At 33.6% G+C, this 266499-nt stretch overlaps 6 protein-coding genes and 4 long non-coding RNA genes across 12 annotated transcripts; 4 read left to right on the plus strand and 6 right to left on the minus strand.

Moving 5' to 3' along the window:
* The first annotated feature begins 35083 nt into the window (after positions 1 to 35083).
* Positions 35084 to 221397, plus strand: LOC117691340 (uncharacterized). Of its 3 annotated transcripts, XR_010712960.1 has the most exons (5): positions 35084 to 35274; positions 36336 to 36399; positions 218596 to 219279; positions 219875 to 219940; positions 221208 to 221397. It is a non-coding gene; the product is annotated as an uncharacterized lncRNA (long non-coding RNA). The 3 variants fall into 3 exon arrangements; XR_010712961.1 differs by lacking the exons at positions 35084 to 35274; positions 36336 to 36399 and having other exon boundaries at positions 218556 to 218805; positions 219148 to 219279; XR_010712959.1 differs by lacking the exons at positions 35084 to 35274; positions 36336 to 36399 and having other exon boundaries at positions 218556 to 219279.
* Positions 69566 to 78491, minus strand: LOC136274548 (uncharacterized). Its single transcript, XR_010712957.1, has 3 exons — positions 78012 to 78491; positions 77110 to 77209; positions 69566 to 71075 (listed from the first exon to the last, which is right to left on the minus strand). It is a non-coding gene; the product is annotated as an uncharacterized lncRNA (long non-coding RNA).
* On the minus strand, positions 132989 to 135482 carry LOC136274651 (golgin subfamily A member 6-like protein 22). The gene is made up of 3 exons (XM_066082021.1): positions 134295 to 135482; positions 133386 to 134211; positions 132989 to 132999 (listed from the first exon to the last, which is right to left on the minus strand). Exons 1-3 carry the CDS (start codon positions 135480 to 135482, stop codon positions 132989 to 132991), a joined length of 2025 nt encoding a protein of 674 aa, XP_065938093.1.
* Positions 144378 to 150765, plus strand: LOC117681956 (uncharacterized). The gene is made up of 3 exons (XM_066081627.1): positions 144378 to 144498; positions 144997 to 149789; positions 150288 to 150765. Exon 2 carries the CDS (start codon positions 145774 to 145776, stop codon positions 147862 to 147864), a length of 2091 nt encoding a protein of 696 aa, XP_065937699.1. The 5' UTR covers positions 144378 to 144498; positions 144997 to 145773; the 3' UTR covers positions 147865 to 149789; positions 150288 to 150765.
* Positions 175608 to 195910, minus strand: LOC117683148 (seminal metalloprotease 1). The gene is made up of 7 exons (XM_066082022.1): positions 195782 to 195910; positions 178110 to 178185; positions 177230 to 177371; positions 176493 to 176680; positions 176135 to 176365; positions 175991 to 176014; positions 175608 to 175768 (listed from the first exon to the last, which is right to left on the minus strand). Exons 1-7 carry the CDS (start codon positions 195836 to 195838, stop codon positions 175608 to 175610), a joined length of 879 nt encoding a protein of 292 aa, XP_065938094.1. The 5' UTR covers positions 195839 to 195910.
* Positions 181778 to 183722, plus strand: LOC109618148 (uncharacterized). Its single transcript, XR_010712958.1, has 2 exons — positions 181778 to 182750; positions 183184 to 183722. It is a non-coding gene; the product is annotated as an uncharacterized lncRNA (long non-coding RNA).
* On the plus strand, positions 184007 to 191659 carry LOC105318625 (uncharacterized). The gene is made up of 5 exons (XM_066081628.1): positions 184007 to 184072; positions 184436 to 184562; positions 185006 to 185142; positions 187165 to 187342; positions 189039 to 191659. Exons 3-5 carry the CDS (start codon positions 185014 to 185016, stop codon positions 189287 to 189289), a joined length of 558 nt encoding a protein of 185 aa, XP_065937700.1. The 5' UTR covers positions 184007 to 184072; positions 184436 to 184562; positions 185006 to 185013; the 3' UTR covers positions 189290 to 191659.
* On the minus strand, positions 191803 to 194408 carry LOC117682047 (uncharacterized). The gene is made up of 2 exons (XM_034448805.2): positions 193432 to 194408; positions 191803 to 192730 (listed from the first exon to the last, which is right to left on the minus strand). Exons 1-2 carry the CDS (start codon positions 194095 to 194097, stop codon positions 191843 to 191845), a joined length of 1554 nt encoding a protein of 517 aa, XP_034304696.2. The 5' UTR covers positions 194098 to 194408; the 3' UTR covers positions 191803 to 191842.
* LOC117685875 (uncharacterized) lies at positions 200957 to 207928 on the minus strand. The gene is made up of 8 exons (XM_066082023.1): positions 207889 to 207928; positions 206544 to 206599; positions 205951 to 206028; positions 205437 to 205523; positions 204853 to 205043; positions 203020 to 204220; positions 202608 to 202803; positions 200957 to 202050 (listed from the first exon to the last, which is right to left on the minus strand). Exons 1-8 carry the CDS (start codon positions 207926 to 207928, stop codon positions 200957 to 200959), a joined length of 2943 nt encoding a protein of 980 aa, XP_065938095.1.
* A 10179-nt stretch (positions 221398 to 231576) lies between the features above and the next one.
* Positions 231577 to 232691, minus strand: LOC117688986 (uncharacterized). Its single transcript, XR_010712962.1, has 3 exons — positions 232370 to 232691; positions 231927 to 232182; positions 231577 to 231768 (listed from the first exon to the last, which is right to left on the minus strand). It is a non-coding gene; the product is annotated as an uncharacterized lncRNA (long non-coding RNA).
* Positions 232692 to 266499: the final 33808 nt, after the last annotated feature.

Consider the following 266499-nt stretch of genomic DNA (forward strand, 5'->3'; position numbering starts at 1 on the left):
TTTTTTTTAGAATAATTTTTTTTTTTGAAACACAAGCATACACACAATTACACCCACAAAAACCACGCACAAACACTCCAACTCACACGCTCGCCATCATATTTTAAATAAGAAACTTTATGTATAGATGCACTTTAATTGCGTTAAGCAGTGGTTACTTGCTTGAAAAGAAAAGTAAAAACAAATAACGATAAAAAAACAAAAAAGTAAGGAAAAGGATAAAGTAGCTGTAATAATACACAAGAAGAAAAAACAAAACATAAAAAAACAAGAAACAGAGAGAAAAGTTTTCAGTCAAATATTTCTTTCCAACTATCCCACTGTTTTTCAAATTTATGCACTTTAGAACTTTGAATTGCAGCATATCTTTCAACATTATATTTTATCTTTAAATGACCAAGAAAATCAATCAGTGTTGGCACCTTGTTCAACATCAGACAAGAAAATAAATATTGTTTCATAGATAGAATAATAAAACTAGACTCTTGTTGCAAAAGCAACAAAAAGGTCTTCCGTTTTGATATACATGTACCAATTCAACTGTAAGACATTGCTTCTCTCACATAGAAAAAAAAGGGGATATTATAATTATTGTGAATGATATATCCAGACGTTACTTCTAATAAAAACAACGGGAATGAAAAAGAAATCAATTTTTGAAGTACTTTCTGTGACGACCATAAGTTACGCCGAACTAAACAAAAATGTTAACCATTTGTACAATCATAAGTCAATCTTTCCTCAAAGTTTGGTTGTTCACATCTCTGATCTCTTTGAAACAATATTTTTTGTCTCGGGACCGGAAACGGACGAACGGAAGTGATTAATGAAAACAAAAATTGTTTTTTCTCGTACATTTGCTTAACGTACATCACTGTTTATCAGGCTAGATGAAACACCCAAGAAAGTCAGTTAAACTTGTTAAAAACATGATTTGTCTGAACCCTTCCGGTAAGAACCAGAAGTGACAGTTGACAAAATTAAACCCGTTAAACACACCCCAGTCAAATTTCTATCAATCATGAAAGATTCGTGTCTCAATCACTTACAATGACAAAAATCTCGCGGACATCAAATTTGTAAAAAACAAAGATACATAGAGATATTTGAGATATCTCACCGGAAGTAAAAATGTTTTGCTAATTTAACATTATATAGATGACATATGTAAGATTGTATACTGATATTTTCATTTTATGTAAAATGAATAAAATATGAAAAAAACAAAATTTTTGAAGTGCTTCCGGTGACGACCGGAAGTTAAGCCGAACAAAACAAAATAGTGTTAACACATGTTCATACATAGGTCTATCATCCCACAAAGTTTGGTTGTACAAGTCGTCACCGTTTTTGAGATCTCGTCGATATAAGGTTTTTTGTTTCGGGACAGGAAACGGACAAACGGAAGTGTTCAATGTAAATTGTATTAAATATTTCTTGTATACTTGCCTTTTGTACATTATTTTTCATTTATCTAACTAAAAATATCAAAGGAAAACAGTTAAACTGATAAACAGCTTGATTTGTTTGAATTCTTCCAGTGTGGACCGGAAGTGACGGAAGACAAAATGAAACCGGTTAAACACATCTTCAATCAAATGTCTATCATCCATAAAAGTTTCGTGTCTTGATCACTTATAGGTTCTGAGATCTCGCGGGTACAAAATATGTTTTAAAAAAGCTACCTGAGATGATTGAGATGTCTCACCGGAAGTAGAATTTTTTTGTTGATTTAACATCGCATAGATGACATAAATAAGGATCTATACTAATATCTTTATTTTACGGAAAATAAATTAAATACGTAAAAACAAAAAAAATTGAGGTGCTTCCGGTGACGACCGGAAGTTATGCCGAACAAAACAAAAATGTTTAAACACATCTACAACTATAGGTCTATCATCCACCAAAGTTTGGATGTTCAAGTCTTTATCGTTTCTGAGATCTCGATGTGACAAGCTTTTTGTCGCGGGACAGGAAACGGACGAACGGAAGTGAATTTAGAAAATCTTTTACAAAAAACCTCTAGATGTTTATATTTTCAGTCATTCCTGAAAATTTTATAAGTATTCATCAAGACATCTCTGAGAAATTCATAAGACAAAAAGGGGAAAAAATAATAATAATAACTAGACACGATCTCGTTGCGAGCAACGAGGAGGTCTTCCGTCCGATTTTTAGAACGGAATATGACATCATCGGCTTTGATTTTCGACAACAAAATATGTTATGAAAAAAGGATTGAAGTACTAAGACTTTATTGTATCGCTGTTTATAAGTTCTCTGACATTGTTTTTTTTTAAATATTTGCATTTCTTCCAATTAAGATAGAAAAGATTAAACTTGTTTACCTCTGGTCCCTAAAAACCTTAATTGGGTAACGCAAGAGAAAATCATTATATTGTTAGGATATATAAACGTATTATACCAAATCTAGCTTTATTAACCTTTCACAAAATGGCTCTCATTAAAGGGCTATAGATAGAAGATTTTATAGCTTTGATCCCCTAATTTAAGGGGCCAGTCCCTCTTTCTTGGAATCAAATGAAAGGACATTTAATTCTGAATACATTTTGTCAACAAGTGTTTAGAAATTCGTTACCGTTCTGGAGATATATGAGAAAGAAGGTTTTAGGGGCCGATCCCTTATCTCCTTATAGGGGCCGTTTGACGGAATTTTGAAGGTTGCATACTGTTAAGAACATAATTTTAAACAACTTTTCTTCTGTACTGCATTTCAAAATATTTTTCCTTTCTGAGATATAGGTGATCAAAATTTTGGACTTTTGGCCCCTAAAAACCCCTAATTACAAATCACATGATAAAATCATTACATTGCTTGAATACATAACTGTAAGATAAACACATTTGCTTCTATAACCTTTCACAAAATATCTCTCGGTAAAGGGCTACAAATAAAAGACTTTGGAGCCCTTTTGTCCCCTTACTTGAGGGGCCAGCCCCTTTTTCTTGATATCAAATGAAAGGTCATTTAATTCTGAACACATTTTGTTCAATAAGTTTTTAGAAATTTCTTACCGTTCTGGAGATATTTGAGAAAGAAGGTTTTAAGGGCCAATCCCTTATCTCCTTAAAGGGGCCGTTTGGCGAAATTTTGAAGGTTGCATATTGTTAAGAACATAATTTTAAACATCTTTTTTTCTGTACTGCATTACAAAATATTTCTCCTTTCTGAGATATGGGTGATCAAAATTTTGGACTTTTGGCCCCTATAAACCCTTAATTACGTAACACATAATGAAATAATTACATTGCTTAGATATTTAACTGTGAGATAAACATATTTGCTTCTATAACATTTCACAAAATATCTCCCAGTAAACGGCTACAGATGAAAGACTTTAGGGCCCTTTTGTCCCCTAATTTGAGAAACCAGCCCCTTTTTCTTGATATCAAATGAAAGGTCTTTTAAATATAAATTTTTTTTACCTTACATGTTTTAACAAAATATTTTTCAGAAGAGAGATAAACAAAGAAAACCATGAAAAATTATGACGTTTTTTTAGTCTCAATTTTCGGGACCAGGCGAGCTTTAACGCCTTTTGAGCAAGACAAATATGAATGCCAAATGGCACATCTACAATCTATTGTCTACAATCCCTGAAAGTTTGAACTTAATATCTTTTACCGTTTAGGAGGAGGTCCCGGGACAAGCCAACCCTCTAAAAATCGCTAAAACGTCAATATCTTAAGAACGGAAATGACGTCATCAAAATAAAAAAATTGATATTAAGTTTTAATCAATATCTATTAGATCTGAAAGTTTCATGAAAATCGGCCGAGCCGTTTTTGAGAAATCGCGGGCACAAAATTTGTAAGAAAAAAAAAGAAAAATAATAATAATAGGGAAAAAGAAACCGTACGAAAACAATAAGGTCTTCCGTTGGAAAACGGAAGACCTTAATAAAAAGAAACATTACAATCACTATAAGGTCTTCCGTTGGAAATGGAAGACCTTAATAACTAGACTCTTGTTGCTTTAGCAACAAAAAGGTCTTCCGTTCCTTATGTATTAATCTGCACAAAAAATCCAGTTATCTTGTAAACGGAAAATGGATACATGTACATTTTGTCTTTACTCAAAGTTTGGATGTTCAAGTTTTCGTTAGTTATAATATCTCGTTGAAAAAAAGTTTTTATCTAGGGACCGGAAACGAACAAACGGAAGTGATTTAAAAAACGGAAAGTAGATATGTTAGTTAATTTACCTACGTACGTTACTGTTCATCACAATGAGTAAAATGTTTTAAAAAAAGTTAAAAGTTTTAAAAAAAGTTCTATTGCTTTTGAACATTTCAAGTATTAACCGGAAGTGACGTAGGACCCAATGAAACCCGTTAAACACATGTTCAATCAATGTCCATTATCTATATAAGTCTTGATCTATCACAGTTTCTTGTGGGTACTTTGTTTTAAAAAAAGAAGGCTACCTGAGATATTTGAGATGTCTCACCGGAAGTAGATCTTTTTTGTACCATGTGTAGATGACTTTTTGTATTTCTATAGCTAAAATGTTACTTCAATGCTAAATAACCAAAATATTTTTAAAAATATCGAAATTGGGTGTGCTTCCTGTGACGACCGGAAGTTACGCCGGATAAAACAAAATAGTGTTAACACATGTACATACATAGATCTATCATCCCACAAAGTTTGTTTGTTCAAGTTGTTACTGTTTTTGAGATCTCGTCGAAATCAGGTTTTTGGTCTCTGGACAGGGAACGGGCAAACGGAAGTATTCAATGTAAATTGTATTAAATATTTCTTGTATACTTGCTTTTTGTACATTATTTTTCATTTATCTAACTAAAATATATCAAAGGAAAACAGTTAAACTGATAAACAGCTCGATTTTTTTTAACTCTTCCGGTATGGACCGGAAGTGACGGAAGACAAAATGAAACCGGTTAAACACATCTTCAATCAAATGTCTATCATCCATGAAAGTTTCGTGTCTTGATCGCTTATAGTTTCAGAGATCTCGCGGGTACAAAATGTGTTTTAAAAAAGCTACCTGAGATAATTGAGATATCTCACCGGAAGTAGAATTTTTTTGTTGATATTACATCGCAGAGATTTCCTATGTATAGATTTATTCTTATATATTTATTCTATTGACAAAAAATTTGATGCGTAAAAAAATTATTTTTTAAGTGCTTCCAGTGACGACCGGAAGTTATGACGAACAAAACAAAAGTGTTTAAACACATCTACAGCTATAGGTCTATCATCCCGCAAAGTTTGAATGTTTAAGTCTTTACCGTTTTATAGATCTCGAGGTGACAAGCTTTTTGTCGCGGGACAGGAAACGGACGACCGGAAGTGAATTTAGAACATTTTTAATTAAAAATCCTCTAGATATTTTTATTTTCTGTCATTCCTGAAAATTTTATAAAAATCCATTAAGACATCTCTGAGAAATTCACGAGAGAAAAAGGGGAAAAAAATAATAATAATAACTAGACTCTTGTTGCTATAGCAACAAAAAGGTCTTCCGTTCCTCACATATAAATCTGTACAAAAGATCCATTTCTCTTGTAAACAGAAAACGGATATAAATTATACTGTAAAGGAATTCCCAAGAAAAAAACAAAACAAAAAGACGAAACGTCATTTTTTGAGTACTTTCTGTGACGACCGGAAGTTACGCCGGATCATACAAAACATAGTAAATATATCTTCATACATTGCCTTGTTTTTCCTCAAAGTTTGGATGTTCAAGTTTTTGTTAGTTGTAATATCTCGTTGAGAAAAGGGTTTTGTCTCGGGACCGGAAACGAACGAACGGAAGTGATTAAGAAATTGAAAATACGTATTTTAGTACATTTACCTATGATACGTTATTGTTCATCACATTGAGTAAAATGTTAAAAAAATCTAATGTTAAAACAAAACAAAAAATCTTTTATTGCTTGAACACTTCGAGTGATAACCGGAAGTGACGTACGACCAAATGGAACCCGTTCAACACATGTTCATTCAAATGTCCATTATCCATACAAGTTTTGTGTCTTGATCTCTTACTGTTTCTGAGATCTTGGGGGTAGTTTGTTTTTTTAAAAGAAAGCTACCTGAGATATTTGAGATGTCTCACCGGAAGTAGAACTTTTTTTGGTTTTTTTACCATGTGTGGATGACCTCCTGTATTTTTGTAACTAAAATGTTACTTCCATGCTAAATAACCAACATATTTTTTAAAATTCAGAATTTGGTGTACTTCCTGTGACGACCGGAAGTTACGCCGGTTAAAACAAAATAGTGTTAACACGTGTCCATACACAGCTCTATAATCCTACAAAGTTTGGTTGTTGAAGTCGTTACCGTTTTTGAGATCTCTTCGATATAAGGTTTTTTGTCTCGGGACAGGAAACGGACAAACGGAAGTGCTTAATGAAATTTGAATTTTTTTGTATCTTGTTTAATTTCATATTTTTCATTATTATTTATCAAAGTAGCTAAAACTATCAAAATAAAAACAGTTTAACGGATAAACAGTTTGATTTGTTTAAACTCTTCCGCTGTGGACCGGAAGTGACGGACGACAAAATGAAACTGTTTAAACACATTTTCAATCAAATGTCTATGATTAGTGAAAGTTTTGTGTCTTGATCACGTACAGTACCTGAGAACTTGCGGGTACAAAATATGTTTTAAAAAAGCTTCCTGAGATAATCGAGATATCTCACCGGAAGTAGAACTTTTTTGTTTATTTAACATTGCATAGATGACATATGTTAGGATCTATACTAATATTTTTATTCTATGGAAAATAAATTAAATACGTAAAAACAAAATTTTTTGAAGAGCTTCCGGTGACGACCGGAAGTTACGACGAACAAAACAAAAGTGTTTAAACACATCTACAACTATAGGTCTATCATCCCTAAAAGTTTGGATGTTCAAATCTTTATCGTTTCTGAGATCTCGATGTGACAAGCTTTTTGTCGCGGGACAGGAAACAGACGACAGGAAGTCGATTTTGAAAAAATGAAAAAAACGCCTCGAGATACGATCATTTTCTATCACTCCTGAAAACTTGAAGTAAATCGATTCAGCCATCTCTGAGATATCTTGTGGACAAAAAATGGGAAAAAAATAATAATAACTAGACTCTTGTTGCTATAGCAACAAAAAGGTCTTCCGTTCCTCATGTATTAATCTGTACAAAAAGTCCATTTCTCTTGTAAACAGAAAATGGATATAACATATACTGTAAAGGAATTCCAAAGAAATAAAAAAAAAACAATAAGACAAAATGTCAATTTTTGAGTACTTTCTGTGACGACCGGAAGTTACGCCGGATCATTTAGAGCATAGTAAACATATCTTCATACATTGTTTTGTCTTTCCTCGAAGTTTTGATGTTCAAGTTTTTGTAAATTATAATATCTCTTTGAAATTCTTTTTTTAATCTCGGTACCGGAAACGAACAAACGGAAGTGATTTAAGAAATTAAAAGAAGATGTTTTAGTTCATTTGCCTACGGTACGTTTATATTAAAACAATATTAAAACATTAAAAAATAATGAAACAATATAAAAACAAATCAAAAGTTAAAAAAAAACATATTCCTTGAACGCTTCATGTGAGAACCGGAAATGACGTACGACCAAATGGAACCCGTTAAACACATGTTCAATCAAATGTTAATCATACATATAAATTTTGTTTCTTGATCTCTCACAGTTTCTGAGATCTTGTGGGTACTTTGTTTTTTAAAAAGAAGGCTACTTGAGGTTTTTTGAGATGTCTCACCGGAAGTAGAACTTTTTGTTGTTTATTTATAATGTGTATATGACCTTTTGTATTTCTATAGCTTAAATGTTACTTCCATGCTAATTAACCAAATATTTAAAAAAAACAAAATTGGGTGTACTTCCTGTGACGACCGGAAGGTACGCCGGATAAAACAAACTAATGTTAACCCATGTACATACATAGATCTATCATCCCACAATGTTTGGTTGTTCAAATTGTTACCGTTTTTAAGATCTCGTCGAAATAAGGTTTTTTGTCTCGGGACAGGAAAAGGACAAACGGAAGTGCTCAGTGTTAAATGTATTAAATATTTCTTGTATACTTGCCTTTTCTACATAATTGGTAATTAAAAATACTTAAAATATCCAAGGAAAACAGTTAAACTGATAAAAAGCTTGTTTTTTTATTACTCTTCCTGTGTGGACCGGAAGTGACGGAAGACCAAATGAAATCGGTTAAACACATCTCTAAGCAAAGGTCTATCATTCATGAAAGTTTCATGATTTGATCATTTATAGTTTCTGAGATCTCGTGGGTACAAAATGTGTTTTAAAAAAGATTCCTGAGATAATTGAGATATCTCACCGGAAGTAGAATTTTTTTGTTGATATAACATCGCATAGATAACTTATGTATAGAATTATAGTTTTATGTTTATTCTATGGAAAAAAAATCTAATGCGTGAAAATAATAATTTTTGAAGTGCTTCCGGTAACGACCGGAAGTTACGACGAACAAAACAAAATAGTTTAAACACATTTACAGCTGTAGGTCTATTATCCCACAAAGTTTGGGTGTTCAAAACTTTACCATTTTTGAGATCTCGAGGTGACAAGCATTTTTAACGCGGGACAGGAAACGGACGACCGGAAATGAATTTTGAAAAAATGAAAAAAACGCCTAGAGATATTATCATTGTCTTTCATCCCAGAAAATTTCAAAAATATCTATCCAGCCATCTCCGACAAATCTTGTGGACAAAAAAAGGAAAAAAAAAATAATAATAACTAGACTCTTGTTGCTATAGCAACAAAAAGGTCTTCCGTTCCTCATGTATTAATCTGCACAAGAAATCCAGTTATCTTGTAAACAGAAAATGAATATAATATATATAAGTTTTGTGTCTTGATCTATCATAGTTTCTGAGATCTTATTTATTCTTTGTTTTTAAAAAAGAAGGCTATCTGAGATATATGAGATGTCTCACCGGAAGTAGAAATTTTTTTTACCATGTGTAGATGACTTTTTGTATTTCTATAGCTAAAATATTACTTCAATGCTAAATAACCAAAATATTTTTAAAATTATCAAAATTGGGTGTACATCCTATGAAGACCGGAAGTTACGCCGGATGAAATAAAATAGTGTTAACACGTGTCCATGCACAGGTCTATAATCCTACAAAGTTTGGTTGTTGAAGTCATTACCGTTTTTGAGATCTCGCCGATATAATGTTTTTTGTCTCGGGACAGGAAACGGACAAACGGAAGTGCTTAATGAAATTTAAATTTTTTATATCTTGTTACTTTCCTATTTTACATTATTATTCATCGAAGTAGCTAAAACTATCAAATTAAAACAGTTTAACGGATAAAGAGTTTGATTTGTTTGAACTCTTCCGCTGTGGACCGGAAGTGACGGAGGACAAAATGAAACTGTTTAAACACATCTTCAATCAAATGTCTATGTTTAGTAAAAGTTTCGTGTCTTGATCACGTACAGTACCTGAGAACTTGCGGGTACAAAATATGTTTTAAAAAAGCTTCCTGAGATAATCGAGATATCTCACCGGAAGTAGAATTTTTTTGTTTATTCAACATTGTATAGATGACATATGTAAGGATCTATACTAATATCTTTATTCTATGGAAAATAAATTAAATACGTAAAAACAAAAAATTTGAAGAGCTTCCGGTGACGACCGGAAGTTACGCCGAACAAAACAAAAATGTTTAAACACATCTACAACTATAGGTCTATCATCCCTCAAAGTTTGGATGTTCAATTCTTTATCGTTTCTGAGATCTCGATGTGACAAGCTTTTTATCGCGGGACAGGAAACGGACGACAGGAAATGAATTTTTAAAAAATGAAAAAATCGCCTAGAGATATGATCATTTTCTATCAATCCTGAAAATTTCAAGTAAATCTATCCAGCCATCTCTGAGATCTCTTGTGGACAAAAACTGGGAAAAAAATAATAATAATAACTAGACTCTTGTTGCTATAGCAACAAAAAGGTCTTCCGTTCCTCATGTAGAAATCTGTACAAAAGATCTATTTCTCTTGTAAACAGAAAATGGATATTATTTATACTAAAAAGGAATTCCCAAGAAATAAACAAAACAAAAAGACAAAACGTCATTTTTGAGTACTTTCTGTGACGACCGGAAGTTACGCCGGATCATACAAAACATAGTAAACATATCTTCATACATTGCCTTGTATTTCCTCAAATTTGGATGTTCAAGTTTTTGTTAGTTATAATATCTCGTTGAGAAATGGTTTTTGTCTCGGGATCGGAAAGGAACGAACAGAAGTGATTAAGAAATTGAAAATACGTATTTTAGAACATTTACCTATGATAAGTTATTGTTCGTCACATTGGGTAAAATGCTAAAAAAAAATTCTAATTAAAAAAAAACAACAACCTTTTATTGCTTGAACACTTCGAGTGAAAACCGGAAGTGACGTACGACCAAATGGAACCCGTTAAACACATGTTCATTCAAATGTCCTTTATCCATACAAGTTTTGTGTCTTGATCTCTCAAAGTTTCTGAGATCTAGGGGGTAGTTTGTTTTTTTAAAAGAAGGCTACCTGAGATATTTGAGATGTCTCAACGGAAGTAGAACTTTTTTGGGTTTTTTTACGATCTGTGGATGACTTCCTGTATTTTTATAACTAAAATGTTACTTCCTACTAAATAACCAACATATTTTTAAAAAATCCGAACTTGGTGTACTTCCTGTGACGACCGGAAGTTACGCCGGATGAAACAAAATAGTGTTAACACGTGTCCATACACAGGTCTATAATCCTACAAAGTTTGGTTGTTGAAGTCGTTACCGTTTTTGAGATCTCGTCGATATAAGGTTTTTTGTCTCAAGACAGGAAACGGACAAACGGAAGTGCTTAATGAAATTTAAATTTTTTATATTTTGTTACTTTCCTATTTTACATTATTATTCATCGAAGTAGCTAATACTATCAAATAAAAACAGTTTTATGGATAAACAGTTTGATTTGTTTGAACTCTTCCGCTGTGGACCGGAAGTGACGGAAGACAAAATGAAACTGTTTAAACACATTTTCAATCAAATGTCTATGATTAGTGAAAGTTTCGTGTCTTAATCACCTACAGTACCTGAGAACTTGCGGGTACAAAATATGTTTTAAAAAAGCTTCCTGAGATAATCGAGATATCTCACCGGAAGTAGATTTTTTTTGTTTATTTAACATTGTATAGATGACATATGTAAGGATCTATACTAATATCTTTATTCTATGGGAAATAAATAAGATATGTAAAAACAAAATTTTTTGAAGTGCTTCCGGTGACGACCGGAAGTTACGCCGAACAAAACAAAAATAGTTAAACACATCTACAACTATAGGTTTATCATCCCACAAAGTTTGGATGTTCAAGTCTTTACCGTTTCTGAGATCTCGTTGGTACAAGCTTTTTCAACGCGGGACAGGAAACGGACGACCGGAAACGATTTTTGACAAAATGAAAAAAACGCCTCGAGATATTGTCATTTTCTTCCATTCCAGAAAATTTCACATAAATCTATCCAGTCATCTCTGAGAAATCTTGTGGACAAAAACTGGGAAAAAAATAATAATAATAAAAAACCTTACAATCACTATAAGGTCTTCCGTTGGAAACGGAAGACCTTAATAACTAGACTCTTGTTGCAAAAGCAACAAAAAGGTCTTCCGTTTTGATTTACATGTATCAATTTAACTGTAAGACATTACTTCTCTCACATAGAAAAAATAGTGGATGTGATAATTATTGTGAATGATATATCCAGACGTTACTTCTATGTAAAACAACCGGAATAAAAAAGAAATCAGTTTTTGAAGTACTTTCTGTGACGACCGGAAGTAGCGACGAACTAAACAAAACATGTTAACCAGTTTTACTATCATAAGTCAATCTTTCGTCAAAGTTTGGTTGTTCGCATCTCTGCCAAATTTGAGATATCTTTGAAACAATGTTTTCTGTCTCGGGACCGGAAACGGACGAACGGAAGTTTTTAAAAAAGGGCTCGTATTTCGCATACATTTGCTTAGCGTGCATCACTGTTTATGGGGCTAGATAAAACACACAAGAAGGTTAGTTAAACTTGTTAAAAACATGATTTGTTTGAACCCTTACGGTGGGAACCGGAAGTGACAGTTGACAAAATAAAACCCGTAAAACACATTTTCAATTAAATGTCTATCATTCACGAAAGCTTTGTGTCTCAATCACTTACAGTGACAAAAATCTCGCGGGCATCACATTTGGAAAAGCTACATAGAGATATTTGAGATATCTCAACGGAAGTAAAATTTATTTGCTAATTTAACATTATATATATGTAATAACTAAGATTGTATACTGATATATTCATTCTATGTCTTATATATAAATTAAGAAAAAAAAATTGATGAGCTTCCGATGACGACTGGAAGTTACGCCGAACCAAACAAAATAGTGTAAACACATGTACATACATAGGTATATTATCCCACAAAGTTTGATTGTTCAAGTCAATACTGTTTCTGGGATCTCGTCGAAATAAGGTTTTTTGTCTCGGAACAGGAAACAGACAAACGCAAGTGCTCAAAGTAAATTGTATTAAATATTATTTGTATACTTGTCCTTTGTACTTTATTGTTCATCGAGCACACTACAAATGTCAGAAGAATTATGTTAATTTGATTAACAGCTCGATTTGTTTGAAGTCTTTCTGTGTGGACCGGAAGCGACGGAAAACAAAATGAAACAAGTTAAATACATTTTCAATCAAATGTCTATCATCCATGAAAGTTTTGTGCTTTGATCACATTTAGTTTCTGAGATCTCGTTTGTACAAAATGTGTTTTAAAAAAGCTACCTGAAATATTTGAGATCTCTCACCGGAAGTAGATTTTTGTTGTTGATATAACATCGCATAGATAACTTATGCTTAAAATTTATACTTATATATTTATTTTATGAAAAAGGAATTAAATGCGTAAAAGAAGTTATTTTTTTATGTGCTTCCGGTGACGACCGGAAGTTACGCCGAGCAAAACAAAATAGTGGGAACACATCTACATACATTGGTCTATCATCCCACTTAGCTTGATCGTTTAAGTCGTTACTGTTTTTGAGATCTCGTCGAAAAAAGGTTTTTTGTCTCGGGACAGGAAACGGACGACCGGAAGTGCTCAATGTAAATTGTATTTAATATTTTTGTTGTACTTGCCTTTTCTACTTAATTGTTCATCGACTTCACTACAAATATAAAAGAAAAACAGTTTAACGGATAAACGGCTCTATTTGTTTGAACTCTTTCTGTGTGGACCGGAAGTGACGGAAGATAAAACAAAACCGGTTAAACACATCTTCAATCAAATGTCTATCATCCATTAAAGTTTTGTGCTTTGATCACTTACAGTTTCTGAGATCTCGTTTATACAAAATGTGTTTAAAAAAAGCTACCTGAGATATTTAAGATATCTCACCGGAAGTAGAATTTTGTTGTTGACATAACATCGCATAGATAACTTAAGCATAAAATTTATACTTATATATTTATTTTATGATAAAGGAATTAAATGCGTAAAAGTAGTTATTTTTTATGTGCTTCCGGTGACGACCGGAAGTTACGCCGAGCAAAACAAAATAGTGGGAACACATCTACATACATTGGTCTATCATCCCACTAAGTTTGATTGTTTAAGTCGTTACCGTTTTTGAGATCCCGTCGAAACAAGGTTTTTTGTCTCGGGACAGGAAACGGACGACCGGAAGTGCTCAATGTGAATTGTATTTAAAATTTCATTTGTACTTGCGTTTTCTACTTAATTGTTCATCGACTTCACTACAAATATAAAAGAAAAACAGTTTTATGGATAAACGGCTCTATTTGTTTGAACTCTTTCTGTGTGGACCGGAAGTGACGGAAGAGAAAACGAAACCGGTTAAACACATCTTCAATCAAATGTCTATCATCCATGAAAGTTTTGTGCTTTGATCACTTATAGTTTCTGAGATCTCGTTTGTACAAAATGTGTTTCAAAAAAGGTACCTGAGATATTTGAGATATCTCACCGGAAGTAGATTTTTGTTGTTGATTTAACATCGCATAGATAACTTATGCATAGATTTTTCCTTATATATTTATTTTATGGAAAAGGAATTTTATGCGAAAAAGTAGATATTTTTAAAGTGCTTCCGGTGACGACCGGAAGTTACGACGAACAAAACAAAATAGTTTAAACACATCTACAGCTATAGGTCTATCATCCCACAAAGTTTTGAAGTTGAAGTTTTTACCGTTTCTGAGATCTCGTTGATACAAGCTTTTTCAATGCGGGACAGGAAACGGACGACCGGAAATGATTTTTGACAAAATGAAAAAAACGCCTCGAGATATTGTCATTCTCTTTCAATCTAGAAAATTTCATAAATATCTATTCACCCATCTCTGAGAAATCTTGTGGACAAAAAAAGGAAAAAAAAAAATAATAATAATAATAAGAAACATTACAATCACTATAAGGTCTTCCGTTGGAAACGGAAGACCTTAATAACTAGACTCTTGTTGCTATAGCAACAAAAAGGTCTTCCGTTCCTCATGTATTAATCTGTACAAAAAGTCAATTTCTCTTGTAAACAGAAAATGGATATAACATATACTGTAAAGGAATTCCAAAGAAATAAAAAAAGAAAAAAACACAAAATGTCAATTTTTGAGTACTTTCTATGACGACCGGAAGTTACGCCGGATCATACAGAACATAGTAAACATATCTTCATACATTGTTTTGTCTTTCCTCGAAGTTTTGATGTTCAAGTTTTTGTAAGTTATAATATCTCTTTGAAAAAGGGTTTTTAGTCTTGGTACCGGAAACGAAGAAACGGAAGTGATTAAAGAAATTAAAAGTAGATATTTTAGTACATTTACCTACGGTACGTTTCTGTTCATCAAATTAAGTAAAATATTAAAACAAATCTAAAGTTAAAAAAAAAACTTCTATTCCTTGAACGCTCCAAGTGAGAACCGGAAATGACGTACGACCAAATGAAACCCGTTAAACACATGTTCAATCAAATGTTAATTATACATATAAATTTTGTTTCTTGATCTCTCAAAGTTTCTCAGATCTTGCGGGTACTTTGTTTTTTTTTTAAAAAAAGGCTACCTGAGATATTTGAGATGTCTCACCGGAAGTAGAACTTTTTGTTGTTTATTTATAATGTGTATATGACCTTTTGTATTTCTATAGCTTAAATGTTACTTCCATGCTAATTAACCAAATATTTTTAAAAAATCAAAATTGGGTGCACTTCCTGTGACGACCGGAAGTTACGCCGGATTACTTGTGAACCCATGTACATACATAGATCTATCATCCCACAATGTTTGGTTGTTCAAATTGTTACCGTTTTTAAGATCTTGTCGAAATAAGGTTTTTTGTCTCGGGACAGGAAACGGACAAACGGAAGTGCGCAATGTTAATTGTATTAAATATTTCTTGTATACTTGCCTTTTGTACATAATTGTTAATTAAAAAAACTTAAAATATCAAAAGAAAACAGTTAAACTTATAAACAGCTTGATTTTTTTGAACTCTTCCTGTGTGGACCGGAAGTGACGGAAGACAAAATGAAACCGGTTAAACATATCTTCAATCAAATGTCTATCATTCATGAAAGTTTCATGATTTGATCATTTATAGTTTCTGGGATCTCGCGGGTACAAAATGTGTTTTAAAAAAGCTACCTGAGATAATTGAGATATCTCACCGGAAGAAGAATTTTTTTTGTTGATATAACATCGCATAGATAACTTATGTATAGAATTATAGTTTTATGTTTATTCAACGGAAAAGAAATTCAATGCGTAAAAATGATTATTTTTGAAGTGCTTCCGGTGACGACCGGAAGTTACGACGAACAAAACAAAATAGTTTAAACACATCTACAACTATAGGTCTATCATCCAACAAAGTTTGGGTGTTCAAAACTTTACCGTTTTTGAGATCTCGAGGTGACAAGCTTTTTCAATGCGGGACAGGAAACAGACGATCGGAAATGAATTTTTAAAAAATGAAAAAAACGCCTAGAGATATTATCATTGTCTTTCATTCCAAAAAAATTCAAAAAAATCTATCCTGCCATCTCCGAGAAATCTTGTGGACAAAAAAAGGGGAAAAAAAAAATAATAATAACTAGACTCTTGTTGCTATAGCAACAAAAAGGTCTTCCGTTCCTCATGTATTAATCTGTACAAAAAGTCAATTTCTCTTGTAAACAGAAAATGGATATAACATATACTGTAAAGGAATTCCAAAGAAATAAAAAAAAAAAACCCACAAAATGTCAATTTTTGAGTACTTTCTGTGACGACCGGAAGTTACGCCGGATCATACAGAACATAGTAAACATATCTTCATACATTGTTTTGTCTTTCCTCGAGGTTTTGATGTTCAAGTTTTTGTAAGTTATAATATCTCTTTGAAAAAAGGTTTTTAGTCTTGGTACCGGAAACGAAGAAACGGAAGTGATTTAAGAAATTAAAAGTAGATATTTTAGTACATTTACCTACGGTACGTTTCTGTTCATCAAATTAAGTAAAATATTAAAACAAATCTAAAGTTAAAAAAAAAACTTCTATTCCTTGAACGCTTCAAGTGAGAACCGGAAATGACGTACGACCAAATGAAACCCGTTAAACACATGTTCAATCAAATGTTAATAATACATATAAATTTTGTTTCTTGATCTCTCAAAGTTTCTCAGATCTTGCGGGTACTTTGTTTTTTTAAAAAAAAGGCTACCTGAGATATTTGAGATGTCTCACCGGAAGTAGAACTTTTTGTTGTTTATTTATAATGTGTATATGACCTTTTGTATTTCTATAGCTTAAATGTTACTTCCATGCTAATTAACCAAATATTTTTAAAAAATCAAAATTGGGTGTACTTCCTGTGACGACCGGAAGTTACGCCGGATAAAACAAATTATTGTGAACCCATGTACATACATAGATCTATCATCCCACAATGTTTGGTTGTTCAAATTGTTACCGTTTTTAAGATCTTGTCGAAATAAGGTTTTTTGTCTCGGGACAGGAAACGGACAAACGGAAGTGCGCAATGTAAATTGTATTAAATATTTCTTGTATACTTGCCTTTTGTACATAATTGTTAATTAAAAAAACTTAAAATATCAAAAGAAAACAGTTAAACTTATAAACAGCTTGATTTTTTTTAACTCTTCCTGTGTGGACCGGAAGTGACGGAAGACAAAATGAAACCGGTTAAACATATCTTCAATCAAATGTCTATCATTCATGAAAGTTTCATGATTTGATCATTTATAATTTCTGGGATCTCGCAGGTACAAAATGTGTTTTAAAAAAGCTACCTGAGATAATTGAGATATCTCACCGGAAGTAGAATTTTTTTGTTGATATAACATCGCATAAATAACTTATGTATAGAATTATAGTTTTATGTTTATTCAACGGAAAAGAAATTCAATGCGTAGAAATAGTTATTTTTGAAGTGCTTCCGGTGACGACCGGAAGTTACGACGAACAAAACAAAATAGTTTAAACACATCTACAACTATAGGTCTATCATCCAACAAAGTTTGGGTGTTCAAAACTGTACCGTTTTTGAGATCTCGAGGTGACAAGCTTTTTCAATGCGGGACAGGAAACGGACGATCGGAAATGAATTTTGAAAAAATGAAAAAAACGCCTAGAGATATTATCATTGTCTTTCATTCCAAAAAAATTCAAAAAAATCTATCCTGCCATCTCCGAGAAATCTTGTGGACAAAAAAAAGGAAAAAAAAAAATAATAATAAAAAACCTTACAATCACTATAAGGTCTTCCGTTGGAAACGGAAGACCTTAATAAAAAACCTTACAATCACTATAAGGTCTTCCGTTGGAAACGGAAGACCTTAATAAACTAGACTCTTGTTGCTATAGCAACAAAAAGGTCTTCCGTTCCTCATGTATTAATCTGTTCAAAAAGTCCATTTCTCTTGTAAACAGAAAATGGATATAACATTTACTGTAAAGGAATTCCAAAGAAATAAAAAAAAACAAAAAGACAGAATGTCAATTTTTGAGTACTTTCTGTGACAACCGGAAGATACGCCGGATCATTTAGAACATAGTAAACATATCTCCATACATTGTTTTGTCTTTCCTCGAAGTTTTGATGTTCAAGTTTTTGTAAGTTATAATATCTCTTTGAAAAAAGGTTTTTAGTCTCGGTACCGGAAACGAACAAACGGAAGTGATTTAAGAAACTAAAAGAAGATGTTTTAGTACATTGACCTACGATACGTTAATATTAAAATAATATTAAAACATTAAAAAATAATAAAACAATATTAAAACAAATCTAAAGTTAAAAGAAAAACTTCTATTCCTTGAACGCTTCAAGTGAGAACCGGAAATGACGTACGACCAAATGAAACCCGTTAAACACATGTTCAATCAAATGTTAATTATACATATCAATTTTGTCTCTTGATCTCTCACAGTTTCTTAGATCTTGTGGGTACTTTGTTTTTTAAAAAAGAAGGCTCCCTGAGATATTTGAGATGTCTCACCGGAAGTAGAACTTTTTGTTGTTTATTTATAATGTGTATATAACATTTTGTACTTCTATAGCTTAAATGTTACTTCCATGCTAATTAACCAAATATTTTTTTTAAAAATCAAAATTCGGTGTACTTCCTGTGACGACCGGAAATTACGCTGGATAAAACAAACTAATGTGAACCCATGTACATACATAGATCTATCATCCCACAATGTTTGGTTGTTCAAACTGTTACCGTTTTTAAGATCTCGTCGAAATAAGGTTTTTTGTCTCGGGACAGGAAACGGACAAACGGAAGTGCTCAGTGTAAATAGTATTAGATATTTCTTGTATACTTGCCTTTTGTACATAATTGATAATTAAAAATACTTAAAATATCTAAGGAAAACAGTTAAACTGATAAAAAGCTTGATTTTTTTTTACTCTTCCTGTGTGGACCGGAAGTGACGGAAGACCAAATGAAACCGGTTAAACACATCTTTAATCAAATGTCTATCATTCATGAAAGTTTCATGATTTGATCATTTATAGTTTCTGAGATCTCGCGGGTACAAAATGTGTTTTAAAAAAGCTACCTGAGATAATTGAGATATCTCACCGGAAGTAGAATTTTTTTGTTGATATAACATCGCATAGATAACATATGTATAGAATTATAGTTTTGTGTTTATTCTATGGAAAAGAAATTTGATGCGTAAAAATAATAATTTTTGAAGTGCTTCCGGTGACAACCGGAAGTAACGACGAACAAAACAAAATAGTTTAAACACATCTACAGCTATAGGTCTATCATCCCACAAAGTTTGTGTGTTCAAAACTTTACCGTTGTTGAGATCTCGATGTGACAAGCTTTTTCGACGCGGGACAGGAAACGGACGACCGGAAATGAATTTTGAAAAAATGAAAAAAACGCCTAGAGATATTATCATTGTCTTTCATTCCAAAAAATTTCAAAAATATCTATCCAGCAATCTCCGAGAAATCTTGTGGACAAAAAAAGGAAAAAAAAAAATAATAATAATAAAAAACCTTACAATCACTATAAGGTCTTCCGTTGGAAACGGAAGACCTTAAAAACATTACAATCACTAGAAGGTCTTCCGTTGTAACGGAAGACCTTAATAAAAAACCTTACAATCACTATAAGGTCTTCCGTTGGAAACGGAAGACCTTAACTAGACTCTTGTTGCAAAAGCAACAAAAAGGTCTTCCGTTTTGATATACATGTATCAATTTAACTGTAAGACATTGGCTTCTCTAACAGAGAAAAAAGTGGATATGATAATTATTGTGAATGATATATACGGACGTTACTTGCATGTAAAACAACGAAAATGAAAAAGAAATCAATTTCTGAAGTGCTTTTTGTGACGACCGGAAGTAACGCCGAACTAAACAAAAATGTTAACCATTTGTACAATCATAAGTTAATCTTTCCTCAAAGTTTGGTTGTTCACGTCTCTGCCAAATCTAAGATCTTTTTGAAACAATATTTTTTGTCTCGGGACCGGAAACGGACAAACGGAAGTGGTAATAAAAACAAAAGCTGGTATTACTCATACATTTGCTCAGCGTACATCAGTGTTTGTCAGGCTAGATGAAGTACCCAAGAAAGTCAGTTAAACTTGTTGAAAACATGATTTGTTTGAACCCTTCCGGTAAGAACAGGAAGTGACAGTTGACAAAATTAAACCCGTTAAACACACCCCCAATCAAATTTCTATCAATCATGAAAGTTTCGTGTCTAATTAGCTTACAGTGACAAAAATCTGAGAAATCTAGTTAATTTTTTAAAAAAACTTGATTTGTTTGAACTCTTCCTGTGTGGACCGGAAGTGACGGTCGACAAAATAAAAACGGTTAAACACATCTATCAAATAATATATATAAGTTTTGTGTCTTGATCTATCACAGTTTCTGAGATCTTATTTATACTTTGTTTTTAAAAAAGAAGGCTATCTGAAATATATGAGATGTCTCACCGGAAGTAGAACTTTTTTTTACCAGGTGTAGATGACTTTTTGTATTTCTATAGCTAAAATGTTACTTCAATGCTAAATAACCAAAATATTTTTAAAAATATCAAAATTGAGTCTTTTTCCTGTGACGACTGGAAGTTACGCCGGATGAAACAAAATAGTGTTAACACGTGTCCATACACAGGTCTATAATCCTACAAAGTTTGGTTGTTGAAGTCGTAGCCGTTTTTGAGATCTCGTCGATATAAGGTTTTTTGTCTCGGGACAGGAAACGGACAAACGGAAGTGCTAAATGAAATTTAAATTTTTTATATCTTGTTACTTTCCTATTTTACATTATTATTCATCGAAGTAGCTAAAACTATCTAATAAAAACAGTTTAACGGATAAAGAGTTTGATTTGTTTGAACTCTTCCGCTGTGGACCGGAAGTGACGGAAGACAAAATGAAACTGTTTAAACACAGTTTCAATCAAATGTCTATGATTAGTAAAAGTTTCGTGTCTTGATCACGTACAGTACCTGAGAACTTGCGGGTACAAAATATGTTTTAAAAAAGCTTCCTGAGATAATCGAGATATCTCACCGGAAGTAGAATTTTTTTGTTTATTTTACATTGTATAGATGACATTTGTAAGGATCTATACTCATATCTTTATTCTATGGAAAATAAATTAAATACATAAAAACAAAAAATTTTGAAGAGCTTCCGGTGACGACCGGAAGTTACGCCGAACAAAACAAAAATGTTTAAACACATCTACAACAATAGGTCTACCATCCCTCAAAGTTTGGATGTTCAAGTCTTTATCGTTTCCGACATCTCGAGGTGACGAGCTTTTTGTCCCGGGACAGGAAACGGACGAACGGAAGTGAGTTTAGAAAATCTTTTACAAAAAACCTCTACATGTTTATATTTTCAGTCATTCCTGAAAATTTTAGAATAATTCATCAAGACATCTCTGAGAAATTCATAAGACAAAAAGGGGAAAAAAATAATAATAATAACTAGACACGATCTCGTTGCGAGCAACGAGGAGGTCTTCCGTCTGATTTAGAATTTGAGATATATGTTCGATCTTGATTTTGCTATTTAACAGCTAAACATGATTTAGAATAGAAAAACAGGGTCTACATTCTAAGGGCCAGATACTATTTTGTTTCAGGGATAAAAGCTTTGTTCAACAAATGTTTTGAAATTCGTCTCCGTTCCTGAGATATCTGAGAAAAAGAAAGTTTTAGGGGCCAGTCCCTTATCTGCTTATTGGAGCCACTGAACCAAATTTTGAAGGTTGCATTTTGTAAAGTACATCATTTTGAGCATCTTTTCTTCTATACTGCATTTCAAAATATTTTTCCTTTTTGAGATATATGTGATCAAAATTCTGGACTTTTGGCCCCTAAAAACCCCTAATTACGTAACACATGATAAAATCATTACTTTGCTTGGATACATAACTGTGAGATAAACATATTTGCTTCTATAACCGTTCACAAAATATCCCTCAGTAAAGGGCTACAAATAAAAGACTTTAGAGCCCTTTGGTTCCCTAATTTTAGGGGCCAGCCCCTTTTGCTTGATATCAAATAAAAGGTCATTTAAATCTCAACACATTTTGTTCAACAACTGTTTAGAAATTCGTTACCGTTCTTGAGATATATGGGAAAGAACATTTTAGGGGCCGATCCCTTAACTCCTTATAGGGGCCGTTTAACGAAATTTTGAAAATTGCATATGATTTAATACATCATTCTGAGCATCTTTTCTTCTATACTGCATTTCAAAATATTTTTCCTTTCTGAGATATATGTGATCAAAAATCTAGACTTTTGGCCCCTAAAAACCCCTAATTACGTAACACATGATAAAATCATTACATTGCTTGGATACATAACTGTGAGATAAACATATTTGCTTCATAACCGTTCACAAAATATCCCTCAGTAAAGGGCTACAAATAAAAGACTTTAGAGCCCTTTGGTCCCCTAATTTTAGGGGCCAGCCCCTTTTTCTTGATATCAAATGAAAGGTCTTGTAAATATAAACCTTTTTTGCATTACATGTGTTAACAAAATATTTTTCAGAAAAGAGATAAACTAAGAAAACCATGAAAAATGACGACGTTTTTTTAGTCTCAATTTTCGGGACCAGGCGAGCTTTAACGCTCTTTGAGCATGACAAATATGAATGCCAAATTGCACATCTACAATCTCTTGTCTACAATCCCTGAAAGTTTGAACTCAATATCTTTTACCGTTTAGGAGGAGATCCCTGGACAAGCCGACCCTCTGAAAATCGCTAAAACGTCATTTTCTTAACAACGGAAATGACGTCATCAAAATAAAAAAATTTATATTAAGTTCGGACTAATATCTATTAGATCTGAAAGTTTCACGAAAATCGGTTCAGCCATTTCCGAGAAATCGCCTGCACAAATTTTGTAAGAAAAAAAAAAATAATAATAATAGGGAAAAAGAAACCGAACGAAAACAATAAGGTCTTCCGTTGGAAAACGGAAGACCTTAATAAAAAGAAACATTACAATCACTATAAGGCCTTCCGTTGGAAACGGAAGACCTTAATAACTAGACACTTGTTGCAAAAGCAAAAAAAAGGTCTTCCGTTTTAATATACATGTATCAATTCAACTGTAAGACATTGCTTCTCTCACATAGAAAAAAAGTGGATATGATAATTATTGTGAATGATATATCCAGACGTTACTTCTAATAAAAACAACGGAATGAAAAAGAAAATCAATTTTTGAAGTAATTTTTGTGACGACCGGAAGTAACGCCGAGCTAAACAAAAATGTTAACCATTTGTACAATCATAAGTCAATCTTACTTAAAGTTTGGTTGTTCACATCCCTGATCTCTTTGAAACAATATTTTTTGTCTCGGGACCGGAAACGGACGAACGGAAGTGATAAATGAAAACAAAAGATGGTTTTTCTCGTACATTTGCTTAACGAACATCACTGTTTATCAGGCTAGATGAAACACCCAAGAAACTCAGTTAAACTTGTTAAAAACAGGATTTGTCTGAACCCTTCCAGTAAGAACCGGAAGTGACAGTTGACAAAATTTAATCCGTTAAACACATCCCTAATCAAATTTCGATCAATCATGAAAGATTCGTGTCTCAATCACTTACAATGACAAAAATCTCGCGGACATCAAATTTGTAAAAAAAGAAAGCTACATAGAGATATTTGAGATATCTCACCGGAAGTAAAATTTATTTGCTAATTTAACATTGTATAGATGACATATGTAAGATTGTATACTGATATTTTCATTTTATGTAAAATGAATAATATATGAAAAAAAACAAAAATTTTGAAGTACTTCCGGTGACGACCGGAAGTTACGCCGAACAAAACAAAATAGTGTTAACACATGTTCATACAGAGGTCTAATATCCCACAACGTTTGGTTGTTCAAGTCGTCACCATTTTTTAGATCTCGTCGAAATAAGGTTTTTGGTCTCGGGACAGGAAACGGACATGCGGAAGTGCTCAATGTAAATTGTATGAAATATTTCTTGTATACTTGCCTTTTGTACATTATTTTTCATTTATCAAACTAAAAATGCCTAAGGGAAACAGTAAAACTAAAAAACGGCTCGATTTGTTTGAACTCTTCCGGTGTGGACCGGAAGTGACGGAAGGCAAAATGAAACCAAATAAACACATCTTCAATCAAATGTCTATCATCTGTTAAAGTTTGGTGTCTTGATCACTTATAGTTCCTGAGATCTCGCGGGTACAAAATCTGTATTAAAAGAGCTACCTGAGATGATTGAGATATCTCACCGGAAGTAGAATTTTTTTGTTGATTTAACATCGCATAGATAACCTATGTATAGATTTATACTTATATATCTAATTTATGAAAAATGAATTAAATGCGTAAAATTACTATTTTTGAAGTGCTTCCGGTGACGACCGGAAGTTACGACGAACAAAACAAAATAGTTTAAACACATCTACATACACAGGTCTATTATCCCACAAAGTTTGGTTGTTCAAGTCTTTACCGTTTTTGAGATCTCGAGGTGACAAGCTTTTTCGTCGCGGGACAGGAAACGAACGACCAGAAATAAATTTTGAAAAAAATAAAAAAATCCTTCCTAGACTTTATCATTTCCTATTATTCCTGAAAATTTCAAGAAAATATATGCAGTCATCTCTGAGAAAAACGTGGAAAAAAATAAGAATAATAATAATAAGAAACATTACAATCACTATAAGGTCTTCCGTTGGAAACGGAAGACCTTAAAAAGAAACATTACAATCACTATAAGGTCTTCCGTTGGAAACGGAAGACCTTAATAATAAAAAGAAACATTACAATCACTATAAGGTCTTCCGTTGGAAACGGAAGACCTTAATTAATAACTTTGTTATGACATGTCAATGGAACTTCACCGAATATGATATTGAATACATTAAACCCAATTATTTCAGAAGTCTTTCTGTAAATATGAAGACTCAGTTCACTCCACAGAGTATGAATAATATCACAGGAAAAAAAAACAAGTGAAAAGCTGTCAATGTGACAGCAAACCGGGCTTTCTTTTATGTGAACTGTATCCATAATCCATGTCAACCCGTATCAAGTGAAATGGATAAGGTGAAATGGTACCCTATATGACTAAGTTCAAAAGCAGGTTTTTTTTTCATAAATAATCAGAAATAAAAATTCTAGCAATATGCACACCTTTCATATATGTACAATTGATGTGCAAAAGAACAACTTCCTATTTTGAAAACTGTAGGAGGAGTTATCCGTACAATGAGGGTACCCTATATGCAATTTTTTGCCAAAAAATGACTAAGTTCAAAAGTCTGGTATTTTTTCCATAAATAATCAGAAATCAAAATTCTGGCAATATGCACACCTCTGATATATGTACAATCGATCTGCAAAAGAACAACGTCTTATCTTGAAAACTGTACATGTAGGAGGAGTTATCCGTACAATGAGGGTACCCTATATGCAATATTTTGCAAAAAAATGACTAAGTTCAAAAGCTGGTATTTTTGTCAGAAATACTCAGAAATAAAAATCCTAACAATATGCACACCTCTAATATATGTACAATTGATGTGCAAAAGAACAACTTCCTATTTTGAAAACTGTAGGAGGGCCGGGGTTATCCGTACAATGAGGGTATCCTTTTGGCAGCCGCCCGCCCGCCCGCCATTTTCACCATTTTAAGAACCGGATTTTTCCGTTGGAAAACCCGGTTAAAAACATGGACTATGGTTTCTACATTTTTCTTACAAAATCCACAGCTGTCAAAAGACTTGATATTAATTTGTTTAAGGTAATACCCAACTGGAAGAATTCTGTGTAAAATTCTAAACTGTAACAAAACAGAAGAATTATGAGTTGTTTTAAAACAAATCTTAAAAACATCATTTACTGAAATATCAACAACACCATATGAAGTTAGTTCTGTCCTCCATTTATTTATAGCAGTTGGACATCCTCTTTCTCGTACAAATAGTTGTAAATAATTTTAGTACATTTTTCTGATATAAAACAGGTTGCAAAAAAACTGCCATACATGGATTAGGAATTCTTTCGACAGAACTCTTGTCAATAGATAATAATTTCAAATATTTAAAAATTGATGCTGTAATGATATTATATTGCATAATACATATGTCATTGAGGTTACATATGCATTTAAATACATCAAAAGCTAATTGATTACGATCCTCATCAAGAAAATCTTGCACTACCTTTACCCCACTTTTTTACCCTGATTTATAAATAATAATATAAAAAATTGTTTTGTTGGCTACTTTTATATTGGAATTATACCATACTGGAACATTTAAAATGTTGTCTTAAATGGTTGGGTGGTTATTAATAGTTCTTATATAACATGACCGAGAATAGAGAACATCTTTCCAAAAACCATTGTTTTCTTTATGTAGGCATTCCAATACAAAAGTGTCTCCAAAATCATATAATTTCTGTAAAAAGTAATGTCCATTGATGGTGTAAAAAATATCCATCCAAGGTTTATATGATTTTGTTAACCTTTTTATCGATGAACATTTAAGGGCTGTAATAAAGTTATTTATATCAACCATTTTCATACCCCCTGAAAAATAGTCTTGTGTTATAATTGATCTCTTAACTTTATCTACCTTAAATTTCCACAAAAATTCAAAGATACATTTTTATAGGTATAAAATTGTCCCCCTTTTTGGAGTAGGCAGCGCAATAAACAAATGGTTTAATTTTGGGATAAGCAAACTTTTAATAACAGTAACTCTGCCAATAGGAGTAAGAATTCTTCGTTTCCACTGTTCAATGAATGCAAAAATCTTTGGGATTTGAAGCCCAAAATTAATATCTATAATTTCGTTAAGATCAACTGAAAACTGAATACCTAAAAGATTAAAAGTTGTAGATCCCCAATCCAATTTCCATCTTGTATGATGATAAACTTGATCAGAAAATATTTTGAAACCAATCCAAATTATTTTTGTCTTACAAGTATTTATCTTCAAGCCAGAAAAACTGGAATAAAAATCAATAGTATCTAAAGCTGTAAAAAGAGATTTAGGTGAATCATCAAGGACTAGTGAAGTGTCAACTGCATATTGTGATATTCTGTGTTATTTATTATTTATACAAATACCCTTTATGTTCTTGTTTTGCTTAATCAGTATTGCAAGGATCTGTGCACATAGGATAAATAAATATGGAGCAACAGGGTCTCCTTGTCTACAACCCCTCTGTATATCATTTTTTTTTCATAAAAAGTCACTCTGTAATATATTGGCCCTAAAGTTGGTGTTTAAAATCTTTATCCACTGTATAATATTGTCTTGAAAACCAAAAAACTCTAGAACTTTATATATAAACGACCAAGACATTGATTCAAAGGCTTTTTAAAAAAATCTATAAGTACTTAAAGACTTGGAATATTTTTAAATTCAGTATAAGACATTATATCATAGATATATCTAGTGTTTTCCCCTATGTATCTACACTTAAGAAAGCCAGACTGTGTATCTGATAGCGAGTCTAAAACTTTTTTAATTCTCAAGCTTATACATTCTGAAATAATTTTATACAATACATTTAAAAGAGTAATTGGTCGCCATTTTTTTTAAATTGTCTAGGCTTATCACCTTTTGGAAAGCATGATATAACACCAAGTCTTTGTGAGATGGGGAGCTCCTTTTAAAAAAAATACAATTAATTGCTCTTACAACAAAATGTTTTAAATCTTTCCAAAAAAAAAAAATAATAAAAAATTCAGCAGTATACCAATCGCTTCCTGGAGATTTGTTGTTTTTCATATGTTTTATTACAGTTAGCAGGCACGTAGCATCGTTTTTGAAAGTGGGGGGGGGCCAGACCCATCCAAAAAATCTTGACAAGCAGAAAAAGGGAAATTTAAAGTTTTCCAAAAATCTTCAAAATCCTAATCCGTGGGGGGGGGGGGGGGGGGGGGGTAGACTCAGCTCAAAAAAAAAATTCTTCCCTACCAAAATTTTTTTTCCCCTCCAAATCATGAAATTCCTAATCCGTGGGGGGGGGGGGGGGGGGGGCGGTAACTTCAATTTGACTACTCATTTCCTAATTTTCATACCAATTTTTTACTAACTTCCAAAAAAGTGGGGGGGCCAACTCCATTATAATTCATTTTTTTATATGTAAATTTTATAAAATTTGCTGCTGCGAGAAAAAGTGGGGGGGCCAGGCCCCCCCTGGCCCCCCCTGATGCTACGTGCCTGAGTTAGTACCTCTGCTTCCACAATGTCTTTATCTAAACTTTCGGCCACTTGCTTTTCTAACTTAGTTGAGTTGTAAATATAGATACTATTCTCCAAATCTACATTGACTAAATTTGCATCATTGCATGCATATAGATTTTCATAGTAATTTTTTACATTGTCTATTATTTCTGATTGGTCATATACCATTCCTGTACCATCCACTTCAATTTTTTTAAGGTTTTGTTTAAAAAATTACGGGATTCTATATTACAGAAATATTTCGAAGATTTTTCACCTTCTTCTTAGACTTTCTAAAGCATTGTTAAGATTTTTTTGTTTAAAAAAAAACGAAAAGCAGGATAGCAAGATCTCCCTTAACATGGAGGGTAAATATTTTCGTGATATAAAAAGTGCTGGCGACCACTTCAAAACATTTTTACTGGCCTAGTATATTTTCACTTTGGTTAACAATCCAACACAATGTTTAAATATTTTCTCTTTTGACTGTAAATTGTGATCCATTTCAGCAGAAGAAAGGTGTTGAAAACTGTAATTTTGTTCTTAAATCTGTATGTGAAGATTTTATTTATAAAGAACCTTTAAGACTTAACCCTATCAACAGTACAGGCCTTGATGTCATCCCAGCTAGAATTACTAAAAATGGTGCACTGGTTCGAAAAAAAACCATATAACATATCTTTTTTTTATTACTTCTGGAACAGTTCCAGAATAAATGAAAGTCGCTCAAATCAATCCATCATTCAAAAAATGTAGTTGATTTGTTGTTGGAATTATAGATCTGTTAGTATGAACAGTATTGTTTTAAAGGTTTTAGAGAGGGCTGTTCAATCACATGTACATGTACACTTTTTAGATCAACACAAAATCGCATTTGAGTTTCAATGAGGTTTTAGAGGCCAATTTTTTTTACTGACACACGTTTTATACATTTGTTTGATTTTATCAAAGTTGATATGGCCAGGAGACTTCGTACAGGTTTGATCATGCTGAATATTCAGAAAGCTTTCAAAACTGTCGATCATGAAATTTAATGAAAAAAATATTAATGGGTATTGGCATTAGAAATATTGAATTTATCAAATGGAAAAAAGTGTGTGCAATTAGAAAATGTGATGTCTGATTCTGGTTTTGTTAATTGCGGGGTACCGCCAGGCAGAATTCTTGGTCCTTTGTTATTCTTAATTCATGTCAACGATATGGCTTTCAGTATTCATCCCGAATGTAAACTTATTTTATATGCTGGCGAAAGTGCAATGTTATTTTCTTATAAAAGCCCAAGTTTATTGTGGAGCCTATCGTACATGCACAAAAAGTTAATAACAGGTTGCGTTTTTTTAATGTGGACAAGCTTTATTTTTAAATGTTAGGGTTAAAATGTTGCTTTGCTCTGCCCTAATGTAATGTCACTTAGATAATGCTTGCTGTGAATGGTACACTGGGTTGTCAACTTGTTTTAAAAAGAAACTACAAATATGTCATTTCAAAATGGTTAGGGTTATATTAAATCTCCATTATATACTGTAAATTTTAAAGTATTTAGTTCACTAGATATGTTAAATATGGAAGACAGAGATCGACAGCTTAGATTAAACAATGTATATTATAATATCTACATGTATCATGGTAGTGCACCGAGATCATCTGTATCTGTATAAGATACCAGGGCATTATGAAATGAAGATATTTTAAAACCCTGTGTCAAGGTATATCATGCCGACACATTTTTACTATAATAGCTATAAAGAATTGAATTTTTACCATAACATATAAAATGTTTAAATAGAAAAAATGTTTTCAGAACAAAAGTAAAACCTTTTTGGCAAAAGGGAATATAGGAAAAAATAGAATGTAGTGTTATGTTGTAAAATTAGACAGTATGATATGTTGTAGTATTAAAGAATTTTACCAAATGCATATAATTAGTGTTATCATATGAATACTTGGGATTAGTTTATATCGCTGTGTATAGTATTACCAACGCAGTACCTATATTTTGTACAAACACATATCAAGCACTGTAAAACTAAACTAATTACATTGTAAAATATAACATTACAAAAACCCCGCTGGAAATAAGCTGTATAGCTTTCATAGGTTTTCCTTGAATCATATCAATGTTTTTTTTAACATCTTGTCTATGAAAATACAATCATTTAATATTGAAACATAGCATGTACAACATGTATGTTTATAATTATGTTTTATGACATGACATACCAAAAGTAATCAATCTGATTTATTTCTTACTATTTTGTGCATTTTTTCTCAGAAATTGGCAGAAATTTTCAGATCTTACTAAGTATGTTTTGAACCTTATTATAAATTTATAGAGTCGGTGACGTGATTTTCAATTTTGAGATATTTTTTTATTGATTTTTTGAGTTTAAAGATATCGGATAAATTCAGATTTTTGAGGATGGTAGACAAAAGATTGTATTTTATTCAAGGCTTTTAATAGTTGCCTAGCACAAAAAAGACAAAAGCTTGGTAGGGTTTTAAAATTATATACAAAGCATTGTGATTTTGCTTGGTTTTCTTAGTTTATTTTTCTTTATTAAAACATGTAAAAGAGTTTTTTTTAACAAGGTCTTTTGTTTTGATATAAAAAAAAAGGAGCTTGCCCAACATATTAGGGGCCAAAAGGGATCTAAGGTCTTTCATCTATACTATAATAGCGCTTTACTGAGGAATATTATGTAATGTTATAAATGCAACAATGTTTATCTTAGAGTTATTAACACGTACAACAATAAAAACTTCCTCATGTGTTACGTAATACGTGGTTTAAAGGGACGGGAATAAAGAAAAATTATTTGGAAAGCAAGATAGAGGACAAAATGCCCAGATAGATTTATTCAACAATACGCAGCCATCAACATTTCGTTAAATGGCCCCAAGAAGGAGATAAAGGGTCATCCCATCAAACGTTCTTTCCTAGATACCATATGAACGAAAAAGAATTTTCAAAAATTGATAGGACAAAATATGTTAAAAATCAAAAGACCTATAATTGATATAAAAAAGAAGCTGATCCCGTGAGTTAGAGGCCAACTGGGTCCTAAGGTTTTATATAGATCTATAGCTCGTTACTAAAAGATACATTGGTACCGATGCAAAAATGTTCATCTTCAAGTTAGTTGCCAATGCAGGTAAAAAACAAACTTTCTCATTTGTTAATTATTTTTGGATTGTAAGGGACTAGAAGTGAAGAATTTTCATATTTGATATCTGAAATAAGAGATGTATTTTGAAAACGATAAAGAATAAATGATGCTCAAAATGATGTATTAAACAATATACAAACATCAACTTTTCGATTAATGGTTCGATAAGAAGGTAAAGGGTCAATCCCTATAGCCTCCCCCCCCCCCCCCCCCCCCAAGATATCTCAAGAACCGTTACTTATTTGTAAACACTGAATAAAATCAAAAAGCCTTTTTGTAGCAAGAAAAAATCAAGACTCATAATCTTAAATAAGAGACCAATATAGTTCGATGTTTTCATTTTATAGCTTTTACACTTGATTATGTCCATTAGCCTTCGAACAAAATTGGGGAAAATATGGCCTCTAAATCAGGGAACACTCTTTCAGATTTGGTTAATATGGCCATAGAGTGAACTGTAATTTTTTATTTACAGTACTCTCAAAATTATAGGAGGTGAATTAAATGCATTGTCATAATGTCCATTCATGTAATGTCCCCTTCTGAACTTGGCTTTATTATGGGAATGGTTTCGGGGTTTTATATTACGGATGACATACATCACCATATTGTGAACGTTTATTTTTTCTTAATGTCACGAGCTACTCGGGTAATCTCTTGCTGCCGTGTGTCGTCCATCAGCAATTTAACATTTCTAAGTTAATTTTGAAAACTACAAGATAAAAGTTTAATTCCTTTTCCTTCAAAATACTTTGATAACTTCAGTGGTTTACAAAACTCAACACGAGATCTGCGAATGCTATTTTTGAGGAAACTCAGATTAGAATTAAGGATTAAAATGTTAACAATGTAAAAAAATTATTTACAGGCATTGAAACTTAGTTACCGTATCTTTTCTTTAAGAAATAATCTATAAAACTACTGCAGCAATATTATTGGAATATTAATTACATTAATGATGAATAACAATATTATTAGAGACAAAACAAACAAAAAATCTAAAAAAATCGTCAACAAAATTTATACTTACTTGCTGAGTGGTATATTCTGCGACCAAATCTGAAAAACCATAATAAATATCAAAACATCTTAAAGGCACGCACGTGAATTTTAATTAATTTGTCAACCACATGGAAGATGTGTGTGTGTGTGTGTGTGTGTGAAAATGAGAAAGAAAAAATTAATTATTAGTATTTCATATTCTTTGTAGGGTTTTAGGTATCGCAGTGTCAGCATTAATTATCATGGATGTGGGGTTTCAAGAAATTATATTATACGTTATACATTTGCTTTACCAAAATATTAATTAACTCAAGTTAAAGAATTAACAGCCGGTGCTATCACAACTTTCAAACAAAAAATCAGGGATGTTTAAAGAATTGTTTGAAATTTTAGGTGAAATCTCATTTCATCATTTCAGATGCTTTTCACGTGAAAGGCACGACGTCGGACAAAAATATATTGCAATAGGTCACATGAATGTCTCAGCTGCAGACCTTGGGGTAATGGTAATGTGTAATGGTAATGCATTGTAATCATAACATTTTTGAAAGAAATGATGTAATGTGTAATGCACCCATTTTCAATTACAATTAATTGTTATGTAATGCATTACTTCCATAAAAGTGCCAGTTATGACCGTTACTTTTCAATTACATTTGAATTCCATTTAGCCTATTTGTTTATTGAATAAAATAATTTGATACCTCTTTAATACATGTAACAAATTTTTATTAGAGTTCAAATAGAAGAAGCAATGAAAAAATATAAAATGAATTAATAAGAAGAGGGTTGGTCGGGAAATGCCAGTACTGGGAATTGTAAATGGTTAATATCAGTATTTGCTACTACTGATTTCCTGTTACATGTAATTGTGAATTACCAGATAGCACAAATTTAAATTTAGCATGTTTAGCATTAACTGTCAGTGTTTTTAATTCTAAATGGACCAGATCCTCTTATTCCTTATAGCAAAATATAACAGAATACAACATTAAGTCTAGCGTTGTCCACCAAGTTAGATATTTACATGTAATAATTCAAAGCACAAATAAATTCAAATCCGGCTATGGTTGTTGTAGAGTTGTACACCTAGTTACATGGTATATGGTGAAACTTGACGATTTCCTCTGTATATAACCATTTTTACTAGAATGATTTCATTCTGGGCCAACATTATAAATAGCAGTGAAAACAAGTTAAGCAAAATCACATATGAAAGTTCTGTTTTGTTTCATGATGAAAGAGGAAGGCATATATATGTATGTACGTATACTTTTTGAGGGACAAATATTAAATCCGTGGCTATGTTCTTTAAAAAAATGTTTTAGATAAATGCGGACTTTCAAATGTATGGTTTGATCATGAATCATACCAATATAACTCCAGTTGGACAACTATTAACCAAAGGTTAAGAGATCCATTTTTACAAAAATGGCATAACAATATTCAGGAATCGACTAAGGGTGTTATATATAGAATATTTAAAACAAATTTTGAAGTTTAACGCTCCTTACTCATTTTACCCAGTAAATTAAGAAAAATATTATATAAATTTAGAACTACAAATCATCATCATCTTCCTTGAAATAGGAAGGTGGGGTACTGTTGAAAGAAGTAAACGTTATTGTAATTTGTGTAAAATTAAATTGTAAAAAAACTGGTAATGAATTTCATGTTATATTAGAATGCAAGGCATTAAGAAGAATACGAAGTCAGTTTTTAGATACATATTACCGTTCTTCTCCTTACACTAAAAAGTTGTATGAAATCATGTCTTCAGTTGATTACATTACATTAAGAAAATTGTGTTTCTTTATTTCAGGGCAATAGCAATAGACCGTGGCTATTTATAGCCACCGTCTAAAAATAGTCTTCTTTACTCCTGGTCATTAACCAGTCAAACTGCTCGCATTATTGTAACAAGCATTGACTCCTACCAAAATTATGAAAATCATGGCCCCAGGGTCAGGTGTTCTGGAGCTAGGATGGGACTCTAATGATTATAGAGTGAAAGTGCATTAATTCTTTGACAATTTTCTCCTCTGCTCCTGGGTATTTAACCGATGAAATAAATACATGGTCCTTTGATCAGTAGTTCTTGTGTAAGGCGGGGCTCTAATGATTATGCTGAAGATTGAAAATGCATTGATACTTTAAAATTCTACTCCTATACTCCGGATATTAAGCCTATGAACAAAGTACATAGTTATGATGAGGAAGAATACTTCTTCAGATAATTTCATGGGCCCTTGGTCAGGGAATCAGGAGTTGGGTATATCCCTCTAACTATTTTTAGAATCGGTAGGACAACAAAGTAGTGCCTTTAAGCAAAATAGTCCCTGTACTTGCAGAGTGTATATACATTTATTGGGACATTTTAAATCAGAATGCTTGACACATTTCAGAAAAGAGGATTTGCAATTTTAAAAACAAGTGTCAAAACTGAATTATCATTTGAAGAAAAGAAATGAAATTGTTTGGTGTATACCCTTTTCTAAACTGAGAAATTCCATACTTTTACTTTCATTTTCAGAGTTTTTCAATACAGACGCATTTTGCCGGAAAACGAATCTGACTTCAAACCACGAAATTTTAACAGGGAAGAGACAATTTGATGAGCTTTAATTTAAGAGGTCCCTCATTGCTGAACGAAAATTAGGGCCGGAGCTATGAACCATAACGTTAACATTACCACCTATGGAAAATGCATTAGTGGACTATACCCATATTGAGCTCCATGCTGGTAAGGCATATTTCTTGTTTATTTGCAATTATTATGATAAACGTGCATTTTTCTTTCGTACATCTTCTCATTTATGTGAATAAACTAGATTTCCAACAAGTTCAACAAGTTTAATCATTTTAATAACACATCTTCTAATGAAATATTCATCACAACACCCCCCCCCCCCCCCCCCGATTTTTCAAAAAACCAATTTAAATTAAAGAAATTGTGATTTTAACTTGAATGTAATTTATTTAGATTTTTTACATAAAAAAATGAAAATGTATGTGTGTTTCTAATTATGTGTGAGTTTAGAAGACATTTTTATAAATTTTGGGACCAAATATCACTTCGGGTTTTTCAAGCGAGCAAAAGTGAAAGTAGAAAAGCAGAAAGTTTCTGGTGAGGAACAATTCTTCATTCTAGCAGTGTCCAGCTATCTAAGATTAGTTTGCATTGTAATGGATTTGTGTTAGTGTCCGGTACGTTCCAATTCTATATTTATGATAATAGATAATTTGTATTAAATTTGAGTAAATTAATTTGTCATGCATGTGACATGACTATGTACCGAAGATGTAGGTATGCACTCTTTAACATATAGAAGCCTACCATGTTGGTTAGTACTTAATCCACAAAACCTATCTTTGTTTATCTTAATCAAAATTGAATGAAATTATCAGTAATCATTTTAAGTATATATTTACTAGTTTTTATTTATATTCATACTATTGAAAAAATAGATCAATATGATAAGGTGGGGTATGATATTGAATGTTATTCGGGGGGGGGGGGGGGTTGTTGGTCTTTAGGCTGTATAAATGTCATTGTGTTGTGCATGAAGATGTAGTTATTGTTGCCTATCTGTTCTCTCTTTCTGTATCTTTCCCCCTGACTCTCTAATTCTCTGTCTCTTAATCTCTCTCTGTCTCTCAATTTCTCTCTCTCAATTTCTCTCTCTCTCTCTCTCTCTCTCTCTCTCTCTCTCTCTCAACATATGGCTGCTTTTGACATGGAATTGCAAATGTTGGGGATAGTGTTTGATAATTTAGAATTTAATTCAAAACATTTCATTTCAGATGACATGTAAATTGAAATGGAACTTCTTCAAAGAATAAAACACAACAATGGGCCACACTTGATGTAAGTAAAATTTATTTTTGTAACTACACTCGTCCAAGTTTAAAAGAAGAAACCTGTAAAAATTATAGACCCTGGCCAGTATTTTACATGTACATGCAGATAATTTTAGAGTATTAGATACTGGGAAACTTTACATTGATTATACATATTTTACAGACTTAGTGGGTATTTCTTGTTCTTCTGGATTTTGAACTTTAGTTAAATGTAGACTCTCTTCCAGAGGATATGTCCTTTGATAATTTTTGTTAAATTTGTTACCATGGTAACAATATACAAGAGTAAAAGAAAAAAATCCTTATTAGCAAGTTTCTTTTCCCTATGACATATATTTATTGAGTTAAGTCATGGTGCATTTGTTCCGAAATTAGCCTAAAATAAAAGTTCAGCAAATATTACACTTATATGAGTAAAAACAACTCATCACTATGACGTCATTATGACGTCATAGGTGAGGAAATCTCGAGCTAGCATCAAAATGGAGCAAAAACTGAATTAAGGGCCTTACATTATAGAGTCATATAACTTTATTATTTAATATGTAAACGGTGTGACCGTTGGACCGAGCGCATATTTAACACAGTGCAGTTTGATTTTTGTAGAATAAAATTTATTTGAAACGCACACATTAGGATTCGCCTGGTTGCCTACTCAAATCATTAGCCAAAATTTAACGAAACGTCGCGTGCTCAGTCTAATTATGACGTCATGTTTCGGACGTAAAACGTACTCGTTTTGTCTTCGGAAATAGCCGAAGAGAGTTATGTTATTATTTCTTCTTTCATTGTTTATCACTTTAATTCAAATAAATGCCCCGGTAATAAAATCGAATACTTTATTCAGTATCTAAAAGATCAGTTCCTTGATGTTAATTGTCTTTTTTTTTATCTGATAATTTGATAAGACATACATAGATCTAGTCGTGTTTCTTGACTGAAGCACTATTGGAACTTATTTGATGTCCTCTTTTATTTCTTGTAATTCAAATTACCTTCTTTTGAAACACTGGAACATTTTAATCGAGTTTAGGGGCAATAAACATCGATAAGTCCCGGTCAATCATAGATCGAACTAACTTTTAAAAAACAAAATGGCTGCCAATATGGCGGCGCCCATGGCTGGAAGAAAATTTTTTTGGCCTTAGTACCCCTGATTCAACTTTCATTTTTCACTGATTTTCTTATATATACGTGTAACCATTAATCCTCGCTTCGCGAGGCGGGCTTCGCCCGCCTCTCGCTGCGCTCGGTATAAACCAATACCTACATGTAATACCTTGATGGATAGGGAAATTCCTATACTTTTCTATTTTACCTTTTTCGTGGTGTTTGAAAACAATTCTTTTTTGTAACTAAAGAAAAACTCATGATTTTTACGACAAAAATTTTATAAAATCAGACATAATTGAGCTTTTTCATAAGAATATGAACAAAATAAATTTGGTAAAATATTGAATGTTTATGTTTTACATGTATTTTAATCCTTGAGATTCAAGTTTCCTCAATTTATGCAATTTGAAGAGCATCGAGTGCCAATGAGCTATATGTTGTTTAGGTAAATTATGTCTGGACTGTTTCTTCAAATTTCATGCATGAGTATCAATGCTGCAAAATCCATAATTATGTATTGAATTTTTCCAAATTTGGAATCATGGTTCTGTATAGTGTCTAGAGTGAAAATATAAGCTAAGAATTGTAAATAACCACAATGACTGTTTTATATTGGGTATATCCCTCTAACTATTTTTAGAATCGGTAGGACAACAAAGTAGTGCCTTTAAGCAAAATAGTCCCTGTACTTGCAGAGTGTATATACATTTATTGGGACATTTTAAATCAGAATGCTTGACACATTTCAGAAAAGAGGATTTGCAATTTTAAAAACAAGTGTCAAAATTGAATTATCATTTGAAGAAAAGAAATGAAATTGTTTGATGTACACCCTTTCCAAAACTGAGAAATTCCATACTTTTACTTTCATTTTCAGAGTTTTTTAATACAGACGCATTTTGCCGGAAAACGAATCTGACTTCAAACCACGAAATTTTAACAGGGAAGAGACAATTTGATGAGCTTTAATTTAAGAGGTCCCTCATTGCTGAACGAAAATTAGGGCCGGAGCTATGAACCATAACGTTAACATTACCACCTATGGAAAATGCATTAGTGGACTATACCCAGTTAGGGCGAGGCTTTCACGATAGTATAGAAGAAAATGCATTAATTCCTCAAATATTTTCTCCTCTGCTCCTAGATATTAAGCAGATGAACAAAGTACATAGTAATTATTGAAGGAAGAATCCCTCTTTCAAAATTGTGAAGTTCATGACCCCTGAGTCAGGGCTTCTGGTGTTAGGGTGGGGCTCTTTAAATTCATGAATGCAGTAATTCTTTGAAAATCTTCTCCTCTGTTCCCATCTTCGCTAGCCAAGGGTTTTCGGTCCACTTTGCTCCCCATAAACCCTTGGCGGATTTTATTACGAAAACTCAGTGACAAGCTCCGTTTTTATGATTGGCTGCAGCTGCGAGTAGCTGATCCAATCGCAGTGCTGGTAAATATAAACTTTAAAAGAAATCACAAGTGTGATCTTTGATAAAACAAAAACCTGTATGAACATAGTTCTACAAACTTGTCAAGGCTCGCGTGATAGCATGGTAAGTAAACATGGCGAATGTAGAAGTTGCCTACATCCCGTTAGTATAAATGTACATTGATTTCCTGCTTTTATGGCTATTGCTTTTAAAGGTTCAATGAGCTGTGTTTATTAAATTTCTTTGGTCCGCAATATTCGCGACAACGATACCTGGTATTATGGCATGGAAGTGTTCAATAAATCGGCGATTTTTTCACTCCCGGTACAGGGGCCCGTTTCACTAAAAGGCGTAGGATACGACGAATCTTAAGTTAAGCCTCAGGGCGTACGCCAAAATTTAGTCCGGCGTAAGCTGCGTTTTATTAAGAGGCGTACGCCTGGCCATAAACACTAGTATCGGACTAAGTTAAGACCAGACTCAGTCCTTGACAACGAGCTAATGCCCATGCGCAGACACATGATAAACAGTAGAAAGGAAGATAGATATATAGATATATAGATAGATAGATATGTTTTAGATAGATAAAACGATAGAAACTTGTCAATTGTGTTTGCGTGAGAGAGAGAGAGAACCGTAAAGTATTCAGGCATATTAATCCTGTTAAGTGACAAAATCACACAGCAAAACTTGCTTCTAAAATGTTTTATTTGAAAGATATATTTGATGAAGCATATAGGATATGTTCATTCAAAACTATTAACTCAACAGAACTATTTTGTTATCGATATCTACGGTGATTTAACCATGCTTTGAAACCCTTGGAATTTTCTTTTGATCATGCGTCAATTATGGCCCGAGTATAAATATTTTTTCTATAAATAAATTTTCTGGTTTCCTCTTGCTATATCATTGAAAGAAAATCAGTGAATTTGTTTAAAAATAGAAAATACATGTATAGCGAATTAATGCAGTAATGAGCTATTTAACCATGGATTGGACAATATTAAGCAAGCATCGAACAACTATAACAACAGATACTAAAAATAACGAAATTTTAATATTTCATGCAAAAAGAAAACGAAAAAAACCCGAAGAGGCTCGGATAAATAAATTTAATACTTTCATATTAAGATTTGTGTCGATGTAAATTGTTGAGCAAAAATGACCTAGGAAATAATTGATGAATTCCAAGTCTGATTAATTTTTTACACAATTTGTTTTCGAAGTTAGTTTTTTTTCCGAATTATTTAAAGCTGCTTGGTCCGATTTTTTGTTATTACAGTATCAAATTTGTTTTCCATACAAACCATTTGTCTTAAGAAGTTATGGACTTTCTCCTATTTACACGAGCAGAATCAGTCTCCTTTCAAAGATAGAAATATTCAAAGTAAATAAAAAAACATTCCTTTTTGGCAAACGAAAAAACAAACCAAAGTGCTTCACGGTAAATTGTAGAAAAGGAAACCGTTTGGTTTCGTCCCCCGAATGATTGGGGTTACTAGTATTCAACCCGCATGCTATGCATCGATTGTAAAGAAAGCAAGCTTCAGAACTATAGCGAACAAAACGTACACATGTATATGTGTAATTTGTCTGATTATTTCGACCTTTATTTAATACGATGTCAAAGTCGTAATATAACCATGATACCCGTCTCGTCGTCAGGGGTGAAATTTAAAGAGACAGTACAGCGCATCTTATCAAAAAACCGACTTGAAAAAATTTTCCGATCGGGTTCGGTATTTTTGTACTACTCATGAATGTTTTAACTATCAGAAAAATTACAAAGTTCTCCATGCAATAAATGTAATTATTTTATTAAAATTAATAATTACGTATAACCTATCACATAAATACATCGCAACGTGTTCGGAGTTCAGCCTTCTATACTATTACGCATGCGTATTTAATGTAAACAAAACACATGCAGGGCTCGCGAAGAATCTCCTGGTTTGTTGATAAAAATATGTTTTTCTACTTCTCATAGGTAATAACTGTTCAAAGTTTTTAAAATAACCACAATTATTATTTTGTAAGCATGTATTTTTCGTGTTCATCATAGGAGTTGCTACAACCTAAATTTTTTTTTTTTTTATAAATGAGGCCCCTTGAGGGGTTATTTGACATATTTATGTCTATTCACTTTAAACTGAACCTAAATTAGTCAACCATTTGTAAATTATCGAGTAAGTAAGGATATGTTTCATTTAGAGAATCGCTTTAACCTCGTTTTCCATGATGACCGTAGTCGGACGAAGATCTTGTAGTTTTCAGCACGTGCATGTCAATTACTGTCATTCAAAGTCCACGTGGTACAAATAAACGATATAAGATTTTTCAGGTTTGTACGACCCTTGAATTTCCGGAAGCTCATAATTACGTTAATTAAGTATGTGAAAGGGATTTTCGTGCATTTCAACTATTACAATAAAAGATATTTCTTATTTCCTAACTATACAATAGGTAAATTTGTTATTCACACATGTGTTTTCAGCTGTACTGTCTCTTTAACATAAGTTGAAATAACGCGGTACCCTTTTATGTCGTTTGTTTGCTAGCAAATTTTGTATGTATTTTTCTTCATTGAAATTTGGCATAATTGACTAGAAAAAACTTCTGCAATTTCTATTATTACGGGTCGCTAGGAGGCGGTCCGTTATTTGATACACATTTAAATATTGAAACTGCGCTTCTGCGGGATAGTTTTTTTTTCTAAAATGAATTAATATTATGCTCATATTTATCAATTAAAAGTAAATTTGCACGTAGAAATATGTTTTATGCCTTTTAAAAAATATTACATATTTTTTTTTGGTTTTACTCGTAAATGAAAATGTTGTCATAGACTGTCGTGTTAGCCGCGTTTTATTGAGACTATAATATATTTGGAAAATTTCGGAGTTGTTCATTGTTTCGGTTTACTGGACATACTAAAGACCTGAAATACTAAAGACCTGAATGACATGAAATTTTATATAAATAATGTATTTAAATTTCTATGTGCTGTGTCAAATAAAACGACTTTGTGTGTGAATTCATTATATTGCCATATTATAATACTTTGTGGTAGTACATTATCATAAAATGACATCCATATCAATTATTTACGCAAAAATTTGAAAGAACTGAAAATTTGATTGGACCTGAAAATTCGAGCTAACCTGATTTATTTTTAATTCTTTTGAAATAACCATGATTATTTTCATAAACTGTAGTGTAGATGAAATTCCATTTAGGAAAAAAAATATCCGGCTTTTTTTACCTTTAAAAAGGTCAATAATTCCACACATATTTTGCGTAAAAATTGGGGGGAGGTATAAAACGCTTAAAATGGTAGACATTTCTTATACAAATATACCTTTGTACTATATGTGCATCATGTATGTATATTTTCTGCATTATTCATTGCCGAATTTACTAAAAAATATGAAACGTAAATCAAATTATTGAATTAAAATAATCGAATGAAAACTATATATCAATTGTCTAAATATGTCATTGTAAAATGTAAACGGCAAGTGCAAAAATAAAGAATGTGCAAAAAAAAGGTAAGAAAGTTTCTATTCGAGAATTGGTACTATCAAAACTCTTTATTTTCTTAATTACATAAGAAATTAATAAAATTTACATGACAAATTGTACAATTTAACATTAAGGTCGGCACCGATATTCTCAGCAACAGAATTAGCAGTCAATTCCTGTTTACGCCATAAGTTACGACTACCCTTGGCTAGGCGTAGATTTTTGTCTTAACTAAAGGCGGCGCAAAGTTACGCCTTTTAGTGAAACGGACCTTAGTCCAAATATTTCACTTTAGGAAGAAGTCTTCTCGTTATCAAACATGCTTCTTATTATAAGACATTCCTGAAATTTTGAGACAGTCAAACGGATCATATTACCAAATGATTCTATCAGTTTAATCAAAATTAATTTGACCTTTTTGTTTTCGCATAAAGGTCAGGTCAAAGTCACTACCTTTTTTTTCTCAACGTAAAGGATAATTAAAATAAGTGTAGCTCTTTGTAGTTCTGTAGACATTTCTTTAAGATTTGGAGATTCTATTCTTCAATGAAATGATATAATTTCAGAATGTTTATCAGCCTTTCTTACTATATTGGAATAAATATTTATACTAAAATTGATATTGCTTAGCCCGCATTTCCTCTAATTTCTTAATTTTGAAGAAATTTTGATTACTTTTTTTTATGCTTCCAATAATAAAAATATTTCTGATTTTTATGTATATTGAAGGCTTTAAAAATACAGATATATATTGACAGAAAAGCTAATAATAAGAGAGAAAAACTGATTTTAGTGATTTTTTCACAAAATCAATGTATAGAATGGGCGCTTTAAAAAGCTTATAAAAATGTATTTTGATAGGCAAATCATATTTTAAAAACATATTCTGAAACCCAAGTGTCAGGTCATTAGTTCACATTAAAAAAAAATCCAACATTAATGTTATTGTTTTTAAAATGCTAAGACAGACTCATTAATCTGCAGCAATTCTAAGTTGCGAAACATGTGATATTTTCCTACGCCAATATTACGCCAAAAATATAGTCCTTGATAAATTCTTAACATTGATTATGCCAAGTTGTATGATGATAAAAAAGAAAGAAAAATATACTATTTTAATTTCCTTTCATCTTGATTTAATGAACAATTAATCAAATTTACGTCTGACAAGTCGAAAACCAGAAAAGCCTTCTTCCTTAAGTCCGGACTTGCGAAAGGCGTAAGGTTACGCCGGGAGTACGCCTTTTAGTGAAACGGGTCCCAGGTCCTTATAAAACACTATGAATAAAACATTCCGTGCTTTCCCTAGGGAATAACTTAATTCGTAATTAATAACATCGTTTATCATGTTCCGATATTCGGTAGTCAACATGTTTTCAAGTTGTGTTAACACCGTAGTGAGTATACAACCCGTTGTTTAATTCGATTAAAATGTAAATATGCAAGGGGCGCAACTCAAGTTGCTCGCTAGATAGCGCCACGACATCACTGAGTTTTCGTAATGAAATCCGCAAAGGGTTTATGGGGAGCGAAGTGGACCGAAAACCCTTGGCTAGCGAAGATGCTCTGTTCCTGGATATACATGTAAGTGCATAGCTGTGATGAGGAAGTTCATCTTCCAAAGTTATGAATTTAATGGCCGATGGGTCATGAGTTTTGGTGTTAGGACAGGATTTTAATTTAATGATTATAAATGGTGGGATGGTGTAATTTATAATTTCGACCAACTATTTTTTTAAAACTTAAGATTTGTTCATTTATGTCATTGTATGTTAAGGAAGTTGTTTACTCAGGGTTTTAGTTCTCTAATTCGGATTGTAAGACGTTCACTGTCATGAGTAAGATTTAGGCCTATTCTAAACACAAATAGTATTAAATATTTATGAAATGAATTATTATTGACATTTAATTTGAGATTGTTACTATATTATGGAATTAGACTAAAACAAAGTTGGACTGTTAGCAAAACCGAGGAAATTCAGACTCAATTTATCAGATTTTGTTTTTCACTGAAATATTTTTGGTAGTACCATAATATTTAAAGTTAAGATTTTATAAGTTAATCACCTTAATTTTGCATATTTCTGTTGGTTTTATCTCACTTTTTCATTTATATAACTGTATGACACACACTGAAAAAATATTTGAAAATGCTTAAAAACGATAAAAGACAACGTATCTCAAAATTTTGATCATTGACCTCATATGAATTTTATGCCAGCAGAGTAAGGTCAATATACTTAGTTTAATACTACAGATGTTTAAGCATTATCATCATTCAGCTTTTTGTTAAATTGAATTTAAAGCGGGTAGGGATTTGAAAACTGATAGAGGAAATTCGGACTAGGATATTTATAAAAATTGTGAATGAAAACTTAATACTTTGAATCTATTTCGTGTCTCTGCCATTCATAAACTGTATTTCTTTATGAAAAGAGTTGAGCAATTTGTATTTTTTTTCAATTAAGAAAATCTCAATCATAGTGTAATTTTTTTTGGGATTTTCTTAAATTTTTAAAAAAATATTCAGTGGCCATTGACTCAAAAAGTAGGTCTTTCACCTACTTATCTAAAAGTGAAAAATAACAATACCATCAAAGATCTATAACACAAAATAGAGGGTTTTTCATTATCATCAGTGGCATTTTTTTTTCATTCTGAGTAAACGTATGTACCTTACTTAAGTACCAATTTCATAATACATGTATTTTTTTTTTTTGGATTTCGAAAGTTTATTGGATCGAACATTCTGGGAATTTTAAAAACGATTTAATTAGCCCTGTAATTATAATGCACTTGACTATACGTTGCAAAAGCAACACTGCAGTTAACCTGGGGACCCGATAGGGCCCGTGTGGACCTCTTGTTTTCACAATGTTTAGACTCATTTCTCAAGTACATCAAAAATTTTTTTATGTTGAATCATTGTATAGATTACATCTTTGAAAAAGCCTTCGATTCAATTTCATGGTCATTCATTTATAAGGTGTTACTTTTTTTTGGGATTCGGAAATCATATCATCAAATGGGTAAAAATTCTCAATACAAATTTTTAAGCGGCCGTTCTCAAAAGTGGCTTTCTGTCACAACAGTTTGAAATACAGCAAGGATGTCGTCAGGGTGTCCCTGTAGCCCCATATCTTTTCATTCTTTGTGCTGAAATATTGGCTATACTAATTAAACAAAATAAAGATATTAGAGGTATTTTTTGTGAATGATAGAGACCATAACATATCCCAGTATGCAGAAGATACATCCATCATCCTTGACAGTTCTGCTTCATCTTTATTTAATGCTCTTGAAACTTTAGAATTATTTTCAAAAATATCGGGGTTGAAAGTCAATAGCTCGAAAACAAGCATTATATGGTTTGGTTCAAAAAAAATTTTCATCTGAAGTCTTTCATCACTCTAGATGAAAATTAGATTCGGGAGCCACTGAATTTGTATTATTAGGTATTCATTTTTCTGTTGACTTGGAACAAATGCCAGAATTAAATTATAATATTCAAATTCCGAAAATCTCTTCATTCATCCAACAATGGGAAAGGCGAATTCTTACTCCCATAGGAAGACTTACTGTACTTAAAAGTCTTATTATTCCAAAAATAAACCATTCACTAATTTCATTACCAAATTCAAGAAAAGAAACAATTAATTTTTTGAACAATGATTTTTTTTAAAGATTTATTTGGAAATCAAAGTGTGATAAAATTAAACGCTTATTCGTGACACAAAACCTCTTTGCAGGGGGTCTGAATATGGTGAACTTGAATAATTTTATAACTTCTTTAAAGTGTTCTTGGATACAAAGACTAGTGCAGGGGGGGGGGGCAATCTTGGATGAGTATTTTTAAAGCAGTGTTTGGAGTTGTAGTGTCTGGATCTTGGATTTTGGTGACGCTTTTATTGAAAATCTTTTGAACAACTGTACCAACACTTTTTGGAGAGATGTTCTGAAGTCATGGCGTATTGTAATGAATACACATTTTAACCAAAGTCTAATTTCAAATGATTACATAACATGTTCAAGTGTGGTTTGATTAAAAAATTAAGGTGGATAAAAAGCATGTGTTTTGTAAAGTATGGTACAGAAGAGGTGTAAAATTGTGAAAGACTTTTAATATAAAAATGGATCATTTCTATCAAAATCTGATTTTGAAAAGAAATTCAATTTTAGAATATGTTTTATGCAATACAACAGTATGATCAGTGCTGTAGCAAAGTTTGTAAAAGGTTCAAAGTTCTGTAAGGAAACCTACAGCAATATAATTGGTCCTTTTGTTCCTTATCATTGTGTTGAAATTCTTTTATACACGAAATGTACGAAGCATGTTTACAAACTAATTAATACTAATATAGTAGGTATTTTACCAACATCAATTAGAAGATGGAATTCCACTATTGTACAAAGAGGATATCCTCAATTAATTTTACGGATGTGTTTAAAATATGTTTCAAGGTCACTAAAGACTCTTCTATACAATGGTTACAATATAAAAGATTACATATACTTCTTCCAGTTAAAGCTTACTTGAAAAAGCTAAAATTAGTTGATAATGACACTTGTACTTTCTGCAATAGTGAAGTTCAAACCATTGAACATATTTTCACATCATGTCCTACTGTACTTGCTATCTGGAATAGTTTGAGTTTGCATATTTACAATACTGTCTCAAAGAGAGTTGGTTTTAATATAATCAATTTATTATTCTCTTTCTAATTTTATTTACCAAACAGTATATTTTTCAATGTCTTTGTAATAAAAAAACCCCAAACATTGCTGGACTAATGTGTCATTTACATCTTAGATATGAAATTGAAAGTTGTCTAGCAATTAGAAATTCTTCTTTTTACAAACATATTACAATATGGTCTGAATTGAAAAATCTTCTCTGTAATATTTAATGTATACAAGATCTAGAGCAAGAGTGATATAGTTTTTTTTCTGATTGTATCAACTTTATAGTATAATTACTTAAGATCTATGGTGTGTTTGTGTATGTATGAATGTGAAAAATGTAATTACAAAAAATTCCAAATAAAAAAAAGGTACATCTTTAACTGTTTCAAACCATACACAATACAGAATAAATTGAACTTTGTTTTAATTATTTATATTAAATAGATGCCCTATACATTAATGGATAGGCAGAATGTGTTAAAAGTAAAGTCAATGATGAATTACCATAGCCAACAAGATTAACTACTGTCTACGTCAAAACAGATGAAATATATGTATTTACTTGAATTTTATTTCCCAGTATTTCTTCAATTGCCAGTGATTCCCGTTAATACCAGTATATCTCAATATTAATGTTAAAAAAGCGTCTCAAAAAGTTAAATGCAAATGAATTGTTATCAGAAATTTCTTTCACCTTTTTTTCTTGTAATGTGTAATGTAATGCATTACCTTAACAGAGTAATTATAGTTTAAATAATTACATGTACTTTTGTAAACAAAAGTAATGCTTTATTGTAATTGTAATGAAAAAAAAATCCCAATGTAATTGTAATTTAAGGTTCTCCGATCCTCAGCTTCAAAGCATTTTTTCATCTCAAACTGGTATATAACCATCAAACTTTATATTAAAAAACAAAAAATGAAAATATTTCTGTTGATGGTATTCATGCATTTTTCGAAGTTCTTGCAATTTTGGCTACAAAAGATATAATGCGAAAAATATATATAAGGTCAAATTGAAAAAAAAAGTTTTAACGGTGCATCGGTGGCTCGAATTCCTTTCAGGCACGTAGCATCAGGGGGGGGGGGGGGGGCAGGGGGGGCCTGGCCCCCCCACTTTTTCTCGCAGCAACAAATTTTTTAAAATTTACATATAAACAATTGGAATATCATTTAGTTGCCCCCCCCCCACACTTTTTTGGGAGTATGTAAAAAATTGATATAAAAATAAGGAAATAAGGAGTGAAATTGAAGTTATATACAACGCTTGCCCCCCCCCCCCCCCCCCCCCCCCCCGGATTAGGATTTTGAAGATTATGGAAAAGTTTTTGTTTTGTTTTTTTGTTTTTTTTTTGCTTGTCAAGATTTTTTGGATGAGTCTGGCCCCCCCCCCCACTTTCAAAAACGATGCTACGTGCCTGCCTTTAGCCTTACGTAGTAGATCTCCGTGGAGCCACTAAGCCAAGCAGTTTGTTGAAAAAATATGTGTAATATTAACATTACATGACTTATTAGATTTGTCGATGTAAAAGGCAGATTTATGGTGCAAATAAAAAATCCGGATAATTTCGAGTTATCGAACATTGCAGGGGATCAGAGATAGTTAATATATAACATGTGCATTTCAAAGTGATTGACCCGTCTGCTCAGGTGACCTAAACAACGAATCATTATCAACATGTACAAATTGTTATCATTGATGGTAATTTTCAAGTGTACTTTACCCCGAAAAGTGAAAATGATGTGTCCTGGGTCACTGGATAAACCATATGACTTTGTATTGTGTTGTACACGAGATACCCCCCCCCCCCCCCCCCCGAGACTGTTTGTTCCAGATTTACTACCAGTTTGATGTCAACTAAAAATAATATCATCCTAATCAAAACAAATGCTAGTTGTAGCTGTGTTTCGTACACGCATTACGATAATAGGATAACGAAGACAATTATTGATATTAATTATCTAGATTAATGTTGTATCTGAGCATAATTCATTTCATTTAAACAATAAGGAATCATTCCTTATATGATGACATAAAAACAATATTAATTATCTAGATCAATGTTGTATCTGAGCATAATTCATTTCATTTAAACAATAAGGAATCATTTCTTATATGATGACATAAAAACAATATTTAAATATTGACATAAACTTGAGTAATATAGTTTTATTCTCTTTATTTACTAACATACATTACGCTTTCAGACAATTATTTTGGGCAGATTTAAATTTCATAATGGATGTCAAACGTAGCTAATGATCTAGCAATTTGTTGTATGCCCTATGAAATAATTCTAGTAAACGAGACGTAATTTCAACTTCAATTTTTTAAACAGAGTAACGTATCTACAGCAATTAATAAGAAATGCATTGCGACTTAATAATTTTGACGCTATTCACCAAAGTCTCTTTTGAATTATGAACCTGTTCTTCTCTTGGAATTTCGGGAAATATACCTCAAAATGCGGCTCAGACGGTTGCTTGTTTTGATTAAATTAGAATAAACTTAATCTTCTGCTCGCCCCCATTTTCACTTTGGATATCCTTCTAACTCCCCATTTCTGAAAACGGTTGTTTCTTACTTTTATACGGCCTATACCCAACAAAATATTAAGTGGTTGATTTGAAATGGGATCCCATTTTAAATGTTTATATTCGCGAACAGGAAATGTCTTTAATCAACTCGCACATTAAATGTCTATTTTATGTTGTAATTGTAACGATATTTTAATAAATATATCAGTAACAGAATTACATGAAAATGAATAGGGTTTGTCCTTTACCCATGCTTATGAAGTGTCAGAAGATAAACATGCATGCGAGGGTTTTCTTTGAATCTTGCTTAAAGGCTGAAATGAACACACACACATAAATACATACACACACACGCACAGCAGCGATGCTATATCCCCTTCGCAACAAGTTACACGAGGGGATAAAATATTGACTGGGATTGACGGCAACATTAATTATGAATTTAAAAAAAGGATTTTAGAACAGATCGCCGTAATTTTCTCAGCTTAACATAGATTTCAAGAATTCAATTTTGTGCAAAGTTCATTTCCCAAATATCGTCAGGATCAAACGGTCACTGGTGATAGCCCGCCGGTGTCGTATAATTTAAGGTCCGCCCCGTAAAATGGTCCGGCCGGACCTTTAATGTTAACATTTAAGGTCCGGCTTTCCCCTATAAGAAAAGGTCCTACCCGTAGTCACTTGTTAAAATTTCTCTTAAAGTAATTGTTCTTTTTGCTCGTTTACTTGTATTTTAAGTATGTCTTTGTTTACATAATCCAGTCGGCCATTTGCGTATTACTTTGTGGAATATCAAATATTCATAGCGGATTAGATTTTGACCAATTGTTTAAGAATCTGAAAAAAAGAAAACCAAGAGTATTTTGACAATAATTTGTACACACCATTTAGTCCCTTTGTTTTTAAATCTCTTCCGGTGTATATGTATTAGCAGAGGGTTACATGACAGGTAAACACGGGTAAAAGAAGCCCTGCAGGCATTCACACCTATGTTAATCACCCCTTAAATTAGAGAAAAAAAATGTCTCCGCTGTAGTGCTCTACGCAACTACATGTAAGATTGTCTTTTTAGCTTTTGCTTTGTTTATTTTTCAGAAGATCAGAAACTTATGATAATATACTAATAACTTAAACGTCTCTAGGTAGATTTATCACAAGTTTAAGATCATTAATAAAAGGTCGCATATGTGTTTTACCGTAACAGAGGGTATACGTTGACAATATAGTGTATACATGTACGTACCGTGGTACAGTAAATATAAGGGCGAGAAAAGACAAAAGAAATTAATCAAATGATACGTGTACCTATAATTAAAAAGCATGTTTAAATTTACTACAGGTAAATTGTTTGAAAACGTAATAAAGGTGATAATGTTGTAATAATCTCTCTCTCTCTCTCTCTCTCTCTCATGCGCATGCAATATAGTTTAAAAAGTGTAAGTGTTTATTTCCGACAGTATTCGATCACCTCATTATTCTAAAAGACTTATTCCCTCTTTCTTTAATCAAACGTACAATACTTTTATATGTATATAATGATGCATACATGTAATTAAGCAAGGATTTGGAAACAAGTAAACACTATAGTTTTATTATAAGTAAATCCGTTTCCCTCGATAATGTTTAAATTCTATATCATAAAGCGCTTTAATGCAGAAATATATTTGTAAACTGCCTAAAAAAAATCCTTGTTGATTTAAGAAAAAAATTGTATCTCCATGGAGTAAAATATTGACGTCCTTATCAAATGGATAGTGTCTAGAGTAACAATCTTGCATTGGTATAGATTAATAACTCTCTCTCTCTCTCTCTCTCTCTCTCTCTCTCTCTCTCTCTCTCTCTCTCTCTCTCTGACATCCATGTTGGTGAAGTGTCTAGTTACATATCCTTCGATGCATCAATGGTATCATTGGTATATAGGAAAATACTTAATCAAGTTGACACTTGTATTGACTCTAATTTAGTGATGATCTTTTCTTCAGTGGGTAGGACCCAAAAATAAAGTTAAAGAAATGGTCCGCCACGTTGAAATACTGAATGCAGATAATTAATATTCATATGATAAATATTCGTATAAATACTTGTTTTGATTTATCCCTATAATCTTTTAATTTAGTGCTAGGACTTAATATTATGGCACAGAAAAGGTCCACTTGTTGAAATACCCTATGCAGAAAATTAACATTCATATTGATACTTGCTTTGATTGACCCCGATGTTCTTTTAATTTAGGGATAGGACCTAGATGTAATATTATGGCTCATTTAGAAAAGGTCCGCCCCATTGATCGAAATACTGTTTGCAAAAAATTCACAGTATGTTGACCCGATGACCTTTCATTTTAGAGGTAGGACCCAATAGTTCAAGAAAAGGTCCGCCTCGTTAAATGAACTGCATAGTCATGCATGAATGTAGTGAGTTTGTTATAGATTTTTATTGTGATATTTTTCAGTTGAACTACGTAATGTTGGAGTGGACATGAAACTGACTTCAGTGTAGGTTTTATTTTTTAAAATGTACTCAGAGTAGTTACACATTAACTGTAATAATATTTATATAAATAATTGTCATCGTAAAATACTTCAATTAAAGAGGCGAGACCCGATACATGTACATATATATGTACATGCATTGTGTCCTTAAAAATTAGTGTAATGTTAAGTAAGAGAAGTAGTAAAATTTATTTAAATTGAGATTTATCCCCCCCCCCATCCCCGGTCTGAACCTTTGGTGAAGTTGACTTTTTCTGGATAGAAATTCTTTTAATTAAAGTCATGTACACAACATGTTCCATTTTAAATATCTAAAAATTAACGGAAAATAAACGATTAATGTAACCCCCCCCCCCCCCCCCCCCCCACCATTGCATATGAAAAAAAAAATACCTTTTATATTCAGGTTGGGGTTGTTTAAAATAAATCGGAGCATTTTGTGTACATGACTTTAAAGGAATTTCTACCAAAACAGTGTCAACTACCCCATGGGTCTAAATTCAGGGGGGGGGGGGTCCTGTCTACAAGCACCTGTGTTATTTTTTTTCTAGGAAGAAAATCGGATCCCTTTAATTTTTTTGCCAGAAGCAAAATGCATATACAGCCGGAGAATAGGGCTTTTTACTAATCTTACATGTATGTCTATAATTTCTCATGAAACAAATCAATTCCTTTGGATACTCCCCTTCCTTGATTATTATAGTTCGATCCAAATATGAAGTTTCAAATAGAAAGAGGGATTAAAGAACTGAATAATTTATAATAATTAGCATAACTTTCACTTAATAATATGCCCTAGTCACAGGGGCGTCGTATCTCTCTCTCTCTCTCTCTCTCTCTCTCTCTCTCTCTCTCTCTCTCTCTCTCTAAATGTATTACATGTATTTATATATATGTCATAGAGAGTAGAGCGGATACGATGCCCCTGTGCCCTAGTGCAAATAAAAAGTAGCAATGATATCGCTTGCATGTACCGTTGAAATTGAATTGTAAAGAATATTTGATTTTAAAAAGGGTAACGTTTTTAAGCGTGTATCGTATTGGAAAGATGTGCAAAAAGAGGACGTTGGATATGTCCATTGTTTACATGATTATTTCAAACAGTCAAACACCTGAAGGTGTGAACCCCTCACACCTGCAGGGTGGATTGTGTATATACAACACCTGGTTAAAACCATTGTTTAATTAATAACACCAATCAGTTTCATTTCCTGTTTATATAAGATAGACCGTCAAAACTAAAGTTAAAAGGAGAATCCAGTTTTAAACAGTAATAATTTTTTTGATTTATTTGTGTTCACCAAGCTACCTGTATAAGTATTTTCATTAAAACTCTGTGCTGGATATTTACTGACTCACCTCGGGTAGGTACTCCTTTATAAGAATTAAAAAATAATACCACTTATTTTGTAACAAAATAGTCGAAATTGAAATAATATAAATGAAAGAATATACCCCGGACCTTTAATGTTAGGCGGACCTTTTCTTATACGGGCCGGACCCTTTTAGAGCAAAGGCGGACCCTTAATGTTAACATTAAGGGTCCGCCCCGGACCATTTTACGGGGCGGACCTTAAATTATACGACACCGGCCATAGGAATCAAGTTACAGATGTTCTAACTTGTTTTACTTCACAGTAATTCGCACAACCTTATACACGTTTTGATGGCAAACCCTAGTATTGTGCGTCCATTGTTTATTTGCCTTGACGGATTGCCTATTACATGTATGGCGTCACCTTGTTTACGAGTCGCGAAAAGTTATTTACAAATATTTACAATATTTTTCGGATGATCTAATATTTAAATTATTCGTCTATATAGAAATAAATAATGAAAATAAGCTATGTATAATACAAAAATATATATCTTATATAACCTTCAATTGCAAAATTCGAAAAACAATTTAAGAAACCCGATTAATTTATTAACACGAAGAGGTTTGTTTTATTTCACTTACAAATATTGTGGTTTAATGTTAAACAATAATGTCACAGAGTCGTTAAAGAATAACAAAGTTTAGTGTTCATATGAATATACAATCATGTATGACAAGAAACCTTGCAACATAGACACCAAATTTCCAACATAACATTTACGTTAATAAAAAACAAATATAGTACACGTACTTCATATTTGACTAAATTAAGGAATAAGGAATTATTCTATGACTTTGAAAATAATGAAGCAATAATTTTAGTCTGGGTGCTGTCAAATCCACTAAAGCCCGAAAGAACATTTTGATATATTCGATAGCTCCGACTTAAATTATCACTATATAATATTTGAATATTGATTTCTTGTTACCTATATTTAGATTAATTTCCGCAATTTTGCGTTTAAATATTAGAATATTGACATATTTATGGGATTTTGGTTTCTTTAACTTAAACAGATTTTGCTTAAGCCCAATACGTTATTTGATTCAAAATGTATTTGTAGGGTGTCACAGATAAAGACACTGCAAGTGTAAATATTTACAAATAGAAGAACTCATGGTTTTCCTTATTACATTTATTAAAGTATTACTCAAAAGGATAAATTACATTATTTGATAAAAGAATTAAAAAATAGTCTTACCAGGCATCCAAACCTTTAACTTAATCGTTGAAGATTGGCAAACTTGGTACAATGTCTAACACAGTAGAGGGTAGAATTTTCGGGTAATAGGTTTGCGGGACTTTCGCTTATATAATGCACACAGTTTAACGTGCATATTATTGACCTAATAGTAGTCTTGCCATTGGTCAATCAGACGTATTGGTCGTTTACCTGTATTTGGTTACTTGATATGATAAATGCAAAAATAGAAACATACGTACATGTACATGTAATCTATTAAGGCATTCGAATGCCATTGTCAGTTAGATAAATCATGCGATTTTATTTGACCTTTGTCACTTTCGCATTTATCATATCTTACCATAGCCTGCATCTTGCAGCTTATCAGATTTGATTGTAAATATTCAGACTGGGTGATTTTGCCAAAAGAAAATTAACGTATTATTACATTTACAACATAATCGTATGTGTTTAAACAATTAAGATTCCTTTATACAGAAACAGCGTAACTATGCGGTCACTATTTAAATATTTTGTTTAACAATACAGCATATAATTACTACAAAAAATATATCTGTATTGCTTCATTTAAAGTATTAAGCAGCTTAAAAACAAACTAATTAAACAGAAAAAAAACATGTTTGTTTTAATAGTTATATGATTATATTGATTAAAACGCAGACAAATAACTTGTATTTATTTATGAAACTGTTGTGGAAACAAACATTTTGATGAAGATCGTGTCCGTGTCATATAAAACAATTATTTAATGCATGAACAGTCAATAAACCCGGATATTTTTCCCGAGGTGCAGGGAACAGCTCAGTATGATCTTTTGCCCGAGGACAACGGCCGAGGGCAATAGATCACACTGAGCTGTTCCCTGTACCAAGGGAAATTATTCGGGTCTATTGGCTGTTCATGCATTAAATAATTGTTTTATTACCTAATTCCATTTTTAGTATTTTGTGTTCACAATCATAAATTACAGAAGTTTTTCATACCATTATGCATTCAGGTCATTGTTAATTAATACTTAAGATGACCAAAAAGATAAATTTTAAGAACAATATAGTAAAATCAACATAATAAAGTTATCTTTTCATATTGTAGCAATATCACTTTTTCAAAAATTTGTTGCCGGTCCAATAAATCGCAGTCTATTGACCGGCGGTCCAATAGATCACAGTTTATTGACCGGCGGTCTATATAATAGCAGTCTATTGACCGGCAGCTCAAAAGATCACCTTCAAACCTGAATACACATACAAAATGAACAAAAATATTTAATTTGTAATAAAACAACAAAATCCCTTTCATTACATTCCTGTTATCGGACATCTAAAAAATTATACGAAACGTAAATAGTACTCACAAACAACGTCTGTTTTAAAAAAAAGACATAACGGAGTAACCAGTGTAAATATAACCTCGAATTCAAAGAAAATGGATAGTTTATCTAAGGAGTTTATTCGTTGTAAAGATAATGATTTTCAAAATAATGCATTATATGAAATAACATAATGTAACAAATTACAAAAAGACTTTAACTCTTAGATAACATAAATAAAATTTACGTTTCTGAATCAGGAGAAACCGAAAAAGTGCTTACTGCAAAGAAATTTCACATTTTAACTTCACAGGCTACTGTGAATTGAATTTTTGAATTGAACATATTTTATTGAATAAATCAAAAGGATAAGACACAAGTTCTAAAACTTAGATAGTCCTCTCCTAGTAATGAAATTTTATAAATATTGCCATACATTGAATATATTGAAATATTGAATATATTGAATACACATAAATATACATGAATAAACAATCTACTGCATATATAATATCACCTTATAAATTCAAACATTTTTTGAAAAACGACCACATTCACTCAAAAAAATTTGTACTGTCTTGAAAATTTCAGCGTTTTGTATATTTGTCAACGAATCATCTCCCCATAATAATAAATGTGCATCTATAATGTTTACGTAACTTAATGTCAATAGCTTATTCATTAGAGAATTCCGAGCTCTTGTATACTTCTTACAGACAAAAAACAAATGGTATGCATCTTCTGATAAGCCACACGAACAGTTTGGACTGGCTATTAAGTTACAGCGGAATAAGTCAGAATTTAAAATACAGTTGTGTCTCAAACGTGTATGTGTTATGTTTAAAAATCTTTTTCCAAATGAAAGATGTTTCTGAGGCTTTACCGTATCATTGTATAAACATTTTTTGAATATTTTAATAGAGGTTGCCTCCCTTGTATTAAGACTTAGGGCATTCCATCTTCTGACAGTATCAGGAATAAATGATTTATTAAATAGTTCTAATCTAAATTTTGGAACAGAATAATCAAGAGAGTTTCTAGTTGTGTACCTTGAAACACTGCCTTTTGTATATGGTACAATGTTTTGTATGTAAGTAGGTACTAAGTTATTGTGCATTTTGTATATACATGTAGTTATCAATTTAGCTCTATTTCTTCTGTGTTCCAAAGGTTCCCAACCTGTTTCAAAATAAATTGAGTTTCTTGAAGCAAAACTTGTGAGCCCAGTTACTATTCTTGCGGCATTTAATTGAACCTTTTCCAATTTTTCTATGTCCATCTGTGTGCAACCAGCCCAAACTTCGGCAGCATATTCCAATTGTGGTCTAATAAAAGATACATACATTTGTGATAGAATATCCCTTGAAACAGAAAATTTTAGCTTTTTAAGTAACCCCAGTTTTTTGTAAGCTTTTTTAACAATGTTATCAATATGTTCTGACCAACTTAAGTTTGAAGATAACTGTATACCAAGATGTTTGTGTTCAGTAACATATTCCAACTGACAATTTTCAAAAAATAATTTAGGAAAATGATGTACATTTTTCAAATGGAAAAATACAGCTTTGGTTTTCTGTGGATTGAATTTCAACAACCATTTTTTTGACCATTCATCTAATATTCTGAGGTCATGATTAAGATTTTGTTCAATAACATTAATATTATCTGAGCATTGTTGTAAAGAGTTGTCATCAGCATATAATCTACATACAGATATCATATTTTCAGCTACATCATTTACATACAATAAAAATAATAATGGCCCAAGTACTGATCCCTGAGGAACACCAGCTTTAACATGGCCTACGGAAGAAAAAATATTTCTATACATAACTTTTTGTGTTCTGTTGCTTAAATAACTCTCAAACCAATCCAGCATGTTTCCACTAATTCCATACATATTTAATTTGTAAATTAGACCTTTGTGCCATACTCGATCAAACGCTTTTGAAAGATCACAAAACACCATACAACAAAATTTGCCTTCATCAATACTTTTAACAATCGAGTGGTATATTTCTAATAGTTGATACATTGTAGAATGACCTGGTAAAAAACCTGGCTAAAAAAAAAGGCTACTGTAATGAAAAAAAAAACCCTGAGACTATAAAAAAAAAACCAAGACTATAAAAAAACCTAAGACTATCAAAGAACCCTGAGGGCCCTGAGGTCGGCACTGAGGAAGTCCTGATAGATCCTGAGGTCGGCACTGATGGCACTAAGAAAACCCTGAGAGATCCTGAGGTAGGCATCTAATAAAAAATATAAAGTGACTTCAATTACTTTATGATTAGCGTCATCTTCATTAAATCTAAACATGTGTAACAAATTTTATTGTTATAAATTCTTTTTATTGATGCAATAGCATTCGATCAGACATTAGCTGATTTTAACCGCATCTTTTATAATTTGTATCAGTATCAAGTTAAGAGATAATACGGAAACCAAAATAAATATATATTCTGTACTTTTATGTGTATTTTATACTGGTATTACATGCAACAAGCAAGGGCCAATCCTTTATTACATTTAATATTCAAAATTCCCAATGATCCATTTACATTTAAAGTATTATCACCAGATAAAATGTATATTTTACACGTTGCGAACATTTTTTATAGTTTAGCTTGTTGGTAAATTAACGTTATTTACTCTTCTTCATTTTCGTGATATTCCTCCTGACTGTGATGTGATAGAATGTAAATAAATGTTTATCAAACGTCTTAACTTTAACAAAGAATTAGGATATCAAAGTAATCAAGTGTAGCTTTAGGAAATATACTTATTAGAAAGGTGGGATTGAAGGACAATGGTTTCAGCTAACAAATGTGTGTTTGAAGCTAATAGAGTTAATGCAATTACATAACAATTAGCGGATTAAAGCGGGTGAATAAATGGGCATTTACCTGGACGATGGTCAGTTTAGGGATAAATAAATATTCTCTGATTGGATGAATTTTACATGTCAATTATTAAGATGGTCATGCCAGTTATATATGTTTTATATATATTTTATAAAAAGGATTAAAGGTTAGTTGAAGAGAGTAGAGAGTTATAGTTCGATAGTTAGAGGTTAAGAGTCAAGGTACAAGTCGTCCGTCTAATCCGTTACGTTTTCCCTCACTGTCATATGTAGGTTAACATTAAGTTAGAATTATTAATAAGCGAGTTTCCCCTTTTTAATGTATATTTTACATGTTGCGAACACTTTCTATAGTATAGCTTGTTGGTAAATTAACGTTATTTTACCAACAAGCTAAATTATAGAAAATGTTCGCAACATGTAAAATATACATTTTACCTGGTGATAGTATTCTTTGGAAATGAAATAGAAGTCGGTTATAAAATATAATGTTTTGAAGTTAATATTTATGTTCATTTTAATCGTCCTAACAAAACATACTTATTTAATGAGTATTCATATATACCAATTATGTTCTACTTTTGATTTATCATATAGCATTTTCATCCACAGTATGGAAAAACCAATAACCTATTGTGACAGTCTATTAATAGATACATGTAAGCACGGACCTGATAAGTTGTTTGTACAAACACATTCATCGAGTTGAAACTTTAACCCCCCAAAATAATCTGATTTATTGACCTGAGCAACAATGGCTTTATATTGGTGTACAAAAGATATTGTACCATATGACCCCTCAGCAGAAAAACAAAAAAAGAATATCATAAAATTAACTGTATCCAAATTTTACTCTTATTTTCCTAACCTTAATCTTTGACATTGTACCCTTATGAAATACCATTTTTACCAAAAATAAGATCCTATGCAAGATATAAAACTAATTTTTTGGTAGTGGTATACTGTTAACTCCAATTCCCTTTATTTTAGTTCTGACCCCTCATTTTACAAAACGATCAAATTATATATTAGAATATATATATATATATATATATATATATGTATATATATATATATATATATATATATATATATATATATATATATATATATATATATATTCATTCACAACTACATTGTACTAGCTAGTTATTGTATTTTATTAAAAAAAAGTCCCTACAATTGTACCTTAAGGCGCTCAAATTAAGAACATTCAAACATTTGATAGGTCTTCCGCATTATAAACGATTGTTGTTTTCCAGGCGTGAACTCGTGCGACGTTTTATAACCTTACTCACTTGATCGATGAATACACTGGAATGAAAAATGTTATCATGTGATATGTTAAAGAACTATTACATGTACATGTATAATTAATGCACAGGCGTCGGAACTCGGGGGGGGGGGGGGGGGGGTCCCCACACACTTTTTTGACAAAGTTAGACATAGCCGTATTCAAAATCTTTTTCTTTTTTGCTTGTCAAGATTTTTGATAAGGTCTAGCCCCCCCCCCCCTTAAATGAGCCTCAGACTGCAATGTATTGACAGGCATATCTACGAAAGCCGAGAAGGATCATTCGAGATACGAGATTCAAAATACGAGATTCAAGATTCGAAATTCGAGATTCAATATCTAATTAACCAATCAAATCAAGGATCTGAAAACACGTATCCTAGCGACATCAAACTGTTCTACGCGGGGGTGTTAAGGAAGCATATGGAATCTGAGTTACATGTAATTCCGTGAAATCACAAATCTTAGTTATTATGTACATATTCAAATATATAAGCAACGAAACGTAGACAAAAACAAATAAAAAATACTAGACAATTTTTGCCAGAAATTAGTTTGTATTACGTAGATTTACACATTGATGACGTCATGACTAAACGTTGAATGTCGTGTGAATTTGATCGGAAAGCATTGTAAACATATTCAAAATATAACTAATCTAAGAACTCTAATAAAGTATTATAGTGTGATTTATTGAGAATTGAACATAAGGATACTGGGGGAGGCGTTAGTTTTATCAATCATTCCCTAAAAGGTATGTAAATTTGCTTTTATTTCTCGGCCAGGCTTTCCTCTGTCGTTGTTTACGATATAAAAATCCAACTAGAACAACACTACCCCGTGTATGTTGAACTTGAAATTTTATACGTATCGTTAGTTTGATCAATGCTTAAATTGAAAAGTGCTGCTAGAATCCCATGTTGTGTGTTGTTTAAATGCAATTGGCCATTTTCCGTGCAAACTTTATAAAAGTTTGGAAGGTTTTACGAGAACCGGATGAATAACTTTTTAATAAGGAAAACCATAGGATTCTAGCAGCGGTTTTGATTAAATTGAGATGTTTTGCCTTCACTTGGTATGTTTATTTTATTTTGGAAACCGCGAGGTAGTGTTGTTCTATCTCATTTTTTGGTAAGGAATATACGTAAGCTATTTATAGTTGTCACGTGATAATGCACCAATGTGGCAGTGATGTACTACCCGATTTTATTGCACTGACATCTATTTTAAAGGATAATACTAAGTTTTTGATCTTATTCAAAATAATTATTTAATTTCACGATTTTGAATACAACAGTCAAAATAAGACGGTAAATTGCCCATATGCTTCCTTAACACCCCCGCGTAAATAAAGATCATTAATCCAAGCTCTTATATACAAAAAAATGCTATGTTCACTTCTCCCTAGCTAACTAAATAATTGTTTGTTTTTATTTTTACACAGAATATTCAAGTAGACTAGTAATAATGCAGTGTGTTTCGCAGATCTAAGTGATTTTGTTTGCCCTGGTGCATTTCCACCTGATGCGTTTGAACCCATGGGTATTTCACCACCAATAGTTTAAACCCCGGCTTTATTCACCCTTTTTGTGTAAAAATGCGGTTATGGAGAGCTTCATAAGTGGAGCCAATTTTTTTCGGTAGGGGGGTCCTAGGCCAATTTTCAATAATTTTACTATGTAAATTAAATAAGCTTCAATTTTCCCGAGAAAAGTCCAGACTCCCTGACCCCCTCCTTTATAGACCCCCTCCGCGCATGAAGATTATAGTAACTAAAATATGTTTTAATCTAAATATAAATAATCAGTCCAGGTTTCACCAATAAATATAAGCATTACTTATCGTTTTTATGTATACAGGCATACACTAGTACTATGATTATATACTAATCATTGAAATATTATCACATCATACGGAATTATTAATTAATACATTTTCCCCCTTTTCTTGAGTAAACAACTTATTATGAGTCTTACTTTTGGCATTGTTTTCAATATAGAAGGATACATATTCTGTACAATTAAAGGTAGGGATAATAGGTGACAATTTGTTCACATTGCCGATTTCTTGTGCAGAGAACAGTAAAATTTTAAAAATTTGATTGTGCATGAATTTTTTAAAATCTCTCTCTCTCTCTCTCTCTCTCTCTCTCTCTCTCTCTCTATATATATATATATATATAATCCAAAATGAGTGAAAGGTGATATCACACAGTATAAATAATCAAAAAAGAAAAAGAAAATGAACAGTTCCAAAGTTTCTATTCACTAGCGCTTTCTGGATTTACATCCTTCTTCAGGTGAATGTACATAAGTTATGTACAAGTTAAGACATTCAAAACAACGTAAAACCACAATCACGAGTGAAAATGTCAACGCATTGAAAGATTTAACCTCAATTCACTTCACGAAATCGGCACAAATATGTTTAGCATGTTTCAAGTATCCCTTCGCACGTAAACTGTTGCACAACAAGGAAATACATCTTTGTCAGTTTGACCCGTTTGTCATGCGTCAACATTCTAACACGGCTGCTGTATACAAAGTACTTTCGTTTTCGGTATGGAATACCGAACCCGAAGTTATAATCTGATTGACCGCGATTATCTCAATTTTTTATTTTCGTAAACTACTCAAATTTGAAACAGAATTCGCCAATTATTTTTGCAATCTATTTTTTCCTTTCCATAAGGATTATTTATGCAAAATTACGTTGACTTAGTAGTTCTTGAGAAGAAGATATTTTAAAATGCACACCTCTTTTTCTACAGTTTCGATGTTTTCTCTGTTTCAAATGAAGATCGGTCTTTTATTTCTGCACTTTATAATCACCTTTCTATAAGGATGCTTTGTGCAAAATTTGGTTGAAATTGGCCCAGTGGTTTTAGAGAAGAATTCAAAATGTGAATAGTTTACAGACGAACAGACAAACGGACAGACGGACGACGAACAAATGTGATCAGAAAAGCTTACTTCAACTTTCAGCTCAGGTGAGCTAAAACTAGACATTAAAGTAGATTGTAGAGAAAAGGCCAATGTTTTTTAAGCACATCGTCTTGCAAGCGTGCTAATATATAATTATACAGAAAATTCAAACATATTCTACTAAAGGAACTTAGCGCAAAGACGGGACACATAGTTTTTTTGTTTTTTTTATTATTAAACTAACAAACAGCTATGATACTAGTAAATATCGTGAGTATGACATCTTTTTCTGAAAACAGATTTTTTTGCAGTTTTAAAATATTGATGATTATATTTATGACTATCAAAGTTGCTTTTATAATTAAATTAAAATCTGAATTAATGAACCATTAATTACTATTAAATCTTAATTATACTAGTAATTAAAGACATTTTGCCAATGAACTACGAAATGTTTAATTTTAATTTAAGAAGTATTTGATTTTATATAGATACATTGAAATTGATTGAACAGCAGGCATAATGCCTATTTATGTTCTCTCCTGTAGTCAAGGTATAATATGAGTAATTATATAATTTTATATACGATATATATATACATATATATTGCAACTGAATTTTGTATAATAGATTAATATTATAAATAGCATTACAAGGAGGTACAGTGCAAAAAAAAAAAATAAACAAAACAAATAGTTTATGATAGGAAAATGAAAATAAAAAAAATAGAAAAATAATGGTTAATTGCTAAGGTTGAAAATTTAAAAAGGTATATGTAGTGTAGAGAAAAAATGAGAAAGAAAAGAAAAAACATGTAATAAAAACAAAATAAAAATTGATAACAGAGTAGAAAAAAAATGGAAAGTTTTGGGGGAAGGGGTGGGAGGGGGAGGGGAAGAACAAATAAGCAATAAAAAAATGAAAAGAAGGGAGTGTAGGGGAAGTCAGTGGTACCCATTTTGATACATTTCTTATACAATGTGTACATTTTTACCTATTAATTTACTTAAATCTGTTTGTACTTTTAATTTAAAAATGAATTTTATCAAATAATAGTAAGTTATTTTGAAATGTTTGTTTATCACTTCCAAAAAGTAGATTCTTAATTGTGATTGGTATGGAATTGTCGTTCATATAATCAAATAGAGATTTTCTTTGGGAGGCATAAAATGGGCAATGTAAGAAATAATGTTTAGAATCTTCCACTTCAAAAAAGCACTTCTGACATAGTGGAGAAGCAATAAGGTGGTGTGAGTAAAGGTCAGCATTTAAGTTACAACTGTTATTTCTCAACTGACAATGCCAAATATGTTCTAATCTTTTGCCTTGGTTAAATTTATGCATATTCAGTTTTTTACTATTACTATTTTTGATGCTGAAACTGTAGTTATATTTTTTGTGTTTTGAGGTAGATTGTTCCACAATATAATTGTAGATGGTATAAAACTTTTGAAGTAAGTTGTTGTTCTTGCAACAAGAGTGCGATAGATGAAATTGTTACGAAGATTGTAGGTATTATCTGGGGTGAAACATTCACCAACAATATTAGATAAGTATTCAGGGGTATAATTGTCTAATATTTTGAACAATGATATTAATTTATGGTTATTTCTACGTTTTTTAACTGTTTCCCAGCCTAATTCCTGATATAGGTACTAGTATTGTTTAGATGAGTTTCGTCTAATTAAGACCAGTAATTATTCGTGCAGCTTCAATCTGTATACTTTCCAATAAATTAATTTGTTCATCTGTACATTCAATTGTCCCAGACTGCATCACTATACTCTAACACAGGGCGAATAAATGCAAAGTAAATTTTCATCAATGATTCCCTATTCATCTTATATTTAAGAATGCGTGGCATGTTCAAATGTTTGCATCAGAGTAATTGCTTACACCTTTTGTATTTCATCCCATTTGAGTTGATGTCCGTAAGCCATATTTGAATTTTACCTAATTATTGAGAAATAAATAAAACAGCTACTTTCATTTGCGATTAACCAGCCCTAAATAGCAAAAATGAGATTAAGGTTGTGGACACGCTTTGGCGGATCCAAGTCAGTAGAACTTTGCATCAAAATAAATGTTTGTATTACAAGTAATGAAATTATGAGATGTATTAAAGCACTGAAAAATGGTAAGTCGTGTGGAATCGACAGAATTTTTAACGAATAATTCATGTGACATTATGTTAAACCTTTATGTGAAGTTATTAGTCCCCTACCGGTTTTCACCGGAGGGGACTATAGCTTTCCTCTGCGTCCGTCTGTCCGTCCGTCCGTCTGTCCCACTTCAGTTTTCCACACCTTTTTTCTTTATGCGTTTGAGGAATAATATGAAATTTGCTGAACAGCTTCAAAATGTTAAACTTCAGATCAAGTTTACACTTTTGTAGCGTCTGGTTGACATATTTTCGAGAAAACTAATTTTTTATATTCCAATTTTTGTAATGTTCGGGTTCGTTATCGGGCTCGGTGTGTATCAAATAAACGAGGAAAGTATGTTGTCTGTAATAATATCGTGCATTACTTGGACCATTCCTTTTAGTGTTTCTAACAAACAAATAAGATTTGGTAAATAGTGTTAAGCATTGTGTTGTAAATATAATCGACAGGGTGTTTTTGTATTATAACAGTGGATTGTTTTCACAAATTTCTACAAACCGGTAGGGGACGTGTATTGCTTATGAAATACTTTCAGAAAGCTTTTTAACAAGATTTTTGAAACTGGAATTATACCTTCACAGTGGATACATGGAAACATTATCCCAATCTATAAAAATAAAGGTAATAACACTGATCCATCAAACTATAGACCAATCACATTTATAAGCTGTCTTGGGAAATTATTTACTTCTATCCTCAATGAAAGACACAGGGCGAAAAACCATCTTTAAGCAAGTCCTTAAAGGTGGCTTAAAGGTGACTTAAAGGAGCTTAAAGGCTATACAACCTTTAATCCGCCTTTAAGTCACCTTTAAGCAAGTGCTTATAGATCCTTAATGTCCAAACTTCTTTAAGCCACCTTTAAGCCCCCTTTAAGTCACCTTTAAGCATCTATAAGTGGCATTAACGCTCTCTTTACACTGCCTTTACACTGTCTTTAAGTGGCCTTTAAGTCAATATTGATCAAGCTGAACAATAAAAACATATACTAAATGCAAAAGCTCTTTTATAGAGATGGGAGGGGGTCATCCGAGTGATAATATAATTTCCAAGGAAGGGGAGGGGGGGGTGTTCCAGGCGGTTTTAATCGTCGCTCCATTAAACACAGATCGCTATCATCAGCACTGTTCCGATGGACACAGATTGCTGTTATAAAATTCTTTATAATTTTTTGGGGGTTTCAAAATTATTGTAGGGATGAGCGCAGTCTCTGTATCTTAATATGTGCATAAAACTAATTAAAGTATGTTTGTTTCCTATTATAAATTAATTGGTGAAAAATCTCTCTCTCTCTCTCTCTCTCTCTCTCTCTCTCTCTCTCTCTCTCTCTCTCTCTCTCAGTTCATCCGGTTATTAAACAAAATAAAGATAATGAACCAAAAATGCATGATTTAATTTGATAATCGGTTTAAGGTTTGTATTTTTTTTTTCAATTTTCATTATTTCTAACTCTAGATCTGCTAGATACATGTTAAAGATGAAAAGACTCTCAACTGCCTTTGTTATATCGGGCAGGATATTACTGCTTTGTTTATCTAGACATAGTTTTGTTCGTTTGTGTATATTTAATTAGAGTCTATTGTTTGTCCAACTTAAGAAAACCCCTGGAACTAACACAGAATATACAAGATATACACAACAGTTGTGTCGTGTGCCCAGGTGCATGTTTGAGTATATCTAATTAAAGTCTATTGTTTGTCCAACTTAAGAAAACCCCTGGAACTAACACAGAATATACAAGATATACACAACAGGTGTGTCGTGTGCCCAGGTGCACTTCAGGGTTTCTAAAGGCGTTGAATCTTAGTATGTTCGAGTATACGATAAGTCTAGTGAATAAAAGTTAATTTACATTTGTATTCATTTTCAAAGTATTATTTCCTAGCTCTGGGTTTCAAAGATGTTACGTCTATAAATTAACGATACATGTATGTAAGAGTAAAATCTTGAGGCTAATTAATTAATGTACCGGTGATCATAAATAGGGGTTGATTATTTAAATATATGTATAATGGTAAATATGTCAAATATGCCCGGCCTGGCACATCATACAATTGTATGTACAAGTCATTTGCAATTGCCACATGCAGTAAATACGTCACTAATTGATAGAATTGATAGTTTATAAATCATGTACATACAATTACATGTAAATATTTAAACATATTGGAACGGCGCCGCGATCATGAAAACCGGGAAATTGCGGGAAATTGAACAAATACCCTAATAGTATCAATGCATTTAATAAAAGAAATGATTTCATTTTCTTTCTTACATTTTTATAGCTATAAATTAGATGAACGTATATCTACTCGGTTTAAATTTATTAACTAAGAAAGCCTACTATAGTGAACCTAACGGTTTCCATTTAGGTATAATATATTTTTGTTCACTGAAGACCAAGTTCCGTATTTCATTCTAAATACATGCATGCATGTAATTTATAAATTAGATATAATTGATTGTTACAAACTGAATGGTTTGTCAAAATCTTTTAAGTAAACACATTCAATACAGTGATTCAATATCCACTGATATATAGGATATACAAACGATCATATATATGTAAGTTGCAGTGGAGCAGAGGAAGTGTGGTGATGCTAGTAAACTCAGGGTCCCGGGTTCAATTCTCGCCGTGGCCGGTTTTTTTTGTATTTTTTTTTTCATTTTTCTTTCTAGAACAAAAACCGTTTTAATACCTTCTTTCATAAAGTTAATACATTTTGTTGGAAATTAAGCACAACATTGAATTAAAATTTTTTAATGGCTTAAAGGTGGCGTAAAGGTGGCTTAAAGGTGGCTTAAAGAAGTTTGGACATTAAGGACCTATAAGTTGTCCTTAAAGGTGGCTTAAAGGTGGCTTAAAGATAGTCTTTAAGCTGCCTTTAAGCCATCTTTACGCTTTCTTTAAGCCACTTTTAAGCAACACATATAGCTTAAAGGTGGCTTAAAGATCGTCTTTAAGCTACCTTTAAACACCTTTAACGAGGCCGGGTCTAATTTTTTCTGCCCTAGATTTTTTAATGAAATTTTCTAAATGAATTTCTACTGATATAATTATTATTATAAGGAAAAAAAATCAGACATTTACCACACCGTTTGTTCAAGGGGTCATCTCAAAGTTTGTTAATCTTTAACATGGGACCCTCTGGGAATTTGCTTGAAATGTATCAATTTTGCACGGTTTTTACATTTTTTTTTAAACTTCTGCCCTAGGGATTTCTTTTTCTGTTCTACATATTAAAGTTATTGCTTAAAGACATCAAATGTTCAAATAAAAAAAACCTTTTACCTCCTGGTTTGATCCAGGGGTCTTATCGAAGTTGTTTTTTGTATGCCCAATTTCCCAGTTTGCCAGATAATGGCTATTTTTTATTTGACAAAGACGGAAATGGTGATCTTTATAGTATTATTAAAACATTCAGACACATTCACTGGATGAAATATCTGGTTTCAGCGCTGCGGAAACCCTTTGGAAACTCTGCGGAAACTTAAGGTTACTTTAAGTTTCCGACAGGTTTCAGCACGGAAACTTCAAGTTTCATTAAGTTTCCGCAGTGCTGAAACTTAGGCTGTCCATGAATCCAAATGGTTTCCGCAACGGAAACTTACTGAAACTTGAAGTTTCTGCATAGTTTCAATCTCCATATACGTTTGGGATACATATTGTTTACAAATGGTTTCCGCGACGGAAACTTACTGAAACTTCAAGTTTCTGCATAGTTTCAACCTCCATATACAATTGGGAAACATATTGTTTACAAAGGGTTTCCGCAACTGAAACTTACTGAAACTTTTTATATTTTTGCTTTCACAAAAGCTGAGCAAGGTTTCTACTTTATGTAAAAACAAAACAATTTCAAACAGTTCCAAATTTATTTTGTTCAAAAATCTGTAATTGTTTCCAATAATAAATAAAGTACAGCCAAGATACAATAATGGAGAAACATCCATATTAGGGACTTTTATTTAAAAAATGATAAAATTGCACAAGAAAAAAAACTCCCATAGAAATCTTTACATTTGTATTTTTTTTCATCTCGATTAAATGCTTATCAAATCTCCCTTTAAAAATGCAACAAAGATCTTACTTTTTTAAAAATATGAATGCAATTTACTAAATAACTGCACGTACATGAATAAACAAAGAAAACTTCACTGTTACATGAACATGATACACTTGTCTCAATTTGTTTTGAACTACAATGAATATGTACACCATCAAATATTTTTGAAAAGTCTTAAGTATCCATCTTTAAAAAAAAAAAATACACTACAAGATAGTAGTTGACTATAGAGGTATGACCCAGATTTGATTTGAATATGTCAATAAATTCCAAAATGAGGTCAAAGTGACCCACTTACAAGTAGGGATAAACCTTTCTTTGTTAGTAATATAATCTAATGTTTTACAATAGAACAGGATTTGATATCATTTTTTTGATAATCCATTAAGTCCAAAGCGAACTTTTCATTTCCACCCCATGATGTACCAACTGATCAGATTTTAATATCATAAGCCTGTCAGAATTTAATAGATGACCCAGAGGGAGATATGAAAAGCTTTTTGACCAATAAAAAGCTAACAATGGAGCAGTCTGTCAAATCATGTGCAAAAATATGATGTACACATTTAATTAATTTTGCTGATTGTAACACACTTCATTCCTGATGAATATTCTTCTTTACACACGGTTTACCTTCGTACATTTCACTTCTTTACGTACATTAATATTTTTAAATCCATGCAAGACATGAAGTAAAATATACATTGTTTATATATGACAAGTATTACTACATGTACCGGTACATGTACTTGCTTTTTGTAGCATGAGTGTATAAAATACAAAGTATCACACAGATCATTCACCTTACAATTCTCATCAATACCAGCATTTTACTTATGATATAAAAGCTAATTCCAATTATATATTAGTTACAAAACACAGATTAAAATTAAACCCACATGGAAACAACTTTCCATCCAAGTAATTTTGTTATATAAAAATTGTAATACATGGGGTATATGTTGTCTTTATATATTTTCATATACGACATAATTGAATATTGTTTGGTGTATTTTATCATTTCTATGACCCATGCATTCATCTCCTAATGCAGTGTTTTTACATTTAAGATTGGTTTCTTAATTTTTCATATATTGCTGCAAATAAAAACTAAGTTAACAATAAATGTTTAAACAAAGAAAATGGAAAAAAAAGTAGTTAACACTTATCAACTTGGAGGTGTGAGGATATATGTTACATGGAGTCTAATATTTTATGCAATATTTGCAAATATAACAAATTATTTAAGAAAATGAAAGTTAATATCTGCGAGGTCTAATCAATCATTTAATAAGTCAAAACCATGTGATTTTCTAAGATTCTAGCTTACAGACAGACACTGTAATATACTGGTATTTGATCATATAAAAAAAGTACTTTTATAGTTTATAGGTTTTTTGAAATGAGAATACTTTACAGTTAAAAAGTCTTGTTCTGCAGAGGTTAAGTCGGGTCGTAGAGATGTGTCCATTCGAATCAATAAGGAGTGTCCTTGGCAGTTGTTGATGTAACCCGAGTCGTAGTTTATGGAAATAGGCCTTTTTGGGGGACTTTCGAGCATTGTCCAGACCGGTGAAGCACTCATATGATCACATCATGGCTACAGCAGACTTAGTAGTTCTGGACAGTGGTAGCATTAAAATTCTTCTTCTTGCGATGAACGTGTTCCTTTCACTGGGCTGTACTTTATGTCTGTTCTATTTATCTTCAACATGAATAATAAAGTTTCATTTAGATTTTTAAACAATAAACACTACGGTTTTCCAGTGTTATGCACCTACTAATGATGCTGATGAAGAAGACAAAGATGCTTTTTACGAACAACTGCAAAGAGAACTAGACAACATGCCAGACCATGATATCAAGATCATCATGGGAGATATGAATGCTAAAGTAGGAGCAGATAATGAACTCTACAATAGAGCAATGGGGCACCATGGTTGCGGTATCATGAATGAGAATGGGCATAAGCTTGCAGAGTTTTGTACCACCAACAACTATGTGATCGGAGGAACTCTATTCCCCCACCGAGACATTCATAAGTTGACATGGCTCTCACCAAATGTGAGAGATCAAAACCAAATTGACCACATCATGATAAATGGTAAATGGAGGAGATCATTGCTTGATGTGAGGGTTAAGAGAGGCGCTGATGTTGGTAGTGATCACCACCTGGTAACAGCATCTATCAAACTAAAACTGCGCAACACACAAGGAAAGCTAACAACAAGGAAGAGATTTGATGTGGACAAACTCAGAGATATCAAGACAAGGCATGAGTTCAACATCACACTCAAAAATAAGTTTAGCATTCTACAGAACCTACAATCAGAAAACAAGACAACATCGGTTGATGAAAAATGGAAGGAAATTTGTAACATCTACACTGAAGCTAGCGAAAAGTGCATTGGCTACAAACCAAAACAAAAGAACAAAGAATGGATAACACCTAACACTTGGAAAATGATTGAAACAAGAAAATGCACCAAAAAGAAAATACTTGAAGCCAAATCACTGAGACTTAAGGAGAAACATCAACAAGATTACAGTGAAATACAGAAACAAGTGAAAAAAGCTGTACGTACAGATAGAAGAGCATACATAGATGCTTTAGCAACAAAAGCAGAAGAGGCAGCCAACAAAGGGGAACAAGGAAATCTATACAAAATAACAAAAGTAATATGTGGGAAAAACAGACCATCACCAAACCTTCCCATCAAAGACAAACAAGGAAAGCTGATAACATCAGAGAATGAAATGGAGGAACGATGGACAGAACATTTTAAGGAGATCTTAAACAGACCACCTCCGATCCATGAACCTGAAATCAGTGAACCCGAATCAGAGTTGAATATCAACATCAATCCACCAGACGTTCCAGAAATTACATCGGCCATACAGTGTTTAAAAAACGGAAAATCTCCTGGGAGTGACAATCTAAATGCTGAGCTGTTCAAAACGGACCCAATCCTTACAGCTACCATCCTCCAACCAACCTACAAAGAAATCTGGGAAAGTAAGACCATACCAGATCAATGGAATCACGGAGTCATCATTAAAATACCAAAAAAAGGAAATTTAAATGACTGTAATAACTGGCGTGGAATAACACTTCTCTCCATTCCAAGTAAAATCATGGCTAAAATTATCATCAGAAGAATATCCAAAGCCATAGATGTCAAACTACGGAAAGAACAAGCAGGGTTCAGACCAGGGCGAGGATGTATCGACCAAATATTCACACTGAGAAACATCATTGAACAGTGTACGGAATGGCAGCGACAACTTTATCTGAACTTCATCGATTTTGAAAAGGCCTTCGACAGCATTCATAGAAACAGTCTCTGGAGAATTGTGCGTTCGTACGGCATCCCCCAACATCTTATAGACATCATCAAGAGTTTCTACGTCAACTTCAGATGCAAAGTTGGAAATTCAAGCATCGAGTTTGATGTCAAAACTGGAGTTCGCCAAGGTTGTGTAATGTCATCAACGCTCTTCATCATAGCCATCGACTGGGTCATGAGGAACACAACATCAGACATCCCAAGAGGCATCAGATGGGGAACGTTCACAACACTTGAAGACTTGGACTTTGCCGATGATATTGTCCTGTTTTCCCACTCCCATCAGCACATCCAAGACAAAACACATAGGCTCCACGAATTTGCTGGAAATATTGGACTGAAGATCAATGCCAAGAAAACTGAAGTCATGACCCTAAATGTGAATAACCCACAGGGAATTAAAATGGACAATCACATCCTTCCATTTACAAACAACTTTACCTATTTAGGGAGTAGTGTCACAACAGATGGTGGAGCAGACAGGGACATTCAGCAGAGACTAGCAAAAGCCAGAGCAGCATTTAAGAACTTGCAAGCTGTGTGGAAATCCAGCCAGTATACCAACAGGACAAAGCTCAAACTGTACAAAAGCTGCATCATACCAATTCTTCTGTACGGTTCAGAGTGCTGGAGAATGACAGAGAACGACCTTAACAAACTGTCAACTTTCCACACCAAGTCCCTGAGAAGAATCCTAAAAGTATTTTGGCCAAATACCATCTCAAATCAGGACCTTCTCAGCAGATGCGATCAGGAGGATATGGCCACCATCATCACCAGGAGACGATGGACCTGGATTGGCCACATACTCAGAAGGGACCCTGAATCCATCATAAAGACAGCCCTCTTCTGGACACCAGAAGGAAAAAGGAAGAGAGGGAGACCAAAAGTTACCTGGCGGCGAACAGTGGAAGCCGAGATGAAAGAGCATCAGAGAAGCTGGGGCACTCTCCAGAAGCTAGCCAGTGACAGACAGGGATGGAGAGCCCTCGTTACTGCCCTATACGCCAAAGGCGTCACGGGCAGTAAGTAAGTAAGTAATTCAGCCTAACATGTAATAAAAGCATTCTGAATAAAATTCTGAATACAGAAGCTACTATGCAGTTGCCAGTTGCTGTTTAAACTATGTTATAGAGGGTGAAGCCCTCTCACGGGCCTGAAGGGCCCGTGAGAGCGAAGCTCTCCCTATAGACAACATGTGTATATATGTCTAAAAATAGAAATTACACTCTATACCGATGAAGTTGAAAAACTTTTCCAAGATGGAGGAAAAAAGAATAACTTCACGCGCAATGACATCACCAGCATCCATGTTGAATTTGAATCTCGTACTAACTTCACGTTTGGTGATAATTTAACAACTTTGTTTGATGAGTGATAAATACATTCGAACTTACGTAGAGTGTTCTTGAAAAAATTAATTAAGAAAACAAATTTTCCTTTCCTACAACTTTCAACAGTTGCATTAAATCCGATCAAATGAATTTCATGGCATCTGATTGGACAAAAAAAACTGTTTCAACACAATCGCAACTTCTCGGGCCTTTTCGGCATGCTCGTGTTTTTCCGAGCTTGCCGGAAAGGCCCGAGAAGTTGCGATTGGTTTCAACAGTGAATCGGTTTTATTTCATTGTTATTAAAATAACATCAATGTAAATCGTAGCCTGACATACTCATACCCAGGTCATTCCGTACCCAAAATTCAAATTAATTATCAAAATCCAAAAAAAAAAATAAGTAACCACCAATAACTATTTCAATAAAAACAAAAAATGAATCAAAACGTAATTTTGTAGACATCATAATCTTTGACAGACACATTGTAAAATATTTCCCCATTTTAATCCCCCCCCCCCAAAAAAAGTGTAAACCATTCGTATATGATTAAAAAATACAATAAATGTTCAAATTACCCCCAATCTGCCATGAAAAAAAAGCAAATAGGGAGAATATTTGGAGCAATATGCATTATAAATACTTAAAAAAATTATGCATAATAGGAAGTACTGATCTGCATTCACAATCATAGATATGCATTGCACACTAAATGTTAGACATTTGTCAAACAAACTCAGATTAAATTATATACCCCGGTATGTACAATATAAATGAAGGACATAATTTACACCTTATGATGTGAATTAGCAAGGGTATCTCAATTCCCTAGTTTTAATGCACAAATCAATCATTGAATGTTCAATAATTCAATGTTTGGATGACAAATTTTAGTGAATTTAGGTATGTACAATATAAATGAAGGACATAATTTACACCTTATGATGTGAATTAGCAAGGGTATCTCAATTCTCTAGTTTTAATGCACAAATCAATCATTGAATGTTCAATAATTCAATGTTTGGATGACAAATTTTAGTGAATTTAGGTATGTACAATGTAAATGAAGGACATAATTTACACCTTATGATGTGAATTAGCAAGGGTATCTCAATTCTCTAGTTTTAATGCACAAATCAATCATTGAATGTTTAATAATTCAATGTTTTGATGACAAATTTTAGTGAATTTAGGGACCAAAAATAATCTCATTATCTGTCCATACAAGTGAAATATTCTCAAGATGAATTGATTTTCCTATTTAAAAAAAAATACATTTATACTCTTTAATTTATGTTTTATGCAATTGCCATACATTTAAAATAAGAGAGTAAGAAGTTAAGATTTTATACTTCATGCGGAGAAATTATCAAGAGATCTGCAATGTAGATACTACATGTAGCTGCAGCCAGGCATTATCCAATTTAATTATGTATAAATTACTTCAGATTAGACAATAAGGCATTAAAATAATATACATGCATATTGATAGAATCAAAATAACAAGGACAAAAATGCAGCTAAAATCTGTCGTAAGATTTTTTGCTTCATTATAAGTTATTCATAGATACCTTCGCTAGCCAAGGGGCTGTGATCTTGCAGGAGCGGCGCGGATCAGAAACCTAGCTTGGCTTACGAAGATGAAATATTTCAGGGTTTAAACAATATTTATTTACATACCAGAATGAAAATTAATTTAGAAGTTTTTGTATTTGAATTTCCTCTCTCTCTCTCTCTCTCTCTGACTTGTTCGGCTATAAAGAGCGGCTGTTAAATAAAAATCTATGGATATAATATAAGATCTAAATATGATAGCATTTGAAAATTGTGTGAGGCTTTCCAAGAAACTTTAAAATGAAAAAAAAAAAAAATTTCATAAGAAATCTGTTCTTCGTTCCTGTGAAAATCTCCGAGTTAAAAAAAGCGATGACGTTTTAATTAAAGCTGCTTGGTCTGATTTTATATCAAATTTTATGCAAACTTTTAAACGATGGCTATGTTTAGTATATGTATAATAATAGACATTGCAGTAGTTTTACCCGTCAATTATGCCAAATTTCAATGAAGAAAAATACGTACAAAATTTGCCAACAAAACAAACGACATTAAAAGGTACCGCGTTATTTCGCCTTGTGTTAAATTTCACCCCTGACGACGAGAAGGGTATGGTTGTATTACGAATTTGACATCGCTTTAAATAAACTTAAAGGTCGAAATGATCAGATAAATTACAAATAGACATGTGTACGTTTTGTTCACTAATATTTCTGAAGTCTGCTTTCTTTACAATCTATGCATAGCATGTGGGAAACGAAACCAAGCGGTTTCCTTTTCTTAACATTCCCGTGATGCATTTTTGTTTGTTTTTTTGTTTGCCCAAAGAGAAATTATTTTTATTAACTTTGAATATTTCTAACTTTGAAAGGATACTGATTCTGCTGGTGTAAATAGGAGAAAGTCCATAACTTTCTAAGATAAATGATTTGTATTGAAAAAATGTTGATACTGTAATAACAAACAAATCGGACCAAGCAGCTTTAAGGATTTCAATTGTATTTCTTTTAGCTCTGTATGTTTCTATAAATATCGTCAACATGTGATGGAAACAGTAGTTTTCGACAGACTATAGTCTATAGCATATTGGGGCTTGAACAAATTTAACAAGCAATAAGATTAGAGTCCAAACAAAGCAATATATGAAATGATAGGCCAGAGATGATGAAAGGGCGTCTACTGATCATGATCAATAGCCCCATTTATACTGGCTTCGCCCTCCAAACGGTTACACCGTAAACATATTATAATGACTACAGTAGTATCTGGTCTAAAATGTTTCATTTTATGTTTGAAGCTATGTTATTTTCATTTTGATTCAATTATTGTTTGTTGGACAATGGAAAAACTTATCAACAATAAGTGTGTTTCACCCCCCCCCCCTCCAATCAACCTCCTTTTCAAGAACTTAGACCTGGATTTCCCAAAAATCACTACAGTAAATTATAAACATCCAACACATGTATAAGTTAATGGTGAAAATAATCAATTTCAAAGCAATACCTTGCGTTCACATCGTCCAGCTGGTCAAAACATTCATCCAAATCACCGAACAGAGGATGCAACTAATCACCGGAAATATTGTCTTTGTATGCTGTCAATGCTGCAAAAGAAAAACGTGAAAGATTTCATTTTCCGGATTTAATTAATAAATTTTTTTCGTTACATTTAGAGTTTGTAAATTGTATAATGTCCGAAAGATTCATTGTTCGTCTTGTTTACCAACCAAGCATTCATATTGTAGTATAAATAAACAAGACGGAAACGTCTTTCAACATCAACCCAGGTTCATTCTTTTCAGTTAGCCTCTGAATTACAAAATAACAAAGATAACGACGATTTACAAATTTATTAAGCAAAATCAAATATTGAACATAAATAACATTGTTTGATTCCGGTTATAACCTAAGAAGGAGAAATGACAATTTACCTTAATGTATGCCGAAAAAGGGGAGAGGGGGAGAGCTTGGTCCGTAGACCAACAAGAGAGTCTCTCGACAGCCCTCTGACGGCTGTATTTATATACTTACAGACAATAGAATTTAAATAACAATAGACAGGGCATCAATAGTCTTAAACAAAATATAAACGGAGTATAAATTTCCGGAATCAAATATATACAAATACATATAGATATACCACAATATATTAGGGACGTTTATATAATTATATATGTGTATACCCCGGATAATCTTGATTATCATGCATATAAAGTTGGTTAATGGTTAACTTGGTCAAAACGTATATTTAAAAGAGATACGGTAATTAAAAAATTAAAACGCCGAACCAAGTTTGAAAAAATGACGCCATCTTGATTTGATGGCGCGAGATCTCGTTTACAAATGAGAGATAAATTAGAGCCTTGAAAATGTTATTGGGAGTATCTATATTGTGAATTAAGTTACCTTGACATGAGTTCTTCGTTCCTGCATTATCTCCTTGTTGTAGAGGCTATTAATGCTTCTCAATTCTCCAGTTTACAACAGCACCTTCTTGTCCATTTTAACCTTCGCTCGGAATCATAAAGTGCGCCAATAATGGGTGAGGACTAATCGCCGGAATGGCGACGGAATAGACGTAGTGACATGTATAAAAAGGTCGATAACTTGTGTTGTGTATAAGCTATCGTCATTCAGTTTTCAGTTTTTCCATCTATGGATATAGGGCTATTGAAATATGTAAAAAATAGGAGCCGGAATGAGGTAGTCGTCTTAATAAAACAGTTAATATCTCAAAAAGTTTTTAACATTTTTTCATTCGGACACGATTTTTTTAATTATTACGACCATATCTTTTAAACATGTAAAACTTGAATCCATATGTTTTGATTTGATATATAAAACCTTTGCCGGAATGAAATTTTTTCGTTGAAAAAGAATGCCGTTATCGTGCAGTCATTCCAACATAATCACCTGTATTGTTAATACCCTCGAATATTTTTTTATTCGGTAAAGATTTTTTTCATCCTGGGATATATATACCTTTCAGAAAATATATAGTTTTGTATGATAAAGTAATATTAAATGCTCAAAACCTTTGCCGGAATGAAAATTTTACACACAAAATTTACAAATCTTAATCGATTCACTCAAGTATCGCTCAGGTAAAGAAGCCATAATACAAAGGTGTGAACAACGCCTGTAATTTTAAAAACACAACGGGACTTTATTAAAACAACACCGTGCCAATAAAACAACACATATTTCTCAAATTTATTCACGACAATGGTCGTTACAAAGCCAATCTGTACAATCATTATTTACATCAGCACATTTTGAATGTTTCCAAACGTTACAAAGTTTTTTCCCTAATTTAAAATCACAACCTACCATTTCATCCACCCAATCTGGAAACCCACAAGAACAACAGCACTGAATTGTTAAAATCTTATGTTTTAAATCTGAAGTGTCAGAGATTTGTGATGAATTTTGTGGAAATTTTGTAAATTTACCATTTTCTAAACATTCAACAAGATGATTTCTCATATATTCTGCTTTGAAAGAGGTTTTAATTTGGAATGAATGAGCGGGATCGAAACAAAATTCTACAAGATTAGCAATTGCAAAAAGTCCACAATCATAACTATTTTCCTGTTGTTGGACATCTAAAATCTTAATAGGTATTGAAGTGTTATCACGCCCATAAATAAGAGAAAGTTGAATTTCAAGAGATGGAGTGTTTAATACTGTTTGGTTCTTGCTCTTGCTAAGACTATCTAAAATACAAATTTCGTTACTGTTATTTTGAAAAGATGTTACCCAATGACTTCTACCCGTATGATGTATCTGAACTGAAGGTGGTTGAGTATGTTCAAATTTTTTATCGCATTTCCATGATTTAGTTTGTACGTCAACTATGGTGCAAGATTTGTTAACTGTAACCCATGTATATGTTCAAACTGCTTTTTTATTATATCTAATGAATAATTCACAATATCGCATCAGATGGGGAACGTTCACAACACTTGAAGACTTGGACTTTGCCGATGATATTGTCCTGTTTTCCCACTCCCATCAGCACATCCAAGACAAAACACATAGGCTCCACGAATTTGCTGGAAATATTGGACTGAAGATCAATGCCAAGAAAACTGAAGTCATGACCCTAAATGTGAATAACCCACAGGGAATTAAAATGGACAATCACATCCTTCCATTTACAAACAACTTTACCTATTTAGGGAGTAGTGTCACAACAGATGGTGGAGCAGACAGGGACATTCAGCAGAGACTAGCAAAAGCCAGAGCAGCATTTAAGAACTTGCAAGCTGTGTGGAAATCCAGCCAGTATACCAACAGGACAAAGCTCAAACTGTACAAAAGCTGCATCATACCAATTCTTCTGTACGGTTCAGAGTGCTGGAGAATGACAGAGAACGACCTTAACAAACTGTCAACTTTCCACACCAAGTCCCTGAGAAGAATCCTAAAAGTATTTTGGCCAAATACCATCTCAAATCAGGACCTTCTCAGCAGATGCGATCAGGAGGATATGGCCACCATCATCACCAGGAGACGATGGACCTGGATTGGCCACATACTCAGAAGGGACCCTGAATCCATCATAAAGACAGCCCTCTTCTGGACACCAGAAGGAAAAAGGAAGAGAGGGAGACCAAAAGTTACCTGGCGGCGAACAGTGGAAGCCGAGATGAAAGAGCATCAGAGAAGCTGGGGCACTCTCCAGAAGCTAGCCAGTGACAGACAGGGATGGAGAGCCCTCGTTACTGCCCTATACGCCAAAGGCGTCACGGGCAGTAAGTAAGTAAGTAATTCAGCCTAACATGTAATAAAAGCATTCTGAATAAAATTCTGAATACAGAAGCTACTATGCAGTTGCCAGTTGCTGTTTGAGCAAGGGTATCTCAATTCTCTAGTTTTAATGCACAAATCAATCATTGAATGTTTAATAATTCAATGTTTTGATGACAAATTTTAGTGAATTTAGGGACCAAAAATAATCTCATTATCTGTCCATACAAGTGAAATATTCTCAAGATGAATTGATTTTCCTATTTAAAAAAAAATACATTTATACTCTTTAATTTATGTTTTATGCAATTGCCATACATTTAAAATAAGAGAGTAAGAAGTTAAGATTTTATACTTCATGCGGAGAAATTATCAAGAGATCTGCAATGTAGATACTACATGTAGCTGCAGCCAGGCATTATCCAATTTAATTATGTATAAATTACTTCAGATTAGACAATAAGGCATTAAAATAATATACATGCATATTGATAGAATCAAAATAACAAGGACAAAAATGCAGCTAAAATCTGTCGTAAGATTTTTTGCTTCATTATAAGTTATTCATAGATACCTTCGCTAGCCAAGGGGCTGTGATCTTGCAGGAGCGGCGCGGATCAGAAACCTAGCTTGGCTTACGAAGATGAAATATTTCAGGGTTTAAACAATATTTATTTACATACCAGAATGAAAATTAATTTAGAAGTTTTTGTATTTGAATTTCCTCTCTCTCTCTCTCTCTCTCTGACTTGTTCGGCTATAAAGAGCGGCTGTTAAATAAAAATCTATGGATATAATATAAGATCTAAATATGATAGCATTTGAAAATTGTGTGAGGCTTTCCAAGAAACTTTAAAATGAAAAAAAAAAAAAATTTCATAAGAAATCTGTTCTTCGTTCCTGTGAAAATCTCCGAGTTAAAAAAAGCGATGACGTTTTAATTAAAGCTGCTTGGTCTGATTTTATATCAAATTTTATGCAAACTTTTAAACGATGGCTATGTTTAGTATATGTATAATAATAGACATTGCAGTAGTTTTACCCGTCAATTATGCCAAATTTCAATGAAGAAAAATACGTACAAAATTTGCCAACAAAACAAACGACATTAAAAGGTACCGCGTTATTTCGCCTTGTGTTAAATTTCACCCCTGACGACGAGAAGGGTATGGTTGTATTACGAATTTGACATCGCTTTAAATAAACTTAAAGGTCGAAATGATCAGATAAATTACAAATAGACATGTGTACGTTTTGTTCACTAATATTTCTGAAGTCTGCTTTCTTTACAATCTATGCATAGCATGTGGGAAACGAAACCAAGCGGTTTCCTTTTCTTAACATTCCCGTGATGCATTTTTGTTTGTTTTTTTGTTTGCCCAAAGAGAAATTATTTTTATTAACTTTGAATATTTCTAACTTTGAAAGGATACTGATTCTGCTGGTGTAAATAGGAGAAAGTCCATAACTTTCTAAGATAAATGATTTGTATTGAAAAAATGTTGATACTGTAATAACAAACAAATCGGACCAAGCAGCTTTAAGGATTTCAATTGTATTTCTTTTAGCTCTGTATGTTTCTATAAATATCGTCAACATGTGATGGAAACAGTAGTTTTCGACAGACTATAGTCTATAGCATATTGGGGCTTGAACAAATTTAACAAGCAATAAGATTAGAGTCCAAACAAAGCAATATATGAAATGATAGGCCAGAGATGATGAAAGGGCGTCTACTGATCATGATCAATAGCCCCATTTATACTGGCTTCGCCCTCCAAACGGTTACACCGTAAACATATTATAATGACTACAGTAGTATCTGGTCTAAAATGTTTCATTTTATGTTTGAAGCTATGTTATTTTCATTTTGATTCAATTATTGTTTGTTGGACAATGGAAAAACTTATCAACAATAAGTGTGTTTCACCCCCCCCCCTCCAATCAACCTCCTTTTCAAGAACTTAGACCTGGATTTCCCAAAAATCACTACAGTAAATTATAAACATCCAACACATGTATAAGTTAATGGTGAAAATAATCAATTTCAAAGCAATACCTTGCGTTCACATCGTCCAGCTGGTCAAAACATTCATCCAAATCACCGAACAGAGGATGCAACTAATCACCGGAAATATTGTCTTTGTATGCTGTCAATGCTGCAAAAGAAAAACGTGAAAGATTTCATTTTCCGGATTTAATTAATAAATTTTTTTCGTTACATTTAGAGTTTGTAAATTGTATAATGTCCGAAAGATTCATTGTTCGTCTTGTTTACCAACCAAGCATTCATATTGTAGTATAAATAAACAAGACGGAAACGTCTTTCAACATCAACCCAGGTTCATTCTTTTCAGTTAGCCTCTGAATTACAAAATAACAAAGATAACGACGATTTACAAATTTATTAAGCAAAATCAAATATTGAACATAAATAACATTGTTTGATTCCGGTTATAACCTAAGAAGGAGAAATGACAATTTACCTTAATGTATGCCGAAAAAGGGGAGAGGGGGAGAGCTTGGTCCGTAGACCAACAAGAGAGTCTCTCGACAGCCCTCTGACGGCTGTATTTATATACTTACAGACAATAGAATTTAAATAACAATAGACAGGGCATCAATAGTCTTAAACAAAATATAAACGGAGTATAAATTTCCGGAATCAAATATATACAAATACATATAGATATACCACAATATATTAGGGACGTTTATATAATTATATATGTGTATACCCCGGATAATCTTGATTATCATGCATATAAAGTTGGTTAATGGTTAACTTGGTCAAAACGTATATTTAAAAGAGATACGGTAATTAAAAAATTAAAACGCCGAACCAAGTTTGAAAAAATGACGCCATCTTGATTTGATGGCGCGAGATCTCGTTTACAAATGAGAGATAAATTAGAGCCTTGAAAATGTTATTGGGAGTATCTATATTGTGAATTAAGTTACCTTGACATGAGTTCTTCGTTCCTGCATTATCTCCTTGTTGTAGAGGCTATTAATGCTTCTCAATTCTCCAGTTTACAACAGCACCTTCTTGTCCATTTTAACCTTCGCTCGGAATCATAAAGTGCGCCAATAATGGGTGAGGACTAATCGCCGGAATGGCGACGGAATAGACGTAGTGACATGTATAAAAAGGTCGATAACTTGTGTTGTGTATAAGCTATCGTCATTCAGTTTTCAGTTTTTCCATCTATGGATATAGGGCTATTGAAATATGTAAAAAATAGGAGCCGGAATGAGGTAGTCGTCTTAATAAAACAGTTAATATCTCAAAAAGTTTTTAACATTTTTTCATTCGGACACGATTTTTTTAATTATTACGACCATATCTTTTAAACATGTAAAACTTGAATCCATATGTTTTGATTTGATATATAAAACCTTTGCCGGAATGAAATTTTTTCGTTGAAAAAGAATGCCGTTATCGTGCAGTCATTCCAACATAATCACCTGTATTGTTAATACCCTCGAATATTTTTTTATTCGGTAAAGATTTTTTTCATCCTGGGATATATATACCTTTCAGAAAATATATAGTTTTGTATGATAAAGTAATATTAAATGCTCAAAACCTTTGCCGGAATGAAAATTTTACACACAAAATTTACAAATCTTAATCGATTCACTCAAGTATCGCTCAGGTAAAGAAGCCATAATACAAAGGTGTGAACAACGCCTGTAATTTTAAAAACACAACGGGACTTTATTAAAACAACACCGTGCCAATAAAACAACACATATTTCTCAAATTTATTCACGACAATGGTCGTTACAAAGCCAATCTGTACAATCATTATTTACATCAGCACATTTTGAATGTTTCCAAACGTTACAAAGTTTTTTCCCTAATTTAAAATCACAACCTACCATTTCATCCACCCAATCTGGAAACCCACAAGAACAACAGCACTGAATTGTTAAAATCTTATGTTTTAAATCTGAAGTGTCAGAGATTTGTGATGAATTTTGTGGAAATTTTGTAAATTTACCATTTTCTAAACATTCAACAAGATGATTTCTCATATATTCTGCTTTGAAAGAGGTTTTAATTTGGAATGAATGAGCGGGATCGAAACAAAATTCTACAAGATTAGCAATTGCAAAAAGTCCACAATCATAACTATTTTCCTGTTGTTGGACATCTAAAATCTTAATAGGTATTGAAGTGTTATCACGCCCATAAATAAGAGAAAGTTGAATTTCAAGAGATGGAGTGTTTAATACTGTTTGGTTCTTGCTCTTGCTAAGACTATCTAAAATACAAATTTCGTTACTGTTATTTTGAAAAGATGTTACCCAATGACTTCTACCCGTATGATGTATCTGAACTGAAGGTGGTTGAGTATGTTCAAATTTTTTATCGCATTTCCATGATTTAGTTTGTACGTCAACTATGGTGCAAGATTTGTTAACTGTAACCCATGTATATGTTCAAACTGCTTTTTTATTATATCTAATGAATAATTCACAATATCGGAACAATCAGAACCCGCTAAATCTTGGAAAAGTGCATCTTGGGATAGTTTAAAATGAATAATGTTTATTTTTTACCGAAAAGATTACTTTTAACATGTATATTTTTTTTAAATAAGAACTGTCGGAGTCAGTATTTCCTGGTTAAATACGACAAAGTATTGGCGTGTGTTTGTTACAATTGTATTTGTAACACGTGATTAACCAAAAAAAATATGGCCGACCGTTTGTTTACAAATGTCTAATGAAATTACACAAGTTTTAATGAGACATATGCATGTATGTATCAGATTTTGTCTTTAACTATATTTTATTTATATGTACTGAAGATTTTGCCAAACTAAATATGATAGAGCCATATATAGTTTACTGACAAGTTAGTCTTGACTTGTCCAATTTTCACCGCGATTCTAAGCACGGTCATATTCTTATTCAAAATATAGAGGTGTGAAAATATTATGTTCATCACAGAGCAGGTTCTGCATGAACACACAGAAATCACAAATATAATTAGATGCCGATCAATTAACGGGGTCCGGTTAACAGCGTTCACCCGTACGGTGAATTTACAACTACGATGAATTGATGGCAATTATTTTACAGTTACACATGTGCACTGATTGGTCATGCGATGAAGAGTACGTTAAGAATACTTATGAAATTAAAATACAAACGCGTTTAACAAGCCGGGAAGTAAGACGTACACGTCGGACTGATATATAAACAAAATATAGTTTTAATTATTTGGTATACTTTCTACATCAGATGTATACGAATGTATATTAATCAAATTTTAAAAAAATGGGATTAAAATCCCGTGCACCACATGGCTAGTGCTGGATTTTAAACTGATTTTGTAATATAACGTATAACTTCAGTAAAATTATAAATAATGCTTATTATATCTTATAACAGAAACATGTGCATGTTTCATAAACATGTATCAATATCTGTGTTTACAGTACAGAAAGTAAATACAATGTATAGAAATGCACGAATCACATAGGCATCGAACCGGGGGGGGGGGGGGGGGGGGGGGGGGCTTAGTGCAAAGTTAGACTTAACCAATAGGCATATAGCCATAGCCCCCCCCCCCCAACTTTTTCTCGCCGGAAATGTAATTGTTCCTAAATTTACCTTGAAAGATTGAGAAGTTGGTGTAATAGGCATACGAGCCCCCCACGATTTGTAAAAATTTACAATGACTTTACCTTAATTTGTTTGCTTAATTAGTTACTGTACCTCAAGGTTCATTCAAATGATAACTAAATGATTTAAGAAGGAGTCTTACAAAATAGGTATATTAATTTATTTTACTAAATAATTATAATTTACTTATCAGTTTTAATTACTAACTCAGGTACACAAAAATTCCCGCCGGGCTCCAGTTATAAACTCACGCTTCGTACTGTGTATATGTTATGTAACAATCTTTTGTTCACTCCCGACAGAAAAAACCCTGCAATCCACACAGAATATACAGGAAAATCACAGAGGAGGTCACCTGGACAAAGAATGTATACACATGTATACACGTGCCCGAGTACCTAAGATTAATGATTTCATCATATGCATTAAACAAGATCAGACATCAATTTTTCTTTTCAAATTCAATTAATTACTTAGTAAGGTTCTTAATCGCCTTATTTGCCACATTTGAAGATAGTTACATGTATACATATAGTTTCAGTCACACTGAAACCTTACTATACATTTTAGTATGTACGGATTCATTATCATTAGGCTAGAATTAAACTTAAACCTGTTGAAAATAAATGATATCACTATTAAACTCAAATCAATTTTAGTAATAGTTTCAGCAATGCGTAAACCATTTGGAATCTTAACTTAAAGTTTCAGCATACTGAAACCTAGCGGAAATGTTCTGAAACTGATTGATATTTCCATAATAATTTACACAACTTTTCACATGATTCAAATTTAGTTTCCGCATTGCGGAAACCATCAGGAATCTAAACTTAAAGTTTCAGCATACTGAAACCTAGCGGAAATGTTCTGAAACTGATTGATATTTCCATAATAATTTATACAACTATTCACACGATTCAAATTTAGTTTCCGCATTGCGGAAACCATCAGGAATCTTAGACTAAAGTTTCTGCTGACTGAAACCTAACGGATACTTGCTGAATCGAAATAATGGTTTCCGCATTGCGGAAACTATACATGAAACTTCAACTTCAAGTTTCAGCAAGGTTTCCATATAGTTTCAGTTTTGCTGAAACTTGATTTTTCATCCAGTGATTTAAGTAATAAATAAATATATAACATCGCATATTAAGGGTCATTAATATAAAATACATGGTAACTGTCTTGAAATATATAAATTAAGCTATATTTAGGCGGGTAAAGAAAACGTGACAGAGGGCTAGGCTTGCTGAACCCTCTTCACGTTTTCGAACCGAGCCCAAATATAGCTTATACTTCGAGACATTTATGTTTATTCCACAATATAATATCAATTTTACGCATCAATCGAGCTATTTTCAACAAATTTTGCTGAATATCTGCAGTTGAAACTATTAGGCCATGGCGTCAACAAAGCAAAAATATGACGTCACAATACAAATGAAACGCTGCGCGAAAGCGTGCGTACTCGTTCTGTACTCGGCCTCGTTAAGCTATCTTTAAGGAGGACTTAAAGATGGTCATTCATCCTGTGAGATTGACTGAGAATGCAAATAGAGTTGAACTTATTTTAGAAAATCAAGCTGGGTTTTGTAAAGATTACTCGACTATTGATCACATTTTTTTGTTATATTCTTTGATAAAATTATCAAAGACATTTAAAGTAAATCCACCCTCCTGTGACGTCATATATTTTACATAAACCATGAATTCATTAAAATTCTTGCAAGTAGATTTGTAATTTCTATGTTATCATAGGTGCACATCAAAAACTCAAATCATTGTATACTTGGAGATATTTAATAAACGTTTCTCATCCTTATATTCGACATAATTCAATAATGACAAAGGGAAATAACTCTGTTCTACTTTTCTTTAAGTGATATATTTAAATGCTATAATTTTTCTAATGTAAACAATTTTTTTCTTTTTTTGATTAATTTTAGTTTTCTGGCATAGTAAGTAATAAAGACAAACAAGTATCCATCCACCTATATTTAATTTTTAAACAAAAAAGTGTGATTTTCAGATGATAATTTCAGCCTTTGATTTTTATTACCTTACATCTTAAATAGTATGAATACATATATATTTTATTTATTTTTTGATGAAAGTCAAGTCCAATAAGTTAAAAAAAAGTTAAGTTTTTAACTTTGAACCCTTGATTTTATAGGTACGGAGTTACCTATTTTGTTCTGTTATAGATTTTGAAAAGGCTTTGATTCTGTTTTGCGTGTTGGTCTATGGAACAAAAGTTTGTTGAACAATATTGATGGCAAGTGTTTTAATGTTATTACAAATATGTATAACGGAATTAAATCTTGTGTAACTGCCAAGGGTTTAACCTTTGATATGTTTCCATGTACAGTGGGTGTTAGACAAGGTGCAAATTTGTCACCTTTTTTATTTGCACTCTATCTTAACTACTTAGATTTTATCAACAAATGGTGTAGAGGGTTTGACATAACTATTATATCAATTGGCAAAAAATGTAATTTACATCTAAGACTTTTTGTATTATTATATGCAGATGATACAATATTATTATCAGAATATCCTGATGATCTTCAACATCAACTTGATGTATTTTAAAGATATTGTAAAAGCTGTTATCTCAAAGTTAATACTGATAAAACAAAAATTGTCATTTTTAATAAAGGTAGATGACATGTAGATTATTCATTTAAGTATGGAGACATAAGTTTAGAAATTGTAGATAATTTTTATTACCTTGGTGTACATTTTTGTAAAAATGGATCATTTAATCTCAATGTGAAAGAACTTTGTGAAAAGCTACAGTAACTAGAACTATGTATAGTGTAATAGCCAAATGTAGAAAACCCAATATGTCAATTGATTGTAGATTAGATATGTTTGACAAAATTGTGAAACCTATTTTACTATATGAATGTGAAGTTTGGGGATTTGGTAATATAGCACTGGTTGAAAAGTTACATCTGAAATTTTGTAAAAAAAAACTTAAACCTAAAGTCTTCAACACCAAATTATATGGTTTATGGGGAACTTGGACGATACCCACTAATGATTAATGTTAAAGTCCGCATGATAGCATTTTGGAGTAAACCCGTCTTTTCACAGAATAATAAAGTAATATAATAAAATAAATAGTAAAAAAAAACTACAATATGCAATGGGTAAGATGAACAGACCCTGGTTTAAATTTATTGTTAAAATATTGAATGATTGTGGTCTATCTTTTATTTTGTATCAACAAAATGTAAATATCAAGTGGCTTAAGAAAACTGTTTTTCATATACTTCTAGACAAATTCAAGCAGTCATGGAATAATGAAATGTATAATTCATCAAAAGGTATTAACTATAGAATTGTTAAAACCACATAATCCTTGGAAAATACTGATTATTACTGCCTTCCAAAAAATTAATATCAGAAATCTTTTTATACTTTTAGAACAAGTAATGCTAAATTGCCTATTGAACGAGGTAGATGGTATGATACATGTATACCTCGTGAAAACCGTATATGTACCATATGTTACTGTATTGAGATAGGAGATGGATTTCATTATTTATTTCATTGTTCAGTTATAACAATTAAAGATAAGAGAGTTTTATACATACCTTCATACTTCTACACACAACCAATTGTTTGGGTCATTTTCAAAATTTGTCCAAATTTATGTTATTCAAGAATTCTAGTAAATATTGTTATAAAATCACAAATTTTGTTAATCTAATGAATTAAACTACAATCTGAAGACGAGATAAATGATAAAGAATGATTAAAAATTGATTTAATAACTGAAAAAAAAGACATTAAACATGTGTTGGTGAGAGAAAATTGGTTGTGATTTCGCCAATACTATACATTCAACTGCTATTATTACTGCATTTAATTTAATTTAGCTGTATAAAAACACATTTGATGTTTAGTTTGTGTTTAAAACTGTCTAAAATTGTGATAGGTTGTATTTTTAAAAAATGGTAAAATATGATATTTTAAATGATAATGTTTGTTATTTTCGCCGTGTCCTTGGAGTAACCAAGGCATATAAGTTGAGTGTAATAGTTATCTTTCCTTGTGGAACTCTTCAACACCAGCTTTCTTCTTAAGTTCCTGTTCCCGCCAAAGCACAAACAGGCACCAAAAACATGTGTGTCTCAACGCTAACAAAATATGTGGATTGAGGTAAGTTTGATTGCATTAGTAATTTATTTTGAAGTCCTTAGAGTTACCATGCTACTGTGACAATTATTTATTATATCGTTTCTTTGATGTATTAAGCAAATTTGTAGCAAAATACATATCATCTGTGAACTTTGTTCTATCTCAACAAGTCAGCCATTTTATGTATGCTTCCCACTATTTATAGAATAATTCCCTGGTGTTACTGTCCATTGTGTTACTGCAGGAAAAGTTACTCAAAGGACACATTTGATTATTCCATGGACATATATAGAAAAATGTATTAAACAGAATACAATTATGAGTCATCTGTTTTTTTATTCCGTATATTTTTTAATTGACTGATAACTGTGAATGTAAAAAATGCAAAATTAATTGAAAAAAGCTGTTCACGATCTGCTATTACTATGTTTTCGATGTTTTGGTAACACCAGGGACATAATTAGTAACTCCAATGACAAATTAAAACAAACTTCAAATTTATCAATTCGAAATAAAACCCATTATGTCAAGTTTATTGCAAACTAATAATGCGGAATAATGTGCATTGTTGAGTGTTGCTTATTTTCAATTTTTATGTTTATGAATTTTACAAATTGATTAAATAAACAATATCAGTAACACAAAGGACAAGTTTAGTAACTCTTATGACATTAACACGATGAAACATTTAGATTTTAGAGTATACTCATCTTTTTTTTATATTGCTGTAAAACATAAAGTCTATTTATTTGAGGTAGTTGAAATATATAGCTTATTCATTAAAATAGCTTTAATGAATGGATATTTAGTTGATACTTATCTATGGTAACACCATGGACAAATGAAGTTACTCAAGAGACACACAAACAATTAAAAGGTAGAAAATGAAAGACAATAGCACAAATGCAGGTGTAGTGTTCAGTGTATGGTATGTTCGGTTTAAATGATGGGATGGTACAACTTAAGTCAAAACAAACTCATAACTTGCTTAAAAAATGTACATGTAAGTAGTTTGAAAATAGTAACTCAAAGGAAGCTAACAGATTATGAATTAATACAGTATTTTATGTATTTTAGAATCAATATGGCGTTAACAAACGCAGAAAAACAGCGGCGCTATAGGGAAAGGCGAGATATGGATCCGTCTAGAAGGGAAGAACATTTGAAAAAGCGAAATGAAAAATATAAAAATGATGTACAAGTTGGAAGACTTAAAAAGATATCAGATATGACCCCAAGGGAACAACGAAAGCAAAGAAAAGAATGGCGTAAAATTAAGCAAAACCAAAGAAGAAAGAAAAAGAAACAAGAAGTAAAGGCACTGACCCCTCCATCATCACCAGTGGACATTTCACAAAGAGAGCACCATAGTACTACGAGAAAGAAAAGAGCAATTGCAAAGTGCTATCGAGATAATGCAAAGCTGAGAGAGGAGTTACAAAAGCAGAAACGTACAATTACAAAGTTAAGAATGAAAGCAACACGGCAAGAACTAAAAAGAAAGGGGGGTACTGATACACCAAGAACTAAAACCAAAAAACTTCTCAGAAATTGGTCAACTGAAAAAGGAGGAGGAACAAGAGCTAAACGCAGAAGAATGAAAAATTCAGTTAAAAGATCCCTGATTTTTCAATTTACCCTCAATGAAGAAATGAAAGCAAAATACAGACAGCTCTGTAAAGGAAAAAAGAAGAGCATACTAGAGATAATGAGAGGGAAACTTATGAGGAAATACAAAGTACTTGGAAGAGCTTCTAAAGAATTTTGTGTCTCAGGGGGAAGGAACCGCAAAGTGAAAGGGTCACTTTCCTCAAGACTAAGGAAACAAGTACAAACATTTTATGAGAGAGATGATATTAGCAGATTAACCTCTGGAATAAGAGACACAATTACAAGACAAGGAGAAAAAAGGCAAAAGAGAATACTGAATGACACAATTGAGAAGATCCATGAGAAATTCCTCTTGGAAAATACAGAACAAAAAATAAGTTACACATCATTTTCCAGATTAAGACCATTTTGGGTGCAGCCACCTAGTGAGGCAAACAGAGACACATGTGCTTGCAAACAGCACGAAAATATGCAGTATCTTGTTGATGCTCTATTTAACATCAAGCTTTTACATTCTAAACGGCTACATGATGTTGCAAAGAATTTCACTTGCGATATGACTGACTTGAATTGCATGTACGGTAGATGTTCAAAGTGCAACGAGGTGCGTCTTGCAATGGAGGTCTCTGGACAGAAGGTTGATCGAAATGAAGAGACAACATTTTTTCAGTGGAAGACTAAAAAAGAAAGCAGATTGATAAAAGGTGAAGCAAAGGAAATAACAGTTACAGTTAGAGAAAAGATCACAGACAAATTGGAATCATTGATAGACAAATTCTGTCAAGAAATGCCGAGATTCAAAATCCATATTTACAACATTACCAATCAACTAAATCATTACAGAGCCCTTAAAGAAAATCTGAAGAAGACAGAAGCTCTGATACACATAGATTTTTCAGAAAACTTTCAGTGCAAGCTGTCCAAAGAAATACAAGGCATGCATTTTGGTGCATCTCAAAGACAGATTACGTTGCATACTGGTGTGTACTACACAGAAACAGAATTTCAAACCTTTTGTGCTGTATCAGATTCTTTGCAACATGATCCCAGTGGAATTTGGGCATTTCTTGACCCTTTGCTGAACAAACTTTTAGACCAGCATCCAGATGTAGAAACCATACATTTCTTTAGTGATGGGCCATGTACTCAGTATAGACAAAAAGGGAATTTTTTCTTATTATCACAGGAGATGTCTGATCGAGGAATACAGGCTACTTGGAATTTCCATGAGAGTGGACATGGAAAGGGCGTTCCAGATGGGGTGGGAGGTGCCCTTAAAAGAGCAGCTAACAACCTTGTCTTGCATGGAAAGGACATTACAAATGCTGCGTCGTTTGTTCAAAGCATCAAGGAGAAAGAATCTGCCATATATATATATGAAGTTCCCACAAGTGATGTTACTGAGAAGTCAGAAATATTAGCTTCCCAAAATTTGAAAACAGTTCCTGGAACATTCAAGCTGCATCAGATAAAGACTTCAAGAATGGGAGAAATTTATTTTAGAAACATCAGTTGTGTTTGTGATGAGGGTTGTTTGCACACTGGCCACGATTGGAAATTTGCAAGAGTAGCTGACACTGATAAAGACTTAAAAACTCAGACAAACAAGAAAAGAAAAAAAAGAAATGTAGATAGTAATCAGGACTGTGACAGCACAGAACAAGTATTGGTGGAAGAAATTTCTACATCACAGTCCGGCAACTCTACATCATGTTCTCCAGATGTTGGAAGCACAACACATTTAAAAAGACCAAGAAAGGCAAAAATGAATGATTTAGGAGTGAAAGATCATAAAACTCCACAGATCTGCAAAGGAATACCAGATAGGGAACAGTTTTTTACAAATGCTTTGAATGCCCTTGGAAAGTGTAAATCCTTTGAGGAAATAGTCACAAATTGTTCATCATTGTCAAGCTTAATGCCAAAAGATGATATCACAATACCAATGCATCAGTCATCAATCATGAGTACAGGTTTGCAGGTGGATGAGGATGCACTTCAGATATGTCCAACTGATATTCCCCAGGATTGTATTCTATATCCAGTAAAAGTAGGAGCGGACGGTAATTGTTTACCGTACACTGGCAGTATCATAGCATTCGGAAATGAGGATAGGGCAGCTGAAATCAGGGTGAAGATTATAGTAGAAGCCGTTCTCCATATGGATCTTTATCTTTCCCATGAATATCTCGGAAGGGGCATAGAATCAACAAATAAAGATTTGGCAAAGACATGTGCTTTTTATTCTGATGAATATGCAGCGGATATTACGCTAACACAAGATCAAATAGCTGAAATTTACAAAAAGGAAATCTTAAAAATTACCCAAGACAAATCTTACATGGGAATATGGCAGATATTTGCTTTATCCAGTGTGTTGAACAGACCGATCTTCTCAGTATATCCAAACTTAGGAAATCCAAACGTTCGAAAAGACCTTCATCGTGTGATTATACCAAGACAGACAACAAGCCAATCCATGACTTATGTCATGTGGACAACAACAAGAACAGACATGGTAACAAATCACTGGATTCCAAACCACTTTGTCGCATTACTTCCTATAGACATTGAAAATGATGCAGGAGAAACTCATAATCTGGAAACCACAGTATTGAATGCAACTAATGAGAAAATTGGAACAGCTGGACAGACCACTGATACACTGGAAGAGATAAAGTATGAAGATGCAGAAGATGTTAAGACTCTGGAGGAAACGTTGTTGAAAGCAACTACAGAACAGAAGAATACAGAACTGATCAGAGATACACCAGAAGAGAGACAGGAGATAAATACAATTAGAGAACATAAGAATACAGATGATAGTCATATCGCAGATACACCAAAAGAGATACAAAATAAAGATACTGAAAAGAATATAGAAGCGATTAAGACACTGGAAGCCATAGACTTGATTGCCTCTGAAGAGCAGAAAAAAACAGATGGAGAGAACCCAAAATCACGTGAAGCGAGACCGGCAGAAAAGGCCGATGAGATTGAGACACTTGGTAAGACAATGTTGAATGCAACTACAGAACAGAAGATTACAAAAATGCAGATACCAGATCCAGCAGAAGAGAGACAAGATAAAGATGGTGAAGGGATGGAGGCACAACAAAAGAACCCAGATGAACAGAGGATGGATACCACGGAAAAGATATCGGATATCACCACATGTACAGAAGACAAGATTCCACACAATCTTCTTAACCGTTATGTACTAGTACAATATGATAACGAACCCTACCCTGGAGTTGTTATTGATTGCGATGATGATGAAGTATATGTTAGATGCATGCACAGGGTTGGGCGGGACCTTAAATCATGTTCTTTTTACTGGCCAAAAGCTGTGAAAGATGAATGTTGGTACAGTATTGAAGATGTTTTGGCAATAATTCCACAACCACATGCTGTAGGCAGAAAGTTTTATGTAGATGCTACATTGTGGAAAAATGCTATTAACAAAACAAAACAAAACAACTGAAATCAAAATTCCGAACATGAAAAAGGATTGGGAACTCTTCATGTTTATACATAAATATGAACAAATATATGAACCAATCTAAGTATTTTCATGTATGTTTCATATTAAAAACAGGGTTTATATTTTTAGATGTCATTTGTGTTATCTTTTGTCTTTAGTGTTACGATATCTGATTTGTTGCATAAATGCATGTTAATTAACCAATATTTTAAGGTTATGTGGTTGTATCATTTATGATATGGGCATAGCGACTTGATTTCAGTTTTATTGTTGTCATAAATTCTGTTACCTGGACAAATAGTCTGTGTTGTTACTGTTATATCCTTGGTGTTACCTTGTCAGATTCCAATATGTATAATAAAGGCTAATTTTCTGTCATTTCTCCCCAAAACCAAATACTCTTATTTTTATCTTTAAAAACAATGCCATTGTAATGATAAGTGGAGGTAAGAGGAATCATTTTCTTATTTATTTCAGAGAATTGTATAAACTATCCTTTGTGTTACTTTTTATGTCCTCTGTGTTATGTAGATTTCCCTTGTGTTACTTACACATTTCCTCTAAATTTTTATTTCAAATCTCTCAACAATTTCACTTAACTTGCAATAATATACTGCCGTTTTCTAATGAAAATGTTTGTTGGCAAAATTGGTATTTATTGGCTGAGAAAACTAATTTTTTTTACAGGTACATATTAAAGGATTATCAAATGTTACCACACTAAGCATTTATAGCCCCATGGTTTAAAATATTTCTGAAATGGTCCAATTTTTTTGTATATTAGCAGAATAATTTTTATCAAGATGTTAAGAATTTCATGCTACAAACCTGAAATTTTTGTTAAATAAAATGTTATTGTGACTTCTAACCCGGTAACACCATGGACATTAATTGTCGAATCAATGTGCATAAAAAGTTTTTTTTAGTATTTGTTAATGTAATTCTTTGTGTTTAAGTATTGTTAATGCAACTCTGATGTTTCCTTTATAAAATAAAACTTTCAAAAAGTTAGAACTTGGCATTTATTTTCTTAGAATGTTGCTGGTGGAAATTGGACCAATTTTGAAAATGGCTCGTTTACAAATTTCAACAACTCTTTAATACTAATAATAAAAATGGTTGATTAATCTGTGCAAATTCATTAAAGTTATAATTGAGAGAGTTAGCTCTCTAGGTTAATTGCTAATCATACTTTTTTTCTTTTTCCTTTTTTTTTTCATTTTTGTATTGTCACTCCAATGCATGCAATGTATGTATTATATGTATTATTGTTCAAATTTTTGTGATTTTTCTCAACACTGTAATTTATGCAATTCAGAGAATAAAGAAATTGTCAATGTCATTGTCATTGTACATGTAATTAATACATAATTTTGAATGATTAAGTAAAGAATGAGTATATTTACTGGAACTTAAATAGGTTATACATAGTAATTAAGATACGACAAATGTTGAATAAATAAAAGGAGTCACTTTGTTTCTTAAATGCGCGATTTTAGTTTTGATTGAAAAACTTTCCAGAACGGGGTAACTATGAAACCGGTTTGACTAATCAACGTCATGGCTGAAAGCGTAGGGTAAGTTAATCATCGGGCAGTTACCTTTGATCCGACAATTTTAGTTTAAGATATGCAAAAAATATGCTTATACGTATCTTTTATTATTTTATGTTGAATTAAAAACATTTTTATACCACTGCAAATTGTAGTAAACCATATACATTAATTTGTGAAACATAAACAAATCGTGTTGATAAATCTACGTCTGTATGAATTGATAATGTATGCATAAAACGAGGAATTTGAATCGGGTTAGGTAAGGTTACAGTCTTTTATTTGAAATTCTTTTTTGGAACAGTGATAAAAGTTATAGTGAAAGAATGACTGCATCGAAGGACATGCGATATTTGAGAAGAAATAAACTTAAAAAAAGAATTTTTCTTTCAATTGCAGAAATGGTCAACATCTAAACTGAAACATTACGTAATTGCATTAAATAAAAGTATGTTGTTACCAAGTAGGAATTTGTTTTCATAGGCGGGGATCATCACGATTTCTTGAATCTCCATACGAAAATGAGGACGCCCACTTTTACTGACTTCATGCATAGTCAGCGCATGCTTGTCTATATTGTTCTCCGTTTAACAGTAGTTGAATATTTGCACTTACAAAGTTATGTCAAGGGGAGATTAATAGACAAAGATGTGCTCATGGTTTAAATGAGAAAAAAACTGCTTCTTCTTATATTACTTTCGCTTTACCTGTTGTAACCAAGGGTTGATACATGTTGAATTTTATAATTCACCACGTGATTTCTCACCTCAGGTGACTCTGTGAATACAAAATTCTATCATTGACGTGTAAGGTAGCATGTTATGTGCTAACTAGGACAATGTTTTCGAACATGTAAAGTTGTCAAGCATTATTGATTTAAAGTATTTTGTACTTACATGGGCGTGGTCTAACTGTTGAATCCATAGTAAATAGTAGACTTGTACCAAATAGAATAGATAGGGCTAAGGTGATAGAGTGATCACATAATTTTTTATACATGGCATTGTTATTCATGCTAGGCCAATTTTAGTACCATTCTGATAATATCAGCTCTACCTCTTATGCATTTTGATATCAATATTATGTTTGATCAGGGGCAGATAAGCAAAATTTCCCTTTATTCGAAAGTTGTAAGGAGGAAAACATAAATGAGCCTATTGTTTCACAGTCTAAAATCGTAATTCATGTTGGAAATTGACTAGACTCTTTTAAACATTTAACAAAAGTGATATTAGGCTAATAAATAAACGCAAGAGAAGCGACCAAAAAGGACCCCAAACCCGTCGCTAAGTGCGGTCATCATTTGGCCTAAAGACCTAAAGAACAAAACTTAGAAAAGAGAAACGACGCACTATACAACCACTCAATGATTTGAAATAAAATGGAAACGTTTTTTCCAGTCCGCTGCAACAAAAATAGTAGACCCTGGGGACATATTCATGAAGCATATAATCTATACTTACATATTAAAAATAATAGACTCGAATTTTTGGGCTTAATACGGGCAAATTGGAAAACTCCGGAAATCATTTTTATTTTTTTTTATTTTACAATCTTGCGCTTGCGTATTACATTCACCAGCTGGTCATGCTAAATCACGGGAGTCTCTTTAGCATGTCAAGTGTATGTTTCCACAATATCAAATTTGCACGGATAAACTCAGAAATGTTAATTCAAATAGGTGTAAATATTCATTGGAAATTTGCTTAATATTCTGTTCATACATATATTAAGAGATATTATAAAATAACAAATATATATCAACTTAGTACTTATCTTTGTCTTCATGATGGCAAAGAAATATTTGATGTTATGCAAAAATCACATTATATTTTAAAGAAGAGTGTATATAGAATGTTCTATGGTTAAAGTAATGTGGGCAGATTTAAAATTTACAATATCTAAATATTTACCAAGGTACGCTTGTTCTTGTGCGCAGGTGGATTGAGTTGGTGAACACTTCCTTTACTTTTCTATTGGCCGTTGTTCCCATTGGCTAGTATTATCGAATCAGATCATTTCTATTATTATAAATCCCGGTTACTTTTGATTTTGTTTCACTGTGGGTCCGGCGATTTTGTACACCAACACCTCGCACAAGGTATTTATTGTATTAATTTATATAACATAACTTTTCTTAGTATCTACATAAAGTAAACTAAGATTATGATGAAGTTCAAAGGTTTATTTAAACCGTAACGAATTATTGTGTATAAATATTGATATGTGTTTATATTTATTTACAGAATCACCTTTTTGTACATATAAAACATCCTGAACACAGAACCGTGTCTTTATTATTTACTCGGTCACAAATGGCGTCGCCGGTATCTACAGTCAATGGTGATTCTTGTGTGAGGAAGAATGTCTACAAAATCCAGTGAGCAGTCATCGCTGAAAACAACTCACCTGTGAAAAGTCCGGAACGTACCGTTACCTCTTTTGTTAGAAATACCTTTAAACGCCGAACCATGACGACAAAGAAATTAAGACAACAAATAAAAACTCTACAAAAAGAACTCGATAAACGCATAGATGAGGACAACGAAGAATACAAATCCAAAACTACTTATCTAAAACCAGTCCGTAATGTGCAGAAATTCAGCGGAAATGAAGATAAAGACGATATTCATGTCGACGACTGGATAGAAGAAGTTGAACATGTCATCAAAAGTCACCGTATGAATAGAGAAGAAAGTACCAACTTCATATATTCAAATCTGACTGGATTGGCAAAAGAAGAAATCAAATATCGGCCATATGAAGAAAGAAGCAATCCAACAAAAGTGTTGCGTATTTTAAGTGAAACATTTGGAGACAAAGAAGAAATAACAGTCCTACAGAGAAATTTCTTTGAGCGAAAACAGATGGAAGGGGAATCTTTACGAGAATAGAGTTACGCTCTGATGAACCTCATCAAGAAAATTACGACGAAAAACACAGATATTATTCCAAACCCTGATTTGACCCTGTGTGAACAATTTGCGCAAAATGTGAACGATATCTCATTACGTAGAGAATTAAAACGACTTATTCGTCAACAGCCGGATATACATTTTTTGGACTTCCGGGACGAAGCAATATTGTTTTCAGAGGATGAAGAAAAGAACCGCTCAAAGTGCTCAACAGACAGACATACTACAGAAAAACAGGCCGCAGAATCTTCACAGAAGTCAGAGAAAACTACTCACGGAATTGACAAATACTTAGAAGTCATACAACGGCAGGAACAAAACATCGACAATCTTACAAAGTTACTTGAACGGCAAACTGTATCCAAATCCAAAGAACAATACCGAGTACCATATCCACAGTTAAACCGCCGCCGTTGCTATACATGTAAAAGCGAAAATCATATCCAAAGAAACTGTCCACGAAATCTCACTTTGGCAAATTACCAACAATCTGGAAAATAGATCCTGCTGATGAGCAGAGTCCGACATCAGTAGGAAATAAAGAGGACTCCACCTGTGTCAATCATATTATTGGTCAAAGCCCTACAGTTAAAATTAAAATGTTTGGTGTAGAAATTAACTGTTTATTAGACACTTGGTCTATGGTGACTACAATAACGGAAAGTTTTTATAGAAACAACATCGAAACACTCTGTAAGAATATAAAGAATGATGTGAAATTGAATTTAAAAGCAGCAAATGGAATTTCAATCCCTTATATCGGATACATAGAAGCTGATGTTGAATGTATGGGAAACGTTATAGAAGATCGCGGTATCCTGATACAGTGGTAGCAACGTTATTGTTGACAAACGACACGCACGATTCTGATACACGAACGATCATGCACGATACACGAACGATCACGCACGATACACGGACGATCACTAACTTACTGAATCTTCACGATACACGAACAAAAACGATAAAACACGCAACCGAACGATTCTACACCATTAATCACGCAAAATCAAAAGTAATTTTTAAGATTAAAATTAAGGAAACGTATTACTTTAATTTGTATTGCTTTATGTTTGTGTGTTATTGAAAAGCAGCATGTACTTTAGTCATGCACTGTTTTGTATTTTACGAGTTAACACTTTTACACATTCATACACAAATATAAAGGATTCACATACAAATTAATTTTTTTGTCTAAATAAGGAACATTAACTTTTATCATAAGTTAAAGAAAATTACGTGTAATAGAAAAAAAGATAATGTACAAACTACACGAAATCATTTACATACGAGTTGACTTTTTATGTAATTTAATTCTCTTACGTAAATTACGTTAATTATGCGGGATACAGTTAAATTTGTTACCTTGTTCCTTAGAATTTCGATTTTTCACATCCAATATTTTCATAATTTACAGTACATAATTCATTTATTTCTATTTATTCCAAATTTTAAAGCGTCTAAATGAATTTTATTTCAAACAAATGTGTATACAATCTACTAGATAATAATGCGTACCGTATTCTCATTTGAAAGAAAAACATTGGGAATAAAACGGGGAATGGGTAAGCTTGGCTGCTTTCATTCAACGTGTCGCTTTTGCTAATATGACTGAAATTATTTGTCAAGACAAAATTGATGCTTGATATAGACTGATAATAAAATTAAGCAAAACTAACTTGACCGAACAAAGGATTGAATGAGCTATGGAAATAAAAAAAATGTATTTAGCGACGAAAGAGAGAGTGAATGTTAACAACTGTCAGTGTTCTTATATAAAAAAAAAAGTTTAAAATTCACATTGTTTAACAAAAACTACTTGTCTTTGTTTTAAGAATAAATCCTGGCATTCCGTAAAAAAAGTTACAAAACGAAAAAACCGCACGATCACGCACGAACACGCACGGTAAAAAACGCAAACCAATTTTCCTGATACACGCACGATCCCGCACGTTACACGAACGATCAACTACGTTACACGAACTATTTAACACGATTGGCTTGTCAACAATAACGTTGTTACCACTGTAATTAAAGATACAGAAGATGGAATGACTCGGAAACGTAAACACAATATCCCGGGCATTTTAGGAATGAACATTATTGGACAGTGCAGAGTCATTTTTATTCAAAAACATGGAAATTGTTATCACGAGAAAGTATCTGAAATATCCTGCAATTCGAAAATTAAGTCAGCATTCCGAGTATGTGATCAAGAGAACAGGACTGTGTATGGTTTTGCTAAAGTGTCTGCGCGACATCCCGTTAGAGTCCCCGCAAGATCTGTGATCGTGATCAACGCGACTGGGCCGCCAATACCTGGAAATTACTCAGCCGTAGCAGAACCATTGTCGCATAGCGAGCACCTGAGTGACAGCATTGTTATAGTCCGGACATTCGTTCAAGTGATCAAGGGCCATTTCTATTTGCGGCTAGCGAACATAACTGATTCTGATGTCTGGATTTCACCTCGAACACGCATTGCTATATTATCAAAAGGAGAAGAAGTTATCAATGAAATTAGTGACCCTGTGCAATTTTCCAATTGTGGCACAGTACAGGAAATATTTGTGCAGTGTTATGTGACAGTATCTACTAACGAACGTTCCTGTGATCCAGAGTTCCGTATTCCTGTAAACTTGGACAAAGTTGACGCGACAAACCAAGAGAAACGAAGCATAGAATTACTATTTCACAGATATCATGACGTATTTTCAAAGTCGGATTTAGACACAGGATTTACAGATACAGTAAAACACAAAATAACGCTGACAGATAGAGTATCGGTCAATCTACCGTACCGACGCATTCCCCCGACGCAATTTGAGGAAGTTAAACAACATATTAGAGAGCTATTACATAGGGATATTATAAAAGAAAGTACCAGTGCGTATGCATCACCAATTGTTATCGTTCGCAAGAAGAATGGTGAATTACGTCTGTGCGTTGATTATCGGAAGTTAAACTCTAAGACAATCAAAGATGCATATCCTCTCCCCCGTGTTGAAGAATCATTTGATACACTGTGTGGTTCCCGTTATTTCTCGACCATGGATTTGACTTCAGGATATAACCAAGTTGCAGTAGAAGAGAACGACAAACACAAAACAGCATTTACTACACCATTTGGACTATACGAATTTAACACCATGCCGTTCGGTTTGTGTAACGCTCCCGAAACCTTTCAGAGACTTATACAGCACTGTTTCCGTGATGAAGTTTTCCAGATACTCCTGGTATTCTTAGATGATATTATTATGTTTTCACGGACTGTAGAAGAACAAATTCAGAGATTGGAAGTAGTATTTCAGAAACTTCGTCAGCATGGACTTAAATTAAAACCATCTAAATGTGATTTTTTCAAAGAGGAAGTAAAATACCTGGGGCACATAGTATCAAAGCATGGAATTAACACAGATCCTCTAAAAGTGCAAGCTGTGAGTGACTGGGCAACACCGTCAACACCAAAACAGTTACGTTCATTTCTTGGATTGGCGTCATATTATAGACGCTTTATTCAGTCTTTTGCGAAAGTTGCAGCGCCATTGTACAATTTAATCAGAAAGTTTCCGAATGCATCTAAGAAGCTGTTCTGTGAAAAGTGGAATAGTGAATGTGAAAAATCATTTGTGTTATTAAAAGAATTACTTACCAGTGCACCAATTCTAGGATATGCCGATTACACAAAACCTTTTGTGCTTGAAGTCGATGCAAGTCTCAACGGTCTCGGAGCGGTACTTTCGCAACACCAAGATGGTCAATTACGTGTTATTGCGTACGCCAGCAGATCACTTCGTCCCAACGAACGGAATGTACAGAATTACAGTTCGCGACGTCTGGAACTTTTAGCATTGTATTGGAGTATTACCGACAAATTCCGGGATTATTTAGTGAACTCTTCTTTTACCGTTTATACCGACAATAATCCGCTTGTGTATCTACAGTCTTCTAAATTGAGTGCATACGAACAACGCTGGGTGTCACAGTTGGCTCTCTTCAACTTTGAAATCAAATATCGCAGTGGAAAACACAATTCGAATGCAGATGCTCTTTCACGTAAGTCAGTGAGTGAAGAAGGAATACTTACCTCATCAACCAGTCTAGGAAATCTCTGGTCTTCTGAAATTCCAAAAGATGTTATGTGTGTGCAACAGAGATTGTGTCAAGAATCATCCGATGTGGTATGTGTTGAAATGCAATGTTCTCTTTGTCAATACAGTCAAAGTGATCTGAAACGCTTACAGTCTCAGGACAAAGACATTCATCAGTTTTTAAAGTTCTGGAAACAGGGGGTTTATCCAAAGAAAGAAGAAAGGAAAAACTGTGAAAAGGCTGTGAATATTCTTCTCAGGCAGTGGAATCGTTTAAGTATGGATAACGGAATACTTTACAGAACTGTGTGTGATCCTGTTAATGGAGAAACCAAACAGTACGTTTTACCATCTTCACTGAAACTGGAAATTCTTAAACAGTGTCATGACAACCTTGGTCACCAGGGAATCGAAAGATCATTCAGTGGTATTAAAGACCGGTGTTATTGGCCTAGAATGTTTAGTGAGATCAAAGAATATTGCAAGAACTGTGAACGTTGTTGTGTAGCCAAATCAGAAAACCAACAGATTAGACCAGCTATGAACCACTTACTAGCAAACCGACCTCTGCAAATTCTAGCCATTGATTTCACAGTATTGGAACCATCTAAGGGTAAGGAAAATGTACTTGTGATGACAGATGTTTTTACCAAATTCACACAAGCAGTGGCCACCCGTGATCAGAAAGCTTCAACCGTTGCGTTGTGTTTGATTCAACAGTGGTTTCATCACTATGGTGTACCGGATAGAATTCATAGCGATCAGGGAAGAAACTTCGAGTCGGATATTATTAAACAACTCTGCAAAATCTACGACATACAAAAGTCAAGAACAACAGCTTACCATCCCGAAGGCAATGGACAGACGGAACGTTTTAAACGTACACTTCACGATTTACTAAGAACTCTACCACCACAGAAGAAGAAACTCTGGCCAGATCATTTATCTGATGTTACTTTTGTGTCTCCAAATTCCAGTACTGGTTACAGTCCTTTCTATTTATTTTTCGGTCGTAAACCTAAAATTCCAGTCGATTTTATTGTGTCGTCAACAGTGTCGGATTCTGTCTCGGATAATGATGTGAATTACGATGAATTCATTCAAGAGCACAGAAATAATGCCAGTGAATTATTCCAGCATGCTATAAGAAACCTGGAAAAAAATGCATCACAGAGGAAAGATCGCTTTGACGCAAAAATGGTGGATCATCCGATTGGTGTGGGTGATGAAGTTTTCATAGGAAACAGAGGTTTTACAGGAAGAGACAAACTTCAAGACCTTTGGAGTACAACAAGATACCGCGTTCAAACAGCCAAAGACAGTGTGTATACAGTTGTTTCAGACACTGGACAGCAGCGTACCCTTAATAGACGTGATATCAAACGCGTACCGCCGAAATATATATGCAGTGACAATTACCATGCACGTGACGTTAAGCCATCCTTATCTCTTCGTCGGAGTTTGCGATTACGCGATAAACAGAAGAGTACGTGGGATTAAGAATCATAGACTGTGAATGTGATACGTATATTGAACATTTGATTTATATATGATATTGTGTTGATTAGTGTGTGTTTGAATTTTGATTTTTATCGAGACGATAAAATTCAAAGCAGGGGAGTATGTGGGCAGATTTAAAATTTACAATATCTAAATATTTACCAAGGTACGCTTGTTCTTGTGCGCAGGTGGATTGAGTTGGTGAACACTTTCTTTACTTTTCTATTGGCCGTTGTTCCCATTGGCTAGTATTATCGAATCAGATCATTTCTATTATTATAAATCCCGGTTACTTTTGATTTTGTTTCACTGTGGGTCCGGCGATTTTGTACACCAACACCTCGCACAAGGTATTTATTGTATTATTTTATATAACATAACTTTTCTTAGTATCTACATAAAGTAAACTAAGATTATGATAAAGTTTAAAGGTTTATTTAAACCGTAACGAATTATTGTGTATAAATATTGATATGTGTTTATATTTATTTACAGAATCACCTTTTTGTACATATAAAACATCCTGAACACAGAACCGTGTCTTTATTATTTACTCGGTCACAGTAATAAATGTTCTACGGACCCAGTTTAACGATAGAATGTGTTCCGTGTATTGTCTTTGTAGCAAAAAAATACGGGAGTCAACTTAAAGGGGCATGGTTACGATTTAGGTCAAATTGTATTTTTATGTTTTTATTATTTACAATGCTTTAGAAATGCATTTTTAATGATCAAATAAAATTTGAAAGTCATTCGTAGAGTTATAAGCAAGATACAGGGATCACAAGTCTTTGTCTTGTAAACAAGACTCGTGCCCTGTTTTTGTTTACATAGGTTCAATAAACCAGTAAAAAATCATTTTCCTGCTTATTTGTCTATCTTTTTTTATTTATTTCAAGCATAGATAAACAGTTTTTAACATTTAAACATTCGTTTAAGGTTTAAAATTGAAATTTTTACTTACACGTTCAAAATGTAAACAACCGCTTTGTTTACACTGTTACACGCTTATAACTCAACAAAAGGCATTTAAATTTCTGTTGCCTATTAAAAATGCCTTTCTGCAGTATTGTAAATATTAAAATCGGAAAAATTATTTTTGACCAAAATCGTGACCATGCCCCTTTAACACAGTGCAATTTACCATGAAAAATCTCGAGAGTTTGAAGCGAGTAAAAAACGTTGGTGAAAACGTGTTGAATTCTTCCATTATATGGATAAAATTAGATATATGAAAGCTTAACTAAAGGTAATTCGAGTTCCAAAAAGGTTTTTATGATTAATTTGACTGTTATTTTCAATGCAACTTCATTAATTAAATTTACTCAAAAATCGTCTCGGAGCGATTTTGCAATTGTCTGCTATATTACGGGTATTGGGGGGGGGGGCATTTAACTGTGTAGAGAGTCTGTCCCGAGACAAAGTTAATAGATTATTCTAAGTGTAGTGAAATTAATAACATTATTATTGACAACAAAATAGTTATATGCTTATTAAGCAACAAAATTGTAAAGAAATCGGATATTCAAACTATATTTCTCCATAGAGTGGGTCATCGTACCACTTTTTAAAATACAAATATTGATACCACATGTAAACCTTTATCTTTTTCGATTTTCGAAAAAATGGTACGAAAACCCACTCTATGGTAAAAAGTAAGTTTTCTTCTTTCAATTTTTAAATTGGTCTTAAAATAGCTAAGTCTAGTTGTTCGCGTAATACCAATTACAATAAAACACACTATTTTGTAGTAGCTTTTTGATAAGCGAATCGGTGGTGTAGTGGTAAGCGGGGAGTCTTTGAACAAATGTAACTATGTGAAAGTGGGTGTTCGAATCGTACGCGTAATCGATGTTTTTTTTCGGGGGAGAGGGGAAGAATATGTTTTGTTTACATCATTAAAATTCGAACGTTATTTTTTTTCTTTTTACTTAATAATAAAAAATAATATTCGTTTTCTACTACTATTTGTTAAGTATGAAATGTATGCTATTCTCTTTGAGACTGCAATATTTCACATTGTAAACAGACATGGGCCGACCTTCACGATGCGGTTGTTGTGTATGCAAGAAACAATTAAATGGCAAGATAAAACGTTCCATCCCTCAATCCTTGAAAGCCTTGTTAACACAACAGGGACATACACTGGACAAAGGCAGTCAAATATGCATGAAATGCAGAATACAAGCCTAATCAAAGGTACAGTGTGCGCCTAAAGGAAATTCAACGAATAACTCACCATGTATTTCACTTCTAATTGTATCGGCAGGAAAGTCACATAACAAATGCGTGTTTTGTTGTGAAAGAAATAGCATAGTAGTTGTACCGAAAGAGGCACGAATGGATGCATTCATTCACTTTTAATTGCTTGTACCATTTGGGTGCAAATGTTGTCGCAAGCATTTACTTGGAAAACGGCTTAATACTGATCATTTACATGTTGACTTTGATAAATATAAGAAACAAAATTCTGTACTGTCATCTAAAGAAATACAAGATTTACTCGAACACGTTCGCTTAAGAGCAATGGGTTCTTGTAACACTTACAACCTAAGTTTTGATAAACTTATCAAAGATAAAGATTACAATTCTTTACTGGGAATCTCCAAACTCAATTTCAACGATCTAGTTTTACATGTAACGTTAATGAGAAATACTCAGTACACAAAATCGAACAGTTAGAAACGCTGTTGGTATTCCTCCTTTCCAGTTGAAGTCCAGTTTCTCGAATGGGTTGCTGGCTACTCTTTGTGGATTTCGGTGTAGGCGACAAGTAGCCGAAATCGTTGAAAGTGCTCGAAAAGCGATTTATGAAAGATTTTGTTCCACACAACCTTGGTTTTGACCATATTACTAGACCAAATGTCATAGATAGTTATACGACAGATATATCAAAACAGCTGTTTTCAGATCCCATATCAGACACTGTCATATTAGTTCTAGACGGTACGTATATATACACATACAAAAAAGTTCAATGTATAAATTCCAAAGACCTTCTTATTCTATGCACAAAGGACGGTCTTTGGTGAAACCATTTTTGGTGACAACAACAACCGTATACATTTTAGAAGTTTTTGGGCCTTACTTAGCAAATGGTAGAAACAAAGACGCTTCTGTAATAAAAGATATAATATAGACAAATAGATGCAATATTTTAAATGTTCTCAATGAAAACGATGTTCTGGTAATTGATAGAGGTTTTCGTGACTCCATTGACTTTAAAAATGAATGCGGGTTCAAAACACAAATGGCAGTCTTTTTACCAAAGTCCTGCAAACAACATTCTACATCCGATGCAAATTCATCACGATTGGTTACTAAAATCCGATGGGTAGTGGAGGCAGCAAACGGTCGACTTAACAAATGGCGATTTTTGGACAATGTGGTGTGTAATTCGCATATTCCTTCCAAAGGTGAATATGTTAGAATCGTATGTTCTTTGATCAATAAATACAGACCACCCTTAAAATCAGATGATCCAAACGATCTTGGTAATGGTTTCCAAATGTTAATGATGGCAGAGAAAAATGAAAATGTCTGGAAAAATCTCTGTGATACGGAACCTTACGAATATCATGCTAACTCTAAATCCTGGAAGAGAATCGATGCACATGATGCGGCAGTTAATTTTCCCACTCTGTCGGAAGAAGATGTTAAACAATTAACTTTTGGAACCTACCAAATTCGCCAGGCAAACTCTTACATTAGAGAACATGTCGATGAGACTGGTCAGTACGCTATTGATGTGTCACAAATGGAATCGGACCTGATTCACTGTAGGCTTCAATCAAGACAGTTGAGCAGTACCCTGTACAATCTGTTGATTAAGTTCACAGATTGTGCCTTGACATCATGGTACTGCTAGTGCAATAGCGGAGCAAGAACTTTGTTGCTCTCACATTTGTAGTGTGATCTGGTACCTGGGTTGCTATCGCCATAACTGTAATGTAATTGAAACCAGGGGGTATGCAACAAGTGTTGATGATGCAGGTGAATGCGTTGATGAATCTGAATAAAACTATTAACTGATCTTTGCTTTGTTTATATATTTAGGTTAAAATATCTTCAAAAATACTGTTGAATTGATGCGGGGATGCAGATCATTTCTTTTCAACTGCATTATTTTTTTTATTATGTACACTGAGGTAAATTATAGTTAATGAAATATTGTTAGAAAGTATTCAACATTTCCTTTTGTATTTAAACTCTTTAAATGAGTCAGTTATTGTCATTACAAATTTGCCAGTTTTAAATTATATAAGTATATATAAATATTACAAAATATTTAAACGCATTTACGTCTTCCAAATGTCGATTACTCATCTCTCGCAGTTTTGGACATTTTCATGTGGACAATATTGTCGATCGTGTAAACGCCTAGTTTTTATCTAAAATTATGGTAAACTAGATGCTGTCATTAGACAGTAATGCCCGCACCAAGTGTTTGCCCCTAAATAACTGTTTTGCACCAGCTTTAGTTAAAACGAAGGCCACATGCAATTTTCGGTAATTTTTAAAAATTATAATTTTCAAAAAAATGATGAAATTCCATCCCATAATACACATGAGCGGCCCTTAATGTACAATTTGAGGTTGTGTGCATGTGAATTTAAGTCAATCAATAATCGTAACATTTCATGCCATAGAAAGTATGGTATATTTAATTATTTCAAACAAAATTAACATCATCATGAGCACGGACTTAGAGAAAGGGTGATAGTGATGGGTCCAGACCCTCCTCCCCTTAAAAGAATTCTTTTATATTAATAGTAAAAATACTAAATATACACCTCCCCCCCCCCCTGGATGCAAACACAATTATATGATATACTCTTCAGTTACAAACACGTAGTTAACGCCTTTACCCATTGCGCTTCACTGTTTGGTAACATTATTTTGTAATACAATAATAAAATATTATATTTACTCTTTATTGTTTATCGCAAAAGGGAGTACATTAAAACCAGAAATGTGGGCTTTACACAGTTACATAGTAATTAACCTATAAAAATGGTGCATGGAGTTATAAAGAATAAAGTCATGATAATACATGTACATGCTCGTTACAAATTTATTAACTGATTTTTGTCTGAAATAACGTACACAACACAGGTCTACAGGACGCATTAGCGGTTACTAGTTTTATCCAGCTCTTCTTTTGATGGGTTTCACGTGGTGTACAAACCGATATGTATATTCAATTGGTGTGTGTGTTTTTCATATGAAGAAAATGATTAGTTTACATGCATAAACGTTTCTTTGGTGACGATCAGCAAAAGGGATTCATAATGTGCTCTAATTGGAGTAATATCATTATGGTATTGACCAATTATATATGTAAGCATAATACATGTAATAGCACAATATTATGAAGCACAGGTATGCATAAGTATGGGGAGCGGAAAGGGCAAAAATACATTTTTACAAAATCAACGATAAACTAGATTCAGCAATCTAAAATAATATTATCAATAACCATAAGGGCGAAATCAACAGTCTTCTTTGCAAAATAAGTGTACATAAAATCACCCAAAGATATCTAAATACAAATCAAACACAAAAAGTAAAACCAACAGACATAAATGTAAAATGAACATGCATCAACATGAAACAAGCGGACGCACAAATAAACGCCAGGTGGCGTTTTTTTGAGAAGCAATATGCGTCATTGATTATTGGAATCCGGGATGGTTCGCACCTATTCTGTTTCGCCCTGAGATGTGTCTCACCTCGATGTTTCGCACCTGCCTTGGAGCGAAACATCTCACTGTATTTTATAGTAATGTAATGTAATAGAGTGTTAATGTAATTACAAATGTATATACCGTATAACGGGTATTTTTTACGTGCTGCTATTTTTTACTAATTTTTACAAGTTTTATATAATCGTAAAAGTTAAACGCGTAAATTTTCACAGAAGTAAAAAAAAAAACACCGCACGTAAATTTTCTACATCGTATGTATGAGATTAATGCTAATGACCTTCAGCTCAGTCCCTGACGGCTGTACATGTAGGTATATTTGAACGGTTTTCGTCACGTGGTGATAACAGTTCATATCTTTCTATTCAGTCTTGAGTATTTTTTAAAACTACGTATAATGCCACGAAAAATTAGTAGCTAGATTTCAACCATTAAGTCAATAACTATGGCGCGGATACGAAGCTATTTCAAACCATTTTCTACAATGCCATATCCAAATGGATCGCTTAGTTTGAGAGAGAAAGAAAAAGAGAGAGAGAGAGAAAAATTGAAATGGAGTTGTCCCCCCCCCCCGTAAATCGAACTGAGACGAGCACATGGTGTACATCAATGATGATACCGAGATTAATAGGAATAAGTAAAGTGTATATTACATATGAAATAAAGGTAAATGAATAAACACAATCATTTTAATTAAGGACTTGTAATCAGAAAAACGATTTTCTGATTTATATGTGTGTTAACTGTAACAAAGTCTCGGTAAAATTTTACGCCTTTTACCACAGATGATTTTAATTTTTTCGGACATGTCCAATTCAAAAAAAATTTAGCGTAAAAATTCAAATCGCCCTATTTAAAGACAAATTCGTAAAAAAATCACAGCAGTAAAAATTACCCGTTATACGGTATAGTTAGCATAAATCTATTTTGGAGATCATTTAATTACATAAATTACCGGTATCTGCTTGAACTTTACATTACCAAACTGCATTCACTACGATGTTTACCAGTCTTATTCGTATAGCAAAAGCTGGGTTTAATATTATTTCCATTCCTTTATATTTATTATGATTTATAAAAAATTATAAAAGACCTGTTTATACTCGTACATTTGTTCCAAATATTCATATTCGGATAAAACCATATGCATAATCAACTATCGTACATTTTCTATAAAAAACGTCATTTAATTGTTATCCATAAACATGATGATATACAAAAATCTGAAAGAAACATTTCCAAACTGCTACAAGACATATGTGCATTGTAAATTAAAATAAAGTGCATGTATCAGAATACTTCAAGCTTGTTGACATGAATACCGCCATGTCTTATAGTTTCTTCAAACTACTTGTACAGGCAATGTATAAGACTATAGGGAAATAAATCAAACTTCGTTATAGAAAACACTGTATGCATTAATTGAATAAATGCATATTTTGATGATAACAATTTATACAAAATGTTTACTTTATGACTTGTCGTTTCCGCCAGGCTAAGGCACATCTATATAGATAATTATAGCAAACCAAATTTTCACGCCTCTATTCACGTTATGTCAGTCAGTTGTTGCATTTCGTATCACTTGAATGTTACTGGGTGGAAGTAATGCAAACTATTCAACTTGACATCTTTGTAAATTTTGCATTTACTGCCATCCGGTATATTAAACATTTACAGAAAAAAAACGAGTCGGATAAAAATAAAATTGTTAACGATTAAGTTTGCTTAGTTTGACTTTTGCTATAAGAATTTAATTTTTTAATTGAAATATCAATCTTATAAGACTGGTAAAATCGTAGTTAAAAAGTGGATACAGGGGAGGGATGAGGGTATGTAAAGTTCAAGCAGATAATTTATGTAATTAAATGATCCCCAAAATAGAGCTATGCTAACTTAAATATCATACATTTATAATTACATTAACATTCCCGAATTTTTCATAATAAAAATACAGGTAATTCTCAAATGAATGATAGACCTCAATTCACACCATATAAAACGGCATGGCTTTATAAAATTAGTAAATAAAAATCCTAATCAAGCAAGCACGCTGTCTTGGCGGTGCATGCATAAAAGCAAGCACTGTTTCAATGGTTATATTAAAAACATACATGTATTTTAATTCTTGTATAGGTAATAATTAATTTCAGGGGAATAATGATACGACAAAAATATCTAAATACAGTAAGATGTTTCGCTCCGAGGCAGGTGCAAAACATCGAGGTGAGACACATCTCAGAGCGAAACAGAATAGGTGCGAACCATCCCGGATTCCAGTAATCGATGACGCATATTGCTTCCCAAAAACGCCACCTGGCGTTTATTTGTGCTTCCGCTTGTTTCATGTTGATGCATGTTCGTTTTACATTTATGTCTGTTGGTTTTACTTTTTGTGTTTGATTTGTATTTAGATATCTTTGGGTGATTTTATGTTTATTTTGCAAAAAAGACTTTTGGTTTCGCACTTATGGTCATTGATAATATTATTTTAGATTGCTGAATTTAGTTTATCGTTGATTTTGTAAAATTGTATTCTTTGCCTTTTCCGCTGCCCATACATAAGCATTACATGTACTTAAGTTTCATTTTCTAAATAAGTGATATCCCTTTGCCAGCTATATTGCCAGCTAACTGTATCATCATCTTTCAACTATTTAAGTAAGCTTAACATCGTTACCTTTCCTATCGCATCTGAACAGTTTCTGTCTTTTTAATTGCAACAGTAATTTATTCATTTGTCAGACTAGTACCATTGAGTTGACCCAATATAAACCCTGTTACATTTTATATTAAATTTGTGTATTACATGTAAGTAAGCGTAGAGACTTATCATTTTCACATAAGTTATAATAAGAAGGAAAGGTTTTTTTCTTAGTGTATTTAATGCATCAAATGGTATAATGTAGCCCATGACCCTATGGGATTGTTCTGACCCCATGAAACAGGAAAATACCATATATCTTTATGTAGTTTTTTCGATGCCCGTTCACAAAACCAGATAATAGACTAAACAGATCAAATTAAGAAATGTAAGCTAAGAATAAATGCGTTACAATTTATATTTTATCAATGCATTCAAATGATATAGCAACAGATGCTTAATTTTAATTTATTCATAAAGTAATGCCTTCCCGAATCGGCGACCGAAGCAGCTGGTTATTGATTTTCGCCGTTAATATAATATAAGCACTGTGCCGGATAGTTTTGCCCGTGCCAAGGTGGCATTTTTGCATCCGCTGAAGATGCAGTTTCGGAAAAATCCATATATACCAAATGATAGACCATTGTCTAGAGAGTATACAACCACTTTTGTTTTTAGTGTGTTTTACCTGACAGGTAAGATAATTACCTTTAAAAATTAATATCCCATCGGAAAATGATAATTCCCATAGGATAATTGATTCTCCTACAGGAATTATTGACAATCCTGTAGGATTTCTTAAAAGTCCTATTGGAATTATATTTTCTATAGGAGAATGGTATTTCCTGCAGGAATTTGATTCTGACATGTGGTTTTCCTATAAGATATTTTATGTAATATTGTTGATCTGGCTAGGATTGATAGAAAAATATAAAACATGGTTGTGTGTATATACTGCCATTTATTTTTGCTAATAAGAAAAATTAGGCAATGAGGGGAGGTCTTCAAACAGTCATAATATCAATAACCAGACATTGAATGTAAGTTATAAAAGGTGAGCAAATGACCTCCCCCATATTAAACAAAGATGTATACAATATCAACATGTACCAAATATACATACAACAAAAATATTGTTGAACAAAACAGCATTTCACACATCAACATACATGTGTAGTACATTGCGAAATAAATCCCCAACTATAATGGTGGTGAAGGGGAAGAAGGGTTGGTTGATTGCGGTATTCACAAACTTGTTGACAGCTGACAGTTAAAATGACGTAGTCAAAACATCGCGCGACTAAACGCCGCACTCCGATGTAGACAAAAAAGAAGATCAGCTAAATACTCAAAAATACTCAAAAATTATGATTACAATTATATTATGACTAGACTATTATTTTTGGTACTGGCATAAAAATAACATATCACAATTAACATAAATGCTTTTATTTACAATAATGCTGTAAAGTATTCTCATCGGATTTAATCAAATCCTATTGGAATTGAATTTCCTATAGGAAGTTCTTGTATTCGGATAGGAAATTTCAAATTACCTATAGGAATATTTTTTCTTATATGAAAAATTATTTTCCTATTGGAATTTTTTTTTTGAAAGGTAAATATCTCACCTAACAGGTGAGATACAATGATAATAGAGGTGGTTGTTAACTCTTTAAGCGATGGTCTATCATATGGCATATTTGAATTATTCGATATATGAAGTTTAAACGGGTGCAATAATGCCACCTTGGCACTGGCATAATTATCCGGCACAATGTTTATAACAATGGATTTTTTAAAAATTAAATTGTTTGTTTAAGCAATAAATAAAAATCCTTTATCTCATTTTTAAATATTATTACACATAATATCTAATGACTAAAAAAAAACAACTTTAATCGCTTACCTGTTTGTTTACGTAATTGATTAGACTCCGCGTACGATATAATATCACCGATGCATAGGTAAATAATTTACCTCGTTCTAAAGATTTTTGGTTTTATGTATAGATTAGACGTATCGATTATTACATAAGTCAATTGATTGTTAATAGCATATGTATTCTCTTAAATTTCGTTTTATTTATTTCTTACTCCTAAATATGGATGGTACGAGATAGGATAGTATAGAGCTTTTTAGGATGCAGGATACAGGATATGAGATAGGATAGGATTGTTTTGTCAACTTTCATGATAGCAACACTGTAATTCATAGCCCAATGACCCTGCTTTGTTAAGGTGACTGTATAATTGTCCCGAATAAAAGATTTTGCTTATCTTAAAAATTAAATTGCAATTTCCAAACTCTTAATGTAAATCTAGAGAAAAGTAACAATCAAGAAATGATTTAAAATTTGCTACTGTATAAAAGTAAAAATCAAGAGACGCCGAGTCTTTAGAACCAGGGTTGATAGGGGGGTGTGGATGTATATGATGAAAATTTAACTGTTATTGGTTTAGCTTGAATTTTAGTTATTGGTCTCCAGGTAGAAAAAAAAACTTCTGATGATGTATCAATAGAGCATTAATTTTATCAGATATGCAAAGTGTGATATGATTTTTTTGAAAACATTTTTTACTAGTTTATAAAACTTTTTAGACCCCAAATTTATTTTAATTTCAAAAGATAATTCGACAATTTAGAAGAGTGTAAATGAAAGTTTTTTTTAATTTTAAGCAAATATATATATACATATATATATATATATTTATATATATATATATATATATATATATATATATACACATGTATATATATATATATATATATACATGTATATATATATATATATATATATATATATATATATATATATATATATATATATATATATATATATATATATATATATATATATATTTCGTTTAAAGAAAAAAGCTTCGTTTTATTTACAAATAGTGGAGGGATAACTATTAATTTTCTGCTATCAATTGACCGGGGATATCTATAAGACAACCTCTATCATATCCCAGGATATGATGTGTGTCTATTCCTGAAATCAAACGAGGAGTTCTAGGATATGTTTTTTTTAAGAATGATAAAAATCAATTTTCTGCTACTTTTTTACTCCAAGGATGAAATTTGAATTATTAAAACCTTATTGCACATCTATAGGACAGCCCTTATCATATCCAAAGAGATGATGTGTCGATTTATTAAATCACAAGAAGAGTTGGTTTTTAGGAGTGATAAATGTCAATTTTCTGCTACCGTTTGACCTCCTGAATGGAATTTAAGTTTTCAAACCATTATTGCACATTAATAGGACATCCCCTATCATATCCCAAGATATGATGTAGCTCCTCCATAAGTTTTAGAGGAATTCTGGGAATCATACTTCTTTTGCAAAAAAAACGTCATTTTATATTGCCAACCGACCCCCGTGATAAAAAATTCTGAAGTCTGATTACACTATCAAAATGACACTCCAATCATATTCAAGCAAATTATTTGGCTGCTGCAAAAAATGTTGTCGTTTTTTAAACCAGACTTTAAAAAAAAAAAGGCGCCGTATTTCAGGCACTAAATGACCCCCAAGACAAAATTGATATTTCTGAAACCTTATTGCGCATCTATACATCCCAAAACATATTCCAGGAGATGATTTGTCTATTCTCAAAAATGTAGGAGAAGTTTATGGAAGCAGGTTTTGTGTGTGAAAAAACGTAATTTTTTTAACCAATTATTTGACCACCAAGACTACCAGAGAATTTTGAAACTTTTTTTCAAAACAAAACGATACCACAAATCAAACTCCAAGAGTTCAGTTTGTTGATTTATAAGATGTAAGAGCAGTTTGACGAACGCAACAGGGTAACAACAACATATCCAAACTTCCTTGAGAAAGGTATAATCAGGCACATACTAAACCTTCACATATGATCCATAACGGAAAAAAGTAAAATGCTTTGATATTCAAATAAACGCAAGTCGCAAACCTTACCTTGAATGATGCCCCTATGTAACGTTTTCAGCTTAAAGAAATATATATATCAATCAACCTAACAAATCAAATAGCTCAAAAGGCTAAAAAAAAAAAACCAAGGACCTTTGATTTAGAATTTGTAGTCTATATTAGTTTTGACCTAATCGAAAATTTAAAAAAGACCCATAAATACATACATGTACCGTTTTTCTCGGAAAAGCTTTGTGACTCACCATATTGAATGCTTAAAAAACTTTATACATTAAAAAAAAATGAAAAAAAAATCAGAATCAATATGGCTTGATTCTTACTTGGTACATGTAATATGTAAATTGCACGCATTGAATCTTGCCCACCCTCCTCGAACGGTCAAAATTAACAATGAGGAACAGAGATAAAACATACCAAATTGTCTATGTTGCATACGAAAGCGACGAACCCTCATTCGAAATACGAGATTAAAAAAAGATTCAATATCTAGATTGACCAATTAAATCATAGATATGAACATCTGTATTATAGCACAGGAAAATGTTCTAAATTGATATCCCCCTTATATTCCCTTACCTACAAATAAATGCGTATGTTTTATTGTTTCTGATTTAATAGTTATAAGGCTGTTTAAAATTAATTCTACGTTTAACATCACATGAACATTTAAAACCTAACGAGAGAGGGAGGAAAAAAATAAACGAACAAAAATTTCAAACAAATGTGTATTTATTGAAAGCCACCCGTTCAGTTACCAATACATCATCACTGTTTGTAATACATATGGTAGGATTCAGTCCTTGTCAATTCTTGCATTTTCCAAGCAAATACTTTGGGTTTATGTCCTTTCTGTGAGTACATCATGTATACTGGGCGAGAAGTGGAGTGACTTGCAAGCACAAGTGGTACATTCAATGGATTTTCATCACCACAAACGTAGCAAACCAAAGGAAAACTTTAAATTTCCTTTTTATGGAAAAAGTTGCTCAACACATGTGACGCACACATTATCTGCAATCTACATAATGACATTATTTCATTAGAATTAATTTTGAACAGCCTAAAATTGTTTAATTAATTTGATGAATTATTTTATCAATATTTAGAGATAAATTTTTTTAACAATTTGTCAAACAAAATTTCTAATACATTTAAAGATTTGACAATACATTTAAATGTACATAAAAGAAGTCTACATGTTTTGACATCACATCCTAATAACCGAACGATTTCGGACCTCATTATCTTGGGCCTCAGCGTATCAATGATAACACAATTGGAAAATGAACTAAAAATAATCATAAAATGTAAAAGAAAGTCACTAAGACCATGATGTGAGGATATGAAAATACTTACATAGTAAAAAACTAAACATAGCATTGTATGTCACATTAAGTTGAACCTTTTGGGGCCCAAATATTACATGTAGTTTGGGGGCTCCAAGTTCGAACAATAAAAAATTTACACTATCTTACGATGCTTGGTTATCAATCTCACTAATTGTAGCGTATAATTTCTTGAGTATAAAATAGATACTTTTATATTGAACTTTTAACCACTCTTGGGCCCTGGATTGGTCAGGGGATCACAATTTTAATAAAGAAGAATCTACACTATCTTAGGATGCTTGCGTAGTTATGTCACAAATTATAGCGTTGTATACTTTTTTAAAAGAACAACGTTTTTAAACATATGTCCTATATATTTCTACATTGAACTTTAAACCCTCCTGAAGCCGAAGTTTTGGTCAGGGGTCACGATTTTAACAATTTATTATAATCCACCCTACATAAAACATAAATCCACCCTACATAAAACTTAAATATAAAGATGTTTTAGAAAGCCCTATGTTAAAAATTGAACCCCGTTTGGGGCCACAGTATTGCTTGCATAGATTATCACAAATTGTAGCATTGTAGTTTAAAACACTTTTCCCTTTTTTGTTTGATTTTGATCTTTCATTCCCTACCTGGTGCCCTACATTGGGCCAGGGGTTACGGTTTAATCAATTAAGAATCTACACATCTCACAATGCGTTGTAAACTCACAATTAATTGTACAATCGTTTTTAAGAAAACGATTTTAAAACATTTTCCCTATATATTTCTCATCTCTCTCATTCGACCCAAGTATTTATGCGGGGCTCAAGATTTTAACAATTAAGAATCCACCCTATATAAGAATACTTGCACAGTAATCTCACAAATTGTAGCATTGTAGTTTTGGAAAAGATTTTTAAACATTTAAATATATTTTTCTGTTAAATAATTCAACAAGTTCAACCCCTTTTGGGGCCCCAATCTTAAAACATTTACGTGTTTCACGGTTTTTAAACTATTTAGAATCTACACTATCTGAGGATGCTTGCATAGTAATATCACAATGTGTAGCATTGTAGTTCTTGGCCATTTCGATTAAATTTGGTCCAGTGGTTCTGAAGAAGAACATTTTCTCAAAAATGTACAAAAAAAAAGTTAACAGACAGACGCACGGGCGGATTTTCAGACGGACGGACGGTCGGACGACAGATAACAGAAAATCATAAAAGAAAAGGTTCAGGTGGGCTTTTTTGTGATATTAGAGTGTGTTTTGTGTCTTAGTGATTTTGCCCACCCTGAACGTATTCCTTCCCGATTCGATTTAAACCCAATGTAAATTATCCCAGAGTGCTTAAATAATAACTTTATTGAGGAAAAACTTCAAATTCAGAGAGAGAGAGAGAGAGAGAGAGAGAGAGAGAGAGAGAGAAAGGGAAGAGAGAGAGAAATTTCATAATCATGGATACGCAGATGTGAAAAATCACTATCAGTTTAAGAGAGAAGTGGGACATAAAGGGGACAAGTAGACACAAACAGAAAAATTGATATAAATGAAGCGTGTAAACTTCTCACAAATGTATGTTTAAAGACTTCAAAGTGTGATATATATTGTTTTTAATCTGGGAGAATGGGTCAATTTTAGTAATGCAATGGTGGTTGAAATCTATGATCATTGTAAGATTAAGAGATGTAACTTTGAATCGGTCCAAAATATATGTAAATAGCAAACTCAAGATCTCGGTGTCCATATTAATAAATTCGTTAAAGTATTTTTAAAAATTCATTTCTTTTTTTATAATTTATTCACAAACTATTATTGAACAATCGTAACATTAAAAAATGAAAGAAATTGGAAACTCGAGTTACTAATATTTTTGATATGATCAGCCAACTATCCTTGACCTCATTCTCTTTTCGTATGCTTAATGGATGGAAAGAGTAGATGTCAACATGTCTAAAACATTTAATGTATTCAAACAATGATTTTGTAGAAGGTGGAATATACTGACATCTGTTAATATAAATAAATCTTTTTGCTAACAATATCAATAGATTCTATATACAAATTATTGGCATGGTTACATCCAAAGATAACTGTTTGTTCATTAAAACATACATCAATATCGCACATGTCGATCTTTTATTTAGTTTTTTCCTGTATTGTAATCTAAATGTTTCGAGCATGCAGACAACCATAAAAAAGATTACTTTTTGACTCCATAGTTCCATGGCAAAATGAACACATATCAGTATCGAATATTCTAAATATAAATAAACAAGAGTTAGTGCACGGAATTCTATGTAAAATTTTGAATTGGAAACTTATCGATTTAGTGTTCATTGTGACATAATGTGAAATCGTGAAACATATTTGTGTTTCACGTTTACAGGGGTTTCGGCGGCAGATGATAAAAAAAATTGGGCAAAAAAGTTTTGATTTTTTTTTTGCCCCTTTTTTAATTCTTAGGTCACCCGAGTCACTAAGGTGACCTATTGCAATTGGTCTTCGTCCGTCGTCGTGTGTCCTGCGTTAACAATTTTACATTTTTAACTTCCTCTTGAAAACTACCAGGCCAATCGTTACCATTTTTGGTGTGAAGCATCTCTATGGTAAGACAAATCTTGTGAAATTGGGGTGCCACGGGCGGGGCAAAATATGCAAAAAAGCCAAATTTTCAAAAATATTCTTCTCTACTTCCACACAAGTGAGGAAAAACCTGAATGCATGGTTATGATGTCCATGAAGCCCCAATTGTGAAATTCATGGCCTCTGGTTCAGGGGTTCAGGTTCTAGGGTGGGGCAAATATGGCGATATAGTAAAAATGTATTAAATCTTAGAAAATCTTGTTCTCTACTCCCATCAGAGTTCCCGAAACGCACCGGTCCACCGGGGATCCCCGGTAAAATTTGAATTGGTCCGGTAAAATCTAAATTTAATCGGTCAAGATGTCCGATAAATTTTACAGACCGGCACTGTATAAAAAAACAATTTACGACACAAAAAGTCTAAAACTGTTAATTATTTTAATTCAGAGATAATTTATTAGTTGAGTATTTCAATAAAATGCGATTAAAAATATAAAAACATGCGTTGTTGTTAATCCGGATTTACGTGTTTTTTCTTTTACACACGTTAGTCAATATCCTATTTGATCATGATCTCGAAAAAATGTGGCCGATTAAATGGATACCGGGGGCAACAAAGAGTACAGAAACAATAAAAGAAAAGTAAACAGAAGGGCAAGGCATAGTGCAGGAAGAAACTGATGAGTCGGAAACTTTAGAAAGTGAAAGTGACATTGAGCAGCCAGAAGAATTAATTACATAACTATTTGATACACGAAACTGTTCTTGAAATTGAAAGGGAGTTTGAATGATTTGAATAAAAAATTGAATAAATTAGTCTGAAACATTTTTAAACAACTCTTTTTATTTTAGTTTGCATATTTTTGCAATAGTTTTAATGTCCGGTAAATTTTACAAATGTCCGGTAAATTTTGAATATTTACAGGACAATTGTCCGACAGATTTTGGATTGGTTTCGGGAACTCTGTCCCATATATATATTTGTTAAAAACTGAATGCATGATTATGATGTCCATGAAGCCCTCTACCTAAATTGTGAAATTCATTGCCCCTGGGACAGGGGTTCAGGCTCTAGAGTGGGGCCAATATGGCCATATAGTAAAAATGTATTCAATCTTAGAAAATCTTCTTCTCTACTCCCATATATATATATTTGTTAAAAACTGAATGCATGATTATGATGTCCATGAAGCCCTCTACCTAAGTTGTAAAATTCATGACCCCTGGTTCAGGGGTTCAGGCTCTATGGTGGGGCCATTATGGCCATATAGTAAAAATGTATTAAATCTTAGAAAATCTTCTTCTCTTCCCCAATATATATTTGTTAAAAACTAAATGCATGATTATGATGTCTATGAAGCCCTCTACATAAATTATGAAATTGATGACCTTTGGGTCAGGAGTTCTAGGGTGGGGCCAATATAGCCATAATAGTAAAAATGTATTAAATCTTAGAAAATCTTCTCTACTCCCATATATACTGTTAAAAACTAAATGCATGATGATGATATCCATGAGACCCACTACTAAAATTGTGAAATTCATGACCCCTGGGTTGGGGGTTCGGGCTCTAGGGTGGGGTCAATATGGCCATATAGTAAACATGTATTAAATCTTAAAAAAAAATCTTCTCTAATTCCACACATATGGGCAAAAAACTGTATACATGGTTATGATGTCCACTAACTCCTCTTTCTAAATAGTGAAATTCATGGCCCCTGGGTCGGGGGTTCAGGACATGGGGGGGGGGGGGGGAAATATGGCAATATAGTGTTTATGCATATAATTTGTAAAAAATGTCTTCTCTATTCTCACACATCTGTATAAAAAGCTGACTGATAATTATGTTTACCAGGAAGTCCTCTACTGAAATTTTAATTTTCATGTCCCCTCAAGGATGGGTTTTGACTCTAGGACAGGGCCAAAATGGATGTATAAATGTCAATGCATATAATGTTAAAGAATTATCTTTTTTACTCCCACACACCTGAGAGGAAAACTGAATTCATTATTTTGTAGACCAGATCTTTTAGTTTTTTGCAAAAATTTTAGGTTTCACATTTCTTTTTGAAAGATTTCAGGCAGGGAGGTGGTCATCATTACAAATTTATAATTTTTCTACTCCAGTATGAAACTTTATTGATTAGATGCATATATGAGACTCCTCGACAAGTTTTTGTATGGGTTATATGCTACTCAGGTGACCGTTAAGGCCAATTGGCCTCTTGTTCAATATTGCCATCAAACATTTCTTCTCTCGGGACATTCTTTATCAATTCTTTCCAATGTTTTAGGATGGCTGCTATTAATCCATTGTAGGTTAAAATAATTGTATGAAAATTTTTATCTTCGAATGAAAGAAAACTCCAGTCATCATCGATAAGATAATTGACAACGAATATCCCCGTTTTACTCCAATAAGATTTACAAACACGTTGTTTATTCTTTAATATTTCATTATCGTGTCATAGTGGCTGGCGTATTATTTCTGATAGGGCTGTGGTTGGATGCTGCATTTTTGCGCTCCAAGCGTGCATTACGCGTTGCCAAAAAATGTTAAAATCTTGCATGGCAGTCGACAAGCCTTCTTTACGAAGTTGCCATATATTTAGATATCCCCACTTTTCGAGTGTATCCGCTATTTAAATTTTCCATGAGGATTTACATGGTGGATCCAAGCATTTATTAACCCATGTAAAATTAATATTTCTGCGAAAGAAATGATATGCGGAACTTTCTTTCGACGACCCCCTCCCTTGTCATTAATCATTATATTACGGTGGATTTTATCAATTTTACCATCCCAGATCGAATTAAAATTTCATTTTTTTTATTTCTTCAAATTGTTTTGTTTTTCGGTCCGGTAGGACTGATAAACACTGTCGTAGTATTGGTAATGGCATTGTTTTGACTACAGTGACCTTATCAAAAATTGTAAGATTTCTAAAAGCCCAGTCAAGCAGCAATTTTTTCATTTGCCTAATTTATATAATTTTTTCTGTAAGATTATCTTCAGGAAAATCAACTTTTTGTAAATCATATATGATATCTAGCAACTTGAACATTTATTTCCTTCGTGATTCCAGTATTTTTACTTTAAGACCAGAACAATGCCTTGTAAAATAACCGGTTTGCGTTTCGCTTATAAGTTTATCTAGAATGCTTTTCATTCTATTTGCTAAACACGAAGATGCAATTTTATAATCGACATTTAAAAGTGAAATTTTGTTTTCATCAACTCTTTTTGTTTTCCCTCTTTTGGTAAACATATACTTACACCTTGTCTCTGAGTAATTGATCTAGATCAATACGCAAAATTTAGAGAGTTAAAGGCCGGATCTGACCTAGTTGAATATCCACACGGACGGCAATTAAGCATATTAGGGAGAAGGCCACACCCCCAACTGATAAGACTACAGAGTGAAGCTATAAATAGATACCTGCATAGCACAGACACGTGTTGAAATAAAAGACAGCAGCACATGGTTTCACTATTTATTGTTCCTGCTTTGGGTATACTTGTTTTATATAGCGCATCCATATATTATTTCTAAAATTAAATGTTTTCTTTTTATAGTTTTGTTTTTGTCCTTTAAGCGTCTAGGGGCTTTCGGATCAGCCTTGTACGAAAGCCGAGAAGGATCATTCGAGATTCGAGATTCGAAATACGAGATTCGAAATACGAGATTCGAGATTCGAAATTCGAGATTCAATATCTAAATTAACCAATCAAATCATGGATCTGAAACCTGTATCCTAGCAACATCAAACTGTTCTAAATAAAGATCATTCGTACATGCTCTTTCCTACAAATAAATGTCTTAATAGCTCTTATATAGTGGTGATAAAATGGTTAAATTAACATTGATGAATTAACCCCACACAGTATAAACAATTAAATTAGAAATAACACTGTTGGCTTTGCGAATCTAAGTGGTTTTGTTTGCCCTGTATGTATTTCCCCCCGAACAATTTTAACCCGAAGTGTATTCGCCCTAACTGTGTAAAAATCGGCTCGCGAAAAAAGATCTGTTTAATCTAAATGTTTTAGCTATGAAACGAAACTCAATGAAATAATCGACATGTCAAAATATAGGTTATGATAAAGTTTTAAACCATAGAAGATATAATGATTTACAACCTCAAAGACAAAAATCCAGATACGAATAGTGTATTGAGGGTATGGCAATGCCATTGTCGATGAGAGAGAGAGAGAGAGAAGAGAGAGAGAGAGAGAGAGAGAGAGAGAGAGAGAGAGAGAGAGAGAGAGAGAGAGAGAGAGAGATTCTCTTTTGAGAAGTGGACAGGCATAGCCTACATCCATGGATGTAGGCTATGCCTACATCCATGTAGGCTATGCCTGTCCACTTCTCAAAAGAGAATAAGAGAGAGAGAGAGAGAGAGAGAGAGAGAGAGAGAGAGACAAACAGACAGACAGACAGACACAGAGAGAGTTTTGTAGTGTTAAATTCAGTTTGATTTAGAATTTGAAATTGTTTTGATTTGTTACAAGCATATATAGACAAGAGAGGAGGTAGCTAGGGTAGGGCAGACCAACTAGCAAGCTTTGATTTTAACGGTGTTAGCGCACCTGTGATTTACATCGACTCTCTCTCTCTCTCTCTCTCTCTCTCTCTCTCTCTCTCTCTCTCTCTCTCTCGTTGTCTTACATTAGCTAGCAAAAATGATAAAAAAACATGAAATTTTCTGTAAATTGTGTGCGGATGTTGTACGCCAATAATCTGTTTTCAGTATATACATTTCAAGAGGGGGGGGGGGGGGGGGGGCTATATAGACCTAATTAATTTGTCAGTTATTCTGATTATTTTTTATCAATGTTTTTGCAGGATATGTAACAAATAACAGCCTATTTGTGGGTTTTTGCACTGATTATTTGAGATAATTTGCCGCCATCTTTTATGCATTCCACACACCACTCACAGTTTATTTATTTGGTGTTCTGTGTGTATGGCGACAAATTGGTTAATTTGCACCACTCACCCCTTGTAGCTTCATCCTGATTACATTTTATCTGGCTAACTGTAATGTAGTAGTATATTAAATACACACATCTTTGTTTGCAGTGCTTATTTACATCTTTAGAGATTTACTTACAAAAAAAGTAAACATTTGTATGACTTATATGTAATTATTGTCAATTTTGGTGCGGTGGGGGGTAGGGGGTAGGAAACTACAGAGAAAATTAACTTGGCTGTGAAACATATGCTTTTATTCTTTCTTGTTGATATATCAATGAATGAATTATAACAAAATATATGTACAACAATTAATTTTGAAATATTCATGCACAATCAAATAAAAGGTTTTACTGTTCTCTGCACAAGAAATCGGCAATGTGAACAAATTGGCACTCTATCATCCCTACCTTTAATTGTTGAGAGTAGGTATCCTTCTATATTGAAAGCAATTCCAAAAGTAAGACTCACAATAAGTTGTTTACTGAGGAAAAGGAAAACAATTGTATTTATTAATAATTCCGTATGATGTGATAATATCTCAATGATTTGTTTATAATCATAGTACTAGTGTATCACTGTATGCATACATAAAAACGATAAGTAATGCTTATATTTATTAGTGAAACAGGACAGATTATTTATATTTAGATTATTTAGATACATGTACTAATCTTCATGCGGGGATCTAGAAAGGAGGGGATCAGGGGATCTGGACCCCCTCCTCGGGAAAATTTGAGCTTATTAAATTTACATAGTAAAATTTTTTAAAATTGCCCTACAGAAAAAATTAGCTACGCTTATGAAGTTCTCTACCATAACCGCATTTTTACACAAAAGGGGTGAATAAACCCGGGTTTTAAACTATTACTGGTGGTGAAATACCTTAGGGTTCAAACGCATCAGGTGGAAACGCACCAGGGCAAACAAAATCACTTAGATCCGCGAAGCACACTGCATTATTACTAGTCTACTTAGATATTCTGTGTAAAAGTAAATACAAATAATTATTTAGTTAGGTAGGGAGAAGTGAACATAGCATTTATTTGTATATAAGAGCATGTACGTATGATTTTTATTTAGAACAGTTTGATGTCGCTAGGATACATATTTTCAGATCCTTGATTTGATTGGTTAATTTAGATATTGAATCTCGAATTTCGAATCTCGAATCTCGTATTTCGAATCTCGTATTTCGAATCTCGAATCTCGAATGATCCTTCTCGGCTTTCGTAGCCTTGATACTGAAGTATGTTCTCTATTCACATTTTCATTCCAATGCAGAGTTCCAAAGAAAGCACGCACTTTATACTGTTCACTTCCAAATGCTATTCTTTTGTCTTGATAGACATTCAAAGTGTTACTAAAACTTTCCACAAAGTATGTATCTCTCCCTAAATTGAAATGATCTGGAATCTTATAAATTGCGGAATTTACTATTATAATAACACTTTTGAGTAATTTAATTGCCACAGGATTTTCAAGTATAGCTTTTGATGGTTCATAATTTGGATCTTGTTTACATCTTGAGCTAGAGTGGCATCGCTTGTGGTCATTTTGGTAATGGTCAACTATGTTGTCCAACAAAGTTCTCAAAGTTGTAGAATTGCCCTCACAACGCTTGGCTGCCCAGTAAAAATGTGTCGCAATAGATTCCACTTTATCGACAAGTTCTTCGGACCAGGTTTTTCCTTCTTTGTATCTTGGTCCACTTGAAATATTAGTCAAGGCCTTTTTTATACTTTTGATGCCATGCCAAAGATCATTTTGATTACATGTAAAGCCATGTTCCCGTTTGTTTTTTCAAACCCTGCATAACAAACGGGAGAAACAGACAAATGTGGTGGCCTTCTGAAGCAGCATTGCCTGACAGAAGAAATACCTCGTTCCGTAAGGAAAAGTATAAGTTTTTCTGGACAATGCTTTTCCATAGAGGAGTTTTTCTTGATGAAAGATATAGAGAGAGAAAACTAAATGTTCTTCAGTTAGACCCTCGGTTTACCAATGTTGCAAGCCATCGTAGGGACATTCTACCAGAATGTGTTGTCAACTTGGTGCGAGTTTGGTTTCCCAACCCCAAAAATATCTATCCCATACATGGGACACCGTTGGCAGTGACTGTTATTTTTTTGTTAAATTAAAAACAATATAATTATATACATTATTTTATTTAAATCGGAAAATTTTGTTCAAAATTTCTTTATATTGGAATTTGTTTTTGTGAAAATTACATCTGCACTGGACTCTTATCTGGTCACTGAAAGGTCGTGTAAACTGTGCTAAGAGCAGTGGTCAGGAGATAACAGCCGGACTCGGCAGGATGCACATTCACGCTTACATGCAGTGTATGTGTTCTTTATTTATCAAATAAATGGATTTATTGGACTTAACTCTTTCTCTCTTTGCTGAGGTAGGATGATTAAGACAATATCTTATTAGCAACCATTTTGAATGCGTCTGTGGAGATTAGAGCTTCCGGTGTAATGTAAACAAACCTCTGCTGTCAATCAAAATGGGCAAATTTGAAAATCAGTGTCACTTCAGAATTTTAATTGATTAATTCTCCCTTATTACATACATTTGATGTAAATTATATGTATTTTCAAATGCAGAACACATAACTTTATATACACAACAACTATCTTAAAGTGGTAATTGGTGATATTTGTATAAATTTGAAAAAATATCCCCTGAAGTGAAGAGTGGCAAGAAAATTGAAATTTCCTCCATTTTCCCGATTGGCTGCTATTTATACCCCAGAACCGGCCTTTAAGTAAATTCGGGTGCAAGTCTGACCAAAAACAATTATAAAACTCCGCGGTATATCCATCCAGTCCTTGCGATTTTCCGTTTTTGAGATTTCGAATGGCTGTTAAACATTCATTTTTCGTGATTATTTCCTCGAGAAAATCAGCCTCGTCTTTGTATAGTGTATTAATATACAGGTTTTGTTTGTCGAAAAAATCGCGCATATATATGTTGTTCACGAATGTTGCAGTCTTGTGATGTGAAGAGATTTTCATAAAACGAGTTTTGGATATTCATTATGTTTTCTATGTTTGTGAATTCTTAACCATGATATATTAATTTAGTGATCATTTTATCTATATAGAAATTTGTTGATCGCTCCCCTTCCACATTACGCCTGGCTTTGGGCCTTATAATCATCCCCCGTATTTTTTTTTTATTTCGTATATTTTTTAGTTCATTTTTAACTTTATCTATGTATTCTTTATTAACCGTCCCCGTGTTTTCATCCCTATACTATGCAGTTAATTGAGTATCCAAATCTTTTTCCTGTTCTTCACTTTCCCTTTCCTTTTACGAAATTCATTTCTGTGGTTACAATCAGCATAGTGTATTGCTATATATATGTCCTCTTATTAGGAGTTCCACAAGGACACGGGTTAAAACGTTAAGTTTGACATCAATGGACATTAACACAATATGTTTGGTACTACAATGCGAAATACTAGGAAAAAAGCGATTTATAAAATTAATCTAGCAAATCCAGTCTTGTTAGACAATAAGTCGTTTTCATTTTAGATATAAGTTTTAATAATTTCAAATGTAAAACGACCTAAAGAGTCTGAAAAATAAATGACAAATCCATAGGTAGAAATTCCTGCATAGATTTAATCAGCAATGACAGTACACATTCTGATTAATACTCTCTCTCTCTCTCTCTCTCTCTCTCCATTAAATTGAATAAATGTATATCAGTTGCTTTGAAGGGTCCCAAGTGCATCTTGAATCATAATTGAACACGTCAACTTTAAAAATACCACAATGTAACAAATGCTTACATGCAACGTATATAAAAATTAACTAAAATTAAGATGCGTCTTCCGATAGTTAAAGTTAAATCCTTCTTCGTGCCATTGGGCGCATGAGGCCAGTGCTTACCCCCCGTTTCCATGGTTCTTATCGGATAAGAGTCATTGATGGGACACCAGTAAATCTCAGGTCAACTCCCTGCATAGGAAGCCAGGTGCCCAATTTCAGCCAGGTGGTATAGTGGACTGAGACAATGTAGTTTGACCACAGCGGGGTTTGAACCAGCCGACATTTCGGGTATTGGTGTAACATCCATGACAACTGTGCTATGTGCGTCTTCCGATTGTCACTCTATATTTTACCAGTCAAACTATATTTTACCAATCAAACTATACATAAACATAAACATTTGAAAAAGTAAAGATAATACGATACATTATATACATTACGCCCCATCAATCGGACGCCGATACCCTTTTAAAGCTTAACGAACAGAATACATTGGGACACCAATAACATATAAGAAAAAGGAAATTAAAGTACAGTCAGGATCTCAGCCTCAGACAGCAGACAGCAAAAAAAACCCAACAAAACAACAACAACAACAACAACACAAACAAAAATCAACAAAACAAAAAAATCCCAAAATTTCGGTTTCCACACCTTTTACAGCGGCACTTTGAAATTATGACGTTATAGTTTAACGTGCACCATGTCAAATTAATAACAAAAAATAATATTAATTTATGTTTGAAATTTGCTTTACCACGCACGCGCACACGCACACACAAAAACACACACAGATATATATATATATATATATATATATATATATATATATATATATATATATATATATATATATATATACACACAAAAACGTCTGAAGATTTTTAACCTAGAAAGCGCTTATGTTTTGCAGTTAGTGTTGCTTTTTTTCTTTTATATATATATATGTATATATATATATATATATATATATATATATATATATATATATATATATATATATATATTTATATATATATATATATATATATATATATATATATATATATATATATATATATATATATATATGTGTGTTAGTTATATATATAAAACTAAAATAAATGAAAACACAAAGTCCGAGTAAAACATAAGCGCTTTCAATTTTCATCTTCAGATGAAAACAAGAAATTATATTGATGCAAGCGAATGGGCCGCAAAAAATATAATTGTTGTATGAATCATTGGTTGTTTACATAAAAACACACCACAAAGAAGAAAATAAGAGTTGGTTGTACTAATTTTTATGGTGAATTTTAATATATTTTCAGCAACTTGTTTTGAAGTTTAACATTTTACTATTATCATTAAGAATGGATTTGAAATTGGTTACTGTAAGCATTTCTAACGGAAATTGCATGATTATTGCCATAGTATGAAGTAATGAAGAACACATTGTTTGTACATTACTCTAATACAAAGTTCAACTCATCATTTTTCTCTTGGAGATTATGTATTTCAAACCATTTTGGTTTTTGTTGTTGCTGCATTGTATTAAATGAAAACTTAATGATATTTTTAATATATGATTTCAAGGGACCTCATAATACAATAAAAATTATTTATTTAAAATTTTCCAATCAATTCAAATTTTCATTTCTGTCATATTCTTGCGTAAATAATTGATATGATGTCATTTCATGATATTTTCTACCACATTTTACATGAAAATATAATAAATACACACGCAAAGTTATCTTATTTGACACGTCACATAGAAATTCAAATATATCATTCATGTAAAATTTAATGACATTCAGGTCTTTAGTATTTCAGGTCTTTAGTATGTCCCGCATACCGATCCTGATGCATTGTTTTGAAAAGAATGAAGAATTTCGAAATTTTCCGAATAGATTATAGTCTCGATAAAAAAAAAACCCTAATACGACAATCTACTAAGTATGACCTACTTTTCATTTACGAGTAAAACAAAAAATATGTGATATTTTCTAAAAGGCATTAAACATATTTCTACAAGCAAATTTACTTTTAATTCATAAAAATAAGCATAGTATTAATTCTATTAAAAAAGAACTATCCCGCAGAAACGCAGTGACAATATTTAAATGTGTATCAAATAACGGACCGCCTTCCGGCGGCCCGTAATGAAAGCGCTTATGTTTTACTCGGACTTTGTGTTTTTATTCATTTAAGTTTTCTATATTTAATCCGAGCACTGTGACTTTTTTCTGGATTTAGCTATATATATATATATATATATATATATATATATATATATATATATATATATATATATATATATATATATATATATATTAAACGGTATTTGTGCGATCCGATCTTAGTAAAATGTTCAGTGTTATGATTATTTAGATAGATCTAATACATCAAGAAATGCTGGTACACTTAGATAATAAAAAAAGTTGAGCACATGCAGGCTAACGCTATAAATTATTTGTTATGAAGTGTTAAAACATGACGCCTTTGAAATACAATGCCATGTATACCAGTTTTGATCAATATGTTACAAGTATTTAAAAAAAATGTCCAGGCGCTTAAAAACATCGGGACAAGTTTTTGAAAAAAAAACCTATGAAATGTACATGCAACTTTATTTACATGTCATTTTGATTTCTAGTCTCTTGTCCGTCATACTATACGAGGATTAGCAGTTTGCATTTTATGTTCTTTTTTTTCATCAAAAAGTACAAAATAAGTAAACGAGAAACAATGATATATTTTTGTTTTATCATCAACCTGATCCTGGGAAGACGAATTTCTCTTTTTATCTCGTGTTTTGTCATACTTATCAAAAATATTATTATACTCGTTTTCTATTTCAGTTTTATTTTCATCGGTCAGATAGTCTTCCCTATTTACTTTTAAAAACAATGAAATAGCATAAGGACCAATGATTATTAACAAAAACTCTAGTATATCTTTGAAACTCGATCCAGTCAACGAGCTTTTGTTCGTGACGAAAGTTTCAATAGTGATAATAAGGTACATAAATACGACTAGCATTTTCAGAAACATAAAGTACACATTTTTTCGTACAAACAAAAGTCTATGGTAAACGTTATCAAAAATTTCTTCGTCTAATTTTTTTACTTTGTTTCGCTTATTTTCATTTTCTTTGCTGTGCTCACTTTCGCTGCCTTTGCTGTTCTCACTTTCTTGTCTGTTCTCACTTTCTTGCCTATTCTCACTTTCTTGTCTGTTCTCCCTTTCGCTTCCATGTCTGTTCTCTCTTTCTTGTCTGTTCTTACTTTCTTGTCTGTTCTCACTTTCGCTTCCTTGACGTCTGTTCTCACTTTCTTGTCTGTTCTCACTTTCGCTTCCTTGACGTCTGTTCTCACTTTCTTGTCTGTTCTCACTTTCTTGTTTGTTCTCACTTTCTTGTTTGTTCTCACTTTCTTGTTTGTTCTCACTTTCTTGTCTGTTCTCACTTTCGATTCCTTGTCTATTCTCACTTTCTTGTCTGTTCTCACTTTCTTGTCTGTTCTCACTTTCGCTTCCTTGTCTGTTCTCACTTTCTTGTCTGTTCTCACTTTCTTGTCTGTTCTCACTTTCGCTTCCTTGTCTGTTCTCACTTTCTTGTTTGTTATCACTTTCGCTTCCTTGACGTCTGTTCTCACTTTCTTGTCTGTTCTCACTTTCTTGTCTATTCTCACTTTCGCTTACGTGTCTGTTCTCACTTTCTTGTCTGTCCTCACTTTCTTGTCTGTTCTCACTTTCTTGTCTGTTCTCACTTTCGCTTCCTTTTCTGTTCTCACTTTCGCTTCCTTGTCTGTTCTCACTTTTTTGTCTGTTTTCACTTTCGCTTCCTTGTCTAATCTCACTTTCTTGTCTGTTCTCACTTTCTTGTCTGTTCTCACTTTCTTGTCTGTTCTCACTTACGCTTCCTTGTCTGTTCTCACTTTCTTGTCTGTTCTCACTTTCGCTTCCTTGTCTGTTCTCACTTTTTTGTCTGTTCTCACTTTCGATTCCTTGTCTGTTCTCACTTTCTTGTCTGTTCTCACTTTCTTGTCTGTTCTCACTTTCTTGTCTGTTCTCACTTTCGCTTCCTTGACGTCTGTTCTCACTTTCTTGTCTGTTCTCACTTTTTTGTTTGTTCTCACTTTCGCTTCCTTGTCTGTTCTCACTTTCTTGTCTGTTCTCACTTTCTTGTCTGTTATCACTTTCGCTTCCTTGTCTGTTCTCACTTTTTTGTCTGTTCTGACTTTCGCTTCCTTGTCTGTTCTCACTTTCTTGTCTGTTCTCACTTTCTTGTCTGTTCTCACTTTCGCTTCCTTGACGTCTGTTCTCACTTTCTTGTCTGTTCTCACTTTTTTGTTTGTTCTCACTTTCGCTTCCTTGTCTGTTCTCAATTTCTTGTCTGTTCTCACTTTCTTGTCTGTTATCACTTTCGCTTCCTTGTCTGTTCTCACTTTTTTGTCTGTTCTGACTTTCGCTTCCTTGTCTGTTCTCACTTTCTTGTCTGTTCTCACTTTCGCTTCCTTGTCTGTTCTCACTTTCGCTTCCTTGTCTGTTTTCACTTTCTTGTCTGTTCTCACTTTCGCTTCCTTGTCTATTCTCACTCTCTTGTCTGTTCTCACTTTCTTGTCTGTTCTCACTTTCGATTCCTTGATTATTCTCACTTTCTTGTCTGTTCTCACTTTCTTGTCTGTTCTCACTTTCGCTTCCTTGTCTGTTCTCACTTTCTTGTCTGTTCTCACTTTCTTGTCTGTTCTCACTTTTTTGTTTGTTCTCACTTTTGCTTCCTTGTCTGTTCTCACTTCCTTGTCTGTTCTCACTTTCTTGTCTGTTCTCACTTTCTTGTCTGTTCTCACTTTCGCTTCCTTGTCTGTTCTCACTTTTTTGTCTGTTCTCACTTTCGCTTCCTTGTCTGTTCTCACTTTCTTGTCTGTTCTCACTTTTTTGTTTGTTCTCACTTTCGCTTCCTTGTCTATTCTCACTTTCTTGTCTGTTCTCACTTTCTTGTCTGTTATCACTTTCGCTTCCTTGTCTGTTCTCACTTTTTTGTCTGTTCTGACTTTCGCTTCCTTGTCTGTTCTCACTTTCTTGTCTGTTCTGACTTTCGCTTCCTTGTCTGTTCTCACTTTCGCTTCCTTGTTTGTTTTCACTTTCTTGTCTGTTCTCACTTTCGCTTCCTTGTCTATTCTCACTCTCTTGTCTGTTCTCACTTTCTTGTCTGTTCTCACTTTCGATTCCTTGTCTATTCTCACTTTCTTGTCTGTTCTCATTCTTGTCTGTTCTCACTTTCTTCTCTGTTCTCACTTTTTTGTTTGTTCTCACTTTCGCTTCCTTGTCTGTTCTCACTTCCTTGTCTGTTCTCACTTTCTTGCCTGTTCTCACTTTCTTGTCTGTTCTCACTTACGCTTCCTTGTCTGTTCTGACTTTCGCTTCCTTGTCTGTTCTCACTTTCTTGTCTGTTCTCACTTTCTTGTCTGTTCTCACTTTCGCTTCCTTGTCTATTCTCCCTTTCGATTCCTTGTCTGTTCTCACTTTCTTGTCTGTTCTCACTTTCTTGTCTGTTCTCACTTTCGCTTCCTTGTCTGTTCTCACTTTCTTTTCTGTTCTCACTTTCGCGTCCTTGTCTGTTCTCGCTTTTGCTTTTTTGGCTATGGCCACAAGCATGAGCTGTTTTAATTTTTTTCCCCTGACAAATTATTAAATATTTTAAAATTTCGGTGTTCATATTTATAATCTCATGAAAGTATTTTACAAAATACGCTACTGTAGTTACAATCAGCATAGTGTAACGCAAAATATGTGCTCTTATTGGGAGTGCCACAAAAACAAAGTACGTAAATGACCGAAATAAAAATGTGAAGGTTGATATTATTGGGCGTAAAAATAACCAGTATGTTACTGGAATGCGAAATACGTGCAAAACCCAACAAATACGCCAACATTTAGAAAACGCCGTTTTGTTGGGTTTTTTTTTTCTGTATCAGCTCCTTCACTTTGCATATCAGAATTGATACTATTATTTGTTCTTAGTGGACCTTCCTGTATTTTTTGATAACCATTCTTTCTTCTATTGTTACTTTTAGAATTACGAAATGGACAATAACAGTATGCAATATGTGTACAGAACGTGAATGGAATAATAGGCAAAAGACAATATATTAAACTTAATATAAACGTAGAAAACAGTACAACACACCCACAACACTTGTTACAACGGTGCTTATCTTTACAACAATTACAGGCACAACAGTCACAACAGTCATCTTTACAACAGTTATAGCAGTTACATTCCAACTTATCAAGATTACAGCATCCCGTACATAAGATATTGCACAATTGGTAGTACCGATATGCAAATCTATCACTTACACTTTTGCTCTTCCTTATTACTCCCTCATCCTCGTCGATTTCCGGAAAACAACAACATGTCTTGAAATGTTTTGTCAAAAATATCTTGTATGAAATATATCCTAAAATGATGTAGATAAAAGGTAAAACTGTTGCGTAAACAATGTCTAAAGTATAATTACAAACATCTTGATTTTTTGCTGTTTTACAAAAACATTCAAACATTGGTTCACTGGGTCGGACAACTTTCAAATAGTTGTTATACATATGACCTAACAAATTTTTTCTCCCTATTGTTCTATACAATCCAAAAGGTAATAAAATGAAAAACCACAAAAGACAGAGCAACCGCAAAACAGGTTGAATATCAATTTGACAGGATTTAAATGTACATTGAGGTCCAAGATATTTACATGTAAATTTTCCATACAATGTTTTAACAACAAATCGCTTGATACCGTAGGGCCTGTCTTGTTCAGTATAAAACCATTTTTGGTTAATTAACTGAACATAGGTCTATATCAATTTCATTTTTCTCGGAATCATTTTTAGAAGAATCGGAATCGAAATCCGCCTTTAAATCTAACAGCGCAAAGATCCATACAAACTGTAGAGAAAGAAAAAAAACAGAAGAAAGGAGTCACAAGAGGCAGATGATCTTTTTCAATTGAGTAATTTATAAAACCACCTTCGGAAGATATCATAGAACATTTTAAGTCATACCCAACCCAAATTGTTGCAATCATGTATAGAAATTCACGTCCGTGACTACTATTAAAGTCTCTGTTACACAGAGAATAATTTGTACTATGAGATTTGGTTTTGAACAAAGCGAAGGACTAAATATAGCGGCGAGGAAAACGCTTTACAGCAAAATTAGTATATATTTTTGAAAATATAACCTAAGATTCAACTTTGAAAAGAGAAATTAAATGACGTACATGTTTCTGAAAATTAAACTCATGGTTTCAACTTTGAAAGGACGATCATTTTTATACGAAAGCCGATACGAGGCTTAATTTTAATAGAAAAAAGGCAAAAATAATTATTGAAAGCTGACATGAATTCATTGATACGCATTATGTCCCTTTTGTCTCCGACTACCGCCATACTTGGACGAAAAGACGTGTACAGACGCGTTTTTATCAAAAATGATATGACAAACACTGCACTGGCAGGGAATATCCAATGAACGACGAAACAAGACAGACTGAAATCCGACACAAATTCTTCAAACATCTTTGACAATTATACACCGTTATTCTGGGGTTGATATAACATCGCACATGCGCAGCCCACATATTGTGGCAGATCGAGCAATATCAGAGGTGGTATGGATTTCAGAGAGTAGCGGTTTTTTTTTTTTGGAAACCGATGGAAACGATGTAAAGCTGTTACTTTCTTGGATTTACTATCATTTAGCTACTGTGTTGGATGTAGTGCCGCTGGGGTTTTGAAAAAGATGCAGACGTTTTGAACGACACACGTGTTCGATATGCATGCGAAGTAAGGCAGAACTATCTGTGCAAAATAATACGGGTACCTTGGAAACTCTTTCAAAGAATATAAAGATTTTGTGTTTTATTGATTGTTGTTTCCTTTATTCTTTATTACAAACATGTTACTACAATGTGTAGTTCATGCATTTATAATCTGTCCCATGTCATTGCTTCCATCACTTTTTGATGATTTTTAATAAAAAAAAAAACATACTTGTAAAAGATATACAGTTGAAATTGATGAGAGGGAAAATATTCAAGATATCTGCATTGACAACTTATCATTTTTCACTCATAAAAGTTCACAGGAACGAAAACAATTTCTTACGGAGATTTATAAGGGACAGTTTACATCTTTTCTCCATTCGGAACTCATTCGGAATACCCACTATTTTTCAACGCTATCATCCAGGCTTAATATAGCATTAAATGATTTATTTTTGACGTCGTCGTGTCAATAACTGCCGTCAGGTGAGCAGACAAATTGAATAACGCGCGTTAGCGCGTTATGATAATTTGTCTGTTCACCTGACGGCAGTTATTGACACGACGACGTCAACAATAAATCATTTAATGCTTATATTTACATTCCCTTACTGACGAAATCAATTGTTTACTTAAATAAATCGATATTAAGTGCAGATCACGGAGGGAGTGAATAAGTAACAGCAAGAACAGCTGTTTTGTAAAACCGGTTTAAACTGGTTTTCACATAGACTGTTGAGATGAGATGAAATGAAAATATAATCCATGATAAATAACTCTTGAAATGTTGCTTTTTACAATAAAGTCAACTTTTTTGTCGAATAATTATAAAATATGGTGTTTTGACAACATTCATGAAATACATTTTTTAACCGATAACATAGAAATCACTGTTTGAGAACTACTTATGTAAATTACTCGTAAATTCATACGCAGTGAATTGGTGTTGCATTCAGAGGCATTTAACGATCACGGAATTTAATGGAAAAACACAGTAGAATGTAGATATTTATGGTTGATGGAATGCAAAATCCCCGTAGACTTTCTTTTTTTTGGATGAGTTTTGAAACCTGAAACGGTAGAGGGGGCGTTTCAAAACAGATAACAGATAATCTGGACAGTTTTCATATTAGTGGATGAACATAGTTTGAGCACAAAGGTATTTATTATTATCGAAATATTAAGCAAAAAGTAGAAGTCCGTGCTACATGTACCTGAATGCTTCGATCGGAAAGCAGCCGACCGTAACTTTCTCAACCGGTATGTATACCCGAGTGGCAATAGAGAAGCGATCAAAACTAATATGGCGACCAAATGCTTTTATGAATTTATGTCAGCTTTAAAGAGGTTCACCCCTCTCTTTTTGAGTTACTACATGTATTTTATGTCACCGCTCATCTAAAAATTTTGCATGATATATTGATTCTATTTGTATATTTATTTTTTTCAATGCCAAATAAACTATTTTAAGGAAAATTACTTTAAAAAATCATACATGTATACAAGTTAGGCAAATGCTGTATTAGGTATACATAAAGGGGATAGGAATCACTTTTCAGAATATTATCGTCTAGTTTACACAATTCTTCCAAAGAAAGTCGAGAAGATGGTACACCACCTATTTCCCAGTTAAATGTAAATGTGTATTTTTAGGGTATTAGCACGTTATAATTACATTACTGTTTCTTATAACAAAATAATAATTTTTTTATAACAGTATATTAACTCATAATAAAAACGAAAATGAACTCAAGTCGTTATAATGAGGCATTTACTCGTAATAACAAGAAAATTAACTTGTTATATCGAGATTCTGACTCGTTTTAACGATATACTTACTCATAATAAGGAGTTAAATTATTATAACTGTTGATAATTGATCTTATTCGGCTTTCCTATGTTTTGTATCAGCTCTTTTCATAAATAATGCTACATGTACTTGCATTTCCTGTACTTAAGAATAATCTTTCTTTTTACATGGATTAAAAATAGTTGCAACATTCGGACACCCTATTGCACTGGGAATATGTAGAATTATACATACTTTATAAGTAGGTTTATTGTGAGCTGTTGAATGTATATACAATTTTAAAAGTACAATTTACTGCAGACATGATGATATTGCACTTTTACAATTACTCTCAAACTTAGAATAATATACACAGTTACAAAACAAATTAAGTATGCATTCAATTTTTCTCAAAATGCAGGGTTTGAAATGTAAACATCAAGTAACAAGCAGAGAAAAATCTTTTTCTTTGCATGTAGGCATAAAAGACTGTAGATAACGATATAATTTTGTTAAATACTTATTAGAATTAGAGTTACATTTACGTTTGCAGGTATAGTTACGGAACATCTGATGCACACAAAAAAAGAGAAAAAAAGAGAGACCCCCGCCTACAATTTAAAAAAAAAACCCTCCCAGATTAAAAAAAATATAATTATTACAATTATATAAATGATTTTGACTATTTTAATGCTGCGTTATCTTACAATTGATTTCAAGAAAATTTCGTAACAAAGATATGATTATCTCGAAATTATGAGATCTTAATTCGTTCATTTTTATAAATAAGATTCTAGATATTTAGCAATTCACCGCTTTATTTCTCTTAAATTTGATTTTCGCAATGCAATAAATAATTAAAAAAAAAAATCCATCCAAAAAACTGATGTAGCAAAATCTATACTATAATAATTAGAATATATCTTATTTGCGTATAAATCTACAAACTATTTCGCTATTTGCATGGAGGACCATGATTCATGAGTTCGAATACGCTTCAAGAAGGAAAAACGGTTCTATGATTTTCCTTGAAAAGACATATTCCCATGGTAAAGGTTTCTCATCATAGCAAGACATGTGTTTGTGGAAGCAGAATAGATACAAAACTCGTAGACTTTGATGATGAGGAATTCCGAGAAGCCAAAAAGGTTACATATAAATTTAATAAGAGGCCTAAGGGCCACATCGCTCACTTGAGTAACACTGATCATAACTCTAACCAGCAAGCGGCAGCATTTGGAATCAATGATATGGTATCTAGTCTAGTACAAACAATAGAATCATAGTGAATAATGTTAGCCTATTTGTTTCAGCTGATTACAAGCCATCAACAACTTCTTAGCACAGTTTTTCCAGCTTATTAATTCTGGTTTAATTCAATTTCATCATTCTTCTTACGCGCCTACCAAAAATACATTAAATTGAAGAAATATAACTTGCAACATTAAAATGTTAATGATTCCCCCAATATAGAGGAATAATAGAATGGTTCCCTGTCATTAATTACAGGGCACTTGCACTCGTAATCAATGTTAGCAAACCAGCTAGTCTATTATTTGAATATAAATATGAAGATTTTGATCCCCACCTTAATTAGACTTTAATATAAACAAAATGTGTGTTAAATTTCTAACCTATTCATGTATTTATTTGAAATAGATAATAACACTAAAACAACATCAAACAAACCTATTTTACAAATTTCATCAGATTTTCTTAAATTTCTAACCTATTCATGTATTTATTTGAAATAGATAATAACACTAAAACAACAACAAACAAACCTATTTACAAATTTCATCAGATTTTCTTAAATATATAATCTTATAAATCAACCTTATTCCCACCGCCTTATTAAGATCTACAAGGGAAAAAGACATATCTAAAATATTGCAGTATAGTTTATTCTTATCTACTGTGGAATCATTAGAATTTGTGTGGCTCAATTTTCGTGGTATTCGTGGGTACCTCCTGGCCCACGAATTTACATCCCCAACGAAAACTAATTATTAAAGATTTTGTTTGCCTACTCAAACTGAAAACTGACAAATCAACGAAATTACATCCACACGAATAAGCAAAAAATCCACAATCAACGAAAATTGGCCCCCACGAAATTAAATGATTCCGCAGTATCTTCACAAATAATAGCCTTTTGATTGTTCAGAAGAATTATTTCAGTGTTGTTTTTAATTAAGGTGTTCCGTATCCAACGAAGACCTTATTGGTCTTCTTCGGATTCTTTTTCTTCTTCTTCTTTTTTTTCTTAACACTTTTTGTGCACGCGATATCTCAAAAATGGCTCCACGGATTTACACGAAATTTTCAGATCTTACTACCTATATTCTGAACCTTATCAGAATGGTAGTGAAGAAGAAGATTTTCTAAGATTTAATACATTTTTACTATATGGCCATATTGGCCCCACCCTAGAGCCTGAACCCCTGACCCCGGGGTCATGAATTTCACAATTTTGATAGAAGACCTCATGGACATTATAATCATGCATTTAGTTTTTAACAAATATATATGGTAGTAGAGAATAAGATTTTCTAAGATTTAATACATTTTTACTATATGGCCATATTGGCCCCACAATAGAGCCTGAACCCCTGACCCCGGGGTCATGAATTTCACAATTTTGGTAGAGGGCCTCATGGACATTATAATCATGCATTTAGTTTTTAACAAATACATATGATGGTAGAGAAGAAGATTTTCTAAGATTTAATACATTTTTACTATATGGCCATATTGGCCCCACCCTAGAGCCTGAACCCCTGACCCCGGGGTCATGAATTTCACAATTTAGGTTGAGGGCCTCATGGACATTATAATCATGCATTCAGTTTTTAACAAATATATATGATAGTAGAGAAGAAGATTTTCTAAGATTTAATACATTTTTAGTATATGGCCATATTGGCCCCACCCTAGAGCCTGAACCCCTGGCCCCGGGGTCATGAATTTCACAATTTTGGTAGAGGGCCTCATGGAAATCATAACCATGCAACCAGTTTTTGGGAGTAGAGAAGAAGATTTTTGAAAATTTGGCTTTTTTTGCACATTTGGCTCCGCCTGTGGCACCCCAGGGGTGGTAGAGCCATAAATTTCGCAATGATGACTAAAATCAAGATTAAAGTTATAGGCATCCTCTTTACAATGATTTGTGAAGAATTCATTTTCATACGATACTATTTAAAAATTGGTTGAAATCGGGGGCAGATATTTGACCATACCGCACATAGTCCTTTAGTGGTTAAAAGCAGGGGGCTAGAGTCTGTGGAATCTGTGATAATTTTAAGGCTTTCACGTTTTCGTTGGAAACACATGCAAATGGTCCACGTATTGCAGTTCTTTTTTAAAGGACAGCAACTTGTTACAATAATAAAATCACTCATATTAAAAAGTTATGTTATACGTGTTATCCCTTAAAGTTAAAAATAGCAAATGGTCAGTTCTATATTTAATTCTGGTTGTTGATTTGCTGGGAGAGTTGCGCGGCAGGTAGTTTTCTGGTGAGGGGTAGTTTTTGTCGAGCTCAGGAGAGGTAGACATTATATGTCTGAGATACACAACTAAATACGACTTCTGACATGACTTCATACTGTAAGTTCTTTTACTTTTTAATTCACAGTTAAACTTTTGATTGTCTATAGTCTATTCAGTGAGAAGTGTGAAAGCAGATAATGAAAGGCGGTGTAGATTCGCGTGCTTACTTGATCACAATCGCAGGTAATCTAAGTTGCAACTGTAAATAGTAATTGCATTATTCCATTAAGAATCCATCGCTTATGTGTAGTTATTGTTAGCTTATTTAATAATTAGTTAGATTAAAATTTATTTTTTTAAAAAATTGTTTACAGTTTAAAACCAGTGCTGGCTGAAAATCCGTCACGCATGATTGACTTCACCTGAAAGTTTGTAGAGTTACCTGTCCTTGATTTAGTACGAGTTACTCATCTTTGATTTTTTTTTCAGCTTACTTACCAATTTTTTTCCAGCTTATTAGGTTAATTCAATTTTTGTGGCAGTTTGATAATCAAACATTTTATTTGCAGCAATAAGTTGTAGTTAGAATAATTAGAATAAGGCGTGTTTATTTCAGTTTGGAATTCTTTTTAAGTTTATTAAGTTAGACTTAGATCTGTGTGTACTTAAAAGCATAGTTACATGTAGAGATGGCAACTGGCGATCAAAGTGTTCATTTAAATAGAGGTGATCAGAAAGCAACATTCAACGAACAGCAAATTAAGCGCCATACCGACTACAAGATATTGACTAATGATGAGTATCAAATACTGAAACCGGTTGCACACAGTACACCCTCAGCCGCAAGAGAGAGTGGTGGTGCAAGACCAAAAGATCAAATTCGTAACGTCAAATTTGAAGATCAGTCACAAATGCAGATTCAATATACAGAAGGGCATACAAGTGTTGTGACAATCACTGTTCATATCGAACACACCCGATTTTATTTTTCCCATAATTCTTTGCAACGTGCTTTGGCCGACCCTAACAATAGGCGCTAAGATATACCCGGCCGAGCTGTCCAGCAATAAAGACGTGCTTAGTGTATGAAGGGGGTATCGTGTTAGAAGCCTGTGTGGCATGTTTTAGTTTCACAAGTTCAGCATTTGACGCGGACACGGATAGCTGACCGTGGTAAGTATTTATTTAGTTTGGTGTAGTTTATTTGTAAATTTTTGCCTTTTTATTAGTATTACGCAGTCGTCCTATAAAGTCACCTTGACCATTGTTCACTGTAGAGTTACCTGTGTGTTCACTGATGTGTGACTTTAGCGAGAGTGTTTAAATGGAATTCGTCTTTTTCTATAGTACAGTTTTTGCTATTGCTGTATAAAGAAACGGTGATTTAAAGGGCTATTTTCTATGCGTTATTTTATTTTACAATTTATGGTCACTTTTTCCACTTAACTACTTGGGCGGAAGTGCGTCACCGGAAGTCTCAGACGCCATATTGTTTACTGTAAACAAATAACTTAGTTACCATATACTTACAATATTTTGAGATGTTGCCTTTAATATAATACTATTTATACATTATCATAGTTTGATACTATCAGTGAGATACTTATATGATGTATTATACAATATTGTTTTTATGATGATGTTATGGTGTCACTTGTACACTTATTGTAGTGTCATATTGTTGATGTTGAGAAGATGAAGATGTGATGGTCATGTCGATGATGATGGTGTAGATGATGTCGTTCATGGTGAAGTCGATGACGATGCGATGTTCATGTTGATGACGACGATGATGTTATGGTGATGACGACGATGATGATGGTCATGTCGATGAAGATGATGTAGATGATGTCGTTCATGGTGACGTCGGTGATGATTATGGTGTTGTAGTTGATGATGTTGACGATAGTGGTGATGATGATGATTGTGGTGACGAAACTACTCTAGTTGTGGTTGTCCGTAGTTGGTCCAGGACTACAGCCCCGGAGATTCGGACACTCTTCTAATTTATTTTTGGTCATTTGTATAAACATCATATTTTTTCTGGTTGAGTGAAAGTTGTGTGAGTGTTTGTGTGGTTTAGTGTTTATATTTCTATCTTTTCTTTCTTTCTCTTATTTTTTTTGTTATTAAATTTTGTTAAATTTAAGATGTCTTGTTGTTGTTTGGAGTAGCCTCCGCTCATCCCGTTACAATTGGTGGCAGCGGTGGGATGAGTTGACTCCTCCAGATACTACAAGATATCTTTATAAGTGAACAGTTGCCAAGGTTTATTTTATTTTTCATTTTTTGATCTTTTTTGTAGTACATGTAAGAGCAAGTGTAGGTCGTTGTTTCCTTTTCCCTTGGTGAGTACATTACGTTAGGCAGATTGTTTTGTTAAAAGTTGAGAAGTTAGTCCCTTTATGAGATAATTTTGAGGTAAGTTGGTCTGTCAGTCAATGCACCATGTCTACTGTCAAGGAGATGCTGGAGCTACTTGAAGTGGGGACCAAGATGGGGATGAAGGATGAAGCCCTTCAACAATTCGTGAAGGACGAACAGGCCAGAATGCGGGACGAACGTGAGAAACATAGAGTCGAGAGACAGGAGGAGAGAGACCAGGAGGAGAAAGACCGCGACTTCAAACTACAGATGGAGAAAGAGCGCGCCGCAAGAGAACATGATGAGCGAGAGCACGCCCGATTGAGAGAACATGATGAGCGAGAGCACGCCCGATTGATAGAAGAAAAGAGACATCAGCAAAAACTAGAAGAACTGGAACTTGATCACAAACTGCAACTCGAGAGATCTCACATGAAGCCGAGTGTTGTGACTAAAGAGGAGAAAGAAACTTCTCAAGTGATAAAAGGACCAAAACTTCCTCCGTTTGAGGATTCGAAAGACAACATTGACGCGTACATTCAAAGATTTGAGATATACGCAACAACGCAGAAATGGAATAAAGACACGTGGGGGACCCATCTTAGCGCATTACTCAAAGGAAAGGCACTGGATGTGTTCGCAAGACTCTCACCCGAAACAGCACTTGATTTCAACGAGTTGAAGAACGCCCTGTTGAAACGATTTGACATGACGGAGGACGGTTTCCGCAAGAAGTTCCGATTTTCAAAACCAGACGGAAGTGAAACTTTTATGCAATTTTCTACCAGACTGGACAGTTACCTTGAGCGGTGGATTCAGCTGTCTAAGACTAACAAGACATTCGATGATCTGAAGGACTTGTTCTTACGTGAACAGTTTTTATTGTGTTGCTCGAAAGAACTTGCCTTATTCCTAAAGGAGAGGATTCCTACTTCGATCCAAGACATGGCGCGATACGCGGACCAGTTTGCTGAGGCCAGAACAGTGACATCCTCTTCACTTACGCAAAAACCGCTCTTTGACAGACGACAGCAGTCCGATAGACAACCGCCGTACAAAGATTCCGTGCAACAAAACCAATCTGGAAATGCAGTGAAGTGTTATGAGTGCGGACGACAAGGACATAAAGCCTTTAACTGCAACTTCCGCAAAAGTCCGAATAACAGGCCGTTTAATTCGAGCGAGAAACAAGAAACAACACCGAAACATACTTACCCTAGTGATTTTCAACGTGGGTCGTACAATAATGGGAACCATGGATATCCAGGACGCGGTAGAGGTCGCCAAGGAGCCGCGAGTGTCGTCGAGAAACATGGAAACTTACCGTGTGTTGGTGATTCGGTTGCTTTCTGTGAAACGGAAATGCCAGTTGTGAAAGGATGTGTTGGCAATAAACTAGTGACTGTGCTAAGAGACACAGGTTGTAGTGGTGCCGTTATTCGTAGAGAACTGGTAAACGATGATCAACTAACAGGGACATCTCAACGATGCAAGTTAGCAGACGGTCGTATTATTGATTCAGATGTGGCTAGAATTGATGTCGATACTCCTTACTTTACCGGAAGTGTTGATGCTTGGTGCTTTGATTCGCCTTCGTACGATCTTATTCTTGGTAATATTCGTGGAGTAAGGAAACCACATGAACCAAATTCAGCCTGGATTCATTCCGTTGAAAACATAGCAGCTGTTGAAACGCGTGCGCAACTGAAAAAGAAACAGTCTCCATACAAACCATTGAAAGTACCGGAAGCAATACGGGATGTATCGCCGGAGGATATCTTACAAGAACAACGAAACGACGAGACACTGAAAAAGTTATGGAGCTTAGCTGAGAGTGGACAGCTTAAACATTTCAGTGACGGCGGATTTTCAAAAATGTGTGAACGGAAGCAAATGTTGTTCAGAGAATTTTGCAGTCCCAAAGTGTCCAGTGGAAAACTTTTCCGACAGTTAATCGTTCCTCGGAAATACAGAACTATCGTCATGAAGATAGCACATGAAACGCTGATGGGTGGTCATCTGGGATCAAAGAAAACAACCGACAGAGTAGTGTCCGAATTTTACTGGCCAGGAATTCAGTCAGACATTAGACGGTTTTGCAGATCATGTGACGTGTGTCAGCGGACTATTCCGAAAGGAAAAGTACCTACAGAAGATAGGACATATGGACTATAAGATCGATATGGGAGGCAAGCTGAAAACTTTCCACGCAAATCTTCTTAAGAAGTATGTTGAACGAGATACATTGAACTGTGGTGTTTTGTCAACATGTGCAATTTCACTCATAGACTTTAGTGACCTAGATGATGATGAACAACAGGACTCTATTCTTATGCCACCTGTTACTCAAACCGAAACAGCAAAGGACATAAAGTTTGCAGACAGACTAACACCAGATCAGTTGGAAACTGCTAAATCACTGTGTGATTCGTTCTCAGATGTATTTACGGATATACCTGGAATGACGAACTTAGTGGAGCATAAGATTGTTGTGACATCGTCTGAACCTGTGCGTGTGAAACCATATCCAATTCCGTTCAGTACAGAGAAAACAATTACAGAAGAAGTTCAGAAAATGCTACAGTTGAATGTGATTGAGCCATCATCTTCCCCTTATTCAGCTCCAGTTGTCATATCTCGGAAGAAAGATGGAACGAATCGATTTTGCATTGATTATAGACGACTGAACTGTGCTACGGTATTTGATGCAGAACCAATGCCCAGTCCAGAAAGCATATTTTCCAAAATGACCGGAAAGAAGTTTGTGTCAAAGATAGACTTAAGCAAAGGATACTGGCAAGTACCGATGGCTGACGAGAGTAAGCCGCTTACAGCCTTTTCCACACCATCCGGATTGTACCAATTCAGGACAATGCCGTTTGGTCTTGTAAACGCGCCGGCAACATTTAGTCGTATGATGAGAAAACTACTTCAAGGTATGAACGGCGTAGAAAACTTTATCGATGATGTCATTGTTTTTACAGATACCTTTGAAGAACATCTACACATACTGAAGACTGTGTTCGAACGACTCAGAGATGCGGGACTTGCGGCCAGACCGACAAAATGTTTCATCGGATTTGACAAGATTGACTGTTTGGGACATATGGTGAGCAACAAGTGTCTAGAACCAGAACAGGACAAGATTGATGCAGTCAGAAATGCGCCAATACCACAAACCAAGAAACAGGTTCGTGCCTTCCTAGGCTTAGCAGGATACTACAGAAAGTTTATTCCGAATTTCTCTGCGATAGCCATTCCACTTTCTGATCTTACGAAGAAGGGCCAACCAAATAAAGTTATTTGGACTGAAAGTCAGCAACGAGCTTTTGATACATTGAAACACATGTTATCAGAAAGGCCAATATTGAAGTTGCCAGAATTTAATGAAACCTTCATTTTACGCACGGACGCTGCAGATGATGGGATAGGTGCTGTGCTGTTACAGATGGAGGATGACGAGAAACTACCCGTAGCGTACGCCAGTAGGAAACTTCAACCAAGAGAAAAGGCATACGCTGTTATCGAGAAGGAGTGTTTGGCGGTAGTGTGGGGAATACAGAAGTTCCACCAGTACCTTTATGGACGCGAGTTTCTACTTGAAACTGATCACCAACCCCTGACCTACCTTAACAAAGCAAAGACAGAGAACTCCAGACTGATGCGTTGGGCTTTGCAGCTTCAGCCATACCGCTTTAGGATCATTGCGATCAAAGGAAGCGACAATGTGGGTGCGGATTACCTGAGTCGTCAGTGAGATGTATAGTAGACAGTACAGGTATGTGTATAGGTTTTATTGTAAATACGTGAGAATTTTCAAAATTCAGTGATTGTTTATTTGAAATTGCAGGACAATTTTTTAAGGGGGGAGGTGTGTGACAATCACTGTTCATATCGAACACACCCGATTTTATTTTTCCCATAATTCTTTGCAACGTGCTTGGCCGACCCTAACAATAGGCGCTAAGATATACCCGGCCGAGCTGTCCAGCAATAAAGACGTGCTTAGTGTATGAAGGGGGTATCGTGTTAGAAGCCTGTGTGGCATGTTTTAGTTTCACAAGTTCAGCATTTGACGCGGACACGGATAGCTGACCGTGGTAAGTATTTATTTAGTTTGGTGTAGTTTATTTGTAAATTTTTGCCTTTTTATTAGTATTACGCAGTCGTCCTATAAAGTCACCTTGACCATTGTTCACTGTAGAGTTACCTGTGTGTTCACTGATGTGTGACTTTAGCGAGAGTGTTTAAATGGAATTCGTCTTTTTCTATAGTACAGTTTTTGCTATTGCTGTATAAAGAAACGGTGATTTAAAGGGCTATTTTCTATGCGTTATTTTATTTTACAATTTATGGTCACTTTTTCCACTTAACTACTTGGGCGGAAGTGCGTCACCGGAAGTCTCAGACGCCATATTGTTTACTGTAAACAAATAACTTAGTTACCATATACTTACAATATTTTGAGATGTTGCCTTTAATATAATACTATTTATACATTATCATAGTTTGATACTATCAGTGAGATACTTATATGATGTATTATACAATATTGTTTTTATGATGATGTTATGGTGTCACTTGTACACTTATTGTAGTGTCATATTGTTGATGTTGAGAAGATGAAGATGTGATGGTCATGTCGATGATGATGGTGTAGATGATGTCGTTCATGGTGAAGTCGATGACGATGCGATGTTCATGTTGATGACGACGATGATGTTATGGTGATGACGACGATGATGATGGTCATGTCGATGAAGATGATGTAGATGATGTCGTTCATGGTGACGTCGGTGATGATTATGGTGTTGTAGTTGATGATGTTGACGATAGTGGTGATGATGATGATTGTGGTGACGAAACTACTCTAGTTGTGGTTGTCCGTAGTTGGTCCAGGACTACAGCCCCGGAGATTCGGACACTCTTCTAATTTATTTTTGGTCATTTGTATAAACATCATATTTTTTCTGGTTGAGTGAAAGTTGTGTGAGTGTTTGTGTGGTTTAGTGTTTATATTTCTATCTTTTCTTTCTTTCTCTTATTTTTTTTGTTATTAAATTTTGTTAAATTTAAGATGTCTTGTTGTTGTTTGGAGTAGCCTCCGCTCATCCCGTTACAAGTGTCTTATGTGATGCAACGAATGTAAGGCCTCGATTTACAATTTTTTCAGGAGAAGAAAAATCTGAGACGTCTTTTGAGGTGTGGAAAAACGACGTTGAATGCGCAATAAGAGATTGCTCAGCGTCAACTAGTTTGATATTACAAGCCATACGTTCGTCGCTTAAAGGAAAGGCTAGGAGTTCGCTGCTAACGTTACCAACTGATGCAACTCCAGACCAAATATTACAAAAATTAGATGGTATTTACGAAAATATTTATCCCAGTGAAAAGTTAATCCAACAGTTTTATGAGGCAAAACAAAAAGAAGGAGAAACTGTCGCAGATAATGGAATATTACTTGAAAATCTTATACAGACATGTATTTACATAGGAACATTCCACTCTGATTCGAGAAATGAAATGCTGAGAACAAAGCTATGGTCAGGACTTAGTGACATAGACTTAAGAAACGCAAGCCGTTACAAGTATGACACCATAGAATATTTTGAAGAGTTGCGAAGGGAACTCGTACTATTGGGTTAGATTTGAGAACATCCGCCTCTGCTTCCGTTACTGCCACAGGAAACAAAAAGCAGTCGCAAATATCTAAAATAAGTATATCGGATAATGACTGTTCTTTAAATACTATACTTAAGAAACTTGAGGATATGGACAAAAGGATGATTGAAGTGGAGAAAGAGGTTAAAAGGTCAAGAGGCAATAGCCAACCTTTGACCCAGAATGAAACTAATGGTCAATCGGTACCAAGGTCATACACCAATACAGAGAATCGTGGTCGGACTTTTAGATCATTTGGTACAGGACGATTTAGAAACAATACACAGCGAGGCAATTATTACAGAGGTTACAGACAATATAGACGCACCAATGAGGATTTAAACGTTTAGAAGCTTCTAATGAGGGACAGCTTGGAAGCTTCACAGAGGGAAATTGTCCCGTTAATGTAAATATTGTCAATGATGCTACTGATGTACAGTGTGAGAGATGTGGTCTATCTGGTCATCCTGATTGAAAGTGCAGGGTCAGATTAGATCATTCCAAGAGTAAACTACTTAATTGGTGAGTGTTATAATATGTATATTGTTAGAATGTTTTCCAATGCATATGTACGTTGTGCAGTAGAATTATATTATAGTACATTAATTTTTGAATATCATGAATTAAGTTACAAACAACCTAGTTTTTATCAAATTTGTGTCTTGACTAGCAATTGTTCCTAGAAAATGTCAACAATGTGCAAACATTCAATGATCACAAATAATAATACAGAAATTTACACAAGTTCGTAATAATCAAACAGTTCTAACAATCTCCTTCTAGAATCCGGCAGAGTTTATCAACGGGGCGGATCAGAATATTTGTCGCAGTTTTAACTTTAACTTGTCGCACAAGTCCATTGCAGTCCGGTATAGTTTCACAAATAATGCCCATAGGCCACAAATTTCTCGGAGAATTAGAATCGACTATTAACACAACATCACCAATTTGCAAGTTCCGTTTGCTTTCGTGCCACTTCTGTCGATCGTTAAACATATATTCGATTTCACACATCAGGGTATTAAGTCCTTCGTCGTCCAAGGTCTGTTCCCTTAGAACGCTGTTCATGGCCTTGCGAATAATTCGAATGATTCTTTCCCACACTCCACCATGATGTGATCCAGCTGGTGGGTTAAACTGCCAGTCTACATTCATCTGTAACATTGAAATTTGAATCTGATGTTGATTCCATTCCTGTATGGATCGGGTGAGTTCACGCTCGGCGCCAACAAAATTAGTTCCATTATCAGAACGTATCTTCGTAACTTGTCCCCTTCTGGCAATAAAGCGTCGCAAGGCATTTATGTAAGAATCAGTGTCCAATGAAGCTGCTACTTCCAAATGTACAGCTCGACTTGCCAAGCAGGTGAATATTACGCCATAATGTTTCACACGACTTCTCTTTTGTTTTACTTCGAACGGTCCGAGGTAATCGACTCCTACTCTGCTAAATGGTGGTTCATCTGGAACGATGCGATCCTTTGGTAGATTTGCCATCTTCTGCTCTTCAACTTTCGACTTGAATCGTCTACATGTAACACATCTTGATATCAGCTTCCTGATGGCTGACGGAGCATGAATAATCCAATACTTTTCTCTTAACTTTGCCAAGATATGGTTTCTACCACTATGCATCAGTTCTTAATGAATTTGTCTAAGAATGATTGTTGACACATGATGATCTTTGGATAGAATAACTGGATGTTTCATCTCTGCTGGAATACTTGACTGGTGTAGTCGACCACCGACACGTAAGATTCCATCATCCAAAAATGGATCCAAGTTCCTGATTCGACTTCTACGATTCACATGAGAGTTTCCTGAAGCAAGAGCATTGATTTCTGTGTCAAATTCTTGTTGTTGAACAAATTTCAGTATTGACTCCTCTGCCTCTTTAAGGTCTTGGTGCGATAGAACACTCTTATCATATGATTCTTGTAATATTGGACTAGAATTGAGTCTTTTCATGTTCACATGCCTTAACAATTCTTTCCGCACTTTCAGAATCCATGCCACTGTTCGTTTCAACAAGTACCACGAAGAATAACGTTGAATCAACTTGTTAACACACTCTGTAGAATTGTTTGAATTCTGTTGTTCTGCGATGACTGCTCTGACAGTAACTCTTTTCACCTCTGGGTCGTTGTCTAATAATTCTGTATCAGCGATCTCCATTGGATGTTTGGGCCACTGATCCTCTGGTTCCAATAAAAAATTAGGGGCCTTGATCCAGTTTTCTTGCATGATACGGCTGTTGGCCGATATACCTCTTGATGCGTAATCAGCTGGGTTGACTTTCGTGTTAATGTATCTCCAATTGCTTGGCTGCGATCCTTCATGTATCACTGCTAGTCTGTTAGCAACGAAAGTATGAAATCTTGCTGTTCTGTTTGTTTTCTGTTGTTAGGCATTGTAACAGTTTTAGATTTGAAAGGTAAGTCAATGATATAATGTCCATCCTCAAAATTAACTGACTTTTTTACCAATTCTAGGAAAGTTTTATCTTCCTTTGACGGCTCTGGAACATCATAGATCGTCCGCTCACAAAAGTCATGATTAAACTGGTATCTTATCTGTTCTTCTAATCTTGCATCAATGCGATTGACCGTGACGAATGTGTTGAAAATGCCATTGTCTGGAACTGTGTCGATTGGTCCATTGATTACCCATCCAAGGATAGTCTTCATAGCGAATGGACCATTGTCTTTACTAGGAATTATGTCCCATGGTTCCATTGCTTTAGGAACATTGACACCAATTAACAAACCGATATCACTATCTATTGGTATTCTGTCAATGTGAATGTCACTTAAATGCGGCCATCTTTGAAGGTCCTCCAGTGAAATTATGTCTTTCCTGGACACAGGTAATTCTGGTTGTGTGTAAATAGGAGGAAGATCTATTGGATTGTCACCATTCACGTCAGTTATTTCAAGTCCAGAGAGAATATAACAATTTTCTGTCTTCTGTTGTCCCATGGTTGTCAGATTTAACAAAGTCTTTTTGCCTTCAACGTGAAGTAAGTTTGCTATTTTCTCTGTACAAAATGTTGCTGTACTCCCTGAATCCAAGAAAGCATATGTATAAATGTATTTGTCACTGTTTCTTGATTTCATTCGCACTGGTATAATTGGAAGCGCTTGCCTCACAAGTTCCCCAGCCCCCATATGCGCTGCCGAAGACACAGATGCTGACGGTACAGACAATCTCTTGTTGTTCTGGTCCGGAGGTTCAAAGCTCTGTCGAGGATCCAAGTGGAGTAAAGAAGGATGACATCTCTTACAATGAATACAATATGACTTGCGTTGACAAACTCCCTTCTGGTGTCCAGATTTTAAACAAGAAAAGCACAGTCCTTTCATTTTTAAAACTGCATATCTGTCTTTCAGAGGAAGTTTCATAATGTTTTTGCACTCTTCCAAGGAATGTGACGAACCTTCACAATAGATGCATGGTTTCACAAAAGCACAAAATTTTGGTTTGTATTGAACAGCAGCTGTGTGATTTTCTGTAGATGAATGGGACTCCATAGTTTTTGTAGCAAAGTTCCGGCTCGGTCTTGAAAATGTGTTCACTTTTTCATTCTGTCGTTTTGGTGCACTTGAACTAGAATTCATGACTTCTTTTCCATAGATAGGGTCATTCGCCTTTTTAGCTTCTTTGCGGACGAAGTTTACAAAGTTTTGAAATGTAATAGCTTGTTTTCTGTCTTTAAGCTCATACACCACATTTCGCCACTTTTCTTGTAAGTAGAATGGTAGCTTCCTAATTAGAAGTTTCATATTTTCTGAGTATTCAAGAACTCGAGCACTGTTTACGTTATTCACAGCAAATTGACACTCGGTTAAGAATATTGCATAAGAGTCTAATGCCTTCGAATTGTCTGGTTTAATTGCTGGCCAATCCAACGCCTTCTTGACGTAAGTATGAACCACATCATCCGGATCACCATATCGATCCTTAAGTTCATCTAAAGCTTGTAGGTATCCTCTCTCTGCATCCAAATGTGAATATCCAGTTACTATTCTTTTAGCTTCACCACTGGTAAATTGAAGAAGAAAGTTCAAGCGCTCTTCATATGAACTGGTGTTAGCGCACACTTTGGTGTTGAACTGTCGGATAAATCTTTGGTAGTCCATTGGATTTCCTTCAAACTTTTGAATGTCAGCTTTAGGTTTGTTGAGCTCTCTTGCAACTGTAAATAGATCATCTGTGTTGTGGTGATTTTCTGTAGTTGTAAATGTTGGCTCTGACAGATGAGAAAAAACTTGAGTCTGTGGTTGACGACTTGTTGTTGCATAACTTGAAACAGGCACATATGGTGTACTGTGGCGTGTTATTGTTGGCACATATGGAATACCAGGTGTCATTGTACATGTAGATCTGTTAATTTGGTTAACTGTTTCACATGTTGGTAATGGTCTTGAAACAGACAAAAACACCGGTGCATATGGACTCAACTTTGACTGCTTGATAGATGTAGACACATGCATGTTGGGATCCAGTATTGATGTTGTCACTTTTGACAAAGGCAGATGAATGTCACCTGCGGCCTCTGACAGACGTCCCGCTTCCAGATCAGTTTTTTCCAGTTGTTCGATTATTTTAGTTCTCTCATCACATATTTTTAAAGCTGTCTTTATATCCAGTTCTTCTTCCTTCAGTTTCAACTGTAATTTGGCCTCTTCTATCTGTTTTTTCTCTTGAAATGATGCCGCTCTGGCTTCTAATTCCGCTTTTCTTTGACTTTCCTCCAACTTCGCTTGCGAATAACTGCTTAGGCGACTTCCACTAGAACTCACGGAATTGTTATCAATCACAACACTTTTTGAATGTTTCGTAAACCAGTCCTCTACAGAATCTTTCAAATCCATAAGGTATTCATCCCTCTTCTGGAATCTTTTTTCATCAGGGACCTGATCACTGGTAGAAAGCCAAGCCCGTACTTTATCCTGAGACACTAGAAATTCTTCGTATTTATCGAGCCATTCACTATACGCTCTTCTAATCGTTTCTTTATCCTCTGATGATAATATTAATTTCTGTAAGTTGTCACTAAGTGTCAACAGTATTTTGAAACACCTTTCTCGGTTTTTACTTTTACTTTCCAGGGTAAATTCAGCGCCTTTTTGAGCCATTTTCCTACTTCGTTCACTCCTACGGCACTGTTCTATCTTCTCACCCTCCATCCTCTTCCATCATTTACTTAATTGTAAATATTTGTACTGGCCAGTGAAATGAGGAAACTTTCGTCACTTTTGTAAATGCGTCTTTATTTTATTTTGGAGGGTGACAAAACATGTAAGATGTATGACGATAGATGAATCAATAGAAGTATGACGAATGACGAATGACGATTTACTACAAAAAATAGAGAAAAAATATTGTAAATAAACAAATTCAAAAAAGACACACATACAAATTCATCCTAGTAAATATATGATGACAATGATGAAACGTATGACTATCTGATGTATCAGTATAACCTAATTCAATTAATCACAATAAGATATGCATCTAGATATATAAATCTGAAATGCTCTAACAAAGTTTCCTCATTTCACTGGCCAGTACAAATATTTACAATTAAGTAGTTTACTCCAGAGAAAAGTACATTCAGTACAAAATGATCGTAAACATGAGCCCGCCTCACATAAGTTCACGGGCTCTACACACAAAAATATTGAGCTCAAAAACTGATGACGTCAGATCAGGTATGACTAACTGCAGTACCAGCATAGATATGACTAATTGCAGTATTGGTGGCAACAATCGGTACCAAGGTCATACACCAATACAGAGAATCGTGGTCGGAATTTTAGATCATTTGGTACAGGACGATTTAGAAACAATACACAGCGAGGCAATTATTACAGAGGTTACAGACAATATAGACGCACTAATGAGGATTTAAACGTTTAGAAGCTTCTAATGAGGGACAGCTTGGGAGCTTCACAGAGGGAAATTGTCCCGTTAATGTAAATATTGTCAATGATGCTAATGATGTACAGTGTGAGAGATGTGGTCTATCTGGTCATCCTGATTGAAAGTGCAGGGTCAGATTAGATCATTCCAAGAGATTTTATTATGATATGCAACCTTTAATGAAAGAAAGAGAAACCCATCACATATATCGACGCTCGTTGGCTCATCAAACGAGGCTCAAGTGTACATTCAGGGTATCTTCACCCAGTCTTTAATTGATACTGGCTCAGCAGTTTCAATGGTCAGCAGAGAGTTTTATGAGACTCATTTGTCTGACATTCCATTACAGTCAGTTGACAAGTTGCTAACACTTGATTGTGCAGATAGCACAGTGTTTCATCGTATGCGAGTTGCAGATTGATGGCATTTCCGATAAACCAGAAACATGTTCATGTTTGTTTCTTGTAGTCAATCAAACCAATTATCATGAAAACGTGCCAGTTTTAATTGGAACAAATATTTTGTCGACACTGTTGAATGATACTAAGGAGAGGCATAGGGTGAGATTTTTACAAAGAGCTAAATTACATACCCCTTGGTATCTTGCGTTTCGATGCCTTGTGTTGAGAGAAAAGGAGATTGTGTTAGCCCGAATAAGGTCTGCAGAACAGGACAGAATCACAATATATCCAAACTCCGATATAACGATCAATGGTTACATGTGTGATACATGTACCATATTATATCATCCAGTATGTGGAATGCTTACACCGACCATGAACTCAAAAATACCAAATGATCTGGATATAGAGCCTATCTTGGTCACGTATGATACAAAGGCAAGAGATGTGGTACCTGTGCGTATTAGCAATATCACCACTAACACAGTCACAGTTAACCCGCATTCACTGCTTTGCGAAATTCAGTATGTCACTGTGCAGTTATTGCAGATACATCAAATATACTTTCGGAGATTGACTTATATAAGGATGAACTTGATGAGGAGCAGCAGCAAAAAGTGCATATGTTGCTTACCGAGTTTCAATCACTGTTCTCTATAGGAGACGATGGTATTGGTTAATGTCCATTTGTGGAGCACCGCATAGAGTTATCGGACGAAACACCATTTAAGCAACGTTTTCGCAGAATTCCGCCATCTATGATGGATGAGGTTAAGAAGCACATTGAGCAACAACTTGCTGCTGGAATTATACGAAGGTCGCATTCGCCTTTTACATCTAATGTTGTGCTCGTCCGAAAGAAAAATCGTCAACTTCGTATATGTATTAATTATAGACACTTAAACAGTAAGACCAAAAAGGATAATTATGCTTTACCTCGCATAGACGAAATTTTAGATTCGTTAGCATGGAATGTGTGGTTCTCCGTATTAGATATGAAATCCGGATATTACCAAATTCCCATTGCCGAAGAGCACAAAGAAAGGACAGCCTTTCCGGTTGCATCGTTGGGGTTTTTCGAACACAACAGAATGACCATGGGCCTGGTAAATGCGCCAGCCACATACCAGAGGCTGATGGAGGAGTGTTTAGGGGACTTTCTTCATCGAATGTTCTTTATTTACCAAGACGATGCTATTGTTTTCTCGGGAGACAACTCTGATGAGCACGTAGAGAGATTACGGATGGTGTTTCAGAGATTGCAGGATTGTGGTATAGAACTATCCGCTAGCAAGTGCTCTCTCTCCTCAAACGGCGAGTTAAGTATGTTGGCCATGATGTGTCTGCAGAAGGTATAGAAGCAGACGATGACAAAATTACTAAGGTCAAGAATTGGCCAACGCTCTCAAACTCAGAGGATGTCCGTAGATTTCTTGGTTTTGTTGGTTATTATCGGAAATTTATTATGAATTTTTCCAAAATAGCTCGACCCCTTACGAGTCTAATTCCAAACACAAAATCCAAGAAAACCAATAAGAACAAAACTAAGTTTCCTGACTGGAATTGGGGCAAGGAACAAGATGAGGAATTCACAATTCTGAAAGAGCGTTTACAATCCCCGCCTATTTTATCTTATCCAGATTTTGATTTGGCGTTTGAGGTGCATACCGATGCAAGCTCGACAGGCCTTGGGGCTGTACTGTACCAAAAACAGGACGTTACGGACCGTGTAATTGTCTCTGCAAGTCGTGGGTTGAATCGTTCAGAAATTAATTACCCCGCACATAAGCTAGAGTTTTTATCTTTAAAATGGGCAGTTACAGAAAAGTTTCAAGATTATCTGTATGGTAAAAAATTCACGGTTCTCACCGATAACAATCCTTGAACGTATGTCTTAACGTCAGCCAAATTGGATGCTACATGGCATCGCTGGGTAGCAGCATTCGCAGCATTTGATTTTGAAATTCACTACCGCCTTGGGCGAACAATGCAGATGCAGATTCGCTGTCCAGACATCCAGAATCGCAACAGCAAGACCGCATTCCAATTTCCTTAAGACGATTGCCAGTATTTCTATGGTACAGACTCCGTCACCTTTGGTTGAAAGTATCTCAATCGACAGCGATGCGCTTCAACCTTTAGTACAATTACCATGTCAGCAGATAAACAAGTTTGATGTTGAAAGAGAGCAGCGACAAGATCCGTTAATCAAGGAATGGATATACTTCGTGGAGAACAACAAATGTCCAGAACAGCACGAGTTACCAGATATTGAAGAGTCGCGCATTTTTAGGAAGAACTTCAGCAGATTTAGAATAAGAGAAGGTAAGTTATTTAGAATTATTCAGACAGAGTTTGGAGTTGTACACCAGCTAGTAGTACCTCCTAGTCTAGTAAACGAGGTTTTAAGTCGATCACACAACAGCATCGGTCATCCGGGTAGGGATAAACTGTAGCATTTATTAGAGAACGTTTTTCTGGCCTGAGATGTTTAGAGATGCTGATGAGTGGACTAAGGGTTGTAAGAATTATATATTAAGAAAGTCGCCTACCAACATTAGGACACCCTTAATTAGTATTGAAACCTCAGAAGCATTAGAGCTAGTTTGTTTAGACTACCTTTACTTAGAAACGTCAAAAGGGGGTTACCAAAATATTGTGGTCATTACCGACCACTTCACGCGCTATGCTGTTGCTGTGCCAACTCGTAACCAGACAGCAAAAACTACTGCTGAGGCATTTTTCAATAAATTTGTTGTACATTATGGGCTTCCGAAAAGGAAACACTCCGATCAAGGAGCAAACTTTGAATCCGAAATAACCAAGGAGCTTTGTAGTCTTTGCGGTATTGCACGATCCAGAACGACTCCCTATCACCCAATGGGGAACGGTCTAACTGAAAGGTTTAACCGCACTCTTCTCCAAATGCTAGGAACTCTTACGACAGAGCAAAAGCATAACTGGAAAAAATATGTCAACTCGATGGTTCACGCATATAACTCGTTGCGACAGGAAACCATTAGTCAGGCACCGTATTTCCTAATGTTTGAACGACAGCCGAGGTTACCTGTTGACATAGCGTTTAAACTTGATCAGGAAATCACGAAACAACCTATGACAACTTATGTTGCAGAAATGAAGGAACGGCTGCAGAAAGCTTATGATTTTGCTTCAAAGGCAGCTGAAGAAGCTCAGGGAAAACAAAAGAATTACTACGACCTGAAGGTAAGAGGAAATAAAATAGAGGTTGGAGACCGAGTTATGGTCAAAATAGTAGCTTTTGAAGGAAAGCACAAGTTGGCAAATCGGTGGGAAGAAGAACCTTATGTTGTTTTAGATCGACCGAATCCAGACAATACCAGTATATGTTGTTCGTAAAGAGAATGGTGAAGGACGCAAGCGTACTTTACACAGAAATCTTTTGCTCCCTATAGGTACACTTAACCTAAGCGATAGTTTAGATCAAACTGTCATTAGTAAGAAACCTACACCAGCTCCAAGAAGGAAAAAGAACTCTGATCAGAGAACAACGGCAGCAGTAGCTCCAGAATAATCAAGGAGTGAAGAGACTGATGATTCTTCCGACGATGAATTAGTATGCCGTACAGTTGTGCCTGGGCCACTGAAACGTCACAAACGTCACGTCACAAGATCACAATAATGATTCAAGTGACGAGTATGTGAGAGGAGCTGATGATGAGGACGGTGCTGAGGATGATGATGACGATGATGATCCTAGTATAGAGCTAGAGCAGATCGAACAATATGAAGATGAGAATACCGGAAAAATCAGGGAGTCATATTAAAATGGAAACGTTGGACTGCGAAAATCATCACGTCCACGTAAACAACCCAAATGAATGAGAGAAGGTGAGTTTGTTGTTAATATGGTCTGCAGGGCCATGATGAATGCTGTACTAGATAAATCATAAGGTTTTTTTATTTCTTAATTGTGTTTATGTCAGGCTTACATATGCTCTAGTATAATGACGAGGACGTCATTTCTCGTGGAGGGGGCATATGTGATAGTGTTGAATTTCGTAAATATTATTTTATGCATTTTTTTATTTCAGCTTTAAAAATAAACGTTTATCATAACAATAATAAAATCATTTATATTAAAAAGTTGTGTTATACGTGTTATCCCTTGAAGTTAAAAATAGCAAATGGTCAGTTCTATATTTAATTCTGGTTGTTGATTGGCTGGGAGAATTTTCCCGCGGTACGCGTCAGGTAGTTTTTTGGTGAGGGGTAGTTTTTGTCGAGCTCAGGAGAGGTGGACATTATATGTCCGAGATACACAACTAAATGCGACTTCTGACATGACTTCATACTGTAAGTTCTTTTACTTTTTATTTCACAGTTAAACTCTAATTAAATAGCGTAATATTTTTGATTGTCTATAGTTTTTACATAAACCCTATTCAGTGAGAATGCTAAGTGTGAAAGCAGATAATGAAATTATTATTTGTTGGTATTTATCAAAAATAGTGTTCTATCCGCACACATTATTGCTTAACAGGATCCTGACTTGATTAACAGCATTTGTCATAATTATTTGAAGTGGACCCTGATCCACAATCAAGTATTACAATATTTTGTTACCTAAATATATCTATAAATTGTTGTTATTATAGAGATGCATATATATGATATATCTCTAAATGTGTAAATATATGATTAAATGATGTTGCATATGTACATGTAAAAATGACATGGATGAAGTAATTGTTTATGTAAGAACGATAACTCATATAATTATGAACATCGTGTAATTGTTGTGTATAAATTGTTTATATTATTATCATGTTGTGCATATTGTAAGGCATACTCTCATTGTATATTTCAGGGTTTTTTTCATTTTAATACAGAATATATATATATATATATATATATATATATATATATATATATATATATATATATATATATATATATATATATATCCGAACCATCAGTATTGTTATTCTTGGTACAACGCCCAAAAGTAACGCTACTTCAGAAACATCTTTATAAAAGTTTGCGTATGCGTGAAATTTGCGATACCATGATATTTATAAAACGAGTAACACAATGTAGTGCTATACTGAATTGTTAACAACCAGTGTTTTCCTTCCTGTCCGATTTTGCTCTGATTTAAACAAATATATATCTACAACACATATGGAAATTTTCGGCCAATTGACTCTGTAGAGAAAGAGTTTTAAAACACCCACCTGATTTTTAAAATTTCATAAACATTACCTATATTAAAAGCCTTGTTCCTTATTTGAACAGTTTTAAAGGTTCTTTACCTATAAATTACTTGTGCCTAGAAATAACAAGAACATTCAGCACAGAGAAGTTAATAGCAGAAAAGAAAAAAGATAATTATGCACTTGATCCGAGATTGTTAATAATATAAAGAGATACATCATTGTGATCGAAGTAAAAAAAGAAATCTTCAGAAATCATCGTTTCGCCTTTTTAGTACCGTGTTTTCTATCGCAATCAATAGTAACAAGCATTCTGAGAATATTGCATAAGCAATGCACGTCCCCTACCGATTTGTAGAAATTGTGAAAACAATGCACTGTTATGCAGAATATCGAACCCGAACATTAAAAAATTGGAATATAAAAAATTAATTTTCTCGAAAATATGTCCACCAGACGCTACAAAAGTGTAAACTTGATCTGTAGTTTGACATTTTGAAGATGTTCAGTAAATTTCATATTATCCTCAAACGCATACAGAAAAAATGTGTGGAAACTGAAGTGGGACAGACAGACAGACGGACGGACGGACAGACAGACAGACGGACGGACTGACTGACGGACGCAGAGGAAAGCTATAGTCCCCTCCGGTGAAAACCGGTAGGGGACTAATAAACATATCTTCTACAATACTACAATACAGTGTCTTTTTTAATTTCTTCGTTTAGATATGATACTTATATCCTCTGTTTCCTGGTATAAATCAAACACTAAAGAGAAAAATGTACATAACATAAAATCAAATACGCACACAGACTGGCTATAACAAAAATTAACGGTTTAGCACAATAATTATTATAATCTATAACTACTGGCAGAAGGTTTTCAGAAAAAAAATCAGTTATCGTAGAAATATAAGGCTTAATTCTCTTTTTTAAGAAAACAGATGCAATTACACGTGTCGTTTAGTATAAAAATAAAACAATTTTTTGTCAAATTATTAGCCACAGCGGCGGATCATAATAATATAAAGAAAATGGCTTCATGGCTTTATTGGCAACACACGGTCCCGGTATTAAAACCGAAAATTTCTTACTTATTAAACGATTGTTATTAAAAAAGATACCTTATAATTTATTACATACCCCTTTTATTATCTAATTATCCTGACAACTGGCTGAGGATTAAATTGTACAGGCTTTAAATGTAATGAAACGGAACGATTGTCCATATTCTTCAAATTTAATTTCTTGTTCGAGGTCGGCTGCCTTATTTATCAAAATCTGCATTTGCATTTTCGCAGCAAAAAAGCGGTTTTCTGTACTGTTTGCAACCGGTGTGTGGACAGGTAACAGTATTCCTCGAATATTTTTTTTAATATTGTAATGAGGTACATATCTTGAGGCATTGATAAAACCATTATGTGGCAAATGCTGGGCAACGACAGCCCAGAGATCATATCAAGGATTTTTCAATATTTTTTCTGCATTAATATTGCAATTAGCAATTTTCAAAGTACCAAGTCATTTCAGTAGATATGAACATCCCCCAATCAAAAGACTCACCCTTGCACCAAGACCGGAACTGACGATATTTTCTTTCCGTGTCTCCACCACACATATACGCGGGTTTTTTTTACAATGAACACTTTATTTTCATCAGAAAAAAAATTATACGATTTGAATCACATCAACTGTCCAATGTATTTCCACCTAGTCCATGCCACTTGCTTTTTAATGTTAACGGATTTGTATGTTTTTTTTCTGCAACACATCTGTGATATTCATTACGAAACAAACATATTTTCACAGTAACCTCAGAAACAGGATTTTCCCCACACTGGTTTTATTTGTTGGTTATTTTTTCCAGAGGCTCGACACGATATGTTTATTGACCTCAAGATACAAGGCTCATTTTTTCATTGCTGAATTTTTTCTTTTCCTCCTGGTTCTTGGTTCGATTGCCACAGAAACCCTTTTTCGATATCGCTTTACTACGGCACACTCTGCATATCGGTTTAGTCTTAGGCGTCTTGCGAGTTCTATTTCAGTTCGCAGAGAATGACATTTTTATGCCCCCCCCCCTTCTTCGAAAAAAGGAGGGCATATTGCTTTGCTGCTGTCCGTCTGTCTGTCTTTCGGTCGGTCGGTACCACCAACAGTTCCCGTTAATTTTCTTCTCAGAGGATAACACATTAAAATGATATTTGGTATACAGGTTTATCATAATATCTAGATCAAGTTCGATATTGGGTACGATCGAGCAATTTTCGACAGTTATGTCCTTTGGACGTAGAAAAATTCCAATTATTTGCAGTTTCCGCTCATTTTCTCCACAGACGATGAAGATATTGAAATAAATTTTGGTAAACAGGTTTATTGATATTGTCTAAGACAAGTTCAATATTACGGTACGATCGAGCAATTTTCGATAGAGTTATGTTCCTTGGACGTAAAAAATCTATTTATTTGCATTTTTCGTTTATTTTCTTCGCAGAGGGTGCATATATTGAAATGCGATTGGGTATACAGATCAATTATGATAATATTTAGGTCAAGTTCGATATTGAGTACGATTGTGCAATTTTCGACTGAGAAATGCCCCTTGGACTTAGAAAAATTCCAATTATTTGTAGTTACGTTCATTTTCTTTGTGGATGTTTTCAAAGGAGGGGGGCATAAGTGTTTCAGAAACATCTTTTGTTAATCCTTCGTTTTAAGCTTTGTAATAAAATCTCTTGAATCTCCCATACTCTGCTTTAATTCAAAAGGACGTACTTGACAGCGCCACAAAATAGTATGTGTCATATACTATTATATTTACAGCATTCGAAGTCAAGTGTGCCTGAAATGTGCCCTATTTATTTAAACATGCGTTCTGAAAGGAGCAACATGTACATTAATGTCTCAAAAATTGAAAAACCACCATTTTTGGACGCCATTTTATTTATAATAATATGATCCACGGCTGTATTTTTATTTGTGAACTTATACTGTAAAATCCTCAAAAGAGTTTCAAGCCAAAATCTATGATTCTGCAAGTATAGATGTAATTTACATAAAGACAGATAACACACCTACCATTTTGTCCTAGCCCTTGACCAAAGTGTTTGGAGAGGCTTTTTATTTCAACCACGGTCAATATCCAAATGAAAATCCCGAAAAAACCTGTACCAGAAACAAATATTCAATCACTACAAAGTGATAATAAAACGAAAAGTGAACAAAGAATAAATGACCCTCGGTCAACGTCCCATTGTAGGAGCTTTTCTTGCGGTATAAACGCAATTAACTATGCAAAGTTTTTCTGCACAGTCATCGCCAATGAGTGCAATAACATTTTTAAATGGCGGCGTAAAATTTTAACCATTGTTGAAATAGGTTAACCTTAACGCACGCGGCCCGCCATGGTTAAACCACTAGTTTATTTTTTGTCTATGTTTCAGAGCATAATAATTTTGCAATAACAATGTTTTGTCATATTAATGCAAATTTTAGTTTAAACTTGCCTTGTTTGAATTTCTCTCTTGTGCTCTTCAATTCAAAATTAAAATTTTGTGGTATTCTTTCTTGTATATTATTTTTACAAATAATATCATTTATGTTCTTTGAGAAATAATATTATTTTCTAATTAGCATTATAATAAGATTTGAACCTTGTTAGGTGGATTAAACTTAAATGTACTATATAATAATAGTTTATTTCCAATTGTGGGCTCAGATGGCATACAAGAATACAGTCATTAGATAGAAATGCCTAAAAGAGAGATTCTACATCTAATGTTTGGATATTACAAATATCTGATAGTTATAACTATTGATTTCTAAAAAGAATACTATAAGACATTCTAACCTATATGCAGTCTTCCCTAATTATCTTCCATTAAAGATAACCTTTCATTTGAACAATCTTGCGAACCTATAAGACATGCTAACCGATATGCAGTCTTCCCTAATTATCTTCCATTAAAGGTAACCTTTCATTTGAACAATCTTGCGAACCTATTGCCTAAGGAAGTGCTAAGTTTAGTTTAAATTGTACCTGGGCCAGGATACATGTCCAATATCAGCCGGTGTCTTCGACATAATTCAAGGGAAGATGAAATTGTAAAAAGCTAATGACGACAAGACGACAACAGGTACAACGACACTGACAGCCACCGTAAAATATAAATCAGAAAAACCCACTTGAGCTTTCGACTTAGGTGAGTTAGAAATACACATTTACGGTTTCCTTAAGGATAAACTATGTTAACATTGTTAACTATGTTCTTTTGAAAAATCAAATACATGTTATCAATACTATAGCTAAAGAATATGTTTGAGATTTTTTTTCTGAACAGGTAAGTCTTAAATTGTACAAGATATTATGAAATCGAAATAAAATTCTGTGTCTTTTAAATTCCATTTTATGGTAAGGGGAAATGCTTTGGATAGTGATTATTGAAAATGAATTTCAGACTTTCAACATGAGTAGTTTCTGCAACAATTCTTGAGTATTCAATGACACATTCACTTTCCTCTCTCTCCGTGTTTGTTTCAGGATTTTGGCGACAGATCTGTTAAAAATATTGTTTATCTTGGTAAGCAATCGAAAATGTATGTTCTCTTAAACTGCATATATTAAGTTCGTAAATTAATATGTTACTAAATGTAATATGTTTTTAAATTTTAAGAAATTGTACTTTCCATTGGGATGTGAAATTTTTTTTTGACTTCTTGTAGGATTTATATTATATAAATTCATTTAAGCCGATATACATGTAGCTGCTTACCTTAAATATTTTGTAGACCAAAAACCCAATAAAAAACAACAGTTTTACAACACCAAGCCCAACAAAAAGGTTAACATATTTGCTTTCTTGTTTTCTCACCTGCAAAACATTCAACAGAACAACCCACATACGATGAGCGTTAAATTATAAGAATTCATTTAAAAAAAAACAACACAAATATTCAAACAAAAATATGTAGGGAAATTTAAATACTTAAGTCGGATTTGATTCATTATCATTAATAGGCAAAATTTGAATTTATTAATTTTATCAGAAGTTTTGTATTTTTCCTGTGGACTTTTGATTTTGAACACTGTTCGATAACAGCAACTGTCATTTATAAAATTAACTATTTTGTGTTAATAGGGTTTTATAAAAAAGATTTATACCGTTGAAATGTGCAAAGAAAAGTTTACTAGCCTCGGTCCTAATATGTGTCTTTTAAAATGTACTGAGTTACCTCATAATACTGTTATGTATGCTGAACATGTACTCCATCTCACTCTGCTATGAAGTTCTCAATGAATGACAAAAAGTAAAAATAACAATAATACAATAGAGGGAATTTTCGAAACAGGCTCAAGTTATTCTTTATGATCGAAGACCCTTTAATATGATCGCAACAGGATTTCAATAGAAATGAAAGAATGGTTCTCAAACATTGTGAAGGTGATTTTTATAATCACTCAGGAAAAGGTGTTGAGTCAAAAAGAATAATTATTAATCAAACTGATAAAAATGTCTCATGTTTAGGTAACATAATCCAATCACTCTGCATGCAATCATTTATTTACTTAATCAATGTTCAAAATAACAATCACACACACACACACACACACACACACACACACACACACACACACATATATATATATATATATATATATATATATATATATATATATATATATATATATATATATATATATATATAATTTAATTTTGGTTGTAACGCGCTTTCCGATTGGCTAAAAAATTATTTTATATTGTATAAAGAATGTTGCCTATGTCATAATAAGACTTACGTCAAAAACGTATCAATACGCCTGACCTTACGTTTGAATTTTGTACAATTTTACGTCATTTTAAAGGTCAAATGGCCGTTTTTATCTACAATGAAGAGTAGAAAAATTAAATTATAAGCAATGAATTCAACATTTATTGGTTTTATACGATATAAAATGGTTTGAAACAGTTTACGCTTTTTTATAAACCGCTTCGCTTCGCGGTTAATAAAGCGTAAACTGCCCCAAACCATTTTATATCGTATGAAACAAATAAATATTGAATTCATTCCTTAAAAAAAAAAATATATATATATAAGCACAAACATTGCAATAACTCTCAAATCGACATACATGTATACCTGCCCATAATGAATGATATAGATACAGCGGCCACCGCGCTAACCACTCGGCCATCTAGGCAAGACAAAAATCTTGCTTTCGATGACGAACGGAACCTAGCGCGCTGGCCGCGCAGCGAAAGCAAGATTTTTGTCTTGCCTAGATGGCCGACTGTTAAGCGCGGTGGCCGCTCACTGCTAGGAGAATGGGTTCCAGAGGTCGTGAGTTCAAGCCTCGGTCAGAGCGGCGGTGGAGCTCCAATAGAAAGTGAATTTCCTTGTGCCTTATATATATCCATATTATTCACTATGGGCAGGTATATGTCGATTTGAGAGTTATTGCATTGTTTGTGCTTATTATATATGTATTTATCTCTGCAATGTGTATCGTTCCAATCCTCTCAAATTGTCGTTTAAATGTATTCCGCCGGTATCTCAAACGACTGTCGGTCGGGGCGGCGGTGGAGCTCCAATAAAAAGTGAATTTCTTTGTGTGTTATATATATATATATATATATATATATATATGCATTTGTTTGTGATCTTTACACCTACTAATTATCATTTAAGGCAAATCCACCGTTCCTCGTCCCATGCCAAGTCATTGTCCCGTAACGACTCAGCAATTACCGTTTAATGATTACAAAACAAACGCCTGTAGATGGTTAGATTTAAATTATTTTGTTTTTATAAATAACTAATTGATATCTAACATTAAAAGAAACATTGAATTAATTGGTCTTTCAACTGCATGTTACCTTTGTAACAATATTATCAGAACTGCCTTTTGTTGACGTTCTTCCGATGACGGTGCAATTAGTTCTAGAATGACTGCAGAATCATCGTTGGTTTATTTATTTTAAATTTTTTGTAATCCTTTAGTGCACTTTTTATTTTGTACAACATTATAGTATATAGCATTCAAATTAACACCATGAGAGTTTTGTTAAAGTGCATGATTTTCCATAGTTATTTTCACAAAACCTCACCCGAAAAATTTCAGGCTATAAAAATGCCCTCATTATACCAATTTAGACTAGGACTAGTATTTACCACAATGATTTATTTATTACCCGAATATTTGTATGTGAATTAAATAAACTTTTAACATAAAATTGTTCTGGATTAACAAAAAACAAAAGACGAATAAGGCTACGTAAAAGAATATTTTGATCACGTAATTTCAATATATTTCCCGTAATTACGAGAAAAGATCCCCTAATAACTAGAAAAGATTTCGTAATCTCGTTTTTACGAATAAGTTATCTTGTTATTACGAGAAAAAACTCGTTATTACATTAATACAAGAAAAAGTCTATTTAAAATAGTGCGATTCATTGTTCTACTTTTTCATTTTGTAAAAATGGATGAAAATAAGGAATTCATTTAATCAGTAAAAGAAATTGCCTTTTTTAATTTAGATTAACGATTTTGTCTTTAAAATGATGTATTTTGTGGGGTTTTCTTTGTTTTCATTTTTTTTTAAATTACAATAATAGCGCTTTTCCTGTATATGAATGAGTTTTATTTTTAGATATTTATTCATACTAAAATGTTGAAAATGTTGAAAGAAATAGTTACATCTTTCATAAAACGCAATAAATTAGGAAGGTCAAGATCAGTTATCAATAAGAAATTATTTGATTTAGTGAAATTCATCATTGACAGAGAGAGAAAAGTACATTGCAAAAATGATTACACTGTCACATTTTATCGGTTAGCGTTATTAAAAAAATTGAAAGGGTTTTGACCTAAAACATAGAAATTTTCCAACTGGCTAGAACTTTTAATTCAATCTCATTTCCCTTTACAAACAGGAAGTTTTGATCGATCTGAGCAAGATCGAAATTTAAGAAATTGGAAAATAATATATACAGTCTAAAACTGATAAGAAAGAAATCCGCTAAGACCTTCACAATGACTTGATAACTGCACTGCATTTACCAAAACGTCTGTCTACATGTAAGTAAAGTAACTAGCCAAATAGGGCTAAGTGGAGAGTATTATATATGCTCTAATAATGATTTTGTGCAATTTCATTTGCCTATGACACTTGACCTATTAACATCATTTAAAGTAACTGCATACCCTTTGATCAAAGACACCATGTGGGTGAAGTATTAGCCAGACTGGAACAAAGAAAGAGAAAACTCGTATGCCCCGGACAAGGATTTTTCATATGATTCTGCTATGACCTTCACATTTGGCCATAAATGTTTGTTCAAGGTTACAATTCACCCTTTACTCAAAAGATCAGTTTATATGAGGTACATGTATAAGCCAAATAGGGCTAAGCTAAGTGGAAATATTATATATTCTGAAAAAAGGATTTTTGCTTGGTCTGATATGACCTTGACACTTGACTTACAAACTCCATTTACGATTACTGAACACCCTTTTCGCAAAAACACTCAGTAGGTGAAGTATGAACCAGATTATGCCAATGGGAGAGCAGATATGCTTCTGACAAGCGTTCTCAGGCGGACAGACAGACGGATATACGAACTGAGGGACGGACAGGCTGACACTATAGGGCGCCCACAGAGCTGACCCTAATTATCGTTACTAAAGTGTTTTTTATGAATTGAAAGGAATTCACTTTTCTACGAGAATTCGAAGGCTAGAACGGTTTAAGTTTAGTAAAATATCATCGTTGGTTCACACTTACATGTACAACTAATTATTTCCACATCGTAAACTTTAAATAAGGATGCTTCCCAATATACGCCGTCAAGTTTTTTTTTTTATAGATTTGTTAAATGGATTTATATCAATGTATAATTGAAAGGTGCTATACTTCTTTAAAACGTCCAATACGCGTTACATGTACAATAAAAAGATTGTCGATCGCCGATTGATTAATTAAATTCAAACGAAAAAAAAAATGATATTTGAAGCAAGCGATTAATCAAGAAAAAAATGCGAAACTCACTTGTTTTTTTTTTTATTTTTGCCATGTTCGCAACCTTTATATCTCATATAAACATAATACAATTTTAAATATGTACTATTAATGGTAATATAATAAAAATTCACTGATGATATAAAAAAATCTAAAATAATAGCATTGTTGACTATTAATGATGTAAATTTTAGTACAATACTTGAGAAAAATAAAATACTTAAGTGATACTAATTATGAATTGTTGCATTATTGTTTCCCACATTTATTAAACACTGGACAGTCGCCATACTGAACTGTGACGTCATCAATGGCAACTTCACCTTGCTCGGTGCTTGCTTTAATCAAAATCTGAAATGTTTAAGTTTCTTTTATGATAATTCAGAAAAAATGATTACAATGGAATCTACTTGAAAATGGCATGGAAAACTTCAAAACCTTGCAATGTATTTTAAAAGATAATATGGTGTATATTTAAATCTTAAATATATGATAAACTTGTGTTGTATGTTCAAAATCTTGTGATATATATAAAAAATCGTATGATGTATGTTCGATAATCTTGTGTTGCATATTCAAAATCTTGTGATGTATATTCAATAAATCGTAAATGCAACTTGCCCCCCCCCCTCCACCGCTTGACCGAAGAGCGGCAGGAATGCTTTACAGCAGGCAGTCCGTCTGCTGAGCAGGCTGCAGTTCTATCTCAACGCGGGCACAAGTTCTGGTATCACGAAGCAGTGTTTCATCATTTCGTCGAACGGGTTTGCAGACGTGTGCTGCGATTGGACTCCCGCTCAAGACGGACGGGTCCGTGTAAGCCACGGCCTAATTAGCAAGTTGTGTTACATCAAACGCGGATTTTTTTTCATTTTGTAGACGGGTCTGCGTCCGCAGCCAGCGCAGGTTTTATCATTTCGAGGGGTGGGTCTGCGTAAGCTGCGACCTCTATCGACAAGTTCTGTAAATCCGAGCGCGGGACTTATCATTTGGAGAAAAGGGTTTGCATTTGGTTGCCACCACATCGGCAAAGTCTTAAAAAGGATATATATATATATATATATATATATATATATATATATATATATATATATATATATATATATATATATATATATCAAGATTAATTAGAATATTCGTCACAAGATATTAAACATTCATCACAAGATTATCAAACCTGCAACAATACAAAAAAAAAAAAGATTTTTACCCGCCATGGAGTTGTAGCCGTCGTGTTTAACATTGCCTCCGACCACGATGTCTCTTCGCTGCCGACGATTTCCATGATCGTGGTAGTTTGACCACTGGTTGAATCTTTCTGGGAGATGGTCAGGGTAGTAGTGTTGAGTTCCATGTAGTAGTACAGGGACACACATACGGGACCCGGGGAGATCTCACGGACACTGACCAGAGAAGCTGTACGGAGTGTGTCTGAACCGTACAGATACATGTATTTTCCTGTTTGTTGTAATTAAGACACACTATTAATCATATATTTTTCGTTAAAACGTATTGAGAAGATATCATATCGTTTCTATAAACTGGCCATCAAACTAAATCATGATTAAATCATTGTAATGTTGTGGTTATGAACCCAGAATTACGTGATTTGCAATATGCAAGGATTCAAATATTAAAGATAAAAAAAATAATCGAAGTTCACCATCTCCCGTTATAGCTTATGAAGTCTCGAGGGAAAATGTTTCAAAAATACGATTTCATTTTAAAAAATTTCAGAAAAAGTTCAACTTATGAGTAAACTAGAAGTATATGCAAAATATAAGCATGGTAAATTGACCGGATAGTTTTTTGGTTTTCGTGCTCAAATTTTGCTCGCATGTCCGATTCATCCTCAACATTTTATATGGGATTGTATAGGAGAAAGGCGGGTTATTATTTTTAATTTAACATCTAGAAACATACTATTTTCATTTAATTTTCAGCGATGGAAGGTAAACGTATAAGTAAATGGTTTGCCAAATAAGAACGAATTTGACCATATAGCTTTTATGCTATTCGTTCTCATAGTCTGATTCTATAAACGTGTCTTACCAGCCATTTTATATACAGATTTGTATAAAACAAAAGGGTGTTTAGTTATCGATTTTAATTTTATTTGTAACAGATTAAAAAAAAACCAAAGTAGAGTTTGTATTTTGATTCTTTGTTAGTCGTTCCGCAATTAAAGACCAAAATAGATCCTAGGATTATCTTTTGATAACTTCGTGTAATATTGGCAGTTAAAGGCCTTGTTGACTATTACTGGATTCCAAGTAATAATCAACTGAATTACACAACCACTATCAATTCACCAATACACAGTCAGTCGAGAGGCACTAAGACACAATCGAAGTCACCACGGCACTATCAAGTCACCACGACACAAGTTACAGAAGCAGGGATAAGAACTTTGTTGTCTAGCTAATAATTCTGTTGCTATCTGACACAGCTCAAATCCCTGTTCTGAATAACTCTAACCAAGGAGTTTCGCCAGATGACCTTTTCAGTCGTTCATCGGCCGAAGACTGACTAAGAGTAATGGGGTGTCCGTATATTTACTATTAAGCAAGTTCTCAGTGATTGGTCTAATCCCGAATCATTTTTTGGGGTATATTGGTAATCACTGATTGGTAAAAAGAAAATGCATTTCATTGTTAAACACATGATACATGTCAATCCGATGATAAATATATGACAATAGCCCGTGGAAGGCCGATAAATGAGCCTCGTATGTTGATACATTTTTTTTCACATACTAGTACGTTGTATATAATGTATCTATTTTTTTTTCCATTTTCTTTCTTAACCAATTTTTAAAAACTGAACCTCTCCCTTCTGACGCAGTTTTCCCCCTTTTTAAAGCCTATGCATTATTATATCATTTATTCCAAAAGAGTTTATATACCATGATATCTACCATTGAGGTATCAACACACAATGTTCATGGTTCACACATTAACATATAAGGTTTACTACGTATACGTATCTGCCGATGGTCTAAAAATGTATGTAATCTATGTATGTAACGAAAGTTGTCCGAACCTAGGTATCTGCGCAATGCATATATGTGCATGATGAACTAGCCCTACATTTCCGCAATGATGTTATTTAGTCAACAATCGTTCTTGTTACCTTGTTTTGAATATAATCTGGAAAATTGTTCAGATTAAACTAAAATCCTGCATTCAGGCAACGAATTTGCGCAATTTATTTAACAATGATCTAATCTTAATCTGTAAGTGTACTTAAAATACGATTGTAGTAAAACCATTCACTCTAGCTTTCGGTAACTACATGTATCAAATATCATTTCGTTACAAGTATTATTTTAAAGCTAAATCCCACTGACTTAGATCTACTAAAGCATGTCTATCTCCTTAGTCTATATTTTTCTTAAAAGTATTTTATATTCAATTTTACAATAAATACTGATCAAGTAAACTTCAATTTCAGTTTACGGACATTTCTAACACGTGATGAAATATGAAATGTGCAAACAATAACTCGGGTGCAGACATTTCGTAGTTTATCGGCAAAGTGTTTTCATTAATAGGTATACAATTGAAAAAGCAAACTATTTTCATACAAACATTTAAACATTGAAAAAAAAAATTGCACATTATACTAAACTATTAAAATAATAAAATGGCCAAAAAATGTGTCTGAAAGTGATTGTGAACTTAAAATTGTACATGTAAGACTGTGATAATGATACTCATGGGGTGTTTTTCTCACCAGCCCCGTTAGTGTGGTCCGTCTGTGGTCCTCTGTAAGACACCGGTCCTTTTCTCTCTGTCCACTTGGCACCAGGTGATGTCCAGTCATTGACCAAGCCACAAAGAGGAAGATCAAACGTACAATGGACTGGGCGGTACACTTAAAAACCACCAAAATCTAGCATTAGAATTGCTTTCTCCTAGGCTTTCATAAGTATTAATCTGAAACTTCTGTTTCATTGCATGGGCTTTAACAAACTAAATGTACTTGTTAAATATTGTATATTTCCTTCCCTTCTTTTGGTCTTTTTGAAAAAAGTACAGATAAAAAAAAACTCTCTTGATAATATCTTATTTTTATCTCAAATCTGTAACTACTCACCCTCGAATCTTTGATTGCCAGTATCTGTAAAATACAGCTGGTGTTCACACAAATGCACATATTTTGATATATGAAAATTAATGAACATTGAAATATAGTTGCAAGTAATATTACCATTCTATTAAAACAAACTAGTTTTTTTACCTGGTGGGCAGTCATAGAGAGCTCTTAGTTTACGAACATCTATTATACTGAGATTGTAATGGTCACCGAAATACACCCCTGGGTATTTAGACGATACCGTAGGCTTTCTGATATCCAGTGCGTGTTCGAATGGCCCAACGTGTGTAACAGAGGTATAATCGTACGGCATATGACGGATAGTGTGCCAAAAGTCATAGGATGATATGTTGTAAAGACCATGTCGGTAAGATTCTAAAATGTTGTTGACAAAGAATTGTTACATGGATGATTTGTATCAATTGGTATAAATGTTTTTGAATAAAATTCATATAGAAATGCTTCTATTTTAACAATTCAGAAATTAATAGGTTAATCCTACTCTGTAAATTATCCCAGTGTATTGTCAGAAACTTGTCCCTGTCTGGACGAGTATGTTCGTCTGGTAATCCCAGGATTCTTGCTAAGCTGTATACTAATTTCCTCCGATCAATACAAGCATCGTTGACTGGAACGTTTATAATTCGCGTGCTTGAACCTATTCCAGGATTGGCAATGTTTGCGTCACAACTACAAAAGTAACATAAAATTATCATTGCGACACTGGTTTGCAGATGAAATAACGAAAATTGATTCCAACGAAATTGTAACTCTGTACTAATACACGATGTACAGTATGTTTATCTCTAATTAACTCATATCTTGATAAATGGAAATTTCAGAATTAATTTGGCTAAACTCATTCCGGGATAAGGAGTGCTTGATCACAACTAAATAATGATTTGCTGTAAACATTTAGCTGACACCATTTTAACAATTGAATTCTAATAATATTGAATCATATTCACATACTTGAAAATTAATACATGTTTGAGGTGTTAGGATGGATACGATTCATGAGCTTACAGTTTACTTCACGGTGTTAAATATTTTTAACATCAATTAGAAAATACTTTTTTAATGTGGTTTTTATTTAAACAAATATAATGATCACATGTAAGCTGAACACTTAAAAAAAATAACACATAACATTGAATGCAGCTTTTCATAAATGTACAGGAGAAAATGGAGCATATGATTCAATGGTTGAAATTTTATTACATGTATTTGTGAAACTACCTTGCAGCAAAATTGAAATTGACGTATGGAAATTCTCTTAATCCATCCGTATTTTTAAACTGTATGCATCTCGAGCCGCCAGGGTTCAACAGTTTATTGAAATCTTCAATCGTTTGTAGAATATTTGTTTTTATACAGGAATCTGTGTAATAAATATATCTATTTATCTATCTATCTATTTATCTATCTATCTATCTATCTATCTATCTATCTATCTATCTATCTATCTATCTATCTATCTATCTATCTATCTATCTATCTATCTATCTATCTATCTATCTATCTATCGATCAATCGATATAAAGTGTTATGTACTTAAGTGTTATAGTTAGTCAAAATAATCAAAATATGTAATGTAATAAATCAAGACAATTCTTTTCAAATATTGTAACACATTTGCTTGAGGACATGACCCCCCCCCCCCCCCCCGATTTAACTGAAAAATAAAAAGAAAAGATAAATGTAAAATAACTTTCTCATTGCATAAAAAAATTATCTATTGTAGATTTGTTGGTAAGATATATGAGGTAAAATAAACATAATTATAATATAATAAAAAGATACTGTTCTTTAAAATGTATTTCATGTCTTCAGAGAAAAAAAGCCCTTTAATGCAAGAAATCTGGACACTTGTTATTTTATAAGCATTTAAAAGAATGTACGAAAAAGAACAAGAAGAAAGAAGCTCAACAAATGCTATCACTAATATAATTCTTTGTATACTTCTAGTTTTGTTACTCTGTAAGAGTTATTTGAAATGTTAAGTAACATATCCGATACAATTACTAACAGGTTATTTCGACTCCTAAATTCATCTAAGCCAAACTTTAGTTAATATATTACATAACACAAGTTTTCTTTTATCTTTGAGAATACCTACCTAAACGATCATTTATTTTATAGTGCAAAGTTCCCCCAGGAGAGCCATCCGAATTTCTCCATAGTTGTATCGTTTCCTACAAAATTAAAGTGCTCTAAAAACTGACTGTGTATGTATCTAAAAATAACATTTTGTAATAATATTTGAAGCTGTTAATTAAATGCAGTTTTACGTTGTTAATATATCGATACTTACGCATGATAACTTATTTACACATCCTAAGAACAAAACAATATACACAAAACAACAAAACGAAATTTGGCCCATGTCTACACCTTTAGACCGATGTTAAGAGACATGCTACTTCCTGATTGAGATTAGAATCCTACGGCCTTACGTGCATATTTCAAACACTGAAGCGCATATTTAGATAACAAACTTAAACTTTATATGGAACGCCTGGACTGTCTTATCATGGCAAAAATAAATTTGTTATGTGCTTATATTATTATGTAGCGTGCTTTAATCGTTATGTGATGTCCTTGTATCATTATGTGGTGTGCTTTTATCATTATGTGGTGTACTCCTTCTATTATGTGATGTGCATTCATTATTATGGCGTGTGCATTTGGTATTATGTGATGTGCATTTGGCATTATGTGATGTGAATTTGACAGTATGTGATGTGCATTCATCCTTATGTGATGTGCAGTTTTCATTATGGCATGTGCATATATCATTATGGCATGTGCTTTTCTAAGTATGTGATGTGGTTCCGTCTTTACCGAATGTACTTTTAAAGATCATTATGCGATATGCTTTTTTCTTTACGCGATGTACTTTTTTATTCATTACGTCATGTACAAACATCCTTTTGTTATGTACAAACATCATTATGTGGTGTGCAAACTTCGTTATGATGATGTGATGACGTCACACTATCCGGGTCATTTGGAAAAATGGACGACATGAAACTAATTTTAAAAAACATTGATCTCCCAAATTTAGCAAATAACTTTGCGGAGGCAAATGTAAACAACGTTGATATTTGCAAAAGTTTAAGCGATGTAGATCTATCGAGGCTTGGAATCGCCACGATCGGCGATAGGATACGTTTTAGGGAAGAGCTTAGACGCAGTAAGTATGCTCACGTGCTCGTGTCTAGAAGACGAATTAATTTGATTTAAAGTTATAATTAATTAATGAATTTTGAAGCATACATATTAACCTATAGATTAATGTTTACCAATTGCTTGACCAAAAACCTTGCGGGTTTTCACACATTTTATTGTAGAAAATGTTTTGAGAAATAGAAAGTGGATTGAGTTGTTTCCCTTTGCTGGACAAATGAAAAGGTCAAAGGGGGGGGGGGGCAATCTTTCCGATTATTTCCCTTCTTTGTGCTACCAAATATTTTGGCGTCCTTTGAAATTTCTTTAAATCTATTTTATTCCTCTAAATTACAAGTCTACATTTAGAAACCCATGCCCCACCCCACCCCCAAAGATGGACATACCTTTTGTAATATGGGTCTTGCCCTGCTACAGCTTGGGTTTTTCGGATGGGAGGTTGACTTGCACACGATGAGGAAGAAAAAATTCATACATGACTGTGCCCTGGTTTATTTCAATAACTATTTAATTAAAATTAAGCTGTTTTACAGGCATATAGCATTGTTTTGGAAAGGGGGGGGGGGGCAGACTCATCCAAAAAATCTTGACAAGCAAAGTATACCTTAACTTTAATTTCACTGTTTATTTCCTTATTTTCAATTCAATTTTTTACATGGTCCCATAAAAAGGGGGGGGGGGGCAACTCTATATTAATTCATTTTTTTGTATGTAAATTTCAGAAAAACCAAAGTGGCACCCCCCCTCCCGATGCTACGTACCTGGTTTTTACAATACTCACAGACTTGAAATTAATATATTCTTTTAACCAAACTGAAGAATGACTTGGCAAAAAACGATCACACCGGAAATCAACCTTTCTATCAAGTTGAAAGTATAAATGGCATTGGATTAAAAATCATTTAAATTCGCGATAATTGACACTAAACAACAACAAAGAAGTTTAATTTCATTTACACAACTATGGCAGACTGCATGTCACAGTAGTATGTACAATTTAGATAATTTTATTTTAATACAGACCTATTCAATTTACCTGTATTTTGAGATGGCCCATAAAAAGAACCAGATGATAGATTTTCTTAAAATTTCACAAATTTAGAGGAGTGGGTATATTTTACTTTTGGTTAAAAATAAAGGGTTTTGCTCTTGTAGTTTTTACAAACATAGGTTTAAATATATTGTTTCAACTGTGTTTAATCTTAATAAAACTATTATAGTACGTGTGATTTAAAGTTTTAAACAATAAATATAAGCATTACCGGTACATATTGATTGTTCTGTATACAAAGCGATTTTAAATTGATCATTGAGATACATGTATGTCATTTATGTGAAAAATTCAACATGTTACCACTCATGCATCTGATCTGCATGGGGTTAAGGTCACTTCATCATCAATGGGACGGCGGGGGGTTGGGGTTCCAATCCCTACATGTGGTTAATATACACATGTAATAAAAAGTATCTCAATTGTTTTGTACAACAATGTTTCACTTTTTACGGTATCACTTCCATCTCAGAACAATCAGCATAACCAGCATGAAATACGAGCTTTATTCAGACCAGTGAGGGGTACATCTACATCAGGAAGAATTAAAAAGCAGAAGAAAAGAAGAACATGGACCTGTGAATTTATTTGTCTGAGTGAAACAGATGCGATGAAAGTCCCAACAAGAGAGGAAAAACTTGCACTAGTTAAAGCGGGACTTGGCTCCAAAAAGATCCAATTTAATGCAGATGATACAGAGGAGCTATTTCAGCAGAAATTGATTGGTGAGGATGGGTTCAGTAAGCTGAGTGACTGTGGTGGGTTTGAAATAATGAGATGTATAAGTAATTGTAGAAACCTAGAAGTTATTTCTTGTAGAAGAACCCCAGAAGTTATGAAGTCCTTTGTGGGATGTCAAAGTAAACTTTACATCAGACCCATACAACGTGCATTGTCTCTTGAGGCCGACAATTCTTTGTTAACAGAAGCTTCTGCTTCCATTACAGAAAAATGTTGTCACTGTGAACAAATAATACCAATAGATGAACTCAGAGACCATGTTTACACTTGTGTGCGAGAAAAGGAACTCTGTTCAGATCAGATTATGAATATTGTGATAGAGTGCTCCTCGCCCCATGAATCTCAATATTATTCAGATGATCTCCCTGATCCTGAATTTGACATTTATAATGCTGCCCTTACAGCTACAAATAATACTGATCAATTAACTAATTCTGCAATTACAGTACCTAGATCCAATGAGACAGTACCAGTTTTAGAGCCACCAGTTATTCCATCCAGTTCAATTGCATCAACAGCAGAAAACTCAGCGGAAACGTCGAGAACGGAAGCTAGGACAGAATCATACATACAGGAACCTAATGCAGACTTGGTGGGATCAACAGGAAATTCGGATTCATGGAAATATGAAACTATTTCAAATATAATTAAATTTTGCTCAGAAAAAAAGATTGAGGATCCTATTGAAATTTTGAAAATTGCGCAAGATAAAATTATTAAAGGCAGAAAACTGGAACTAGAATCTGAAAGTGGAACAATAGAAGGAGCGACCAATTTTATTTTGGTGGACAGAGAAAACCTGTTAGACCCGTACCAAACATTCTAACAAATGCTCATGAGCAGCTCATGAGAAGCACATGAGAATCTAGTAAGAAATGTATGCAAATTAGGTAGGAATTCATTTTGCTCATGTGCAGATTGTTAGTGTCTGTTAGGGAGGAAAATACTAACCAAATTGCACATGTGCAAAAATTTGCTCACCTGATTGCTCATGAGCAAAATTCTATTCGAATTGCTCACTTAAGCAACAGGCTATACAGATACATTGACGGTAGATTTTTTTTTCTAAGTTCAACTTTCTCACGTGAGCAAGAGGTTAGGAAATTGGACTTAGTCAGTATATGCAGTATCAAAGTTAAATCAAAATGAAAATTTTTTTTTCGTCCTTTAAGTTTTTCCTCACGTAAGCAATTGCAAAATTTTGTTAACAGGTACATTTTGACACCCCCTCCCCCACCCCATTTTTCTCGTGAACACCAAACTGTCAGGTTTTTTTGGTTTTTTTTGGTAACGTTATATTCTTTTTTTCCTAAATTCAATTATCACTCAACTTACTATTTAGATATGAGAATTTGACAAAACCGCTTGATATTGTGATATTTCGTAAGCTGTTTGTTTCTACTTTTACTTTTGTTTTAATGTAAAGTTACCCGCTAGTCTGGTTCTCGCTCCCGCCCAAAACGAAGTAAATAACGCAGTGGCGGGGGAACCAGTCTAAGCTACGCGCGCGCTCATTGGTCGCTTAAATGCCAGCCGCCAATTTTCATATTCGATTCCGCCATGTTGTCTACCATCACAGATGACGGTGAAATGAATTAAAAAAGGAATTATCTGATTCTGTACGGTACTACCGGTTGATAAGGTTAAAAACTACGTTGTCAATGGGGTATTCTTCTATGGAGTGTTTTAGTGTGAAAAATCCACGGCTGAACAGAGGAAGAATCTGAATGAATGAATCGAGTGTCGACACCCCCTGCATCTTCTGTATGAGCACTTCAAGTAAGTTGAGCATTAACTTGTTCAAATATATTCTTTGAATCACTTGAATGGCAGTTAAATTTGTTTGTAATTAGAATGAATATGAAACGAAATACTGTGATCTTAGCATCTACCTTTAAAACGGGGTTGAACAATTTCCAACTGACCATCGGGCAAATACCGGTGTCTTGAATGTAAAACACACAAGTTATTTTTTTCTTTGACATTTTATCTGACAATCATTTTTGAACAAATAATTCTAACTACATTTTTAATTATTATTAACACTGATTAACGATTTTATGACACGAAGAAAAGAGTTTATGTTTTTCTTGTGTAGAATCTGATAATATTAATAGTTGCAGTATTATATAATGATTTTCTTAAAAACTGCTTGAAATATGAAAACTTTTAACAATTTCACTGATATCAAATTTATTTATCTTTCCAATAGGCCTGCCCTGAGTTGCACAGACCTGAAGAAAACCATGAAAAGCTCTCTGATTTTATGAATGATGCAACAAAAAAATTGAAGACGTAATTTAAGTAATGGAGAAGTTATACATGCTGAAGTCTGGTTGTGTCCATTTAGATATTATTGTGATGTTCTGGTAGTCAGCTGTTTGTGTGGTTTACAGTTTATGTGTGAAATCAGAGAGCATGTGAGACACGAGACTGTCAAAGAAAGGACATTTGGAATGTTGGAGACGAATGCCTCGATCGATTGTAATGCAGCCAGTGTTCGTGCAGCACTTATGAACTACTTTGTATGGTTAAATTGAACTTTGCCTACTGTGAACTGTGATTTTTTTTCCAAGTCCGTCTGTGTGTTACACTGCTTTGTGTGATCAAACTGCAATACAAGTTTCAACATGCCAGCATTTATTATTGGTAAACTTTCTAAAGATTTATGTAAATGTAATGTTAAACAATGTATGAAATTGTATTTTTAAAATGACTGATGTAAATATATATTGATGATTTTAATTTCAATTTTTGTCCATTGTCTTTGAAGTGAGCAACTGTTGCACATGAGCCTCATGAGTCTCATGAGCCTCATGAGCCTCATGTGAGCAAAACTCTTGGTGAGCAGATCTGTTCCTCACGTGAGCAAAAAATGCTAGTGTGCAGAATTTTTCTCACGTAAGCATTTTACCTAATTTGCATGTTAAATTGCACATAAGACTCACATGAGCAACTTACGTGAGGAAATCTTGTTAGTCCTCACGTGAGCTGCTCATGAGCAAATTGTGAGAATGTTTTGGTATGGGGAGACAGCATTTGTTGAAATAAAAGAGATTGTTGATCTCAGAAATACATTGGAAGTCCAATTTTATGAAGAAGTAAGATAATTATTATTTTGTTACTGGGGATTTTAATGACTCTTCTATCTCTATTTAATATTTCACAATAATGTTACCTATGCTTATTTGAATGTTTTCAAATCCCCTTTACACTGTGCATGATTTTAATAAATGTCTAGATGCAATTTTACAAATAGATGTACTTATAGCTTACAAAACTTATGGTCCCAACTGTAAAATATTAATATACTTCATAGAAAATAGAAATCCTTCATATGATATGTAAAATTAACATTATTCTAGAATTTAGGTACATTCGTACCGTTTTACCAGTTTTACAGTATAGTACAATTAAGCATAGATGTATAAAAAAAACCACATGCATATATATCTTGTTTACAGAATGCTGTTGACCTTGGTGGGCCTCGCAGAGAATTTTTTACATTGGTATTGAGGCAGATACAAGAACATTACTTTGATCCTGTTCGGGAATACTCAGACAATTATGAAATAGTTGGAAAGATATTGGGTAAGAGATTACATGTGTTGACTAAAGTGAGGGGTATGTATGATAGCAGACAAAAATTTCTGAATTTGTGCATAGAAAAAGCATATACTGAATTATTTTTGCCCCATGTTTATTTTTGTCCTTCTTTACATATACTTGCATTCAGTTTCGCCCGTTTTGAATTCACCTAAGAACAGTTAACATTGTTATTTGAAGGAGATACATGTATATAAAATAAAGTTGAGACATTTGAATTGCCCATGCAGTCTTAATTTTACTTTTTACATGGGCGAAAGAGGCAAAAGTACTAAACAGGGGCAAATTTTTTCCCTATATCATATGAAGTATACATGTATATATATATTTTTTTATATATATTTAACAATAGTGAATTGTTTTGAACTTGTAATCAGCTTGACAGTCGATTGGAAATGTGAAAAGATGTATGTTTGCATTTTTTCAAGCTTTAAGTATGCTCCAAAGTGGACCTTTGCCAAGAGTGCTATCAGCCAGTTTAGTTGAGGAGGTGTTTAACAATTCTTCACCAAGGGCATTTGTGCATGATTTACGAAGAGGACTGGATGCATTATGTTTATATGAGGTAACATTGATTGACAATCAAAACCACTCGTCCCTAATGATATAATCTCATTGTGTTTACCAGTAAGGCCTAAGAAAAAAAATTGTTTGTTTCCGCTTTCCCGACCGACCCTAGCTTTTACCCCCGGACTCAAAACTTTTTTGAAGGATTTTTGATGGAAAATCGTTTATTTTCGTTTTTATCCGATTTGGAAAAAAATTACTCAAAATTTTGGTCACAAAAACGCTTGAAGCAGTTACTCTTCTCAAATCAGTGTAACTCAAACATTTTGTTTCAAAATAGCTGTATGTTTCCATATGTGTTGTAGATTTTAATAATGCTCTCATCGTCGGCAAATATCATTTTTGTGTTTTCTTAAGACCAGCTTAATAGTCAAAAATGATATTAAAAGTATTTCTCATTTTATACCATTCAGCAGTGTCAGTGTATCTAACCGGCATTTATGGATACTCTAATATTAAAGGAAAAAAAAAATTGAAAAAATAAAAAAAATTCCGACTGACCGACCCTACTTTTTTTCAGCATGAAAGAGGAAACAAACTATTTTTTTTTGTTAGGCCTAACTGTAATTTTGGCAGTTATAAATGAATAACGAAAGAGCTGTGCTTAATGAGGAAACGATACTAGATGTATTAATTTTAGTGAAAGATGATAATAATTTATTGTTTGTTAGGATTTCATCAACATATGATTTTATGGACCTTTATTCCAAAATATAGCCAAATGTCTCCTGGTCCACACACACACACACACACACACACACATTATCTTTTTGCCTATAAACTTAGAAAGAAAATAAAATTCCATATATTTATACCCCCGCTCCATAGGAGAAGGGGGTATACTGTTTTACCCTTGTGTGTCTGTCTGTCCTTCTGTCTGTCCGTCCATAACAAAACTTTCTGTCGCATTTATCTCAGCAACTATTTATCGCAGATCTATGCCAACTTTCTGTAAAATGTCGACTTTGCTTATTTTGCATATTCACATCAGAGCGGGGTATCACTAGTGAGCATTGGCTCACAGATATCTTGTTTAAATTAAAATGTGAATACTGTTTAATACCTGGTACTTTTTTACATCTTTTTAAAGAGCTCTTCTTCTAAAGGACAATATTTTTCACTCGAAAATGGCCACAGCTCAAGATCTCATAAAAGTTAAAATTATATATACATGTATTAGTAACTAGTGTTTTTAAGGGTCCTCCACACCCTTGGGAAAAGTTCTGCACAGATTGACTGAACTCCTAAATTACTTAAAAATATAGATTTCTAGCATGTGTTTGACTCAAAAATGACAGAAAGCCATTTTAATTTTGGGAGAAAAACCAACTTTAAAAATTTATCACTAAATTTCAGTAAATTCATGGAAAAATTTTCCTACAGTATTCAAACACAAAACATGCAGTAGTTTGCAGCTGCAACCATTGTGCTATAGAGATGGATAACAAAATTGGCAATTATATAACACAGTTTCACAAAGGGTCAAATTCGCATTTTGTGGTGTCCTGTCATAAAAAGTAGAAGCCACGGGTAGCGAGGATTCTTAAAGCTGAACACCGCTTGTAAAACTTAAAGCTGAACACCGCTCGTAAAAAGGCACTGTTTGCCATATTTTTCCATCATCACCGCTTCCCTACAACCCCTATATGAGCTGCACATCTCTTAACAGTTTTTAGAAATTTCACTGTAGAAGTCTCACCTGTGCTGTGTTAATCGGTCGTGGTGAAATTTTACACACTTTTTTAAAGCCAAGAGAATACCAGCATCAAATAAACAGGTCAATGCATTATTGCAAACAGAATACGCATATAAAATGAGAAGAAATTGCATAAAACCCAAAGACCATGAAATGAATACTACACGTCGGCCACAAGTTTCAGGTTTGCAATCGGCTATAACAAAATTGAAGAGTTTATATACCTGTGTGAAAGTGCCTGTTCATGAGCAGTGTTCAGCATTAAGAAGTATTTGCTATTTTGAATGGTCAGTTTGTCATTACACTTCCACTTGTTTTTAACAGCTGGCTTGTCATCTTCCAACATTTATCCATCTTTTTACACCTCGGGATCGACAGAAAATTACATTAAAGCTGCTTACAAGCACAATTAAACCACAGTTTTCTCCAGAAGGAAGTAATAGAAGACAAAAAGAAAGCAAAATTTATGCAAAATATGTGAAATATTTGAGAGAGGCTGCAAGTAAGTACAAATACAAGATATTTGATGTACCGTAGGAGTACATGTATTACTGGTACATGTATATTGTATAGGGGGAAATATTTGCCCTTGTTTGATTTACTACCGGTGTTTGCACTCATTTACAGTGAACTACATGGAAGCGTTTAATAGGTGTTAACTCCAGAACTTCTAACTTTTCTTATTTACCCATTAAACACATTCTCTCTCTCTCTCTCTCTCCTTCTCTCTCTCTCAACTCCGCCTTCTACGATCCGATTGGACAAGGGTCAGTCAAAACATTATGTTGAAACTTTTTTGGAGTTACCGCCTATTAAGCGTTTCTACGTAGTTCGCTATACAGTCAGAATGTTAAAAACAAGCAACTGTTTGCAGTTAATATACATGTATTAGTAAAACCATGAATATAACATATATATACATGTCGCTCTCGAGCGCTAGCAACTTTTACTGGAATACGCATGCTCGACTTCAAGGTAGGGCATTGTGGGAATACTACTGTAGATAAACTGTACCATGTCAATTTCGTTTTTATCATCTACATATGTTCTGAAATTTTGTATTTTGATGTAAATGCCAAAAAGTAACAGTATCTTAGGTCTTATAATACATTAAACAATTTTAAAAAAAAACAGCTTTTTTTAACAACCTTCAATCTTGGAAAACAACATCGGATATTTTTTCCGAGCTTGTCTGAAAGGCCTGAGAATATACGATTGCTCCAAAACAGTACCAGTGGTTCTAGTGATCCCGTATTTTTTTTTATCAGAAAATTGGAAGTATTTTCAGTAAATACAGAATGATTAAAGCACAGTTAATGAGTTATCCCATTGCCGATGTCAAACCCACTCTAAATTCACCACCCCACCCAAAACACAACTACAGTGCATTCCTACTAATATTTAATCGATTCAAAAAATTAAACCAATGGTTTAGAAGTCTTCTTTTGTGTTTTATTATGGCTACAGCACTAGCTTACCAATCTTTTTAAAAGACAAGCTTGTGATCTCTTTAATGTTGAACTTCAACTGCCTTTAAGGTAAGTTATTAGGTCCCAGGTCTGTAGGCACCCTACAGTGATCACTTCGCCCTTCCATCCATCAGAGATCTCTTGTTGGGAGCATATCATCTCTCCCCTTGGCCAAATCTTACTTATACTTCATCCACAGAAAGCCTTTGGGTAGAGGATGTGCAATTACCTTAAACCATGTTTCTAGGTCTAAGGTTAAGGTCATGGCAGAATTATATGCAAAAAAGCTGAAACTTGTATGGAAGCATCATCATGTACCCAAGTGTAGATTCAAGTTTGTTCAAATTGTGACCCCCAGGGGTAGGGTGGGGCCACAATGGGGGTTTGTATTTTACATAGGGATTTATAGAAAAAAATCAAAATTCTCTTCAAGTCTTATCATCCTTTTCTCTATTACATTATGTATTTGAGTGGGACCATTTGAGATGTTCACTATTTCAATAATATCTACTTTGTTTTGCTCTACTGAGCTGTAGCCTTAAAGCAGCTTTTCTCATCTAAAGTTGTCTTGCGTCTGTAGTCATTAGCACTGTATGGTGTTATCTTTATCATACTAGTTATTGTTGTATGGTGCAGTTATTTACAGTTATTTAACTGCTTTCCAGTAGGAAATAAATTTCATTTTATTAGAATTTTGTAAATAACAAAACCCATGTTCTTGTTTTTTAGGTGGTAGACGTGGGGATGTTACTCTTGCAAAAATTCTTCGGTTTTGCACTGGATCAGAAGAGGAACCACCACTTGGTTACCAGATTCAGCCAACAATGGAATTTGTCGAAAGACAATCATTCCTGCCAACAGGAAATACATGCATCAACAAAATGCAATTAACCATACCTGTAAATGAGGAGCCAACAGAAGATGCACTGTTCAACTTTTTTGACTTTGCGTTTTGCAATTCGTACTTTGGTTTACAATGATTAAGTGAGCTTTTCAGACCACGCAATGTTGTCCGCCTGTCCATGGCAACTTTTTATACACACTCTCTGTAGGAGAGGGGGTATACTGTTTTACCCTTGTGTGTCTGTCTGTCTGTTTGTCCTTCAGTCTGTCTATAACAGAAATTTCGGTTGCATTTTTCTCAGCAACTATTCATTGCAGGGGCTTGAAATTTTAACGCACTATTTGTTTAGGCATGCCATATGTTGGGATCTAGTTTTGTACCAATCTTACATCAACTTCCTGTTAAATGACAACATTTTTTATTTTAAGCCAAAATTTTCAAACAAATTTTCCTCAAAGATTACACAGCAACTTTTCATTGCAGATGCTTAACCTTAACACAGGCTTTGATAAGGCATGTTATATGATGGAATTCATTTTTGTACCAATTGGACATCAATTTCCTGTTAAATGATGACTTTGTGTATACGTTTAGCCCACCGGTAAATTTTATTTTTGTCAAAGATTTCTCAGCAACTTCCGGTATTCATCGCAGATGCGTGAAATATTAAGACATTCAAGTTTGTTTAGGCATGCCATATGGAGTGAATTAGTTTTTTATCATAAGTCAACTTTCTGTTAAATGTTGACTTTTCTTTTTTTGCATATACACATCAGATCGGGGGTATTACTAGTGAGCATTGGTTCACGGATATCTTGTTCATTTTCAAAGATTACTTGTTTTATAGCCTTCCACATAAAAAATGAAACTGAATATTATAAAAGCTTGATTATTAAAGGCATGCAGGTCTCTTTAAAATTACCAAAATTTTGCAATTTTGATCCCTGCCGCTAAGGTATAGATAAGTTGAGATTCCTCAGATTCTTGAACCCCACCCCAAGCCCATTTTTACAGTTTTAATTTTAATAAAAACATTAATATTTGTATGAACTGTGTCATGTTAAAGTTTGTCCTTGGACTGTGTCATGTTAAAATTGGTTCTTAGACTTCTTGTTTTGAATAGAAACTTAAATATTTGTATGAACTCTGTCATGATAAAGTTGGTCCTCGGACTTTTTGTTTCAAATAGAAACTTTACTATTTGTATGAACTCTTGTCATGTTAAGTTGGTCCTTGGACTGTGTAATGTTAAGTTTGTCCTTGGACTTCTTGTTTTGAATAGATACTTTAATATCTGTTTTGAACTCTGTCATGATAAAGTTGGTCCTCTGACTTTTTGTTTCAAATAGAAACTTTAATATTTGTATGAACTCTTGTCATGTTAAGTTGGTCCTTGGACTGTGTCATGTTAAGTATGTCATTGGACTGTGTCATGTTAAGTTGGTCCTTGGACTGTGTCATGTTAAAGTTGGTTCTTGGAATTCTTGTTTTGAATAGATATACTTTAAGATTTGTATGAACTGTCTCATAAGTTTGCTCATGAACTTCTTGTTTTGAATAGAAACTTTATCAGGATTTCTAAACATTGACTTAAATGAAAGTTTGTGTGGTAAATGTATATTTTGTTAAAGGAATATCAGCAAAAAGTTAAATATCTTAAAGTTTTGTACTGATGACATGTTTGTCAAATTGTTTCCTGTACATTTCTGATTTTTAGCTCACCAAGACGAAGTGTGGGGGGGGGGGGTGTTGGGGGGAGCTTATGCTACACACCTGACTACGTTGTTTAATGTTTTTGGTGCAGCTCCTATATCTAAGTCATTACTTGTCCTACCTTCACCAAACTTGCATGGATGGTACATCTTAACCTACTTAAATACTTTATTGACTTAAAATATAATATTAGAATATGTCAGGCTTCACAGGATTTGATCACGTGACCAACCAACTTCGTATCCGGTGAACATTTTAAATTGCTGTTTATTTCTCTCTTATATATATATATATATATATATATATATATATATATATATATATATATATATATATATGTGTGTGTGTGTGCACACACAATGGTATTTAATCATATTATGAATATTTTATCATATAACATAACTTTTTGGTATAATATGATTCAGTTTTGTATTTTATCATTATGAAATTGTATAATATGATCTGTTATTATATGATTGTATCAGATTGTTTGATATTTTACAAGTATATAATATAATGCAATGTATTTTAAATTCTATCGTTTGATACCAAACAATAAAAATCATCTGATACAATATACGTGATACAGAAGAGTATCACATAATAAAATATCATATTGTATGATGACATTATACATTTTCGTATGATATAATAAAGGCGATCTCATAAAGGTGACCCTTCATCTCGGTGAGCTATGTAAAGTTTGATTACCTATGTTTATTTTTTCAAACCAAGAAGGAATGACATTTTTTTCTATCAAAAAGCAGTATAATAAAAACAAATCTCAAATCTTTGTTCATCTTACTAATTTTATTGACCATCATGAAGAGTCATTGTAGTAGAGTCATGAATGGTAACTAAATAGCCCTTTTTTGTCATGATAAAAATCTGGTCATTCTTAGTCAATGGGCCAAGCAGATTAGGAAAAAAGATACACTAGTCTTGCAGACAGTGGCAAGTGAATTTACATTGTATATCATATTGTTAAGCTGTTGTTTCTTTCGACAATTTCCACAGCCTTTTGGAAAATATCAATTCCATAGTTAGCAGAATGCCAATTAAATGGACAATGTTGTTGCAATTCTTGTAGAGTGTCATTTGTTACTGCATATGAAGGCGGATCAAACACAGGCCTGGGATTAACATTGTGAAGATATTGAACATCAGTATTATCTTCAATACCATACTGTTCCCAATCTAAATCTAAAACATCAATTGGATTATTGATAATGCCGGCTGCAAACAAATGCAATGGCGAGGTCTTAACAGTGCGTAATCTATGATTAGCCCATGCTTCTTTCCATATTTGAAGCTTTTCGTCTATCTTTTTCAGATACACATAATGTAAACAAAACATATGTATGTCATTCAAAATATCAAGCAGTTGTACGTCTTCCATATAGTAAAAAAGTTCATAGTAGTAGCAGAGAACTCCTTCATACACATCCCTCCACAGCCTCTCAATTCTTTGGTTGTGGACACTTTTTCCAGTTATCATGCTTCCTCTGTTTGGTCCTCGAGTTCTGACCATATATTCAGCGACAGCTTTGTTCTCAAGTCCTTTATCAGAGCGAACTCTTAAAGGCAAGCCATAGCTTCGAATAGCACTTTGGAAACAACTGAAAATTGTTTCAGACTTATTGTTGTCTGTACAGTTAAGGAATGTGACAAACCTACTGAAGCCATCGATACCACCAACGATTATGAAATTCCATCTGATCAATTTGTGGTTTGTATCTATATGCCAAAGATGATTGACACCTTCGACATTGTAAACTCTTCTTTGTAATCTTCCTTTTATCCTGCTTTTTATGTTATCCCCATTTGTTCTATGTAAGCTCTCTCGCAGTCTTGCTCTTGTTACCTGTTTTAAAAACATCCAATTGTTTAACATGATATGAAACAGAATTCGAAGATTAAAAGAATTGGTATGTACAGCTGTTCCAGATCATGTCGTACAATTATTCAAGGAATAAGGAATCATTCTTTGAGTATTATGAGGTGATAATTTCGGTCGGAGCGTAGTCAAATCCATCATAAAGCCCAGGGCTTTATGATGGATTTGACTACGCTCCGACCGAAATTATCACCTCATAATATTCAAAGAATGATTCCGTATTACTTATATATTTATATTATTTCCAATTTGTACACTTTAAAACAACATTATTTTAAAACCACTATTTTTTATGTAGCACATGCTATGTATTACAATACCGTTTTTCGATTATGCTATAAGACACGCCCATTTGTGTCACTCATGTTTTGTGAAGTTATTGGGTTTTGGGGTTCAAAATTGATTCGTAATGTTATCACAGACAAAGACAGTTGAAAATGTAAACATTAATATATATATAAGTGGATTTTGTTTAATACAAAAGCTTTCTTTGTTGATTCATTCGGGCTTTGAAGGTAGCGAAATCATGTTAAAATGTCATTGGTTCGTGTAAGGAAACATTTGCAAAATGTAAATATAAAATAGTGAACTTTTTTTTTCAGTGTTAGATTCATATCAAAAAGCATATTTGCAAATTTAAATATTGAAAAAAGAGGAATTTCTCTCACCTGGACACCTTTTTGCCGAAGAATTTCTCTGACCATTGTTTCTCCACATTTCGGGAACTCTGTAGCAATTTCAGAAACTATTTGATCCAGCTCATGATCTAATATATCGTTATATTTTGATACAGAAAGATTGCATCGTCTCATCCTTCTGTATATTGTGCTCTCTGACACATTTAACATTTGAGAAATTTCAATGATTTTGAACTTAGATTCCAGCAAAAAGTCCAACACATCTTCTGGTATCAAGTACCCAGAATTTCTTTGTATCAAAAGATTGCTTCCATGGTGAATACAAGCCACTCTCAATTTCATCATGGCTGATCTATCAGCAACTCCTAAAATTTGCATTTCAACTTTTGAGAGTTTTGATACAATATCAGGTGTTACCTTTTCTTCTTGAAACTTTCTTGTTAAAGAGCCCAATCCGAGTTTTTCTAGAATAGTTTCCATGTCTAATTTCCAAAGACTACTAATCTTTATTTTCAAATAATGCAAAACGTACATCATATACGCAAAAATAGATGCACTATATGTAATAATCAAAGCACAGCAAATAATGCCAAATGTACACCCCACAATGACGAAAGTGCACCACAAAATGACATACATGTAAGCACACCACATGATGATATAGTCACACCAAAATATGACAATAGCACACCACATAAAGGAATAAGCACACTACATAATGATATAAATACACTACATTACGATAAAAGCACAACACGTAATAATATATGCACACTGCATCATAATAAAAGCACACTGCATAATGATTAAAGCACAACGCATAATGATATAAGCACACTACATAATGATAGAAGCACACTACATAACGATAAAAACACACCACATAATAATATAAGCACACCGTATAATGATTTAAGCACATCACGTAATGATAAAAGCACACCACATAACGATGTAAGCAGATAACGAATTTATTTTTGCCATAATAAGACAGTCCAGGCGTTCCATACTTTAGAATAACCTTCTGTTGATTAGATAAACACTCTATAGAGATACATTTTAAAGGTTGAAGACTACCGTATTTTAATCATTTTACTGTGTACAAAAGGGAAGCGATAACAACATCCCCTTATTACATATATCTCATCGTAGTTTCTCCCAAAATATTTTGCAGCACATTTGGACAATGTTTTGTATAAAAAGTACACATATTTGTGAAAGAAATGAAATTGAAATGAATGAAAGGGAGAATATCCAAGATAATTTTATTCACACATAATCATTTTTCATTCGGAACGAAAACAGATTTCTTACAGAGATTTATAATGTGGAATGTTGATTTCTTTTTTTCATTCGGAGGTCACTTGAAGTACCTCGTTCAATTTTTGAACATTATCATGCGGGTCTGTTGCAGTAGAAAATCCCCGTATATATCACTTTAAAGCCGTGTATTGAAACCTGATAAGCTAAATGGGTGTTTCATAGGAAACATTTTGCAATTTGTTTCATACCTTTTAACGGAAATCGCTTAAATATTTTGAACCATGAGGTATTTACAAATATCTAGTAATTCACCAAAAAGTGAATCGAGGATATCTTGGGACAGAGTATAAATATACATGTATATTGGTGTCTGGTGAACTTCTCAAACAAAATGCTCTAAGGTGAAAAAAAAGACTTTGTTATGATGAGCTTTGCTACTATAATTCCCTATTGTCATGTTGTTTTAAAACTCTACAGTTTATATTCACTATTTTAATGTTCAAAAGACAAAATATTTTGAAAAAAAAAATCCTTATTTTTTATCGTCTACTTTTGACATATGCACTTGTAATTTGATTGTAACAGGTTGTTATCTTTGTTTTACCATTGCAAGTCGAGGACTGTTCCCTGTTACCTTTTAAACAACCGTGGTTGTATCAATCAATGTACATGTACGTCAGAATGCTAAAATACATGTATGAAAATTCAAAAATTATATCTTGAAATTGACAATACTGATAAATGTAAGCAAAAACATTTTCTTAATGTAAAACTGAATTCAATCTCAAAATCAACATTAATGATAAATAATTTTCCTGAGGGTATCTGAACTGACAAAAACCCCCACATTAAAACAGGAATCGTTGCAGATTGCGAACTTTCGTTTGGTTATGAATATTGTAGTTTATATTGTCGTTGTAACAGTTGGAATATAATAACATGCCAGTACCCATTATTGCCGAGTACCCATTATTGCCGATTGTATAAAAACAACAAGATTTCCGCTATATAATCGCTGTTTTAAGCTACAAACCCAAATAAATGAATAACGTAAGTTTTAAGACACTATAAGAGTTGAGAACGAAAAAAAAATTATTTCAAACATCTTGGAACACACCATAACAAACGTAAGCCCATGAAAACGTATCCCATTTGTATCCGTGCGATGACTCATGCCACTGAATGTTTGACTTAAAATCCCCTTTGATGACAGGGCATTATTTGTTTAGGTACAAATTCGAAGAATATTTGCCTCCGTGTCATGATATTTGACTAGTTAAGGAAGATACCATTTCTACTACACAATATTTACCAATTGAAAGAAAATCGAGCGTCTGCTTGCTTGTACGACGCTGTTCTGTTTGCAACATGAGGCGGATCAAAGATTTATCCCCTTGCATCTGCGGTGTAACTTAGAGGCGTTGCTATTAAATTTCACACACATTATTTCTTTTTACCTCTTCTCACTGACATTGATTTCAAAAAGCTTTTAATAAATATACAATGCATTTTTAAAATAATTTGTTTAATCATTTGTCTCGAGACATATGAAGCACATACTCCTCTGTTTGTGTGCATTTGGCCGCAGGGACATCGATAACAGTTTTGCTTATAATATGATTGAATTTCGTTTATGATATATTTTTTATGTTGTATTCTTTTAAAATTTTGACCTTTTTACCGATTAATTACTGAATAATATATAAGCGGCAATAATGGGTACTCGACTTCCTGTTATTCAAATGTCATGGACAGGATTTATTTTTAGTCAGAAGTAAATCGATATTGAAGAGAATGAAATAAAAAGAATTACTCAAATTAAATAAATAAACAATGCAGAGATTTGCATTATAATTTTTACATGAAAGCTTACATGAAAAGAGGAATAGAGAAAACTGTGTATTTTTCTTCATTAATGGGTACTCGCACATTATCTATTGAATACCGATTGCTTTACTTTTTGATAATCTACAACCTTGAAATAAACGGCTTATCCGTAAATATTCTTTTATTTCCTAAATCGTTTTTTTTTCTTTGAGGTGTCTCGTTTATGAGGTTGTTTTTAATGCAACACACAGCTTTTTTTGCCAACAGCAATACACAATGTCGGTTGTAAACTGAGCATTTCTTATAGAAAAAATATTCTTCAAAAATCAGTAACAAGCATTGATACATATATAATTGTATATATCATAAAAAAGTACATACGAAATACTTTACGACATCAACAAATTACATTACCAGTTTTTCGCATATGGTTATAAATTGGCAGTTGCAGTATGTGTAAAAAATCAATTAAAACAGATTAATTTAATCAAACGATAAATTAATTTTATTAAATTGACGTAAACAGGTTGTGTGTTAACTATTTTAGAATCAGTACAAGTAATTTAAGTTTCAAGTCATTATCGGTATGAATTACTTCTCGAATCATTCTTCTTCCTGTTCCGGTAGGTTCGTTTCAGTAGCATTCTTTAACTTTTTGAAGTCGCAATCATCGTTATGCTCCAGTAAGAAGGAGAATTGCAACCAGATCTCAGAGTGATAGAGATCAAACTTCATATCGCCGGTCAGGCCGTAGTCTCCCTTCCCAAGCGTCATATATGACGTCAGGCGTATTGTTCGAAGACAAGTTGTCTTCAAGCAATTCTTTTGCAAAGCAAATGTAACAAGCCAAGTATAACTTTACTTTGGGGTCTTTTTCAATTCAGCTGTCTTGAAACCCCTTCTTCTACCTCTTATGACAGATGATTTGGCTTGTTCCTGGAGTACTTGAGTGTTACAGTTCTATTATCAGATACATTCTCTTGAAAACAAGGTACTATACAGATGTTCTTCCGACCTTGCCGGTCTTGTGCTTAGTTTCGGGATCTCCAGCACCTGTGAAGAACACAGTGCCACTAGTTTCGACCGTTACTGCTTAATCAATATGCCAGGTTCTCCTCGGACTTTACTTTGATTGTTTACTAGCATATATGCAAGACGGCCATTCAAAGTATGTCTGCTTGTTTTGTTCACTGATCTATAAGTAAATTGGTAAATGTTTGGTATGATATTAGTAACTAAACGGGAATAATTTATAACAATTGCTCTTGCTGGGAAATTTCGTACAGTATTTTTTACATATTACTCGTGGTGATCATTAGTTATGATTGATAAATTAAAAAATGAACAATTATAAGCCATATTCCGAAATTTAATTTTTTTTTAATTTCTGAACACCATTTATCGATGCAGTAAATTGAAATTATATAATAGAAAATTTTGAATTTGAAACATCTTATTTATCGATTTATGCTTGAAACGATCGGTAGCGTTACTATTAGCGTTCTAGAGATAAATTTACATTTATGACATCAACATCAATATAATTTACAATTACAATAAAAAACTCACAGCACAGATTGATAAAATAATACCCCCTGGCAAATGGTGGAGGATTATTAAATCTTTGACTATAAAAATAAAAAGTGCATAAAATAATATTTACGACATTCAACACTATCACATGCGTATGTTTGAGTTTTTTGATCCCCGAATTAAAAGATTAACCTTAAAGTTTGCCAAATTTTGGCTTTTGTTGATTAAACAGGATCAGTCTTTTTAAGAAAATGTCACATTAAAATCATTCAATTGTTTCTTTTAGTCCGTGGTGAGCCACTTAAGTTTACGTTAAGTACCGATATAAACATACTGAACCTGAATTCACTGGACCTCAAACCCGCTAGTCCATGTACTATCAAATTGGACACGGCAGTCAAGAAAGAAGGACGAGTTCAATACTTTTCTTTTAATAATATTATTATTCATGTAAATAAATATCCAAACTGAGTTTGTATTTAACCCACACTTCCACACATTAATATTGTTGAATTTGTAGTTATTTGGTCCTGCTTTTCTGAGGTGAAGAGTATTATCTTAAAAAGACCCAGCCGTGATATTCTTATCAGTTTATTTATTATGAACTATGTCTTTGCATCTAAATACTAAGTAAACACGTGATTGGGTGTTATAAAAGTGTGATGTAGTATTCTGATCATTACTGTTTGTCCTGTGAGTATGCATTGACGCATTATTTGCGTATATTATTAAAGAAATAAATTACAAGTTTTCGTGAATGTTGCAGAATAACCTCCGAGGTCGAGAATTGCAGCCCAGTATTTCTATTATTTTTTGAAAGATATAGTCTCATAACTGCAGCGGTGTGTGCATACTAATTGAGTAACGCGCGCTAGCGTGACGTTGCATTTTACAGCGTTTAGCGTTTGTGACGTCATAATAAAACTAGTCATTCTAACCTTTGAGTACCATGTGTGTGTTACAGTCTTATATTTGCATATCCATTGTTCTTTCCCACTGTAAGTCCGTACGGAGGAGCTGCAATTATTTCTCTATAATCGCAATTGCTCTGTCTGTATACTATGACGTCATAAAGGTGTGTACTGTTCTATGTAAGATTCAGGCAGAGGGTGGCACATGTGCATGATGAAAAATATATTTGATCATTTTTATGTAATGTATGTTCACAGACTTGAGCTTTGAACAAAACTTTTTTTTTCATTGTTAATCGTTGCTATGGTAACCAACTGGATATCATTCTTGGATGAAAGAACAAACAAATGTGCAGGAAAATTACAATTTTACTGTATTTTCAACACAAAATCCATCAATCACTGCAAATTTCATAAAGAAATTTTTGTTATTTTCAAAAACTATAATAAAAAATGTATTTATTTCAACAATTCAAGTTTTGATTTTTTTTAAATGTTTCTAAGCAATACTGATTCTTGAAATCTATAAATAGCCCAGTTGAGCAATTCTCAAAAATGCCTAAATTTTAATTACTTTTAAGTGGAAATTCATGAAAAAGCAATCAGTGTGTATAATTTCATTGATGAATTCAGAAACTGTAACCTTAGGATATGTAAATTATCAAATAAAAATTCTGCGTTTTCAGTTTTTTGATGAAACACACTTTGGGGGAAAAAAGGCGTTTTTAACGTATTTCGACAATTTCTAACATTAAACATTCTGAATATAATCCTCTATCCCCTTAACAAAATTATTTTATTAATTGATAGTTCCACTAAATTAAAAAAGAAATGATATACAGAGCAAAAGTAAAGTATTAAGGTCAGACGACACGTTCCTCGAGAATCTTTTTTGTATCTCCTCGTAATAAAGAGTTCCAATAAAAAATATTAATTTTATAAATACTTTAAAAATGATCCAAATTTACTTGTGATTGGTTATATGTCTAGATGGTCGAGTGGTTAAAACCGTGGCCGTGCCAGAAGAATATAGGTTTTAGAGGTCGTGAGTTCAAAGCCCCGGCCCGGCGGAGATATTGTTCTAATATAGTGAATCTCGCTGTGCTGTAGATATATTTATTTTTATATCAGCAATTCAAGTGTATTTTCAAGAAGATTATATAGGATAATGCATACTCTAGTATTTTGCAGAAATGCCTGGTAAGGTACCCTGATTTTTTGCAAGAAAGCTTGTCAAAGTAGTAGTAAACCATTAACAAATTCCTGGAAAAAGTTATCTAAAATTGAGGAACGTGTCGTCTGACCTTAGATCATAAATAAGTGACATTATTGGTTGCTATGGCAACATTTGACATTGACCTTTTTGCCTAATAGAGATCTTATGCAAATTGTATAGCATTATTGCATAAAGTTTAATTACAAAAGATTAGAAAAATACAGATGTCATGAGTAAACATATATTATTACTGGTATATAGGAATTGCCATTTACATTGACCTCAAAATTAATAGAAGGCTGTTTATTTTTACCTTTTGGTGCAATCCCAAACAAGAGGCCTAAGGGCCTTAACAATCAACCACAGAATAAAACAATTTAAAGAGAAAAAGTCTAGCATTCAGAAACAACTTATATACTAAGTTCTTATCTGTCTTCCATTTAGATTTTTATCCTGTATGTTTTATTTTCTATTAAGACTCCACCCTCCATGGGTCCTTATTTAACCTTATTTTATTCTACATCAGTGGTTTTGAGAAGAGGTCAAACCATCAACTCCAAACAAAATTTGCTCAGAAAAACACAATAGAGCTTTCAGATCGGGTGAGATAAAATGGAGGATTTTCTAATGATGATGTACAAAATTCACAGCAGGAGCCTAAGGGAAAATAACATCCAAAACAAAAATCAACAACATGGCATTACTAAGTTTGACCACACTATGTTATGGATATGCCATATAAATATCTTAGGATGTAAACTTGACTCAAACAAATGTGATTTGTGTTGACAAGTATGAACTAGGTTCAAGTGATATTTTGAAAAACTTCTGCATTTTGAAGTTCACTTAGAACACTCAGCAAGTCACTGTCATCTAATCCAAGCTTTTCGGCACAAATTACATTTGCTTGACTGGAATTTACAGCAAGTCGTGAAAAAAAGGATGAAATTTGACTTGGCTGTAGCCATTCACACAGTGAAAACTTCTTCATTCCATCTTCCACCAGATTCCGCATCTCTAATGCAACAGCTGTGGTATTCTCCTTTCTACCACTTTCCTCTCCTTTCTTAAATAAATCAGTCAAGAAATCCTTCACTTTTTGAGAGAATCTGCTGTATCTTTTTTCTTTCTTCAAAGCCCATCCTCGAACTGGCAAATCCCCACTGTCTGAAGCCCCTGGTTCATGTTCAACTCTAGGACGAGTAGTTGTCAGCACACAGTTGCACATTTCTGCCCATAGTTTCTTTGTTTTATCACTTGAAGATTCTGACAATTTTTTGAACACATGATTCCCAATGAGCAGATGCTCATTAAGTTTACCAAAAGTCTGATATGACTTCACACATCCATATTCAGGACAAAAGAACAATTTAGAGTTCATTCCAGTAGGTTCGTTCTCGCACTCCTCCTCGTCATTTGATATGCTATCAGACCGATCATGTGATCCTGATTCATCATCCGTATTTGGTGTCTTGAGATGAATTTTACCATGGTTCTCAGGATAGTTAAAGTCGCTGATGATTTTCAGACAGGTAGCCGACTGGGTTTGTCCTAGTTTCTGAAGACTCTCTGTGTCCTTAAAGCACCCCTCTCCAATTCCGTAGGCCCTCCATGTCTTAATTCCTGTTGATGTGAACTCTATGTTCGATATGAAGCTCACTCCCTTCCATGAATGTTTTGTGACTTCTTGTTTGGTGACATCAACATCAACAACAGCAATGCAAGTTCCCTTTACTCCTGCTCCACTATCAATTGCTTCCTTCATTTGGGTTGCTGTACATATATTGTGACCTTCTGAAGAAAATATCCTCATCTTTGACCTCATATGAGCAATTTTAGCATCGCAGTAACTCTTTCCACTCTGTGCTTCACTATAGTCATAACGCTTCACAGTAATACCTAAAATAAAAAAATACACAGTCACAAATAATTTTTCTTTATAATATTAATAACTACAGTACATTTACATTACACATGTACATGTATTTTGCTTATAACATGTGTGGAAAGCATTCTAAACACCATAACATGTACAGAAGGTCAAAAGGTTAAGATTAATTATGCTTTTATTTTGAAAGTTACTCAGTTTGTTTGCACACACCATTGGGCTTATAATACTTCATCTTTCCAAAAATAACGATTCAATGCTTTTATATACATGAATGTATATATATATATATACATTCTCAAAGGTTCTTTTAAAGGACATAAGACTTTCATTTGCATAATGTTCAAACAGATAATATATGACTAAAAAAAAGAAATTTAAACATTTGAACCTTATTTTTAAGATTGATGAAATCATGATTACCAAAAAGCAAGGAAAAACACTCATTTCTTAAAGATAAACAACATCCAAAAAGCAATTCCAAAGCAACAACTATGTAAGATACGTTCATTGTACAATATACATGTATTTGTATAATGTGCAGAAATTAAAACAAAAACCAAAATACCTGTTCTCTCTGACAATGATGGTATGGAGAGCCATATCTGCCCACAATGGTAGCACCCAGCATTGTCTGATCTCAGGTAAGCTTCCGTAATGTTTGGCATATGTTGTTTAATGGTTACTAGTGTATGTTCTAGTAATGAAAGAACAGCAAAGAAGTCCTGTTTCACATAATCCATTATGTGAGTAAATGTCTTGTGCTACAAGTACAAAAGAGTAAAATTGTTTAAGGTACATGGACCTATAATGTAAGACAGTTTCATTTTTTTTCTAAACATAAACAACAAAACTTTCAAATGCCATACACATTTTATACACAAGTATATCTAACACTGTAGGCAAAAAAACCCTGACAATCAATTGACAGACCTTTGCTAATTACTTAGTATAAGAGTAATATTAATACATTAGCTTACCACCAAACTTCCATTTTGATCCTTGAAAACTGCAACACATACATGCCAGTGTACACCTTTCTGACCAAAGAAGTCTTTCATTTTCTCCCGGTACATCTGTGGCAAGTACTTCATTGCCCAGTCTAAAATCACTAGGACTTCGTTGTTCTTCAGGTCATGCAGAACGTCTATTCTTCCATCATCCTGATTCACGGTTCTTACAATATGAGATCTCCAGTCTTCTACTTGGGTAATGGACATTTCTAAATCTTGCAAAAATACCTCTTGCTCTTCTGATGGAGTCTTTATGATGACCTCACGGATTTCTGTCAAAGCCTCACCAAATATATAACATCTGCTGCAGTTTTGGTTATGTTCATGATCACATGTAACACCAAGAAGGCTTGATTTGGGGTCACTCAGTGCATACTGTAAGCAGTGAAAAGCACATTCATCCTCTCGCTTGATGTGAAGTTTGTAGTCAGTCTTCAAGTACAGTCGTGCATTAAACAGCTTATCCTTCATTTCTTTTTTCCATTGTTGAGGTTCATCAAGCTTATCTACTAAGCTGCTCAGACTGTCAAAAGCTGACGAACCATCAACTGCAATGTTATCAAGTCCTTTCAGGCACTTCCGTTTTGAGGCACTGCATGCATTTAGCACTTCATATAGAGTCGACTCACTTAGAGGCTCAAAGTTGATACTAGTGCAATAAGCATTGTAAAGTTTGATCAAATTTGAATGGATCATAGTCCTAACTATATCAGGAATTAGTAAAGTGTTTCCAGAATCTAGCTTTAGGTTCCTTGTAGTGTATGATGAAATCTCGTTGAATGATGGGTCACTGAAAAATTCAACCGCATGTTGTAACTTAGCATAATTGATTCTCTCCCTGTGTTGAGAAGATGCTTTTAGTTGAACATCTGATCCAGGACCATATACAAAAGCATGTCTTCTAGCTTTGTCTATCTGATGTTTTGTAATCTCTGGAAATTTTGTCAATAGTTCAGCCTTAGAACACCTGTGTACTATCAGGGACAAAAGTTGACATTTCAAATTTGCATCTTTGATATTGTGGTACATTTCACCAACAACATTGAAAAGGTCATCATCAGAAGATTCTGAACTTGGTAAAACTATTCTCTTAAGTCTTTGTCCTTGATGAGGAGCAATCGCATCTAGCAGAGCTGTGCAAGTCTCTTCTGCTTTCCTTTTGTAGTACCTAATAATTACAAAAACAATTAAGATACAGGTAGTTAAGAGTGCATGACACAAAATAGACAAAAGCTACACCTGTGCATATGAGACCAGAGGCAATGTGGGCATGCTCACAATTAACTAATCTTTGAGTAAATTTGGACATAACTTCAAGACACATTTAAACTTTGTGTGAAGAATGAACTAATGTTCATTAATTAGAAAATTATACATCAAACACAAATTTAACACTTTTTTCTGCCTGTAACCTTGAAATTGTCAAAATGACCTTTGCTTAGATTATGACAACCCTAAAGTCATAAGCTATTTTTGTGTCAAGTATCAACTTCTAAGTTGTAGACGGTACATTTTTTGCAAATAACCTTGAACTTGTAGAATGATCTTGGGGCATACTCATTACACAGCCTCAGGTTATAAACAATTCTTTATACCAAGTATGAGATATCACTGAATCTCCATTACAAAGTTAAAGCCCAGCAAAGACAGATGGACAAGGTGATTCCTAACCCCTCTCCATTATTGTTTGCAGGGGGTATAATAAACAAATGTTATTGTGCATGGAAACAATGATGGTCTCGTATTATTTTCATCCAAGAAAAAAAGTTAAATCTTAAAACATTAGTGTAATTTAGTCACCTTAAAGTTCGTTCTTTAACATCCACCAAGTCTGTGCCTAGTCTTGAGCGAAGAGGACTAATTTGACCTTGGCTTATGATGTTGATGGCTGCATTAACATCAGCCAACTGAATTTCTTGAAGGGGAAGTGCCTCCTCTTCCTGACTCCACTTAGAACTTTGGCTGCAAACTGCGCTGCTTTGACTATCACTCTGTTACAAAATCAAAAGTTATGTACATTAATAAATTACAGCTACATGTACTACAATGTATACATGCATATTATGCATGTACATGTACTTTGAAGACAGCAAATTTTAGTTTTTGCAACATATATATTTGTTTGACATGTGATCCACATAACCCACTTGAGCACATGTAACAATTGGGGGTTCTTTTTCATGGCCACTACTTCCTAATCTCTTCATATGGGTGTGGAGAAGGTTTTCACTCTCATGACATTTACAATTTTAATTGATGCACTTTACAGTCTGACTGCCTCTCCTAATGCAAATGTATGTGAAGAAGTATATATATATAACTACAGTATTTCTTCAGATTTTTTGGTGTTTACATGAAATTCATTAAATTCATTCAACACTTACCGGTACTAAGTCTTCATAAATGGAAGTATCTGTCTGTCTTGTACGGAGTCTGCAAGTCCATGCTTCATCATTTGTTTCATTCAAAGGCTGAGAAAAAAAAATGATGGAAATGTTATAGCAATGAAATCATACATTTGCAGCAAGAATATTCATTTGATAATTCACATAAATAAAAGCCAAATACTGAAATTAATATCTTTTTTTTTAGGCCTTTCAATACTCTACAGTCAGAGCTGCATGAAGCAATTTTAAATGCCTGTCTTAATGATCATGCAGAACTTGCTGATTCAAATCTCATCATTGGCAAAATATACAATTTGAAATTATTCTGAAACAGCCTCTATAAATGCATAATTTTATCCCTTTACTTTTCTTGATGTAGTATATATTGTTATGTACATATGATATCACTGATTATGTGGTTTTAAATACCATACATGTTGAATACAACTTGAAAGGTTCAAAACACTTTAAATTAACAAAATATTGACTGCAAGACATGAGCTTTACATACAGCATCAGTACATGAAGACTTCTGGTTTTTGAGAGAGTCTGTTGTATGTTCTCTGTTGTCTTCTATGGGAACTTCAACCTAATAAAGATAATATATTTTACAATTTAATTAAACTTGGATACAATCATTTCTTTTTATCACAGCACACAGACCTACATATTCTTGTGTTGCCTACTGAGCAGAGCAATTTACACTTAGAGATCACTTTACCTAGAGTCTTTGTCTGAAACACCCCTTACATCTCAAAAACTGAAAAATGCATGGATTTGATATTTTGTGCATACATGTATGATGCTTGGCACTAGGACTTATATAAATACAATAATTACCAACCTCATGACCTTTCATTATACATGTAACATGCACAATCAATAGAGCCCAGCCTTAATGATAGCACACATCCAATGAAGCATGATGACGGATAAAAACGGAAAGTACATGTAATAGGTAATCTGACTTAGGTGAATTAAAAATGCCCATGCCTTAATTGCCTTAACTCACATTCATATACTATTATGCAACTATGGATAAGTAATTAACTTATTTTATACAACAGGAAATTAACAGTAGTAAAATAAGATTGCATTTGTTACCTCTCCTATTGATGATGGAAAATTCAAGTAATCTCCATGGCATTTTCTGCATATTCCTAAAATTTTAAGAGAAAAGTATTAAATTTATCATTTTTTTAAAATATATCTCTGTATAATAAGTCCATCATAATAATTGACTTACAACTCTTCTTTACTTCTAGAGGTAAATTTTAAATGACAGATATATCATATCCCTAGAGTGTTCTTTAGCTTTTTTTTTTAACATTGATGAACATTTCAATGTTTATTTTCTTGTTTATAATTATAAATATCTTTATATGTATATATGTGTGAGAGCTAAAGTGAGCGTGTTTAACCATTGTAATACATTGTATGTATGATAACATGTTTACTCAGTTCATTGTATATTCAACCTTCACTTCTGATATGAAGAGGGCATTTATGAGCATTGTATGCCTGATGCCAAATTCATTCAGTTTTTCTGAATATAAGTATTGCCTGATGGATTCAGCAAATATACCATCTGGGCCTCCTAATTGTACATGCAAAAAATGTGTTTTATCATATAATGTATGGTTGATGAAAATTCTAATACATGCTGGTATAAAAGCATTTAAATTACCAATCATCAGCTGATCAAATAAATCTACTGATTGAATCGGATATGAAAATACATGTAATTTGGAATTCGTAGTTATATATATACTCTGCCCCAAGATTTTGCTTCCACTACTTTTCGCTTGACATTTCGATAATCATCATTACATTAAAGGCTTTGTGCTCAAACTACGTTCATCCACAAATATGATAAATGTCCAGGTTGGATTACCTGTTTTGAAATGCCCCCTCTACCACTTCAGGTTTCAATTCCAAAATAGAAATTCTACGGGGATTTTGCATTGAAACAGTCATGAAATAGCTATAATACATTGAAAAATAAGTATTCCAAGTGAGTTCCTAATGGTAAAAAGATGTAAAAATTTCCATTATAAATTCACTTAGGAATTTGTTATCATTTCTGTGAAATTTTGTCAGAGTGAAAAATGATAGTATGTGTAAATGAAGATATCTTTGATATTTTCTCTTTTATCAATTTCAACTGTATTTCTTTCACATAGATGTGTATTTTTAATCAAAAATCATCAAAAATTGATGAAAGCAATAACTTGGGACAGACTATGATTATACATGTATATGTACTTGTATCAGGTACATAGACCAATGTAGACCCCCCCCCCCCCCAAGTTTTTGTCCATGCAGGGTCATGAAAATTTTAATTAACCCTTGCGAGATATTTTACTGTTACTGTGTCTCATTTTAGAATTTAAATAGCTTCTGTTCAAAATCTTGCTGAATATAAACATGATGAATAAGAATAACTTACCAGAACCGACTGGCACTAAAATTCCAAACTCAGAAATCATCCGCTTACACATCAGTGGCGGATCCAGCGCCGGCGCGCCGGGCGTGCCCCCCCCCCCCCCCCCCGTTTGATTTTTTTTTTTTTGTGGATGATTTATTTTTGATCATATAAAGTCATGCTCTACTTTAATATTAAATTCAATTTGTAAAATGAAAAATACAAAGATTTATAATTTGTAGGCATATTCATGTAGAAGTGTTATTTCATTCGATATAGTTTAGTAATTAAAAAAAAAATAGGAACGGCTCAACTTGTGTACGAGTGGACTTCTTGTGTAAGACTCGGTTTATGTAGTACATAATATTCACAGAATAATTACTCTTCTATTACTTATTCCTGTGTCGAGTGCTACTGTTGAACGAGGAAACTCAGCAATAAAACGTATTAAATCGTCCCAGAGAAGTACTATGGGACAGGACCGGTTAAACGCCCTTACTCTTCTCCAAATTCACAGAGATATTCCCCTAGACTACAAGAAAATTGTCGACATCTTCATTAACAAAAACCCAAGAAGAATGGTGTCTAACAATCCATTTAAATAAAACAGCTATAATTGTGTACGATATTTTGAAGTATTTCTTGTTTTTATTTATTTTAATCATTTACGACCGACAAACTCATTGGTGCAAATTTTCTCCTGGACAATTATGACAAATAACAATATTATTGAGTAAAATTGCAAAAGCCTACAAAATGAACAAAATTTAGTTAAAAGTCTTATCCCAGATACAATGAAATAAATACTTCTTATTTGTAAGAGCTCAATTGAAACTTTCTGCAGCTTCTGTTACTTCAAAATTAAATGTCTCATAACATTTTGGTAACATTTCTAGTGACTAAAATGACGGGAAAATAAGTAAAAATTGGCCCTCCAGACAACATGATTTTGCCTTTCAAAATATCTAGATTTCAGGAGCTTCCGGGGGCTTCGCCCCCTGGACCCCCACCAGGGCTACGCCCTGGACCCACTGGGGGCCTCAAGGCGGCCCCCAGACCCCCTGCCTTTAACTGCGCCCCCCCCCCCGTTTTCAAATTCCTCGATCCGCCACTGCACATGCGAGAGTTAAAACTCCGATATGGTTTGGCAGTTCCCTTATGGTTAGGATACTGACAAGAGGTCTTGGGACGCCAGTGAATACCTAGAAAATCTCTGTGATAGGGACATACTGTGAATGTTTCCTCGAAAGTGAAGAGTCCCACCCGCTAGTCTGGTACCCGCCCCCGCCACTGCGTTTTCACTTCGTTTTGGGGTCAGGTAAAAGCCGGCGCCATTTTGAAAATGGCGACCTCCATGACTGGGATGAGGTTCAACCAACCCATACCGAGTGTTAATGACAATCAGTTGTATCGAAAAATGTAGTTTTTTGAGTATTTATTATTTATTTATCACAGTTTTCTTGCAATGTTTACATACCCCCCGAATTAAATATCGACCTATATTTATTTAACCAAGGATGGCTTAACTTTCTAAATGAGTTGACAAGTTTACCTAAGATATACACTAATACAAATCACCGAAAAATCGGCAGGGCCACGCTTACATGACTGGAAATGCAGGTGCTAGAGCTCGAATTTCCTCTGAAAAGGGCTCTGACATACTCAAAAAACTACATTTACAGTGGCGGGGGCGGGTACCAGACTACCCACCCGCTTGCAAATTAGATCTGCTTCACTGAACACATCAGCCTCTCCTTTTACACCAGATCGAACTCCATTTTTGATTAGATGTGAAACAATACCGCTCTTGCAGTCTTTTAATCTAGTCAAATTTGTTTCTGATGGATGAAGAGGTGAAAAATCACAACAAGTTGAGGAATAAACACTAATAGAGCATCTTTCAATTGGAGTCTGCCATATTGATGCCCCGATGAATTATGGGAAACGGGAGATAACTCTTGTGGTTAAAATTGGGAGAAGGGACTTAACTTTAGAAGCAAAATATTTAATAGCATGGAGAAAACACAAAAAAATAACAATTCTATATGAAAGCAAAAATTAAAATAAAAATATTTTTATCATGAAAAACAATTTCTTTGAATGCTTTTTGTAAATATCATTAATTTAAAATGGGTGAATTTTAATGATATTCTATAGAAATTCAACCAAACCCATTATTTACCTTGGGGGTGAATATCACAATATACCAAAGAAATGATTTTTTTTTAATTCATAAAGTTAAAGAGGTTTAATTTGAATGACAATTGAAAAGAAATTAACAAATTGAAAATTTAATGTGTGTAATGCCTGCATAGGGCCTGCCTGACTCTTACACGGAGCAGTACTTAAACTACTATACGATACATCATGTGTTTTTCTCCACTCCATAAAATTGATATATATAATTAAAACATGATGTCTTATAATAACATTTTAAAGGAATGTCTGTTATAACATATCATTGATTCTGTTAACAAATCGATCTATGTGAATAAAAAAGATACATTACAGTCTGAATGTTTATTTTTGATGCAATAGCTAAATGTCAAGGTCTATATGCTAATACAAGCCTAACAGGGTATTTGCGAGTGGTAAAATGCAAATATTAGTAATAAACAAGGATTATTTAGTGAACATGGCGTTATGAATAGCAACTGCTCTGCTGGCATATTTTCCATGATGCGCTAACGCATCATGGAATATGTCAACAGAGCAATTGCTATTCATAACGCCATCTTCACTAAATAACGTTGTTTATTTCTTGAATAACTGCAGTGTTTTTTTACACACTTTACATTAAAAAAATATTTGGAATGTAAATATTTAAGTATTGAATCCTTATTTTTTGAAAGATATAGTCTCATAACTGCAACGGTGTGTGCATAAAAATTGAATAACGCGCGTTATCGCGTTATGAAAATTTGTTTGCACACACCGTTGCAGTTATGAGACTTTATCTTTCAAAAAATAAGGATTTAATGCTTATATTTTCATTTTTTACCTCTTTGTTTTGTACGCAAATGCGAATTATACCTCAACATTACTGTACTATCCTATGGGTAAGTTTAAATTAATGGAAGAGCCACTGTTACAGCCACAAGCGTGATCTTTGATTTTCGCTTGTGACGTTGTATTTATCAGCGTTTAACGTTTGTCACAATTAAACGTCACAATTAAAACTCAACATTAAACCTTTTAGTACCATGTCTGTGTTATGGTGCTATATCTGCAGTAGCTTAACATGCAACATATACGTAGAATGTAAATATGTTATTTTGCACGACAAGTAGTGTCTTATCATCTGTATTTGAATTACGCACATATTTATAATATGATTTCTCGGATTTGTCCAACAGGAATTTCGAGAAAACCCTTAAGCTATATGAATCATATGTTGTGTAATATTTAAAGATAGAATTTATTCCTTCAAATTATATATCAATAATCGATATATTTCTAAAAAATTGTAAGGATCCAAGCAATATTGAACTCTAGGCTTGTTCAACCGGATGCTCGGCGGTCTCTGTTTATCTCCGACAAGCAAGCGAGAATTTGTCGAAGATTTACGGAGACAGCCGAACGTCGGTTCAACGAGACTACACTGAACTCTGGCGTAGGAATACATACGACTACAAAACAAGAAATTGTTCGTACCATTTAGAATATGACTATTTTCAGGGTATTTATAAATAACTTTCCTTGAAAGAAAACAATGCTTGAGCATACATTACATCGAATTTATCGATTAATTTCAAGAACTAAGTCTTGTCAGCGGTGTTGATTTGTGAATAGGTCCACACACTATTTCAGTTCCTGTTTGCTTGAGTAACTGCATAGGAGAGTTGATTAAAATCAACTCCCAAAAACCTAACTTACAACTTTATTAGTTCTGAGTAGGGCAACACCTTAAAAACGCGATCCATATGTTCAAAAATACCTCAAATAAATGTTCTGGTCCTTTCATCAAAGGTACAGAAGAATTTTTAGTGACAGAATAGCGGAAGGTTTGTAAAATTACTGAAACTTTTTTGAATTTTTTTTTATCTATCAGATAGCCTAACAATAGATTCATTTAATCTAACAGTTACATGTGGTACCGAGCAGTCAAGGAAAATGAAGATGGTGTACTGTGTATCTGATGACTTTATTTTTATTTTGAATATAGAGGCATTGACCTACAAAATAATACATTATGAGAAAACTGAAAAAAGGAAAGAAAATACATTAGCTATAAGTTACCACAAATTCATTATACGTTTCATAAAAAATCAATTACAGTGCGTACTGTAAAGAAAGCTAACCTTTGAACTTTACAGACACATTCCAAGTATTGTAACTTTAATTACAAAAATACACTTTAGTATTGACAATGCAATTAAAATAAAACCAGGGACTTAACATTTACACTGATAAGTAAAACATAAGTTAATATAAAATTTACATACCATAAGATGCCACATATATCAACCGGATGGCATTTTCTTGAAACGATATACTGCTGTAACTTAATAAGAAATAATTTAATTCTGGTTGTAACGCGCTTTCTGATTGGCTGAACAATTTGTTTTATATCGTATAAAGAATGTTGCCCACGTCATAGTAAGACTAACGTCAAAAACGTATCAATACACCTGCCGTTTCGTTTTAATTTTGTACAATTTTATGTCATTTTAAAGGTCAAATGGCCGTTTTTATCTACAATGAAGAGTAAAAAAAATTAAATTATAAGCAATGAATTCAATATTCATTAGTTTTATACGATATAAAATGGTTTGGAACAGTTTACGATTTTTTATAAACCGCTTCGCGGTTTATAAAGCGTAAACTGTCCCAAACCATTTTATATCGTATAAAACAAATAAATATTGAATTCATTCCTTAATTATAGGTAACTTATTTATACACCTAGCTTCAAAACAATTGGTTAATATTATGAACCAATGAAATTACAGATAGGAAGAACTCAATTTACTTGCGCAGTAAAACTTTGACTGATATAATTTTAAGATTCTATTGAACAAAACGAAAAATACAAAATACAAAACGAATAAATACACATAGACATATTACTCTACTATCACATATGGTTTAACGTTTTGATATGAAGGTAAAAGCGAATGTATTTACTGTTAAAACAAAGTTTTTGTCTTTTTTTCATTTTTGACTAAATTTACCAATATTAATATCAGCCTCGTCGCAGTAATAATATTGCGGCCGTAGCTGTGTGCCACTTCACTTACTCTGAGTTTTTATTTTCATTTTCTCTTCAACTGTTGTGAATACATTTATATCCACAAATTTTTATCAACAGAGAAACCAAATTCTAGCTATTTGCAGCTTGTTTTTGCTAACTAACAAATGAATATTGACACAAATATTCAGTGTATGTAACGGTCATTTATTAACTTATAAATGACTATAGTCTGTCCAAGTTATTGCTTCCATCACTTTTTGATGATTTTTAATAAAAATACACATACCTGTGAAAGAAATACAATTGAAATCGATTCCCTACAGTATTTCGTAGCATATACAGTAAAACTTTTTCAAACTAAACCGCCCTCTTAAAAACCGGTTCACCTTTAATAAAGATATGTTTCAAAAGCACTGGCATACACCTTTTCATTCTTTCAAATAAATTCCCATAAACCACATAATTATGTAAGAGCAACACGGGCAACCTTTTATAAACGTACGGCACACATGTAATTTAATATCCCTCACTATATCGGGCACCCCAGCCTAATGTTCATCTGAGAATCCTATTTTTCAAACCTATTTTAGAAACCCCAGAAAAAGATTCATAATGATATCTTGTTACTTATAGCAAACTTTGTATTTCCCACAAAAAAGGGTCTTACTTAAATCTACGAAATGATATCGGCATCACATAGATATATCTGACCGTCATTTCGTAATTCCTAGGAATTATGAGACGCAATGATCATATCACCATCAATAGTATGCACATTTATAGAAATTCAAATAAAATTATTTAGAAGAAAACGTTGAAAGTTCTTTGTCACTGTTACAATGACCAGCAAACAATAAGCATGATATGTAACGGAATTTGAACAATTGTCGTAATGGACGATGAAGTTACAAATCTCTCCAGATATTGGCCAAATGACAGGTTCTGTCGCAGCACACGTCTGGCAAGATGGTCAGGTGAGAATTATAATAGATAGTTCGTACAATGAAGAATGGGGTTGTGGAACCACACTCCTTCCCTTCTTTTAGAGCCGATGATATCCATAAGCAAATCCAAAAGTATAAATTAAAAAAATCCACCCCTCCCAAAACTGTGTTCAGAAATGATTTAGATAAGTGACATACAAATGCTTAACTTCTGCAGTACTCGACGTGATATAAATTTTCGTAAGATACTGAAATATAAGAGTCCCTACACAGTGAATAAGTTTAACCACAATGGTACTGAACAGTATTGGGCGGAATGAATGATGAAAAAAAAAACAGAACAAAATGTAGTGAAGTCTATATAACTTGATGCTCCAGTTCACAATATCAAAAATATTACTATCATATACTTTCCTTAAGCACATATGCCACACAAATAAAAATGTATACACGGTGTACATTATTTGTATACGATCTAAAACATCATCTACAGGTTGACAGGTATAAGGGCATCCGTAGATATCCATGGCATTGGCTTTAGCCACCTAAAGGAGGAGTAAGGTTGGAGTGTTTCTGATAAGAGCGAATAAATGGCCATTGAATGCTTGACGGTCAGGCTTAAGATTGAGCCCTAAAGTTGTGTCTTTTCCTCGTCCTGGAACCCGAGTGGTGTTCTCCTAATCTCATATTTAACAGGTGGGTTATCCTTGGTGTCATTCTTTTAAGTAACTGATGTTAGACTGCCCACGTCAATGTGATGTTTAGAGACTATATCATGGTACTCCACTAGCAATTGATTGACACGTCATTACTCCCTGTAGTTGAGTTCATGAGTTGACCTAAAGTACAATTCGTTGAGATGTTCCGGGAGTTTATCAACCCGGACAGAGGTTTGGTTGTTCCTGATGAGGCTAGGGCTTTCCTCCTGTTGAAAAATCTCTGCAAACACCTTAGATTCTCCACCCACATTTCCTTCTTTAGTTTTCACTGCAGTACCAGTGTCATTTATAAATATCATAGCTGTGGTATTGCCCCTTCCAAGGGTGTGGGATCCCAGCAACTCCGATTTTAGTCGTTTAGGAGAGAAAACATTTTCACCTGGTACTCTAACTTTGATGTTTGGCTCAATACACAGTGTCCTCTTTATCTGGACATAAGAGCTAGGGTGTCCCTTATGACCCGATATCAGCTTTACTGGAAATGTGTTGTTTTCAAGCGATACGGTGCACTCCTTAATGTTGACAATTCCATGGCACACCGCCAGAAATAATTCAAGTCCTTGTATTAATTCATTATCTATTGGTACAGAACAGCAGTCCAAGGAGACATGAATATTGCCAATTTCAAAAGCCACTCCTTCTATCAACCTGCCATCCATAATTTTGGATCCTATTTATTTTAACTTTATGAGCTTGATCATGGCTAGCTGATTATCTGGGTTTAAGCTCTCGTGAGTAAGAGTTATCACTGCTGCTGTATCTATAAAGGCATCTGTAGGCTTTCACCCATGATGACATCAAGCTTAATACTTTTTCCTGAAGTCCGTCGTATAGTAATAACATGATACGGTAGGCCACTCAAGGGTCAAACGTGGGCCAAATAGCCTGGTCCCTTCTTGTTAACATCCCCTGCTGGTTGGCCTTTAGCCTAGTTGGAACTCTTACAGTTGATAGAGAAAGGGAAACGCTGTCCTCAATTCCGTATTCTACTAATACTCTAATTTCTCTCGAAGGGCCGGCCTCTTGGCACTTGGGAGCTGGGTTGAACTTGATTTCTGCTGAGTGATTGTTTGACACTAGTTATCAACCTCTCAACCAGAAAGGTAACATGATCATCCAATGAACAACTGTTTTTGTCCTTCTCATTAGAGAACTTGGATTCGGCCCTACAAGGAAAAGAATACCGTGTTGGGGACCCTCTCTTTCTAGGAATAGAGACTTGGCGTTGAAAATAGGCAGTTGCTTCGCTATTTTCTCTAGTTCCATACAGAGCACGGCGATTGGCAATGGCGGTTTTTATATATTTAACTGCTTTGTGCAATGTTGTTGGTTCTCTGTCCGTTGCCTTAATAGCTGTCCCCTTACAAATGATCTTGACAGGCTTATAAAAAGGTTTCTATTGAAAGGACTATATATGATATGGGCCTAGAATGCCCCCCCCCCCCCCCCCCTAAAATGAACATAATTTTATTGTAATTCTGTGTTTTCTTTGTACAGAAATATATGTGATGTTTTTACATAATGTTCATTTTGATTCAACTGTTCACAAATCAGAAATATGACATCGTAAAGACAACCTTTTCCTGTCATTTTTGCATTTGTATCATAGATCACCTTGTATTTTAGCAGTTTTTTGTTCAGAAAACTTAGAGCGCATGCTTGAACAAACAAAATAATTTTATCAGAGATGTATCTAGCCAAGTGACAGAAAAATTGTTCTTGTTCAAGCATGCTCTCTATATTTCCCACTCATAAAAATATAAGAAAAATGTCAATTGTTGACTGATTTTGATTACATTATAGAAATACAAATGTAGCGTCACCTCTGACGTCAATTACTGCCAGGGTGTGCAAATAAATAAAATAAATAGGGGAAAAAAATATTTTACACCAACTCTTCAAAAATATTACACAACATTTTATTGTACTAGATACACTTTAAAAATGGCGAATTATGGGGGCCAAATTTAACTCATATCATGAATAGTTCTTTCCTCAATCATGTTCCTTTTGCAGTTTCGTAACTATCTAGTGCTAAAAGGTAAACGCAATTTGCAAACTCTTCAACGTTTTCATTTTCTCGCTGCTTAGAGAAGGGTTACTGACGATGAGAAAATTTGCATTTCCTTCCTGCTAAATCCCTGCTTTAGGTGCCATTGTAGGTCTTTGTAGTCGCCATTTTTATTGACTTTCCATGCATACTCTAAGTCTACATCTTCTAAACAATCCAGCAGTCGAAAAGCTTTCTTGTTTGCAGACCATCTTCTATGCGCTACAACTTGCTCAAACTGATAGATGAACGATTCTTTATTCAGGCTGTCATTACCTTTGAATACTGGCACCTTTTGCATCTGCAGACTTTTACTCCTCGACCTGCTTCTCGAGGTACGGTTCAAATTTAATGATGCATTATCAGATAGCGACGAACTTGTGGACCACGATCTCTGTTACTTGCTTTTCTTGGTCATTCTACCTCGTCTTGGTTTCCTGGGAGTTTGAGACCCCACAGCACTCGGTTTGTTCTGTGAAGTGACCTGGAAATAGGGGTAGCTAAATGTTTTTCAGAGGCTGGTTTTTCGTTGCGCACCAATCTTTTGGAATGTGCATTGGGCTCTAAAGTACATTTAGAATTTTGCTGTATCGGAGAACGGGTTTTGGAAATTAGTATTCTCCAGTACCCTTTTGAGGGGTGTACAGGTATACATGTAAGACTTTGCTCCCTTGAAGGGAGCAGAGATGTAGCCTGACGAAGGAATTACCGATATTTGTTTCTGACTATGATCAACTTCTGACCTGCCCCTTTGTCCGAAAGCTGGCTGTTGCTTGGTCTATGCTCGTTTTAAGGGTCAATATATTGTCAAGGCTTTCCTCTGCGTCCTTAAGGTCACTGGTCAGTGCCGTAGGTGTTTTGTACAAGGAATATTCTACCAGAGTGAAGTTCTGTGGTGGGCAGTATATCGTTTGTCGCCTGCGCAGGTGGGTTTGCCGAAGACTCCGCCGTGAATTTCTTTTTACGCACAGCACCCGCTTTGCACCATGTCATCCATTTAGACGGCTCAGTCTGTGTGATATCGGACACACCAGCAAAATTAAAATCCTCTTTTCTTTCTCTAAATTGGAGGATTCTTTTGGCTTTTGCTTGTCCTATGCCGTCCAAGGATTTCAGGCAGCCTAAGAGGCATTTCAGAGGTTAATTAGATTTGTAGTCGTATTTGGTACAGTGTATATGAAAAATTGTAAAGTGCAAAAAATTAGTATTGTTCTTTATATACCGTATGCATGCATATTATTTAAATCATATAATTTCTTTAAAACATTTCACATCGACGAATGAATAGGATGCTTTTAGAGTTATTCCCCTTGTATCTATGTGATGTCGCGTAATGACGCTTTCAGCAGACGATAAGTTAACGGGCTTCAGTGATGTCAGAAATTGACAACAGAAAACGTCTTCTTAATCTTTATGAAAGCGGAATCACTTCATCACAAATACTTTGTGAAATAACATACATACCAAGGACTACAGTGGATAACAACAGACGGGCTGCACAACTTGCCGCTTCTTACGGCAATGCTCAGCACAGCAAATTGCCAATGAATGTGCAAGAAGAGGGTATATCCCTCTAACTATTTTTAGAATCGGTAGGACAACAAAGAAGTGCCTTTAAGCAAAATAGTCCCTATACTTGCAGAGTGTATATACATTTATTGGGACATTTTAAATCAGAATGTTTGACACATGTCAGAAAAGAGGATTTGCAATTTTTAAAACAAGTGTCAAAATTAAATTATCATTTGAAGAAAAGAATTGAAATTGTTTGATCTACACCCTTTCCAAAACTGAGAAATTCCCTACTTTTACTTTCATTTTCAGAGTTTTTCAATACAGACGCATTTTGCCGGAAAACGAATCTGACTTCAAACCACGAAATTTTAACAGGAAAGAGACAATTTGATGAGCTTTCATTCAAGAGGTCCCTCGTTGCTGAACGAAAATTAGGGCCGGAGCTATGAACCCTAACGTTAACATTACCGCCTATGGAAAATGCATTAGTGGACTATACCCATATTGAGCTCCATGCTGGTAAGGCATATTTCTTGTTTATTTGCAATTATTATGATAAACGTGCATTTTTCTTTTGTACATCTTCTCATTTATGTGAATAAACTAAATTTCCAACAAGTTCAACAAGTTTAATCATTTTAATAGCATATTTTCCAAGAAAATATCCATCACAACACCCCCCCCCCCCCGGGATTTTCAAAAAACCAATTTAAATTAAAGAAATTGTGATTTTAACTTGAATGTAATTTATTTTGAGTTTTTACATTAAAAAAATGAAAATGTATGTGTGTTTCTAATTATATATGAGTTTAGAAGACATTTTTATAAATTTTGAGACCAAATATCACTTCGGGTTTTTAGTGCGATCATTTCAAGCGAGCAAAAGTGAAAGTAGAAAAGCAGAAAGTTTCCGGTGAGGAAAAATACTTCATTCTAGCAGTGTCCAGCTATCTAAGATTAGTTTGCATTGTAAGGGAATTGTATTAGTGTCCGGTAAGTTCCAATTCTATATTTATGATGATAGATTTGCATTAAATTGGAGTAAATTAATTTGTCATGCATGTGACATGACTATGTACCGAAGATGTAGGTATGCACTCTTTAACATGTAGAAGCCTACCATGTTGGTTAGTACTTAATCCACAAAATCTATCTTTGTTTATCATAATCAAAATTGAATGAAATTATCAGTAATCATTTTAAGTAGATATTTACTAGTATTTATTTATTCATACTATTGAAAAAATAGATCAATATGTTGGGGTGGGGGTTGATATTGAATGTTATTGGGGGGGGGGGGGGGTCTTTAGGCTGTATAGATGTGTTGTGCATGAAGATGTAGTTATTGTTGCCTATCTGTTCTCTCTTTCTGTATCTTTCCCCCCTCTCTCTCTCTCTGTCTCTCTCTGTCTGTCTGTCTGTCTCTCTCTCTCTCTCTCTGTCTCTGTCTCTCTCTGTCTCTCTCTCTCTCTCTCTCTCTCTCTCTCTCTCTCTCTCTCTCAACATATTGCTGCTTTTGATATGGAATTGCAAATGTTGGGAATAGTGTTTAATAATGTAGAATTTAATTCAAAACATTTTATTTTAGATAACATGTAAATTGAAATGGAAGTCTTCTTCAAAGAATAAAACACAACAATGAGCCACACTTTATGTAAGTAAAATTTATTTTTGTAACTTCACTCGTCCAAGTTTAAAAGAAGGAACCTATAAAATCTATATACCCTGCAAGGCCAGTATTTTACATGCAGATAATTTAGAATATTATAGATACTGGGAAACTTTACATTGATTATACATATTTCACAGACTTTGTGGGTATTTCTTGTTCTTCTGGATTTTGAACTTTAGTTAAATGTAGACTCTCTTCCACAGGATATGTCTTTTGATAATTTTTGCTAAATTTGTTACCATGGTAACAAGATACAAGAGTAAAAGAAAAATTCCTTATTAGCAAGTTTCTTTTCCCTATGACATATATTTAATGAGTTAAGTCATGGTGCATTTGTTCCGAAATTAGGCTTAAATAAAAGTTCAGCAAATATTACACTTATATGAGTAAAAACAACTCATCACTATGACGTCATTATGACGTCATAGGTGAGGTAATCTCAAGCTAGCATCAAAATGGAGCAAAAACTGAATTGAGGGCCTCACATTATAGAGTCATATAACTTTATCATTTATAAACCAATACCTACATGTAATACCTTGATGGATAGGGAAATTCCTATACTTTTCTATTTTACCTTTTTCGTGGTGTTTGAAAACAATCCTTTTTTGTAACTAAAGAAAAACTCATGATTTTTACGACAACAATTTTATAAAATCAGACATAATTGAGCTTTTTCATAAGAATATGAACAAAATAAATTTGGTAAAATATTGAATGTTTATGTTTTACATGTATTTTAATCCTTGAGATTAAATTTTCCTCAATTTATGCAATTTGAAGAGCATCGAGTGCCAATGAGCTATATGTTGTTCAGGTAAATTATGACTGGACTGTTTCTTCAAATTTCATGCATGTGTATCAATGCTGCAAAATCCATAGTTATGTATTGAATTTTTCCAAATTTGGAATCATGGTTCTTTATAGTGTCTAGAGTGAATATATAAGCTAAGAATTGTAAATAACCACAATGACTGTTTTATATTGGGTATATCCCTCTAACTATTTTTAGAATCGGTAGGACAACAAAGAAGTGCCTTTAAGCAAAATAGTCCCTATACTTGCAGAGTGTATATACATTTATTGGGACATTTTAAATCAGAATGTTTGACACATGTCAGAAAAGAGGATTTGCAATTTTTAAAACAAGTGTCAAAATTAAATTATCATTTGAAGAAAAGAATTGAAATTGTTTGATCTACACCCTTTCCAAAACTGAGAAATTCCCTACTTTTACTTTCATTTTCAGAGTTTTTCAATACAGACGCATTTTGCCGGAAAACGAATCTGACTTCAAACCACGAAATTTTAACAGGAAAGAGACAATTTGATGAGCTTTCATTCAAGAGGTCCCTCGTTGCTGAACGAAAATTAGGGCCGGAGCTATGAACCCTAACGTTAACATTACCGCCTATGGAAAATGCATTAGTGGACTATACCCAAGAGGATCATGACCAGCGTTAGTGTGAAAATGGACTATGGGCCGGACTCTAGCTCGCAGTAATTATTTTAAATCTCTGCCGCAAAAGGTGCCACTAATGACCACAAAGCACAAGCGTAATAGAGAGGCATGGTGTATTGCTCATCTGAATTACAATTTAGATGATGTGATTATTACGGACGAGAGTCGATTTGTGTTCTACAGATGTACTTGGAAAAGGTCGGCAAAATTTGGACATTGTCAAAAAATGGTGCCGAAGGTGGAATAAGCAAGTAGGGTTAAATCAACTTGTATCTGTGAATGGAAATATATCCACAATCGGGTACTGGGAAATTTTAGGGGAGGGATTACTGTGGTCTAATATTGTGACCAACGATGTACCATATGTTTTACAACAGAACAGCGCTAGACCGCACACCACAGCCTATGCCCGTGACTAGTTCACACAGAATAATGTGACCGTAATGGAATAGCCTGCCGCTTCCTCGGATTTAAATCATAGAAAATGTTTGACAGATCATGAAAGATCGTGTGGAAAAAAATTCAGCCAGAAAACACACAGACTGGAAAGTTACAATCATGGATAGAATCATGTGACCGTGTAATGGAAAAGCCTGCCGCTTCCCCGGATTTAAATCCGATAGAAAATGTTTGACAGATCATGAAAGATCGTGTGGAAAAAATTCAGCCAGAAAATATCATAGACTGGAAAGTTACATTCATGAAAACGTGAATGGATCTGAATCAGAACTATATAGACAGTTAGATAGTATGCAACGACGCATCGCTCAGTGTTTAGAGCGATACGGGGGTCTGACTGATTATTAAGGTCTTCCGTTTCCAACGGAAGACCTTTCTATTATTGTGCGGGAAAAAAATTAAGATTATTCTTATTTTTTTTTTTTTTTTTTTTTGTTTCCTAGACGCGAACTTTGAGGCTTCATATCTTGCTCATTTCTGAACGGTTTTTGCTCAAATTTTCAGGGCTAATGTACTTTACGAAACACTATCTTAAGCAATTCATAAAATGTAGAATTCCCTTTCCGTTAAAGAGTTATTCCCCTTTTAAATTTTTTTAGGGCCTTTTGTTTCCAGACAAAGGCTCCGAGACTATGATAGCAGGGAATGGGAATCTAACGAATTTGAATAACAGAGACATTGTAGTTGTGCACATCTGTTTTTGTTTTTAGATTACGTTTTTTATTTAGGAAAAGGTAGGGGGTCAAAAAACAGGATTTAAAAAAGTGCAAAAATTTAGACATGTTTTCCTTTATATCTTTTAAACGAAAAACATTTTGTTAAGACATGTAGAATAAAAGTTGTGCAAAATATCAAGGGCTTTTATTTGACACCAATAAAAAGGGGCTGGCCCCTTAAATTAAGGGCCAATGGCCCCTAAAAAATTTTGCTTAATAACTCAAAAACGGTTAGGATTTTGATATGGATGTCTCTGAAAAAGTTGTTTGTTGGGATCTCATGAAGGTCGTTTCAATGTTATTTTGTAAGTGATTTGTGTAGTATGAGTGTAAAAAGCTTTACATGTTAGCATGTACCTGTTTTTATTTGACAAGTTAACGAAAGACTTTGTGCGTATAAATGGCATGAAGTTACCGCAGAAAGTATGCTGGTTTATACAGGACGCGGCTGGACTACCTAGCGGTCAGTGGTTATCTAATACACGAGAGTTGCGTTTCTCATGTACGAGTTTATTTTGCCGCGAACTCAAAAATTGTTTTAGTTTTGATTACACATAATTTTTTTTGGATTAAACGATTGGGTGTCAATTAAGAAATCGTTCAGTTAAGTAATAAAAGCAATGTCAATCTCAATCTAAAGCAATAATAAACATCGATCAATTGTGGGTTTTTAGCTTAAAATAAAGAACTTCTATTTGATAGAGTAAGGTCATTATACTGCAAACTTTTCAAATCTTCCTGGGTTCTGAGCTGTGCGTGTCTCTGCGTTGTACCTTTACGTAATCTATCCTTCGCCCACGGCCGAGGAGATCAGCCACGGCTGCACTACCTAGCGGTAAGCGGTTATCTAATACACAAGATTTGCACACCGCGACGTTCACTTGCATCCATATGAACGTATTTGAGGTAATATAGCCGTAAATACAAGAACTGTTTTAATTTTATGTTATAAAAGTTTGTCCATCTTGTATTTTTTTAGTTAAACATTTGAGTGTAAATGAATATTTACGAACGATATTTCTCCAAATCGGAAACATCGTCAGACATAAATTAATGGTTGGTTTGTTTATCTAAAATATTTTAAAAACTGTACAATTGTTGTTTAAAATCAACACCCCCCCCCCCCCCCAACAAAAAATTTAAACCATCTCTCGCACATGGCTGAGGAGATCCGGCGCGAGTGGACAAGTTATCCGCGGTCGGTTCGTGTTCATCTACATGTACCTTATCACGCGTTCATGTTTCATATTTTGCACGGACACAACTATATTTTATTATATTTTCAACTATTATATTGGTTTAAGATGAAAAGGTAATTTTTTTTACTTGTACAGTTGATTAAGCATTGATTTATACAATAGCGTACAAGGTAGTTTAAAAATCAAATCAAATTATAATCAAAGTTCCATGTTACATGTTTGCGGTAGGTGCTAGCACGATAAAAGAATGTCCTGAATTGAGGCATTCGATGATTATTTTAAAGAATATTCACATGAGTTTTAAACAACCTTAGATTAGATTCTATCGGTCACATATTGATCACTTCTGTAGTTTTTCTACATGGTCGTCCGTTTCATTGTGGAAGCGAACTCATTGCTGCGCCCCCCCCCCCCCCCCCTCCCCTCCTCCCGCCCCGCTGACAGGTGCTCGCACTGGATTTTTTTTTAATTGGTGAAAAGATATCCAGATCTGTCGAAAATCATTTTTGGTGACTTCTTACACATGTATGTGTAAAATTTTGTTTCAATTTCCCACCTGTTTGTTTATTCGGTCAGTCTCTGTCAATTCAATCGCCACGTGCGACCGAGAATCTTGTGTCGCTTCAGCGCCCACAGCTCAGAACATATATAGCCCAAGATCATCAATTGTTATGTAATTGAGTAACAGCTGGAAGGGTGCTTTTACTACATAAAACAATAAAATCATCCAGAAAAAAGTTACCGGAACTCAATAGTCAATACCTAAAATAAAATGCGTATGATTACAAACTGTAGTCGGTTTTTCAGCGTTCGGCTGGATTTGATTTTTCTTCTAACATAAGTACTTTTATTAGTTTCAGAGAATACGATGTAAAAATACAAACAGTAAATAAACCTCATATTATTTACATCGATAATGTTGAAAAATATTTAAAATTAAATTAGTCTCCATCGTTAGAAAAAAATGTTATACTAACAACCAATAATTTTTTTCCTATGTCGTATCATTCGCGTAAATAAATTTGTTCTGTACATATTCATGTACCTCAGAGAAAATTAAAATGATTAAACAAAATAGAAATTTGTAATTACTATTTCGGATTTTTTTTTTCAAGTTATTTAACCTTGTATTGAAAAGAACAAGATGTAAAAATGGTTTAATTTTTTACTCAATATTCGTATATATTACCGGCGCTCCGTATAACGGCGTGTAGTGTATAGATTATCATAATCTATTTGAATTAAGTACCATGGGTATAGATTCCAATGATAATGACATGTAAATGCACGACTGTGTACATTGTAGGAAAATCCCTGTGTGTTAATTTCTTCCAAGACTTCTTGTTTTCTGTTAACAGTGGTTTAAATAATTAAAATAATTACTTGTAAAAATAGCTATAAACTGGATTCCAAAGAACAGTATATTTTCTTTCTATGTTTACATTTAATTTCGTTCAAATAATTAATAAATATTCTATCATTTAATTTGTGTGCTTCATCATATACTGATTCCGATTACCTTGAGGTCATTAAAGAGACAGTACAGCTGAAAACACATATGTGAATAACTTCAGATTTACCTATTGTATCGTTAGGGAATAAGAAATAACGTTTATTATAATAGTTGAAATACATGAAAATCCCTTTCACATATTTAATTAACGTAATTATGAGCTTCCGGAAATTCAAGGGCCGTACAAACCGGAATAATCTTATATCATTTATTTGTACCACGTGAAATTTGATTGACAGTAATTGACACGTGCTGAAAACTACAAGATCTTCGTCCCACTACAGTCATCATGGAAAACGAGGTTTAAGCGATTCTCTAAATGAAACACATCCTTACTTACTCGATAATTTATAAATGGTTTACCAATTTAGGTTCATTTTAAAATGAATAGACATAAATATGTCAATTAACCCCTCAAGGGGCCTCATTTATAAAAATAGATTTAGGTTGTAGCAACTCCTATGATAAACACGAAAAATACATGTACATGCTTACAAGATAATAAATGTGGTTGTTTAAAAAACTTTGAACAGTTATTACCTATGAGAAGTAGAAAAAAAACATATGTTTATCAACAAACCTGTCCAGAAGATTCTTCGCGAGCCCTGCATGTGTTTTGTTTACAGTAAATACGCATGCGTAATAGTATAGAAGGCTGAACCCCGAACACGTTGCGATGTATTTATGTGATAGGTTATACATAATTATTAATTTTAATGAAATAATTAGATTTATTGCACGGAGAACTTTGTAATTTTCTAAAAGTTTATACATTCATGAGTAGTACAAAAATACCGAACCCGATCGGAAAATTTGCTCAAGTCGGTTTTTCGATAAGATGCGCCGTACTGTCTCTTTAATTTTCCATTGGCTATTGACAAAAAAAGAGACGCTTGACCATCCAATGAAAACAAATACACAGAGTTTGATTGACAGGTTCAGCCAGGTGCAGGTCTCACCCGATGTCAGAGGTTATGTGTGCTGCTTTTACACAGCCGAATGATCTCAGTAAGAGTTATCGATGTAAATTAATTTTAAAAAAATACATGCTTATCAAAACGATCGTGTAAGTTGATTTAGGTTTGTTCCAATAGAAATCATGTTTTGCTTTCTGTATTTAATATTTTTTATGTATAGCGAATTTTAATATTGTACCAGTACAAACATCGTATAAAAACGTTATATATACATATAGTCTGTAACTAGTCGTATTTCAATACATATACATTTCTTTTGTTTGTTAAAAATTAATTCAATTTTGTAAAAAAATAAGTATATCATTTCTTATATATTATTTTAATAAAAATACCTACAAAAGAGTTTTGCCAATCACAAACAGTTTAAAGTAATGCAAAACACGGGCGCCATTTTGAAACAATTAAATTGTCAGAGAGTTCCGAATGAAATCTGATGAACGTTTCACACGGTTCTTGCACGCTTTGCTCGAAACGATTTTCACGATTTGCCCGAAACCCTGCACGCTTTGCCCGAAACGCTAAACGGTTTACATGAAGTGCTTCACGATTCACACGAAACGCTAAACGGTTTACTCGAAACGTTTCTCGCACGTAATTTGCAGCTTTTTGGTGTAGTAGTATGTTTCAGGGTCTGTAAATCTTGTCAGCGCGCAACAGTTCTAAACTTTCACATACATGCAGATTTAAAAAAATTTGAAAGATTCAAATATAGAAGTTATCTTAGAGAAAAGGTTAAGTGTTTAGTAGGCGGGTTCGAAAAAAAAAATACAATTCCTGACATGAATCATGAGTACATACTGTTTATAACAATGCTTGCTAACCTTTGAAAATTTAACTCGCCATTAAACATCTCATTTTTTAAACATGTTTGAAACGATTACATAAACTGTTTTCGACAAATAGTTTTCCTAACACATTTTCTTTCTTACTTTTTCAAAACACGTTTTATATACAGGCTTTCAAATAAAACACGTTTTTAAAACAAAAGCAGAACTGAAAGTTTAGTCATTACTATAGCATTGAGCCATGATTTTTTGAAGTATATAGTCTTATAATTGCAGCGGTGTGTGCATACAAATTGAGTAACTCGCGTTAGCGCATTATGAAAATTTGTATGCAAACATTGCTGCAGTTATGAGACTGTATACTTTAAAAAATCATGATTTAATGCTTATATTTACATTATTTCAACTTCATGCCTTGTCTGCAAATGTGATTTATACCTTAAAATTCCTATCTTATTCTAAGGGTTAGTTCATATTAATTGAAGAGCCACAGTAACAGCTGCAAGTGTGAACTTTGATTTTCGCTTGTGACGTTGCAGTTAACAGCGTTCAACGTTTGTGACGTCATAATAAAACTCGTCATTTTAATCTTTGAGTACCCTGTGTGCATTACAGCGTTAAAACTGCCGTAGCTTTCAGCACACTTTACAAGCAAAAAATATTTTGAATATAAATAAAATCGTTTGACACCATATCATATATTTCCAACTCGCAGTAACAACGGAAGACCTACTCGTGGCTTTGCCACGAGCTCTGCTCTAGTTTACATTATGTATTTTAAACTCAGTGTTTCTATGAATTTATTTATTTCAAAATGATGATACTGTTGCAAATTAAAAAATAAAACGACTTAAATTGAAATGCGGTATTTTTGGCACTATCTTTTATTTATGATAATGTAAATATATTAATTGTTTACGATAGAAGAGTGAGTGAGTGAAAGAAAGAGCCAGTAGCCCCAATACCTACAAAGGTATGGGGCTATGGTTTGTAAAGTAAATAAAAAATAAAGCTGCCCATTCCGCAGAAATCATTCTCTGTACATGTTTAAGGTTTCAAAATAGCATCAAGGTTGATACGGAAACATATGCATGGTCATGTCAGATGCAAAAGACAGATTTTCGACCGACTAGACCAACATACGACCTCACAAAGCAGTGCGAGGTTAACTGATAGGGAACCAGTTTAGCACGAAGCCGCGGAGACTAACCAAGGTACAGAGCAGACGAGTGATCAACTTAAGTCGTGATCCTGGTAATTTTTATAGAGTATTATTAATAAATACTACCACAAATGGCGCTGCGAGCTACGGTTTAAGTGATGGTCTGTAAGGTGTTAATTGTTAACCTTTTGTTTGCGCAAGCTTCGTGCGTCTCGCGATCACGTGCTCGTTTGATATGAACATTACATGGTAAATTGTGTAAGGACTTGATAACAGTTATTTTTTAGAAATGATCGCTTAAAATTAGTGAAATAAATGTAGAATTATGTGTTTTTGTAAATTCAAATTCTGAAATATTAGATTTTGTTTGAATTAATCCGAATGATATCTGAAGTATGGCGGGAAAACGTGACATGATATACCCCACTATCTAAGCAGTCATTACAAACAGCACTATATCATCCATTGTGTAAAGTAAAGAAATGTGTCTTAGTTCTAAGTGTTCAAGAATAATGTGAAATATTTATCAAATCAAGAAAAAGGACAAATAGATTCCAAGATAGCGGCCAGTGAAACAGTTATGATTCCTATGGACAGGAAAAAGTGTAAATTAATTTCTGCTGGTTTGATGAGCTGGTACATGTATTAATCTCGACTTTGGGTGAGATCATAGCAGATCGCATCTGGGAATTAAGAAAAGAAGATGATATCACTCCAGAGATTCTTACAACAATACCGCACATCAGAATGCATAAAATCCTAGGGTATATGGATGTCTGCATACTGGATGATTATATGTTCTGGGACAAACTAGATGGGGACTTGGAGGAGAGAACAGATGTACATTTGATGAGTATATTAAAGCAGAGGACACTGTGATTGAGAATAAGAGAAAGCTGATGACTCCAAGTGTATTTGAGAGGCAATCTACCGGTTATCGGAGACTGGCATGCAGTTTAACCCCCTCCCCCAACACCCGCAGAAGATTAGGTGAGCAGTAAGTCAAGGCTAGGGGATACAGCATCTAGCTCACAATCAGACAAACAATTTAAAACTGTAAGTGTTATGTCCATAAAGGAAGACTTGAGAAAACCACGGCAAGATTGGTAGGGCTCGGAAAGAACCCATCCTTTAATTACCTGCAACGGATATTGTTACAACTTTAAGAAAACCAAGACCGACACAGGAAAATGTAAAGTTTAGTTTGCAACCCCAAACAAATAAATAGAAAACAGGCATCCTCATGTCTGTACGGGAATCCGTGCCTAATGTTGACCGATACATATTAAACCCGAGCCAGGATTGTACACCCCAGCAGCCAGGAAACAGAGAACTGAAAGTAAGAAAACACAACTTTTACAAAGATCTGAAACAGCAAGAAGGTATACCGACGGTGGAAAAACTGGCAGGCCAAGTCAACCACTGCACACAGCGGTGCCATATCAAAAGCTACAGAGGCAGGAACAATACCTTTCAATAGGGCCCACTCTACATAGAGTAACCAATGCAGTCCCCCTGAAATCTTTGAAGTATGATGATTCAGACAAAGGGGATGATTGGATATCATTTCGTGGCAAATTTGAGATGTTTGCAGAGATGCATGGTTTGCATGCTGGAGTATGAGAAACCTGCACACTTATGTTGGTCAATGACAGGATGGCAGCACGCTTTTGTTTGGGACAAGTAAGAAGAAACAAAGAAATCAGCTATGATGAGCTCATAAAATCCATGGAAAAATCAAAGGAGACAAACTGAGACTGCCGGAATGCAATTTCAGAGTGCTAGACAAGCCCCAGCGGAAGATCTCGATAAGTTGGCAGAGAGACTTTCTAGTGTTTTGCAGAGGAGGCATTTTGCGACTTGCTAGAAAAGTATGTGACAAGTGAGGTCATTAATAAGATTTAAACGAAAAGGAGTCGACCAAGGAGGTGTTATGTCGACCCTAGTTGCGGAAAATCGCCAAAACAAATTAGTTCCCTGTGACCACATGGGATCTGAACAAACGGCTGTTGTTGTCTTGGCGGAGCCCGCACTACAGATGTTCAAGCGCGGATGATAAAGATGGTAAGGATACTGAACTGAAAAATAAAGAAGTTATCCAAAAGTTTGTTGGGCGCATATCTAAAATGAAAGTGGAAGGGCGGAATTAAAAGAGTGATATTGAAGATAAAGGTACACTTAGTCCCCCTACTCTCACTGATTAGTTTTTAAAAAAAAATTGAGAAGTATGTTTTTGCATGCATGTCAAGATGTTTAACTATGACGTCACATGGCGTGAGAACACATATTTTGATAGTTGGGGGGGGGGGGCAACTTATCAAAAAATCTTGACAGTATGGAAAATAATATGACTTCTCAAAATCGGGAAAATTCTATCTAAAAAGGGAGAAGACGTACTGAATCTATTTCTCAATTTATTACATTTTTACTGTTTTTCATTCATTTTACTTTAATTTCTTACGTGCGCCTTAAAAGAGGGTGAGGGGGGGGGGGGGCAACTCCATGTTGATTCATATGTAATCCAAGTTAAATGTTTGTTGCGAGAAAAAGTTGATAATACGTGCCTGGAATGTACGTGTTTAAGCCTGTATATGAATGAAAAATAGAAAAATACACAATTTTTTTGTTTTTATTAAGTTTTTTTTCTGTGATGTGATATAGACGAGGCAGACAATTCTTGACTTTGATTACGTATAAAACCAAGGGACGGTTATCTAAAAATTCATTGAAATTCGCCCGTACGAACAATTCCACCCTGACTTAAGGCGGAATGTAGGCGAAATTTGAAAGGCGGATTCCGTCTTTCATTCCTCTGAATGTATAACTAATATCACAGATTCAGGGTGGAGTCCAGGTGGATTCCGGGCGGTATATGGCTCGAAATATTTAAATGAGATTAAGCGTATTCCGGGTAATAAAAATCCGCCTTAAAACAAAAAGGAATCCGCCTTAAAACAAAAAAGGAATCCGCCTTAATCTTAGGTGGAATACACCTTATGATAAATTGAAATCCGCCTTAATATAAGGCGGAATATGCAAGATTTCGCCCTAAAATAAGGTGGAATCCACCTCAATATAAGGTGGAATCCGCCTTAGTATAAGGTGGAATCCGCCTTAATAAAAGGTTGCGTCCGAATCCGCTTTAGGGTAAAGATGAACACTTTTTACAATGGACAGAAAAACTTCTGATGATTTATGCTTTTGAATCCAATGACTTTTAAATTAGCACCGGATGGGGTGGAATCATTGCCTTCATTTCATTTATAAATCAGTGGCCAGACTTACAACATAATTCCTGTGTATTCGTGTGTATTTCCTTTTTTTAAACACATCATAATACAGATATCACATCCAGAATATCTTTTTATTTTCCTAATGTTTGTCTTCCACTTAATATAATAAGTTAAACTTTTTGATTTACAGTCCACGTTTTCACTCTTGTGTACAGGTAGTTCCTTGAAAAGTTTCTAGAGTAGCTCAGATCTTCCTTGAATCTTTTCGGTAATTGCATCACTAAAAATACTTCTCTCACATATTCTGAAAAAATACATGTAATTTGATAAAGTATTACTTATAACCAAACACTCGATCAAATATAAATATATCAATATACATATATACCTTTTTGTTATTATCATGATTATAAAGAATACCTTTCAACAATGTGAACAAATAAAAAGAGATCCAATCCTTACCTTTCAAAACTTTGATTTTGGTAGGGTTCATGTAAATGGTATGGCTGACATTCTACTTTTTAGTCTCCCATGTCCATTGTCCTTCTGCTTTTGAGCTAGTTTTTATTTTTATCAGGCTGTTTCTCAATGCTCATACTAGGACAGCTTACATATAAGAAGGCAACTTGCCACCCTCCCAGTGACTTGTTGGTATTGTTGCTTTCCTTGTTTTTTAATTGTTTAGCATAATGTCAGTTGTTTTCAACAGCTTTCAAATCTAAAGGAATGAGGGGATTTCTATAGTTTATACATTGTGTGCCATTTACGCACTGTCTAATATCTTTTAAATGAAGAATTTCTTAGTTTAAACTTATTTTTTCTTCACATACAATTAGCACAATTTTAGACTGTACTTTAGAACTATTATTGATAAAGTCATGATCATAATTAAAATATTGACTTACTCTCGATATTAACATTAAGGTTCCTGTGTTCATGCCCTTAGTCCACATAACGCGCACACTTTGCTCAACTCCATAAGACTTGGTTTACATCAAATTGCTGTATATAAGTTTCAATGTATTTCCCCCCAAAATAATCCTCATAACGGTTTACACATGTCTAAATTTTGTAACACAAAGATGATCAGGAAAGTTAGGCATGGCCGTTGTTGCCAAATTCAAAACTCACAAAGCGCGATCCTCTGAGGCCAGAAATATGATAAGGGGTAACGCTGATTTTATTTTTACAAGTGCTTGATGGCCATAGTAAAACAATTTTTAGCAGCAGTTCAAAAGTACAATAAATATGCTAGCGTGTTCATAACTCATTCCTGTCTTTATATTAATTAAACATTGCGGCTAAAATAGTATGTACATGTTTAAAATTGTGATAGAAAAAAAAGATTTTCCCTGTTGACGCGCCTCTGCAATACAGGGAGAGGCTGCGGTTCTTGCCTGTTAACAAATGGCAGCCTGTGTATTGAGGTCAAGATAAAATTAACCAGCCTGTGTGTAGAACATACATATATAACCTGTTTGATAGTGTCATCGGATTATCAATTTGAATTTAAGGTTACAAAATTAAACAATTTGAAGAAAAAATTAAAGTTTATTGAGTGAAAGCAACAGACAGTTTATAAGAATGAGCTATTTATAGAACAGAAAATGAACTGTTGTGCGCCTTTAACACGATTTGGCCAAGTTTTAGCCGTAAATTTTATATTATAACTTGCGAAGAATTGTCAATTAGCTAGGTTAAGGCGGAATATTTAATGATGGTGTAACGTAGCAGTACCGGGTGTATTTATAATTGGATTAAATAACGACTAAATAACTCAACCATTCGCAGAATAAGATATAAGACCCTTGTAAAGTTAAACGAACAATTTTATTAACGATTTCAACAAATGACAATTTATATTAATGAATAAATATGCAGCTTACACTCATCGTACACACATGAATAAATAATGAATAATCACAATAAAAAAATTAATGGAGTCGCTGAATACACTAAAAAAAATCCCATAAAACAGACTACGAATTTTGAATAAAAATCCCAACCCGAAAAATATATTATTTTAATTAATGACGCATATCAATAGGGGACAAGTCATAGTTATATATAACTTGAGACTTGTTAAACCTAACAACAAGTTGTGCTGTATGAAATTTACAGGCTTGACTTGTTTAAGAAAAATGCAAAGGGACCGTAAATTTCAGGTATAATTTTAGTACGAATATTAATCTTAAAATTTCAATGAAAAATTTACGTTTAAAAAGCGTTAAAAAAATCCAAATAATAAATGAGACCTTTCGTTGAATCTCTCAACTATCGGACTCAAAATGAGAGAAAGAGTACAAACTTGTAGCATAGCTACGCTGCTTGTATGAACTAAAAAGTAAAATAAAATTGAAGAGAAAATTTAAATAAATATAAAATACAATAGACCTATCTAGAGAGAAAAGAACTATAAAGTCTATAGACTAAAGTTCTTTCAATATACCGTAAAGGACTATATTTTGTCCTATAAACGGTTAATTCCTATCAAAATAATAAATAAAATATTTTAAGACTTCAAATAAAGATAGTGTAAAATAAAATAAAATAAATAAATAAAAAAAATCGAAAAAAAAAACCCTACGTGACCTACCAGGCCAAAAAGTTGCAGGCGACTCACGTGAAATCTCAGCGTCTCCGTTTATATATTAACCAATCACAGAAAACAACAGATAATACATGAAAATATCGAATATTAACAGATTGATCAGTAATATAATATTATTGGTTTACATGTAAAATCCTACAATTTCATTGGTTAATTCACACGATCACGCATATTACTTATGACAATAATTATCAATTATTCTGAGACATACAAAAACAATGGAAAACACATGTTTTGAATAACAAACACATACATATAGATATACACTCATATAATCGATGTAATTAACATTTTTCATTAATAAAGGTTGCGAGAAATAGTACATATTCATAAATGCGCGCCGCGGAACTTTAACTAAATTTATCGACTATACCGTTTTCATCTTCAACCGGAAATGAACATGCGGGAAGGAAAACAATGTGCTCTTCACATATACAGTGATATACACTCAAAAATAGTGCAATCAATTAATAAGACAACCATGAAAAGAAAATAGGTATGTTCACAAAATGAATTATCACAATGATGCTTGATGACAGTACATGTATGTTATGATACACGTTTATGCATTCAACTCGAATTTTCTCTGCACATTCAACAAAGTATATACTCACATGTATATTACTATACATGTGTACACTCTCATTTAATACAAATGCACAATACATATTTAACAATCTTCTCTATATTCTGCGAATAGTTTAGTCACAACAATACAAACATTCAACACAAAAATATAATGCAAAGAAAAGGGGGGGGGGGGGGGTACTCATATACTACACTGCCCCCTCTTTAAATGTTCATGTCCCCATGAACAATATCAATCTAAAAACACAGAAAACATAGACAAGAACATCATACGCATACCATCTTAAACAGTTTTATACCCACACAAAAATATTACACTTAAACATAAGGTAAAAATATATCATACCACAACTTTTATTCAACTAAATATAAAACCCCATTAATAAAAAAAAAGTAACATCTCACATGTACCATGACAACTTCACAAAATAATAAACAAGACAAGGACAATAAAATGGTGATGCTTGTACTGATTTACATCAAATAAAATGCTCAAAAATTCTGTACCAACAGCAACAAAAGCCATACCCATGGTAACAAAAATACATAACCATGCTAACAAAGGAAATTTCATGTCTCTTAAGAGGTTCTGTATTATGCCAAAGAAAAACTATATACAATAAGCAAAGAACCTTCGGTGATCAATCGTCATTGATAACACCTAAAATTGCGGAGCCAATCGTCACTGTACTACCGACTTAAGTATACCTAATTTTTAAGGACAAAATAGTAAACCGATCATTCGCTACTGAACATCTATATAGCTGAAATATTCTTCTTAAATCAAAATGATTAGACAAATATAAACGAATCAATTAAAATCAATTACTATTATTATAGATGTGTCATATGCATAGGTATCTTCTTCAAACATTTCTATCTCTATGAAAGTGATAGACATAATACTATAATATCACTGTACAGGAAAATCTAGCTCACAATGTCAGCTGTAATGTCATACAAGAATAATAAGATACATCTAGTTCTCATTTCAGGAACAACAGAAACTGGCAAGATAATTGGATATGGCACAAGAACATGATACAATATATATATAAGTATAAACAATGATACACTGTGCTATCAACAGTCCATCTTTCACTATCAGTGGACAGTTTATGGTATATACATACATGTTAAAATCCAACCCCCATCCCCAACTACAACCTATACTTTACCCTTAAATTTCTATATACATACTAAGTACTTTTCTTAACGACTGACTTCATCTTCTTTGGAGGGGGTGATGGGGACCTTGACCGGGACCGGCTTCTTTCTCTCGTGAATAATGTCCTAGATCTTTTCCATCTGTCATCTCTTTGGATATCCCTATTCCTGGGAGGCATTGGTCGGTGAGGTCGTACGACAACTCGTGGGCGGTAGAAATGATTAGTTGGCCTTCGTGGGGATCTCCTCTGGTTTCTGCTGATAACTGGGGTTGGAGGCCTGTCGGGCAAAGGAGTTAACCCGCGCTGTGGACCACTGTTGTAGAAATACCCTGTAAGTGTCTTGTTGAGCTCTTGAATGGCCTTGGTCTGCTCTTGCAGGGCACGCACCTGTCTCTCTCCCTGTTTCCTGATTTCCTCTTTAATCTGTTCGAATACTGTTGTGGGTGTGTCTTCCTTCTCTGGCTTATCTATTTCTACACTTTCTCCAACTCCTAGAAGATCTGGTAGTATATCCTCAAAGGGTGGTACTTCAGGTTCGGGTGTCACAATGCCGGTATTCTCTGTTGATTCAATGTTCAGAGTATTGGGAAGACTGGCAGCCACTTCTAATAAATTCTGGAGGCTCTTTTCGTCATTCTTCTTCTGTTGGTTCATCCAGTGAGCTAATGATGAAGGTTGATCCCAACGTTTAAGGTGGTCATCCTTCCATACAAATGGAACAGCGGCTCTGACAATATCCACAGGCAGATCTGTGTTCTTGTGCGGTCCATACCATTTCCCATGGTTTTCAACATCTTTCAAGGTAAGAGAAACATAGTCACATTTACTACATGAAAATGGGACCTGGTCTCTGGTAACATGTGTTTTTAAATAATGTTTTATGGCATATTTCTTGATTTGTTTATAGTCACAAATGCTGCACTGGAAAACCCTTCCTTTCTTCTCTGCCTTGGAAATATCCATGGTTTTCTGTAAATTTTACAGATAGTAAAGGTAAGTATAAATATACTTATATATATAAATATCATAAATCCAGCCCCAATGTTCTTATACGCCCATAGTTGTAGTCTGTTTTATGTAACAATATGTCATTGTACATATATAGTATATAATTCATAGAATGTTATACATCATGTACATAATATTTTGTCTGTAAAATTAAGTTTAAGTAAACTTCTGAAATTTCTTCAAAGCAGTTTTCATCCACGCCAATTCGTTTCCTTGATATGGCTTAATTTTGTCATGGTGAACTATTCTTTGTGTTCCCTTTTCATCTATTTGAACTCTGTATAATATATCATTCAACTTTTGTAGGATGAGGAATGGTCCATGGTATTTCAACAGTAGTTTCCTGCTTTCCATGTCAAGTTGGGGCTGCTCATGTAACATCAAAACAAGATCTCCTGGACTATACAGGTTTAAGGACATTTTTGTATCATATCTATCTTTCTGTACTTTTGCTGCCGTTTGTAGTTTTCTTCTGACAATTATATGGGCTTCATACAAATTATCACGTAAATTGTTGATATACTCTCCGTAAGAAGAGTTATCATCGTCTTCATTTGGACAAAATAAAATCTCCAGAGGTAGTTTTAATTCTCTACCTAACATTATAAAATTTGGGGAAAAATTTGTAGACTCCTGCGGCGTACATCTATAGGCCATAGCTAAGCATCCCAAATTGAGGTCCCAATCGGTCTGTTTCCCTTTGATATAGGATTTAATCATGCTTACTAGTGTTCTGTTAAACCTTTCTACCATCCCATTGGCTTTGGGATTTCTAGGGGTTGTTCTTGTCTTTTTAATTTCTAAAAGTTGACAAAGTTCTTTAAATATTTGACTCTCAAAATTTCTGCCTTGGTCGCTATGTAAACTCAAGGGACATCCGAAACGAGCAATAAACTCATTTAAAATTTTATCTGCACAGGTAATGGCAGTTTGGTCAGGTACTGCTAAAATTTCAACCCATTTGGTGTATTTATTTCCTCGAGGTGTTCTTGGTAATGGTCCCAAAATATCTGTGGCTACTCTATCTAATGGGGCGCCCACTCTCATATATCCCAACGGTGCCTTGGGTGGCTTAACAGGAGGCTTATTCATTTGACAAATTTGGCATTTAGAGACCCATATTTTAATATCTTGTCTCATTTCAAACCAATAGAATTTTCTGCGTACTTTTGCAGTGGTTTTCTTATAACCAAGGTGACCAGAAATGACAGAATCATGCATTTGATGTAAAACATCATCTTTTAAAACTCTTGATAAAAGTATTTGTAGACTCTCAGAAGAACCATCTTTAGATAAGTTTCTCTTTTTTAATATACCATCTTCTAGTACAATAGAATCCCATATACAAAGATAATGTCTCGTAGCAGGACTTAAAGTCTGTATTTGTTGAAAATCAGGTTTCTTCTGTTCTCTTTTAGCTTCATGAAGAATTTTCAGATCCGGGTCATCTTTTTGTATCTGTTCCATATTGACGGGTATATAAATATCATTCCAAGTAGTTGCTTCTGCTTTTAGTTGATTTCTGGTGACTGCACGTATTTCTACGGTATTTTTGTTTTCTGGCCATCGTTTTCTCTCTGGAGTTTCTTCCATACGCTTAGTACATTTTTTACATGGTCCACACTTTAATGGTTCTAAGTTATCAAAATTGGAACATTGACAATCTTTAGGATTAGGACATCGAGATAATGCATCCGCATTTCCGTGCTTATTTCCTGGGCGGTATTCTATAGAAAAGTCATAGGACGAGAGTATTTCAATCCACCTTGCAATTCTGCCCTTGGGTTCCTTTATTTTAAATAACCAAACTAATGCCTGATGATCAGTTCGAATTTTAAATTTTCTTCCTAAAAGGTATTGTCGGAAATACTCTACAAAATATCGTACTGCCAGTAACTCTTTGTCTGTGACACAGTAATTTATTTCAGCTTTGTTTAATGCTCTGCTAGCATAAGCTATTACTTTTTCTTGACCATCCTGCACTTGGCTTAAAACAGCGCCAATACTATAGTTGCTGGCGTCAGTATCTAGTACAAATTCCCCTTCCATTATAGGAAAGCTCATAATTTCTGGTCCTGTTAGTAGCTCTTTAATTTTTTGAAATGCATCTTGACAATCTGTAGTCCAATTAAAGGTGATGTCTTTCTTTGTCAAATTTACTAAAGGCCTTACAATACTGGCAAAATCTTTTATGAATTTTCTGTAGTATGAAGCCATGCCGATAATCTGTCTCACTTCGGTTGGAGTTTTAGGAATAGGCCAATCTATGATCTTCGCAATGTTGTCAGGGTTTGGTGTAATACCATTTTTGTTAATGACATGTCCCAGGAAAGAGACTTCCTTTTGAAATAATTGGCATTTGTTAGGTTTCAGCTTTAGGCCAGCTTTTCTAATTCTTTCCAGTACTTCCTTAACTCTGTTCAAATGTTCTTGAAAATTGGACCCAAATACAATGATATCATCAAGATAAATTAGGCAGGTCTGCCATTGTAGGCCATTTAAAATCATTTGAAGGGTACGTTGAAAAGTTTGTGCACTCCCCTTCATTCCCATGGGCATAGTAAGAAATTCCCACAATCCATATTTTGTAATAAAAGCAGTTTTTGGTATATCAGACTCTCGAACAGGAACTTGGTGGTAACCAGATGTAAGGTCAAATGTAGAAAATATTGTTGCACCAGATACTGCATCTAAACAGTCTTGTATTCTTGGTAGAGAAAAAGCATCATTTATTGTCACATCATTGACTCTTCTGTAGTCTACACATGGTCGGATTTTACCATTTTTCTTGAGTACCAGGTTAAGTGGGGATGCCCAAGGAGAATTAGATTTTCTAATTATTCCTTGTTTTTCCATATCATTAATAGTCTGTAATTCTGCTTCAGCATATGCAATGGGGACTCGTCTTGGAGGAAGTTTTATAGGTTTTGCATCACCAGTATCTATGATATGCTCACTCACATGAGTTAAACCAAGATCTAGATCATTCTTTGAAAATGCATCTTGATATTCTAATAGCAAGTCAAGAAGCAATTTCTGAGAAGTCTGGTCAAAATTGTTGTCCTTTAATGAATTCTCATACATTTGCACTAAATGTTCAGGTATTTTAATGTTTTCTGTACTCTCTTTTTCAGCAGAACATCTGACTGATATGGGAGGTGTGTCATTCTGACAATCATCATCAAAAACAGTTTCATAAAGAAATTCATCAGCTATTCCAAGGACAGCGTCTTGTCTAATTTGTTTCTCGTCGCAAGTTGGGTTAAGTATTCGTATAGGTATTGATGTACTCTTGGCTGTATCCACTAAAGTACTTGCCATCAATAACTCATATCTTGAACTGAAATTTTCATTCGGTTCTATAATAAACTCTGTAGGTTCAGAGATGACATCCTCTCTCTCAACAAAGGCCTGTATGATTTTTTCACTATAAGGCGGAATAGTATAGTCATCTGCAGCAGTAACTCTTCTACATTTATTATTGGACTCTATTTGAATGCAGGGTATATCTACCCCTTGTAATTTCAAAATTCCTTGACTAAGGATGATATCTGCAGCGACACCTTGTTTATTTTGTAAGACATCCACCCCCAAAAGACATTCGTCATCTATATTAGCTACAATAATGTTTTGATGTATAACAAGATCTCCAAGGGTCAGAGTAAATTCTGCTTCACCAAAGGAATTCAAAATCATACCGCAAGCATTTATAACACCAGTAGTATGTTCAAGTTCAGGTCTATTCTTCATTTGTTTGTAGATTTTATTAGACATAATACTTCTTGAAGCTCCAGTATCGATTGTAAAAACAACAGAGACATCATCTATTTTGCCTTTGACATAAATTCCAGGACATGTTTCAAAATTTCTTTTAACATCATAAGTATATGTATCTTTACAAATGTCATTTCTTTTCTTTTCAGGTAGGTCTTCTTTTGGAGCTTGTCCTTGGATCGTCTCTTGACCTACAGTTACGATCCCCTGAAGTTTAAATTTCCAGGTTGCTGAGATACCGCTCCAGGCTGAATGTTTGGCTGAGATCTGGACATGTGGGAAGGATTTCTGTAGTACTGTTGAGTTTTGGTTGGGCAGTCACGCGCAAAATGTCCAACATTCTTACAGTTGTAACAAATAGTGTTCTGGCTTGGAGTTGACTTGGGCCTCTGTTGGTAACCAGTTGAGGAACATCTATTCATTTCAGCAATCATCTTTTCTAGATTTTGTATTTGTTCTTTCATTTTTAACATGTCATCATGGAATGTTGACAATGCTGAATCTTGTACATGATAGTCATCAGTAGTAATGGACTCTGTGTTATTCTGAGTTTTCTTTGGCTGTAGTTCCTGACTGCCTGATTTTCTTTTCATTTCTGGTTTTGTCTGCTTATCTGTCACTGCTCTAACTGTTCGTTTTTCGGCTCTAGCATTACTTCTTTTGTTGAGATCGCAGAAATTAACAACTTGAAATACAGCGTCATCGATATTGTCTGGTTCTTTAATATATTCAACTTGAAATTGGATTTTCTCATCATTCAGGCCATCGAAAAATTTTCTGAGCAGATCCTCTCTTCTGGTATTTTCATCTCGACTAGGGTATGCTTTTGCATACATCTTCTTCAGGTCTGCTGCATATACTTCAACAGGTTCGTTAGGTTTCTGTCTCCTATTACTAAACTTTGCTTCGAGTGACTTTTTGGTTTCCACTACTCTGTATCTGTTGTCCATCTCTTGAATAACCTTTTTATAGTCGGATCTAATTTCCTTTGGTAGTTGCTCGAAGACAAATTCTCCTGCTCCGCCTTGCATTCTGGGTAACAGTTCATCTAATTTATCATTATCTGTCCAGTTCCCTCTCTAAGCCACTTCTTCAAATCTTCCTTTCCATACAATCCATTTTTCTTTGTCTTGGCCCGTAAAGGGAGGCAATTTTTGAGTGAATTTTCTTTGACGTTTATTTTGCGTTACAATTGAAGTAGATATACTTTCTTCATCATCAGAAGATGAGGTGCTGGTACAGCTAGAGTCATCAGTTAGTGTGGAATCTGTCTCTGCGTGTCTTGCGTGTTTTCGATTTTTCCTTCGCTTTGCTCGTCTACTGCCCTTTTGTCTAAACTGGGTTTTTGGCTGGATGACATCAGTCTGACGTTTTGTAGGATTTTCTGATTTTAGAGACATGTTTGATTGAATTGAGCTCAATACTTTCTTCATATCTTCTAAGACTGTACTTAAGTTTTCGTTTGCTAAATGTGGACCTTGATTTTGGAATAATGAATGTGGTTTTGCCGACTGAATTCTGATATTTCCAGTTCTCCTCATGTCATCATTCTCTGAGCTATCAGTAGAATCATGGATTGGAAGTGAATATTGTTGTTGGGGATCATCTCCCCTACCCAATACGAACATCTGTCCGTTACACCTGTTAGGTGTTTCAACTTGCTCATTTATAGTAAATGATCTTGTATTTTCTGTGTTTTGAGTGTTCATTGGACATGAACTAGACATCAATTCAGATGTTAAATTTGTACATGAAGTACGCATGGTGATTGGAACAGTTAAGTTACTATTCATGACACCTCTGGGTCCCAAAGGACTAATGTCAGATCCAGTTTTTAAACTGATTTCTGAGCCAATTTCCCCTACACTATGTCTATCGTTCTTCTGTGTATCTTTCACACCGTCTGATAAAACATCTGTTTCTACAACAACCAGACCCTTTCTCCCTTTCTTTCCCATTTTATTCAGTAAGAGTACTACTACCTATGAAAATGCACACATCAAAAATTATTGTCAATAAAAATAATCAATTGTCGATAAAAAATAACCAATCACAAAAATAATCACCCAGCAAAAGTTCGTATCACAGGATACCCCTAAAAAAAATGAGGGTATCCCGCCGTGGATGCCAAAAATGTAACGTAGCAGTACCGGGTGTATTTATAATTGGATTAAATAACGACTAAATAACTCAACCATTCGCAGAATAAGATATAAGACCCTTGTAAAGTTAAACGAACAATTTTATTAACGATTTCAACAAATGACAATTTATATTAATGAATAAATATGCAGCTTACACTCATCGTACACACATGAATAAATAATGAATAATCACAATAAAAAAATTAATGGAGTCGCTGAATACACTAAAAAAAATCCCATAAAACAGACTACGAATTTTGAATAAAAATCCCAACCCGAAAAATATATTATTTTAATTAATGACGCATATCAATAGGGGACAAGTCATAGTTATATATAACTTGAGACTTGTTAAACCTAACAACAAGTTGTGCTGTATGAAATTTACAGGCTTGACTTGTTTAAGAAAAATGCAAAGGGACCGTAAATTTCAGGTATAATTTTAGTACGAATATTAATCTTAAAATTTCAATGAAAAATTTACGTTTAAAAAGCGTTAAAAAAATCCAAATAATAAATGAGACCTTTCGTTGAATCTCTCAACTATCGGACTCAAAATGAGAGAAAGAGTACAAACTTGTAGCATAGCTACGCTGCTTGTATGAACTAAAAAGTAAAATAAAATTGAAGAGAAAATTTAAATAAATATAAAATACAATAGACCTATCTAGAGAGAAAAGAACTATAAAGTCTATAGACTAAAGTTCTTTCAATATACCGTAAAGGACTATATTTTGTCCTATAAACGGTTAATTCCTATCAAAATAATAAATAAAATATTTTAAGACTTCAAATAAAGATAGTGTAAAATAAAATAAAATAAATAAATAAAAAAAATCGAAAAAAAAACCCTACGTGACCTACCAGGCCAAAAAGTTGCAGGCGACTCACGTGAAATCTCAGCGTCTCCGTTTATATATTAACCAATCACAGAAAACAACAGATAATACATGAAAATATCGAATATTAACAGATTGATCAGTAATATAATATTATTGGTTTACATGTAAAATCCTACAATTTCATTGGTTAATTCACACGATCACGCATATTACTTATGACAATAATTATCAATTATTCTGAGACATACAAAAACAATGGAAAACACATGTTTTGAATAACAAACACATACATATAGATATACACTCATATAATCGATGTAATTAACATTTTTCATTAATAAAGGTTGCGAGAAATAGTACATATTCATAAATGCGCGCCGGGAACTTTAACTAAATTTATCGACTATACCGTTTTCATCTTCAACCGGAAATGAACATGCGGGAAGGAAAACAATGTGCTCTTCACATATACAGTGATATACACTCAAAAATAGTGCAATCAATTAATAAGACAACCATGAAAAGAAAATAGGTATGTTCACAAAATGAATTATCACAATGATGCTTGATGACAGTACATGTATGTTATGATACACGTTTATGCATTCAACTCGAATTTTCTCTGCACATTCAACAAAGTATATACTCACATGTATATTACTATACATGTGTACACTCTCATTTAATACAAATGCACAATACATATTTAACAATCTTCTCTATATTCTGCGAATAGTTTAGTCACAACAATACAAACATTCAACACAAAAATATAATGCAAAGAAAAGGGGGGGGGTACTCATATACTACAGATGGTAAGGGGGGAAACGGGCAGTGAGAAATAATACGGTTAACTTTGACAGAAAACGGCTAGATGCTGAAAATACGGCTAAGGTTTGAGGCTAGGTCCGGTTATGAATAAGATGGAATCCGTCTAACATTCAAAGCCTTTTCCATGTACGCCTTTGATACTCCTAAGTACGGCTACATTTTAACCGGAATACGTCTAAGTTCACACTGAGTCCAGCCGGAAAACGGCCAACATTTTCGTACGGGCTGAGTTATAAGTTTAATTTTTTTTTTAAATTGGTTTTACTCCGTCAATTAAAAGAACCCTTAAACTGATTTCAGATTCTAATTTTCAAAATAGATATACTGATTTACACAAACTATTCAATGGTAAGTAATCCCATCGCTTATCTACTCTTTGAATCTAGATAATCTTACATGTAGTTCAACAAACACATTTGAACTAATAAACTTCATAAATTGTGAATGTATCTTTTAAGATGTAACCAAATGCATATAAATGAAATTAACTACATCTTATTTTAAATTTCAGTTGAATAAAATCGCGACAATTTCACATCTGTAATATATTTCCTGTATTACCTTGACACCTGTTCATTACATGCAGCAAACTAGCGTGTGTACCGGTATATCTTATATATTTTATGTTAGTTCTAGTGTTTTTCTGATCATGGACAATCAAAAGAATTGACAATCGATATACACAACGGAACTGAAGTTTTAGTTGTAGGTAATATGCAGTACAGTGGGAGTTCTATTTTAATCAAATATCAAATTGAAATAATTGTATTTATTTAAATTAGATGCATTATTCATGCATGCTTATTGTAAAAGAAAAAAATATTTAATGTAGTTTGAACAAAAAAATTAAGAATCTTGTTTGAAAATAAAGTCTTTATATAATCAGACAGTATAACGCGGTTCATACCCGAACCTGTTACGTTTTCTTACTTAAAGCTCAGAGATGCTAAAAAGAAATTGCGACAAAATAAAAATCAAAATAATCATTATAAAAATTAAGTATATTAGCTTTTTTGATGTAATATTAATCCCATAATATAGATTGTTTTTCTATGAAAAGTGATCCCATTGTTTCCTCAGTGCCGACCTTAGGGTCTCTCAGGGCTTCCTCAGTGCAAACCTCAGTATCCTTCAGGGTTTTCTCAGTACTCTCAGTACAAACCTCACGGTCTCTCAGGGTTTCCTCAGTGCCGACCCCAGGGTCTCTCAGGGTATTCTCAGTGGCACTCAGGGTTTCCTCAGGTTTTTTTTTATAGTCTCAGAGTTTTTTCATTACAGTAGTGTTTGATAATATTTGATGATCATTAATTGCTAATATGATTTTAGCACAATGTCGACTCGATGTTGGCCAACATATCGATGTCGACAATATTAATAAAACATCGCACATTTTTAGAGGGGATGAGTTGGATGGTCAGGACTCTGACCTCTTGTGGATCGATCCGTGACACATTACCAGGGTCGTAATAAGGGTCATACGTATTATCTTGTTTTTAAACCTATCATCACAGTCAATATACCTTTCACCAGGGTCAGAATACGTATCAACAGGGTCTGTGTGCCCATTACCAGAGTCAGTTTACCTATCACCAGAGTCTCAAACCTATAACGAGGGTGTACTGTACGTATCACAAAGGACATTGTGTCACGTATCACAAAGGTCAGTGTGTCATTAAACAGAGTCGGTGAAGCTATATCCAATGTTTCAATACTTATTGGGGTCGGTGTAAAAATCACCAGGGTCTTAATACCTATTACGGAGTGTAGTGTACGTATCACAAAAGTCAGTGTGTCATTAACCAGAGTCAGTGTATCCATATCCAAGGTTGCAATACCTATCGGGGTCCGTGTATATATCAACGGGGTTTGTGTGCCAATCAACAGGGTCAGTGTGCGTATCACCAGGGTTTGTGTGCCAATCACTAGGGTCGCAATGCATATCACCAGTATACATATCAACAGGATTTGGTCATTAGTGCCCATCAACAGGGTATCAATACCTATCTTGTGATAGATAATATTGAGATCCTGGTGAAGGGTAAACTGACTTTTGTAATGCATATACAGACCCTGGTGTTACGTACACTAACCTACTGATATGTTTTGAGACCCTGATGATGGTGAGGTGGATTTCTGGTTATTGTTATACAGATTCTAGTGATTGGCACACATACCCTGATATGCACTCTGACCCTGGAGATGGGTATACTGATCCTGGTGATGGGCACACAGACCGTAGTGATACGTACACTATCCCTGTTGATAGGTTTTTAGACCCTGGTGATGGGTATACTGACTCTGGTTATGTGTATATACACCCTAGTGATAGGCACACATACCTTGATGAGGGGTCATGGATAGATTTACAAATAGACGATGTCCTGAATACCCTTACCCCCGCATACTCTCACAAGAAAAGAAAAACAAAATAAATTATCCCTCTCTCCCCACCAAACCTTGGATTTTTTTTAAATTGAAAACAAACTTATAGTACCGATCAGACCCATCCTAACAGAAAGTAAACCCCAACTAAACCATTGATTTACTTTCTGGTTGTACTGTGGCTTAACTAGAGTGGACCCGGGGAAACCCAAAGTAACCCAGAGTGGACACGGAGAGTAAACCCGGTCAGAAGTATACCCCTAAAAGCAGGCGCTATCTGTGTATTCGGAATATGCAAGCGGAAGGAATAACAGGCAGTAGGATGGTAAGATAAAATACTAGTCTGCTTCACATTTCAGTGCATACAATTGACCTCAAAAGCAATTTCAAAGTAAACCCAAAGTAAACCCTAGTAAACCCTGGGTGGACCCAAATTTACAAAAAGTAAACTCATAGTAAACCCCAAGCAAAACAAAATACAAAACCCGGGGTTTAGCTGGGGTTTACTCTGGTGTAAGGTTGGGTCTGATCGGTACTGTAGGTGTTTATAGAACCTGGTGAATGACACCATGGATGAGATACTGATATTATTGGTTAATATTTAAATCCAATTCTTTCTTACTGGTATTTGTAATGAAACCATGATATTTTGCTCAAACAGGTAGCATAGTAAAAAAGTGTAAAAAGAGGTTGGGGGGGGGGGGAGACTCTCCCAAAAATTCTTTACAAGCAAAATTACTTCCCAATAATTCGAAAATCGTAAACCGTTGGGGTAGCCCTGAACTTCATTTTCACTGTTTATTTCCTCTCTTTCACGTCAATTTTTTTTTACATGTTTGGGGGCAACTCCATGTTAATTCACTTCTTTACATGTAAATTTAAGGAAATGTTTGCTGCGAACAGAAGTGTGTGTGTGTGTGGGGGGGGGGGGGGGGGGCAGGCCTCCCCCTTCTTTGAAGCTACGTGCCTATTGTTTTTCTGTAACATTGATTTTATTGTCCTCTCAAATATTAAATTAATTAATTTTTAGCATAAACCGAATGTACATAAATTTTTAATCACTTCTTGTACTGCTTCTAATATTGTTCATCCGTGGGATGCCAAATAAGATGACAGACATTTTTCATAGTTTTAAAATTTAAGGAGCATTCTTGTGCAAGGCAATTATATGCTGTACTTAAAATATCGAACAGACATTCATTATGATTTCTTATCAAATATGTTTACATGTACAATATAATCTCATTAAGTAAGATGCATTCTACTATGATGTTCAAGTACAAAACATGAATGTACAACTTAGACCCTAATGGCGCACATAGTCCTGCACGAGGCCTTTAAATATAATAAATTTTAACAATAAGACAAGTAATAGGGATATATGTATTATAAAAAAGTGTTCTTTGATATAACAAGAGTGTATTGGCATATGCACAAGTACTTAAACTGTTATTTCTAAAGATTACTTTCCAAAAACAACAAAAGCATGGCACACTCAAACTTGAATGACGTCATCTATTCGAAAATTAAAATAATTAAAAAAATAATTCTTACTAACACAGATAAAATAAATAATTGAGGCGGCTCACTTTTAATGACTATATGGTATATAAATCGCGGTTTCCTTTTTTATTGCACATATATCAGTTCCAAGTTCCTCCAAAAAGCTTTTAAATTGACTCCCAAACGTTTATCTATCCTGATTGGAAGTTGGTTCAACCATGCACATATCCTAGTTATAATGTCTGGTTACTTTATATAAATTAGGATAAATTCTATACAAGACCGATGTGGAATTCACCACTTTTTTAAAAGTTTTACGTAATCTCAGTTTGGTGATGTAATCAAATAAAAGATGCTGATATTAAAAAAAACAGCATGCTCTCTGATTGATAGCATTGATTTAACAACTTTGGAAGTTTTGCGCAGAAACCCGTAAAAAGTATTTTCATGGTACTTTAAGTGAAATTGCGTTGTTGCATATTCAACAGTATCTATCTATGTAGGAATTCTAGCAAAATCCATAAAGAAACTGACGTGTGGAACTGTTACATCTGTTACCATGGTTACACCAACAACTGTGGCAATATTTTCCCCGATTTTTGTTTTTACACCGGTTTACTTTTTTGCCATTTTGCCCTCTAACGTCGGTCAATTGATTAGCACATTTCGGCGTACGCTCTTATGGGTAAAATGAAGTCCGCCCGTTCACTTTGTTCCCGCAATATATGAAATTTGTTAGCACAATTGGATAAAAATATAATTTAACAGATTTTTAAAAACCGAATACACGAATTATAACTTTGAAATAACGAATTCAAGAATTCGCTATTTCAAATTTTATTTGTGAAAACATGCAGATTTCATAATTTGTAAAACCAAATTCATAATATTTGTTATAACAAATTAAATTCGCTATAACGATTTCCCAAAATTTGTCATAACAAATTTAATTCGTTATTACGGATTCAACAATTTGTTATGACGATTTAATTTCGTTTTCATAAATTCAAGAAATCGTTATATCAACTTTAAAAATATTTTTTGATAGGTCCTAAATGGGCTTGCAAATGAAGCGAAGAAATTTTGATAAACATGCGTTTTTAAAAAAAAATCTTGCTCATAAGGGAGAAATGGGCACACATACATACACACACATTTACAGCAGCAATGCTATATTCCCTTTGTAACAAGTTAATTGACAAATGGAATTAAATTTTATTTACTTATTCATGATGTGTATACACAAAATAAAACCAATCATACATGTACATACAAAAGTGAATCCTAGTTAAACAATATAAAAATAATGCACCATTATTATGCACATTAGTATACGCATTACTAAAAGTGATTTGCGCATGAGGTTTATTTGTACAATAGTGTACTAAAATATAAATGTTTATCATCAATACGTATAATCATTTTACATGTTAATATGGTCAGAAGTTAAAGATTGCATGAAACATTGAAAAAAATCAAATCTTAACTGGTTTCTCAATTTGCTAAGTTATCATATTCTGTTCGGTTCTTAAATAATAAATAATTGAATAATTACTGGTAATGTGTAATGTGCCTTTAAAATGTATCCTTAAAAACTTTGCATAAAGTCACGATCATAGTATTTTCTCTCATCGATTCCACACACACCATGTGCAAACAGAGATATATGGTATAATACAAAGCATGTAAATTTTAGCAATTATGACTAATATTGAACCAATATTGTTTATATTTGTTCTTAACTGCTTATTATTGGCCGATGATGCGGCCCTGAAATCAGACAGAAAATCACAACCTACACTAACACACATTTTTGAAAGCAATTTTAAAATACAGACATATGCACACGGACATTTTAATCTGGCTTACTACTACATTTTGGTCATATTTTTGGTAATTGTTACAATGTAAAGTAAGTCTTGAGTTCTGCACCTAGTAGTTAAATCATTTCTCCTATATTCTCTCATACTCAAAATCACTTGTTGCATAATATGATTCATATAATTTTTCTATTTCCTCTTTATTTTCGTTGCTAAGAAAGTTATCTTCATTTCCTTTCAAAAATATCGAAATTGCATATGGACCAATAAATATTATAATAAGCTCCATAATATCTTTGACATTAGTTCCAGTTATCGATGATTTGTTATCTACAAAAGTTTCTAAAACAATTAAAAAGAACATGAATACGATAAGCATTTTAAAAAAAAGCAAAATAAAGCCTCTTCTTTACAAAAAACAGTCTTTTATAGATAAAATCAAACATTTCTTCCTGGATAAAATCAACTTTGAATTTATGTTTAGGTTCTTTTTGTGTATTTTCACTTAATAATTTTGTTTGTTCTGCTCTCTCACTTTCCTCGATTTCGAAAATGTAACTTAAAATTTCTGCATTCATATTGATGATTTCGGATATATACTTTAAAATATAAACAACTATAGTGACAATTAATAAAGTGTATCTGAAGATATGTGCTCTGATTGGTAGTGCAACAAAAACAAAGCTAACGAATGACCGAAACACAAAAGTAAAAGATGATATCATTGGGCGTAGACAAAGTAGGTATGAAATTAAAAATGATAAACATATGCAAATAATTTTCCACAATATATTCATCTTGTGATATTTTGACTGTAAACATTGACAAGCAGTATATGAATTGCAAGTGAAAGGAATTATTGGACAAAGACATATTAGAAATGACAATATAGTCATCAAGGCTTTTTTTAAAAGAGCAGTTGCCTTCAGAAGTATCGTTGCAATTCGCACACAATACATACCAAGGAAATACAAAAGCATCACCGAGATCTTTAATCTCGTTTAGTATATCTTTATCTCCGTTTATCTCGTTTGTTGTTTCTTGATCTCCGTTTATCCCGCTTGTAATTTCTTGATCTCCGTTTATCTCGTTTGTTATTTCTTGATCTCCGTTTATCCCGCTTGTAATTTCTTGATCTCCGTTTATCCCGTTTGTTATTTCTTGATCTCCGTTTATCCCGCTCGTAATTTCTTGATCTCCGTTTATCTCGTTTGTTATTTCTTGATCTTCGTTTATCTTGCTTGTAATTTCTTGATCTCCGTTTATCCCGTTTGTTATTTCTTGATATCCGTTTATCCCGCTTGTTATTTCTTGATCTTCGTTTATCTTGTTTGGTATTTCTTCAGCTCCGTTTTTCTCGTTTGGTACTATTTCATCACCGTTAATCTCCTTTGGTATATCTTTATCCTTGTTTGTTGTCAAACAGTTAGGGCAAAAACTGTCTCTGTATAAATATGCTTCGTATAATTTTGATCATATGCATATAAAAGTTATTGGAAAACCCACTGCGTAAAGACAATCAAAAAAGACTACCCAGGGCGGTGAACTACCAGTAAATATCAAATAAATAAGCCATTCATTTGGTCGAACTATGTTGAAATAAACCTCATTGAAATTTTTGCTCAAGCAATACCTCGGTACTATACGAACAATTGAAATGCAACAATGTAACACTAACAAAAACATGATTAATCTGTTTTTAGATGCGTTAAAGCTATTTTTAGCTTATTCTAAACATTTGTTTGGAAAAAAAGAGTGTTCTGTTTGTTGTTTTTTCAAAAAAAACATTTTGACGACAAATTGCTTTAGACCGTAAGGCCTCTCATTTCTTGTATAAAAGTGTATGCAATAGCTTTCGTCTATATGAACGAATTCTTTATTTTGTCTTTTATTATAATGGTTCTGGTATGAAATGTCTAGTATAACGAATATCCAAATAAATTGTAAAGAAAGAAAGTAACAGCAAATTGGTCCGATTAAAGGAAGATCGTCTTTCTCAGCTTTGAATTCCTCAAAAGAATCATTTATATCAGCAGTTTTACAAGTCAAATCATAACCAATCCATATAGTTGTTATAGCATATAAGATTGATCGTCCAGTGACACCTTCAAAAAAATTGTTGCAAAGAAAATAACTTGTGTCATTAGCAAAAAGCTCATTCCACAATGAAAGCCGGAGAGATTTAATTGCAAAATCAAAGTTTTCAGTACATCTTGTATCATTGTAATACATTTTGACACCTAATGACTTTTCTTCGTTGTCACCAGACAATAGCAAGTTGAAAGTTAATAAATCGAAATCGACTGGTAGATTTAAAAGGTTTTCTGCTACCTATATAATATATGCTATCGGTCTTATCTATGGTATATTTGTTATATTTGTTATCTATTATTGAAAACAGACTATCATTAAAGTTGGAATGTTTAGGAGACGAAATGTCCAAATGCTGTGGTTCATTCAACCTGCATGGTGTGCATCAATTGTAAAAAAAAAAACCCGCAAATTTCAGAAATAATAGTGAAAAAAGTGTACACAGATTTATTTTTAGTTTAGACGCTATTAAAAGCAATGTCCAAGTCGTAATACAATACCGTAAATTTGAAATTTTTTAGCTTAGATATTAATGTTTAGCAAGTGTCCGCGTGCTGTGCACGCGCAAAATGTTTTTCTTAAAAATTAATCAACAATAAAAAAAGGTTAGGTAATAGTTTGCCGTAGGCTGGTATCTTCTCCTTAATTACTATATGGACAGGTGTTCGTAAGTAGTAGTCATTTGAAAAAAAAATCCTGTTTATATAACCTGGTACATGTAATTACCCCCTATAACGAGCGTGTGGAGGGAGACGGGCTTTACTCACAGTCGGTATCCTCAATTGACTGGCAGCCTCATGTCTATCTTAAATGTACATGCATACTGATGACACTGCATGCATACGTGGTTTATTCATAAGTGTGAAATGTACCTGCGTTACGCAGAATTGAGGTTTTTTACCCATTCACAGTGTACTGGCGGGAGGCCAAAATTCACGGAATATAATTGTTTACAGTATTTAGAATTTCTCGATAAATGCAGCCATTTTCCTCCCATTCTCTCGCTCGATTCAGGAAAACATCACCTATGTGTGACATTTAATATTTGAGTGCTTTTTATTTTCAGCGCCAAATACAATTCGCAATAAGTATTCCTTTTAAAGGAATGATCGGCAATAATGATATATTGATAGCTAGAAGCAATCAACATGATCAGTTTGATGTAAAATAATTTAAGAAGTACTGTATTTTTACAAAATAGAGAATAGTTTGAATCTACACACCATAATTTCATCATTATAAACCGTCAACAAATGTAATTTTGAAAAAAAAATTGGGGAAACTCCTTGTTTAGTTTTATATTTTTAACCAAATTATTAAATGTTAATGTATCTTCTTCTTCAGAATAATGAGTAGGGCTCTTCAAAGAGCATTAACACGTATACAAAGAAAGAGTTGTATCTAAATAATTTAATGCGACTGAAAAACATTGAATGCCATCAGAACTTGCTATTGAGGTCGCTTTATAACGTAACCTTGTTTATAAATCAAGCCGTCTTCCTAGCTACTATTATGCAACATCTGATTCAATAGATCGAGGTCAGTTCATGGAGCATCTTCTTATGATTGAGGTCAGTTCATCGAGGTGAACTCGAGGGCATTACTGAATGAATCTTTCGATCGAAATTCTTACGCGTGAGACAAAATGTGCATTCTTGAATTAAAAGGTCGAACTGTATTTTATGTATGTTTGCATTTCTTAAGGTAAATGAATTGAAATAAAACTGAGTAAAAATGTTACATAAATACTAAACCAAACTTAAAGTTTTTATAAGAACTACTTATGCAAGCGGAATGTGTGCGCACATGGAAGCATTTGCCGGATGCCTCATATGGACACAACAGTGATCGGCCGAAGCCGATTGCAAAAAATTTCAAACGTAGAAATTAATCTATAGCTTTATGACTCGGATTCGCAAAAAAATAATCGACGAAAAAATTTCCAGATTTACGGTAATCCTGATTTTCCCTGCCTCGACGCCAGGGCCAAATTTTGATATAAGGCAAAATAGCGCGATACTAATTCCATTTCATTTGTTTTGTTAAAAAAAAGTAGGCTTAATTGACCGGAAATAATACTGCAATATCAATTATTAAACTCATACTTAGCATAAACATTATTTAAGAGCGTACACACATTTGATATAAAATCGGACTTAGCAGCATTAAACAGTCTTTGAAAGGATAAAATCAAAATGTTATTCAAATTTGGTATAAGTGTCAATTATGATTTCGAATCTACATTGAATTTAATCGAATGTTAGACAATAAATCACTCCCCCTGTTGGCAACTTGTGAAATATCTTATTTTGGCCATTTTATCTTTTAAAGTAGATCCAGTGTTCTGTGATGTCATACTGATGTAAAACGTTTAATTCTTTAAAATTTGTGCAGGATAGTTTTATATATATTATATGAATATAATCACATGGAAGTAACTAGAATTGCTGTTAAGATCAAAATATTTTCGCAGCTTGATTTTATCTTTTGAAAATACATTTTATCTATGCTAAGGGGAAATAACTCTTTTTCTGACTTTTCTCTCATTGTATGTCTAAATGCTATAATTTTTCTTATCCCAACAATTCATTTTAAAATGTGTTTGTAGTTTTACTTTTTTGACACAGAAATTTAAAGAAAATTAAAAAAGATAAACAAGTTTCAGCCTTTAAATATTTTAGTTTTAACAAAAAAAGTACGGTTTCTGATGTTTTATTATGCTTTAGTTCATGTTTATCTCACATCTTAAAAAGTGTAATGCCATGTATATTTTTTATAATTAATGAAATGTAAGCCTATTAAATTGAAATCAGTTCTGTTTATCGACTTTCATCCGAGAGTTTTACGAGTATGGAGTTACCTTGAAAAAACAGTATTCCTGTTCAAGAGAATAATCTTAAGACTGATATTTGAAATAAATGAAATGTGAAGGCCGAGCTAAGATGAAATCATATGCAATTTTGGAGTTAGAAGAAGACGAATGTTAGATGTAAATAGTCATACCTGTAAAGAAAAAAGATTTATATGGATGAAATCGAAAATAAACAGATAACTTAATTAAAAAATTCACATTAGCGAAAACCAAATTCTTACGGAGATTTTTAATGGGAAATGTTGACACATTTTATTTAGCATTCGAAAGTCAATCGGAACACTTTGTACTTTTTAAATGATACCATCCGGGTACTTTTCACGTTGTTTGCAATACAAAATCTACTTATACTTCCTCTGTTTGTGTTTGTGTATTGAAATACATGTATGAGGCGGTAGAGGAGTGTTTCAAAAGGGACAATCTGCACATTTTTATCTTAGTGGATGAACATAGTTGTGATTTTTGGAATATCAAGCAAAAATTGTAAGAAGCAGAAAAAGTATAGATAAAACCGTTGTAGCAAAACTGGACACACAAATTTTGATAAAACTATCAGATAAAAGATGTATGATACTAGTAAATTTATTATGATATTTCTTATTTGAAAACGGTGTAATTTTTTACTTATCAAAATATAAATTATTTTTTCTAAAGATCATAAAAAATACAAATTATGATATCAAAATCAGAAAATCAGAAAAGAATGTGTAATGTTTGATTTTAGAAATAAAGGATGCATAAGTGGTGTCACTATTTTTAATAACATTTGCAAAAGTGAAGTGATTTGCTGCAAATCTTTTTTTCTCAATTAAAGTCCCGTCAACGCTATTTCGTAAATACTAGTAATGCAAAGTTCAACAAATAGTTAACAAATTTCTGAGAGCATTAAAAATTAAGCATTGGCCAAGAAAAATTATTATTTGATAAGCATTTCGTTGAAGGTGAAATTTGCACATTATAATATTTAGATTTTTTATGATATCAGAAACAAAAGATCAATTATTATTTCAAAACATTTTTCATTTGTGGCGTAATGTTTAGCTTGTTAATTAACTAAGGCAGGAAGTTAAAATAAAAGTCGTCTTTTTTCCCGAGTTCTTAGAACGTTTTCATATTCACTTGCTTACAGCAGATTCACTATGAATTCATTTTCAGTACATATCTCAGCATAAAATGAAATATCATTTGAACGGGAAAATTAATTATTATCCTTGAAACTGTCGTTAGGGAAAAGAAAAACGTCGACACAATTGATTTGCAAGTCACTCACAAAGCGAATGTTAGTGCTGCCATCATGAATGTACGTCTGTTGCACGACAGTCGTAAGACGCAAGAATCAGTTTCTTCGGGCATCGCACGTTACGAGTAGCAACCTTTCTCCAAATAGAACTGAAGGTAACATCTATACGACTGGCACGTCAAATGTTCGTTTGTCTTACGTTGTAATTGCAATTACTTTATTACTCTTTTCTCGCCGTACAATCAGCCATGATAAACCCGTAACACATGCAAAATCACCAAAAAGAACAACCAGTAGTGACTGAGGCTTTAGCTAAAACTTATATAGGAGACGGCATGGTATTCCGAGATAAGTTAAAAAGGATAGCACAGAAATTATACGGAGTGATGAGGAACTTAAGAATTTACATATACAAGAATACCCGAGTTCCCAGAAAAAGACAGCATTTGAAACACTTATGATGATAGGTTTTCGCAGTTACTACATGTAAAAAAAAATCTTCATGATGCATGATGAAACAAATTTTATTTGGCAATAAATGTTGTGTATACATGTAATGCTCTACATATCTTATATTTAATAGAAAATTACAATCAGGTGCATTTTAAAAAATCTTGTTGAAATCTGAAACATTTCGAAAATAATTTGTACATAAGGAAAATATGTACAGCATAGTACTGAAAACATGAATATTTACCATTAGTATTTATTATAAGTATTGGTTGGAAGTCAAACATTTTATGACATATTGAAAAACAAAACATTTTTCTCAATCGATTTGGTTATGTTCTGTTCGGTTCTAAAATGATAAACAATGATACAATTACCTGTAATTTGTAAGGTGCATTTACAATAAGCTTTTACCCATAAATATCCTGAACAGAGTAATTTTTTTATCAGTACCAAACACACTTACAAAGATAACTGGTTTTCAAACCTTTTAACATAATTTTCTTTAGTTTATCGTTTAAGCAATTACGATTAATAATGAGTCAATTTAGTTTATATCTGTCCTCAATTGCTTATTATTGGATGATGATGCGACCTTGAATCATACAGGAAATCTGAAGCAATACTAAAATGCATATTCATAAGCAAACTGATTGGCTAACACAGAGAAACAGCAATTTTATTCTGGCAAACTTCCACGGTGAGAGGTTAGTTTTTTTTAAACCATTGTTGTTGATGTATTGTAAAGCTTGTGTTTTGTTTCAAGTAGTTTGGTTGATTCTCCTAAATCAGTAGGATATGTTGATAAAGCAACATTTGTTGTGGGTTTAGTTCTATCAAATGATATATATGATTTTTCTATTTCAAGTTTATTTTTGTTTGTGAGATAATTAATTTCACTTGCTTTCAAAAAAAGAGAAATTGCATATGGGCCAATAAATATTATGATTAACTCCATAACATCTTTGAAATTAGTTCCAGTTATTGAGTTTTTGTTCGCCTTAAACGTTCCTAAAACAATTAAAACGAACATGAGCACAACAAACATTTTAATAAACGCAAAATATAGTCTTTTCTTTACAAAGTACAGTCTTTTATAGATGAAATTAAACATGTCTTCACTGATGTAATTAACTGTTAATTTTCTTGTGGGTTCTTTTGGTTTATTTTCAGTTAATAGTTCTGTTTGTTCTGCTCCCTCCCTTTCCTCGATTTCAAAGATGTAATCCAAAATCTCTGCATTCATATTGATAATTTCGGTCAGGTACTTTAAAAAATAAACAACAATAGTGACAATTAAGAAAGTATATCTAAAGATATGTGCTCTGATTGGAAGTGCAACAAAAACAAAGTTAGTGAATGAACGAAACACAAAAGTAAAAGATGATATTATTGGGCGAAAGCAAAATAGGTATGATAATACAAATGATAAGCATATGTAAATCATTTTCGACAATGTGTTCATCCTCTGATATTTTGTAAGGATACTTTGACAAGCAATATATGCATTACAAGTGAAAGGAAATATAGGACAAAGACAAATCAGAAATGATAATCCAGCCATTGAGGCTGTTTTACAAGAACACCTACTGCTGTAATTTGCACAAAATGAATAGCAGGGAAAAATAAAAGCATCACCAAGACTTTTATTTTCATGTAGTGTATCTTCATCTCCGTTTGTTGATAAACAATAAGGACAAAAACTGTCTTTGGATAAATATGCCTCGTATAATTTTGGTCCTATGTATATAAAAATAATTGGAAAAAGAAATGGATAAAGGAAATCAATGATTAAAATCACGAACGGTGGACAACCATTAAATATAAAATAAATTAACCATTCATTTGGTCGAACAACATTCGGATAATCTTCATTAAAATCTTTGCTCCAATAAACCCTACCGAATATCGGATACACAGAAAAGAAAAAATGAATATGATAGATTACTGCGATCAATTTCGTAATAGATTTCATTTTGTCATTTTTTTTACAAATTGAACACACAGATAAAGGAAAACTATGGGTTTGCTGTTTTTTCAGATTGAAAAATTTGATGGCACATTGTTTAAGACCGTAAGGCCTTTCATTTCTTTTATAAAAATGTATACAATTGCTCTCTACTGTATCAGCAGATTCTTCAAAATCGCTAAGTTTGTATGAAATATCTAGTACAACGAACATCCATACGAACTGCAAAGAGAGAAAATAACAACAAATCGGTCCAATTAAAGGAACGGCGTCTTTTTTTGCTTCATATTCTTCATAAGAATCTTTTTTATCAACAGTTTTACAAGTCAAATCATAACCAATCCATATATTTGTTATGGCATACAATATTGTTCTACTACTACCACCTTCAAAATTGTTGTTGCAAAGAAAATATTTTGTATCATTAGCAAAAATCTCATTCCACATTAAAAACCGAAGTGATTCAATTGCAGAATAAAAGTTATCAGTGCAGTTGGTGTCATTGTAAAATGTTTTGATACTTATTGACTTTTCTTCGTTGTCATACATTGACAACATATTGAAAGTTATTGTATCAAAATCTATCGGCAGATTCAATAGAAATTTTTCCTCCTTTAAAACGTACTGCCAGTGTAACAAATTATCACGCTGTTCCTTGGTGAAATTCTCTAGTGCGTTGTCTGTAGAGAGATTGATATAGAACAGATAGACTGATTGCTTTTGTAGATTAGCCAACGTCGTCCTAGCTTCTTGTAAACTTTTTTCATCAAAAGAAAACGAGCAAAATGAAGTAGCATTGGTTTCGTTGAACAAAGTTGAATAATATAGCGGTGGTGTGTCTTTCTTACCAACTGCAGTTTCGTTTGATGGTTTGTTTCTTTTATAGCGGATCGGTTTTTTATTGTTTTGCTTTCTTCTGAATAAAATTTTTTGATCGTCCAAAATGGTTTGCGTTGTTTCATAATGACTGATGCTGGTACGATGTCTTTTATTTAACAGCACTTCAAATGTTTCATCATTTGATATAATGCTTGTTTCATTAATATCAGATATTTTATCAATCGATAAATTGTTCGATTCATTGTTCGATTCAATATCTGTTAAAGAGTTTTTACTTGATTTTTCTCTGTCTGAGATATTACCGAGGCAATCAGAAATAGTCATCGACTTGATCATGAAAAGCATGACGATCATCATGACGATTATCAGAAGCGTTAAACATATCTTCCTAGGATCCATATCTGAAAAAAATGCATATGCACATCGTGTAAAGTCATAAAACACTTTTCAAGCATTTCGTTAAAAAGGTCAAATTGTGATCGAATGATAAGGTGAATCGTCTAAAACATTGATTGTTGGCAATTTCTTTTCAAAATTTAATCTTATACATTTAAAAAGCAAAATGAATATTGACACGTAACGAAAGCTACCGTATGTCTGTTTTTTGGCGAGTCAAAAATGTGCGAAAATCGGGAAAATGTGAAACATTTTTTAAGTGCGTCAGTCATTTATTTGCAATTGAAAAAGTTTCTTATATTATTCAATACCGGATATAATATCAGATTATTAAATATTTTGCAATTTTAAAGTTATCGTGAAATTTTTTTTTAAATAAAAACAAAAATTACTGGATCTGCCTGAAATTGTCAACCTAGTATGAATAAAAAAAAAGTGCCACTTGTATTTTGTTCTTATGATTTAATCTTCTGTGATCAAATGTATAAAGAAAGACAATTTTATCTACAATACGACATTAAATACTTAAAATATGTATTCAGTCTTTGTCATGTAATCGCCATTTTAAATTCTAATTTTATCATCTTTCTATGGAAATATTAGATCAGAACCGTATTGCAAGGAGGGCAAATACTATTCCATAATGAAATGTTTTATTGCAGACAAGAAACATTTTATCCATGACGTATTTTGTTTGCTTAGCATTATATATGATTTTACTTTTGACAAAATAACATTCGTGATGAAAACTGAAAATGAAAAAAATTAAATATCCATATGTCTCAAAACACTCTCTGATGTAATTAAATGCTTAATGACGTGATTCGTGCCCGATCTAATTGAAACATAAAATATGTATTTTAGAAAGAAATCAAGCTGACCTAAAATTTGATTTAAAACAAATATATTCAAAACTAGACTCTTGTTGCAAAAGCAACAAAAAGGTCTTCCGTTTTAATATACATGTATCAATTTAACTGTAAGACATTGCTTCTCTCGGTAAGAACCGGAAGTGACAGTTGACAAAATTAAACCCGTTAAACACATCCCCAATCAAAATTCTATCAATCATGAAAGATTCGTGTCTCAATCACTTAAAATGACGAAAATCTCGCGGACATCAAATTTGTAAAAAGGAAAGCTACATAGAGATATTTGAGATATCTCACCGGAAGTAAAATTTATTTGCCAATTTAACATTATATAGATGACATATGTAAGATTGTATACTGATATTTTCATTTTATGTAAAATGAATAAAACAAATTTTTGAAGTGCTTCCGGTGACGACCGGAAGTTACGCCGAACAAAACAAAATAGTGTATACACATGTACATACATAGGTCTATCATCCCACAAAGTTTGATCGTTCAAGTCGTTACTGTTTTTGCGATCTCCAGGAATCAAGGTTTTTTGTCTCGGGACAGGAAACGGACAAACGGAAATGCTCAATGAAAATTGTAATTAATATTTTTTTTGTACTTGCCCTTTCTACTTAATTTTTCATCGACTACACTACAAATATCAAAGAAAAACAGTTAAACTGATAAACAGCTTTATTTGTTTGAACTCTTCCTGTGTGGACCGGAAGTGACGGAAGACAAAACGAAACCGGTTAAACACATCTTCAATCAAATGTCTATCATCCATGAAAGTTTTGTGGTTTGATCACTTATACTTTCTGAGATCTCGTTTGTACAAAATGTGTTTCAAAAAAGCTACCTGAGATATTTGAGATATCTCACCGGAAGTAGAAATTTTTTGTTGAGTTAACATCGCATAGACAACCTATGCATATATTTATACTAATATATTTATTTTATGGAAAAGGAATTTTATGCGAAAAAGTAATTATTTTTGAAGTGCTTCCGGTAACGACCGGAAGTTACGACGAACAAAACAAAATGATGTGAACACATCAACAGCTATATGTTTATCATCCCTCAAAGTTTGGATGTTCAAGTCCTTACCGTTTCTGAGATCTCGTTGATACAAGCTTTTTCAACGCGGGACAGGAAACGGACAAACGGAAGTGCTCAATCTAAATTGTATTCAATATTTCTTGTATACTTGCCCTTTGTACTTCATTTCTCATCCAGCACACTACAAATATGAATGGTAAAAAGTTAAACTGATAAACAGTTCGATTTGTTTGAACTCTTCCTGCGTGGACCGGAAGTGACGGAAGACAAAACGAAACCGGTTAAACACATCTTCAATCAAATGTCTATCATCTATGAAAGTTTTGAGGTTTGATCACTTATAGTTTCTGAGATCTCGTTTGTACAAAATGTGTTTCAAAAAAGCTACCTGAGATATTTGAGATATCTCACCGGAAGTAGAATTTTTTTGTTGAGTTAACATTGGAGAGATAACCTATGCATATATTTATACTTATATATTTATTTTATGGAAAAGGAATTTCATGCGAAAAAGTAGTTATTTTTTAAGTGCTTCCGGTGACGACCGGAAGCTACGACGAACAAAACAAAATAGTTTAAACACATCTACAATTATAGGTCTATCATTCCTCAAAGTTTGGATGTTCAAGTCCTTTTCGTTTCTGAGATCTCATTGTCCATAGCTTTTTTCCGCGGGACAGGAAACGGACGACAGGAAGTGAATTTTGAAAAAATGAAAAAAACGCCTAGAGATATTATCCTTTTCTATCAGTCCTGAAAATTTCAAGAAAATCCATCCAGCCATCTCTGAGAAATCTTGTGGACAAAAAAAGGAAAAAAAAAAATAATAATAACTAGACACGATCTCGTTGCGAGCAACGAGGAGGTCTTCCGTCTGATTTTAGAAATTGAGATTTATGTTCGATCTTGATTTTGCTATTTAACAGCTATACATGATCTAAAACAGGAAAAGAGGATCTTCATTTTAAGTGATACTATTTTGTTTCAGGTGTAAGAGTTTTGTTCAACAAGTGTTTAGAAATTCGTCACCGTTCTTGAGATATCTCAGAAAGAATATTTTAGGGGCCGGACCTTATCTCCTTATTGGGGCCGCTGAACAAAAATTGTAAGGTTGCATGTTATTAGGTACATTATTTTGAGCATCTATTCTTTTATACCGAATTTCAAAATATTTTTTCTTTTTGAGATATAGGTTATCACATTTTTGGACTTTTGACCCTTAAAATCCTTAATTACGTAACACATGAGAAAAATCATAATAAGGTAATCTACATAACTGTTAGATAAACATATTTGCTTCTATAATCTATTACGAAATACCCCTCGGTAAAGAACTATAGGAAAAAGACTTTAGAGCCCTCTAGGTCCCTACCGTTAGGGGCCAGCCCCTTTTTCTTGGTATCAGATGAAAGGTCATTTGATTATAAAGACATTTTGTTCAACAAGTGTTCAGAAATTCGTCACCATTCTTGAGATATCTCAGAAAGAATGTTTTAGGGGCCGGTCCCTTATCTCCTTATTGGGGCCGCTGAACCAAATTTTTTAGGTTGCATGTTGTTAAGTACATCATTTTGAGCATCTTTTTTTTTATACTGCATTTCAAAATATTTTTCCGTTTTGAGATATAGGTGGTCAAAGTTTTGGACTTCTGACCCCTAAAAATCCCTAATTACGTAACATATGAGAAAATCGTTATACTGCTTGGCTTCATAACTGTAAGATAAACATATTTGCTTCTATAATTTATTACAAAATATCCCTCAGTAAAGAACTATAGTAAAAAGACTTTAGAGCACTCTAGGTCCCTAATATTAGGGGCCAGCCCCTTTTTCTTGGTATCAAATGAAAGGTCATTTAATTATAAAGACAGTTTGTTCAACAAGTGTTCAGAAATTCGTTACCATTCTTGAGATATCTCAGAAAGAATGTTTTAGGGGCCGGTCCCTTATCTCCTTATTGGGGCCGCTGAACCAAATTTTTTAGGTTGCATGGTGTTAAGTACATCATTTTGAGCATCTTTTCTTTTATACTGCATTTCAAAATATTTTTCCGTTTTGAGATATAGGTGGTCAAAGTTTTGGACTTCTGACCCCTAAAAATCCCTAATTACGTAACATATGAGAAAATCGTTATACTGCTTGGCTTCATATCTGTGAGATAAACATATTTGCTTCTATAATTTATTACAAAATATTCCTCGGTAAAGAGTTATGGGTAAAAGACTTTAGAGCCCTCTAGGTCCCTTATTTGAGGGGCCAGCCCCTTTTTCTTGATATCAGCAGAAAGATCTTGTAAATATAAACTTTTTTTACATTACATGTTATAACAAAATATTTTCCAGAAAAGATATAAAAAGAGAAAAGCACAAAAATTCACGACGCTTTTTTAATGTCAATTTTCGAGCCATAGCGAGCTTTGGCGCCAGTAGTGATAAACATACAAAACAACAATCATGCAAAACTTCAATCTTTTCTTGACCAACCGTAGAAATTTGAGCTTAATATCTCTTATAGTTTAGGAGAACAACAGAAGACAAAATACCCATATTAAAATTAGAAAAATCTCAATATCTCAAAAACGGATGTGACGTCATCAATACAAAAAATTTCCAATCAAGTTCAGACCACTATCTATCAAATCCTAAAATTTGATTGAGATCGGCCGAGCCGTTTCTGAGAAATCGCGTGCACAAAAAAAGGAAGAAAAAAAAAAATAATAACTAGACACGATCTCGTTGCGAGCAACGAGGAGGTCTTCCGTTCGATTTTTAGAATGAAATATGACATCGACTTTGATTTTCGACAGCAAACATGTTATGGAAAAGGAGTGAAGTACTAATGCTTTATTGTATTGTTTTTGTATAAGTTCTCTTGCTTTTTTTAACCTAATCTAGCTTTAATAACCTTTCACAAAATGGCTCTTATTATAGGGCTATAGATAAAAGATTTTAGAGCTCTTTGATCCCCTAATTTAAGGGGCAAGTCCCTTTTTCTTGGATTCAAATGAAAGGACATTTTAATTCTGAACACATTTTGTCAGCAAGTGTTTAGAAAATTTTTGGCCCCTAAAAACCCTTAATTACGTAACACATGATAAAATCATTACATTGCTTGAATATATAACTATAAGATAAACACATTTGCTTATATAACATTTCACAAAATATTTCTCAGTAAAGGGCTACAGATTAAAGACTTTAGAGCCCTTTGGTCCCCTTTTATTAGGGGCCAGCCCCTTTTTCTTGATATTGAATGAAAGGTCATTAAATTGTAAACAAATTTTGTTCAACACATGTTTAGTAATTCGTTACCGTTTTGGAGAAAGATGAGAAAGAGGGTTTTAGGGGCCGGTCCCTTATCTCCTTTTAGGGGCCGTTCAACGAAATTTTGACGGTTGCAATTTGTTGAGAACATCATTTTGAACAACTTTTCTTTTATACTACATTACAAAATATTTTTCCTTTGTGAGATATGGGTGATCGAAATTTTGGACTTTTGGCCCCTAAAAACCCTTAATTACGTAACACATGATAAAATCATTACATTGCTTGAATACAGAACTATAAGATAAACAAATTTGCTTCTATTATATTTCACAAAATATCTCTCAGTAAAGGGCTACAGATTAAAGATTTTAGAGCCCTTTTGTCCCCTAATTTAAGGGGCCAGCCCCTTTTTTCTTGATTTCAAATAAAAGGTCATTTAATTCTACACAAACTTTGTTCAACAAGTGTTTAGAATTTCGTTACCGTTTTGGAGATATATGAGAAAGAAGGTTTTAGGGGCCGGTTCTTTATCTTCTTTTAGGGGCCGTTCAACGAAATTTTGACGGTTGCAATATGTTGAGAACATCATTTTGAACAACTTTTCTTTTATACTGCATTACAAAATATTTTTCCTTTCTGAGATATGGGTGATCAAATTTTTTAACTTTTGGCCCCTAAAAACCCTTAATTACGTAACACATGATAAAATCATTACATTGCTTGAATACAGAACTATAAGATAAACACATTTGCTTCTATTATATTTCACAAAATATCTCTCAGTAAAGGGCTACAGATTAAAGATTTTAGAGCCCTTTGGTCCCCTAATTTGAGGGGCCAGTCCCTTTTTTCTTGATTTCAAATAAAAGGTCATTTAATTCTACACAAATTTTGTTCAACAAGTGTTTAGTAATTCGTTACCGTTTTGGAGATATATGAGAAAGAAGGTTTTAGGGGCCGGTCCCTTTTCTCCTTTTAGGGGCCGTTTAACGAAATTTTGACGGTTGAATTTTGTTGAGTACATCTTTTTGAACAACTTTTCTTCTGTACTGCACTACAAAATATTTTTCCTTTGTGAGATATGGGTGATCGAAATTTTGGACTTTTTGCCCCTAAAAACCCTAAATTACGTAACACATCATAAAATCATTACATTGCTTGAATACATAACTGTGAGATAAACATATTTGCTTCTATAATTTATTACAAAATATCTCTCGGTAAAGAGTTATGGGTAAAAGACTTTAGAGCCCTTTAGGTCCCTAATATTAGGGGCCAGCCCATTTTTCTTGATATCAGCAGAAAGGTCTTGTAAATA

This window comes from Magallana gigas, chromosome 4, assembly GCF_963853765.1.
Source record: "Magallana gigas chromosome 4, xbMagGiga1.1, whole genome shotgun sequence".
NCBI classification, from domain to species: Eukaryota; Metazoa; Mollusca; class Bivalvia; order Ostreida; family Ostreidae; genus Magallana; species Magallana gigas.

Bases quoted from the DNA above. Each gene is read 5' to 3' on its own strand.
- LOC136274651 (XM_066082021.1), bottom strand. From the start codon at position 135,482: ATGAGAACAGACAAGAAAGTGAGAATAGACAAGGAATCGAAAGTGAGA. The intron at 134,212-134,294 runs GTGAGAACAGAC...ATCGAAAGTGAG, and splicing joins CAGACGTCAAGGAAGCGAAA to AACAGACAAAAAAGTGAGAA.
- LOC117681956 (XM_066081627.1), top strand. From the start codon at position 145,774: ATGTCTACTGTCAAGGAGATGCTGGAGCTACTTGAAGTGGGGACCAAG.
- LOC105318625 (XM_066081628.1), top strand. From the start codon at position 185,014: ATGCTCCAAAGTGGACCTTTGCCAAGAGTGCTATCAGCCAGTTTAGTT. The intron at 185,143-187,164 runs GTAACATTGATT...TGTTTTTAACAG, and splicing joins ATGCATTATGTTTATATGAG to CTGGCTTGTCATCTTCCAAC. The intron at 187,343-189,038 runs GTAAGTACAAAT...CTTGTTTTTTAG, and splicing joins ATATTTGAGAGAGGCTGCAA to GTGGTAGACGTGGGGATGTT.
- LOC117682047 (XM_034448805.2), bottom strand. From the start codon at position 194,097: ATGTGGTGTGCTATTGTCATATTTTGGTGTGACTATATCATCATGTGG. The intron at 192,731-193,431 runs GTGAGAGAAATT...TTTTTAAAACAG, and splicing joins TTCGGCAAAAAGGTGTCCAG to GTAACAAGAGCAAGACTGCG.
- LOC117683148 (XM_066082022.1), bottom strand. From the start codon at position 195,838: ATGAGTCATCGCACGGATACAAATGGGATACGTTTTCATGGGCTTACG. The intron at 176,681-177,229 runs GTAGTTTCACAA...TTACTTTTGTAG, and splicing joins AATTTCAATTTTGCTGCAAG to TTGTGACGCAAACATTGCCA. The intron at 175,769-175,990 runs GTGAGTAGTTAC...GTGGTTTTTAAG, and splicing joins TGGCAATCAAAGATTCGAGG to TGTACCGCCCAGTCCATTGT.
- LOC117685875 (XM_066082023.1), bottom strand. From the start codon at position 207,928: ATGATTTCTGAGTTTGGAATTTTAGTGCCAGTCGGTTCTG. The intron at 206,600-207,888 runs GTAAGTTATTCT...TTAAAATTTTAG, and splicing joins TTTAGTGCCAGTCGGTTCTG to GAATATGCAGAAAATGCCAT. The intron at 206,029-206,543 runs GTAACAAATGCA...TATCTTTATTAG, and splicing joins TTCCATCATCAATAGGAGAG to GTTGAAGTTCCCATAGAAGA.